Source organism: Pseudorasbora parva, chromosome 8, assembly GCF_024679245.1.
Source record: "Pseudorasbora parva isolate DD20220531a chromosome 8, ASM2467924v1, whole genome shotgun sequence".
Taxonomy (NCBI): Eukaryota; Metazoa; Chordata; class Actinopteri; order Cypriniformes; family Gobionidae; genus Pseudorasbora; species Pseudorasbora parva.
Genome location: NC_090179.1, coordinates 22,725,169 through 22,967,109, shown reverse-complemented (window position 1 = coordinate 22,967,109; position 241,941 = coordinate 22,725,169). Strand labels below are relative to the sequence as shown.

At 40.4% G+C, this 241,941-nt stretch overlaps 3 protein-coding genes and 1 pseudogene across 4 annotated transcripts; 3 read left to right on the top strand and 1 right to left on the bottom strand.

Moving 5' to 3' along the window:
* Positions 1-2,896: 2,896 nt before the first annotated feature.
* On the top strand, positions 2,897-38,295 carry LOC137084288 (NXPE family member 3-like). 2 transcript variants are annotated; one of them, XM_067450430.1, is made up of 8 exons: positions 2,897-3,025; positions 3,167-3,231; positions 15,471-15,863; positions 15,956-16,371; positions 16,459-16,535; positions 16,692-16,895; positions 16,995-17,332; positions 37,927-38,295. In XM_067450430.1, exons 1-8 carry the CDS (start codon positions 2,980-2,982, stop codon positions 38,119-38,121), a joined length of 1,734 nt encoding a protein of 577 aa, XP_067306531.1. In that variant the 5' UTR covers positions 2,897-2,979; the 3' UTR covers positions 38,122-38,295. The 2 variants fall into 2 exon arrangements, with proteins under 2 accessions (XP_067306531.1, XP_067306532.1); XM_067450431.1 differs by having other exon boundaries at positions 15,544-15,863; positions 37,927-38,292.
* LOC137085514 (5S ribosomal RNA) lies at positions 33,766-33,882 on the top strand (annotated as a pseudogene).
* A 21,467-nt stretch (positions 38,296-59,762) lies between the features above and the next one.
* LOC137084287 (NXPE family member 3-like) lies at positions 59,763-80,863 on the top strand. The gene is made up of 8 exons (XM_067450429.1): positions 59,763-59,887; positions 67,036-67,103; positions 73,560-73,952; positions 74,045-74,460; positions 74,551-74,627; positions 74,815-75,018; positions 75,118-75,455; positions 80,015-80,863. The coding sequence occupies exons 1-8, from the start codon at positions 59,842-59,844 to the stop codon at positions 80,207-80,209; spliced, it is 1,737 nt and encodes a 578-aa protein (XP_067306530.1). The 5' UTR covers positions 59,763-59,841; the 3' UTR covers positions 80,210-80,863.
* A 14,208-nt stretch (positions 80,864-95,071) lies between these two features.
* Positions 95,072-203,607, bottom strand: frem2b (FRAS1 related extracellular matrix 2b). The gene is made up of 24 exons (XM_067450427.1): positions 198,461-203,607; positions 195,380-195,469; positions 150,082-150,228; positions 141,508-141,738; positions 137,240-137,365; positions 136,782-137,033; positions 124,296-124,445; positions 122,141-122,350; positions 121,827-122,024; positions 121,560-121,724; positions 120,862-121,044; positions 118,599-118,729; positions 118,326-118,481; positions 117,834-118,137; positions 116,628-116,759; positions 114,658-114,989; positions 110,345-110,537; positions 104,549-104,653; positions 103,877-104,004; positions 103,587-103,721; positions 103,097-103,223; positions 102,791-102,978; positions 96,409-96,555; positions 95,072-96,329 (listed from the first exon to the last, which is right to left on the bottom strand). The coding sequence occupies exons 1-24, from the start codon at positions 203,475-203,477 to the stop codon at positions 95,838-95,840; spliced, it is 9,339 nt and encodes a 3,112-aa protein (XP_067306528.1). The 5' UTR covers positions 203,478-203,607; the 3' UTR covers positions 95,072-95,837.
* Positions 203,608-241,941: the final 38,334 nt, after the last annotated feature.

The following is a 241,941-nucleotide window of genomic DNA, read 5'->3' as shown; positions in this document are numbered from 1 at the left end:
TTATACAGGGGTCCTTCTCAAAAAAATTCCATATTGTGATAAAGTTAATTAATATATATACATATTCTCATTATAATTTTTAACTTAAATACCTCGTGCGTGTGTATATTCATTGCACCTATTCTGTTCAATGTTACTTTCATATTGAAGTCCATTGTTATAATAATTCATAAGTATGTACACTGTAAAAAAATATTTAGAAAAAAAGTTAACTAGGTTGCCTTCAAATTTTGAGTTCATTGAAATTAAAATTTTGAGTTAATACAATGACCTTTTTTTTGAGATTCGACAACCTTTATTAAAAGATTATTAAAAGATTTTGTAAGCATATTGGGAAATTATGTGTGTGTTATTTCTGATGACGCAGTGAAACATGCCAAATTGTGCTATTTTCAAGATTTATCACATTTTTTATGTGGTTCAGAAACAAAAATATTTTGAGTTTCTATTTATTAAACTAATTTCCTTCATTGTATCAACTCAAATTTTTAATTTCAATAAACTCAAAATTTTAAGGCAACCAGGTTACTTACTTTTTTAAGTTAAACAAACAAAAGACACCACAATTTTTTTTACAGTGTAGTGTCATAACTAGCCTACATCTCTGACATTTATAATAAATGAAACAGTTTAAAAATCGGTTGAAAATTGAGCAAGTTATGGTTATTTAAAAGTACATGCACCATTAAAACGCACTGTTACGAGTGAGCAAGCTGCTTGTCACAAGATGGCAGCCAGTTGCGGACGGCGACCTCCATTAGAGCGCATGGGACATCTAGCCTTTATTATGGATATCTATGGAGCTTATGACCTACTAACTAGGTTCTGCCTCAAGATCAAATGGTGCAACCGAAAAAAGTACAGCTAGTTACAAACTAGCTAGTACACTGTAAAAAATATTTAGAAAAAAAGTTACCTGGTTGCCTTAAAATTTTGAGTTCATTGAAATTAACATTTTGAGTTAATACAATTTTTTGAGATTCAACAACCTTTATTAAAAGATTATTAAAAGATTTTGTAAGCATATTGGGTAATAATGTGTGTTATTTCTGATGACGCAGTCAAACATGCCAAATTGTGCTATTTTCATGATTTATCACATTTTTTATGTGGTTCAGATACAATAATATTTTGAGTTTCTATTTATTAAACTAATTTCCTTCATTGTATCAACTCAAATTTTTAATTTCAATAAACTCAAAATTTTAAGGCAACCAGGTTACTTACTTTTTTAAGTTAAACCAACAAAAAACACCACAAATTTTTTACAGTGTAGTTACTAAGCATCTAGTGTGGACTTTACGTTTAAATTTAAGAAAGAACTTACGAACGAATGGTGCAACCCTACCCTACAGACTAAACCAACAGAGCCTGTGTCCATGGTGAAAATGAACGACTGGCTCAAACAGGCATGTAAACAGTTGTCTAAGGTTTGTTTTAAGGGCTACCATTGCCTAGCTATCTGTTTAAAGGGAACAACAGAAAACAAGATAAGCTTTTTATGATCTAACGGTCAGTTGTCTCATCGTGGGTAAAAGACAAATAGTGGGCTGCTTAAACTAGAGGTACATAAAGGAAATGCCTTTGCAAATAAGCTAAGGCCATGTCCACACTAATACGTTTTCATTTGAAAACGTATATTTTTCTCTCCGTTTTGGCCTTCCGTCCACACTGAGACAGCGTTTTAAGTCAATGAAAACGTATCGTTTTGAAAACGCTCTCCAAAGCGGATACATTTGAAAACGCCGTCTTCGCGTCATAGTGTGGATTGTGAAAACAGAGGCTTTTTAATACGATGATGCATTTTTAGCCATGTGATGCATATGACCAATTCACGCCGTATTTATTTTGGGAGGTCTCCCAGTCTACATTTTCACTTGCTTTTGGCACTTTATATTCATGTGTTACTCGCAGCAACAACTCCACCTCACTGTCGACCCATTTAAAAAACTCAGTGCCTTTTCTCGACATTGCCGACAAATTTCAAAGAGTAAATAAACGAGTAGCGGTAATGATGCAAGTCGAAGCGTCTTGGATTTGCACATGCGCAGTATGGGGATGTAAGCGTTTTCAGACGTTTCAGTGCAGATGAACATTTTTTAGAAAACGATTGAAAATGATAGTGTGGACGCGGGGCGCACGTTTTTAGACGAAAACTCTGTTTTTAAATTTATCCGGATTAGTGTAGACGTAGCCTAAAAAAGTTAGCCACACTCACAACTGTGAAGTAAGTTTAATATGTTTGGCAAAGTTTCGATATCCATGTAAGAGGAGTCTAAACCATGAAATACATTAATACATTATTTGTTAGCCGCTTTTTGGGGAAAAAAGTAAGTTACAACTTAGCCTAGTTTTGACGTAAATGGGCACTTAGTTACAACTTATGCACTACTAAAAAAATTTGTGTTGCACCATTTAACTAAGTTGAAGCGTAAATCTACGTAGAAACTAAATATTTACGGAAGCCTCTGATCAGCAGTAGCAGAATGAATCCATTCTTTCAGGGTATATCAAGAAAAAAGTATATTCTGTGTGAAATGTGAAATGAATGGGTAAAAAGAAATACTCTGAACCCCAAGTGGATTTCCATAAACTGATAAAGTCAAAAGGTGTTAGATTCTGCCCCTCTCTCCCCTAGGTCTGATAGAAAAAAGAAAAGAAACAAAAATTCCTCTGTTTATTAACATTTTCAGTTGATAAAATATAATTATTTCCAATGGCTGTTGTAAACAGTATGCAACAGCAGATGTCGCTGTTGTCGATACTTTAAGCTTTTCCATGCACACCCAGGGAAAGCCAGGGTGAACTATTTCTGTAATATGGCAGCTAAGAACCACCCACCATTTGTCTTCAACAAATCAGGGTCATGTAATCTAGTTAATATTCACGAGCCAAGCAAAGTTAACACGCAGACTAACCATTTAAGGAAAACAGTCTTAGACTATCAGGCCACTTTTACAATTGCATATCTTCAAAAGCATGCCTTCAAAATATAAAATGGATCTTGAAACTCTGGAACAATACTGTAAGTTATTTTTTAATACTTGGTAGCCTATTTTTTAATACTTGGGGTTTGTAGCTATATATTTAGGTATTGTATATGCTAATGGAAAATACAATTTGTTCATAACAAGTAATGCACTGTGACGACATGATTCTTTTACAGTTCACAGGGAAAGATCCTTCTGGAAGTTTTTTACAGTCATGTGTCTTCTGGTAATGTGTTGTCTGGTAAGTTCATTTATCACAACTGCATCTTATAAAATAGCAGTATTTTTTTACAGGCATCCTATTTTTCATATTTTAACCCATAATGCTTAATCAAACTAAATTAGCATATACAAAATATTGGGTATATTTTGGTCAAAACAATTTTGACCAAAATATTCTCCATGATACACCAAATAAATTATCTATATTAAGTAGCCTATAGACTGTTGGGTGTAAGTTAGTGGATTAAAAAAAAAATACTTCTCAGTGGACCTTTGTTGATAGAAAGGGTGGTAACACTTAAGAATAATGGTCCGTTATTAATAGATAACTATGCAGGAAGTAATGCAGAACTAATGCGTAGTGCCACATTAACACTTCAGCTACTACTATTAACTAATATAGAAACAAACGGAACTAACCAGTAAGTAATATTGAATTCAGGACTAAGATAGTTCCTTATTATGTAATTAATTGTTACTGAATGAGACGGGCGTGACCAATAACTAATAGGTAACAAGGAAAAATAAAGAATTACTAATTAATTACTAATCACCACATTAACAAGTCTGAGATGTGAGAAATTTTCTTTCCCTTTCGTTCAGTCACTTCGACGTAACGTCAGTGACCGACGAATGGGGGTTTCGCCTAGAAGCCAATCATCTTCGAGATCTTAGAAAGCGCCCAATGGCAGTGCCAATGCCATGGGCATGCAAAATTTGCATGCGTATCTCCGCCTACCCACCTGGGTATATAAGGAAGTAGCTGGCATGAATCGCATTATGTTTCTGCTTCGGAGCCAAGAGCATCTCTTCACTCCGGCAAGCCTGAATTCTGAAGTCCTCTCTTCAGTCTTTGAGACGAGCGGTTCTCCAGGGTGTTGGTGTAACGGCACGTTCCAGCGATCTCACATTGCCTGCCTGCTGATCTGTGCAGTGATCTGCAACAGCTGTGTGTGTTTTCCCTGGGCGCTTCGGCACTCTGCAGAGCTTCCTCTCACAAAAAGAGCTTGCGTGTGGCACGTCTTTTTCAAGACGGGTTGCCCGCGCACTTCCGGGTGCGGTCGATATCTGTTGCTGTCTTTGGGACGCATTCACTGCTCGACGTGTTTGGGCCCAGCATGTTCGGACAGTGTTTGTGGATGTGCTGTGTTCCCTCTGTGGGAACATGACCATCGCGATGTTGTGGTCGAGACTCAATGATCTCTGTAAAGAGAGAGAGTCCCCTCTGCCACACCCCGATCTACCATCTCCGAGAGAGGTGGTACTTTGGCTGGTGGCCAGGGTGACCTGAGGGCGGTGCTGTGGTATTAAGAACCCCGACGATCATTCCTCGGGCCACTCCCGCCCTCTTGCACATCGCTTCCAGTGAGTGTTGGACTGAAGCAGCGGGACCGTCTGCTGACGCCCCGTTCGTTTCTTTCATACTCCAGATAGCGGCGAGAGGTCGATTGCCGCATCTCAAGGTGGGCTAGAGTCCTTTGGGGATGACGATTCGGCTATGCTCTGCCTCCGGGTGTGGTAGCACTGTAGAATCTGACCTAGAGTGTACAGCCATGTTATCTCGGGCAGCCACGAGCCTCGGGCTGGTGTGAATCTCCACCCTGTCAAGAGTGCTCGCGGTTGGGCGATTGGTTTTTGGAGGTGGCACCTGACAGCTGCGGGCCCCGCCCCCAATGCCATTTCGCTCCCGAGATGCATGAGGAGTGCACGCAGTCCGGGAGATCTCCGGGTCTTCCCGCGACCGTTTGGTGGCCTCCTCCGCCTTCTCTGCCCTCGAGGGGTCGCGGCCTAAGGGTACACTGGGGTCCCTCCCCCTCAGTCAGGTGCTCTGTTGCGCACTACGGTGTCCACTGAGTGCTTTGACTTGACGCGGTGAGGCTATCCTAAGCGCCCTCCCAAGCCTGCTGGTTCGTCTACTTCGGTGGCGTAGTCCAGCAGTGCTATGGGGTAAGCTGCCGCCCCGATGCGTATGCACGAGGACAGAGCTGATCCAGGGCTTACGAGCCCCCTCGCAGAGCAGACCCCAGTGGAACGCGAGTCCTTCCCTGGTCTCCTCTGTCAGGGCGCAGTCGTTACCAGTGCCTCGACACCGGGCCGCTATGCCACCCGAGTCCGGGCCGGTAACACTGCCTCGAGAAAGGCGTGCCGCCACCGATCCCGCCCAGCGCGGCATAGGTGACCACACGCCCCCTGGGTCAGGAGATGTCCACAGCTGTGGTCCGGGAAAGACAACTGGCCTTACTTGGTCGATGTGGGACGGCTGAGTGAGCCCGCCTCCTCAGCTCGCCCATATCCCAGGCCGGCCTTATCGGCGGCACGGTCAGGGACTGCGCCCAACAGTTCTTGGCTGTCCCCAGAGGCAGACTGAGGCCATCTGCCCTGGCGGCCCGCTGCTGCACCTAAGCGCCGCCGGCACAATTGCCTCAGCCTCCTCGCCGCCAGGGCGACTTCCTGCGACCCCCTCCCGCGTGGCCACAGCAGCAGCCTTCACCCTGGCCACGTCACAGGGCGCGCTGCAGGAAGCCGTCCCAGTCCGCGCCAGCCCGGCAGCCTGCTGAAAATAAGGCCAGCGGCGCTCCGGACGCGGACAGCTCTGGGATGGACAGTTCTTTCATGGGATGGTGGCAGGTCCGCCCCTTCCCCCGGTGGAGGGCCGGGGGAGAATCCTTTGTCCAGCTGCTGGCCCACGGGTCAGCAGCAACCTTTGCAAGAAAGAACTGATTAACCCATCCCTGAGCACCCAGAGACCGGTGACGGCAGTGTGCGCCGCCCCCGGGCCACGCCGCTCTCGTCCCTCTCTGTCGCCAGCCCCCTCTCAGAGCAGACCCCAGTGGAACGCGAGTCCTTCCCTGGTCTCCTCTGTCAGGGCGCAGCTGTTACCGCCGCCCTGACACCGGGCCGCTATGCCACCCGAGTCCGGGCCGGTAACGCTGCCTTGCTGCCCCACCGAGGGTACGCCGGTGCTCCGCGTGACCCCGTTGGTACACTCCCTGGGAGCGTGGCTACAGCTGCCGGGACTGTCCCGCTGGGTCGCACGGACCATCCGGCTCGGCTACGCGATTCAGTTCGCGCGAGCTCCTCCCCGCTTCCGGGGTGTCTGGTACACCATGGTGGGGTCCAATGCCCCAGTCATGCGTGCGGAGATCGCGACCCTACTGGCGAAGGGTGCGGTCGAGCTCGTCCCTCCAGCCGAGATGAAGTCCGGCTTCTACAGCCCTTACTTCATTGTACCGAAGAAATCCGGTGGGTTACGACCGATCCTGGACCTTCACGTCCTGAACCGATCCCTGTACAGGCTTCCGTTCAGGATGTTGACTGCGAAAGCCTTTTCGAATGCGTTCGTCCATGCGATTGGTTTGCAGCGATCGACCTGAAGGACGCGTACTTCCATGTGTCCATCCTTCCGCGACACAGACCGTTCCTACGGTTTGCGTTCGAAGGGCGGCATATCAGTATGCCGTACTACCATTCGGGCTAGCTCTGTCCCCTTGCGTCTTCACGAAGATTGTCGAGGCAGCCCTTGCGCCACTCAGGCAACAAGGGGTTCGCATCCTGAACTATCTCGACGACTGGCTCATACTGGGCCACTCTCGGGACCGGGTGTGCGAACACAGAGACCTGGTTCTCCACCACTTAGCTCGTTTGGGCCTTCGGGTCAACTGGGAGAAGAGCAAACTCTGCCCAGTGCAGAGGATCTCTTTTCTCGGTATGGAGATCGACTCGGTCGCCATGTGCGCGCAGCTTACCGGCTTGCGCGCGCAGTCACTGCTGACTTGCCTCAGGCAGATAGAGAGCAAGCGTGTGGTTCCACTGAAACTATTTCAGAGGCTCCTGGGGCATATGGCATCTGCAGCCGCGGTGACGCCGCTCGGATTGCTTCATATGAGACCGCTTCAGCACTGGCTTCGCGATCGAGTCCCAAGATGGGCATGGCAGTCTGGCACGCTCCGGGTCCCAGTGACTCAGGCCTGCAGAAGCAGACACTCACCCAGTGGTCGAACCACAGCTTTCTACGGGCAGGTGTGCCCTTAGAACGAGTTTCCCGACATGTTGTTGTGTCAACAGATGCGTCCACCACGGGTTGGGGTGCCATGTGCAATGGACATGCAGCCACCGGCTCTTGGTCAGAGAGCCAGAGCCGCCTGCATATCAATTGCCTCGAGTTGCTGGCAGTTCGGTTCGCCTTGCACCGCTTCCTAGCGTTGTTGAAGGGCCAACACGTTCTGGTCAGATCAGACAACACGGCCGTAGTAGCGTACATCAACCACCAGGGTGGTCTACGCTCCCGCCGCATGTCTCAACTCGCCCGCCATCTCGTCTTATGGAGTCAGAAGCGCCTGAGGTCCCTTCGTGCGGTCATTATCCCGGGGATCCTGAACCGTGCAGCCGACGAGCTCACGGGTTCAGCCTATCCCTGGGGAGTGGAGTCTCCATCCCCAGTCGGTCCAGCTGATATGGGATCAGTTCGGGGACGCACAGGTAGATCTGTTTGCCTCCCACGACTCGTCCCATTGCAGCCTGTACTTTCCCTGACCGAGGGCACGCTCGGCACTGACGCACTGGCGCACAGCTGGCCGCAGGGCCTACGCAAGTATGCGTTTCCCCCAGTGAGCCTTCTTGCATGTGTTCTGTGCAAGGTCAGGGAGGACAAGGAGCAGGTCATCTTGGTCGCCCCGTACTGGCACGGCCGGACCTGGTTCCCAGAACTAGTTCTCCTTGCGACAGCCCCTCCCTGGCCAATTCCTCTGAGACAGGATCTACTCTCTCAGAGACGGGGCACCCTGTAGCACCCGCGTCCCGATCTTTGGAACCTCCACGTGTGGCTCCTGGACGGGACGCGGCAGGTTTGAGTACCCTACCAGCTCCGGTGGTGGCTACCATCACTTCCGCTCGGGCCGAGTCCACGAGACGGGCCTAGGCGTTGAAGTGGAACCTCTTCGTCAATTGGTGCTCTTCTCGCCAAGAAGACCCCTGGAAGTGCCCGATCGGGTCTGTGCTCTCTTTCCTCCAGGAAGGGTTGGATCGAAGGCTGTCTCCATCCACCCTGAAGGTTTATGTGGCCGCTATTGCCGCCTACCATGACCTCTTGGACGGGAAAACGGTAAGTAAGCACGACCTGGTCATCAGGTTCCTGAGGGGTGCGAGGAGACTACATCCTCCTCGTGCTCCTCTCGTACCCTCTTGGGACCTCTCAGTAGTTCTAAGTGCTCTGCAGAGGGCCCCATTGAGCCTTTGCGGTCAGTAGATGTTAAGTTCTTGTCTATGAAGACAGCGCTCCTGACCGCATTGGCCTCCATCAAGAGGGTAGGGGACCTGCAGGCATTTTCGGTTGACGAAGCGTGCCTGGAATTCGGGCCGGCTGACTCTCACGTGATCCTGAGACCCCGGCCTGGATATGTGCCCAAGGTTCCCACCACTCCGTTCAGAGACCAGGTGGTGAACCTGCAAGCGCTGCCTTTGGAGGAGGCAGACCCAGCCTTGGCATTGCTCTGTCCAGTACGCGCCCTTCGCGCTTACGTAGACAGGACGCAGTGTTTCAGGACCTCAGACCAGCTCTTTGTCTGTGATGGTGGGAAGCTGAAAGGGAAGGCTCTCTCAAAGCAAAGGCTGTCTCACTGGATAGTGGACACCATTGTTTTGGCTTACCAGCAGCAGGGACGCCCATGTCCCCTTGGGGTCAGGGCCCATTCCACCCGGAGTGTGGCCTCCTCTTGGGCTTTAGCACATGGCGCTCCGCTGACAGACATCTGCAGAGCTGCAGGCTGGGCGACACCAAACACATTCGCCAGGTTTTATAACCTCCGAGTGGAGCCTGTATCCGACTATGTACTCGCCTCTACAAGTGGCCGGTAATGGATTGGCTCAGGTGTCTTCGCTTGCTCGCCATTCCACTCCACGGACTGGATACGTGCGATATTCTTCTCAGGTGAGTTCCCCGAGAGCCCTGAGCTCCTCCAGTACTGACGACGCCGACGCCAGTAAGTCTGCCCTTAGCCCAGACACTCGTGTCCGGCCAGGTGCCCCATGTGCATGGTTCCCCTCCGGCGACCCCCACATGTGTATTTCCACCGTAAGCCTCCCTGAGCGGGTGTATTCCCTTGGCAACCTTGCCACCCCCTGGGGTTAAAAATCCAGTTACCCCAGTGATCTTCCGTATGCAGCCCCCCGGGGTCATACGTGTATTCCTAAGTCCTCCCTACGGGTAGGCATCTTGGCGCATATCTCCTCCTGGAATATGCCTCCCAGTGTACCTTGGTATTCCTGCGTTAAGTAGAGGCCTTTGACCGTCCTAACTGGCATCAGGGTTCTCACGCTTGCGCAGGGCACTGGAAGACATCCGAGTGGCGTTATTGCATTGGGACCCCCATTCGTCAGTCACTGACGTTATGTCGGAGTGACTGAACGAAAGGGAACGTAACGTCCCGCTGCCACTTCCGCTGTACCGCTGGAACGGCCGAGAGTTCAGTCTTGGCTCCTCAGCAGGTAACATAATGCGATTCATGCCAGCTACTTCCTTATATACCCAGGTGGGTAGGCGGAGTTACGCATGCAAATTTCGCATGCCCATGGCATTGGCACTGCCATTGGGCGCTTTCTAAGATCTCGAAGATGATTGGCTTCTAGGCGAAACCCCCATTCGTCAGTCACTGACGTTATGTCTCCGTTCCCTCCTCAGGGAACGAGGGTTACATACGTAACCGAGACGTTTTTTATTCTCAATGTGGTCATTAAATGTATCATCACTAATTACTTAAGTGTTACCTAGTCATTATGCAGGAACTTCTAGTGACCTGGACCATTATTTTAAAGTGGAAAACATTGTTAGTATATCACTAGTAGTTCTTAAAAATTGTCCTTTGTTACATTGAATAAAAGTCATAAAATGCACTCTTCAAGGACTACTGGTGATCTGGACCATTATTTTAAAGTGAAAAACGTCCCCGGTTACGTATGTAACCTTAGTTCCCTGAGAACAGGGAACGAGACACTGCGTCAGCTGACGCTACGGGGAACGCCTTCAGCGTGACAGGTGTCTGAAATCGCTATCAAATCACAATCCTACTGACCGTCGGCAGCGGGCCCGTGATGTCATCACTGATGTCCGTGATGTCCGTGATGTCATCACTGTGCGACCAGGAAGTATAAAAGGTCACCGTGCCAACATGACGCTGTCCGCTTCGTCTGAAGGGACTGTGGGCAGGCACACCTTGAAGCATGGCCATGTGACGCAGCGTCTCGTTCCCTGTTCTCAGGGAACTAAGGTTACATACGTAACCGGGGACGTTCCCTTTCGAATGGGAACTCGCGCTGCGTCAGCTGACGCTACGGGGAACGATATACCCATGCCGCGATGCTGAGGGGAGTGCACGCCCCTTACTGGCAGTGAGAACTGCCTGGACGAGTGTTCGCAGGAAGTCTGAACCACTCCCCCTCTAGCCACACAGGCTGCCAGTGACATCATTCCCTACGGTCATAGCCCAAGCTATATGCCTAAGAGAGAACCTAAACAAGTTTTAACTGAGGTTTCCTACTCTCGGCTTGCTCGAGGGCCTGGGACCTACTACTTCGAAGGAAGGAGTCCCTTAAGGGAATGTGGCTAGGGGACCCGAGGGCGCCCCAGCCGTCACTAATTCGGGAAAAACCTTCACCGAATGCCACCAGGGAGGCCTCACCTGGCGTCACTTCTGTGGGACACCCCAGCTTGGCCAACCCTGTCTGTTAAAACAGAGCCTCCGGACATCGCTCTTACTCATGAGCATCCAGACTGAGGGAATGCAAACTGGCAATGTCCTTCTCAGACCGGAACTTGGAGACGGGAATCCTGGAGAGCAGTACTCAGCTTAGTGCTTCTTACCCTTGCCATCGAGGGGAGTCTCTTCTGCTCGATCCTAGGATCTACTGAACACATTTATTACAGGGGTACTCAGGAGGCCTAAAAAAGGCCTATGGATTGATCTACCCGGGAGGCCCCGAGGGGGGCCTGCCCGTCTGATCAGACTCAAACTGCCGTAAGCTCACAGACGACCCTCAATGAAGGGAGCTCTAAAGCCAGCTTGGTAGGTAAACCATGCTGTAGGCTAGCCAGTCCCTGTCCTGAAGGGACTGCGCAGCAGAAACGGAGTCTCGTCGTTATAGGGCATGAGCTCGCCCTGAGTTATACCGGCTCAGGCCGGGACCCACCGGCGGGCAGCCGCTAGCTGTCAGCACAAAGCCAGTTATACGTTCCCGCTTAGGGGAACCGTTTCCCCTCCAGGGAGGCCCGGAGGCGCCTCTACCTGGCACCGTTAGTGCTAGCTGTTACGAGCCGCAGGAAGGTGGCTTTACTGGTTCCTCGGGGGGCCCATGAGGCTATAACGCCAGAAGCCACCCATGCTAATGGCTAGCTTGTCACCGAGACCTGGTCCGGGAATCCCCACCCAAAAAGGCCCAAAAAGGCCTGACAGCATAATACACTGGCCTACCGAGCGTCCCGGCTCGGGGGCTCACCCTCAGGCGGCCTGGAGAGGCCTGCTACCTGCCAGCCAAAGTGCAAACTGTCGGGAGTTGCTGTGTTCCCGGGGGAGTTCCCTATTAGATTGGTGACAGTCGGTGCTTATCCAATGGCAAATCCCACCGGAAACCCCACAGGGCCAGGAAACGACCTTAGGACGGCCTGAAGCGGCCTGCCCCTGATAGCAGACCATGCTAGCCGCCTGGCTAGCACCCACGCACACTGTTACAAGACCTGGGAACCGGGGCTCACCCTACAGGAGGCCTAAAGCGGCCTAGATCCTGTCAACCAATGGTCGGAACCCTAGGTCACCCCCTCAGGGGACGCCATCTGAGGCGTGCTGAAACTCAGCGAGCCCTCAAAGTCGGGTTGAGAGTGGCTGTCTGCTGGCTGATGAGGACTGGATATCCAGTCACTACCTGGGGACTCATCCCCAACTGCGGGGAAGCCGGATAGGGATACAAAGCTCCTGCGGGACTACCGACAGGAGCCCGGGGCAACTGCCAGGGCGATATGCCACCGCGAGATGCCACCGCCATCCCATCAACAGCCTAGGCCAACTTGATGCACTAGCATCGGTCTGATAATCCCACAAACAACGGCCCTAAAAAGGCCTGGGACAGACCTTACTGCAGTTCATGCGCTAGCCTAACCTCACATATTCATCTAGATATACTTTAATGGTTTCGACGGCAGGGCTGGAGCTCTTAGTGTCGATGGCCGCCCGGACGCGAGATAGTTCGCGAACGTTTCGTCGATGGGCGGCATCGACACATACCCTGCCTTGGCCAATCCCTCGACATCAGCGAAATTAAAACGCTGATGTCGATGGATTCGCGCCGAGAAGGGTTTCTTCCATGCCCCCACGACCTGCTCGTGAAGGTCGGGGAGGAATGGAAGGCTCCCGGGAGCTGGGCGGCTATGGTCGGGGAGAAACCGATCGCCCAATCTGTCAGGGCGGGCGGCCTCTCCCCTGGCTCTCTGCCACGGCAGCTGAAGTCTCAGCGCTGCGCGCCCCATCACATCTAACAACTCCCCATACACGGGGCAGGATGGCTGGGAGGATTCAGCCTCAGCTTCATTTTCCTCATCCACAGCCATCTTCTGATCGACCGGAAAAGCACGGGCTGACGACGAGGAGTCTCCATCCGACTCCTCCTCCGTCAGCCTGCACTCGCGACCTGGCTGATCGTCCGCGAGAACTGTGCTCTCCAGACGATGAGCCAGGTCCATCTGGGAGCCCCAGGACAGTGCCTCACAGCTGACGGAATAAAATATATTTGCATCCTCTTTTTTTCTGCAGCTAGGGACTCGATAGTGCCGCTCAGAGGGCAAAAGTTCAAACTCTGTTCTTAGGGGATGATCCTGTGAATGAGCTATGACTCTTAACTTTCCTCTGGACCTGTTTTATATATAACTCCCCAGGTTGAGCCTGACTTCTCCTGGAAATCTTGCTCGCCACTTTAACCAGACTACCAAGTCTGTTTTTATTTGTCAGAGAGAGGCTTCCAAACCAAGCAGCTATACAAAAAGATAAAACCGATTCAATAAACGAACGATAAAACAGAGTCATAATTTCTGAAGAAACATTAAAAGTGTTAATTTTCCTAAAAAAAGTAGAGTCTTTGTTGGATTTTCTTTGAGACCACGTCAACCAAAGGTTCAAAACAACGTTTGTTGTCTAAAATGACTCCAAGATATTTGTATGTCTCAATGACACGAGCTCAATGTCCATGCCTTTAATAACCGTGACTGTAAAGGGAGGTGGTGTTCTCTGAAAGTCAATGACCATGTCCTTAGTTTTAGATACATTCAACTTTAAAAAGGAACTATTGCACAACTCTACAAAGTCACTGAGGACTGCATGGTCCCGCTCATTCCCTGATAGCAGGCTGACAATGACAGAATCATCAGCAAACTTATTTATCTATCCTGGTACAAACTGCGACACTGGTTTGTGTACAGGAGAGGAGATAGACAGCAAACCAGTGCTGGGAGAACCAGTGGATGTAAAAGTGACTTTAGAAAGGGTGCTGTTGGCCCTCACACTCTGGGATCTATCTGTTAAAAAATCCAATAACCAGCCAACCAAATACAAATCAAGGTTAAAATCTGCAATCGGTCTCTTAGCGAGCAGAAAGGGCTGAATGTTGTTAAAAGCAGAAGTAAAATCAACAAATAAAAGTCTGACATGAGTCTTTGCTCTATCCAGATGGCTAAAAATAAAGTGTAGTAGTTTGATAGTCAGTTTGAAGTTTGTGTGTTTTAACGTGTGTGTGTCTGGGTAGCATGTGTATAAATGTATTGATACATGCACAGGTCCAAGGGCTCGATGTTTGCAAGCACATATGCTCATATGTGTACATGAACATAATGAACATGCTCCTGAAAACTAAATTGTTCTGTTATTTTCAGTCTCTCCCATTCACTTTCAATGGTCGGCTATTGTGACCATTTTTGACCATGCCTACTCTCAGATAAATGAGGCCCACGATTAATCAGAAGCAAACAGAAATATAAAACCAGTCCTAATTGAAAGAGAACAAGTTGACAAAAAGATTGAATCCAAGATTGGGTGAAAATATGGTATAATGAGTGATTTATAACGTACCAGAGGCAGAGATACACTCATCAATCCCATTTCTCCCAGACAAAGAATGTCAAGCCCTTGGCTTAGGCTACAGACAGCACTGTATTCTCCTGTGACCAATGGTTTGTCTGTATGTGTATTCAGAGGCAGTGAGCAACGGCCTTTCAATATTATAATAAACAACTTCATTAATGCGCGATAAAATAATTGTCGGCGTTAATTAATAAATGCGTTAACGCGATAATAACGCGCTAACTTGCCCAGCCCTAATATATATATATATATATATATATATACATATATATCTCAATTGCTGTGTTTCACGCATAATTCAGAACCAGGTTGCACCTGATGGCGTTTGGCTTAAGTAGATGGTGGGTGGAGTCTACCTATTTGTGGATTTGTGTGAGCCTAGATGCTAGAAATGTTTTAAAATACAATCGCTGTGCTACTGTGCAAGAAGAGATGCACCAATGCAGAGGAAGCGATCAACAAATGCACAGGAAGCAATTCACAAATGAATACAAGGCAGAGTTGTGTTTCTGACATAAAAATATATGTGTGGATTTTTTTTTGTTATTCACAAATGTCATTGTATTTATTTGTGAATCTAATACATTTTTGTGAAACTCCTGCATACATTCATGGATCTCATTCTATTTATTCGTGAATTAATTTAATTGTTGTTAATCTCTTTACATTTATTTGTGGATAACAATCTATTTGTTTGGAATAATGCAACAAAAATACTCCCATACTATAGTGTCAATGTTATGATGAAGCATTTCCCCTTCTTAGGGAACCTAGATGCTTAGTAGTAGTGTATGTTGTAGTCAAGACAACCTAAACCTAAGCCAAGACCAAGACTTTGAAGGGCCGAGACCGAGTCAAGAACAAGACCAGTGCAAGTCCCCACACTTATGACATAATGTGTAATATGCATATGATTGGCACTTCTCTCATATGTGTGGGTGTGTAAGTGTACTATGAGATAAGTTTTGATCAAATAATCAAAAGGCAGCTATGTGGGAATTAATCTTTTTCTTTTTTAAAAACTTTTCGTCAGTGAGAACCGTTGAAGACGACGTGTCCATATTGTTTACAGTCTATGGCGGACATAAACACAAAAATGACCTGTACAAAACTTTTGATTAATAACAATCTTTTGTATTTGCAGGTTATGTGGTCTTATATAGGTAATGAGAAGAAGAAACACCCTCTACCCAACTTTTTGTCTGTGCACTTTACAGGACTCAAAACAAACTCCACTTCTCCTTCAGTGTTCAGTACAGAAGAGTCAAGCTCATTTTATTCTGAATTGGGAATCAATTTAGATGACTACTCCAGGTTACAGAGAGCTGTTTACTGGGCTGGACCTGACAGAGCAATCACAAGTATGTCCATGACTACTAGTCCAGACAACACTAAATTCATCATTCAGGACCTGAAAGAGAACTATCAAATTGGTGAGGAGCTTTATGTTACTGTGCACGCAAAGGATTTTGACAACAAATTAAAGCACTATGGAGGCGACTTTTTTCAAGCCAAGCTATTCTGGTCTAAAACTAAGGTCAGTTATTGTACACATTGGATTAAAACCCCTTGCCTGTTATATTTATCTACCTGGGTCAGAGTTATGCTGAAAATGTACCTCTGTCACAGGCCAGTGTTTTTGGGGAGGTGGTGGATCTGCTCAATGGCTCCTACTCTGTACGTTTCCTCTTGCCGTGGGTCGGCGAGGCACAGGTGGCTGTGCGTCTAATTCACTCCAGTGAAGCTGTGCAGGTCCTGAAGTATCACAGAGATACTGACTCTGACAGAGTGTTCTTTAATGGATATTATGAGGGACCAGGACCAATTAAGACCAGGATAAGTGAAACAGTAAAGTGTAATGTAAAGTGGGACAAGAATGGCCTAGAACAAATGGGAACAGAAGACTGCTGCTGTGACTACAAAGATCCCCGAACCGGAGAAACTTGGCGCTGCCAGAGACCCAAATCGCTGCCATGCAGTGCCCTTGTGTACCACTCTATGGGTGGTTATAAAAACCGCCTGACTGATGAGGAGAAAATGCTTATGTAAGATTAAAGAACTCTTGATTGACTGTGAATTTTATTTATTTGATGCAATGATGGAAGGAATTATAACAATCATGTCTTTTGCAGGGAGCAAACTAACAAAGGTATCAATGGAGATGAAAGAATCATCAACATTTTTAATTCCAATGGAAATGGAAATATTGGTATGTTGGTCAATAGTTTAAAGAATAATCCAGTGATGCTGGGAAATGTGTTGCACATAATTAATTTTCTGACATTTAGACAATGCAAATCATAAACTCCTTTGCAAATATTTCTGAAAACATTTGACACAGAACTTACATTGATTTGTCTTGCAGATGTTACAGAGAAATGTCGTCCTGGTTTGCACACTCCAGTTCCGGCTGGCTTTTACCTGAATGATGTGTGGACATCATTTGTCTGCAGCACCCGCCATTTTACAACCCAAACAACAACAGACTGCCTGAAAGACAAACACATCTACATGATGGGAGACTCTACTATGAGGCAGTGGTTTGAGTTCTTTGTGAAAGCAGTACCAAGTGAGATGTTGAGAGTTGCTTATTTGTTCATTATAATTGTGTAATTTATTATAATTATATGTACACTGTGTAGACAGTAATTGCGGATCTGTTTTTCAGCCCTGAAGCAGATGAACCTGCATGTCCAATATCAGTCAGGGCCGCTCCTAGCAGTGGATGTGGCGAACAACATTGACTTACACTGGAGGGCTCACGGCGTTCCTTTGCGCACTCTGAAATCAGCAGTTGCTGATCTGCACTATATCAGTAATGAGATCGATGACCTGGCTGGAGGATCTCACACAGTCATTATGTTTAATCTGGGGCCCCATTTCACCACATACCCTCTGGATTTCTTCACCCATAGAGTGTTGAGGATCCGCAAAGCTGTTCTAGCATTGTTACAGCGGGCACCTGATACTACTGTTATAATCAAGACTGTCAACACTGGCTATAAGGTAACAATATAGGCCTTTATTAAACTTTAAAAGGGGAAGCTTCGAATAGTAGCGTAATGTAAATTCTTGCCCTTAAAAGATGGGTCAGTACCCAGTTTATTTGGGCCAGCTTGCATTTAACATTTCTCAATGTTAAGTGGTCTCTTCATTTTTTTCAGAGCTGTAAATATATATATATATATATATATATATATATATATATATATATATATATATATATATATATATATATATATATATATATATATATACACACACCCAAAGGATTATTAGGAACACCATAATACTGTAATACTGTGTTTGACCCCCTTTTGCCTTCAGAACTGCCTTAATTCTATGTGGCATTGATTCAACAAGGTGCGAAAGCATTCATTAGAAATGTTTGCCCATATTGATCTTGCAGTTGATGGAGATTTTTGGGATGCACATCCAAGGCACGAAGCTCCCGTTCCACCACATCCCAAAGATGCTCTATTGGGTTGAGATCTGGTGACTGTGGGGGCCATTTTAGTAGAGTGAACTCATTGTCATGTTCAAGAAACCAATTTGAAATGATTGTGACATGGTGAATTATTCTGGTGGAAGTAGCCATCAGAGGATGTGTATATGGTGGTCATAAAGGGATCGACATGATCAGAAACAATGCTCAGGTAGGCCGTGGCATTTAAACGATGCCCAATTGGCACTAAGGGGCCTAAAGTTTGCCAAGAAAACATCCCCCACACCATTACACCACCACCATTTTAGTGATTTGTTCATTCCAGTGTTTGTTTTGCTTTAAAACATGAGCTCTGTGTCGTATTCTGCGATTGTTTCTGAAGAGCGCAATTGTGGTGTCATACAGTATAAGCGCATGAGAATCTGTTGATACACAGAGAATGTGTGCGCCCGATCTCACGCAGCATTCATTCATTACATTCGCGTTGTTTTCCACACACACTGAGGAAGAATAATGTTTGATTTGTCATGTTTGAACATTAGTGATGACCGGTTCGAACCGAGATATCAAAACTGTTAACAAGGGGCGGTGGAAACCGTACACCCCTCACAGAGCGAGTCGGGCTTTTACAGTCGTTACTTCCTTGTACCAAAAAAGGACGATGGTCTCAGACCCATCCTAGACCTCAGACATTTGAACAAAGCCCTTATGAAGCGCCCGTTCAGAATGTTGAGGACAAAACAAATCCTCGCGCACATTCGCCCGGGAGATTGGTTTTTCACTGTGGATCTAGAGTATGCCTATTTCCACATACAGATAGCCCCTCATCACAGGCTATTCTTGAGATTCGCCTTGGAGGGGAAAGTATACCAATACAAGGTGCTACCCTTTGGTCTATCTCTAGCTCCCCGCACGTTTACGAAGTGCATGGAAGCGGCGCTAACACCGCTGAGGCTTCGGGAAATGAGAATCCACAATTATCTCGACGACTGGCTCATAATAGCTCAGTCAGAGATACAATTACTAAACCACAGATCTTGGCTTCTCAACCATTTGCAATGCTTGGGCCTCAGAATCAACATAGCAAAAAATATACAATTATATAGTTGTATATAATGTCCTTCCTAATTGGAATGCTAGGAGCTTAATAGCAAATGGGCAAGAATTTAAAAAATATATAGCAGAGATGGGAAAATCACATGGTTAACATGTGTTAAATAGCTCCTTGGGTTTTAAGATTAATGGATGTAGTAGAGAGGAAGGATAGAGGAAATGGAAGAGGTGGGGGTGTGCAACATTTATCAAAGAAGGAATAGCATTTAAAAGAGTATATGGAAATAGTAATACAGAGTATGTTAATATAACAATAATGGGAATACAAGAGGTAATCAGAATTACACATTTTTATAATCCATGAACTGAAAAAAAAGGTGTTGGATTTACATGATTTAATCATGTACATCGGTTCCACATGAATCAATTAAGCTAAACAAACATAATGTGTTCACATAACTTCAACATCATTGAATTAAATAATTTTTAAGTAACCCAATTAAGAAATCTCAAAATTGATTTTAATATGGCTTCCTAACAACAGTGGTATGCTTAGGAGGCCTTGAGACCCTGACTCTTTTATAAAATCACACGTTTATTTTGTTGTTGTATATTTTTGTGGTTACTTGACTGATTTATAAGACTGTACTAACAAGCTTTGATTCTGTTAATCAGCAATAGCACATATTGAACATGTCAAGTGCTATGAAATCCCCTTTAATGGCATGTTCTGTCTCAGCCCACAGCCTAAGCAATCGCTTCGCTCTTCTCCAATATGGCAACCCAGTATAATTTAAATCGTTTTAATTATTCCAACATAATTAAACATTAAATAACATAATGTTTTCTCATCCTTATTTAATTTTACCCATAAAACACATAAAATAACACTTAAGTTCAACAATTTTACTCTGCTTGTCAAGTTCCATGCAAAGCATGCTGGGAACTACAGTTTCAGCAAAAATCATGTTCGAGTACTTGATTGGTTCACATTCACCCCAAATAATGTAATCTAGTAGATTGCACATTTAAGATAATTACTTTAATCGAAAGCAACAAATTTGCTTTTTTTTGAGAAACACAATTTTGTTGCGTAGATCGCAAATAAAAATATTACATAAGTTGGACAAAGTGTGTTTTCCTTTTTTTAGTGTGTAAAGAATTAAGTAATAATATATTAGAAAAAATTATGGGTGATACACAAGGTAAGATTATTATATGTGGGGATTTTAATGCTTTAATTTTAATTATGCGGTAGCAAAAAGACAGATAATAATGGGGAAATAGTAGACAGTTTTATAGAAGAACATTCATTGGTGTCGATGAGTTTGTTGAAAAAGTTAAAAAGCCTTTATTTTTTTATGGCTTAAACATTTAAAAAATTGGTGTCAGGTACACCTACACGTTGCGGCTTTACATGCCTTCATTAGGGTTTGTATCTTTTCATACACACCCTGACGAAGGCATGTAAAGCCGCAACACGTAGGTACCTGTCACCAATTTTTACATTTTTAAGCCATGAAAAAATAAAGGGTTTTTAACTTTTTCAACACACCCATCGAGTGCCTTTGACTACTTTTGCTTCTGAACTTAATTATCCCACACAACCAAAGACCACAGAGATTTTACACCCTATGCAGCACTTCTTGCATTCCTTGCTTTGAAACATTCATTATGTGTGTTTGATGGTAAACCAACAAGGATGGATATAATGAAAAAAATAGATACATACACACATACAGGCATACTTTGATTCATGAGAGCCTTAACAGGCACCCATACCAATGTTTCCACAAATATGATTGATATCTGACCAAGCTGCACCCAGGGCTTGTGAGCATCATTATAATACAGTTTTGAGACTCGTCAAGTCGGGACATGAACTGTATTGCTTACAGTTAGATACACAGAGTGATTGCCCTGACAGATAAAACCAGCCCAGGCTCATTGGAAATATGTGACTCTGCCTACATTTTTGAGGCGATAAGTGTTAATATATTTTCTCCATTCCCAGACTGATCTCATTGAATGGCATATGTATGACACACCAATTTGTATGCCATTTTGGCATGCTATCAAGACGCATAATCGCTTGTTTATAAACGCCATTACATTCTATCCCCCTACACTGCCCCTACCCCTAAACCTAACCATCACACACACATCCGCACACACACAGCCCTTAAACCTACCCATCATAAGAAACATTCTGCATTTTTACATATTCAAAAAAACAATTTAGTATTTTTATAAATCCATTTTGAAACATTTTGAACACGTAACTCAATCCCTTCCCTAAACCTACCCATTTGTGTATTATGAAAAACAGGATATAACAGGCTGATACGACTGCATGCATAATTTATTCAGAAAGTACAAATAGACAAACGATTGATTTGGGTGAAGAAAATCCCCAAAAGCGATCAGTAATGTCGAGTCCATCCGCCAAAGATTAATAATACATTTCAAATATTGCCGCCGGAAGGAACGTCACGTCAGCTTTGACAGCATTGGCTGTCGTGTGTCTCGTGACCAATTGCATCATTACGTCAGCTTTGTAAAATGTCATTTGCTCTCGTGTGTCTCGCGACCGATTGCGTCATTCTAAACTTGCCCTGTGTATCTAGAAATATTCAACTAGAAATATTCATTCTGTGAGATCAGGTTGGCGCGTGTATGTTTACGCGAAGTCATGATGTCATGTTGCGCATCTGGAATGGAGAAAAAATATTACCACTTAGCCTCCGGTGGACGTTTCACCCAAAAAGTGCAGGTAAACGTAACTGGAGGTACATATTTCGGGTGTTACATATCAATACAACACTCTTGTTTGCATTTTACTGTGCATCAAACTCAACCCAATACTCAGAGCATATATCGAACAGCTGCAGAAACCCAACAGTGCTGGGGGACATAATAGCCAAATCGTCTGCATACATCAGATGGTTTGACAGAGCGTTCCCTATGAGACAACCTGTCTTACACTTCCCCAACTGTTTCAACAGGTTGTCCTGTATAGGATTAACAGGGCTGGAGACAGAACCTCCACTGCTCTGCTATATTGTCTGCACCAGATACCCTTTCAATGTGGCATGGCAGTACTGCTTTGGCCCTATTTGTAGCTTTTACCTTTTTCCAGAACTCAGTGACATTATTACCAAGCACGTTTTCAGCCATAGAATGAGCTCTTAAGGCTTGCTCATGATTCCCAATGAAGCGCACTGCATATTTATATCTGGCATTGGTAAGTTTCTTGTGCTCTAAGTCTTGCCCCTGTCTGGGTCTACCAGCTATAACGTCTCGGTTATGTATGTAACCCTCATTCCCTGAGGAGGGAATGGAGACGTAACGTCAGTGACTGATGAATGGGGGGTTTCGCTTAGAAGCCTATTATCTCCAAGACTAGAAAACACCCAATGGCAGTGCCAATGCCATGGGCATGCGAGATTTGCATGCGTAACTCTGCCTACCCACGTGGGTATATAAGGAAGTAGCTGGTATGATCGCATTATGTTTTACCAGCTGAGGAGCCAAGTTGAACTCCGTTCCAGCGGTACAGCGGATGTGGCAGCGGGACGTTACGTCTCCGTTCCCTCCTCAGGGAACGAGGGTTATATACGTAACCGAGACTTTCCCTTTCCTTCAGTCACTCCGACGTACCGTCAGTGACTGACGAATGGGGGTCCCAATGTAATCAAGCCACTCGGCTGTCTTTCAGTGCCCTGCGCAAACGTGAGTGCCCTGATGCAAGATAGGAAGGTCAAAGGCCTCCACTTAATGCAGGAATACCATGGTACACTGGGAGGCATATTCCAGGTGGAGATATGCGCCATAGTGCCTACCCTTAGGGAGGACTTAAGAATACATGTATGACCCGAGGGGGCTTCATACGGAATATCACTGGGGTACCAGCCGCAGGTGGATTTTTAACCCCAGGAGGTGGCAGGCCTGCCAAGGGAAGACACCCGCTCAGGGAGGCTTACAGTGGAAATACACATGTGGGGGTCACCGGAGGGGAACCATGCACATGGGGCACCTGGCCAGACACGAGTGTCTGGGCTGAAAGGAGCTCAGGGCTTTCGGGGAAGCTCACCTGAGAAGAATATCGCACGTATCCAGTCCGTGGAGTGGAATGGCGAGCAAGTGAAGACACCTGAGCCAATCCATTACCGGCCACTTGTAGAGGCGAGTACATAGTCAGATACAGGCTCCACTTGGAGATTGTAAAATCTGGCAAATGTGTTCGGTGTCGCCCAGCCTGCAGCTCTGCAGATGTCTGTCAGCGAAGCGCCATGCGCTAAAGCCCAAGAGGTGGAGTGTGCCCTAACCCCAAAGGGGCATGGGCACCCCTGCTACTGGTATTCCAAAACAATGGTGTCCACTATGCAGTGGGACAACCTTTGCTTTGAGAGAACCTTCCCTTTCAGCTTCCCACCATAACAGACAAAGAGCTGGTCTCAGGTCCTGAAACACTGTGTCCTGTCTACGTAAGCGCGGAGGGAGCATACTGGACAGAGCAGTGCCAAGGCTGGGACTGCCTCCTCCAAGGGCAGTGCTTGCAGGTTCGCCACCTGGTCTCTGAACGGAGTGGAGGGAACCTAGGGCACATATCAAGGTTGGGGTCTCAGGATCACGTGAGAGTCGCCCGGCCCAAATTCCAGGCACGCTTCGTCAACCGAAAATGCCTGCAGGTCCCCTACCCTCTTGATGGAGGCCAGTGTGGTCAGGAGCGCTGGCTTCATCAACAAGAACTTAACATCTACTGACCGCAAAGGCTCAAATGGGGCCCTCTGCAGTGCACTTAAAACCACTGAGAGGTCCCAAGAGGGTACGAGAGGAGCACGAGGAGGATGTAGTCTCCTCACACCCCTCAGGAACCTGATGACCAGGTCGTGCTTACTTACTGGTTTACCATCCAAGAGGTCATGGTAGGCGGCAATAGAAGCCACATAAACCTGGCGGGAACACCAGCTGACGAAGAGGTTCCACTTCAACGCATAGGCCTGTCTTGTGGCCCTAGCGGAAGTGATGGTAGCCACCACCGGAAGAGGTAGGGTACTGAAACCTGCCGCGTCCCATCGAGGAACCACACGTGGAGGTTCCAAAGATCGGGACGCGGGTGCCACAGGGTGCCCCATCTCTGAGAGAGGAGATCCTGTCTCAGTGGATTCGGCCAGGAAGGGGCTGTCGCAAGAAGTACTAGTTCTGGGAAACAGGTCCGGCCGTGCCAATACGGGGCGACCAACATGACCTGCTCCTTGTCCTCCCTGACCTTGCACAGAACTCGTGCAAGAAGGCTCACTGGAGAAACGCATACTTGCGTAGGTCCTGCGGCCAGCTGTGCGCCAGTGCATCCGTGCCGAGCGGGTCCTCGGTCAGGGAATAGTACAGGCTGCAATGGGACGAGTCATGGGAGGCATCAGATCTACCTGTGCATCCCCGAACTGATCCCAGATCAGCTGGAAAGACTGGGGATGGAGTCTCCACTCCCCAGGGATTGGCTGACTCCGTGAGAGCTCGTCGGCTGCACGGTTCAGGATCCCCGGGATATGGAAGCGGTGCAGGGCGAACCTTACTGCCAGCAACTTGAGGCAATTGACATGCAGGCAGAGCTGGCTCTCTGTCCAGGAGCCCGTGGCAGCATGTCCATTGCACATGGCGCCCCAACCCGTAGTGGAAGCATCTGTTGACACAACAACATGCCTGGAAACTGGTTCTAAGGGCACACCTGCCCGTAGAAAGCTGAGGTTCGACCACTGGGTGAGTGTCTGTCTGCAGGCCCGAGTCACTTGGACCCGGAGCATGCCAGACTGCCATGCCCATCTCGGGACTCGATCGCGAAGCCAGTGCTGAAGCGGTCTCATATGAAGCAATCCGAGCGGCATCACCGCGGCTGTGGATGCCATATGCCCCAGGAGCCTCTGAAACAGCTTCAGTGGAACCGCACTCTTGCTCTCTAACTGACGGAGGCAAGTCAGTAGTGACTGCGCGCACTCGCCGGTAAGCTACGCGCACATGGCGACTGAGTCAATCTCCATACAGAGAAAAGAGATCCTCTGCACGGTGCAGAGTTTGCTCTTCTCCTAGTTGACCCGAAGGCCCAGACGGACTAAGTGGTGGAGAACCAGGTCTCTGTGTTCACAAACCCGCTCCCGAGAGTGGCCCAGTATGAGCCAGTCGTCGAGTTAGTTCAGGATGCGAACCCCTTGCTGCCTGAGTGGCGCAAGGGCTGCCTCGACAATCTTCGTAAAGATGTGAGGGGACAGAGCTAGCCCGAATGGGAGTACAGCGTACTGATTTGCCCGCCCTTCGAACGCAAACTGCAGGAACGGTCTGTGTCGCGGAAGGATAGACACATCGAAGTACGCATCTTTCAGGTCGATCGCTGCAAACCAATCGCATGGACGAACGCATTCGAAAAGGCGTTTCGCATTCAACATCTTGAACAGAAGCCTGTAAAGGGATCGGTTCAGGACGCGAAGGTCCAGGATTGGCCGTAACCCACCGGATTCCTTCGGTACAATGAAGTATGGGCTGTAGAAGCCGGACTTCATCTCGGCTGGAGGGACGAGCTCGATAGTGCCCTTCGCCAGTAGGGTAGCGATCTCCGCATGCATGACAGGGGCATTGGGCCCCAGCATGGTGAACCGGATACCCCGGAAGCGGGGAGGAGCTCACGCGAACTGAATCGCGTAGCCGAGCCTGATGGTCCGCGCGACCCAGCGGGACAGTCCCGGCAGCTGAAGCCATGCTCCCAGGGAGTGTACCAACGGGGTTTTACGGAGCACCGGCGTACCCTCGGTGGGGCAGTGAAGCAGTGTTACCGGCCCGGACTCGGGTGGCATAGTGGCCCGGTGTCGGGGCACTGGTAACGACTACGCCCTGACAGAGGAGACCAGGGAAGGACTCACGTTCCACTGGGGTCTGCTCTGAGAGGGGGCTGGCGACAGAGAGGGACGAGAGCGGCATGGCCCGCGGGCGGCGCACACTGCTGTCACCGGTCTCTGGGTGCTCAGGGATGGGTATGTCAGTTCTTTCTTTAACCACAATAGGGTGCTGCCACCCCGGGGATATCACCTCCGAATAGCCCAGCTTGGGATATGGGGGCATCGAGGAAACAAGTCCGCTCGGCGTCCCGCATATCGGCCAGGTTGAGCCATAGATATCTCTCCTGGACCACGCATGTGGACATCACCCGTCCCAGGGAGCGCGCGGTAACCTTCGTCGCCCGGAGGGCGAGGTCGGTCGCGGCGTGCAGCTCATCTCTGAGCCCTGGGTCGGCTCCACCCTCGTGCATGTCACACAGCAACTTGGCCTGGTAGGCCTGAAGAGTTTCCATGGCATGCAAAGAAGCGGCAGCCTGCCCCACAGCTATGTAGGTCTTCGACACCATAGACGATGTGAATCTACAGGCCTTGGAGGGGCAAGCATGGCTGTCAGCTCCGGGTCCGACTCGGACAATGCTGGCACACCCAAAGGTGGCAGCACAGCCAAATCCTCATCCTCGGAGGACTCTAGCCCACCTTGCGATGCGGTCACCGACATCTGGTCATCCCCCGGAGCGCCGAACGAAACCCGCGGACCAGTCGAAACCGAGGCCGCAGGCTCCATCCCGACGCTTGCGGGTACCGGTGCAAAGGAGGGGGGTTACGTCAGAGTGACATATCGAAAGGGTACCCAGGCTCTATGAGCCGTCTTAGCGGCTTCTTGATGGTCAGCAACATACTTGGTCCAACCAGGCTTGGGATTCTTAGCCTTTCTGGAATGATTCTGTAAAGGTCTACTAGCCTGATGTATAGCGCTCACCATACTATTGTACATTTTACATCGGTCTTAACAGTGAATTTCATCATCACAGTTAATATTGTAAAAATAAAAAATAAAAATAAAAAATAAAATAAAATAGCATCCCTGGGTAGATGTACTTCCCTTAAGAGAACATCTGTCCTCCCACAATAAAATAAGACATCCTCTTTTGATAGTTTAGCCCAATTCACTTTAACCCCATTGACGCCAACTTCTATCGATCTGCTGCAGTCAGGTAGGTTATCAAAATTTATCGTCATAGAGACAGGTAAGTGATCAGTGGTAGTCAACCCATACAAAATTTAAACTATTTCCAGACTTTCAAGAGCATCAACTGTACAGATTACATAATCCAGCCAGGATGTTGTGTTCCATGCTTCACTGATGTAAGTATAACTATCTAAAGGCAGTAATTTCATGCTGGAGAGAACCAGTTTATTGTCATGACAGATCTGCACCAAGTGCTGACCAAAGATATATTTGTTATCAGAGATGTCTGCATTCAAATCACCCATCACAAATATATTTGCATATGTACATTCCTTAATGTAAGAGTTTAAAAATGCCAATCTATTCATGGAAGCTTCAGCTTAAGTTTTGCCAGGAAGACTTAATCACTTCGTCACTTATTAACCTAATCTCTGGCCAATCACGTCTTCATATTTTCTGTATAAAGGTCGTACTTACACATGTTTGAGTTCGCAGATGCCGATGCGACAATACAGCAGATGCCGATGCGACAATAGGCTGATGCCGATGCGACTATTCACCGCATGCTGACGCTCCAATCATGGCAGATGCTGACGCGACAGCTAGTTGACGATCCTAACGTCTCGTAGTGGTTGATCGAAGGCCCTACTATAAAGTAGCAATGTACAATACAGTGGTGTTCCATGTCAGCTATCATTTTGTTCCTTGGGCTGTCGCGGCAAAAGTCGCTCGTTCCTTAAGGCGAGCAATCTCGCCTTCAGATCAGACAATCACTTTCACGGAGGACTACTGGGCACCTTATCAAAGATACGGCTGAGGTCTTCATCACCATTCTGGTGTCATAACTACATCAGCATTCATCGCAGGGATATGGTTATGCTTGTCGATGGAAACTGGGTGTAGTATTTTTCTCTTGCTCATTTTTGTGCAAGCGTGATTAGAGCACACGCACGTGTATGGGACGCAGCACCTGCTCGTGCAACGCGATCGGTCATCATTGTTGTGGCTTGTTGTGTCGTAAACTAACCCTATAATACCTTGGAAATATTATGCACGGGCTATCATTAATAATAGTTTTGAACAGAACCGATGGCACAGCATATTAGCCTCTATCTTTCTCCTCACGGATGCAAGGTAGTCTCATGGGGTTTAAAGTAACATGCACCCATTTAATCGGGGCTTCACAATGAACTAAGTAAACTGAAGTGCTCAGTGTTATGAGATTGCTGAAGTAAATTAACATGTTAACGCGCTCTGAGTATTGTGTACAGTGTATTGATGGCTCATTAAATGCTGCTTTTTGTAAGCAGTGAGTTCGCCATACAACATACAACATATTAACCCTTAAATGCATACCTTGGGTCTTAGCGACCCGAGACGTCATTCACTACCCTGCTCCTTATTCATTTTTAAAGTTAGACATCAACTTCTTAGTATTCCTCAATCAATAAATTTTAAAATATATATAAAATAAAAAATAAATAAATAAATAATAATAAAATAATAATAATAAAATAATAATAATAATAATAATAATAATAATAATAATAATAATAATAATAATAATAATAATAAATAACCCGAGGTGTGTAAGATTGTACGTATATATTTTTGCACAATAATAAATTAATCTATAATGACGAAATACGGCGCAATTCACCTTTATTCCACAAGGTGGCAATGTCTTATACCCAATGATGAAGTGACATTTCACTCATAGTCACCTCTGACAGGAAACGAAACAATAATAATTATAAATCTGCAAACTTGAAATGGCTCAGTGATTTACAGCAGAGAGCAAGTACTCAACACAATCAAATATTAGCGTCACTGTCTCTTGATGATGGATGTGGTCAAAAAGCTGTCAGCGATCAAATATTGACTTTGAAGATATTGAAAATGAGTTTGGAGAATATGCTGGAGACCCCGAATATGAGGCAGATGCTGAATATACTGGTAAAAGAGCTCTGACGAGGACATATAATCATAGTATTAAACATCTGCTCAACTGAACCCTTCCAAGCTCCAAAAGGTAACAGAATAGGTATTTTTTTTTCTTCTGTAGCTGTTACTCTAATATCAGGCCTTTTACATATTATCACGGCAGGTAGAGGTCTATCCATGTTAAATAAGATCTGGGTCGCTAACGACCCGAACATGTAAGAATGTTTGGTGAACAGTCATGTATTTAAGGGTTAAACTGCTAAAATATCGTCAAGCTTAAGTTTGGTCTCTACATCAGGAGAGTTCATGCATACATGTTTGATCAAATTTATGGGGATTCCAGTGTTGGAAACATATTACATGGCTTCCTTCTATGAGGAAGAAATGTCGCGAATGCGCTACGGAAGATGCTTTCATATTGAATTATAAACATGCGCATCTATTAATTATATTGTATTTATAAAATAGTTAATCAAATCAAACACGCATCTTTTGTAATTGTGTGCGTTGTCTTTGTGTTACTCCGGATAATTTAACTCTAGCTCCGTTTTATTCACCTACTGTCATCTGGAAAATCTGTTTTACTAGTAGTAGTATTTTAGTATTATTAATACTATTTAATTTATTTTAAAACTTTATAGTTTGCGTATCACTCAGCCTCTGTGCTCGGACGCAGTGCTTCAATTATAATAAAACTCATATGCATATTCTCGCTTGTACTCACAGCACCAAATGTTGGCTAAGGCTTGCATTTAAGACAAGGTTCAACTAGAAAATAATTGATAGCAGCACTAATTTATGTGTGGCCAATTAACTGCTTCACAATGATTGCATCCTGTATAGCAACTTAACCACAGCGCAGGAACAAAATTATCAATCTTTAAGAATTCAGTAAGTGAGCGGATGGTGCTCCCTTTAATAATAGATTTGAATTATATTGCAATTTTCATTCCGAAGAATCTCTAAAATATAGTACAAACAATCAACACATAAGCTTTCTGAACAGGAACAGAGCTGATGGTGGAAGTCTCTGTAGCTCCACAGGACACTGTGGTCCGCTCCATGTTTACATTCTCCCAGCGCTAGTTGCTACATATTCCCAATGCGGCAGTGTCTGATGGCGTCGCTGAGGCATGACCAAGCCTGCAGTCTCCCTCTCATTTACTGAAGCTTTTGCGCCTCGATCGCCCCCCGGTGACCGGTCCCAGTATAGCCGCCCCTCTGTGATTTCTAATGGACGCGAGGCAAACTAAATAATAAAATTACTCTTCAAAAATTTTCCCCCAAAGTTAGTTTATGTCACTGAAGGCAGTTATCATCACGATGATTTCATTTCAGGTGTTCGTTTTAAAAATAAGTTTAGTTTGAGTTAGTTATTTGATGCTATAAAAACGGGGGTGTGACGTCATGATTGACAGCTGAGACTGACGGCTTCTCTGAGTGAAGTTGTCACTGAGGCACTAACAGACTTTTTTCGAAATTTTTGGGAGCAGATTAGAGCTTTAGCTTTAATTTCTACATTTCCATAACTGTTTATTTCACACCAACATAATTAATTGTTCTGCATCTGCGAGAGTGTGGGCGGGCTTTTGATATCGCGACTGTACTTCCTGCTCTACTTCCTGCGCTCTACTGCGCAACTCCGGTCCCGAAATCGCTACTGCGCAGACTCGGTCCCAAGATGTCCGCGCCGTGCAAGGCTGCCTGAAAGCTTCAAATATGGCAAGCGGAAACGGATGATGTCGAGTCGTCCATATTTTTTTACGGTCTATGGGCATGACACGCGCAGCTAAGGACTAGATGAAGGGGATCGCTGCAGCACCATGCAGGAGGCAAACAAAGATTTCTGGGCACTTCTGTGGACCAAGCCGTTCCACAGCTGCAATGCAAGCCCAAATCAGTCTCTAACGTAAACTGTATGGTCTAATCTGATTACACTGTGACTTGAATATATTGCATGTTCTACTCTTCATGGATCGAATGTGTTCCCTTGCAGGCAGAATTAGCAGTTAAAAACAATTCACAGCAATCGGTGAGCGTCAAAATAACTATCAAAGACGTGTTAGCCTTGGGTAAAAGGAGTTTTCAGGATTCTGATATTTGTCCCAATTGCACAGTTCGAACCCGGATTAGGGTATCTATGACTATTGCATTATATTTTTCATACGTTTTACTGGGTTCAGTAGCTAGCTATTATCATTAAGCTTTTAAGTGTCATCATATAATACACATATCTTTCTGCAAGGGCACATTTTGACATTCTCATATTATGAGTCTATGTTTTGATTTATTTCTTTTACTCATCGGTCATGCTGTTCTGTTGTTGCAGTTCTCCAACTCGTATATGAATAGGACATTCTCTTGGATCGGGTTGCTACAAATGCAGCTCAAATGTGCAGAGTCTGCTTCCTCTTTCAATGTGCCGTGTACATGGTCATCATCAGTATTATAATACAAGCCTACTGCCGTTTAGCTGTGGGGCTTTGTTTCCGTAATAGAAAATTACGGAAACAAAATTCCGTAATAGGATAAGCATAGTATCCCTAATCATTCTGCACTTTTCCTAATCTCCAACGGGTCTCCCATATCAAGAAGGCGTTTTAAAACTCACCTAATGAAAGACCTACAGAACTGCAGACATCTCATCGGTATAACGGACATTCTTCAGGATTATGTTCAGCCACAACTACTAAACAATGATTTTATGATGGTCAAGATGGTCTTCTTCAGCACTCTAATCCTATAGTATGCTCAAATCTTCAGGTAATACTAAGAATTCCCATGTGTTTTAATAAGCATCAGGTAAGTTACACTTTATTAATGTACTCGTTTTAATGAAATACGGCATGTATCCTACCTTCACGTCCATGATCAATTATCTTATGTTCGGCTAAGACTTATAATTATTTTACCCAACAGCGCTCCTCTCTATAAGTCGGGTTCAGACCCACAACTCTTGTTGTCCTGCGGTCTTATAAGCTGCAGTTTTTCCCCCTCCTTCTATACCGGCCATTCATTCAGAATCGGGGCAGCTACAACAGCTGCTGAACGAGGAACCTCTAAGCGATTAAGATCATGGGCAGATGGTCTTCCTCAGCATTTGAATCATACATCAGACCTGATTCAAAAACCATTCTAGAAGCTCAGCAAGCTCTTCAGTAACAATCAGGTAAATTTTATGCAATTACTGGTGGTGGTTTATGGCTGTAATGGCCTTGCGCAACCATATATTTAAAAAAAATAATAATAATAAAAGTCTCGGTCTGTATATATCTGTCGGCCTATCGAGGTCTGGCCTAACGTGGCTATATCTGTCCGGTCTATCGAGGCCTGTCTACGTCTGGCCTAACGTGGCTATATCTGTCGGCCTATCGAGGCCTGTCTACGTCTGGCCTAACGTGGCTATATCTGTCGGCCTATCAAGGCCTGTCTACGTCTGGCCTAACGTGGCTATATCTGTCGGCCTATCGAGGCCTGTCTACGTCCTGCCTAACGTGGCTTTATCTGTCGGCCTATCGAGACCTGTCTACGTCTGGCCTAACGTGGCTATATCTGTTGGCCTATCGAGGTCTGTCTACATCCGGCCTAATGTGTTTATGTCTGTTGGCCTATCGAGGTCTGTCTACGTCCTGCCTATCGGTCTATCGAGGATGTCTATGTCTGGCCTAACGTGGCTATATCTGTTGGTCTATCGAGGATGTCTATGTCTGGCCTAACGTGGCTATATCTGTTGGTCTATCGAGGATGTCTATGTCTGGCCTAACGTGGCTATGTCTGTCCGGTCTATCGAGGATGTCTGTCTGGCCTAACATGGCTATGTCTTTCTGGTCTATCGAGGCTGTCTATGTCTGGCCTAACGTGGCTATGTCTGTTGGTCTATCGAGGCTGTCTATGTCTGGCCTAATGTGGCTATGTCTGTTGGTCTATCGAGGTCTGTCTATATCCGGGCTAATGTGGCTATATCTGTCGGACTATCGAGGCCTGTCTATGTTGGCTACATAAGGCAGAAGGCTGGCCCCGTCCGGTGGATCTACAACCACCTGCTTTTGGGGGTCGGCTGCGCCCCTGCCTTCATCTTCAGGCAGGAATATGCTGATCCGCTACCCTATAAACTATGGACGGGGCCTATGCCAAAACTTTATTATGCTTGCTGGGCTGTCAATAAATGTATGCTTCATTCATCATTCTATCTCCCGAGTCTTTCTGGTAGAAATGGAAGCTTCAGTTTAAGTTCTGCCAGGAAGACTTAATCACTTCGTCACTTATTAACCTAATCTCTGGCCAATCACGTCTTCATATTTTGTGTATAAAGGTCGTACTTACACATGTTTGAGTTCGCAGATGCCGATGCGACAATACCCTCCATCCTCCCCACCACCACCAGGATGGTTCCGTCCATACCTCCAAAGGGGGTTCGGCTGCGCCCCTGCCTTCATCTTCAGGCAGGAATATGCTGATCCGCTACCCTCGGATTATAAACTATGGACGGGGCCTATGCCAAAACTTTATTATGCTTGCTGGGCTGCCAATAAATGTATGCTTCATTCATCATTCTATCTCCCGAGTCTTTCTGGTAGAAATATATTTATCTTCATTTTTATAGCAATCATATGGAGTATAAACATTTAAAATGGTAAAAACATTCATATCATGCACAACTTTAACTGCAATACACCAGTCCACCTCTAATCTGATAATACTGATCATTGGGTCATATTTCTCGCGCCACCGAATGGCCACATCTCCAAGTATTCTACCATTCACCATTCTGGTGGTTAAATCTGTTGTGGACTCTCTTGCTCCATGGAATTCACTGTGGACAGAATTAAGTTCATCAAGGTCCTGTTTGGCTAAAAATGTCTCTTGCAAGCAGAGAATGTCTGTGGTCTCCAGTAGCTGGTCAACAACAACACGATGTGCTCTGTCCCCAGCAGTCTGTCCTAGGCACAAGCCTTGTGAGTTGTATGATACCACTCTGACCACCAGCAGCCATATCACCCTGTAGCCCAAGACTGGTTTCCCACTGAAGCTAAGCAGGGCTGAGCCTGGTCAGTACCTGGATGGGAGACCAATTGGGAAAACCAGGTTGCTGCTGGTAGAGGTGTTAGTAAGACCAGCAGGGGGTGCTCACCTTGTGGTCTGTGTGGGTCCTAACACCCCAGTATAGTGATGGGGACACTGTACTGACAAAGAGCACCGTCCTTCGGATGAGACGTTAAACCGAGGTCCTGACTCTCTGTGGTCATTAAAAATCCCAGGATGTCTTTCGGAAAAAGAGTAGGGGTGCAACCCCGGCATCCTGGCCAAATTTGCCCACTGGCCTCTGTCCATCATGGCCTCCTAATAATCCCCATAACCTGATTGGCTTCATCACTCGGTCTCCTCTCTACCAATCAGCTGGTGTGTGGTGAGCGTTCTGGCACAAAATGGCTGCCGTCGCATCATCCAGGTGGATGCTGCACATTGGTGGTGGTTGAGGAGATTCCCCCCTTCAATGTAAAGCGCTTTGAGTGCCTAGAAAAGCGCTATATAAATCGAACGCATTATTATTATTATTATTACCATCACTGTGACTAGCACTAGGCATCATGTACCCCAGCCCCCATTAAAGGCACATTCATCACTGACATTAGCCCCACTGAAGACTTGGGTTTGTGTGCCTCATAAAATCGCAGCACAAAAGTGCCTTCAGGTCACAGCTCTGGATTATACATTTCACCCACTTCTTTGCACTATGCAGTTATTTTAAAATAACTGAAACGGCTTTGTACAGTTTCTATCTTTTGACAGGTTACATCATGCCCAAGTTTATCTTTCATGTAACTAGTCAAAGTCTCAGAGTCTAAATCAGGTGAGAATGTTGTTGCAAATACACTTACTGACTTGGATGTCTCCTCCAGTAGTCCCAACAATACCACCAGTTTTCTTCCCTTTGGGAGGATTCAGGCAAGGTTTGGGCTTTACTGAAGCATTTTCGGGGACCTGTTTCTGACGGCTGTTGCTCCTCTTGTCCAGGACCAGGTTCCAGGGTGGGGTAGCTGCCACTTCACTCCACGTCACTTGAGGATCACCCTTTGTGGCGCTGATTTGCCCGTCCAAGCCCAGTGGCAGAAATCTCCACCTCCTGTCTTGAGTCTTACTCGCTAATCTGGCCCTCCACGCCATCTTGGGTCTTCTCACAGCCTTGTGAAGTGGATGATCTCTGACTTGCTCCAGGCTTGTTGGTTTGGAGAATAGGCCCTCTCTTCAGATTTGGTCTAGGCTGCTCAATATCACCAAGAAATAGAATCAGCCTGTTTAATGGGGGTAATATCTGCACCTAGTTGTTCAATCTTCCCGAGCAAACATGAAGCATCAAGGCTGTTAAAAGTCACAGGTGGTAGTTCATCAAGATTGTAAGAAACAAACAGAGGAACATTTTCACCAGCTTCATTGAGAAGCTTAAGGCAATTCTTAACATTCTTTGAGTCTTTTTGCAGCCACAAGCTTGTGAGTAGTACCTGGGCACAGTTCAAATAGCAGTTTAGTGGAGTTTGTAATCCATTCTGATCAAAAATGGTCCACAGCCCTCAAAACAATCTCATCTTGGTTCACAGTTTTGATCTTGATATAAATAAAGTATAAAAACTCATCTTCCACAATTATTTTCCCTGTATCTGTGCAGTAGATTTCAGGTTTTGTTCAAATTTTGCTTCTACCTGCAGCACCTGCCCATGCAGCAGCAGCCATCTTGACTTCGCCCCACAGGATCATATATTAGAAATGGTAGAGCATGTGTTTTTTAAGTGTAATAAATATCATGATTATTGTAATAGTAATTTTAGCAATATAAAGAATAGACCAGTGAGTGTAGTGGACATATTGGGAAAGGGTTTGAGAGATAATAAGGTATATATGGTGGTTTTAACCTTTTTAAAGTGTACATGATTAGAGCATAGGATATAGATGTAGTAATGCTTTCATCCATCTCAGTGAGTGAGGAGCCCACTGTGGAAATTGGAGGAGCTGAACACGCAGCGCCAGTTAAAGCATGAGATCTGATCCTTTGGGGGTGGGTGGGGCAATTAAATAATTATACATATACATCACCCATGCTAGTAAATAAGTTATACAGTAGGTGGCGGTAATACTCCAAAGGAGTGAACGGCCATATAACAAGAAGACGAAAAAGAAGAAGTCACAGGAACGCAAAAGCAGAGGTTGAAGAGCGAGAACAGTGCTGGCGGCACGAGACGGGGAAGGAACGCGAAGGAACTGCTGAAAGAGCCGCTAAAAGATGTGGCCGAACCTACTCACCTCTGTCTCTGTTGTATTCAGCTGAAAGAGCCGCTAAAAGCTGTGAATGCCATGTAACCCACATGGGCCACTACGAGCTGTGAATGCCCGGAAACGTGAGTGAAGTTATGCATTGTTCTGTTTTTTGAAACAAGTGTCCGAGAACGCTAAAAGCTGTGAATGCCTGCTGCTGTGACCGAAAATGCTCACCTTTCTCTCTGCTGTGTCCAGTCACATGAGCTGCTACAAGCTGTGAATGCCCGGTAACGTGAGTGAAGTTATTCAGTGTTCTGTCTGTTGAATCAAGTGCCCCAAGACGCTAAAAGCTGTGAATGCCTGTTGCTGTGGCCGAATATACTCACCTCTCTCTCTGCTGTGTCTAGTCCCCGGAGTCGCTATAAGCTGTGAATACCAGGTAACCTACCTGAGACGCTTCAAGCTGTGAATGTCTATGACACGCAACAAGCCGTGGATGCCAGTAATGTGAGCCAAGTCCTTCATTTTCTTGCTGGTTAAATCACGGACAGCATCGAGAGTCTGCCAGCGGCTATCCAGTTTCAAGAGAGAGAAATACTTACCTTCCTTTGAGTCCAGTGGAGAGTCCGTCAATGGCCACCTTGCCACTGTTTTATCATTGACCTTTTACCACAATAAAGATTGTTTATACTTACCTGCGGTCATCCGTCTGTTGTGTGTCCCTGTGGTGCAGCACCTCGAGGTGGTACTGAGAGTCGGAGGGTGAGGGCCGGTTGTGAGAGAGCCTGCCCGACCTGTGTGTGACACGTTCATAGGCAAATTTTACCTAGGAAACATGTATTTATGATAATTCTGAGAGCATGTGAAGGCAGCATTAGAGAGACTGAATCATCCGACGAGTCGTTTGGGAATGTGGGTTGGTGAATGTATATTATGAGAAAATTAAAGTGTTTTTTGACCTTTGATGCATGCAAACCTGTTGTAGGAGACCTCCAAAACAAAATGAACAAAAATAGCACAATAGGGGCACTTAAAACGAGTCATATCCTCCAGGTTTGAATGCAATGATGGGATAGCATTTTATTGTAGTGTATTCTGATTATTCCTCCAGCAGTAACTTGACACCAAGCTACTGTGCAGTGTGCAAATCCTCATTTACCTCTTGACTGTGGCAACATTCAGTGCTGACAATTTTCTCACACACATGATGTTGGATATTAAAATGGAAGAATGCACACATGGTATTGTGGAAAGCTAAATAAACCATTTACAAAATAGTGATGTTTATTGTCAGATTCAAATTAACTAATTCAAATTAGTTTAAAGGAACTGTATGTAAGAAATGTATTTCAATTAACTATAAAATGGCCCTGATATGTCACTAGACATTAAGAAATCATGTTAATTTCATACTTATCACTGACAACAGTAGTCCGGCCAGGATATTGCCATTTAAAAGTTGTTGTTGCAGCCCTCAACTGATGTTGATGTTGACATGTTGTGTTTTGGCCTGAAGCTCCACCCTCCACCTATCGACCAATCACCAAGTCTGTAGTGTTTCGGCATCCGGGTTGCCAGCTCACCTCTAGTTACCACAGCTGTAGCTACAAACGTTCCTGCTGGATCCTGCAGCTTATCTGGCAACCTCGAGTTAAGGAGGAGGGGGAGATGGGATAGTGATTGCAGTAACAGTTTTGGCTACAATCTTACATACACTTCCTTTAATTTTCTATTGACAATAATGCAGTTGGAAAATTAATTCCGTTACTAATCGGAACTGAATGTGACAACACAGACTGTGATAAAGGTCTATATAAGTGTTCAAAAACAACAAAGCCACTCTGTGATGCAAGTTTATGATTGATATTGTGTTTTTCTGTCTTTATAATAGGATATTTTTGGCAGTGACTGGTATTCTCTACAGTTGGACAGAATTCTGCGCTGGGCTTTTCAGGATGTTGGGGTTTATATTCTAGATGTGTGGCAAATGACTTCATGTCACTACAGTGAAGAGAACATTCATCCTGGACCTATAGTCATTAAAAATGAGATTGACATTTTACTCTCTTTTATTTGCCCTGCCTGAATTTAAATTATATTGACACATTTTTTTTTCTTAATGACTGTTATTAAAAGATACAAATCCAGGTTATGTCTAAAACAGTTTGACTTCCCTGAGCTGTAATTAAATTGTCCAATTTTAAACCATGTCATAGTCCTCATTTTTGTTATATCATCCTCAAATTTGAAACATAACTTCTTCATACTTACTTACTGAATCTGCTGTCATTAATTATTTGTGTATTGTTTATCAAACAACGTTTGTAGCTTTAATAATAATCTGTTTATTTTAAATGAGTACACTAGAGACTATGCAGTGATTATTTTATATATTATATATAGATTATTTTTAAATAGATGTTAATTTTTAAATAGATGTTATCAATAAATGGAGAAAAATATTAGCACTGTTATTTTAACTTTAGTTCCCTATCTGGGAACTCGAGCTGCGTCGAAACGCTGTGAGAACGCCTCTGCGTGATTGCGTCGTGAAGCGTATGTAGAACCAGTCCAATCAGGAGATCGAACGTCATAGGCGGGGTGAACGTCATAGGCGTCATCGACCGGAAACTATAAAGCATCCGCGAACACAAACAGAAACTAGCTTCCCTGACTTTACCCACCAAACCTCTCAAAACAACATCAGCGCTGGTGGGCAAAGCGTTCTCGGTGGCAGGTCAGGTAAAATAGGGATTTTTCTCAGTTTAGTGCAGAGAACACCAGTTGGACCCAGTTAACTGCCCGGTTGGTACAGTGCTGGAGTTCCTGCAGGCAAGATTCTCAGCAGGGTTGACCCCCTCCACAATATAGGTGTACGTGGCGGCCTTAGCAGCTTCTAAAGCACTACTGACGGGGGCTTCCCTCCAGGACATTTGTAACGCGGCGGGTTGGTCTTTGCCGCTGACTTTCGTAAGATTCTACGAACTTGATGTAGCATCTACAGTTGGGGCACAGGTGTTGTCGTTGTCGTGTGCGCTACGGTTTCACACATACGAGCATGTGTCGTACGAGCATTTGGTCCTATGGCGATGTGGGTATAAGCGTTCTCACAGCGTTTCGACGCAGCTTGAGTTCCCAGATAGGGAACGTCTTGATTACGTATGTAACCCTAGTTCCCTGAGGGGAACGAGACGCTGCGTCGCCCGGCCATACTCCCGGCATGCCCGTGATCACTTACTTCAGGCTGTTTCAGAAGCTAGTTTCTGTTTGTGTTCGCGGATGCTTTATAGTTTCCAGTCGATGACGTCACCCCGCCTATGGCGTTCGATCTCCTGATTCGACTGTTTCTACACGCGCTTCACGACGCAATCACGCAGAGGCATTCTCACAGCGTTTTGACGCAGCGTCTCGTTCCCTCAGGGAACTAGGGTTACATACATAACCGAGACGTTTTCATTGTTCTTATTTTTAATAACAGAAAATTACAAAAATAACTATTGTGATTATTATTAGAGTAAATATTACTAATAAAAATGTTTAAAGTAAAAGAGTCAAATAATTACCTTTTAAATCGTAATCCTAATACAATTGTGAAGATTCAAAAATCATCTACTGTATTCATTGCTTTATTGCAATAAAAAAATATTTAGCATGTAGTTTCAATTTTACCATACTTCAGCTGTAACTTGTTTATTTATTTAATATTAATTCTTAAACTTAAATCTAAACTTAAAGGGATAGTTCACCCAAAAATGAAAATTTGATGTTTATCTACCCTCAGGGGATCCAAGATGTAGTGTTTGTTTCTTCAGTAGAACACAATTGAAGATTTTTAACTCCAACCGTTGCTCATATAACGCATGTCAATGAGGTGTATTTCTATGAAGCCACTATGAACATGAGCTATGACTAAAAGACACACACGATTCCATATTATACCCTGTGGCTCCTGGTGACACATTGATGTCTTAAGACAAGAAAAAACAGTATTTATGTTATTTTTTACTTTATTCATATTAGACAAATCTCATTCAGTATTCCCAATGCCATTACTTCCGCCAAAGAACATCAAAATAATGTCACGAGACATGTGTACATATGTGTACACTTCATTCGACCGATCCGGGCAGGCACTAATGAGGATTCTATATATATATATATATATATATATATATATATATATATATATATATATATATATATATATATATATATATATATATATATATATATATATATAGTATTTACATAGAAACCAATGTAAATACATCAAATTCAGGGACAATAATGACATATCATTTTATTCGTATCTGAGAAGAGCGCTCTCTCATAGAAAGTCCAAAACCGGATTCGTAGAAGTAATAACCTACCCTGTCACGCTGGAGCTGCAGCTGAAGGAAAACAATCGTTATGAGTGATGAAACGTGACGACCACAATCAGACGATTGCGACAATATGCTTTATGTGTGTTTTTCAAGCCATCTCTGTGTAGGCTATTTATTTACAATAAAGTATATAATATGAATAATGCAGTGCTAACTGACAGCTTTTTAAATGTTTAGTAGGCTATTTTCTGCTTACCAAGGCTGCATTTATTTAATCAAAAATACAGTTAAAACAGTAATTGTGAAATATTATTACAAATTAAAAACAACTTTTTTTCTATGTGAATATATAGTTGGCCTAGTGTAATTTATTCCTGTGATCAAAGCTGAATTTATCATCATTACTCCAGTCTTCAATAATCATTCTCATATGATGATTTTATAATAAAGAAAGATTTATGATTATTATCTGTGTTGAAAACAGTTGTGCTGCTTAAAAATGTTGTGGAAACCATGATACATTTTATTTTTCAGGATTCTTTGATGAATAGAAAGTCCAATGCATAGCATTTATTTGCATTTATTAAATAAATTATTATCTTTTGTAATATTAAAAATATCACTTGTGATCAGTTTAATGCATGTCTGATCAATAAAAGTACTAATTTCTCTCTTTTTTAATTTTACCACAAATGTTTGAATGGTATGGTGGTTTACACAAAAATGAAGCTGCACCATGAGCAGCAAAACTGTTTTCAACACCGATAATCATCATAAATGTTTGTTGATCATCAGATCCTCATATGAGAATTATTAGTGACACTGAAGACTGGGGTAATGATGATAAATTCAGCTTTGATCACAGGAACAAATTGCACTTTATTCACATAGAGAACAGCTGATTTACATCAGAATAATATTTCACTGTATTACCTTTTTTACTATAACTTTTTTTTTTACATTGCATAAAATCTATAGAGACTTAATGCACAAGTGTTTGTAGTATGCTACATAAACCAATAATAAAATTGGCATAAAATATAGGAGAAGAAATTATAGATATTAGTGGTGAAGGGGGGAGTGGGCCGACACCCTTGCCTCTTCATCATATGCATCTTATCCTTTTGAATGATTTTTAATAACCTCATGAATTAAATAATCAGTTATTATCCTTTCAAAATGAATAATTATTGACAATCAATTTTATTTGATCATTAATACATTTAACTATTATTTAATATGATTTTGACTCTATGTCTACTGTATTGTGTTTCTAATTTGCTTTCCAGAGACGGTCTGACAAAGACAGTCTGACCCCTATCTTTGTGCCCTGACATAGATAGCCTGACCTCTATCTCTGGGTCCTGACCAACAGGGCCTAGCAGAGAAAGTTAGAACTTCCAAGAGGTGAATCCTGCCAGTTGTTAGTAACCCCAGGACAGGAAGGGGGTGGGAGGATTTGAGTCTCCCAATTGTGATTTCTTCCCATGTATATGGTGTGATTTTTCCCATTGATAGAAGTACACTTTTGTCTTTATATTTCTTTATAGAATGAGGTAGATGATATTAGTCATACTTTTCTTTCTGGAGACTCATTTGTCATATGGTGTTGATCTTGTCCTGTTGATAAGCTCACTGCTGCACTAACCTTGGAGGAGAGATGTGCCCTAGAGTGTGTGTTACATGTTCTGTGCAGGTCTTTCGACTGGATTGGACCACTATTTCTCACACCCTAGACCTCTTGGCGTCTTTCTAGGACTCCCCTGAAGTCAACACTACCCCAATCTTGGGATTGTCTGATGTATACATCCTGATTAACAACAACAACAAGTCCTATCTATTCTCGCGTGACACATTGTTTAGACTTTATGACAATCAGTAATATTCCACGTGTCCATAATGATGTAAATCATGCCCTTGAAATTGGTATAACTGGTGTGGTAATTTTGTGTAAGTTAGAGTAGAGTCTGGCCTGACACCACCCTGAGAGACTCTGAAGCTGACTCTACCGATGTAACTGCAAACTATTCTTCAGTAAAATTCTCTCCGATGATTGAACATCCTGACTCCTGGTCTTCATTTCGCATATCTGGTCTATGGGTCAAAACGTCTTTCTCGACTGTATAAAGTTCTCTTAAGGCATATTTAGACTATGTCTGCTTGGATACTCATCATGATGGACATGATGACGTACTTCTTGTGTGAGTTTGTCTGTTCAAGCGCAAGACTTGAAAGAGAACTCAATATTTGCCCGCTATATTTGAGACAAATGTTCTCACAGCGCGTGCGAGTCCTCATTCGCGTCTTCTGGCATATGTACGGGTTATAACGGTAAAATGACTGGCCGTACGGTAGCACTCGCATGCATTGAACACATTTTATAAAGAGAGACCGTTTTGCTCATGGTTTTTTTCTTTTATTATCGCTGTTGTATCACTCACGTCTATCCATCGACAGAAAAATACATAAAGCATTATTTTCAAGTTACAACCCATATTAAATATGCGTCATCAGGTGTGAGATGAACCGCGGTGCAAGTGCCTGCGTGCTGGGACCATTGACACAGCACCCCTGCCCTCATCAGATGGCACTCCAGTCGGGAAACGCTGCACTAAAGTAACGATGTGCAATAAGCCGTATGCCAAAATCATCAGTATTAAAACAATAAAAGACCTGAAATATTTCAGTTGGTGTACAATGAATCTAAAATATATGAAAGTAAATTTTTATCATTACTTTATGGAAAATAATTAACTTTATCACAATATGCTAATATTTTGAGAAGGACCTGTACAAGACCACTGATAATCTCCCTCGATCTGGGGCTCCACGCCAGATCTCACCGCGTGGGGTCAAATGGATCACAAGAAAAGTGAGCAAAAATCCCAAAACCACACAGGGCGACCTAGTGAATGACCTGCAGAGAGCTGGGACCAAAGTAACAAATGCTACCATCAGTAACACACTACGCTGCCAGGAACTCAAATCCGGCAGTTCCAGACGTATCCCCCTGCTTAAGCCAGTACATGTCCGGGCCCGTCTGAAGGAGGAGAAAGAATGCTGACTGAGTTGCACCATACCTACTGGGAAGATTGGGGGTGGAAACCTTTTCTTTTCATTTTCTTTTCTGACATACTCAAGTTATTGTTAAAATACACTACACATGCTTTTTGTGTGCATTTCAAGCACTTTTTGTAAGCACTAACTCGAAACATTGATATAAAGTACCATTTCAGATCTGCACTCAGTGATGGTATTGAGTATTGCCCCACAGAAGAAATGGTGGCTGATGTTATGACTAAACCAATGACAAAGTTTAAACTAGAAACATTTCAGAGTTTCATGTTTGGCATGTGAATGCAAGTCAAGTGAAATACAAGACTGTATTCATGTATAATGTTATTGTAACTATACTATACTGCACTGTATGAGAGAAAGTGGGGGTGTTAATGTTTGTAATAGGTATGCCCTCATACATTTCATGTCACGTGAATGTGACCTGCTTTCCATAAATGGAAATATGCTAAATAAAGTGAGTTCTGGTTCAACAGAGAATACCGAGTGATGTGTGTGTGTTTTTCCTCCGTATAGTTTAATAAAGTTACCGGTTATTATCCAATCAAATGGCTCCGTCAACAGTAGGCTAGCAAGTACTAGCCTTCTGTGTGTTTGAGATTTCATGTTTGCATAATATTGACAGGCTCAAAGGTGTTACCATTGTTTTTACAAATCATTTACTACTAATAATATTATTATCCATGTGGAGACGTTTTCCCACAAAGTAGGGAATACCAGGACACATGCACACACACACACACACGTTTGTTTCACTGGGCCTATATTAGTTTGGACATTAAAGACTTCCATTGATTTTATATCAGGTTAATTATATTTTATATCCCCTAACCCAATCCCTATCCCTAAAACATCTCAGAAACTTGTGCAAAACAATAGATTTAAATACAAACATGTTTTGGCCGATGTATAAGCCTTTTAACTAGTGATGACCAGTCAAATGTCCTCACTTGTTGTCAGTTGTCATAATATTTTACTATAGTGAGGACATTGGTCCCCTTACAAGTATAGTCAAACAAGGCGCGCACACACACACACACACACACACACACACACACACACACACACACACACACACACACACACACACACACACACACACACACACACACACACACACACACACACACACAAAACCAACTTTATGCATGTTTTGTAAGATATCCCTCTCTGTTAAACATAATTTTGTTGGACCGTCCTGGGTTAAAACAATAATGCTCTTTTATCAAGTTATTTCACTTAAGGACTTATTTAGTAAGATTAAACTCGAATCTGTGCAAACATTAAGTTTTTATCATCTCATACATCTATTTTGTAACTATTTTAAGTGTAACAATAACCAGATTTTGTCATTAAATTCTTTCAATTATAAATGATTTGCAAACTAGTTTTGATTTGGTATTGACTTCGAAGTGCTGCCTATCGCAATACAATATAGTCACATTAAAGCAACTCTCTCCCACAGATTTTCCTATTGTAACTGCGCTTATTTCCGTTGTTGGTAAAAGTTGCAGTGGGTGGTTATAGACAAGAAATGTACAGTTTTCTACCATCTTGCTGATAACGTTTCTTTAGTCGTTCGGCAACCCTGCAGTCAGAACCACGGTAGGCGATCCCCCCTTACAGAGATTTCTAAATATCGCATTCCTGTTTTTTTCAAAATTTGTACAGTGTCCCAACTTTTTTGGAATTTGGTTTGTATTTCAAAAACATTTAGTATACTCAAATTTCTCCAGGTCATAACACTTTTAAAGTATTGTTCTTATATGGCACCATGTAAAAAGGGTTAAGTACTAAATGGGTTCTAATTTTGTTACAAACCAAAGAACCCTAATTTGGTACAGTTTAGAACCATTTTTCTTAAGAGTAGCATGTATAGGTCTTTGACTTGTGAAGTTCATTAATTTATTAGAATTTAATTTGAATATTACTATAGCGCCATGCTAAAACTTACTCCAGTATCAAAAAATGATTATATAGTTATAGTTTACCACTTTATTAATTCCACAAGGAGCAATTCTAATAGGGCTTAAATACTCATAATAGACTTATCCAAGTCAGACTTATCCAAATGCATACAGCCTTTTTAAAACACATACACCATATTAAAATATGAATAAATCAAACAAATACACATGATGCTTCAAAATAAATTAAGTTATTAGCAAATACCAAATTAACAAATTAAGAATCCTTAAAAAAAATTACACTTACAAAGATAGATATAGCCTCTGCAATTGTAAGTCATATGCTTAATACTTCTGAACCGCCTACTCGAAGGCATTATCTCAGAGTGAGTATTCAAAGCATGTGATATCGTCCATAATAGATTCTTTGATGAACTTTCTTAATAATAGCCTCTGTGTAGTAGTATCAAAAATAGCTTCAAGATATTTGTGCTCTGCTCTTTCAACTGTCTTTTTATGAATTAACTCAGGTTGTAATTTAGAGGCATTTTTCCTAAAAATCAAGCATCATTTCTTTTGTTATAAACTCATAATAAACTCAGCAGAGACAGAAGAACTGTCATCTGCATGACGTATGAAAAGATTTGATGCCAGTAAACAAGCTTGAGGTGATCCTGTAGATTATATAAATAATAGATATACATCTATTTGCTACAATAATGCAGGAACAGTTTTGCATCATCCATGCCTCTTTTAGGTCACACATTAGTGTGATAGGCAAATCGTAATGGATGTAACGTCTCTCCCGTGACTATCATAAGCTCTTTCCATCGCTTAACTAATGAGGTTAAAGGACAACTCCGGGGAAGTTTATCTTGATCGTTATGCCGTTGTGAGTACAGTCTATAAAATAAAACAAACGGAAAAAACACGGAGCTGTTACAGTTAATGCCCAGAACCCCCACTCAGCTAAAACGGCAGCTTTGGAGGTATAAACGTAAAGGTTGTATTTGTGCCTCTTAACAGACACAAAATGCAATTGAAATGTCTGTCCAACATGAACCGGTCACTTACATGACAAGGCAAGGCAAGGCAAGTTTATTTGTATAGCACATTTCATACCCAATGGCAATTCAAAGTGCTTTACATAGAAATTCATTAAAATAGTGGTAACATATGCATGAGGAAAAAAAATACCATGTGGACGAATTAAAAATAAAATAAAAATAGAAACAAGCATAGTTAACAGTTGTAAAGATAATAACGAGAATGCAATAGGCTGGTAATCATTAAAAGAGAGCGACATCTTGTGCTTAGAGATAGGTGCTACAACAGAGGTTTTTCATAACTTGAGTAAAACAGCACACTGAGCACCACAGTGATTAAGGGTTCTATTACAAATGCCGTCCTGTTATAGCTTTTTAAAGGGTAAAAAGGTAGCTTTTAGCTGTAAAAGTCACATAGGCGACTGTATGTAATGTCATTTTCAGATGTCAGATAACTTTTACTCTTTAGGCTACTTCAAAGCATTTGATGTATTGATTGTCTTCTAATTGATTAACCTTCTAATTGATTACTTAAAACCTCGTTTTCTGTTTGTTAAAGAAAAACGAAACATTGATCGTTTTTCATTTGTGAGATTGAAAAAAAAAAAAAAAAAATACTGATTCGGAATTAACTGGTAGGCTACAACTTACCTCTAAACAGCAGGACTTTTTCTCCAGTTGCTTTTTGAGATCATGTAGGTCGTTTTATTCAGAGCCATGGGAATGCATGTCAATTTTGACAGTACTGTTGTTAGATAAATATAGTACGAGTTACTCGTATAAATAGTACGAGTGTGCAATGTCGTGGAAACGTCTCAGGTTACGTATGTAACCATGGTTCCCTGAGAGGGAACGAGACGCTGCGTCGAGACGCTAGGGGACGCCTCTGCGTGCCATGTCATGAAGCACTTGTGTAATCAGTCCAATAGCGGGACGATACGTCACGGGCGGGTGACGTCATCGACCAGGAAGCTATAAAGCATGCCCGGACCAAACAGTCACTAGCTTCTGGAAAAGTCGAACAAATCGATCACAGGCATGCCGGGAGTATGGCATCTCGACGCAGCGTCTCGTTCCCTCTCAGGGAACCATGGTTACATACGTAACCTGAGAAGTTCCCTATCTCGAGGGAACTTCGAGCTGCGTCGAAACGCTAGGGGACCTCAATACCCACGCCGCCAGAGTCCCAAATGTCTGTATGTGTGAATCAACCCAGAAACACCCGGGACCCCGGTGTAGAGGCTACATCTAGATTGTAAAACCTCACAAATGTATGCGGAGAGGACCACCCAGCCGCATCACATACCTCTGACAATGAAACTCCCGAAATAAGAGCCATAGAGGCAGCCATACTCCTAGTGGAGTGGGCGCGGACCCTCATTGGTGAAGGATGTCCGGCCGACTCATAAGCGAGCGAAATAGCCTCGACTATCCACTTGCTAAGCATCTGCTTTGAAGCCGGTTTTCCCTTGCTCGGGGACCCAAAAACATACAAACAACTGTTCTGAGTTTCGCCACAGGGCAGCCCTGTGGACATATGCATCTAGGGCCCTGACCGGACATAGCAGATTTAGCTTCTCTTGGTCTTGACTAGTGAACGGAGGCGGACAGAAAGCCTGCAGCATTACTGGTCCCGGCACATTAGTCGGGACCTTGGGAGCATATCCTTCCCTCGGGAACAGAAATGCTTTTACCATTCCTGGTGCAAACTCCAGACAAGAGGGTGCCACTGCCTAAGTAGGCACCCTCGAGCGTGCCGCAGGTCTGCGCCTCAAGGTACCACGAAGGAAACGCATGACCCAAGGGTGTTTCCCCAATGATGCATTATCTAATGGAATATGATAAGCAGATATCGCCGACACATATACTTTCAGTGTTGACGGAGATAACCCTGCGGAGAATTTTTCTTGTAGGAACTCAAGAACTGAACCGAACGGGCAGTTAACAGGGTCCAAAGCCTGGTGCGTACACCAGGCGACAAAAACTCTCCATTTGAGTGCGTAAAGTCTCCTTGTGGGTGGTGCTCTGGAGTGCAACATGGTCTCTATCACCTCAGTAGATAGACCCGTGTTTATGAACTGGGCCCCCTCAGGGGCCAAGCCCACCGTTTCCACAGTTCCGGGCGCGGGTGCAGTACTGACCCCCCCGGCCTGCGAAAGAAGATCTCTCCTGACTGGGATTTTCCAGGGAGGACCTTCTAGGAGAGACATAATGTCGGCGAGCCATACTTGGCCCGGCCAGAGCGGGGCTACCAATAAAAGCTGAACCCCGTCCCGGAGGACGCTCTCCAGCACTCCTGGGAGCAATGCCAGAGGGGGGAAGGCGTACAGACGCAGCCTCGGCCACGTCTGTACCATTGCGTCCAGCCCCAGCAGGGCTGGATGCGTGAGGGAGAAATATGCTGGACAGTGTGTCGTCTCTCGAGACGCAAACAGATCCACCTGGGCTCGCCCAAAGCGGATCCACAGCTCCTCCACCACCTCGGGTGGAGTCTCCATTCTCCCGGCATCACTCCCTGCCTCGACAGGGAGTCTGCCGCTACATACAGGACCCCCGGGATGTACATCGCCCTGAGCGAGAGCATCTTGCCGTGGGCCCATGTTAGCATATGACGCGTCAGCTTCCACACCCGACGCAATCTCAACCCCCCCTGGTGATTTATATACGAGACCACCGAAGTGTTGTCTGACCGAACTAACACATGGCGGCCCCGCAGGTCTGAGAGGAAGTGTTTGATTTTATATGATTGAAACACAGCCATCAGCTCCAGCTGGTTTATGTGCCAGGAGAGCTGACGGCCGCTCAGACCTTGGGCCGAGCGGCCACTCATGACCGCTCCCCAGCCAGTTAGAGAGGCATCCGTCGTTAGCGTTACGCGACGACAAGGAGCCCCCAGAACTGGACCTTGGGACAGGAACCAAGGATCTTTTCACTTCACTAAGGCACGTAGGCAGCGCCGCGTGACCTTGATCAAGCGAAAAAGGGTTTCCCCTCAGGGAGAACCCCTTGGTCCTGAGCCACCACTGTAAGGGTCTCATGTACCGCAGGCCAAAAGGTACCCCGTTGGACGCTGCTGTCATCAGCCCTAACACTCTCTGAAAGTGTTTCACAGTGAGTGACTGACCTAGCTTTATCTGGTTCACGGTATCCAGGATCGTTTTTATCCTGGGAGGGGATAGCCGAGCCAACATTATTTTTGTGTCCCAGACTACCGCCAGAAAAGTAGTGCTGCAGCTTATAGGTGCCAGCACACATTTCTTTCCGTTCAACCTTAGCCCCAACACTCTCATATGGGCGAGAACAGCATCTCAATGCTGAACGCCCACTGTTTCGACTATGCTAACACCCGCCAATCGTCGATATAGTTAAGCACGCGAATGCCCTGGAGTCGCACCTGAGCCAGAGCTGCATTCACGCACTTGGTGAAAGTGTGGGGTGATTAAGCTAGGCCGAATGGCAGCACTCAATACTGGTAAGCTTCGCCCCCAAAAGCAAACCTGAAGACCTGTCTGTGCTGCGGAAGGATGGAGATGTGGAAGTATACATTTTTTAGGTCTATTATGACACACCAGTCCTCGGACCTGACGTGACACACGATCTGTTTTATCGTGAGCATTTTGTTTAGCTGATGCAGATCTAAAAATAGGCCTTAACCCTCCATCCTTCTTTGGAACTATGAAGTACCGGCTGTAAAAGCCCGACTCTCTGCAGAGGGGAGGGACCCGTGTATAGCCTCTTTTCGCAGAAGAGTCTGTACCTCTCGTTCCATGACCAGAGGCTGCTCGGGGGTTACTACCGTAGGAGTAACCCTGCTGAACACGGGTGGGTGTGACCGAACCCTTTTTATAATGTGAGCAGGACCCATTCTGAGATATTCGGCAGAAGTTTCCACGCTGCCAGAAAATCTACTAAGGGAACCAGCCTCTCGAGGCTGGTCTCTGGATTTTCCTGGGTGGTCAGCCCGGTGTCCTGTAACGGATAACCGGCAGGTAGCAACCGAACTGACCGCCCCGGGGCCCTCACGAGAGGGCGCGAACATCCCCAAGCCGCTACGTTTCCGGGCGGACAAGGAGATATATGTTCGCCGGGGACCGCCGCGCCCTGAAGCACCAACGGTGGCAGGGTTGGCAGACCGGCCCCCCCCGATGGCACCGGGAAAGAGCGGGCGCCTCGGCGAGCCGCACTCTCCCGGAGGGGACTGCCATCGGAAGTCCTGCGCCTCTGACGTCAGGACTTCTTAGCCGAGGCCTTCCTAGCAGTAAGGACGGCCCTCAGATCCGCCCTACCACGGGAAGGTCCCGGCTGAGCGCGTCGCCCGGACCCCCGATCTCTCTGCGGGGGGGCCCCGAGCGGCCACGCTCTCTCTTTTGTTTTGCTTGGTGTAGGTTTGAGAAAGGATGTACTCGGCTGAGGCTGCCCCGCCCGACAGCCCCAGAGGGACATTTTGATTTATTTATTTATTTATTATATATATATATATATATATATATATATATATATATATATATATATATATATATATATATTTATATTTCACATCTCAATATCAATATCCCCCAGCAGGTCTGCTTGTTTTATATGCTTGCAGAGCAACCGCCGTATACAAACCGGCGGCCGCCTGATCTGCTGCCGAATGCCCTACCCCCAAAGCCGACTTTTTTTTTTTTTTTTTTACCGGCTTGTTGTGGGCAGCTGTGGGGCTGTGTGACGATGTGGACTCGGGGGAGAAATAGCTCGTAAGCGTCTCTTCCCCGCGAGACATCGTCGCCCTTTCTGAATGATAGATGCAGACCCATAATCTACACGCTGCCTCGGCAAGCGCGAGATCCGCGATCGAGTCATAGAATCTATATTGTAGACCCGTGATCTACACGCTGCCTCGGCAAGCGCGAGACCCGCGATCGAGTCATAGAATCTATATTGTAGACCCGTGATCTACACGCTGCCTCGGCAAACGCGAGATCCGAGCCACTAGATTCAGCCCCTCGTAATCTCAAACATGCTGTCTGCTCGCCATTATATTTATATATTTATTTATTTTTTGGCGAACTTCTTGACACTCGGCCGGCCAGTCTAAACTTAACCTGGACACAGCGCGAGTTACACCAATAGCACCTCTTTTTATGAGTGTGTGTGTGTCGTTTTCTTTTGGCAGATCATCATCAGCGCTAACAACATCCAGTTCCTCGGAGCTGGAGTGCTGCTGCGTTTGTGCCTCAGCGCGAGCGGAAGAAAACCGCAGAGCGTGCTTCCAGCTCGCTAACTGAGGCATGAGATCCAGCGGGTAAAGGCAGAGATAGGGGATCACCCGTCTCTAACCCCGCCACTGGATCCAACTGCGATCCCCAGGACGCGAGCCTTCGCTGCGCCTCGGCAACAGCGGGACCCGAGCCCTGAGGACCGCGAGCCAAAGCACTCTCCTCGAAGAGTGCCCGGCGTGATCTTAATATGCGCATTGGGAGTCTCTCGCAATGCTCGCAGCCGACCCCCTCGAGAGCTGACTGGGCATGTTCGAGCCCCAAACACATCACACATTACGACGTGTGTATCCCCACCCGTGATGTAACGTGGGCAGGGAGGAACACAACACCTATACTGACTTGCCATATTTCTTTCTTTTTTTGAACACACACACAATAAATGGACATACAATTCACACAGAGCGCTTGTGAAGACACAGAAGCTAGTGACTGTTTGGTCCGGGCATGCTTTATAGCTTCCTGGTCGATGACGTCACCCGCCCGTGACGTATCGTCCCGCTATTGGACTGATTACACAAGTGCTTCATGACATGGCACGCAGAGGCGTCCCCTAGCGTCTCGACGCAGCGTCTCGTTCCCTCGAGATAGGGAACTATACGCCAAAACTCATTTTGGCGTGTCTATGCCACGCTGTTTTTCGCGAGCATATGACACGCACCTATGGCGTATTATCAAGGGGGTAATCTAGCGCTCGGAAAGCGTTCAACCCCTAGGGGCTGCCATTGCTAACCAAGCCATCACCTGCTGTTAGCATCCCATTGACTCCCATTCATTTTTGAGTCACTTTGACAGTGAATAACTTTACATCTGAGGCGTTTAAAGACTCCATTTGTCCATTGTTTATTTCTAAAGAAACACGACAATGCATAAAAGGCTCCATTACCTTGTATCTTACACTATCGCCCCGTAGAAGCTGTTTTTGTAAAAATAGGCTAATGCGTCATAACCAACGCGACTCTGTCGCACAGTTGAGAAATTACCGTATAGACCTGAGGAGACGCTCGCAGGCAATCTTTTACAGTCTATGAGACAGTCGGGGGGACGTGGAGACATAAAGTCTGATAAAGTCAAGGGGGAAGAATGGGGAGAAGCCCATAGTGAGCCAAAAGCAACGGGAGAAAATATTTAAACAACGTGATTCAGATTTCACTTTCCACATCTACTAGAAGACCTACAGCTGTCAGACAGGAGGCTCACGTCACATCTACGTCGTCAAGCTCAGTCTGAGCCTGCGCAGTTCGCTCAGCCATCAGGAAGTGAGTGCTCCTTACTGACATCACTTAACACCGTAGAAGTCAATGGGATCGCTCGGTCCATTTCTTTTACTGTCTATGCGTATTATACATACGAACCCCCCACCCCACCACCCTAAACCTACCCAAGAGCGTGTCATATATACGCCATAAAGTGCGTATCATATGCACGCGAAAAACAGCGTATCATATGCACGCCAAAATTTGTTTTGGCGTATACATTCCACGACATTGCACACTCGTACTATTTATACGCATTTATGTGGGATTCAGGACTTTTGACACGTTAAAATTAGTCAACCAAATCCAAAGTTATGAGCATGTGAATATTTAATTTTACCACTAGGCAGCGCTGGCTCTAAATTTCTCAATAATGGACATCATGCTGCTGATGACCCATACTGAGTTTCATAATGATATGTTAATGTGTTACAGCATCTTAAAATTCAAAATGGTTGTTGTCCAAAATGGACGATATGAGAAAATTGGTCATGATTCGACTCTGCATGCCACCCAAAATCTAACGAGATGAGGTTTTCGGACAAACCGTTGCATTAACCGCTCCATCCAGTTTTTCGTATCCAGTAGTTGGTGCTGTGCAGAAAAAAAAAAGCTTGGTTTGCGTTTTTCGAAAACGGTTTAAAGGAACTTTATGTAAGAAATATATTTCAATTAATCATAAAATGGCCCTGATATATCATTAGACGTTAATAAATCATGTTAATTTCAAATACTTATATCACTGACAAGTAGTCCGGCCAGGATATTGTCCTTTAAAAGTTGGTGTTGTAGCCCTCAACTGATGTTGATGTTGACATGTCCACCCTCCACCTATCGACCAATCACCAAGTCTGTAGTGTTTCGGCATCCGGGTTGCCAGCTCTGCTCTAGTCACCACAGCTGCAGCTACAAATGTTCCTGCTGGATCCTGCAGCCTATCTGGCAACCTTGAGTCAACCTCGAGTCAACCTCGAGGGGGGGAAAGAATAGTGATTGCAGTACCAGTTTTGGCCACAATCTTACTAATTTCCTTTAACTTATCAACTTGAATTGAAAATCAAAATCTGAAATTGGTCTGGAAACGGCGTTCCTTCTTAGATAATGTCAGTCTGACCATAGATGTGTATACATATCAATGAGTTTTTATACATATCAATGAGTTTGATTACTAGATTTAAAAAGGCTTAACCACTCCCCTCCAACCGTTAGCCTGCTATGAGCGAGAGATGGAGAGGAGGAGCGCTGAAATTAAACCCTGCCCTCTATTCAATATTCCATTTCACTTGGAAACATGTCACAGCACTGAAAAAACTCACTTGCTACTTCCGCTTCACTGCGACTTTAAAGGGTTACTTCAACGATTAGCATATGGCATTGTGTCAGTAGAAACCCTGGAGTATATTCGAATGATTGTGCTTCCCCTCCTCATATCCCCCTGATACAGGAGATTTATGCATTTTATTTCTGGAAAAATTCTTTCGATGATGCAAATATTGTCAATTTGCTTCATCGGAGGAATGTTTGGCCAGAGGCTAAAGACTACAGCCAGCAGAGGGAGCCAATTCCATCTGTTTGAAATATATTTGCTTTATGTAAACCGTTTTCAATTTAAAGTGATCATTCCAGTGGACAAATATCATAAATTTTTTAAAGAAACATTTGCAAAAATATCACCATACAACAAAATAATACGCATTTTTTGTAATTCCGCACCCAGCTCCGCATCCGAAGATGAACGAGTTCTCGGCGAATCTAGCCGAGCATGACGTCTCATCACACTGGCACCCAGTTTGCGCTAGGGCTGCACGATTTGGGGAAAATATATAATTGCGATTATTCTGGGTAAAATTGCGATTGTGATTTAAAATGCGATTATTGTTATTATAATTTTTTACAAATGAAAAGTGTGTGTATATAACATTTTGTGTTTATATATTAATGTGACTAATAATAATAATTATGATTATTATTACTGCTAAAAATATTTTTAAAAATAAGAAATATTACCATTACAATAACATTTTCATAATTACAAATAATAAAAAAAGAGTACGTCAGAATAAATATAACAATATAATACTAATACTAATTATTATTATTATTTGTGTAATATTTTACAGAAAACTTATTTTACACACACACACACACACACAAAAAAAAACTGCTGGGTTACCTAATATGCAGACAGCCTATGACTAAAAAACATTAGAAAGGTCTAAGCCTAAGGAGTTATTCTTAAAGTCTGTCTCTCTTTAATATGAAATATGAACCTCTTGTGCATCCACTGGGAAAAAAAACTCCTGTACATTGAAGAAAAACATGGATTGTCCAACAAATGTATAATTTTTAAAGTTTATTAAGTTTTAAAATGTATTAAGCATTATTTTCTTATTATTGATGACCCAAAAGATTTTAATTCATACTGAAAGCCAGAGGGCGCCCTCGACGCCACATTCGCCTCAGAGAAGTAATTGACCTTAGTTTTCAGGAAATCCATGATGTGAAGCTAACGCTGTAAACAGAAGATAGAGACGCTTTGATTAAACATGACGACAATAAACACGACTGCAGCAAAATATGGTGTATTTGAGTTCTTCAAGCCGTCAAGGGTATTTTCATAATAATAAAGTGTATAATAATGCAGTGCTGATTGAGAATGCTATAAAATAACGCATCGTCTGCCTCACTCAGATGAGAAGCCACATCAGCTCACAAACACTCGACTGAAGATATAAAGTGAGGTAAAACATGTTATTAAATGTTGTCTTTTGTTGAACAGGTTTATGAACGCTTCACTATGTGAAGATGTTTGACTCGTGTTGCTTTGACTCGTGTTGCTTTTTCAAACGCACGTTATAAGCGACTCAAACTCGCAGTCTTTCAGACGGAGCAGCGTTTACTCCTGACCACAGAGCAGCTCTTCGCTAACACACTGGGCATTTATTTATTTCAATAAAAAACGCAGCCTTTGAGCTTTCATAATCGCACACAAGCCAAATCGCGATTGCGGTTCGATTTCGATTAATCGTGCAGCCCTAGTTTGCGCAGATAAGCCATTTTAAATAAAGATCCATGTTTAACCAAATAAATAAATAAATCAAGACATTAAAGTTAAGGGAAATTAGGAAATATTTAAGAGATCGTTAATTTAGTGCATATTTTGTTCTCATGTCACAAGTATCAAGCGGTTTACTGAGTTTTACACCATTCTTTTGTGGTGTGGTTTTTGGTGAAATGTACTAAAATAAATATCATCACCTGTGCACGTTAGCCCACTTCTTCTTCGGATGCGGAGCTGCGCGCAGTTACAAAAATTTTCGCTGCACACCGCCAGGCGAAATGGGGTCTTGCGGACCCAACGCGCACGACCGCCCCCTCCGCGTCGACGTCATTTTTGCAGCGCGCACCTTCGTGCTCATGCGAATGCGTCGAGTATAAACAAGGCTTCAGACGGGGCTGTGCAGAGCTGAGCTTCGAGGCTTAGGTGCGACACCCTTAAAGGTCCCATTCTTTGCGATTCCATCTTTCAAACTTTTGTTAGTGTGTAATGTTGCTTTTAGAGCATAAATAATACCTGTAAAATTATAAAGCTCAAAGTTCAATGCCAAGCGAGATATTTTATTTAACAGAAGTCCCCTTTCAAAGCCTACAGCGAACGGTCAGTTTGGACTACAGCCCTGCACTTCCTGCTTTAATGACGCAACTAAAACCGTTTGTTGACGAACCCTCCACCCACAAGAACACGCAAATTTGGGGGCGTTGTCCTTTTGCTCTCGCAGGTCGAGAATAGGCAGCGTTGTTTTTGTAGAGTGTGTTTGTCGCCATGCCATTGAAACGCTGTTATTTTCATCCCGGAGTCAAATCACCTTTGTTTGGCCTTCCCACGGACGCTGCAGGTAGAGATCGTGGCTACAGTTTATGTTTAACTCGGTTCCGGAAAATTATAATCACAATTTAAAATTATGTGCAGCACATTTTGCTGAGGACTACTTCCTCAATCTCAATCAGTTTAATGCCGGATTCGCAGAAAGATTATTCTTAAAAGACGACGCCGTTCCCTCTTTGTCTGGAGAAGGCGTTGTTTATGGTGCACAACCGGTAAGTGTATTTTATTATTTAAGTCGGTCCGTTTAACAGTTTATGTAACTCATGACACAAAGTGCAACGCTGTTTAGCTTTGTTAACTAACGTTAGATGGTAATTGAAACTAATCCGAAAAACTTAGCATATAAAACTGTAGTAATTCATTCAGACACCATCGATTGTTGGTGTCTGTAATGATCAGTTTAAACTACTGAATAGACAGCTTACCATTCTGAAACATCCAGCAAAAGTCTTTTTTTCTGAGCAGGTTGTAATCGATCCTCTTCGATATTCTCCGGGTCTGATTCCGACTCAAATTGATAACGCAATATAGACATTTTTGCAATAACATTGAGCGCGCGTATCTACCCGCTATGATAAGAGGCGGGACCTTTCCGGGCAACGTGCGTTAAGCTCCTAATAATCCCCCTCTCCTGATTGGCTTCATCACTCGGTCTCCTCTCCACCAATCAGCTGGTGTGTGCTGAGCGTTCTGGCGCAATATGGCTGCCGTCGCATCATCCAGGTGGATGCTGCACATTGGTGGTGGTTGAGGAGATTCCCCCCTTCTATGTAAAGCGCTTTGAGTGCCCTGAAAAGCGCTATATAAATCGAACGCATTATTATTATTATTATTATTATTATTATTATTATTATAAGCTGCTGTCTAATCACCGCGCAGGAAGCGCTGGCCTAATCAGAACTCGTTACGTATTTCTGAAGGAGGGACTTCAAGGAAATCATCAGGCCGTTTTTAGGACAGAGGAAACAGCGGTTTACAGATAAGTAAATTGTGTGAAAAATACTGGGTTTTTTTTACACGCGAAACATGAACTCATGTTATATTGCACACTGTAAACATATTTAAAGCTTCGAAAACACGCGAAGAATGGGACCTTTAAGACATAAAAGAGACGAGAGGAGACATAAAAGAGACTAATATTAGTCAGGGCACTACGGAAGCTTATTGCATTCACTTGAGAGAAAAAAACAACTCTGAAGTTTTTCTGAAGTAATGACTTAATTATCTCAGAATTATGAGATAATTTTTCATGAATATTTTTTGCTCTGTTTTTCTGAATTAATGATTTAATTATCTCAGAAATATGAGAATTTTTTCTTGAAAATTGAGAATTAATGAGATCCCTCAAAATCCTGCCAAGAGCTCTATTTTAGCTGGATTGCATGGAAGTAAACATATCCCGCCTTTCAAATTTAATCCAGATTTATTTTACTTTGGGTTTGAGACATTGTCTTTAAGTAATTTTTTTTTATTGTTTTTAGTGCATCAACTTTGGTTTGATTTGAAAAACAGAACAAAACAAAAAAATCAAGAAAAAATATCTCATAATTCTGAGATAATTAAGTCATTAATTCAGAAAAAGCTTCCGTACATGTTTACTTCCATGCAATCCAGCTAAAATAGAGCTCTTGGTAGGATTTTGAGGGATCTCATTAATTCAGAAAAATAATAGTTTTTAGAGATAATTAGAGATAGAGATAATTAAGAGAATAGAGACAATTAAGTAATTAAAGGGTTAGTTCACAAATGAAAATGATTTCATTAATTACTCACCCTCATGTCGTTGGACACCTGTAACACCTTTGTTCATCTTTAGAACACAAATGAATATATTTTTGTTGAAAGCTGATGGCTGAGAAAGGCTTCAAAAAGGCCTCCATTGGGATTCAGTACATTTCCACTGACCTGCTCACAAGACCCATAAAAGGCACTAAAGACTTTGTTACAAAGTCAATCTCGCTAGTGGCTGTACAATAATTGTACCAAGCAGCGAGAACAGTTTTTGTGCGCAAAAAAAATCAAATAACGACTTTATCTGCCAAAATATTGTCTTTCCGTGTAGGTCTCGGACGTGAACTCATGCGATAGCGGCGCTCCTCCTCTTCCGGGTCATGTATTCGCTATGATTCGAACGGCGGAGCTGCGTCATATTCTCGCGCATGCGTCGAGTTCACGTCAATAATTTGGTGGATTATATCGCTATTTTGATTTTTGTGCGCACAATAACTATTTTCGTTGCATTATAAAATTATTGTACAGCCACTGTAGTGAGATGGACTTTGTAACTAAGTTTTTAGTGTCTTTATGGGTCTTGTGAGCGGGTCAGTGGAAATGTACTGAATGCCAATGGAGGCCTATCTGAAGCCTTCATCAGCCATCAGCTTTCAACAAAAATATCTTCATTTGTGTTCTTAAGATGAATGAAGGTGTTACGGGTGTCCAACGACATGAGGGTGATTAAGTAATGAAATAATTTTCATTTTTGGGTGAACTAACCCTTTAATTCAGAAAAACAGAGTAGATATTTTTTAACAAAAAGTAGGACTTTGAAGCAGGGTTCACGTTAGCTGTACAGCTTGAAGTGTAACGCTTGTTCTCATAGACAGCTATGTCCTATTTATGAATGAAATTAATTTGTCATTTAAACTGATGCAAACAGGGAAAGTGAGTAGAAAAGACTTATCATGTCGCCCCCTCTAGGTCAGAACTTATGTGTCTGTTTAAAAACTTTGTTTTGACACAGAGAGAAACCCTATAATATATATATATATATATATATATATATATATATATATATATATATATATATATATATATATATATATATATATATATATATATATATATATAATTATTATATATATATATTTGGGCCTTACAGGGTTAATAAGGCAGCTAAGTACCACCCACCAATACTAAATCAGGGATGTCATGTAAACTAATTAATATTAATGAGCCAAGCATTCACAGTGTCGTTCACATGCAAACTAACCATTTAAGGCAACCAGCCTTGGACTTTCAGTCTACACTTACAATTGCATATCTTCATAAGCATGCCTTCAAAAAATAAAATGGAGCTTGAAACTCGGGAACAACATTGTAAGTTATTTTTTAATACTTCTTGGCATTTGTTTTTTCATGAACATATACAAATAATATGAACAACCTTTAAATATAATTTAATTAATGCTTTAATTATGAATTTGGTTAGCCTACTGATAAGCAAACAATTATTGAACTGATACTCGCAATTTAAAGGACAGGATGACACAAAGTCTACGTATAGGCTAGCTTAGATACAAATTTACATTGACAGTGTCCCACAAAAGATTAATAGAATATAAGGACACAATTACAGTAAAACTCTTTATCAACACAAATGCTGCTGAATTAGATTAAAAAAAGTAATAACCCACATCTATATAAACACTATTTGGATTGTTATAGTGAACTTGTGGAAATTTGCTATTTTGATATAGGGCTGTCTTTAACGTATGCGATTAATTTAAAGTCGTTAACGCGTTAAAATTATTTAACGCAAATAAATTACAGAAGTAGGCCTACGTGAAGTTCAGACATTGTGTAATTTGCATCACGCAGTCTATTATAGCCTAGAAGTTGGGAGTTATTCATAATCACACTGAGTATCTGCACCTGTGACCCGGCCTGGTAGGAGGACATTTCCATTCTAACTATTTAACCCGATTCTACGTTTGTGATTTTACAATCACAAAGTTCTGCGATTCTCTGTTTGTAAGTTCAAGCCATTAAACTCTGGGAAAGTGTTCAGGGATCCATGTAATCTGATTCATTAACAGTCCCAGGGCTAATATAAAGACGGCCATGCAGGCTGATTAGGTTACATCAGCGGGTATAGAGACTCGGAGCGCGTTTTGAGTTGTTCAGTGTGGACTTTTCTTTTAAAACACGAGCTCTGTCGTATTTCTGCGATAGTTTCTGAAGAGCGCAAATGGTGTCGTACAGTAGCCTAAGCGCGTGGCGAGACTCGTGTGCTATATTTATGCACAGTGCGCGCACTGTCGATAATTCCCACCAGCATTCATGTACATTTCAGTACGGTCGCGTTGTTTCCGCACACACTTATAATGGATAATGTTTGATATGTCATGTGCAAACGTTAGTGATGATGACCAGTGTTACGAGATTTTCGGTTTCAGTGGGTGGCTTCTTGAATAGGCTATTCATGAGTTTCCCGGACATGCGCGTGAAACTGATCATTTTAGTTCACTCGTATCTTAGCAGATATAATGTATTTAAAAAAAAAAAAAGTTAAATCGCACGCATTTATGCTAAACTTCAATTGTTTATTGCGTTTACAACGAATTTTAGTTTGCACGTTTTGTGCAGTCCTAGGCCTACCTGACTGAAAGATTGCAGGCGAACTTCAGTCCACTGATTTCATTTAGTTGTGAAGTTCTTTTCTCTGTACTATGAAATGCTTTAAATCGGACTTTTGCTATTTGTCATAATTTTTCCACAAACCTGTATAAATGTATATGTAGACTAAAAAGTGAATCTATCTTGGTGTGATTGATCTTAAATTCTTGTTCATTTTTATTTATCAAATAACTTAAAACCACACACACGCATAAATGTGTTGCTTTAGGTCTACAGAAGAACAATTTGGATTAAGTGTCATGATAAAAGTCGACTTGTTTTGCTATAGGCTAATAATACTGATCAAATACTTTGTTTTTATTTTCGCCAAGGTGCATTTAACTGATTAAAAAGAATGTTGTGAAATATTTTTACCAACTGTCTTTTTATTTATTTATGTATTTATTTTTATTTTGTGACAGATTCTAAAACAGATTTTCTGCTCAAGAAACATAATTATCACTGTTAAAACTGGTTGTGCTGCTTACTGAAGTGTGGAAACCATTATACAGTCGTCTGTTTTTCGGATTCTTTATGAATAGGAGGTTTAGAAGAGCAGCATTTATTTGAAATCTAAATAATTTGTAGCATTATGCCTTTTTTCACCAATAAAATGCATTCTTGCTGAATAAACGTTAACATTTAAATCTAAGTGATTCCAAACTTTTGTCATGCCAATCCTAAAGGGTTATGTCACCCAAAAATGAAATGTATGTCATTAATGACTCACCCTAATGTTGTTCCACACCCGTAAGACCTCCGTTCATCTTTAGATATTTTATATTTATTCCAAGAGCGTATCTAAGTGTAGGCACACTATACTGTCCATGTCCAGAAAGGGAATAAAAACATCATCAAATTAGTCCATATGTGACATCAGTAAGTTACTTAGAATCTCTGGAAGCATTGAAAATACATTTTGATCCAAAAATCACAAAATCTATGACTTTATTCAGCATTGTCTTCTCTTCCGCGTTTTTCACATTCAGGTGTTTTGGAATATTTGGTTTTACAGTGATAGTGGAACCTTAAACCGTGTGATAATTTATATTGGTTTGTAAAACAAATCTTTTTTTAAAATTGGAAACATAAAAAAATATATGAAATTTCAGCAACATATTTCAGCCCTGTGACATCTACAACCACACAGCTGACAGTTCACAATCATTGAGACTGTTCAATTGTTTGGCTCACGAAAAGGGAACGTTAACACATCATCTTATATGTTACAAAAAAAAAACAATGTCCACAGATACAGTAAAACACTGGTTATTTCAGTCGTTATGGCCAGTTCATAAAATGATAAAAGACACCATCTCAAAAGCATAAAGAAAAATAACGAAATGAAATAGCTAAATGTATTCGACTAGTTGAAGTTTGCTTATCCTAACATTACATGAAGTGAATTACTGCATTCAGTCAGGGACAACTGCACAAAACAAATATGGGGACTTGTGACTTGGACTTGAGTTGCAATTTTTATGACTTGTGACTTGACTTGACAAAAAGTAAAATACTTGAGACTCGTACTCGGACTTGGTATTAAAGACTCGGGACTTGACTTGAGACACAATGACCTGAGTGTTAATCTAGGGTGTCCGCGGGGTCTTAAAAATGATTAAAAGTTGATAAATAAGACCCTTAAGTTATTAAAAAGTCTTAATCTCGACATTATGAGGTATTACATTTTGTTCAAGCTTTGTCAAAAGAGTTTGACTCCAAAAAGTGTTCATGAATATATTTATTTTCATCCTCATATGTATTAAAAAAACAACGGGGTGCGCAGTCTGAGATCGGCTCGTGGTGCACGCATGTGGCCGCATGCCGTCTACGGTTGACGTCATGTATTTTGCAAAATGCGCGGTTAGGTGATGTCGCCCTTCATATATTGCGAAACAGATATGCAATATAAAAGATACAAAATTGGCATACGATAGAGATTTTAATTTTACATTCTACTACAACTGTTTATTAAGTTAAAGGTTTGTTGCTGATTAGACATTTAACATTTTACATTTAATCATTTAGCAGACGCTTTTATCCAAAGCGACTTACAAAAAAGGGTAGAGCAATAGAAGCAACGAAACAAACAAGGCCAACAACCTGTAAGAGCTGTAAGAAATCTCAATTAATTAGCACAGTACACAACTTTTATTTTTTTATTTTTTTATTAGAACTTGAAGTGTGATGGGGTCTTCAAATATTTTGAGAAAATTTCAATACCTTTTTAAGACTAACTTCAGGATTCCTGCATATACCCTGTAATCACATCATGTTTGAATATAAGATATATAAGTTATTTAAAAAGAAATGAACAAAAGTTGACCCAGCTGGAGCATAGGCTGAGAATAGGGCTTGGGCGTCGTGACGTCATTACTTGGCATGGCGGCCATGTTGATGGGCTCCTTTACTGCTACTTGGACTACTGCGCACTGTTTATAGATGTACTCCCTCACAGTCATGTGTCTGAATTTGATTATTTTGGCGTTATTATTTCAACTATGGTAAACTGTTGCTGCATTTTGGAGTGTAACAGCGCAACACTAGCCTGACAAGCCAGACCCACATAATGTTTGGTGTTTGGTCTGAAAACTCACCATTGATAGAGCTCAATCCGAGGGGTGGGATAAACAGTTGTCTTTCAAACTCCCTTTGCACGCAATTGGATAGCGCTACAACCAACCAAGAGCAACGAAGGTAAAGCAGAGCTAGTTGATAGATTAAACTTTGGCTGTATCCGGTCGGCAAAACTCTGAACACATCTTCCCTTTTAAAGAATGACTTCCGTGCAGTTCTTTTCTCAGAGAAAAGCTTAACTCCAAGTCTTCCAGAGTCACGGCCAAAGCTGATTCGAAAGTTCGCCAGCTTCTGTGTTTACATAGACTGTAAAAATTAGTAGCTAACTAGCTCTAACTTGGCCTGACCAGTGTTTGGTTTTACAGCTCAGAAGTGTATTGAGAGTTGCTAGATGACCCTTGCGGCAGATTAGATTTGCTGATCTAGGGTGCATCTAGATTTCTAGGCTAGCGCAACACATAATCGTCATGGGAAAAAGGTCGAAAATGGATTAACTTTCCACCGCTTTCCTGCATGGAGGCGCAACCACGGACAAGAGGCAATAACAGTGCGATGTGTAAAAAGCAAGAAGTGTCACACAATCAGATGTTTTCAGTGTTTATTTGCAAGTAATTTATTTGCAACTAAACCTGAGTACACCGAACGGTGCAGTGCAGTTGGAATGCTTCAAAGTAAAAGGTTACAAATAAAAAATGGACACAGAAAAAAGTGTAATTTCTTATATAACAATAATAAATACACCTTTTTAAAAATAAATTCTTTCAATACCATATAAATAAATAGGTATCTATAAAATAACAACAATGGACACAGAAAATGGAGGAAGTGCAAATTATAAATATAGTAAACAATAACATTGCAATAACAGATATAAATAAAAATGGAGGTAGTGCAATGTATACATATACATTTCGGTTACACTTTATTTCGATAGTCCACTTTAAACATTCCACTAACAATGTCAACTAACTCTCATTAGAGTATTAGTAGACTGGTAGGTCATTTGTTTGGGTTAGTAGAATACGTTGAATTGTAGTTGCAAATTCACTCAGTAGAATGTCTGTTGGGGGACCAACAAAATAAAGTTTTCGTCGTCGTCGGTGCTCCACAGTTTGTTGGAAATTTCATGTGGATCCAAAACGTAAATAGTTTCGATTTTGTCCATATACCGGTCACTGCCTTCCCTACTTAATGATCCCGGTAAATTCCACATCCCTTTCGGGATTTTAACATATTTTTTCTTTCTCCCAACTCTGCTTCTCCTCGTTCGACTTGCTGTATGTTTACATTCGCAAGGCCATCAACACTGCCGCCACGTCCCAGAATGCAGCACAGCACCCAAGCCCTAGCGTTGTCATGACTGGATCAAGACACTATCATCAGTCATGCCCTCTCGTACCTTACGTACACCACGCCCACTTCGATTAGATATCACATCAACATGTCAGCCAGAGGGTTACCGGGCAAGGGTCATCACTTTCAGCTTCAACAATTATTCGCAAGATGGCAAAAGACAAACATTGCACAAACAAACGTTACAGCGAATCATTAATCAATATGTTGATTCATATCCGTTCAAAACTTTGTTTTGAAATCGGCCTATCACTATATAGGTCGTTATTTATTTATTTTTGCGCACAATCTATTCTCATTGCTTCATACGATTATTATAGAGCCACTGTAGTGAGATGGACTGTGGAACGACGTCTTTAGTGCCTTTATGGGTCTTGAGAGAGGAAATGACATTGGTGTCAATAAAAGCCTTTCTGAGCCATCAGATATCAACAAAAATATCTTCACTTGTGTTCCGAAGATGAACAGAGGTCTTATGGGTGTCTTGCCCAAGGGAAAAAATGCTTTGGACTTACTTGAGACTTGAAGGTTAAGACTTGAGACTTACTTGAGACTTACACATGTGTGACTTGGTCTCATTTCTATAAAAAAAAAACATAAACTGTTCTGAAACAATAAATAGTAGAGAAACTATTTACCTTTTCTGAGATAATCCATTAAACATGCTGAGTAACAAATGTGTGTTAACTAAAATTCTAATTTTCACATCTGGGAAACTCATGAATATTCATGTAAGCTCCGCCCACTGAAACCAAAAAGATCAGAAAACGAAAATCTCGTAACACCGGTTCCCAAACGAATCGTTCGTTTGAACCGGTTATTTTTAGTGAACCAGTACACCAAATCAGACACAACTCTTCCAAACAGTGCGCATCTCTAGTAAGCACTAATACACAAGTTTCTAAAGTTATTCACTGTTTGAAGTGTCTGGCTCTCCCTCTGACTCTAAATAAACCAAGATCCTGGAGTTATTCAGTTAACAGTACACTGACTTAACCTGCTGTTAAGAGAGAACTGATGATGATGATGAGCACAAGCATCAGCGCCGATCAGCATGCGTGCAGCTGAGGGAGCAACATTGTTGTGTTTAGTAATCATAGGTTTTTGCAGTCAAAGCGGTTGATTTGGGGGTGGGGGGGTGGGGGGGTGGTTGCCTTCTCCATGTGCTTCTGTTCGGTATCACAGCATGAAAGGTCTACATTTAAATGTCCATTTTACATAAAATGTCTAAAATGAAAACAATCTCTCTGTACACATACTATACACTGTGATGAATTCTGTAAAGGTTCTTTAGTAATGTTGTATTTTTTTTTCATGTATGCTTGTGTGTACAAATTTATTATATAATAGAATTATATGGACTCCTTATATTTGGTTTCCTTTTGGAGTCTCCAATGATTCTTGAAGCTTGCAGAAAATACAGTTTTGTGAGAATCACCCTTCAATCTGATTGTTTACTTTGGTTATGGCAAATTATGACAAAATGAATATGATTAAGATAAATGGTGACTGCTTAATTTCACAATACGCATGCGATTAATCGCACAACACAGGTGTGATTTAATCACGATTAAAAACATTAATATATATATATATATATATATATATATATATATATATATATATATATATATATATATATATAATTTTTTTTTTTTTTTTTTTTTTTGAATGTTGAATGTTACAACTTTTCATGGGGTCACAAGCATATTTCTTACACTTTTACATCTTTTTTAATTTACTTTTTATTATCATTAATGCTATTTAATAAGAAACATTAATCATTAGCATTAATTAGGTTGTATATTTTTAAGTTACACATGTGTAGCTATATATTTAGGTATTGTATAGACAAATAGAAAATGGAAAATGCAGTTTGTTCCTAAGTAATGCGCTGTGACAATATAATGTTTTTACAGTTCACAGGGAAAGATCATTACAGAAGTTATTTATCGGGCTGTGTCTACTGCTAATCATGTGTTGTCTGGTAAGTTCATTTATCACCACTGCATCTTATAAAATGGCAGTATTTTTTCTACAGGCCTCCTTAATTCTTAAAGTCTTAATATCTTAAAAATCAATAATGCTTATGTATCAAAGTTCGTGTATGGGTTGGAAGGAAGAAGACGGGGTCGGCGAGACTGGGACTGCACACTTTTTTTTATCACACTCTTTAACATAAACAACGCACAAGGGCGCTTCTCTTTCATATGCTCAAAACTCGTAGGCAACGTTTCTCAGCTCGTCAGCTTCAACTCATTTAACTGCTCAGTGTCAAGCTTAGCAGCCACAGTCCCAGTCCTGGTGTCTGTCTCTCTCTCTCTCTCTGTATACTATACTCTATACTTGACCTAATGTACAAGTACATTCCCTTGTAAGCAATGGAAAATGTCTGGCAATGTTTCAGTGATCTGTAACTGCATGTGGACCTGGATTGTAGGAAACCAGATAGAAAGGCTGAGTCTGGTAGGAAGGACTTGTAATCTGGCTTTTACTCTGAAACAGTGTTCGAACTATACCATGGCCTTTGGGGGAGCCCACTTGTGTATGGGGGGGGGGGGGGGGGGGGTAACCACCATAGTCATTGATCTATATTTTTGATATTCTTGCACTGCTCTGCTTCACTTCAGTACACAGATATCTGTATGTTAGGATGCCAAAAAGGTTTAAAAGTTACATTTTAGTCTGGTTTGCCTCGGATCGAACGTCAATGTAAAAATTATTGAGATGGCCAATCAAATCAAAGTAGGCGGGTTTGCTTGCGTTCTCTTTTGGTTCGTGCACACAGTCGTCACACACAGACGAGCATGACAATCTATCGCTTAATGCCATTCCGGGGGCTCTTAATATACAGTCATCGATGAACATCTTTGATTTTAATGAAGAAGAAAAAGAAAAATAAACACGAATTGATAAGTCAAAAAGCCACCCTCAAACAGCCTATAAACCAAGCATCCGGCTGTCTTTGAGTTCACATGAACAACGGTTAAAGTTTCTCGTCGGGCTACAAAAGAATACCATAATTCCTCCATTCAAATAGGCTACAACACATAATTGGACAAAACATGCCTTAACTTAACACTGATCGACCACAAAGGCCTGGGGTACGCTTCCTTTACTGTTACTAAATGTATTAAACGAGTGGAATTTGCACCACAGCGCCACCTCACCTTGATGGTCAGGACTAGAATAGCATATAGTTATTTTTATTGACGTGAATTAGATTTAAATCGCCATCATCCATGAATTAATTATATTTTTTGAGCAATTTTACATATAATAATCCACGATGGCACACAAAACTGAAATTGCACCTCAAAATAGCACAGTGTCAATATTTTTTGAGACCCCCCAAAATTTCACAAATCACCTTTTCAGGGGAGCCCATGTCTTATTTAAGGGAGCCGAGCTCCCCCTAGCTCCCCCGTAGTTCGCACCCTGCTCTGAAAGTGGCAAAATGTCCTGACTAAGGGCAGTATTCTTAAGAAACAAGTAAGAAACAGATTTATCAGCAAAGGAAACTCTTACTAGTTTTGCCGGGCACCTGTGAATGTTAGCGAGTAGATGTGACAACTGTTTGTTGCTTTGGGGCAGACCGCACCCAGTCCAGTGATACTCCAGCTCAGACACAGATTGTTCAGGTCTAGCCGGTCTGACCAGACACCAAATGGATGGGTCAACATTCCCACTTGTTTAAATTTTGAAGCCAAAGAACAGGGGCTCTAACTCCCTGGCCAACGGTACCTTGCTTTTCCTTATAGGTCTAGGAACAGGAAGGATCCATCCATCTCCCTAACATCTTTATCTTTATTCAGCATATTCAGAAGGTGGGAAATCTAGATGCTGGTATACATCCACATCACTTTTTGTACCTCCAGCCCTCCTTCCCATTGGAGGTGAAAAAAATATCACTGGTGCGATGTGTCCAAACCACGTTCTCACTAAGTTCTCTGTGTTGTAATTCATTTCGCTCCGCACATTTTGTTGGATACGAACATTAGAGAACAGATGTTGTACTGTAGACAGCGCCACCTGTCGAATAGCCTCTAGCTTCATAGTCAGCGGCATTGGCCATTGGTCAATCCAAAGTCCAACCTGGATGTGAACTCTGACAAGACATGTTTAGTTGCTCTTTAATTTTGTGTCCAATATTAGTGTATGTCTCATGAAGAGAATATACACAATACAGGTTTTGTTGCTATACTGCGAACACTGGACATTTATCAGTTTTTGAACTGTACCACCTGTTACCTTTACTCCTCCTCTTATACATGTTTAAGGCAGGATAATTTTTTCATGTAGTGGTCAATTTTGATATTTTGTTAAATTTTTCTTTCTATCTCTTCTTTTACTCAAATGGAAAAACACTTCCAAAATACATATTTAGATGGTGTTTGTTTTAAGCCTACAACCCCCTGTCTATTTGCATCTGTAGATTTATTCTAAATTAACCAAAAACAAGCAAATCTGCATTTCAGGGGAAAAGACTCCAAATGTATGCAAATTAGCATATTTTAATTCGTTAAAAAAATTGCATATCAATCTGGCGATTGTGATGATGTTATGAAATACAAATTATACAAGTTACTGTATTCAACTGTATCTCCATCATTTATTTTATAAAAAACCTCCCCAGAAAAAGGGCAGGTGCTTCAAGTCCCCTTTAATGTGGATTTGATGTGAGCACAAGCCTGTTGCTCCTCATCCCCAGGCTACTTGAAGGCAGCTCCTCAACTGACGCCCTTCCAGTATGAATCTGGAGGTTATAGGGTGGAGGTGAGATGTGTCATCCTCGCTAGAGCTGAAGGAATAGGCAACCTTTAGCCAAGCTTGCAATTTGATTAGATTCCGGATTCGGTTCAATATCAATTATTTTGAATATTTGTATACCATACAACAGATGGCAAATGTTCCCATGTTGACAAAATCTTAACTAATACTATAAAGTGTAAACTATGGAAGTCAGTTGTAGCCTACTATAATATTGAAGGTACAAATTAACTGATTTGTATACAAACACACTGTAAAAAATTATTGTTGGTTTTTGTTGGTTTAACTTAAAAAAGTAAGTAACCTGGTTGCCTTAAGATTTTGAGTTTATTGAAATTAAAAATATGAGTTGATACAATGAAGGACATTTGTTTAATAAATACAAAATCAAAATATTATTGTATCTAAACCACATAAAAAATGTGATAAATCATGAAAATAGCTCTATTGGCATGTTTCACTGCGTCATCAGAAATAAAACACACACAATGACCCAATATGCTTACAAAATCTTTTAATAATAATTTAATAAAGGTTGTCAAATCTCAAAAAAGGTTCATTGTATTAACTCAAAATTTTTATTTCAATGAACTCTTTTAAGGCAACCAGGTAACTTTTTTTCTAAATAATTTTTTACAGTGCACTTAAATTACACCCAATTATGTTTTGTTTTTTTTTTTTTCTTAATAATAATAGTTATAATACAACCTTCAGATTTTCATAATCATGTTTATATTCCAAATCGTTTTTTTAATATAAAAATTTAAATTTTATTTTTTTTCCCCCAGATTTAATCATACATGCATTAAATATTGAAGAACATAAAACAATTCTAATGAATATGTGATATGGGGCCTATATTTAGCAAAATGCTCCTCTAAAGTAAATTTTTCTAGCCAACTAACTAGTTTATGGAAACTGGATGTGGTTTTTCTGAGGTAAATGTGATTACATGACGCTGTTTTTACTGATGTCTTTCCACAGTTGAAACACTGATTGAGTGATTCCATATGACATGATACAGATGTCGATACGTTTCGATTAGTACGCTATTTTTAACACATTATCAGGTGCTCATTCATGTTTATTTCGTGCTGTAACTGGTATTAAAGGAAGCGTATGTAAGATTGTGGCTAAAACTGGTCCTGCAGGTACCAGTCTCTCCCCCTCCCCCTGACTCGAGGTTGCCAGATAGGCTGCAGGAACGTTTGTAGCTGTGGTTACTAGAGCTGCCAACCCGGATGCCGAAACACTACTGACTTCGTGATTGGTAGATAGGTGGAGGGTGGTTCTTCAAAGCTCATCCTGGACTTGCTGTCATAGCGACAGGTCCGTTAGGTTAAACTTGCTCAGGAGCAGGCTTATTTCATGTAAACAGGATTAGATTGCATCTTGAGGTGATACTTAAACTCTCTCCCAGTCACCGCTACTTTATTACAAGGGTTCATTACTGAACCAGGGGCAATAATAATTTAAAATAATAATAAATATAAAAGTTTATTTGAAAATATTTTAATGTTGTGTAGAATTTGCATATAATGCTATAGACACAGTCATTTGATTGAGAGATTTATTTGTGAATTGTGATGGAATGGTTACTTTATAGTTGTTGTATTGGAGGTTTAAACACATTGTGCAGTTAATCTCCGTCGTGCATTAATTTGAGTGATGGCGGATATTATGGGAGTGGCTTGATGAAGCTCAAGAGATGCAGATAATTTGATCTTGACCGTTAAGAAACTTTAATACTGTCACGTAAATCTGCTTCAAACTGAATTAAAAATGAAATTACAACATTGGAATAAAAATGCAAAATGTGTACAAATATTATAAAATCGTGAATATAAATAATTGGGAATCATGTTCATCAAAACAGTGCATATTTAATTTATCTAACTTTTATGTTGGTTTGGTCGTTTCCTTATAAAGGTCCAGAAATTCGTGTTTTTCTTCTTTCTTTTTTTCTTTGACAAGTTTTTTGCCAGGTGGCTTTTTTAATTATATGATGTCATTATGTTGTATTGACGCCAGCCAATCACTGCAGGGAACATGGGCAGTGATCTCAGATAAATTAATCCAGATATTTTAATCCAATACGCAAATTCGTTTGAAGGACCAAATTAGCCAGAGATCAGTTATCACGATTAAAAGATTGCGGATCTGTCAAATCATCTCAGATGTAATAAGCGAGGTACGAAGAACAGGCCCCAGTTGAGGGCTGCAACAACAACTTTTAAATGACAATATCCTGGCCGTACTACTGTTGTCAGTGATATAAGTATTTGAAATTAACATGATTTCTTAATATCTAGTGACATATCAGGGCCATTTTATGATTAATTGAAATACATTTCTTACATACAGTTCCTTTAAGGCAGAAGAGGCGATCAGTTCATGTGCGCTGCCACTTCTCTTGAGCTCCCGCTACAGCCAAAACTGTACTTGTTTTTGAATTTCATAATAAAATGGACTAAATATTTTGCTCGTAAGAGTAGTAAATTTGTTAACGGTCACAATTTTCAATTGAAAACACAGGTCCCGGTGGTCAATCCCAGCTTTTTCCGTCCACTTCCACACAGTTCAAACATACCAGATGTGTCGGACAGTTCCAAACATGCGTGAATGGTACAATTTATCTCAAGACAACATTTATCTCAGACAGCAAACAAGCATGTTCTTGCAACAATTTAGACAACAATAAGGTTATAAGCTTATTTACCTTTGTTTATATGGAGTGTACACACACAAAATATACACATTATCTATTTATTTACATTTACATATAATCATGTAGCAGACACTTTTATCCAAAGCGACTTACAAAAAAGGGGAGAGTAATAGAAGCAAAGAAACAGACAAGGCCAACAACCTGTAAGAGCTGTAAGAAGTCTCAATTAATTAGCACAGTACACAAATTTTTTTTTTTTTTAATAGACATCTACAACAAAAACTCACGTACGCAAAATGCCGAACATTGGATTTTGATAGCTATGATAACAACCCATTTATATAAATACATAGACAGACACACACATACATAGGTAGACACACACACACACACACACACACACACACACACACACACACACACACACACACACACACACACACACACACACAAAGAAAATAATAATTACTGTTAGCTAAAATACATACAAATAATTTGTGGTGGGTTGGTACTTACTTTGAAATGGTGAAGCAAATCCTGATCTGTCCCATGAATTGCAACCCTAGACTGGACGTGACCTTGTCCCCAATATCAATGAAGATTGAATAATTTAGGCTTTGAAGTTATCTGCGTGTCATCTATGAAATATGCAACAATGGAGAACAAGCTATTGGGTTTTTGAGAACCAGAACCGCACTGACTGAGCAGTTGAACTTTAGCTATAATGTAAGCCCTTTGCCTGGGGGTGAGGTATAACATGAAAAAATGGCCAAATTCACCCAGTAATCCATGCTCTAATTCACTAATATCTCAATTACAATTAAGTAGGCTACAAATTAGCTGTATTCAGTTGTGTTGTTAACACTAAAACAGTCCAGTACATTAGACAAACTACTTTTTATGTTTAAATAAGCTTGGCAGAAAGAAAAACAACATTGATAAATATAAAAAATGACTCGTACAAAAACAAAACTTTTGATTAATAACAATCTTTTGTATTTGCAGGTTGTATGGTCTTATATAGGTAATGAGAAGAAGAAACACCCTCTACCCAACTTTTTGTCTGTGCACTTTGCAGGACTCAATACAAACTCCACTTCTCCTTCAGTGTTCAGTTCAGAAGAGTCAAGCTCATTTTACTCTGAATTGGGAATCAATTTAGATGACTACTCCAGGTTACAGAGAGCTGTTTACTGGGCTGGACCTGACAGAGCAATCACAAATGTGTCCATGACTACTAGTCCAGACAACACTAAATTCATCATTCAGGACTTGAAAGAGAGCTATCAAATTGGTGAGGAGCTTTATGTTACTGTGCATGCAAAGGATTTTGACAACAAATCCAAAGGTTATGGAGGTGACTTTTTTCAAGCCAAGCTGTTCTGGTCTAAAACTAAGGTCAGTTATTGTACACACTGGATTAAAACCCCTTGCCTGTTATATTTATCTCCCTGGGTCAGAGTTATACTGAAAATGTACCTCTGTCACAGGCCAGTGTTTTTGGGGAGGTGGTGGATCTGCTCAATGGCTCCTACTCTGTACGTTTCCTCTTGCCGTGGGTCGGCGAGGCACAGGTGGCTGTGCGTCTAATTCACTCCAGTGAAGCTGTGCAGGTCCTGAAGTATCACAGAGATACTGACTCTGACAGAGTGTTCTTTTATGGATATTATGAGGGACCAGGACCAAATAAGACCAGGATAAGTGAAACAGTGAATTGTAATGTAAAGTGGGACAAGAATGGGCTACAGCATATGGGAACAGAAGACTGCTGCTGTGACTACAAAGATCCCCGAACCGGAGAAACTTGGCGCTGCGAGAGACCCAAATCGCTGCCCTGCAGTGCCCTTGTGTACCACTCTATGGGTGGTTATAAAAACCGCCTGACTGATGAGGAGAAAATGCTTATGTAAGATTAAAGAACTCTTGATTGACTGAGTATTTGATCTATTTGATGCAATGATGGAAGACATTATGACGAACATGATTGTTTTCGCAGGAATCAAACTAACAAAGGTATCAATGGAGATGAAAGAATCATCAAAATTGTCCATTCCAATGGAAATGGAACTATTGGTATGTTGATCAATAGTTTAACTCAGCAGAATAATACAGTACAAGAATGCAGAGATGCCAGGAGCTGCACATAATTAATTTTCTGACATTTAGAAAATGCAAATCAAATATAAACTCCAGTTCAGGCACATTTTTGAAATATTTCTGAAAACATCTGACACAGAACTTACATTGATTTGTCTTGCAGATGTTACAGAGAAATGTCGTCCTGGTTTGCACACTCCAGTTCCGGCTGGCTTTTACCTGAATGATGTGTGGACATCATTTGTCTGCAGCACCCGTCATTTTACAACCCAATCCACAACAGACTGCCTGAAAGACAAACACATCTACATGATGGGAGACTCTACTATGAGGCAGTGGTTTGAGTTCTTTGTGAAAGCAGTACCAAGTGAGATGTTGAGAGTTGCTTATTTGTTCATTATAATTGTATAATTTATTATAATTATATGTACACTGTGTAGACAGTAATTGTGGATCTGTTTTTCAGCCCTGAAGCAGATGAACCTGCATGTCCAATATCAGTCAGGGCCGCTCCTAGCAGTGGATGTGGCGAACAACATTGACTTACACTGGAGGGCTCACGGCGTTCCTTTGCGCACTCGGAAATCAGCAGTTGCTGATCTGCACTATATCAGTAATGAGATCGATGACCTGGCTGGAGGATCTCACACAGTCATTATGTTTAATCTGGGGCCCCATTTCACCACATACCCTCTGGATTTCTTCACCCATAGAGTGTTGAGGATCCGCAAAGCTGTTCTAGCATTGTTACAGCGGGCACCTGATACTACTGTTATAATCAAGACTGTCAACACTGGCTATAAGGTAACAATATAGGCCTTTAATACACTTCAAAATCAGAAGCTTCAAATAGTGCATAAGAACTTTCGCTGTAGCCTGTATCAATGGCACTACCTGTAGCACAGAATTGTTGTGATGTATTGATGGACAGTTAATCACAGATACTTCATCTAAACACATCAACTGCAGTTTACTATCATACAGGTGCTGGTCATATAATTAGAATATCATCAAAAAGTTGATTTATTGCACTAATTCAATTCAAAAAGTGAAACTTGTATATTACATTCATTCATTACACACACACTGATACATTTCAAATGTTTATTACTTTTAAAGGGGTGAAGAATTTAGAAATCAACTTTCCCTTGAGCTTTTGATATATAAAAGGTAATGGTAATTTAACAATATCCTGTAAGTTTCAGAGCTTCCTTGTTAGTCAAAGAAAAGCTTATAGACTCCAGGCCCAGAAAACGGTCTTGTGCTTCATTCTTACGTCATAGTGCAAGGAAACACCGCCTATAAAGCATGTCTAATCCAGTAGCCTCGCCCACCGACTCATGGAGGTGATCGGCTTGTGCTAGATAGCCAACAGCAATAAATATGCAGAGGAAGATAGCAAGATATTGCGCTATTCCTGGTTGTGGAAGAACACAGTCGCTGCAGAAGTTTACTTCGGACCCTAATATTAGGAATGTGTGGTTGAACTTTATTTTTAATGTAGTTCCAGCTCACGTGGAGAAGACATGTTCACTTCATTTCACTGCAGAATCGTTTGTAAACAAATCTACGGTCGATGGTGTATTTGGATCCGACAGGAATGGTGCAACACACTTATGTGAATAAAACATGTTTTTATATGTAATAGTATTAATTGTTATAGATCGATTTGCTTGTGTACGTGTCTAACAGAAACATACCTTTAGCACGCTGGACTCAGACACGTATGGGCCGATGAATCTCATAATATTCCATTCTTGATCTGTGCTGTTGTCTCTCTCTTGACATTTGAAGGGCGGCACACACGCATGCGCTTATATCGACCGATCATGTGGCTATGTGAAATATAAAAATAATAGTCCAATCAATCGCGAGCGGATGAGAAATAAATAATTGTGTTTGCTTGATAAAGACATATACGAGCCCTGTGATCGAGAGAATCATCTGGTTGCCGCTTCTCCCTCAACTTCTCTAGTACAGGGCCGTGCACGGATATTTTGAGGGGCAGTGGCCCAAACCAAAAAAAAGGGGCACTATAAGGGGATTGAGTATCATCTTAATATAGAAAATGAAAAATAAAACAAACCTTTTACAATCATACTGTAAATACAATTGTTAGGCTTTAGTGCTAATTAAATTTCTGTTGTTCTAATTATTCTTCCAAAAAGTTGATTCTGGGCTAATTTGATATCTTTTCTATTTACATTTTTTATTGGAGATTTAAGTAGCAAATGAGAATCACTAAAATTGAATATATTTTGAGACAAAGGTCTTGTTTATGATTTATGTAAATCATACACAACAGATTTTTAATAACAGAATATATAAAAGTATGGTATTTGGGGTAAAAGGCATATTTAACATGATAATAAACAGCTGACTGACTTCCATTTGTTGACATGACATGGTTAAGATTCAGCTGGTAAATATCTTAAGTTGGGTGTCCATCTTAGAGGCAACATCATATTTATAATAAAAAATATGATAATAATCATATAATACACATATATTTAGTTGTTACAAGGATAAAACTTTATGAAATTATTATGGAATCTCATTCATTCAATGTTTTCAGATTATTTACTTAGGCTAAACATTTGTTTCTGTATTTTAAAATATATTTTTATATTAACATTTTAATATTTACTGAACAATAATTAAAGATTTTATTAATCAAAATAAACAGAAAATACTGCAAGCGTTGCTTTTTTGCACAAATATGGACTTTTTTTAAAAATGAGCACATTTTTCTTAGGGTGTGCTTAGCCCCATTGTAGGCTACCCTGATACAACTCATGTATATTTATAATAGCCTGTATTGCCTTTTTTAAAATTGTGTATACGATAAATATGGTCTAAATAAAATATCATAAATATGAAGTATATTAGGCTATAGATACTAGTAGCCTATTAACTCGTAAAATTGATTATAATCGGAAATCTATTTTACAGGAGTGGCATGCTGGAGCTTTGAATCCATGTTTGCACTGTTGAAACAATTCAACGTTGTGGATTGTAGTTTTTAATATACCTGTTAATGGGACGACATTCTGGAACAGCCATCTCCACAGAGAGCAGACAGCCGCAGACTTTGAGCGATGCTGCGCGGAGCGAGCGGGAAAACACGGAAAGGGTTAGTGGAACTAGTGGATTTTTAGCGGAACCGAACGCTTTTATGGAAATCCTCTGAGGGTGAGGGAGGGAAGGGGGCAAGAGGGGCACCTTAGCCGATGAGGGCAAAGGGGCAGTGGCTCTAGCCACCGGGCCACCCCCCTGTGCACGGCCCTGCTCTAGCATTAGCTCCTCTCTCATGTGAACTGACCAAACTGACAGGGGAGATTAAGCTCATTAAATATGCAAATCCTCTCCAATCATAGCTGTGGGTGTTTACTTCCAAGTCTCCAGTGCGGCACGCCCATCAAAACCTGTTTTGGAGAGAACCTTAAAACCAGTGTAGAAAATAGCCTATTACTTATTAGTTATGATGTTTTTGAATGTAAAAAACACACAAACGTTATTAGTTGACCTCAGACAACATTATACTTTTTTTAAAGCCAGTTCATGACACCTTTAATTTGGATGATTATAATAGAACACTAAGGAAAAGCCTAAATTCAGAATTTCAGAAAATTAGAATATTATGAAAAGGTTCAATATTGAAGACACCTTGTGCCAAACTCTAATTAGCTAATTAACTCAAAACACCTGCAAAGGCCTTTAAATGGTCTCTCAGTCTAGTCTACACAATCATTGGGAGACTGCTGACTTGACAGTTGTCCAAAAGACGACCACTCACACCTTGCACAAGGAGGGCAAAACACAAAAGGTCATTGCAAAAGAGGCTGGCTGTTAACAGTGCTCTGTGTCCAAGCACATTAATAGAGAAGGGAAGGAAAGGAAAATATGTGGGAGAAAAAAGTTTACAAGAAATAGAGATAACCACACCCTGGAGATGATTGTGAAGCAAAATCCAATTAAAACATGTGGGGGAGATTCACAAAGAGTGGACTGCAGCTGGAGTCAGTGTTTCAAGAACCACTATGCAGAGACATATGCAAGACACGGGTCGAGCCACTCTTGAACAACATTCCTGGTGTCAAGCCACTCTTGAACAACAGACAGTGTCAGAAGCCTCTCACCTGGGCTAAAGACAAAAAGGACTGCCGAGTGGTCCAAAGTTATGTTCTTTGATGAAAGTAAATTTTGCATTTCCTTTGGAAATCTGGGTCCCAGAGTCTGGAGAAAGAGAGCAGAGGCACACAATCCATGTTGTTTGAGGTCCAGTGTAAAGTTTCTACAGTCAGTGATGGTTTGGGGTGCCATGTCATCTGCTGGTGTTGGTCCACTGTGTTTTCTTAGGTCCAAGGTCAACGCAGTCATATACCAGGAAGTTTTAGAGAACTTTCAGAGAACTCGCTTCCTGCAGCTGACGAACTTTATGGAGATGCAGATTTCATTTTCCAACAGGACTTGGCACCTGCACACAGTGCCAAAGCAACCAGTACCTGGTTTAAGGACCATGGCATCCCTGTTCTTAATTGGCCAGCAAACCTCGCCTGACCATAAAGGGTTAGTTCACCCAAAAATGAAATTTCTTTCATTAATGACTCACCCCAATGTCGTTCCACACCTGTAAGATCTCTGTTCATCCTAGGAACACAGTTTAAGATATTGTAGATTTAGTCCAAGGCATTTCTGTCCTTTGAATGTAAGCCCACTTGCTGTCCACGTCCAGAAGGTAATGAAAACATCATCAAAGTAGTCCATATGTGACATCAGTTGGTTAGTTAGACTCTTGAAGCATCGACAATCCATTTTGGTCCAAAAATAACAAAAAATATGACTTTATTCAGCATTGTCTTCTCTTCCGTGTTTTTGGGATTGAATTTGGGATTTTCCTTAATTATCAGTGATATTTATCAAAATTAAAAGAAAAAACATTTGAAATGTCTATCTATCTATCTATCTATCTATCTATCTATCTATCTATCTATCTATCTATCTATCTATCTATCTATCTATCTATCTATCTATCTATCTATCTATCTATCTATCTATCTATCTATCACGCCACATTGCAGTAATTCAGAATTAGACATGCAGTAACATTAGAATTAGACATTTAGATTGCTTTGAAATATTGATGTCAAATTCTCAAAGTTAGTTACATTTTCTTGACAAAACGTGCAACTGTCCACTGACAATAATGCAGGTGGAAAATCAATACACTCCTAATCGTAACTGGATGTGACAACATACTGTCTGTGATAAAGGTCTATAGACTACAAAGTTTTCAAATACAACAAAGCCACTCTGTGATGCAAATTTATGAATGATATTGTGTTTTTCTGTCTTTATAATAGGATATTTTTGGCAGTGACTGGTATTCTCTACAGCTGGACAGAATTCTGCGCTGGGCTTTTCAGGATGTTGGGGTTTATATTCTAGATGTGTGGCAAATGACTTCATGTCACTACAGTGAAGAGAACATTCATCCTGGCCCTATCGTCATTAAAAATGAGATTGACATTTTACTCTCTTTTATTTGCCCACATTGAATGCGTTTTGGAGAGAGCCTCAAAAACAGTGTAGAAAATAGCCTATCACTTATTAGTTAAGATGTTTTTGAATGTAAAAACCACACAAACGTCATTAGTTGTCCTCAGACAACAGTATAAAAAAATTAAAAAGCCAGTTCATGACACCTTAAACAAACACAAAGGGAACCTTAATGTAAAGTGTTACCATTAAATTGTCCAATTATAAACCACTCCTTGAATTTTTTATTTATTTTTATCCACTTTTTATTATGTCCTCATTTCTGTATCATCCTTGAAACATAATTTATTTAGACTTACATACTCCAAAGAGTCCTTAAAAGATATGGGGGTGGGTGTGTTACTGGTAATAGGTTTATTTTCTTATTTAGGTTTGCCATGTGTTTTAGTTATATTTCTTGCTTTCAGTTTGTTTTTCATGTTTTTTCACTGAGTTGACTGTCTTTTGGACCTGATGTTCATTTTGCTACGAGTTTTGATGTCACAGCCCATGAAACAACAATGGCAGCTCAGATCCTATGGGTGCGGTGTTTGTGGAAGTCATACATTAAAAACCAAATAATTTATTAAAATATGGTATTGCTCTAACATTATTTATCAGCCAATTTTATGCATCATCGGATGCTTTTCTAGCATTAGCTAGTTTCCAGTCCATTGAGTTCAAGAATTAATTAATAAATACAATTCCAAATATATAAATAATGTAAAATAAAAGATATAACAACTTCTCTTGCCTTATGGGCCATTTTTTCTCCACTGTAAGCACCTTTGGCAATAGAAATGATTGTAAATTAGCGTAAGCCCTGTATGGTCTGCCATGCATGTTTTGTTTACGTCTAGCTACTACAATTTCTCGTGCTCAGGCAGTTTACCGTAACTTTGCCTGGAACGCTACAAAGTCATGAGTTGTGGTTTGAAGTCATGACTTACGGGCTCAAAAACCTGCCTGGAACACAGCATAAGCGATGTGTTTTGTCCACATTGAGGACCCATAACGGCCGCAAAGGGGAGCGCTTGCAAGCACCCTTCTGAGACATAAAATGACAAATGGGACACCCTGTGGTCTCGTGGACTTAATGGACACGGGCACACAGCGGCCATTGTATGTCCACAAGAACGAAACCCATTTGGGACAGGGCCGCCCGCAATCACACTTATAAATGCGGCCTTCGAAGTGCGTGGCCTTCACTTTGGGACACAGCTACTGTGATCTTCAAAAGGTTAAACTTTAAAGTTGGTGTGTGCCTGTTTAAAACACACTAATTCATCACAATGTTAATCACAAACAAATAAACCAAAAATAAAGTGGATCAGAAATTAAATAGCTTTCCTTGTAAAAGCCATAATGTATTTAAAGTATTTTGAGTTCAAACAAAAAACATGCAATGGCCATCCAGAAGAGTTTAAATACACCACAATACACTGCATATGTCTTGAAACCATAGCAATGGGTGCTATGCTATCAAGGATCAGGTAATCCATGTTTTTTTGTGTGAATTTTTTTAAAGTAACAGTGGACCGTATGGCCCTGATCCAGATACAAACTTTTTCAGATTACTAAATCCAAATGAACAGCTTGCTCTAAATGGGACTGCTTATCTGTGACCCAAGAAGTCACAAGAAGAATCACATTGGATGTACACACGATGCTGCGCCCGGAAAGATTGCAAGCAGAAGTGCAAAATGTGTAAATACAGTCAGGTCCATAAATATTGGGATATCGACACAATTCAAATTTTTTTTTTTCTACACCACCACAATGGATTTGATATTAAACAAACGTCTCGGTTACGTATGTAACCCTCGTTCCCTGAGGAGGGAACGGAGACGTAACGTCAGTGACTGACGAATGGGGGTTTCGCCTAGAAGCCAATCACCTTCGAGATCTAAGAAAACGCCCAATGGCAGTGCCAATGCCATGGGCATGCGAGATTTGCATGCGTAACTCCGCCTACCCACCTGGGTATATAAGGAAGTAGCTGGCATGAATCGCATTATGTTACCTGCTGAGAAAGCCAAGACTGAACTCTCGGCCGTTCCTGCGGTACAGCGGAAGTGGCAGCGGGACGTTACGTCTCCGTTCCCTCCCCAGGGAACGAGGGTTACATACGTAATCGAGACGTTCCCTTTCGTTCAGTCACTCCGACCTAACGTCAGTGACTGACGAATGGGGGTCCCAATGCAATAACGCCACTCGGCTGTCTTCCAGTGCCCTGCGCAAGCGTGAGTGCCCGGACGGTCAAAGGCCTCTACTTAACGCAGGAATACCAAGGTATACTGGGAGGCATATTCCAGGAGGAGATATGCGCCAAGATGCCTACCCGTAGGGAGGACTTAAGAATACACGTATGACCCCGGGGGGCTGCATACGGAAGATCACTGGGGTACCAGCCGCAGGTGGGTTTTTAACCCCAGGGGGTGGCAAGGTTGCCAAGGGTATACACCCGCTCCGGGAGGCTTACGGTGGAAATACACATTTACATTTACATTACATTTACATTTATGCATTTGGCAGACGCTTTTATCCAAAGCGACTTACATTGCATTCAAGGGGTACACATTTTACATACTTTGTCAATTCTTGCTTTCCCTGGGAATCGAACCCATGACCTTGGCGTTGCTAGCGCCACACTCTACTGTTTGAGCTACAGGAAAGCCCTGTACACATGTGGGGTTCGCCGGAGGGGAACCATGCACATGGGGCACCTGGCCGGACACGAGTGTCTGGGCTAAGGGCAGACTTACTGGCATCGGCGTCGTCAGTGCTGGAGGAGCTCAGGGCTCTCGGGGAGCTCACCTGAGAAGAATATCGCACGTATCAAGTCCGTGGAGTGGAATGGCGAGCAAGCGAAGATGGTCCTGAGGTCCTGAAATGGTCCTGAGGTCCTGAAACACTGCATCCTGTCTACGTAAGCGCGAAGGACGCGTACTGGACAGAGCAATGCCAAGGCTGGGTCTGCCTCCTCCAAAGGCAGCGCTTGCAGGTTCACCACCTGATCTCTAAACGGAGTGGTGGGAACCTTGGGCACATATCCAGGCCGGGGTCTCAGGATCACGTGAGAGTCAGCCGGCCCGAATTCCAGGCACGCTTCGTCAACCGAAAATGCCTGCAGGTCCCCTACCCTCTTGATGGAGGCCAATGCGGTCAGGAGCGCTGTCTTCATAGACAAGAACTTAACATCTACTGACCGCAAAGGCTCAAATGGGGCCCTCTGCAGAGCACTTAGAACTACTGAGAGGTCCCAAGAGGGTACGAGAGGAGCACGAGGAGGATGTAGTCTCCTCGCACCCCTCAGGAACCTGATGACCAGGTCGTGCTTACTTACCGTTTTCCCGTCCAAGAGGTCATGGTAGGCGGCGATAGCGGCAACATAACCTTCAGGGTGGATGGAGACAGCCTTCGATCCAACCCTTCTTGGAGGAAAGAGAGCACAGACCCGATCGGACACTTCCAGGGGTCTTCTTGGCGAGAAGAGCACCAATTGACGAAGAGGTTCCACTTCAACGCATAGGCCTGTCTCGTGGACTCGGCCCGAGCGGAAGTGATGGTAGCCACTACCGGAGGTGGTAGGGTACTCAAACCTGCCTGCTCTCAGAGACGGGGCACCCTGTGGCACCCGCATCCCGATCTTTGGAACCTCCATGTGTGGCTCTTGGACGGGACGCGGGTGCCACAGGGTGCCCCGTCTCTGAGAGAGTAGATCCTGTCTCAGAGGAATCGGCCAGGGAGGGGCTGTCGCAAGGAGAACTAGTTCTGGGAACCAGGTCCGGCCGTGCCAGTACGGGGCGACCAAGATGACCTGCTTCTTCTCCTCCATGACCTTGCACAGAACACGTGCAAGAAGGCTCACTGGGGGAAACGCATACTTGCGTAGGCCCTGCGGCCAGCTGTGCGCCAGTGCATCCATGCCGAGCGTGCCCTCGGTCAGGGAATAGTACAGGCTGCAATGGGACGAGTCGTGGGAGGCAAACAGATCTACCTGTGCGTCCCCGAACTGATCCCAGATCAGCTGGACCGACTGGGGATGGAGTCTCCACTCCCCAGGGAGTGAGCTGAACCCGTGAGAGCTCGTCGGCTGCACGGTTCAGGATCCCCGGGATATGGATAGCAGGAAGGGACCTCAGGCGCTTCTGACTCCATAAAACGAGATGGCGGGCGAGTTGAGACATGCGGCGGGAGCGTAGACCGCGGCCGTGTTGTCCGATCTGACTAGTATGTGTTGACCCTTCAGCAACGCTAGGAAGCGGTGCAGGGCGAACCGTACTGCCAGCAACTCGAGGCAATTGATATGCAGGCGGCTCTGGCTCTCTGACCAAGAGCCGGCAGCTGCATGTCCATTGCACATGGCACCCCAACCCGTGGTGGACGCATCTGTAGATACAACAACATGCCGGGGAACTCGTTCTAAGGGCACACCTGCCCGTAGAAAGCTGAGGTTCGACCACTGGGTGAGTGTCTGATTGCAGGCCCGAGTCACGGGGACCCAGAGCGTGCCAGACTGCCATGCCTATCTCGGGACTCGATCGCGAAACCAGTACTGAAGCGGTCTCATATGAAGCAATCCGAGCGGCGTCACCGCGGCTGCAGATGCCATATGCCCCATGAGCCTCTGAAACAGTTCAGTGGAACCGCACTCTTGCTGTCTATCTGACGGAGGCAAGTCAGCAGTGACTGCGCGCGCACGCCGGTAAGCTGCGCACACATGGCGACCGAGTCGATCTCCATACCGAGAAAAGAGATCCTCTGCACTGGGCAGAGTTTGCTCTTCTCCCAGTTGACCCGAAGGACCAGACGAGCTAAGTGGTGGAGAACCAGATCTCTGTGTTCGCACACCCGGTCCCGAGAGTGGCCCAGTATGAGCCAGTCGTTGAGATAGTTCCGGATGCGAACCCCTTGTTGCCAAAGTGGCGCAAGGGCTGCCTCGACAATCTTCGTGAAGACGCGAGGGGACAGAGCTAGCCCGAATGGTAGTATGGCATACTGATATGCCCGCCCTTCGAACGCAAACCGTAGGAACGGTCTGTGTCGCGGAAGGATGGACACATGGAAGAACGCGTCCTTCAGATCGATCGCTGCAGACCAAACGCATGGACGAACGCATTCGAAAAAGGCATTTCGCAGTCAACATCCTGAACGGAAGCCTGTACAGGGATCGGTTCAGGACGTGAAGGTCCAGGATCGGTCGTAACCCACCGGATTTCTTTGGTACAATGAAGTAAGGGCTGTAAAAGCCGGACTTCATCTCGGCTGGAGGGACGAGCTCGACCGCGCCCTTCGCCAGTAGGGGCCGCGATCTCCGCACGCATGACTGGGGCATTGGACCCCAACATGGTGTACCGGACACCCCGGAAGCGGGGAGGAGCTCGCGCGAACTGAATCGCGTAGCCGAGCCGGATGGTCCGTGCGACCCAGCGGGACAGTCCCGGCAGCTGTAGCCACGCTCCCAGGGAGTGTACCAACGGGGTCACGCGGAGCACCGGCGTACCCTCGGTGGGGCAGCGAGGAAGTGTTACCGGCCCGGACTCGGGTGGCGTAGCGGCCCGGTGTCGGAGCGGCGGTAACGGCTGCGCCCTGACAGAGGAGACCAGGGAAGGACTCGCGTTCCACTGGGGTCTGCTCTGAGAGGGGGCTGGCGACAGAGAGGGACGAGAGCGGCGTGGCCCGGGGGCGGCGCACACTGCCGTCACCGGTCTCTGGGTGCTCAGGGATGGGTTAATCAGTTCTTTCTTTACAAAGGGTGCTGCTGACCCGTGGGCCAACAGCTGGACAAAAGATTCTCCCCCGGCCCTCCACTGGGAGAAGGGGCGGACCTGCCACCGTCCCCTGAAAAGAACTGACCATCCCAGAGCTGTCCGCGCCCGGAGCGCCGCTAGCCTAGAGTTCTGCAGGCTGCGGGGCTGGCGCAGACTGGGACGGCTTCCTGCAGCGTGGACTGGGACGGCTTCCTGCAGCGCGCTCCGCAGTGTGGCCAGGGTGAGGCTGCTGCTGTGGCCACGCGGGAGGGGGTCGCAGGAGGTCGACCTGGCGGCGAGGAGGCTGAGGCAACTGTGCCGGCGGCGCTTAGGTGCAGCAGCGGGCCGTCTGGGCAGATGGCCTCAGTCTGCCTCTGGGGACGGCCAAGAACTGTTGGGCGCAGTCCTCAACCGTGCCGCCGTTAAGGCCAGCCTGGGATATGGGCGAGCTGAGGAGGCGGGCTCACTCAGCCTTCCCACATCGACCAAGTAAGGCCAATTGTCTTTCCCGGACCACAGCTGTGGACATCTCCTGACCCAGGGGGCGTGTGGTCACCTACGCCGCGCTGGGCGGGATCGGTGGCGGCACGCAGTTAGTAAGCCCTGGATCAGCTCTGTCCTCGTGCATATGCATCGGGGCGGCAGCTTACCCCATAGCACTGCTGGACTACGCCACCGAAGTAGACGAGCTAACAGGCTTGGGAGGGCACTTAGGATAGCCTCACCGCGTCAGGTCAAAGCACTCAGTGGACACCGTAGTGCGCAACAGAGCACCTGACTGAGGGGGAGGGACCCCAGTGTACGCTTAGGCTGTGACCCCTCGAGGGCAGAGAAGGCGGAGGAGGCCACCGAACGGTCGCGGGAAGACCCGGAGATCTCCCTGACCGCGTGGACTCCTCATGTATCTCAGGAGCGAAATGGCATTGGGGGCAGGGCCCGCAGCTGTCGGGTGCCACCTCCAAAAACCAGTCGCCCATCCGCGAGCACTCGTGACAGGGTGGAGATTCACACCAGCCCGAGGCTCGCGGCTGCCCGAGATAACATGGCTGTCAACTCTAGGTCAGATTCTACAGTGCTACCACACCCGGAGGCGGAGCATAGCCGAATCGTCATCCCCAAAGGACTCCAGCCCACCTTGAGATGCGGCAATCGACCTCTCGCCGCTATCTGGAGTATGAACGAAACGAACAGGGCGTCAGCAGACGGTCCCGCTGCTTCAGTCCAACACTCGCTGGAAGCCATGTGCAAGAGGGCGGGAGTGGCCCGAGGAATGATCGTCGGGGTTCTTAATACCACAGCACCGCCCTCAGGTCACCCTGGCCACCAGCCAAAGTACCACCTCTCTCGGAGATGGTAGATCGGGGTGTGGCAGAGGGGACTCTCTCTCTTTACAGAGATCATTGAGTCTTGACCACAACATCGCGATGGTCATGTTCCCACAGAGGGAACACAGCACATCCACAAACACTGTCCGAACGTGCCAGGCCCAAACACGTCGAGCAGTGAATGCGTCCCAAAGACAGCAACAGATATCGACCACACCCGGAAATGCGCGGGCAAACCGTCTTGAAAAAGACCGTACACCTACGCGCCGTACACCAACACCCTGGAGAACCGCTCGTCTCGAAGACTGAAGAGAGGACTTCAGAATTCAGGCTTGCAGGAGTGAAGAGATGCTCTTGGCTCCGAAGCAGAAACATAATGCAATCATGCCAGCTACTTCCTTATATACCCAGGTGGGTAGGCGGAGTTACGCATGCAAATCTCGCATGCCCATGGCATTGGCACTGCCATTGGGCGTTTTCTTAGATCTCGAAGGTGATTGGCTTCTAGGCGAAACCCCCATTCGTCAGTCACTGACGTTACGTCGGAGTGACTGAACGAAAGGGAACAAGATGTGATTTCACTGCAGACTTTTAGCTTTAATTTGAGGGTATTTACATCCAAATCAGGTGAACGGTGTAGGAATTACAACAGTTTGTATATGTGCCTCCCACTTTTTAAGGGACCAAAAGTAATGGGACAGATTAACAATCATACATCAAACTTTCCATTTTTAATACATGGTTGCAAATCCTTTTCAGTCAATTACAGCCTGAAGTCTGGAATGCATACACATAACCAGGCGCTGGGTTTCATCCCTGGTGATGGTTTGCCAGGTCTCTACTGCATTGTTTTAAAGGGGTACTTCAGTGCTGGGAAGATGAATCTGTATTTAAACTGGGTCATTAATGTAGTAGAAATGTGAAATTATTTTTTTATTTGTTGCTTTCTAGACTGACAAAAGACAGAAAATGTATTTTTGTCTCATGGGGATGAAAGACAACAATTCCCAGAATGCTTCGCTGCCCTTTGAGGCCATTCCCAAAGCCACCTACTGGATTACTGTAACTGAGGCCCTGTCCTAAATGGCACCCTAAACCCTCATGGTCTTCCTCTGAGTCCGCACTTTCACAACGTAATGCTGCTTTGACTGCCGTGTAGAAGTCTTCTGCGTAGCTCGCAAACTTGTGGGCTCAGCTGAAGTCAAGAAGTCCTCGCTGCAGCCTGTAGCACGATGACGGACTGGATCAGATCCAACACGTACTGGACACGCATGCGCAGTGGTTTCATTCACAATTTGATGACGTCTCATACGCATGTGCAGTAGAGTTCTGGGGACATGCGCAGTTGAGAGTTTTGGTGAACTGGATATATAAATGCTCAAACTGCTCGCGCAAAAATAATGATTAATAACATGCTCACGCCATCAGGACACACGTTTAGCATTTTCCCTTGAATGTGTTGGCTACTGGTATTTTAAGTTGTTTACAGATCGTGTTGCATTGTACCTTGAGGATTAAAATAACAGAGACAATTACTTCACTCATTTTTGCTGCCACTTAACAGCAAATATGACCAGAACTATTTTGCATGCATGTAGAGAGAAACTAGGATAACTTAAAGCAGCACTAGGTGAGTTCGATTTTGACAGGCAAGATGGCGCCAGGATGTTTGCCGGCTTGCCACAACCTGTCATTGTCTCTTTTATTTATAATGTTTCTTGTTTGTTTTATCGCGCGCTCTGTTTGCTCCCCGCTGGTATATGATCGCATGTCGCTGCTAAATATTCGATCCGCTATGTCCGACTGCTTACTTAGCAATCCCAGAGATGATTGGCATCTGCACTCGCATTTTGTGCCAGTCGCATTGAGGAAAATGTGTTACCTGCCGGGATGTCTGTGCCTGTGGAGGAAACGGCGAAGGAAGCGTGGGAAGCGTGCTGGAGCCCTTGTCAGATCGAAGAGGACCAGGAAGTTTCCAGTCATCGGACCAGCTTCTTCGATGGCGGAGGCCGTGGTCGTGAACTTGAGTCATTCATACATTCTGCCTGTCTTGCCGTCTTCGGCGCTGATGTCTCAGTCTTCACGGATGGCGTTCGTGAGGCGACGGTCTGCAGATCGAGGAGTTAACCATCGGAATCTTCGCTATTTACGTGACGGGAGTCCGGTAACTTTTAACGATTCCTCTCTGCGAACGTCTTCTTCAAATAATTCTCTCTCTCCAGTGACAATGGCTTTGATAAATGCGAGATCTCTGGCAAATAAGACATTTATCTTGAACGATTTTTTTCTTTCTCACGAAATAGATTTTTTATTTGTTACTGAGACGTGGCTTAATGCGGGTGAAATGACATCTCTTTCTGAACTTTCTCCTCCTGGCTGCAGTTTTTTTAGTACCCCTAGGTCTGTTGGCCGTGGCGGGGGTCTTGCAGTTGTTTTTAATGACAAGTTTAAGTGTAGACTTTCACCTTCAGCGTCTTTTAGCACTTTTGAATCTCAGTTAATTACGCTGAATTCTTTTAAATCTGTGCTATGTGTTTTGATTTATAGACCCCCTAATTCTCATGGAGATTTTATACAGGAGTTTTCAGAATTTTTGTCTGGTGTAGTATCTTCTTTTGACAATATTTTAATTTTGGGGGATTTTAATATACATGTGTGCTGCCCTTCGAAGCCCCTGGTTAAAGAATTTTTTAATTTATTAGAGTCGTTTGATTTTTTGCAATGTGTTACGGGTCCAACTCATGAACGCGGTCATACGCTTGACCTTGTATTGTCGTTGGGATTCGCTATTGATAGCGTGAAGATTGTTGATACTGTTTTTTCTGACCATAAGTCTGTTATTTTAAATACTAACTTTCCTTGTGTTCCACTGGCTAATACTGTTTCAGCCTCAGTTTCGGCCCGCATACTCAATCCATGCACAGCTAATAGTTTTTCAGCTGTTTTTTATGGTTCTCCTTTATTTTCATTGATAGAGTCATACTCTCCCTGTATGGGTTTAGAAGAGTTGGTCGATCAGTTTAACTCTTCTTGCTTGGAGATTTTAGATGCTGTGGCTCCTGTCAAAGTCAGGGGGAGAAAAGACAAATCGCAGCCCTGGTTGAACAGTACTACCCGTGCTCTTAGACAGGAGTGTAGGAAGGCTGAACGCAAATGGGTTAAAGATAAATTACAAGTGTCTTATGAGATTTTAAAAAACAGTTTGAACGAGTATCAAAGATCTGTTAAATTGGCTAGATCAAATTATTTCTCTCTCATCATCTCCAGAAACTGTAATAATTCTAGAGTACTTTTTTCTACTGTAAATGCTGTTCTTCATCCTACTGTGACTCCTGCACTTATTCCTTCTGCTGTCATGTGTGAAGAGTTTTTAAAACATTTTATTGGTAAGGTTAATGGAATTAGATCTCAAATTTCACCTGTTGGCAATGATTGCTTTGTTTCTGTTGCCCCTCAGAAACAATTGTCCAGTTTCATGCCCGTTTCTATGCAGGAGCTTAAGGATATAATTGCTCATATGAAGCCCACTAGGTCGCCTGGTGATGTTCTCCCGTCTTCTCTGTTTAAGCAGGTACTTGATTCAATTGGCCCAAGTATTCTGTCTATTATGAATATTAGTCTGTCATCTGGTGTTGTTCCAGTTAGTTTCAAGCACGCGGTTATTCAACCCCTTTTAAAAAAACCCGCCTTAGACCCATTTGACATGAGTAGTTTTCGTCCGATCTCAAAATTGCAATTTATTTCTAAGATACTCGAAAAAATTGTGAATATACAGCTTAATGACTTTTTAATTAGGAATAATATTTCCGATAGATACCAGTCAGGTTTTAGAGTTGGTCATAGTACAGAATCTGCTCTTTTGAGAGTGTCTAATGATATCCTTCGAGCTGTTGATTCTGGGAATCGTGTTGTCTTGCTGATGTTAGATCTTGCAGCTGCATTTGATACAGTTGATCATAACATTCTCATTGATCGTCTTAGGGATCAGATTGGTATTCAGGGCTTAGCCCTGAAATGGTTCTCTTCTTATTTGACAGAGAGGACCTTTTCAGTCTGCTTAGGTGATTATTCTTCTTCCGTTGCCCCCCTTGTGTGTGGGGTTCCACAGGGCTCAATACTGGGACCGATTTTATTTTCCCTTTATATGCTCCCTCTGGGCTCTATCTTTGAGAAATTTGGGATTCAGTATCATCTTTATGCCGATGATTCTCAAATTTACTTACCATTGAAACAAGGGCATAAATGTGCCATTCAGTCTCTTCATGCATGTTTGGCAGAAGTTAAGTGCTGGCTTGCGAAAAATTTTCTCCATTTAAATGAGGATAAGACCGAGGTTATTTTATTTGGAAATAAGGGGTGTGTGGATGATGACTGCCTAGGGTTGCTTCCTGGGAAAAAACTGTCTAGTGTAAGGAACCTTGGTGTTATTTTTGACTCTGAGCTGAGATTTGAGCAGCAAATCAACGCTGTCGTTAAGAATAGCTTCTTCCATCTTAGATTAATATCAAAATTGAAATCTATCCTGACTTTTAATGATATGGAGAAGGTTGTTCATGCTTTTGTGTCATCGCGTTTGGATTATTGTAATGTGTTGTATCTGGGTGTGAGTCAGGCTTCCCTCTCCCGTTTGCAGCTTGTTCAGAACTCAGCTGCCAGACTTTTAACGGGCACTAAAAAGAGAGAACATATTACTCCAGTTTTAATTAAACTGCATTGGTTACCCATACGATATAGAATTCAATATAAAGCGCTGTTGTATGTTTTTAAGTCTCTGCATGGTCTAGCCCCTGAGTATGTTACTGATTTAATCAGCCGCTGTCACTCCAGCAGGTCTCTGCGCTCAAATGATCAGTTGCTTCTTGTGGTTCCACGAACACGTTTAAAATGTAAAGGTGACCGGGCCTTCTCTGTTGCAGCTCCTAGGCTTTGGAACAACCTTCCGCTGTCTGTAAAGACTTGTCCATCATTGGGGGTTTTTCAGAGTGCGCTAAAAACGTATTTGTTTTCCTTAGCTTTTGATAATGCTTTGTAAGTTGTGTATGTCATATGTTAGTATTGTTTTTGCACCTATTATTTTTAAATTTTCTTGTATACCTCATGTACAGCACTTTGGTTCCACTTGTGGTGTTGAAAGTGCTCTATAAATAAATGAAGTTGAAGTTGAAGTTGAAGTAACTTTTCAACCTTCATAATATATTTTTTAAGACTCTTGTGATGATAAATCGACTTACAATAGGTTGAATGACACATCTGCCATAGCCTGATGGGGTCTGTATCGTTTTTAATCGTACTTTTAAACTTCGGGTTTCGGGTAGTAACCCGAGAAAAAGAAAAGAACTACAAAATTCGACTGCTTTACGGCATATACGTCACTTCCACCAACACACACACTTCCTTACATTCGGACGTGCGAGCCCAACTTTGTTCGTCGGATAATATAGTCATGTCCGAAGCAGCAGAGACAAATAAGAAAGAAAAGGTTTTGTTGGAGGAAAGCAATAAGAGGAAATGAAAAAATGATGGGATTAAAGGCAGGACGAGGATCAAAATGTGACCAGGGTTTGCTCGTCGGCGTGAGCTGAGGGAGGCGTGCCTGACCGATGCTGTCCTGCTTGTTACGGTGAGCCACTCAAACATTGAACTGAAGTATCATATAGATTCTGGAAAACGCTAACGTAACCAATAGACTACTATAATGACGCTGGCTTGTAAACGGGAGCATCGTGATTATTTGGCATTTGAAAAAAATAAAACCCATGAAATTATATTCATATGACATGCTGAAACATATGCCACTGACTGTAACGTTACCTGGGATGAAGACATTTCACACGCGACGCCAGAAGAACTCCTCTTGCAGTTTTCAGGGGAACTGTTAGTGCTGCACCGACCCGCGGGACGCTTTTATGAAGTTATTTGGCCCGCACCGCACCACTGTATATATTTTTACAACACGCCCTGCACCTGCGACAATTAAATAGACATACGGGGTCCGCGGGTTATGAGACGAACCGCGCATCACTAGTTCAGGGCTATCAGGGTTGTCATGTCAACAAATGCACGCGCGATGGCATCCCCTGTTGTAGGATGACAGCTCTTACGACAGTAGTTGAGGACATTATTTTTTCCAAACTGTAGGGGGACCCCGAGAGCAAAAGTAGCCAAGTGGGGCTTTAAGCATCACATTTATGAAAAGATGGCTTATTCATCAATAATTACTTGTTAGCCTACTATGTATCAGTATTACTACACAGGTTAGAACATCATCTACAATATTGATCAAATATGTCACTTAAGATGAGCGCATACGCATTATAAGTTAACCCAGAGATTGTTATGAATGACGTCGCCATAACGATCCACCATCCAGTACGTATTGGATCTGATCCAGCTACAGTCATCTGGCTACAGGCTGCAGTGCGCAGCGAGGGAGCATAGCAGCCGCAAAGGGGGGCGCTCACGAGCACCCTTCTTTAAGCTCAAATGACGAATGGGACACTACGGTCTTGTGGACTTAACGGACACATGCACGCAATGACAAGGGTCCAGCTGCGGCTTGGGTATTCCCGTCATGAAACAAGCATCTCATCGATCAATCGCGATGAGTTTCTCAAGGCACATGGGTATGATGTCATATGTGTGATTTTTTCCACCTAAACCAGATCAGCAGAAATGCCCTGCAACTGATTCTAAACATTTAATTTGGCCATGTCAATCACAAAAACAATTGCCTACACCTAACCCTGATCCCTAAACCTACCTATCACAAGAAATATTCTGTGCTTTTAAATTTAAAAATTTCAAAAAAATTATTTAATACGTTTATGAATTTAAATTTAAATTGTGGACACACACACACACACACACACACGCACGCACGCACACACACACACACACACACACACACACACACACACACATAATGGTTAATTTCGACGTAGACATACATGCGGAATCACACACACACATAATGGTTAGTTTCGGAGTTGCTCAAAATGCGCAGAACTTAATTTGAGAAGTTAAAACACTTATATTGCTCAGCATAGCTCCGTTTACATGAATGCCTGCAGCTGCGAGGCGTGAGACTCTCTTCTCCAGGCCTCCCTCTTTCATTTCCGATGCTCATGTGGCCACTGTTGGTCAGAATGGGCACCCTGACTGGTCTATGGCTATGCAGCCCCACACATAACAAACAGCCGTTGCACTTTTCTTGAGACGGAGCATTGCAGGTATTTGGAAATCTATAAGCAGTAGAAATAATAATTCTATATTATATAAGTTCATATTCACAAAGCTGGTCAGAGCCAGTCCAGTTTATTTGGTGATTTAAAGTTTTATTATACAACGTGATGGCAATTATGCTTTCCAACTAATCTAAAAAATAAAAAATATATATTTATATAGTATAATAGCAGTACATTTTTCTCTGACACAAGTGTCCCATATTCACACAAAATCGCTACTGTCCTTCAACAGAGCAATAACCAGGTGGTTACCCTAGTAACGGCTAATAGACCTTACTCAGAGCAGCAGGTATGAAAGTGAGGCATCCACTGTAAAAAGCTGTGTAAAGCTACGAGATCAATAATTTTTCAAAAGCCTTTTTTTTGTCAACTGAAATTTCATGGGAAGATATTGCAGTGTTTCTACAGTTGAATAATCCAAAAATACATTAAATAGTGCAGCCCACTGAAGAGATGTATATCTATCCTTTATAGCCTCGCTTTCATAGCCCTTTAAAAATCAAAGATGGCGCGGCTGCGAATAAGTTCTATTGACGTCAAAGAAATTGTACGAGGCAAAATTATTTGATCATTTCCCCCAACATTTTATCTGACTTATAATACACTATGATACATTTTTACACAGTAAGTGTAGATACAAATAAAAAAATAAAACCATGCAAACTTAGTGACCATAAATACATAAAATACAGAAAAGGAATAGGCTACTAATGTGCTTGTTTTGCCAAAAATAAAAACATTTCATTATTAGCAAAACCACTAGTTTGATGTTACTGAAGTTATTGTACTACAGTATATTTCTTTTACAAAAGTAGGAACCATAGCACTGAAACAAAGACACAAAAATGTAAAATAAAACAAAACAAAAACAATTTTGTCATGGATGGATCACCCATCCAGTATAATACAATTCATTCATCCTTATAATACTAACAAGCTATTAAAAATGACCCATGACTGAAAACAACCTGTATTTATACAATATAATCCTTTCCCAAAATACTGCTCTTTCATCTAGCACCTTTGGATATAAAGTAAAACTTTCATTTGGATGAATATCAATGCCATGGTGGTGGTAGTAGAAGTAGTATTAGTATTAGTATACAAGACTCTCTCTGCAAAAGATTCAGGCTTCAAACATTTATTAAAGCAGTGACAACAGAAGTGCTTCTGAATTTCAAGTACACTTTCGGACCATCAAAATCCCGAGGAGAGGTAGAGAGCAACCACTCCGAGTCACTACGTGTCTTTGTGTGCCTAAGCAAATGAACAAGAGGCACTTGCAAACAAACAGTGCTATGAATAGGAGGGTCCACTCTTGGGAAATCAAACCTCTGAACTGTCATTACTATCGAGGACTTCCGTCATCATGGGCTCTGTGCTGCTGGAGCTTTTGGGGGGCTCTGTTATGTTCTTCTCCCGCCTGGATCGCACCACCAGAATGATGAGAACGACAAGGAGGACGGTGAAGAGAAGACCTACCAGGATTCCTATGATCAAGACAAGCCGGTCGTCGCTAGAGTCCCTGTGATTAAGTTCTCTGGGAACGACACCCTCTGCTTGGGATTCCTCGTGAAGGTTGGGTTGTTTTTGAGTGCTGCGGTCCAGCTCTATATGCAAGATGTTTGTGCCGCGGTTATTTTCTGCGCCAATACCCTGAGCAGGATCTGGTACGCCACTGGCTGACCTTTTGGAAATCGAGTGGCTATGGGTCACAGAATGATAGTCAAGGCTCCTTTTCCCAATTCCACGGTTTGCATTGTCTCTGGACCGGACGGTGTAGATTGTGTGAATGTACCACTCCCTGCCTGCCGACACCTGGGAGGAGTTTTACAGCGTTATCATCAGAACTTGATCACAATGCTTCTTAATGTGCCGAATGTTGTGTGCCGCTTACCTGAAACAAAGCTGTGGAATCCATCCTAAAGCCATCAGAGCCCGGCTGCCTCACCAGCGCCAATGCTTGAGGATCGTCTACAGCGAGGAGAGCATTGAAACTAATGCTACCAAATGTTCTCGCCTGAGTCTCTGGCTGAGCTTTGTCCTGTTAAGCACACAGGCAAGATTGTTCACCATGATCTCAAGAACAATTATCAATCCTCAACAGTGGAAAAGTTAATTAAAGGGGTCATAAAATGCTCCTTTTTACAAGATGTAAAATAAGGTCTGATGTCCTCAAAGTGGGTATATGAAGTTTTAGCTCAAAATACCCCACTGATCAAATAAGCTAATCTCAGAGCTTGTGTTAGCAGCTCCTATTACCTCAGACACACATTTAAATGGTCTGAAACTGTTCAGCCTTTTATGTTTAAACCAGACATGATGGAGAAACTCAAGAAGTGACGACAAGTGCGACAGGACATTTCTCAATGGTTAGTTGATGTAGCTGATGTGGAGTTAACTATTTTCAAGTCATTGATTGCCATATTCTGTCATGATAATCTATAAATCGCTCCTGTGGGAACTGTTGTAAGATGCCTTACAAAGCCACTGAATATACACTGACAGCTGCATTTTTTATGGAATGGAGCTTGAGTGATCGAATGGAATTCAAGGGTAGTTCAGGCAGACCTCTGATCGCTAAACTATATCAGCTGACACTTATGTAAGAATGGATTTCACCTGAGAACAAACTAAAGGGATTAAAGCTGCAATAAAGACAATAAAACTTCACTATCTGAATGCAAGAGTAAACAAGACTGCACCTGGCCCAATCCTATTTCCTCTCCCCTGCCGAGATATGACCCTCTCACCCTCTGGGTCACATGCAAATATCACAGATACTGCCACAAGCTGTTTCTGTATGGTCAATATAAATACTTTTGGTGTGATTGGTAAACAGGTTTCATCCTCACATCAGGGGAACTGGTGACATTCCAGCTCTAGTAAAACAGGTCGTAAAAGAAGGACAACCGGGTTTGTTCCTCTGGTGTGGGGAGATGCTCATAAAGATCTTTTGATAAACATTTGCTGTCAGGCCTCAAGGATAGGTGGGACCATTTGGGTCTGAGAAAAGAACCAAGATCTGCATAAATATTTGGGTGCTAAATGTTTATTGTTCTTTGATCTGGTGGAGTATTTAAGGGGAAGGAGCAAACCGCTCAAGGAAGCATCTGTATCCAGAACTTCCCACACTGTTCCCGTGTGTTTCTATAAGCCAGGTAAAATGATGACTCTTTGAAACTATGTTCATACTATTTTATACTTGAGTAACATTGTATGCTGATCAGTTGTGTATCATTGTCCTTTAATTTGACTATATTTTGATGATTTTGCCTGGCTAAATAAACATTAACTTTGATTAATCTTGTATTATTCTAAGGCCGCTTCTTTTAGTACGATCAATCGGAGTCTGGTATTTCCGCAAGCGTTGTCTCGGGACAGATCAAACAGCAGGACGCAATGACGGGAGCATAGCGCACCGCATTAGGGATAATCTGATTTCTGACTGTCACTGTATTAGCAAGTTGCAGTTCCTGTGATTATTATTCCCATTACGCTTTAAGATGAGTAAGCAGGCGCAACCACTTAAAGGTAAAATATTCACTCTGCAATCCTCTGACTAATATCAGAACCGGCTCGTCTGTGTTTGAGAATGTAATTCGCGAAACATATATCTAAGAGATATCGGGTCCCTTGATGAACGAAGATAGTGAGAAGTAGAGATACTCAGAGAGATCAAAGATCTAAATTAAATCACAACTAATCATACGATCAGCTATAATTTATAAACGTAACAAACTCAAGGAAACTACATACAATTAGAGTCAGATTAAATTAAAACATGGAGTCAGATTTAAAATTGGATCTTCACACTTTAATAAATTACAGTGTCCTTTATAGAAGCGCCCGAAAAGACGAACACGCAGTATTCCTTCGACCAGCTGTTGGATTCCTACGTTGGGCCAAACAGGTGGAGTTTACACTTAGCTGATTTGTTAACCAACTTACTCTAATCAACTATAGTATTTAAGCTAATTCAAACTCACGTTCCTGTCGCACAGACATTTACAACCCCCTCCATCCCTTCACCTCCTAGTGTCTTCATAATTGAGTATTGGATTATGTGTAGACCTCTATTTTTATCATTGTATCTCTTTCTGTAATTTGTGCTAAGAAACTTTTGGTTAGTATGCAAGCTGGGGATTATGTTTCAAGGATTTATCTTGGAGCCTAAGTCTTTCGCAAAATCAAAGATTGCCAATAAATGTCATTCTCAAAGTGGTCCTGACTGAACTTCAAAAGCAGAAAAACAATTACTGACATTATAAAGCTTGCATAAGCCAGGACTTTTTTAATGTAACTTCGATTATATTCGTCTGAAAGAAGAATGCCATATAACACCTAGGATGAATTGATATGACTTATTTTCAGTGTTATATGTTAAGAGGACGCAATTACGCATCTTCTGAAAAAAGTATATAAGATCTGGATCAGCCACATCCACAGATTTTAGATCAGCTTAAAAAACCCACATTAGACACATCCCTTGTAGATAACTACAGACCTGTTTTTCTCCTACCATGCATAGCGAAAACACTTAAAAGGGATGTTTTCAACCAGGTCTGATCTTTCCTCTCACAGTTTAATCAGCTGGACACAAACCAGTCAGGTTTCAAAAAGGGCCACTTAACTGAGTCTGCATTACTGTCGGTTACTGAAGCCCTGTGGATGGCAAAATCTTGAAAAAGTTTTTTTCAGTTACTTGCCAAGGTAACATTTCTAATTTTCATTTAGTTTAAGATGAAGTATTCAATTAATAACAATGAAAAAAACAAATACTGACATACAAATTTTAGTTATGGCCTCGGCCGAGAGACCCTCCTCTATGAGCCTGGCCCCCTCAGAGGCAGAGCCCATAGTTTCCACATCTCTGGGCGTGGGTGCAGGAATCTCCCGCCCGCCTGAGAGAGTAGATCCCTCCTGGTCGGAATCTCCATCGGAGAGCCTTCCAAGAGAGATATCAGGTCCGAAAACCAGATTCTGGTCGGCCAGTACGGAGCCACTAGAAGTACCTGGGCCCCGTCCCGGCGTACCCTCTCCAGAACTCCTGGAAGCAAGACAATCGGGGGGAAGGCGTACAGGGGTAGCCTCGGCCACTCCTGTACCATGTACGATGTGTTGTCTGTCCTGACTAACACATGGTGGCCCCTGAGGTCGGGCAGAAACTGTTTCAATGCAAGAAACACTGCGAGCATCTCCAGCCGATTTATGTGCCAGTGCCGCTGATGTTCCTGCCATAGACCCTGGGATGAGTGACCACTCATGGTCGCCCCCCAGCCCATGAGAGAGGCATCTGTCGTTAGCGTTACGCGACGAACATGAGCCCCCAACACGGGACCCTGAGATAAGAACCCGGGGTTTTTCCACATGACCAGAGCACGTAGGCATCGCCGCGTGACTTTGATCGTGCAGAGCGGATTTCCCCTCGGGGAGAACCCTTTTGTTTTGAGCCACCACTACAGTGGCCTCATGTACAGTAGGCCAAGAGGTATTACGTTGGACGCTGCTGCCATGAGACCTAACAGTTTCTGGAACTGCTTCACAGTGACGGCCCGGTCTAGCTTCTGCTCTTTGACTGCTGCCAGGATCGATGCTATGCGTGTTGGCGATAATTGCGCCCGCATAATTACCGAATCCCAGTCCACGCCTAAAAAAGTGGTTCTCTGAGTTCTACTTCCTGTGCCCTCACCAGAGCCTGCTCCGGGCCCACCTCTGTAGGTAGGACACCGCTGAAAGGAGGTGGCCGCCCTTTAAATTGAATGGCATACCCCCTTTCGATTATCTGCAGGACCCAACGAGATATATTTAATAGACGTTTCCATTAGTCTAGAAAATCTACTAAGGGAACCAGCCTCTCGAGGCTGGCCTCTGGTGTACTTTGAACAGCAAGCACAGTGCCCTGAAGCGGCGGACCGGCAGGGAATGACTGACTTGACTGCTCGGGAGCCCCCCGAAGGGGGAGCGGACCACCCTCGAGTGGCCCGCGGGGACCGTCTGCGCCCCGGCATTGCGGCGGGGTTGGCAGCGTGGCCCCCAGAGGGCGCTGCAGGACAACGGGTACCGTAGGCAGAGGTAAACACCGTTTCCCTTCGGAGGAGACTACCCTCAGCGTCCTTTTGTTTCCCCTGCCCTCCGAGGAGGGGGCGGACCACCCTCAGGTGGCCCGCGGAGACCCTCTGCGCCCCGACATTGCGGCGGGGTTGGCAGCGCGGCCCCTTGAGGGTACCGAAGGAAGACGGGTACCGTATGCTGAGGTAAGCACCGTCTTCCAACGGAGGGGAAACTAAGGGAACCAGCCTCTCGAGGCTGGCCTCTGGTGTAATTTGAGCAGCGAGTGCAGTGCCCCTAAACGGCGAACCGGCAGGGAACACCTGACCTGACTGCTCGCATGCCCTCCGAGGAGGGGGCGGACCACCCTCAGGTGGCCCGCAGAGACCCTCTGCGCCCTGACATTGCGGCGGGGTTAGCAGCGCGGCCCCCTGTGGGCACCGAAGGAAGACGGGTACCGTGTGCTGAGGTAAGCACCGATTTCCTTCGGAGGGGAAATGCCAGGGACGATGCAGCTGAAGGCGAGAGATAGCTCGCAAGCGTCTCTTCGATCTTCGGCATCGCCCCATAACCATAGTGTCTCAGCCCAAATATATTACTATATGCAGATGTATGTGGGCTGAACACTCTATATGATACCGGTTTCCTCCATGACCTAGACACCTCGGTGTGCAGGTCAGGGAAGAACGGCAGGACGTTGATGCTTTGCACGAGAGGGCAGGAATCGCTCATCTAATTTCGTTTTCTCTGATTTCGATGGGATTCAGATATTTCCACCAGCCAGTCGTTTTTTATTTTTATATTTAACGTGGCCACAGCTCTTGTGAGAACCTCAACTCACTAGCGGGTGACTGAAGTGGCGAGTCTTCAGTCGCGATGCTCTCAACGTCCACCTCCTCAGAGCTGGATAGTTGGAGCACCGGTGCCCCGCCCGGGGAGGAAGAGACCGCAGAGCGGGCTTCCAAACCCCGAGACGAGACACTGGACGATACAGGTGAGGGCTGAGATAAGGCTGGGCCCGTCTCAAACCCCTCTGTAAAGTCCATGTGTGAACCCCACAACTGAAGCCACCGCTCTGCCTCGGCAGCAGCGGGACCGAGCCGCGGGGAACACGAGCCGAAGCACCCTCCTCGAAGAGTGCCCGGCGGGAGCGCAGCATTCTTAACGGAAGCCGCTCAAAAAATGCTTGCAAGCGGCCCCCTCAAGGGCTGCCTGAGCGTGCTGCGCTCCCAAACAGCCATACACAATGAGTGTGTTTCCCACACGCAATATATATATTTTGAGGGCAGGGATGAACACACTGTGAAATGCTGTTCACTCGCCATAATCTCCTTTTTCTCTTTATGTTATAAAATACATATCAGATATATTTAACAAAGGTGGAAAATTCTCTCTAATGGACAGACAAAAACACCAAATAGACAGACAGGTTCACACAGATCGCTTACTGAAGGCACAGAAGCTAGTTCCTGTTTGTGTTCACGGACCTTTTATAGTCTCCGGTCGATGACGTCATCACGTCGGCGACGATCGATCTCCCGATGGATTGGTTATACACGCGCTTCACAACGCATTTACGCAGAGGCGTTCTCACAGCGTTTCGACGCAGCTCGAGTTCCCCGAAAGGGAACCAAATGTTCGTTTATCCTCCATCAACCTCAAGTATTGCTTATCATTTGAAACACGCAACTAAGTTGGCCACACTCTCTAATGTTAACCTAGATAAATGTGTGCTATTATTAGGCACATATCCAAGTGCTTGTGCGGAGTGTGTGGACATGCCGGTGCGATCACTTTTTTTCTGATAACAGAGGAAACAACTTAAAAATGCTCCATAATTTTTGGCTAATAAATCATTCGAAACTGAAGGATTTACTTTCATTTGTGCAAACTCACGGTAACAAATTGTGCTGTTGTAAAATAAAGAAAACAAACAATGATGCGCTTTCTGCCATCTCGGTCTCGGTCTCCGTGTACTGGAACGCGTCACAAAAAATTAAACGAAACTCATCTTGTGCTACTTGGCTCACAGACATGAGAAATATATTGATAGAAAACTTGCAATGTTTAATTCCATTCTGCATCTGCAAAAGCTTTCTAAATTTGATTAATTGTAACTACTTTAGGTAAGTATTTCCCCCCCTGAACACCTTTCAAAATTGCCTGTTGTCTTTGCTGTCTACATAATTTGCCTTTGATTTATAATCTAGAAGTGAGTCTATACTTACAATTATCTTGAATCGGTACAAAAGAGACGGTGAATCAGCTAGGCAGCCATACTCAAAGTGGTCAGGATTATACTTTGGGATGTATCCATCCGCCCCTGTACACAGGAACACTTTCTCAATGTTACAGATGAACGAGTCTCCAAGATTCTGAACAGGATCTACCATTACACGGCCGTAGATGACATCTCCTAGAGAAAAGCAACAGCCTTTAATTATTGAGAGGTTTCATACCTCAATTCTCAAAATCTTTTTTATGGTCACAGGATCAAAGCACAAATGAATGAAGTGTTGTTTTGATCATTTTACCCTCTGAGAAAGCTGTATCACTCTCCTGACCGAAGCCCATGGAGCCGTCTGACAACCAGAGAGTCCTCTTTGACAGTAGGAGCATCTGTGTGTTAAGACTGAACTCTGCTGACACTGGATCACTCACCTAAAGAGAAAGACATGAGCATTACTTTCCATGAAAACAGGAAACATTCTGCATTTTTACTTTCTCAAAAAAACTCATTCTGTATGATTTATAAGCCTTTTGAATAAGGCTTTATAAGCCGCTGGCTGGTCCCCACAATGTAGGTTATCTCAGGTTTTACTATCCTTATGGGGACATTTGGTCCCCACAATGTAATATAAATAAGGGCACACACACACACACACACACACACACACACACACACACACACACACACAGAGAGAGAGAGGGGGGATGGGGGGTGGAGGGAGGGGAAAACTCTGAGCTCGGCTATACAGGTACTGATGTGAACCCTTTGATGAGTGCTTATGATTGAGTAATGACCTGTTGGAAGCGTATGTCCAGATCAAATGTAATTGGCTCTCTCGGGTGGCAGACAGGACGGAAGCTGTACTCGACACTGGGAGGAGCCGTGCAGGGAACCAGTTTCACTGTGTAAGTTCCTGAGTAATCCCTCACCTGGAGGAAAGTATTTCAACACTTATCATGAGAGACAGTAATAGACCCAATAATGATAAATGCCATCGTGAACATATACTATCAAGAGCAGATTTTGAATTGGATGCAGAAAAATGTCATTTCTACATCTGCAACCAGGCACCCTAAAGACTTACAGCAAAGTCAGAGATGAAGGTCCACTGCTGCATCGGCTGGTTGTATGTTGGCTCACTTCTCACCAAGCTAAGGTTAAAGGTCAGCCCAGGGTGGTCCGCACACATGACCATGGAAGTCATAAGGGAGGCTGTGTTGACAGGAATTATTCAGATTGAACACAATATCACATGACACTGCCTCATCATTACACATTTCGGTAAACTACCCATTAAAGGGACATAATTCATCCCCAAATCAAAAGAAAACTAAAAATGAACAAATGAACAATAAAATATTAATAATAATAAAAAAAATCAAACATTACATTTATGAATATCAATAATGTTTTTTGTACCAATTTTACGATCAGATTTTTATTCATACTATATGTGCAACTGTTAATTAAAGGTACAATTCTTTATTTTAGCTGAATTACAGTAATTCAAATTTCAGTCATAATAGCCGGTTCTAAAAAATAAGCTTAATTTTCTATATTCAAAATGTATATATATATATATATATATATATATATATATATATATATATATATATATATATATATATATATATATATATATATATATATATATATATATATATATATATATTCTGTTTGTAATTGTTTTCATGAACCTGCGGGAAAAAATCTTAATGAAAAACAATTATACCTGTTATATTGCTTAATAACACACCTGAATGTGCTGTGACGAAGAGCCCCCTGAAACGTGCTTCTGTACGGAAGTTGACAACCAAACGGCCTTGTTCATTTATGCGCATGCTTGTAGGATAGAGAGCACCTAGAAAAATATATATAATCTACATTATTAAAAAAATCCATATACACAACTATACAAAAGTTTCAGATCAGTGAGATTTTTTGTTGTTTAGCCATTATGCATTACATTTATAAAAAAGTAACAGTTAAGACTTGTAGGTTGTTACAAAGAAATTATATTTTAAATAAATCCGGTTCTTTTGCTTATCTATTTATCAAAGAATCCACTGAATTCACCCTGTTCCCCGAAGAGAACTGCACCAATGCTGTACCGTGGGATGCTGTGGAAAATTCTGCGTGATTGCATCGTGACGCACGTATGAAATCAGTACAATGGAGAGATGGGACATCTTAGGCAGGTGACGTCACCTATACTATACCAGAGAGCTGCAGCAAGGCCTTCCAATATAATGGTCAAATCCCAAGCTGACACTTTTGTGCGCTGTGCAGGTCTCAGTCTTAAAGTGTCACAGAGGAAACGAGTATCCAGAGGGTCTCTTCCTAAAGATCCACAACCCAAAGGAGTTTGGTAAGCAGCTATGACCGCCACATACAACTTTAACATGGAGGGGGATAACCCTGCAGAGAAACGCTCCTGCAGAAATTCCAGCACTGTACCAACAGGACAGTTAACTGAGTCCAGCTGGCACTCTCCACACCATGAAGGGACACTTCACTTCAGGTCATACAGTTTCCTCATGGAAGGAGCTCTGGATTGGAGTATGGTCTCAACAACCTTGGCTAAGAGACCTGATTCTATGAGATGAGCCCCCTTATTGGGGCCAAGCCCACAGTTTCCATAACTCTGGATGAGGTTGAAAGATTGTACCCCTGCTTGGCACAACAGGTCCCTCCTGACCAAAACCTTGAAGGGAGAGCTGTCAAGGAGGAACAGAAGGTCCGAGAACCATACTTGGGCTGGCCAGAATGGTGCTACAAGTGCCCCATCCCAGCAAACCGTCTCCAGAACTCCTGGTAGTAGCGCGATCGGGGGGAATAGAGTTTATTGAAGAGTAAGGGAGAACCACTGTCGACAGTTTGTCGTCTCTAGAGATGCGAAAAGGTCTACACTTCTGCCCGACCAAACTTCTCCCACAGGAGTTCGTCCACCTTGGGGTGGAAACTCCATTCCCTGGGCCTCAACCCCTGACTTGACAGGACACCTGCTCTCTGGTTTTGTTGCCCAAGGATATAAACTGCCCTCACTGGACCTACAGTATGATCTGGTAAACCAGTTTATATAGGTGATGTGACTGCAGAACCCCTTGATGGTTTTGCATTTATATAGCGCTTTTATCCAAAGCATTCACCCATTCATACACCGACGGCGATGTCAGCAATGTAAGGCGCCATCCAGCTCGTCGGGAGCAGCTGGGGTTAGGTGTCTTGCTCATGGACACTTCGACACTTGGTCAGGTGGAACCGGGGATTGAACCACCAACCTTCTGGTTTGTAGACAACCTACATGAACCACTGAGCCACTGCCGCCCACAGTAAGAAACCACCGATGTGTTTTCTGTACGAACAAGCACATGATGACCCCTCAGGTCTGTGAGGAACTGTTTGAGTGCTAGAAAAACAGCCATAATTTCCAGTTGATTTATGTGCCAGGAGAGATGATAGACCCTCCCCAGACCTTGAGCTGAGCGACACCTCATGATCACCCCATTGTCATTAGCGTTAGGGGTGTAACGGTACACATATTCGTACCGAACCGTTTCGGTACAGGTCTTTCGTTTCGGTGCACGTGTGTACTGAACTGTACGAATGCAATCTTTAACAGTCGGCTTGTTTTAAGCGCAGAATAATCTGAGTCCCGGCGCGAACATATTATGTATTCAGTCCATTTCATCACAAAATTAAAACGATAAATGCTGTTTTGACGCACTTTAATGTGAGATGACTAATCACAGTATAGTAAGTGTCCGTTCAAACGGCGGCGGTGCGCGAGTGAACGCGATCCTGTCTTCCAAAGAATAAACATGAATTAATATCTCTGTGGTGTGACAGGCAGCGGGGCGAGGGACCGCGAGAGCGGGCCGGTGATTAGTGTTGACGAGTGCCAGCTGCATGGCACACCGTTCTCGTCTCGTGGCCATGTGACGGGGGCATAAAAGGAGAGGCAAGGGCTGCGGAAGACGAGAGAGGACCAGGCCTGGACTTTATGTTGAGTTTTGTTTATGGTTTATTATGTTTTTGTGGGCAGTCGTCCGTGAGGGGCTGCCCACGTTTTATTTAGTGGGTATTTGCGGGCAGTCGTCCGTGAGGGGCTGCCCGCGGTTTTACTTTCGTTTTGTTTATTTATTTTGAATAAAGTTGTTGAACGTTCGCCGGTTCCCGCCTCCTTCCTTCCCATCTACGAACTGTGTTACAATCTCTTAAGGTATGTTGAGGATGCATTACAACTTAAGGAAATGTATAATATCGTGTAATCGCTCAATTGATGTTTCAACCGCGGAAAGACAACAGCTTGAGAACAATGTCCCGTAGCATCACATTTACCTCAGGCTATTCATTCAATGTCCACCCCGCAGTTGTTAGTTCATATGCTGTTAGTTGTTAGTTTTATTATTAATAAATAAAAATAAAAAAATAAAAAATATGCACTATATTAGCCTATATATTCATTATATTCTACTTAACCTGTTAGTGATGTCTTGTTTATTTAATGCATGTTTAAATAAATCTTTCATGATTTCACAGCCGTGTATAAATTATTATATTTCAACAACGAATTCAAAAAAAAAAAAATTTTTAGAAAATTTTAGAAAAAATTTAGAAATTTTTAGAATTATGTTAATAAAGTTGAAGTTAATGAGTGTTGATTATTATATCTAAAAATAAATAACTGAATTGAGGCTAATAGTTTAAAAGCTCTGTTGTTAACCTTTAATATTACAATGTGTAGCCTAAGTAAGGACTCCCTGTATAGTTTAGATCATTATCTTTAAGAAAATTTTAGTTATGATTGAATTAATTTAAGGACAGACACATTTTTTTTCAGTATATATACCACTGTTGAATAAAAATAAATAAAAAGCAATTTTGTAAAACTGCTGAACCGACATCATACCGAACCGTGACTTCAAAACCGAGGTACGTACCGAACCGTCAGATTTGTGTACCCTTACACCCCTAGTTAGCGTTATCCAATGACAAGGAGCCCCCAACACAGGGACTTGGGAAAAAATCTAGGTTTTTTCCAAATAATCAAGGCACGTAAGCATCACCACGTGACCTTGATCATGCGAAGCGGGTTTCCCCTCAGGGAGAACCCATTGGTTTTGAGCCAGCATGGCAGGGACCTTATGTACAGCAGGCCAAAAGGTATCAGGTTGGACACAGCCTGCCATGTGGCCCAGCATCTTTTGGAATTTTTTGACAGTGACTAACTATGGTTCTGCCATAAAGACTCGGGAGAATAAATACTGTGACAATTATCAATTTATTAACAACCCAGCAAGCTCGCAATCAGAGGGTACAGACTTTGCATATCCTGCCTGAAGATGAAGGCAGAGGTCACAGCCGACCCCCCTCCCCGTGAGGTATGGAAGGGATCATCCTGGTGGTTGTGGGGTGGAGTAGGGAAGGATTTGACTTGGAGGTGGTGGGGAGGATGGCAGTGAATTGGGGTGTCAGCATCTGCAAACTCAAACATTAGTAAGTAACGATCTTTTATACCCAAGTATTAGAATGTGATTGGATAGATAGAAGTTGAAGTGACATAACAATTAAGTCTTCCCAGCAGAACTTATGCTAAAGCTTTCATTTATATAGTGCTTTTACAATGACGATTGTTTCAAAGCAGCTTCACAGTGTTAAACAGGACAATATTGCAACAAAATTTGATTTGGCTGTACAGAAATTTTTGATTCAGCTGTACAGAAATTTGATTTGGCTGTGTCGTTCAAGAGAAAACTGTGATGTTATCAGCTTATTTTAATTTATTGTATAGCAACAATGGTTGCAGATCAGTATTATAGTTTATACAAATAACTAAGACCTCATAAACACATTTTTTAATAGGAGAATTAAAGCGACACAAGCAGGAGAGAGACTTGCCATTAAAAAAAAAATGGTTCTCTGAGCTGGAAGAAGCACACTTTTCTTGATGTTGAGCCTTAACCTCAATTTCCTCATATGTGCAAGAACCAAGCCTGCAGTCTCCCTCTCAGATACTGAAGCTTCCGTGCCTCGATCGCCCCCCCGGTGGCCGGTCCCAGTATAGCCGCCCCTCTGTGTTTTCTAATGGACGCGAGGCAAACTAAACAATAAAATTACACCTCAAATATTTTTTCCCAAAAGTTAGTTTATGTCACTGAAGGCAGTTATCATTGAAGGCATTTCATTTCAAGTGTTCGTTTTTAAAATAAGTTTAGTTTTACTTAGTTATCTGATGCTATAAAAACCGGGGGTGTGACGTCATGATTGACAGCTGAGATCGACGTCTTCTCTGAGTGAAGTTGTCACTGAGGCACTAACAGACTTTTTTCGGGATTTTTAAGAGCAGATTGGAGCTTTAGCTTTCATTTCTACATTTCCATAACTGTTTATTTCACACCAACATAATTAATTGTTCTGCATCTGTGAGAGTGTGGGCGGGCTTTTGATATCGCAGCTGTACTTCCTGCTCTACTTCCTGCTCTCTACTGCGCAACTCCGGTCCCGAAATATCTACTGCGCAGACTCTGTCCCAAGATGTCAGCGCCATGCAGGCCGCCTCAAAGCTTCAAATCTGGCAAGCGAAAACTGATGATGTCGAGTCGTCCATATTTTTTTACAGTCTATGGCAAGAAGAACACCATCTCAATGCCGAACTGCCATGTGCTCTGATTGAGCTAGAATCAACCAGCCGTCTATGTAATTCAACATAAAAAAGCCAAAAAGCCACCAGTTGCTAGAGACTGCTGCACCCCAAAGCACAAGAGGTGATGGGGTTGGCAGAACGACCCCCTGAGACGTCCAAGGTGACAGAGACCTTGAAAAGGGCATGAGAAGAGAACGGGTGTCCAGAAGAAAGCTCTTATGTTTATCTTTAATTTCTTTCAGATTTAACCGTGACGCAGTACCGGTGCCTCAAAGCGCAAAGCGTACTTCCAAACCCTGAGATAAAGCAGGACCTGGCAGGTGAGGGCTGGACCCATCTCAAACCCTTCTGCCAGATACATCTGAGTGCCCCACAATCTAAGCCACCACTCTGTCTTACCAGAAGCAGGACCCGAAACGTGGGGAACACATGCAGAAATAACCAGCGCGAGCAGAGTATTCTCAAAGATAGCCGCTCACAATCAGCCCCCTCAAGGGCTGACTGGGCATGCGCCGCTCCCATACAAACAACACACGTGTGTATCCTCACCTGTGATGAAATAAAAGTACTGTCATTTACTCACGGGTGGGAACTGAACTGCTGTTTGCTTGCCATGATTCACTTATAGTTTCCTGATCATGACATCACCCGCTAATGACGTTCTGTTGACTGATTGACTGATTTCATTTGCGCTTCACAACACAATAACGCAGGGGCATTCCCACATTGTCTCTTCTCTCTGTTTTCAACATAAATGTTTCTTGTGCACTTAATCAGCATATTAGAATGGTTTCTGAAAGACCATGTGACACTGAAGACTGGAGTATTGATGCTGAAAATTCAGCTTTGCATTACAGGAATAAATTATATTTAAAATAGTAATGTATAGAAAACGTGCTGTCTTGCCTTGTAATTCAGCCTCTGGTGGACTACCAATGCCATCTCTCCACAAGATGGCAGTATCATAAACAAAAGTGAGACGCAGCTCAGACTGCAGGTCAAAATGCTGCCAACCCCCAGCGCCGACAGGTGAATGGAACACGTATGACACGTGCAGGGGCACACGCAGGGTCACATAAGACTGCACCAGATTCAGCACCTACATAGGACAGAAAGGTAAATACTATAATAGTAACTACCCAGTTAACAATTTTCAGAACCTACCCAGAATGAACATCCTATTTTTTATTATAAAAATAAATATACAATGCATATGAATACATAAAGGTTCTCCTTCTGTTGTCACAAAAAAACTTCCAGCAACATTATGGGAAGGTCAATTAATAGGTATTAAAATAAAACCCACAGAAAGTTCTGTATAGGTTCTATGGGTTGTCTCTCACACACACACACACACACACACACACACACACACACACACACACACACACACACACACACACACACACACACACACACACACACACACACACACACACACACACACACACACACACACACACACACACACACACACACACACATGTTGGTCTATGTGGTTTACAGGGACTCTCCATAGGCGTAATGGTTTTTATACTGTACAAACCGTATTTTCTGTCCCCTTACACTGCCCCTGCCCCTAAACCTACCCATCACAGGAAACATTCTGCATTTTTACTTTCTCAAAAAACATCATTTAGTATGTTTTTATGGCCATTCGAATTATGAGGACATTTGATATGTCCTCATAAACCACATTTATAGTGTTATACCAGTGTAATACCCATGTAGTTATACAAATTTGTGTCCTCATAAACCACATTTATAGTGTAATACCAGTGTAATACCCATGTAGTTATACAAATTTGTGTCCTCATAAACCACATAAACAGGCTCACACACACACACACACGCACGCACGCACGCACGCACGCACGCGCACACACACACACACACACACACGCACGCACATGTCGTGTTTCCATGTTTTATGGGGACTTTCCATAGGCGTAATGGATTTCATACTGTACAAACTGTACATCCTATCCCCCTACACTGCCCCTGCCCCTAAACCTACCCATCACAGGAAACATGGGTTTCACACACACACACACACACACACACACACACACACACACACACACACACACACACACACACACACACACAAACACACACACAAAACCTTCCTTAAACTTTTTTAAATTATTAGTTTTTGGTTACAAAAAAGAACCTACAAAGAACGTTTAATAACGAAAGAAAAACAAATGACAACAGTATGATAATATGATTGTTAGGTAAACTGTCTAAAATTAGTTAGCATATGAGAATTAAACTTCTTTAGATTTTTACACATATACTTTGGTTGACAAATAAAAATCTTAATTATGTTAAGAGAAACAAAAGGCTTTTAAAATGGCTTTATTACATATGTGGCACCAGGTGATAATGCTGTTGCTCTTGCTTTAAGTTAAATGCAAGCCTCATCTGTTCCCTAGAAAGAAATGACTAATTGATGCTTTTAAAATCATATTAACAGTCAGAATCATTTTTTTTTTTTACTAGAATAAGAATAAAATTATCCTAAAAGATATTCAGTAAACTCAAATTAAAAATAAATTAGTTTCCCTTTTAGTCGGTCACGTTCGACGTACGTCTCCGTTCCCTCCTTCAGGGAACGAGGGTTACATACGTAACTGAGACGTTTTTTTAAAAATTATTATTATTATTTATTTATTTATTTATGTTTAGTTGTGAAGCACTGCAGCATAGTCTGCTAACTGCTAAGTCCCCAAGAATGTGTTTTGGAATACTTCACAGTTCGACTTCACCAAACTTGAATGTGGCCTGTAGCTACACTCATCCATTCCTGTTTAATGACACGAGTCCACTTTAATAAACTGCAGAGTAAACCAACAGAGCCTGTGTCCATGGTGAAGATGAACGACTGGCTCAAACAGGCATGTAAACAGTTGTCTAAGGTTTGTTTTAAGGGCTACCATTGCCCAGCTAGCTGTTTAAAGGGAAGAACAGAAAACAGAAACTTTTTATGATCTAAAGGTCAGTTTTGACTCATTGTGGACGAAAGACAAAAAGTGGGCTGCTTAAACTAGAGGTAGGCTCAGTGCCTTTACAGGGGGTGCAGAATGTGCCAGGAATATGGACCCAGGACACTAGAGGGCCCCAAATCACAACTTTGGACAATATAATAATAATATAATATATAATAATTTTTCCCCTACATACACAAAAACGTTAACTAATAATATTGTAGTAAAATAAAATGAAGACCTGTGAATTATAGAAAGTAGGAAGTGCATATAGCACACTCCCTCATCCCTTTAAAATACAGCGCTTGATGTTAAACACCCAAAAAAAGAATGCTGGATGGAAAGAAGCGCCTGTCAAGAGCACAAAAGCGAAAGTAGGGATGAAGACGTTAAAAGAATGAAAGTTTCCCTTACGAATCGGGAAACCCATACTAGATATGACTGTTGGTCTCAGGATGTGTCGAAATACCTACTTCAAGAAGTCTGTTGTGTAATTGAACTTCTGTGTGGGTGCAAAACCACAAAACTTTTGAAAAGCAAAACTTTATTCTTCTGAGAAACATTTAATCATTGTTTCCAAATTTGGTTGTTGGATTTAGTGTTCCATGCCTGTCACAGTGGATTCTCCAAAGAGGTCATTCAGTAAACTAAAACTTATAAACAATGATCTGCGATACACAATGGACCAAATCCGATTTGGCATATCAGTAGAGCATGCAATTGCGCATTCCACACCCTTTGATGAAATGTCAGAGAAATGGGCAAGCATGAAAACAAGACTTTTAAAATGTTATTGTGTCTTATTTTTATGTCTAAAAAGTTTAGAACAAGAAGGTCTTGAAGGGTTAGTTCACCCAAAAATTTAATTTATGTCATTAATGATGTCGTTCCACACCCGTAAGACCTCCGTTTATCTTCGGAACACAGTTTAAGATATTTTATATTTAGTCCGAGAGCGTATCTAAGTGTATGCACACTATACTGTCCATGTCCAGAAAGGGAATAAAAACATCATCAAAGTAGTCCATATGTGACATCAGTTAGTTAGTAGATGTTTTTATTATCTTTCTGGACATGGACAGTATAGTGTGAGGTCTTACGGGTGTGGAAAGACATTAGGGTGAATCATTAATGACATAAATTTCATTTTTGGGTGAACTAACCCTTTAACTTTACTGGCTACCAGTACTTTTTTAAATGTATAATAAGACTGTATATTTAAAAGTGTTATTCCGTTATTCCGTTTGTGTTTAAGCTTTTGGTGTTCAGTGCCGTTTGATAGGTTTTATATTTATTTTGTTACTTGTAAAACATTCATCTGGAAGAAGGGGGTCCAAAATTCTGTCTTGCATACCCCCCTTAAAACTTTTCATGGCGTCCCTGCAAATAAGCTAAGACGGTAAGCCACAGAACAACTGATCTGATCTCACAACTGTGAAATCTTTTCTTTCATATGTTTGGCAAAGACTGTAAACCCATAGGCTATATCAAGAGAAAGAGTCTAAACCTTGAAAAATATTAAAAACATTCCTAAATTGACGCTGAAACAAAACAGAGATAGACACATGTTAGGTGCTTTAAGGGCACAACATACATTCTTAAATTAGATTAGTTGATGAAAAGATACAGTAAAAAGAGTACAGTTGTCAGATATTATTACCATTTAAAATAACTGTTCCCTTACGATTTGGTTCACTCCACATTGTTAGCAACGCTTTGTGTAAGAAAAATATCCACATTTAACATGTAATAAAGTAAAATATTTAGCTTCTGGCAAACCACCTTCCATATTCAACGTACAGAAAAAGCATAACTGGTGCGATGATGACGTTGCATGTAGTGTAAGGGTTTTGAACTGCGAGAGGCTTTAAAGTTTGTAAGTTGTATACAGAATTTAAATATAGAGAACTTTTATAATGGATAGACACACTTTTTTAGGCTTCAAATTTTAGGCTTCAATTTGGGCTGCCATTCACTGCCATTATAAAGCTTAGATTAGCCAGGACATTTTTTTTTAATATAACTCTGATTGTATTTATCTGAAAGAAAAATGTCCTATACACATAAGATGGCTTAAGGGTGAGTAAATCATGGTGTAATTTAACTTTTGGGTAAACTAACTTGCATCCTTGGTAAATAACCTTTTGAATGGTGGTGTTTTTCACTTTTTATTTTTAAAGGCATGATAAAATATGAGTAGAAAAGATTAATTTTCTTATTTTTCCTCACCTGTCCATCAGTCCCAATGGTCCCTCCACAATCGTTGAGCAATTCAGACATGTCATAGTAGCTGACAAACTCCCACAAGCACGCCTCCAGATGAAGGTTTCGGTAGAATCGTAGGGTGTTTTGGCCCCTGAGGGTCGTGCTATACTGGTAGGGTGCAGTCCCACCTATGGCATCTGGATTGCGGGTGACGTCGGTGATGAAACCGTAGCGTGTCTGCACCTCTGTGTAGTCCAGCAGGTTGGAGCAGCGATGGTTTCCTACACGCGTGCCGTCTGGACTAAGGGTCAGTTCAAAGTTGGAAAGTGGCCGAGTGGAGACTACAGGTAACATACCTAACAAGGGAATAAGGCAGATGATTTAAGATGGATGTAACTGATCAGTGTTGTTATTGTTAACTAAAATTACAATTATTTAAAAACACACATTGCAAAAACATATGGCAACATAATGCCACATTATCCAAAATATATATTAAATAGTGAATTCCATCATTTAGGATTATTAACACCAATCTTCCACCTACAGTGGACAACAGAAAATGCGGAATGGACAAAAGACCAAGCTCAGATGATCTAAGGGACCAGGCAAGACAGTAGTAGTAGATTAGTCAGACATGGAGGTGCAAGACCATTTAAAGCCTTAAATGTTATATCTTAAAGTGAATATGTGATGCCACGGGAAGCCAGTGAAGATCATGAAGTAGAGGAGTAATGTGAGCAGATCGTCTGTCTCATTACTGAGAAACTCCTGCTGCTGAGTTTGGAACATACTGTAATCTTGTAATAAGTTTTTTGGGCAGACCAAGAAATGGAGCATTGCAATCCAGACATGATGTGATTAATGCTTGAGTTAAGATTCCAGCATCAGCTAGATAACAACAGAAGAAACATGAGAGGCAAAAGATAGAGTTGAGTCAAACACCAAGATTACAGACAGAGGAAGAAGGCTTAACGTGAATTCCATCAATATCAAAGGACAGGGTACATCCTTTTAAGTGAGGTAGCAGAACCAATCATCAATATTTCAGGTTTGGTATTATTTAATTTAAGGAAATTCAGGGGCATTCAATGCTTGATATCCCTGATACATGCAGCAGGAAGGCAGGGATGGCCTTTTACTATATGGTAAGGTACATTTGAATGTCATCAGCATTCAGCATCATTCAGTCATCAGAAGGAAATTGTAATATGCATGTGTATGATGAACAGTAGTGGACCAAGAACATAACCTTGAGGAACACCTTGAGGTACATTTGAGATTGGCCTGTAATCGTAAGGGTTTTTCTTAAAAATTGGGGGTCATCACAGTGAATGTTTGAATTTTTGAATGAGCCGAGTCAGCTGACATCAAATGAACATTTGAGTCACTTGTATGAGGGGTGTCTTTGGCAATGGATTTAGTGAATGACTTTAATTAGTTTGAAAAGAATCCAGAAAAGCTATTCACAAGAACTGCAGAGCCAAAATAACCTGTTGTGCATGAGGGTTAGTGAAATTGTACCAAAAATGAGCTAATGTCAGATATAAAAAAAACTACACAAAAACTTAAACTTAAAAAAACGAATACAAATTAAATGAAAAGTTAAAAATAAAAGCTAATTCACAATATAACAATAAAAATAAATAATACTAACATTCAACTGATATGATCTGACACAGAAAATGATCAAACTATTTTAAATAGCATTTTTTCTTCTATATTTTTATATATGAATTGTGAGACTAATTCATTTTTTTCAATCTGTCACACCACTGGACTATTTAAGTGAATTGTAAAAAAAAAACAAAAAAAAAACAAACAGACGATCACTTACTTCCCCCTATTGGCGGGTAAGTTATTCAAAAAGTGTACTAAAATATGAATATTAATTAAAAAATGAGAACTATTTTATTTATTCATTGTATAAGCTTTGCTATGCTGGAGAAAGTCTGATTAGCAGATTCTGCTAACACTATAGTAGGTGTACTGACCGTCAATATGGGGCATGGTAACGGTCAGTTTAATGAGGTTTGGATGGTCTGGATCTTCTGCTCCAGTGTAGCGTAGTCTGGCAGAGAAAGGCTCCGCTCCGACCGTGCCAACAACCCGAGGCTGGCACATGCCTGATGCCAAAAAGAAGAAAAACGACAGCAACTTAAAGAGATTGTAACATTACATAAAATGTATAAGTGCCCATTACTGGTGAAATGCCCTAAGCCCTTGATCACTTAGAATACGCTATGGTTATGATTTATTATTCAGGATGTTTTCTTTAATGAATTTGTTTTATGCACCATTGTATTGGCCTATATGTGTGCTAGGGCTGTTAGAGAACATATAAAAAAATGACACAAACCAAAATGACAACAATACAAAATTAATAACAACAAATATGCAGTTAAATTTCAAAAGAACTCCAACATCATACACTAAAGTTGAGTGGGGTAGAGGTCAATTAAGCGTGATCTGAAGGGACATCACAATTGTGTTGCATTGTGGTCTATAGAGCTGCCTGAAGTGTACATATTGAGTAGACTTGCTCCTGTCAAAAAGGAGTGGTCGAGGGTCTGTCCATATAAAAGTCCCTCACCCACTTGATAAAGTTGAACCCACTACAAAATGGTGGTGGGGATTCCCTCAAGGGGAAGAGCTTAGGGATGTTTTTTTAAGGAACCAGTGTGATGCTAATTGCCAATTGGCCTTCAAAGTGACGTCAACTGCTTTTCCATCCTTCGGGCCGAACGGTTCTTAGAATGGTAAGGAACATTTCCAGTTGTGTTTCCACTTGAGCCTGGTATGGTACAACACGATTACAAATCATTCTCAGGCTGGGAAATCAGCAGGGTTGGGGTTATTTTTTATTCAGTAGTGGAAAGAAGCTTCCATATATTTCAAAATGGTCACGGGAAACTCAATTACTACAGTTTGGTACAAAAAACCTTGACTAACATTATAAGTGGACATTAAAAATGTAATGTACTTACACTTTTAAACATTATCATAGAGATTACTGTCAAAAAAAAAAAATGCTGTTGAAATGACAAAAGTCCCAAACAATACTGTAGCATAGCAAGGCTAACCTTTAGATTTTTTTTACAAGATCAAATCAGTGCTAAAAAATTTTTATCTGAAAATCTCTCTTTTTCTGCCCATAAATTCTCCAAAACTAGTGCTAATTTATAACGCACTAAACTCACCGTCTTCATGGCTGATGGAAACTATGGGGCTGGTGAGCTCCAGGCCTTCATCCCCATTCGAGTTGACAGCCCGGGCTGCACACTGCACACGCGAGCCTGCTTGGAAATACACTGAGTCTAATGTGATCGTTTTGGAGGAGGTGAAGAAGGTGTCAAAATCCACCTCCTTCATGGGGCTGGTCACACCGTCAGGTCCTGTGGGGGCACTGACCAACCAGCGATACCGGGTCAAGGTGTTATTGATGTGCTCAGCAACACATATGGAGCCTGTCCGGTCAAAGTCAGGATACTTGGGGTTGCATGACTATAATAAATACAGAAATAAATATGATAAATAAATACTATATATATATATATATATATATATATATATATATATGTATATATATATATATATATAGAGAGAGAGAGAGAGAGAGAGAGAGAGAGAGAGAGAGAGAGAGAGAGAGAGAGAGAGAGAGAGAGAGAGAGAGAGATTTTTTGTGAACCTACCGTGACACAGACTACGGGATATCCTGCGGCTAGCTGAGTATGCCTCGTCCCACTTGTATCATCGTACTGCAACAGAGACACCACCACTGGCACAGAGGGGAAGGTCACGTCAGCCATACTGTTCGTCTCTTCGATGTAGATGATGGCTTTGGTGACCTGAAGGTTTGATAGACAAGCTATAATGCTCACAGTGTGGTTCTCACACTACTGATACAGCACAGTCAGATAAAATCAATTGTTTCCATATTTCAGGGCAAGCATATTTGGGAATACCTGAATTTCTGCTACCATGTTCTCATCAGGTTTGAGGTGGACAGTGAAGGCCTCTCTCATCTCTCGCACACCATCATACAGGATTTCAACCTCTATGATGTGCTCTCTCTCTCCTTCTTTAAACTCCACATCTGCAGTTGGGAAATTATCATTTTCATCTTTCAAAGACAATATCTCATATCTTTCTTAATAAAATGTTTGTTTCCATTTTGAATTGAACAGTAGGCTACAAGAGTAAATAAATAAAATATTTTTGCTTTCCTGCTTTCCTGTAGCTCAATGAGTAGAGCATGGCGCTAGCAACGCCAAGGTCATGGGTTCGATTCCCAGGGCAAGCAAGAGTTGACAAAAATGTTAAATGTGTACCTTGAATGCAATGTAAGTCACTTTGGATAAAAGCGTCTGCCAAATGCATAAATGTATTTTTTTTTTAACTTAAAATAATAAATGATGTAATTGGAAAAAGTATATTCATAGCTATTCACAATATTATATTTACATAATTTATGCTGATTTAAAAGAAAATCATATTAGTAGTTGTTCATAAATCAGCATAAATTAGGTAAATATCATAAATGACTACTATGATTTTTTTTATTTATTTAAATCAGCATACATTAGGTACATATGACAAATAATACTATGACGTATAAATACATAAAACTTTTTATACAGTAATGACAGCATGTTTTTTATTCTATCTTATTCTATTTTTTGTATAACTACTTGTGAATATGGGTGGGAATATGCTTTTATTGTTATAAAAAAATTATTAAAACTAGTGCTGGGCAACGATTAAAATGTTTAATCGTGATTAATCGCAGTATGCGCAAAATTCAATAATGAATACAAAAGTGCTGCTAAATGAACAAAAGTGCAATAACATATGGTTTGCAAACACTTTAAACAAATAAGGTGCTTTTTACAGCAGTTAAAAGTTAGTAAAAGATACAATATTTCTTGTAAATATCAAACTTAAACATTTATTTAATCAAATTAAATTAAATTGGTGGTATACATATATTGATTCTGTAGTAATATTCTCATCAGTGTTCTGTCAGCTTTTACATAGGCCGATTTAAATCTGCATATTTGTGCATATTTGTGCATATTTGTACATATTTGTACATATATATGCATATTTGTGATATTCACCCCAGGGCGTTATTTAATTTTATAAAGGCCATTTTTTAAAAATCTTAATAAATGTATGCATCATCATCTTTCCTGTTAAATTCTTACATTTGATTAATAAATTCAGTTATAATAGTAAAAACACTAGGCTGTTACCAATCAAATTAAATAATTTAAACTGCAAAAAAATACAGCTGCAATAAATAATCTTATAAGATTGATGTTCTAAACTAAACATGCAATCATACTTTTAAACATAACCGTCAATAGGGGACAGCAAGTGATCATCTTCATAAGTGAGTCATTGAGTCGTTTATTCAAATGATTCATTCAAATGCTGAATCATTTAGTAACAAAACACTGAGTGTTGCTTTCCTCTGGAACTATTTTCGTCGGTGAAATCATGGGTGAAATGGAACAAAAAAAGGTTGTTTGGATCTAAAATGTAAGTAACTTTATATTGATTAGGCTACTTGTTTATTGAAACAGGCTACACCATTCATGCTACACAATTCACGATTGCAAAGTCGACTTGTGTTATTTACATTTTCATAAATCATAAATATCAACAACTACAAAAGCTCAGTTCTGCCCCAGTATGGTTCTTCTGTGAGTTTATATTGCTGCTCAATTGTTTTGATTTCTCTACGAATGTCTCTCACAAAGAGACAGGCAGTGTGAGCCTCAGGCAGAGATACACTCATCAATCGCAGTGTACATTAAATATAATAAAAACAACAAAAAATCTGAATAATTCACGCGTTTCTGGTTATTTTTATATATTTTTTTGAGACAAAGACAAAGAATGCCAAGCCCTTGGCTTAGGCTACAGACAGCCCTATATTCTCCTGTGACCAATGGTTTGTCTGTATGTGTATTCAGAGACAGTGAGCAACGGCCTTTCAATATTATAATAAATAACTGCATTAATGCGTGATAAAATAATTGTCGTCGTTAATTAATTAATGCGTTAACGCGATAATAATGCGTTAACTTGCCCAGCCCTAATTAAAACAAATCTTAATTTTCTTTGAGGAGCATCAGTTAAAAGTTAAAAATTCTTGTTCTTGTGAAATTCCCCATTGAGTTGTCTTACAAAGCTGTGCTATGATGTTGTATTTGAGCCCACCTTCAGAGATGGGATGGTAATCTTCTCCAGAGGAAGCTGAGCCGTCCTTTGTGTGGACCCGGACAATAGACACTTTGGAAATGTCCCCTGTCCTCTGGACTGGGATCCTCACCACTGAGATTTGACCTGACTCACTGGGTTCACTGACACTGAACTTGGTTGCTCCAAACCTGATAATGGCCTCTGGGGAAGGAGGATCGTGGGAAAGTTGAGATGCCAGCACCGCATTATCACTTCATTCAAGACTAATATCGACCAATCAGCATAACTGATGATTAAACATAAGATAATCAATTGTGTGATTAAAATATAAAAATTATGAAATCAAAATGAGAGTTTTGTGGCTTTTAGTCCAGGTCTATTAGATTTTAAGCAATCTATTTGCGAGTGAACTTGTAAATGTTTGACAAAACCATGAATTTAACTATTAAATGTATCTAGCAGATAGAAAGGGCATTTAAAATCTACATTCTTTCTATTTTATCCTGTCTAAAAATATCTATTGTGAAATAATGCATACTATTATACCAACGATTTACCGCTTTGTACATCTTCTCTTTAAAATCTACATTTCTGAACAGTACATTTTCTCCTCTTAGGCCAATTAAGTACTTTCTAGGACTCTGAGAGATTACAGCAATTGCAAGTGAACACAAGTGGGTACAGAAATGTGGGAAAGAAGGAGATAAAGGTCTTACTGTCAGCATCATCCTTTATCTTGACAAGTGTCTCATTCTGAGCCCCTATTGAGGCCCCAAACGGAGACTCACTCTTGGGGCTTCCCAGCACCAATCTCAGCTCTTCATCTTCTTCATGTTCAGTGTCATCCACGAGGATGAGGACACAAGGCTTCTCCACCTCTCCTACACAAGTAATCGTTTCAAGAGAGAGTTGTTATTAAGTATATAACAATAATTTAGTAAAATATGTTCTTTCAGAATAAGACATTTTTATAGCTTACAGACCTGGTAAAAAGACGATGGTGGAGATGTCCGTGTTTGGCCTCTCGTTGAAGTCCATCATAACTTGGGCTGAGCCTTGACGGCTGTAGCATCGCACGCTTGATTTGTAGTTCAGATCTCCGCTCCGGTACACAATAGCAGATATCTGTCCGTCATTCTCATTACCCGTGTATGTAGGATCTCGGAACTGCACCTTGGGCACTAAAAAACAAAAGTCTCATATTTAAACCCAAATTGTTTTGGTCTTGTCTAAGATAACATGAATGACTTTGCAGGCTTTATTTAGGCTTTTTGGGGTTTAGTATAAGACCACTTACAATCTGAGATGGAGTCGTTGATGTAGATCATAGCTTTTCCCGGTTCTCCTAATATGCCGTTCATGGGCATACGGAGAACCAGTTCAAACTTCTCTGGCCCCTCCAGCACTGGCTGTCCCAGGTCATCCAGGATCGTAACCTTGAACGTCTGCATGTTGACGCCCGGGGAAAAGTCTAGGTTCTTACTAATCCCAACATAGTCCACACCAGCTGTGTTAAAGGTTTGCAGAAAGTTAGTAAGTCAAAATTGTTCAATGACAAAAAAAAACTATTTCCTCTCACTGGTAAATTAACAATGAGAAAATAAATGCCTCTCTCAGTATCACAGGACAGCCCTGAATAAAGCAAAATAAATTAAGCATACTGATACTGGTAAAGAATACATTTCTGATTTAACAGTATTTTATTGCACTGTTTAAGATGTAATTACTAGCTAGTAAGTTTTGTTTTTTTAGAGTAACTTACATAAGACTTATATTTTAAACTTTTTATTTGCTATACAGACATTTTATTTTTGCCTGAAATTAAATTACTTTATTTACAAATACCACAGAAGGTAAATGTATTACTATGTATTTTTAGTTCTTTAAAGGGATAGTTCACTCAAAAATGAAAATTCTTTCATCATTTACTCACCCTCATGTTGTTCCAAACCTGTATGAGTTTCTTTGTTCTGCTGAACACAAAATAATATATTTTGAAGAATGTTTGTAACAAAGCAGATAGAACAAACATTCACTACCATACTATTTTTTCCTTACTGGTAGTGAATGGTTGTTCTGTCTGCTTGGTTTAAAAAATTCTTCCAAATATCTTCTTTTGTGTTCAGCAGAAGAAAGAAACTCATACAGGTTTGGAACAACATGAAGGTGAGTTCATTTTTTGGTTAACTATCCCTTTAAATAATCAATCTTTGTAGCAGAAATGCCACGACGTATTACTGCATTTTTAAAGAATTTATCTTAATAAAAAATCTTAAACAATATAGTGATGATTAATAATTAAATAAAATGTTTGTTTATTTTTATATATAATTTACCAGATTTTTTTCTAGGTATTTTTTCACCGTGTGCCATTGTTTGAATGAGCTGCCACTTAGTTACATGGTGGTCTATTATTGTGGTGATGGTGTCATTGATTTACAATTCACTGACTCTTATATCTTTCCCCGTTAGCGTTAAAAAAAAAACACTGCCAGCCACCACCAGTGTTTTGATCATTTTCACACAAATGTCATGACCCCCTAATATTTTGTTGTATAAATATATAAACATGCAATATATCAAAAGAGAAAGAGAGAGAGAGAGAGAGAGAGAGAGAGAGAGAGAGAGAGAGAGAGAGAGAGAGAGAGAGAGAGAAACATCCTCTGCTTTTAAACAAAAAAACCCTTTTTATTGTAGCTTCATACATTTATTTTACGCACAACATTTTAAGGCAAAAAGCTGAGAAAAATCACAGTTTTGTCAAAACTACATCCAGATCAGATTCAGAACAATGATCAAAACATAGCTGGAGTAGATTGAGTCCTAATGCTTGCACTATTCTATACCACTTCCTGGTTCAACATTTCATTCAGTAACATTAGGCAGTTTTGATTTATGTTGATAATCGTGTTATTTTACACATACATATGATTATATTGCCTGTTGCCTGTTTCTTCTTCGCCTGTTTCGCCTATATATTGCCTGTTTCTTCTTCTTCGCATGTGTTTTGAACATGAGATTAAGTAGGGCTACTCTTTCAGAAGATAGCCCACTATCGTAAACAATGAAAACACAGAAAGCCATTTTTGTCAATGGTGGGGAAAGAGTTATGAATAAAATTAAATTAACATTGTTTGAACAAAACTGAAAGGTTCCTGGCCAGAATGAGCTACAATGTGATCAGGTCACACAGTCAGGCAGACTCTGAGTAAATCGTATGAGAACAACCTATAAACAGATGCTTACAACAATGTGGAAAGTGTTCAAAACACTGTCATGGCGCTGTCTATTTTTGTGAATGTTGTAAAGCCTATGAGGCTTGAACCAGCATAGTATTGTCTGTATAGTGTGGATTTCTCAAAATACAAGCTCGACAATGTATTATATTAACCAAGTAATTATATAAAAGCATCTACACAAAGAACTACCATATGTGTTTGTCTAATACATACCTTCAGCTGAAACAGGGTCAGTCTTCCGAGACCGCACAGTGACCGTTCCAGTTTTGGAAAGATCACTTCCTGTTCTCCAAACCCGGACTTCGACATAACCATCACTCTCATCTACATGGTACTCCATTTCTCCGAAATAAAATACTGGTGCTGTTGGACAAAAAAGTGAGATGTTTTATGGAAGGAACAATCTAGATATAAGCATGATCACCACATGAGTAATGACTTAAAATAAAATATTTAAAAGAACTGCTACTGTTCATTTTATGAAAGTCAATGGGGTCTAAAACAACACTGGACCCCTATAACTTTATTTATGCAGACACAGAAATCCAAATATATTTTGTGTTCCACAGTAAAAAGAAAGTCATAAAGGTTTGTATTGAGGGCGAAATGATGACAGATGTTATTTTGGGTGAAGGACTATCCCTTTAAGACTGAGGCAGCTTTGACAAAAGGTACAGGGATGTGGAGACAGACGGGCTAGCATGGACCTGTCTGTCTGCAATTAACACTTTACCCATCTTAGAATCCAGTGCCAAATCCGTGTTCATAGCTCGCTAACACCCTATCTGCTGGTGAAAGGTCCATGTCACACTCAGCTTCCAAATGTGTTTTCTTGGAAAACAAAGTGTCATGTACTGAATCTGACTAAGGGTAAGACATCGAGGGTGTTGAAGGGGTTTAAGCTGCTATATGTCCACAGTAGGAAGCGTATCTAAGCACAAGGAAAATAAACTACATTTTTGACAAGGCTTTTTTCCTCTCTTTTTATTCGTGTGTGGCATGGTGGTCTCACAGGCGATGTGTTAAAAAAATATCAGGTTCATTTTTACCTCTAAACCAACACTGAACTGTTGACGCATTAGGATGGAATGCTCTAAAGAGGTCATGCAAGGTGTTTTGAGATGTGTTTTTTTTCCATTAAAAAGCTTAAAATAGAACCACTTCAGCATTTGAGCCTTAGCTAGGGCCCATCATAGAATGATTTTACCTGTCACTGAAGAGTTATTCAAGCCCCAACTCTTACATTATGAGGAAATACTGACAGGGACAGAGTCAAATTTTGAGTGACAGAAACAGTTCACTTAAATATGTCAAAATATCCCATGCCACATTATCCCAAGTTTGACATCTGAATGCATGTCTTTTTATTAATAACTACCCAATGTGTTCAAACGTTTAGTTAGAATTGAATGTGACTGTGAATGAACAGAGCAGCGTGGACATTTTGCAAAATATTTCACACAGGTTTGGGATAAGGTAAGTTAACCTGATAGAAATTTGTATTTGGTGTTAAAAAATCCTCATAATGAATTAATACTGATTTCCGAAAAATCATGTGACACTGAAGACTGGAGTAATGGCTGCTGAAAATTCAGCTTTGCCAAAACAGGAATAAATTACATTAAAACATATTCAAATAGAAAACAGCTATTTTGAATTGCGGTATTTCAAGTAATGTGTTTGCTGTAATTCTCATTAAATAAATGCAGCCTTGGTGAGCATAAGAGACTTTTATAAGCATTAAAAAATCAATGACCCTGAAAAGTGTTGCTTATATTCCAAACATGCCACGTGCAGCTGATTAGTATTGCTTAATTATAAATATTAATTGTAATCATTTTGTGTTTCATATTTCATTCATACTTTTTTAAAGTGCTGAAACAACTTGCATTAATGATCAAAGGCTAAGCTTAAACTCACAAAAAAAAGTTGACATGCTTCACCTGCAATAAAACGCACAAAACAAGCGTGTGAAGTTGTGTAAAAGCTCACGGGGGCTAATGTGTCTTTAAGCACTGCCTAGAGGATTGTGTCCAAGGGCGAAAAATGTTCATGATGTGAAAATCCCATTATAAAATGTTCACTTCAGAAAAACAGAGAGGCAGTTATCTCCAGCTTTATCTAGGTCTCAGAGACACATTAAATATAACTACATGATGTGTCTTGGCACTGCCAGAGCCTGTCCCAGCAGAGACATAAAGTACTGTGGGCGATCGTAAGGTGATATAAAATGAGTGCTTTGGTTTTGCTTGTTGCGTGGGTGCATTTTAGTGTGTGTCTCGCTGCTCCCACAATCAGATAAGGTTCATTTGTAAAAGGTACAAACAATGAGCTTCAAAGCACCAAAGTCCATTAACTGAAAAGCAAACCATTGGCTCCTACACGACCCAAACCCAAACTCAGGTGCTTCGCAGAGTGGATTAGGTTACCAGTGTGGCAGTCTGCCATGGTGCTAAAGTGGGCTAAATTTGAACTACTGAGGGTTTTCTTTTCGTTAAAGGTTCTGCATTATTATCTTTACAAAACGTGAATTATCTGTATTGTAGCCTTTAGTACGCTCTGACACTCTTAACTGGCATTTTACTTCACTGCACATTTGACCACTTTGGTCAAAAGCTGCTCTATGAAGTAACTCCAGCCAACAACCTTTTCATAAGGACAGAACCAGAAGACATGAATGCACAGCTCCCTCTCACCTCATTTCAACTCTCTGTAATTAAACCCTCTGGTAGAGAAATACAAAACAAAGCAGGGCAATACAGTCACAAAGACTATGATTTCTTAACCACAAAATATGTCTTCCTATTTCTAAAATATTGTTTAGTGTGACGTGCCCACCAATTTAATTTTTCTTTTTCTTTCGCTATCTTTGTGGGTACTCATAGGTGTAATGTTTTACTAGCGTACACATAAACTGTATAATCGGCTGGGAAGACTGAATTGCAGTCTATTGCAGACTATTGCAGATAGGTAAGCAGCTTGGTGTGAAGAAATCAACTGTGGGAGCATTTATTAGAAAATAACCACTGATAATATTCTTCAATCTGGGGCTCCACGCAAGAAACCAAAATATAACTTTTTGGTAAAAAATAGTTGTGATTGGGAGAGAAAAAATGCTGAGTTGCACCTGGGGGTTGAAACATCATGCTTTGGGGCTGTTTTTTTGCAAAGGGACCAGGACGACTGATCCGTGTAAAGGAAAGAATGAATGGGGCCATATTGTGAGATTTTGAGTAAAAATTTTCAGCAAAGGCATTGAAGATGAAACATGGCTGGGTCTTTCAGCATGACAATGATCGCAAAGACACCGCCAGGGCAACAAGTTCAAGGTTTCAAGGTCCTGGAGTGACCTAGCCTTCAGATCTCAACCCCATAGGAAATCTTTGGAGGGAGTTGAAAATCCACATTGCTAAATTCTTTAAAAATCAGACAATGTGGTGTTCTGGATTTTTTTTCTCTCATTCTGTTTCTCATTGTTGAAGTGTACCTATTATGGAAATTACAGGCCTCTCTCATCTTTTTAAGTGGGAGAACTTGCACAATTGTGGCTGACTAAATACTGTTTTGCCTCACTGTATATCAATGTATATGTATATGAATGTATATGTATATGTATATTTAATATATCATAGTGTACATCTGATTTAAACACTTGATGTTAGCCTGAGGAGATTGGCAGAATGAATCCTGGGAGTCTGGTGGTTCACACATCTACGCACAGACATGTTTGTGGGCTTGAACTTTCCTTAGCATTCCCACAGAGTGACAGCATTTATAAAAAGCAAAGAACTCTGAGTGGAAGAAAATGGCAGAACACATTAGCACAGCGCTAAGTGTTTTTCAGTGAGGACTCACCTTTCCACAGGAGCACTCCAATGAGTCTGAAATGACTGAAGGTAATTTTCTTGAAAAAAGCACCAGAATTTTTCAAGGTAATTTTCTTGCAAAAAAAAATGTCACATTTATTCAACCGAATTTAAAAAAAAAAATAATAATAATAGTTAAAATTTGACTTTAAATCAGAGGTCTTCAACCCTGCTCCTGGGGACCCACTGTCCTGCAGAGTTTAGCTCCAACTCGAATCAAAGACAGCTGAAGCTAATCAAGCGCTTCAGGATCGCTTGTTGAAAATACACATGCTGCGTCCCAACTCGCCTACTTATACTACGTCCTAAAAGTATGTACTCTTTTTGTGAAGAAAAAGTATATACTTTTGAGTGTGTAGCAGAAAAGTAGGCAAGCTTCGAGACATACTACTTCGCCATCTTTAACGGACTCTGTCGCTTAGTTACGTGCAACCCGTCACCGTTTATCTGCCCTGTCAATCATCATCAGATTCGTCACAGTTCAAATCCTCCACATTCAGTTTAATCTACTACCGTATCGGAGAGAAATGTAGCCGCTCGTTGATCTGCCATGTGTGGGTCTTTGTGGGTCAGAGACTCTCCTCATGTGTTTGCAGTTTAAATATAATGATGCATTTAAAAGTTAATGGCCAAACGTGTCATTAATAAAGTTCACAATGCTGATGCAGGTGAAATATAATGTGGACAACACTGAATAAATATATTTTTGTCAGATTAAATATTGATAGTTGGTCACTCAAACCCCTTTATCTAAATTTCTCTACTTAACCATCGAACTCGCACATCCGCCATGTTTGTATTTTTTTTTGCGCTTTTTATCTACGTTTGTAGTTCTTATCGAATCCCCGTCCACTGGGACAGACAGGTGTGCTGAAGCAGGTTGGAGATAAACTTTGCAGGACAGTGGGTCCCCAGGAGCAGGGTTGAAGACCTCTGTTTTAAATAATGTACAACCAGGAATCAACAAACTGATGAGGAAAGAAACAGAACCTAACAAGGTTCCCTTAATCACTAACTTCACCACAGGACATCTGCATTGTCTCTTCCAGTGTCTGAAGACTGAATCTTAATAATAGGCTCCATGCAGACAGCCACCTACACTCATTTTGGTTTCTCCGGATACTTCAATCTCTCTCTCCAAGTGGTCCATAATCATAGCTTTATTAGCCCCACAAACATTCACTGCCTGACATCAAGCAGCATATTAGTGAGCCTGATCCTAAGGTACAAGTATCCTCTTGTTTTGCAGTTACAATAACTCACGCACAGTCCTTTCTCTACGCTTATGAGGGTGATTTTTACCATATCTAGCAGGAATTACTGCAGCGTGCAAGAACACGTCCCCACCACACTCGTTATCAACACGCAGATTTTCTAAATGGGATGTTGCCAGCTGATTTTTGTTACCAATACTATTACAAAAGGCTTGTGAGGACCAAATATAAGAATGTTAAAACCTGAAAAGATAAGTATAAAGGTACGTTCACAACAAGAGTGATAACTATAAAGAAAGCATCCACACATGAAGACAATATCATTCTGTTTATTCTAAGCGTATGTTTGTCTGTCCCTTTAAATGCTCAAGCTTGTTACAGCTGGATGGATTCTGATTGGCTGTCAGTGTTTTTATGGTTCATCAGCTAGATAAAATCGCTCTCAAAATTATTCCAACAATATCAGGGTTGCCAACTCTCACGCATCTGGCGTGATTCTCACGCTTTCAGGCTCTGTCTCACGCTCTCACTCCGCCCAACTCAATCTCACGCCAAATTGCCAAACCTGCTTTTGATATTAAACAAAGCTATAAGCTTTAATTTTTTTTTATGTGTTTTAATGAAATTCAAACAATAAATAGCGTTTTGGCGCTAATGTGGCATAATGTTAAAGCCAGAGGCGTTGAAAAGCGGAGTTGCATGCTCTCGTCTCCCTGCCGTGCGCGCTGGTCACGTGGCCCATGAGCGCTCAATACTTCTAGCGCTGTGCCAATGCATTTAAATGGCTTAAGCGGATACACAACAGTTTCACCATATAGATGTTTGCTGCAAGTTTTGGTAAACAGTACAGCTTAGTGTTTATTGATTATTAAGTCAGCCATATTTACAGGATCGTTTTATTATGGAGAGTGATAGAGGTTCAACATTGTTAACATTAATGTTATTCTTGTATTTAGCCCTCAGGTATTCCTTACTAATAGGTCACACTCATACTCATTAAATTATATTTATTGAATATTTTGAGAAGGTCTTTTGGTACTAAATACTATTTGTGCAACAATTATTTTCAATAAATGACCACTTAAAATATTTTTCTTCTAATATTTGTATTTCTTCTAAAATTTATATTACAATTAGTGTAGTAATTAATATTAAAATAGAGAATTCCAATTCAAAGAGGCAAATTAGAGTCATTTTGTGGCTAAAAAATATTAATGTTTATTTGTAATGCCATTAGGTGCCTTATGGCTCTTTAATAAATATACATGTATCTAATCTAGTTGCTCAAAAATATATTGCAGTCTTTGCATTCTAATAAATATTTAGATATGATGATCAAACACTAGATTTCTTTAAATGTGAAATTTCAAAACGTAAATAACTTGCATCCTAATCTTTTTAATGAATAATGATACTTATATAAGCAGTCACAAGTGAATATTAAGGAATGGCACATATAATTTGACCCAAGAAATCTTTAAACTAGTGCCAAAACAAACATATTATTATGTACAGTATATATACTAGATATAAACTGATACTGAATCAAGATCAAAAGCATTACCCCCCCCCCCCCCCCCCGGCCCCCGGCCCCCGGCCCCCAAAAAATCTCACTCCAACCTGAACTTAAAAGTTGGCAACCCAGACAATATTATTTCTCTTTATCGTTATAGTTGTAGTGTTATAGTTGTAGTTCTTTAATATTGAGAACGATTTTTAGAACTATATATTTATTGTTGTCTTTATAGTTATCATCCTTGGTGTGGACGGGCCTTTAGAGTTAAGTTAGGTACCTTCAGAAGTAAAGGTAGAAAACCAAAAATACCCTTTTCTCTCTATAAGCTCAGTATAAATCAATAGAAAGTCCCATGGAGAGTAAAACAAATGTCCAGACAGAATAGTCTATCTATCTATCTATCTATCTATCTATCTATCTATCTATCTATCTAGGGCTGGGCGATATGACGAAATATATCGTCTGGACGATAGAAAATGTCTATCGTTTTATATAAGGCTCTATCGTTTACGCCACGATAAGGCGTTTATGGCAGAATTTTAAGTCAAGATGCACGTCACGCCACGGCATGCCCATGCACGCTGCCATACATAAACAAACATGGAGGAAGACGGTAGTAGACGCGGTTCAGACCAGGGTAATTCTCAGAGTAATTATGCCAGAATAGTGTCATAAGCGCTCAAAACAAACTCCAGACACAGACGGGCTTTTACGCGTGGCACACCATATAGCCATATATTGAAATATTTTAATGGCAGGTGTAGGGATGGCGAAAACTAAACATTTTCTTGACCGACCACCGAGCCTCATTAGCCGGATGAAACTGGTTAACCGATTAGTTTAAAATATGCTGCGCTATTTGAAATAACACCCGCGAGCCGCACTCCCTCTCTCTCTCTCTCTGCCTCCCGCTCTCTCACTCACACACACACGCGCTGCCGCCTCCCTTCCTCTCACGTCACTTTTTTTTAAATCCCCCACAGCGCAAAACACAAGTCCCGCAAACGCGCCGCAGAGGAGCTTGTTTGTAATCAGAGGACAATGGCTCCTTAGTTTCGAAATGGTTTGGGCAAGCTGATCGCGTTGTAAATAAAGGCGTTTGTCCAGCGTTAGAAGCTCATTTGAATCATTGCCGCGGCTCATTTAAGAAAATGACAGCTCCGAAGAGATGCCACTTTAGTTCAAGGTAGTGCTAACAATAATAAAGAAAGACGATCAACACCTTATGTGTTTCCACTGAAATGAAGATGTAATATATTTCCAAATGTAAGCCCATCTTAAGCGAAATGCACGCTTCGTACTGTCGTCTGCCCTGACTCTAACCTCGAGTGTTTACTTTTTGCAAACCTTGTGAGCGCGCAAACCCAAACGCTGTGACCTCACGCCAAATGTTTTTATTGGTTTATTAAGTACAAACAGGCGAGTTATGAAAAACTGAGTGCGAGGGATATGTTCACTTCACACAAAAAGATTTTGTAATGAGACGGCTAACTGTAGTAGCGTTTAGTCCACTGTCTATAATAGCCTAATTTAGAGATCACTTTTTTATTTATTTTAACCGACAACTTTGATCGGTTAATGTTGATACGGTCAGCCATCGGTCATCGGTTAACATCCCTAGGCAGGTGTTAACTTAACCAACAGTCTTGCTTGAAAAAAGGTTCTAAATAAAATAAAAATGTAGTCCATACTACCTTTATTTGTTTTGTATATCATTTCAAACTGCATTTCCACATTGCAATTTTGTATAGACTATTCATAAACTGAATTAACAGAAAAATTGCTATATCGTTATGTATATCGTTATCGGGATATCAAATGAGCTATATCGGGATATGAAATTTTGGCCATATCGCCCAGCCCTATATCTATCTATCTATCTATCTATCTATCTATCTATCTATCTATCTATCTATCTATCTATCTATCTATCTATCTATCTATCTATCTATCTATCTATCTATCTATCTATCTATCTATCTATCTATCTATCTATCTACCTACCTACCTACCTACCTACCTACCTACCTACCTACCTACCTACCTACCTACCTACCTACCTACCTACCTATCTATCTATCTATCTATCTATCTATCTATCTATCTATCTATCTATCTATCTATCTATCTATCTATCTATCTATCTATCTATCTATCTATTTATCTATCTGGCTGTCTATCCATCCGTCCGTCCGTCCTTCCATCTATCTGTCTGTCTATCTGTCTATCTATTAATGAAAACTACCAAAAAAAAAAAAAAAAAAAACCCACCACATTAAAGTCCAGTGTAAGCAGACTATTTTTACCCATTGTTGCTGCTGTCTGTGCGTGCTCGGAGTACTCTAAGTAGGTGGCACTCAATAAGCTGACACGGTCCTGTCTTTTCAAAAAACAGTCGATCAGGTTTCAGGTGTATGCGTCATTTGCAAAGGCGAACGAGCACTGCTGTCAGACAGTAGCTCCAGGCAATGTTTTAGTCTCTCTCGCTCTTTTTTCCCCTCCTTGCTGAAATTCTTGACATCAGCCAAGAATCTGGACTGGAAAACAAGATAACAATGAAGATGCAAACAAAGCCAGTTTCTACAAGGCAGTGCTGTCCTCCATCCTGTGTGTTTATACTTGACAAATCACCCGTAAGAAATAGGATCAACCTGTGAACTGATATGCTTAAGAGGCTTCCAATTGTCATTTAGATCACCTTGAAACTCAAGAGCTGAAGTAAAACCGAAAAAAAGTGCTAAGCAAAATATATTTTGTCCTATTTCTGTTTTTAAAAAAATCTGCCAATAACACAACCAATAACACAACCAATAACACAACCAACCAACCAACCTACTTACCTACCTCTATCTATCTATCTATCTATCTATCTATCTATCTATATATCTATCTATCTATCTATCTATCTATCTATCTATCTATCTATCTATCTATCTATCTATCTATCTATCTATCTATCTATCTATCTATCTATCTATCTATCTATCTATCTATCTATCTATCTATCTATGTGCAAACATGGTCAGTTATCACCTAAAAGTCAGTAAAGCAGCTGTAATGAAATGGTCACCATTTGAGTCACTTGGTCTACCACACTACCCCAAATGCTTCCCGTCAACGTTTCACTTTCCTTACATTTGGAATGGCTTGGTGACATTCTGGACAGAGTTATAGATTGAAAAAGATTCTCTGAGGTCGACCCTCATAAAAATTCTGACAGAGATATCAATGTGGCTCCACAGTTGTGCAGATGCCTCCGGGGCTGACCCTGGGGTCTCAAACACGGCGTTTCGACACGCAGCGGTTTGAATTACATCGCAACGACCAACTGGTGGGAATTTCAGTCATGTAACCTCTGTCCTCTAAAAAGAAGGACACTTTAAACACCATAAAATGTTGCCATAAATAATAATCAGCCTTATCCACGGTTCAATTGCCCAGAGATAGGGGAACTTCAATCCATAAGCTGTCCATCATCTGATTTCCCTGCTGTTTTGTTTTCCATAAGATTTTTAATGAAAGATTTGCTTGTATAAACCAAATTACTTCAAACGCTGTTACACATCAAACACAAACTGAATAAATTTAATTTGCTGAAGTTTTTCTTCTGGCATGTATGTGTGTGTGTGTGTGTGTCCGTAAATGCAAATAGATTTAAGACCTCCCACAAACTTGTGGGCTCCTTTTCCCCAACAGAATCTGAGTTTCATGTAGGTAGAAATTAAAAAAATCAGCGTTTTTTGTTGCATCTTTTGCTCCCACTCTACCCTGTCTGTGCTGGATAAGCATCAGTCTCGGGAGATAGCAGGGCAGCTGTGAGGGGAGGGGAGGCCCGGAGGTGTTGCTGAACAAAGAGGCACCGTGGGGAGATATGATAGAGAACAGCACCTGTAACTATGCCTGGAGATGAGCGATAAGGTGCTTTCCGGGACACAGACGCACTTGGGCACATGACTGAAAACTGCTTTCTACTTCATATTGGATATTCATGTTTTTTACTGCACATTTAATGTCATATTAAATCAAACTGCACTTTAAAGCCACGTACACACCGGCAACATTATCATGCTTATCGGCAGCATTTTCGAGACGTTTTTGTATTCACACCCAATCATTTTTCCCCTGACGATGCGCCGAGTGAACGTAAAAAATTGCTTCCTGGCGGTAAATGTCGCTTTTGATTTGATTGCAAATCAAATAGGATACCAATAAAACTCAACATCGAATGCTATTTGATCTGCAGTTCCTCTTTATTACAACTCCCTCTTATCAAGAATTCTGTAGATGATGTGGCGTTTGTCATAAAGTTATTTGTGTTAAGACACCAAAGAGACTGCAGTACTACAGTAAGAGTACAGCGTTTCTGTCAAATAAAACCGGAAACTGGGGGTAACGCAGATATGACGCAATTGACAGGCCACTCCCTCAGACGTCCTGGTTTCTTGGTTAAAATAGCCATTTTCTTACAGTTAACAAATAGTTGGAAATATCTAGGCTATTGTAAGAACTCAACTGAACAAAATATATAACACTGGCATGGTGGTTTTTGGATAATTTACTGCATAAATACTACAGAGTGCATCTTTAAATTCAAATATCTATAATTAAATTAAAGTGTACCACTTTTTTTCCCAAGCACAGCTTCACTGTGAAAGGTTCAGACGGGTTGCTCTTTCATGTACCGAAAAAAAGAGAGAAAGAAATCTAAAACAATATATTGGAATAATAACTCTCTCTACAGACTAAATAATCCATTCTCCCCACTTTAAGATGAGGCTGCACCATTCTTTGCTTTCATACTTCAGGAATTATAGCTGTAAAATCGCTTAAAGGTTTGCTGTGGCGTTCAATAAATCCTATGAATTTAGATTAAACATTCAGTGTGATCTTGCCTTCAAATTTCTGTGCTAAATCGCTACGGGACTTGTTAAAACAAAGCCTCCGACAGCTTCCCAGACTGCTGCCTCGAATGGAAGCACCTGTCGAGAAAATGTTATCTACCTGCATGTGCCCCAAAGATAAAATAAAAAATAAAAAAAAGTTTGTTTTATAAGATGCCCAGCCTAAAACCTTCAGAGAGCTCATAAATATTTTAAGATTATTTAAAAATTCTCTAGTCTTTGTGTGCATTGCTTAAGCAGTGCAAAACACTACTAATTAAGTGAAATCCCACTCAAAAGCTCCTGCAACTGCGACAAACTCTTACATTTTCCATGTACTGCAGAACTTAGTCCCAATGGAAAAGTTGTTTATTTTTTTTAAAGGGTTAGTTCACCCAAAAATGAAATTTAAGTCATTAATGACTCCTTCCACACCCGTAAGACCCCTGTTCATCTTCAGAACACAGTTTAATATATTTAGTCTGAGAGCGTATGGAAGTGTATGCACACTATACTGTCCATGTCCAGAAACGGAATAAAAACATCCTCAAAGTAGTCCATATGTGACATCAGTTAGTTAATTAGAATCTCTTGAAGCATCGGAAATACATTTTGGTCCAAAAATCACAAAAACTACGACTACGACTGCAACTACTGTCTTCTCTTCCCTGTTTGTTTTCAATCCTCAAATAAAGATTCAATGGTCATGAATCAGCGTATTGATTCAGCGTATCAGCATGACACTGGCGATCCAAATCATGAATCAATCCGCTGATTCATGACCGTTTGAATCTTTATTTGAGGATTTAAATAAAAAAGGGAAGAGAAGACACTGCTGAATAAAGTTGGATTTTTTGTGATTTTTGGACCAAAATGTATTTCCGATGCTTCAAGAGATTCTAACTAACTAACTGATGTCACATATGGACTAATTTGATTATGTTTTTATTCACTCTCTGGACATATTTACAGTATAGTGTACCTAGACTTAGATACGCTCTCGGACTAAATATAAAATATCTAACACTGTGTTCTGAAGATGAACGGAGGTCTTACGGTGTGGAACGACATTAGGGTCATTAATTACATCATTTTCATTATTGGGTGAACTAACCCTTTAATGCCTCTGATCATCAACCTCAGTCTACCCTAAAACAATATAACAGAACTGAAATATAAACAGCAAGCTTGCCAAACAAATCCAACACAGTGAAGCATCTCACCATCGTCTGCATCGGGCAGGATGGTCACTCTGGTGGTGGGAAACTCCTGACCCAGACGGCCGCCCATGGGCATGCTGAGGGTGACATTAAAGCTTTCCTCTGCCTCGTAGAGTGAGTCATCGATGACGACCACTCGGCAGTGCTTTTCTGTCTCGCCCTTATCGAAACGCAGCACGCTGTGGTGTTCCTCGGGTCGGGAAATGAAGTCAGAATAGGAAAGCACCGTGGTGGGAACCGTGCCCTTGGCTGTACCTGCACGGAAGAGGATATAGGGAAGATTAGAGGAAGTTTGAGCACTCAAATCAAATCTTACAGGTTTAGTCAGGGATGAATGTTACTTTAAAGTCTAAACGTGTAGCTACAGTAGTTGAATAAATCTGACATATTTGAAAGTTCATGAAATTTGATTAGGTTAGTGCCTATTAGTTAAATTTCATTCAGCTCCAATCATAATTCACCTTGTTGTGTGAAGCAGACCACCATGAGCTCTTGACTGACATCTCCAGATCTTCGCACAGGAATCAGAAGCTCTCCGATATCTTCCTCAATCAGGTATGTAGCTAAGGGGATGAACACTGTGGATTCTAGGGCAAAAAGCAACCATCACATTTATTATGAATGCCAATAAAATGACATACATTTATAGACAATGAAAGAAAAGAGATACTGAAATCATCATTCTGTGAGGAGCTTCATGGGCCCAGATGGATTCAGCTGTGTTTCCGTTCTGAAGTTCTGTCAAAGCTTGACATTTATGTCTTCAAACTAACACCAAAGTTTCTAACCTTTTAAAAATGCATGTGTAACTCAAGTTTCTGTTTCTGTATTTTTAATGTGGGATTGATCTCTCACAGCTGCTGTCAAAACATTCAGAACTTTATAATCATTTGACAGACTTAAGAGTCATGATAAGTAATTGTAGTGGGAGAGATAAAAATTAAAACTCTAATCAGAGGAGTTGGGGGTGGATAAAACAATAACAGGAATATGAGCAGCACTGAAGAAAAGCATGAAAGTGTATACTACGGTGCATTAACCTCCATGTATTTGTGTGGGTTAAAACCATGCGGCAACTTCACGGTCACCATTTCAATTAAATTAAACCCCTTTATCCGTATAAGACTTGACTTTCAAGGAGTATTGGGACAATATATGGCTGAGCAGCTCTCTAAGGACACTAACTGGCTCTTCTTTTAGAAAACGACATTAAAAACTTGATTATATGCTTTGTTCAAATCTGAAGCTTTCTTTGCACTTAGAGGCAGAAGATAATGAAATGAGATTTAACCTTTCAGACTGAGGCATTAAGTTGCTTTTATGTCCCTTGCAAGGGAATAACACAATTATTGACTATTATTAGTGATTATAACTTTATAATTCTTCCTGAAAATGTATGTGTGTGTGTGTGTGTGTGTGTGCGTGTGTGTGTGTGTGTGTGTGTGTGTGTGTGTGTGTGTGTGTGTGTGTGTGTGTGTGTGTGTGTGTGTGTGTGTGTGTGTGTGTGTGTGTGTGTGTGTGTGTGTGTGTTATATATACATAATAATCATACACAGTACACACCTATATCTAAACACAAACTTTTATTTTGGATGCGGTTAATCGCGATAATCAATTTTGGCTACTTTGTAGTTTTACTGAGTATCAAAGATATTACTTTTACTCTACATGACTACATTTTTGGAAGCACCTTTTGGAAGAGTATATGTACTCTTTACTCCAATACATTTGTAATGAGAAAAGCAAGTACGGTAATACTTTAGTATGGGGAACACATATTCACTATTAACTATGACTTTTGCCTCAATAAACTCCTAATTTACTGCTTATTAATAGTTATTAAGGTAGTTTTTGTAGCATTTAAAATTAGGTATTGGGTAGGATTAAGGGATGTAGAATAAGGTCATGCAGCATAAGGCATTAATATGTGCTTTATTAGTACTAATAAACAGCCAATATCCTAGTAATATGCATGCTAATAAGCAACTAATTAATAGTTAACAACTGAACCTTAAAATAAAGTGTTACCGCAATTACTCATTACATTATGCATGGCATATAACAATTTCTGCAGCAGTTTATTTATTTCTGCTACATAAGTAGCAATACTGATATCTATGGAGCATATATATCTGATATATGAAGGAACTATATAGTGTGCTATGTTCTTACTCACCCAAACTTGTCAAGAAAGCTACATTACATGAATGTATGTGAGTGCATTAGCAGGTAATTGTGGGCATGGGGATGCAGCCAGTGATTAGGCTTTGGCTGTTTAATTTTACTTAACATTATTTTATTTATCCGTTAAATTAAAAATACCCTTTTAAAGGATGTTGGCATACTTGTGCTCTTTTTGAGCACTTGAGCTTAACTGAGACTTGAGTGTCTGTAGACTTTTAAGAGGCTGTTGTGTCGACCTTGATTTATTGTGGAGTTCCCTTTTATTTTGACTTTAGAAAATGAGATTGCTCTCTTTACAAATAAACAGTTTCTTGTTTTTCACTGACATGTCACTTAGCTGTTGAGGACAAGTGCATCCTTGAGCCTATGAATTCAGTATAGGTAAAAAACTTAAAGCCACAATATGTAATTTTTGCCGCTAGAGGTCACTTTTTCAAAACAAAGGCGTAGCTTGATGACACCTTGAATTTGCGGAGCTTTTATTATGCCGCAGATGACCACTTCTGCTTCTTCCGTTCATGCATATGTGGGAGTAACACATCGCTGTTTTATCATGTTAGATAAATTTGAGTGTGCTGAAAGTTATGTTATGATACTCTGTGTATTCGCTCGTCAGCTACAAGACATTTGTTGCACACTGTAGTAATCTACATTCATATAGACATGGTAAAATATGGTACTCGCGGTAAATTAATATAGACTAACTGTGTTGAGCTATATAACAATGATCCATTTTCTGTTTGCTTACCTGTCTAATAAAACACATATTATAAATAAATCATCTTTGGTGTTTCCATGGTTTCTACAAAATAAAAACAGAAATCAAGGGCACGTGGGTGTGATGTCATTGATAAGGGACGCATGGCCATGGTCCATATCCTGGTTAAAATTGCTGATTTCTCTGGATTTAAACATTCTTGGAAACTTTTGATTTATTGCAAGGACACAAGTCAATGCAATGTATAAAATTGTTCTAGTGCGATTTGGATATTTTAATTTAAAAAAATTACATATTGTGCCTTTAAATACTCTTAACTATGTTAGGCCTACAATGTCCAGAAACACCAAGGTAACACTATACAGTATGTAAACAATTAAACAAAATACCAAGTACTACTACTTATTTTGTTCATTTTTGAGCACAAAGACTTGGGGTGTGAGATTTGCAGTGTAAATGTAAGATCTATGGGGAAAGCTCTTTCAGTCAGATAAGAGAACAAAGGGACTGCTCCTAAATCAGCCATAGATCCTGCCATCAGAGGCTTGGCTGCTCTGTTTTAAAGAGGAGAAACCAGGATGTTTTTCAAATGTTCTGGAGATATTATGCTATGATTAACGTACCGAAGGGTGACAGCTGTGATGCCTGCCCCCACCAACATTCTCTCCACAATTTTTCTTTAACCTTTTGCCTGGTCGGGTTCTTTGTCTCATTCACAAATCATTGCATTGCAATCAAGTAAAACTCACTCATCAAATTAAATATAAAATTGAATTTTTCTCATTTCATTAACTGAATGTACTATTAAAGCGAACATAAAATGACCATGTTGACTAACCTAATACAAATTATGAGCATGTCATTCCCCCCCAAAAAGTAGCCTTTGTAGCCTTTCCTTTTTTGCCTGACATTTTTTTCCTCTTTTTTATCAACCCATTCCCTCCAACCACTTAAAAAATCCAATTAATTCCAAATTGATAAAAAACAAGTCCTATCCAACATTCTTTCCACAGTTTCACTCAGCTTACACCTGTAAAATAGGTTGTGAATGCTGTTTTGTGTTGACTTTAATGTTGTTATTTAATTTGCCAGCCTAATATCAGAAGACCACAAATATATACTGTTTAAAAATTTTTGGTTTAACTTAAAAAGGAAAGTAACCTGGTTGCCTTAAAAAATGAATAAAATGTATAGATCATGAAAATAGCACAATTTAGCATCTTTCAATGCGTCATCACAAATAAAAAAAAACAATATGCTTCTTAAAAAAAAAAATATATATATATATATATATATATAGATGTGATGTGATGACGCATATATATTTGAATAATATTTGAATAAAGATTTTCAATTCGAAAATGTTTATTGTATTAACTCAATTTTTTTTATTTCAATGAACTCAAAATGTTAAGGTAACCAGGTAACTTATTTTTAAATATTCTTTTACAGTGTATATACACTACTGTTCAATATTTTGGGGTACTTTTTTTTTTAAAGAAATTAATCATTATATTCAGCAAGAATGCATAAACAGTAAATGACAGATCCAAAAAGCATGATCATTTAATTAAACAAAAATAAATACTTTTATAGTGTTAAAATAAATATATATTTAACTTTAAATGTCCTTTGATTAAAAACTTAAGACTGAGTAATAGACTAAACACATGACCTATGTTAGACCAAACATATTTCATTTTAAATCAACATTTCTAATGACATTTGTTTGAAAAAAGTCTGATTTTTGAACCCTCATACTGATCTTTGTGCTGCCTTAAACCATTCTAAGCACCTGGACCGTGTTTTGTTCTTTTTTGAGCTCACCGTCTCCGGGGTCAATAATTTCCACCGTAGCTGCCTCTGGGAACTCCAGTGCTCCCATGACAGGCTCTGACAGGACAATCTGGAAGGTCTCTGATTGCTCATACAGGCTGTCCGACAAGATGCGCACCTTCCAGGTAGCAGTGGTCTGACCTGGGTTAAACTGGACTTGTTTCTGGGCCTTTCCTTTGAAATCTTTGTCCTTTGCAGCCGTACCATCTTTGGTGCCGATACCTTAAGAAAGTAAGAGTAAATAAACGTAAAGCACATGAATCGAAGCATTTAGTATTTTAAAACAGCAGTAGATTAAGGGCCAGATTTAATAAACGGTAAATTAGGGTGAGAGCGCAATTCCATAAAAGCGCCGATGGGAGTGGACGGTTCTGCGCGTGATCTACTGGCAACGCACAAATGAAGGCACGCAGGGGCAGCGGTCATTATGGATAATTTCCATAATGACCAGCACAATCCATTAGCATCTGGTTTAAAACATGCTTTTTTTTTTGGACGCAAACACCAGTAAATTTACGAGCATAAACCTTTGTAAATCATCTTGCGTAAATCATTTAAATACTCTCATCCCATAAATGAGAGTATTTAAATTTGCACCTGAAAGGGAAACACCAACAACACATATGCAATAAAGGTCACCTGTAAAAATAACCGTGTCTACACCTTTTCAGCGCTAATTTATTACTGAGCTTCTTTAGAAAACCTGGACAGTAGGGCTGGGCGATATGACGAAATATATCGTCTGGACGATAGAAAATGTCTATCGTTTTATATAAGGCTCTATCGCTTACGCCACGATAAGGCGTTTACGGCAGAATTTTACGTCAAGATGCACCTCATGCCACGGCATGCCCATGCACGCTGCAATGCATAAACAAACATGGAGGAAGACGGTAGTAGACGCGGTTCAGACCAGGGTAATTCTCAGAGTAATTATGCCAGAATAGTGGCATAAGCGCTCAAAACAAACTTCAGACACAGACGCTGCAACGGGCTTTTACGCGTGGCACACCATATAGCCATATATTGAAATATAGGGATGGTGAAAACTAAACATTTTCTTGACCGACCACCGAGCCTCATTAGCCGGTTGAAACCTGTTAACCGATTAGTTTAAAATATGCTGCACTATTTGAAATAACAGCCGCGAGCTGCGCTCCCGCTCTCTCTCTCACACACACACACACACACTGTCCCGGCACCGCCGCCTCCCTTCCACTCACGTCACTTTTTTAAAATCCCCCACAGCGTGAAACATGAGTACCGCAAACGCGCCGCCGAGGAGCTTGTTTGTAATCTGAGGACAATGGCTCTTTAAGTTTCGAAATGGTTGGGGTACAAGGTGATCACGGTGAAAATAAAGGCATTTGTCTAGCGTAAGAAGCTTATTTGAAACATTGCCGCGACTCATTTAAGAAAATGACAGCTCCGGAGAGACGCTGCCCACTTTAGTTTGAGGTAGTGCTAACAATAATAAACACGATCAACACCTTATGTGTTACCACTGAAATGTAGATGTAATATATTTCCAAATGTAAGCCCATCTTATGCGGAATGACGCTTCATACCGTCGTCTGCCCTGGCTCTAACCTCGAGTGTGTACTTTTTGCAAACCTTGTGAGCGCGCAAACCCAAACGCTGTGACCTCGCGCCAAATGTTTTTATTGTTTATTAAGTACAAACAGGCGAGTTATGAAAAAGTGAGTGCGAGGGATATGTTCAATCACACAAAAAGATTTTGTAATGAGATGGCTAATTGTAGTAGAGTTTAGTCCACTGTCTATAATAGCCTAATTTAGAGATCACTTTTTTTTTAACCGACAACCCACAACTTTGATCGGTTAACGTTGATACGGTCAACCATCGGTCAAACGGTCATTGGTTAACATCCCTAGGCAGGTGTTAACTTTACCAACAGTCTTGCTTGAAAAAAAGGTTCTAAATAAAATAAAAATGTAGTCCATACTACCATCATAGTTAAAGAGTTAAACTGTCAGAACAAATTCATCTTGATTATGTCAGATAACTTTGACAGGTATGGAATGGATTACAATCATCCAATTAGCTGTCAGCTGTTAAGTTTAAGTCCATAATTAGATAATACCAATTTAGCTCAACCAATTACCAACCAATGCTTCATTTCTTTCACTCTGCGGTGTAAAAGGTTGCATTAGCCATTAACCCCTCAACCCCCCCCCCCCCCCCCCCAATATACATGAAAATGCACTATCCAAACTTAAATGGCTGTAATTCAAGAATGCATTGGAATATAAACCTAAAGTCTTGTTTTAAGGAATCCACAGATTATTGCTAAAGTGAAATAAATTAAAAATATGAAAGTATGCAAAAGTTATGGACGTTTAATTGAACTATAAATGAATACTTCTGTACTAAATATTTTTTATTTTATATAAAATATATTCTGCAAAAAAATTTACTATAAAATTACTATAAAATCAAATATGTAAGTCTAATTAAGTTGTGTTCCAAATTTGAAGTTGATATCACAAAAATGAAAAGTTCCCATGAGATTTTGTTTTGACGCTGTACCAAACATAGCAACCGGGTGTCATCTACATTCTTACATCATACATGTCATCAATCATTCTCATTGATTGTTTTTTGTTTTTTTAATGCATTTTCCTGTAAATCTCTGTCCAAATATAACTTCCATCACAAAACAGCCACCAAATATGGAACCTTGAGATTGATCTTTCTGACGATATGTGTTTTGTCAAGATTAGAAAAGATTTTGATTATAGTTAAAATAACTGTTGCAATACAAAATACGAAACATGACACCGCCCACTAGGGGAGGAGCCTGCTAGAAGAAATTTAAATACAGTTTCCATGGTAATGCAACGTCTGATTTCAAAGCGGTTTTCACAGAATGGATTTTGAGTTCGTAAGCTTTCAAATTATACCTAACCTGTGGGACGGTGACAGAAAGAAAAAAACACTTAAAGGAACTGTATGTAAGAAATGTATTTCAATTAATCATAAAATGGCCTTGATACGTCACTAGACATTAAGAAATCATGTTAATTTCAAATACATATATCACTGACAACAGTAGCAAGGATATTGTCCTTTAAAAGTTGTTGTTGCAGCCCTCAACTGATGTTGATGTTGACATGTTGTGTTTTGGCCTGAAGCTCCACCCTCTACCTATCGACCAATCACAAAGTCAGTAGTGTTTCGGCATCCGGGTTGATAGATCTGCTCTAGTTACCACAGCTGAAGCTACAAACACTACTGCTGGATCCTGCAGACTATCTGGCAACCTAGAGTCTGGGAGGAGGGGGAGAGGGGATACACCACTACAGACATTTGAAAGTGATTGCAGTACCAGTTTTGGCCACAATCTTACATATACTTCCTTTAAGCAAAACATGGTCAGGTCAACGTGTCTGAATAATTTTGGCCCCATTTTTTTATATATATATTTTTTTATCAACTTTACTGGTAGTCCACTATATAAAGAATATTTGGGTATGTCACAGTTTACTTTATTTAGCTATCTTCACTTACATAAATGAACTATCGTGTCCAGCACTCACTAGTAAAAAAATTATATCTGGTGTCTGAATAATTTTTGGTTTGACTGTACTTTTGACAAAAACGTTTGTTAGTGTCATTTTAACAAACTGCTACAAGGGATTGACAAAATCTCTTGTTTATATCACCTCTTCTGTGTTTCTATAAATCACAGCAGAGCTTAGAGAAGCTTAGAGAATAACAGCCAATGTAGAGTAGTTGCAGCGTGTGACGCAACCATTCTGTAATAAAGGCTTCAAAGAGCCGTGTGTCGTTCTCTGGAAACCGAATAAGATGAAGACTCAGAAGGCTAGTCCATCCACATCCTTCAGAAGATCAGATGCTCATCCTAGTCTGACAGTCCCTCTGGTGGATCTCTGTCCACTTGGGTTGAAAGGGTTTTTACACTGCTTCATGGCAGGTGTGCCAGGTGGATGTTGTCCCTGATAACAACACTAACTTTCCAACACAAAAATCTCAAAGGTCACCACCAGAGATATTAATACAACCCACAAATAAATAAATATCACAGAAAGAAGAAGAACTTCTGGGGGAAACTGCCAGGGGAAAGGTCAGACTGGAAGGGTTACAGTGGAAACATAATGATGAGCTTTGGTAAAGGAGGAGAAATTGAGCTGCCAAAAGAAGAAAGACTACTTTGAATAAAATGTAGAAAGAAGTGCTTTGATATTAAGGTACATCACAAAAAAAGGAGGGGTCCTGTCATGTCCTTCCTGGTGCACGTGCCAGCATAAAATGCAATTATTCAAAGAACATCAGTCCTTGAAGAGAAACTGAGGGAGAGAGTAAAAAAAATCTAAATAATAATTGAATAAAAATCATCATTTCAAAGACTTCCTCATCTCCTCACTTCAATACAGGAAGGTCTCTGATCCAGGCCCAGCGAGTGGTAGGCGAACAGCAGGACAGTAGCCTGTCTTACCGCGGGGCCCTGGACCGGAATCGAGGTGAGCTGTGGAATGGTGGTCAAGCTCAGCATGCGGATGGAATATTCATCTTTGAGATGAGAACTTGTGGAGGTCTGTCTGTGTGATCCTGCACGTCTTATGCAGAGGTTTAACCCTTGTTTTACAGTCGTTTTCATGCAAGTTTTGTTTTGGTCAGAGGAGAACACTCCATATTTGTTACCTGATGACAGAGTTTGGGTTCCTTGCCACAGCCACCTCTTGCTTAGTTGGGGACACTTAATATTTAGTATTATTGATTTGCACTGAACTAACGCTGACTGCTGGGATGAGAATTGAGATGGACGACGAATCACTGTTTTCTGCAGAGCTGCTTTGAACTTGAACTTTACACGGTTATTGAATATAACTGAAGGAACACAGAACTGATTTCATCTGAACAATGACACTATTTTCTTTTAGAGCTGCCGTACTGCAGAATTATCATTATTGGCCTGTTTATCACTGTAAAACAATCTGTATGAAGACCTATATGAATAAATGTAGCTTGACTTGACTTTGTAGCTCATGCAAAAATTCCCTTTTTGGAATGCTTTAACTATTCATGGTCTCTGGGAGTCAAACCCATGACCTTGCTAGCGTCATGCTCTACCAGTTGCGCTACAGGAACTGATTTAGATTCCAATCTGATAAACATTCATTCCAGAATCTGACATTTTCTATTAAAGAGTGAAATGTGCCCTTTAGAACTAACTTTCCGGGGTGTTTTTACCTTAATGAGAGCGATTTTTTCAAAGCATATATAAAAACAAAACAAAAAAACATTTCAACCATTTCAAAACTAGATATAAACTAGACCTAGACCTAAACTATTTAAGACTTAGATAAAATGTTATGAAATATATCAAAGACAACATAAGACTTTGCGAGCCCTGGACCATACATGTTCGAGTCTGATCCGGATCACAGGTCAATGAAGCACACCTCAAATACAAAGGATACTCCAGCCTGTGACAGCGTGTTAAATTATGTTTAGTTAGACATACACATAACCAATAGATACCAATAGATTGTGCCTGCAAATCCAGTCTCTCGCTTACAAACAAATCCGCGGTGAAATGAGGTGAAGAAGCGGTTAATGTCTTACCCACGTGAGCTAAAACTTCGTTAAAAATAAATTTCAACCGCAATATTAGTTTAAGTTAAAGTCTTAGTATTCTTAGTTAAGGCCTGGTTTCACAGACAGGGTTTAGATTAAAGGGGTGATCAAATGAGAAATCAACCTTGAGCTTTTGATATATAGAAGGTCATAGTATTATAAAAATATCCTCTAAGTTTCAGAGCTGAAAACTGCCTTGTTAGTCAAAGAAAAGTTTATAGACACCAGGCTCAGCAAATGGTCCTGTGCTTCATACTTACGTCATAGCGCGACAAAACACCACCGCTACAGAATCTACAGCGCGTCTAATCCAGTAGCCTCGCCCACTGACTCATGGAGGGCTCGTGCTAGATAGCCAACAACAATAAACATGCCGAGGAAGATTAAGATATTGCGCTATTCCTGGTTATGGAAGAACAGAGTCACTGCATATGCTTCCTTCTGATCCTAATATTAGGAATGTGTGGTTGAACTTTATTTTTAATGAAGTTCCAGCTCACGTGGGGAAGACATGTTACTTCAGTTCACTGCGGAGTCGTTTGTAAACAAATCTCCGGTCGATGCTGGATTTGGATCCGACAGGAATGGTGCAACACACTGTAATGTGTTTTACTACATGTAAGTAAAACGTGTTTGGCCCCACTTTATATTAGGTGGCCTTAAGTACTATGTACTTACATCAAAAAATAAGTACAATGTACTTACTGTGTTCAAATTGTATTGCAAAACACCTTTGCTGATATTGAGGTGGATACGGGTACAGTTAGGGACAGGTGTGTTGGTTTGTGTAAGTTTAAGGGGGTTAGGTGTAAGGGAAGTGCCAACTGTGTAAGTACAAATGTAACTACAGAAATTAATTACAGATGTAATTACATGCAGGTATTTTTTTAAAATTTAAGCATGTACGCAATTAGTGCATTGTATCAAATGATTAATTACAATGTTAATACATAGTTAAGGCCATCTAATATAAAGTGGGTCCATGTGTTTTTATATGTAATAGTATTGCATTGTTATAGATTGTTTTGCTTATGTGTACGTGTCTAACAGAAACATACCTTAGCTTTAGCACGCTGGACTTAGACAGGTATGGGCCAGGGCTCACAAAGCCCAGCAGGCCGATGAATCTCATAATATTCCGTTCTTGTTCTGCTATTCTCTCTCTCTCAAGTTGACATCTGAAGTATGTGTGTACGCACGGTTCACGCTTATATCATCCGATCTTGTGGGCTATGTGTAATATAATAATAATAGTCCAATCAATCGCGGGTGGATGAAAAATAAATAAAACATTGTGTTTGTTTGATAAAGACGTTTACGAGCCCTGTGATCGAGAGAATCATTCCGGTTACCGCTTCTCCCTCAATCTCTCCTCTCTCGTGTAAACTGAACTGACAGGGGAGCTTGAGCTCATTAAATATGCAAATCTTATCCAATCATAGCTGTGGGTGTTTACTTCCAAGTCTCCAGTGCGTCGCGCCCATCAAAACCCAGCGTTCAGGAGAGAGCCTCAAAACCAGTGTAGAAAATAGCCTATTACTTATTAGTTATTATGTTTTTGAATGTAAAAAACACACAAACGTCATTAGTTGACCTCAGACAACAGTATAACATTTTTAAAAAGCCAGTTCATGACACCTTTACGCAGGATTCGGCTTAAGTTCAATTAGTGCATTCAAACAGCTTTCATAAACATTAGGAAAAAATACATTTCGGGTGTGCATCTTGAGACAAAACAATGGCACTGACACATTTTAAGATATGTCAGTGCAAGTTGCTTTTGCAGTTAAAACAGCTCAAACATGCATTTTAGTCTGTGACTTTGTCTGTTAAACTGGGGTAAATGCTTAGTAGATATACTTGTTTAAATGACATAAAAGTGTTTTCTGAATACTCACGGTAGATAAGAAAATGTTTAAAATGATATTGTTTGCCTTTCTATTATAATATAAACAGACACAGTATAATATAAGCCTGTAAACATATAAGCCAATGCTGATAATAAAAAGAAAAATCAAATATCAGCCAATATATCGGCCTGGGTATATGTATATAATATAGTCAGATAGTCAGCCGCTAAATCAATACAAAAATAAATAAAAGAAAATTCGAAACAAAGCTGAATGTACCACTTATTGCATATACGCTCCAAATAAATAAATACTTGATGTTTTACTGTTCAATATATAGTCAGTAATACAATGCTGCCATCCATAATACTCTGCATAAAACAGCAAATGTTAATATCAATTGAGAATATAATTTTTATGTGGCCTCCTTCCATTATTTAACTGTTGCTTTTTGCAGAGACTAGTTAAATATGGTAATCCAACAACTACATTTTGATCTATGACCTTTCCCAGACGAGGTTCCTATTTCTAGGGATTGTTTTTTTTTCTGCTGATTAAGGAAACTCAACTTTGCCCTAAGGGGACCAACAATGAAGAGATATGTTAGTGGGTTTCTTAAAACCAAGTCAGAAAAACTAATATTATCATTGTGTATGTGGGCAGAAGCGTAACTATGCCTTGATGCAAATCAAGCAACCAAATCAGACGACATAAGGAGCAACATCTACAGAGGTTTAACCTGTTAAGCTGACTCCGAAGTTTTGAAAAAATCCTAAGAAATGCATACTCAGACTAAAACAAATACAGTTTGTGAATCCTTTGCACTAAAAGCATAATTATGGTCTCAATTGAAAGCAGACACCTGGCAGTTTACTGTAAAGTCAAAATGATAATATTTTTTATAATCAAAAAAAGCTATTTATAATCAAAAAAAGCTAAGTTTTGTAAAGTTATTATGTTATGCCCAAAATTTATGTTATAAGGGCACTCCTATTAGCAAATTAGAGGTCACGGATATTAAACACAACAGATAGGCTTTTTTCTTATCAGTAGTGCATGATGGGAAATTAAATACTCTCTTAACATCACTTACTGACAAATGAGGTCTCGCCAAGGTAACCTCTGCGTCTCAAGACCACCTCCAGAAACTTAGCCTCTTCATCCACATGGTAATACTCTTTCTCCAGGGAGATCCAAGCCCAGTTTAGCCGGAAATGTTGGTTTTTCAGCTTGTTGCCCCCTACAGAACAAACAGAAGATACATATTGATAATAGCCTGGATGCCAGCCGAACTTAGCCCCGCCCACAAAATTTTTAAGTCGGGCAATTCGGTCTGGCCTTGCTCCATAGAGAAGTAATTATCCTCAGAAACTGTTCGGACCAATGAAATCATCAGGGCGGGCTTTAGACGATGATGGACAGATGATCAACAGTAACGTAATCATGCACGTCATCAAAGGGGCTTGGATTATATTTGTTTGAATCCTAAACGGAGATCTTGTTTGTATATGCATTCACCATCACAATTTCTCTCAGAAATGATGATCATGTTGGGTAAGCACTCTGTGTATCATTAAATTATTTTACAACACTGGCAAAGATCGTGTATTCCAGCCTGATTTCAGCGCACGTGCAGACAGGGTTGCCAAGTTTTTACAACAAAACGCGCCAACTACTAGGGGGGTTCTCCCGGGAAAAAATGCCGTTTGGGGGGTAAAATGTGTGTTATTTTGGTAAGGTTGCCTGCTAAAATTCGCACTCATGGGTCTATATATCACATAATAGTCGCTTCAACCCGCGGACATAGAAAAGAACCCACGGAAAAAATGCGGACTTGGCAACACAGTGCTGTTGAGCTCTGTTGACATTTGACAATGCGTCGCTTCGTTGCTCTGATTGGTTGTAGGTCTATCCAATTGATGTCTTTCCTGGTTCGGTTGAAACACGCCTCATAATCACAGCCCATAGGAGCAGTTTCAGACTCATATTCTGACTAGAATTGAGTATGACCACGTCAGGCTATATTGAACATACAGTCAGGTGAAGATTTCATCAAAGGTGTAGTAATGATTTGGAAAGGATCAGTCTTACATAAGGGTGTGAATTGTTTGCTGTGCACTGATTGTATCAACACCTGTCCAAACGTACAAAAGTTAGACTTAACTCTATCTATTTTTGTTAGAAGTGCTTTCTCTTTGAAGTAATAGCTTTAATATGGCCTACTGAGGTTTAATGGAGCTGAATCCTTCAATTCATACAGGGTACCTTATTCATCTCAACAAGCACAGTGTGATATCAGTCAAAATCTCTGATGCAGCGGCGAGAGAAAGCACAGGTTTAATTGCTTAGTTTCTAATTAAAATTAAAAAAAAGGTTTGTCTGCTTTCTATCGGTGTTAGTCTGTTTTATCATCAGCGTTTGAAGTGCGATTCAAAGTGAGGGCTCGCTCCTGGAGGGCATCCCTACCAGTTACAATCTGCACACACAGACATCAAACACACACAAAAACAGGTCTTTCTTTCCCATGTAGGAATGCAAATAATGGAAAAATTGAATATGTCTAGTCCATCTATGTTAAATTAAATATGCATAATTCAGATACAATTATGTAAATACAGGATGTGGTTTAATAAAGTCAAAATTGGATTTTTCTGGCTTTTTGACCTTGCCTGTAAGCTTTGGTAACCATTTTTGTTGTAAAAAATGGACGACACAACTATTGTAGAATATAACTACATATTATATTATGTAATTATACAAATGCAATATGTCTAGTCAATCTATGTTGAATTAAATATTCATACTTCAGATTTTTTATTAAACAATGCGTTTTAATAAAATAAAGCAAAAAAGGTTTTGTAAGCTTTCATAACAATGTTGTGCACAACTTTGGGACAGCTTTTATACAAAATAATTACATTTATTACATTATTATGTGTTTAATTAAAATTAAATAACTACATTTATTACATACATTGTATGTTTTAATTCAAATTATAATACTTTTTATTAAAATAGTGATTAAATTTTTTAGTTAAACATGATAAATAGTAATTATCCATTAAAAAAATTAATAAATGTAACATCATATCAACAGATTATGGCCAAAAGTACTATTTTGAAGGGGGAAGGTGCAATTAAAAATAGATATTATTTATACAAGTTAATTTTATGTTACATAATCTATCTGATATATAGACCTTACAAGAAAACCATGAGAATTGTGCCTGTATTAGAAGGACACCAAAGTTACCGTAATTGTAAAATGTGCCAAAAGGCCTGATAAGTTCTGCCTAATTTCCTTTTTCAACAGGAAATTGTGAGTCTACGCATACACTGCACACAAAAAAACATTCTTCGTATTACAAAGAGAAAGATTGATCTGTCTGACGGACCCGTCCAATCAGCGTTTGGCATCATTTGTCCGGTCCAGTCCAGCTGGCATGTTAAGAAAGAATAAGAGATAGAGAGGAAGTGAGCAAGAGCTAAAAAAGACTTCAATCCATTGGTCTGTTCTGTTCTGGCTTCTTTGTACTGAGCTATCAGTGGACTGCGGTTTATTTGCTTTTGGCAACATTACACAGGCTCTAGCCACCCTTCACACTCCTCCTCTCCTTCCTCCTCTGTCCAGTTGTCACGCTCTGCAAACCCGTCACGTCCAACTATTTCCCTTTCATGCAAACGGCGAGGCGCACAAGTCTGGATGTTTTATATAAATCTGCGTGCGTGTAAAGCTTGCTAGTAGCACCTGTTAAGAGCTTTTCATGTATTTTCACACCTATAACTCTCAAAAAACCCATCCAAATACCTAGCATGGTCAATGAGGGAGATGCACATAAGAAAAAGCACTACAGAACAGACACCATCTAACAGTTTGTCGCCTCTGATGTTTCCAATTCTAACCTTGACAAATACGGATCAAGAAATAGACCTAGACACTTTGCAATGATTTGGTTTCATTTGAAGGATTCGCGAGAGCTGCTTTTGTGAAACGTTACAAAGAACGAAAGCGTCTTCAAACTGCAAAAGAATGAGCTCGATGAAGCCCGTCAGAGTGAGGAAATTAACCGACAATGGCAGAAGATTCAGATCTGAGCTGAGGTACCTGGCTCATCTTCAAAGTCCGACACTTTGCAGAATAATTGGCTGTGTCAACACGCTTTTGATGAAAGAGAATTCGAGATTCGCAGAATACGAAGATTTTTGGACTTCACCGGAGCCTGCTCTCTGTGACAGCGAATAAACAGGATCCACTTTACTTTTCAGGAAAGGTGGGAGGTGAAATTAGCTGTGTATGGCAGAATACACTGTGTCAAAGTAGCAACAAAACGATTATCATTCTCCTCAGAGCAGAAAAAAAACGGGACCTTTGGTTGAACAAAACCTACAACCTCTGTGAAGGAATTTATTTTGTGTGTGAGATCAGATTGCAAGTTCATGTGCAGTAGGACATTTATTCCATTCAACATTCAATAGTGTCTGTCAACTTGATAAAACAAAGAAAAGTTCATTCGCTTGACCTTATCTGCAAGAAGCCTTCAAAGAATATTTTCCAGAGGCAATTTCACACAACAGCCCACGTGTTTCCCAAAGACCCCCTCAAGCTTTGATTTTAATGCGCATATGTGCACATATTTTAAATGCAATATGATAAGTCATGTTCAACCAACATATGGTAGGCCTACCATTGTTCTAGATCCGGCTCAGAGTTCAGGTATTAGAGGTGAGGTTGTGTTTCAGCTGGATAAACCGACTTCAAAGAGTTCAAGGAAAACCTCCCAGTTAATCTATAACTGTAGGTTAAGATTGCTGAACAGGGGTTTCGTTAACGCCAATATTTTCTCAAGGTCCCGCTTTCTAGGTCACGGCCTAGTGCATTTTCAGAACCCCCTTTGTGAAGACCCGCTGCTTTGAAAAACAACTTAAAGTGTTTTATTTTTCGAATGTCGATGTGTTACAAAAACTAAACTCTCAATGTAAGTCATTATATAAGGGAGAGCGGGGCACAACCTAACACTTTTTGACTGTCTCAGTTTGTGTAAATCCACTTGGGGTTTAGAGTGTCTAGTATAATGTAGGTTTGTTTCATTAATACAGCGTATACTTTTTTTCTTGATTACACCAAAAGAATGGAAGTGAAATGTGACAACATGCCCCATAGGTGGGGTACATTGTAACATGTGAGGGAGCACATTGTAAAATGAGCAAATGACAGCTTAAAATGTTATCTGATATAATCAAAAAATATTTACTTTTTGAAATGAAATAATGGCATTTTTTTATCATTAAAAAATGATTCATAGCTTTTTTTTTTGCAGCTATGCCGCATAGTTAAAAACAGAATAATAATGAATCATTTCTGGACATTGACTCTCAGTCCTAATTTATTATTTTCTCATGTTTTCTCAAAAGAATTCATACAAGTATAGAATAAAATAGCGTCTAATAGGGGCTCATTGTAACGCAGTGTTACAATGAGCAGTAAGAAATTTCGCAGTAAGAAATTGACTTTTGCTATGGTAAAATAAATGTTCAGTGATATCTTTCAAAGATTTTTTTTTTATTTTGGCGCTATTTTTTCTATATGTTGATACTAGTAAAGGCAACTAGTAAATACACAAAGTTTTGTCATCCTGGCATGTGTGGAAAGTGTTATATATCCTGTATTGTTTTTTTTTTTAAGCAAGCACATTCTGTATCGCGTCTTGAAAAACACTAAGTCCTGGCATTAAATCTTTTACCTCTTATTCAGCATGTTTTGGGGAATAAAATAAAATCAAATATCTAATGGTTAAAAAGTCATGGCTAAAGTCAAAAATTCAACCTGAATATAGTGGGAAATTTCATATTGTGATGTACAGGTGAGTGAAACAGATTATTAAAAAAGGAACAAAAAATGAACAGACAAGGCTCATTCATGGGAATCACAGAGAGATGACGCCTCTTCACCCTCTTTTATAAAAGTGAAGCCGCCAACGTACGAATATGGCTACTGATTTGGGACCCGAGTCTGCACAGTAAATGCGGGACCCGTGTCTGATGGGAACAGATCTGAATGTGAGACAGCATTCAAAAAAGGGATGAGTTTAAAGTGGACAAAGTTATTGGAGAAGTCTGGCATACGTCACCTGAATTTTTTTTTTTTTTTTCACTGGAAGATTGAGTTACGATCGTTTAATTAAAAAATGACTAACTCAAAATAACAACAAAAAAAAACACATTACTTTGTACATTACAGAAAGGACGAGGTCACTGACGATTAATGCTCTGGGCAGAGCTAATATAGATTTAGTTGTCACTACAGTCCTAACATAGCATGTCCTGTCTCACACCACAAGATAATAAGCATGACATCGGCTTTTGACGGACAGATCTGTTATGAATGAGACCGGAGGCTCCGCTCAGCCTGAGCTGTGCCAACTCTGTGCCCCCGTCTCCTCTATAAGCACTGGGTCTGCAGACTACCCTTATTTGGTCACTAAGTAGAGCGAGGGGCCCACGGTGCCCACCATCATTCCGCCTCCATCAGACAAACCTGCCTGTTAGGCATCAGTGCTGAACACTGACTTGTCTGTGCCTAAATTAAAGACCAGCTTGGAGCAAAAAGGAAAGTCTGTATCTATTGTTATTAGATACAAGAAAAATTAGGACCCAATTACTCCAGGTTTTTGTTTGACAGACATGAGGTTAATGTATTTGACTACTTTTACTGATATTGCTTTCTATTTTCATGTGATAAAAAAAAAAAAAGCTGTTCAAAGGTTCGGTGATACGATTTTTTAACGTTTTGCAAAGAAGCCTCATCAAGATTTAATCAGACATAGAGTTAAAAACAGTAATAGTAGTCTAGTAATATTGTGAAGAGTTTAATTTAAAATAACTTTTTTCTATTTTAAAATGCAATTTATTCTTGTGAAGGCAAAGCTGAATTTTCATCATTACTCCAATCTTCAGTGTCACATGATCCTTCAGAAATCATGCTGATTTACTGATCAAGAAACTTTTCTTATTATTATTAAGGTGAAATATAGTTGTGCTGGTTATTATTGTTGTGAAAAATTGTGATAGTTCAAAAGAACAGCATTTAATTGAAATACATTTTTGAAATGTCTTTACGGCCCCTTTTAGTCGATGTAATGCATCCACGATTAATTAAAATATTAATACTTTTTAATTAACTCTAAACTTCTGAATGGCAGCTTAAATTATATATATATATATATATATATATATATATATATATATATATATATATATATATATATATATATATATATATATATGTGTGTGTGTGTGTGTGTGTGTGTGTGTGTGTGTGTGTGTGTGTGTGTGTGTGTGTGTGTGTGTGTGTGTGTGTGTGTGTGTGTGTGTGTGTGTGTGTGTGTGTACTCTAAAAAATGCTGGGTTAAAACAACCCTAGTTGGATTGGAAATGGACAAACCTAGAAATTGGGTTGTTTGAATAGTTCCATACACTGTGTTAAAACAACCCAATTTCTGGGGTTGTCCATTTCCAATCCAAGGGTTGTTTTAACCCAGCATTTTTAGAGTGTATGTATAATAATTTTAATAAAAACAGTTATTTTATTATTTGAATTATTTAATTAAATAACTGTTAAATTGTATTATTTTAAATGTTATAATTATTTTTAAATGTTAAAGATGTTTTTTTCTTCCTCCTGAGAAAAAACAACAACAACCTAAGAAGACAAATGTTTTAAGGAGAGCCATTCATGTGTAGGAGAAACAAATTATTTTGCACTGTAACGCATAACGAAAAAGTCACTCTTTCTCTCTCATTAATTTCTTTTTTTCTTTTTAATTCCACACTGCAAGGCAGAGTTGTTGTGGAAACCATTCTGATGCTCACTTCCTGGGTCACAAAAGCAGGATTTACATGCACTCTTGTGAGGAGGAGCTGCCTGGAATTCACTGGAGTCAGCGCAGCTCATTTACGTGCGTCTCAAAGAGACAGGGAGTGAGAAATAAAGTGTGTTTGTGACTAAAGGTCAAACTGAACCTTGGGAGTTGCACCATGCTCTAGTGACTGCACTCGCAATCACTGCTAAGGTCAGTTCCCTCACACACCGGCTTAAGTCCCCTGCCAGCCCAACCCCAATGCACACACACATACCGACAGAGGACTCTGAGAAATGCATGAAAATACTTTGCTTTTCTTTTCCTTGCAAAATGACTTTCACTATGCACTTTTCCAAATAGGAAAAAAGGACAAGCTAACAGGATGTAGAAGCTTCTAAGAGCACTAAATCCTGTGATAGTCAAGGAGGACGGGGACTTCACATTGTCAATAAAATGAGATGGCCTTCCACCAAACCTGTCAGTAAAAGCTTCTCACCCATAAAACCTGTCTGCAGTTGTCTCTCACCTCTCAGCACTCCAGAGATGTTGGTTGTGCAAGGTGTTTTAACATTCTTTGAAGATTTTAAAGTGCAATAGGCATTTCATTCGTTTAGCACATTAAGTTCGCATTGTGGTCTTTGCTGTGCTGCTATCACACTGGACAGGGGGATTTTATGAAGGTCAGTGTTCCCTATATGCCTGGAAAACACTGGCACAGAAAAACTAAATCCTGTAATTTGGAGTCTAATCCTATTAGCACTCATTCAGTCTCTGAACCAAAAGCATAAACCAGCCCCTCTCTCAGGTATTTATATGGCTATAAATTAGATTTTAATATTTTCAAAGGCCGCATAGGTGGTGCGTACCTATGAAAAACGCACTTTGTTTATGATTGTCAAAATAATTATGAATTGAATTCTTAATATGGACACCAATCATAATATTATGACCACTGACAGGTGAATAACACTGATTATCTCTTTATCACGACACCTGTTAGTCGGTGAGATATATTAGGCAGCAAGTTAATATTTTGTCCTCAAAGTTGATTTGACTTAGCCTGGTTTTTACCAGACTCTCGTACATTTCATTTGTACATAGAGTCTGGCCACTCTCCATTGACAAGGGTTTATATCTGCGAAGGCGGGCACCCTGTTGAGGTTTAAAACTATTGGATCTGCCCTGAGTCACTCTGGAGCTGCCATAACCAATCGCTAACTTTTAGTCGTGACGTATGTCATGCGCCCTTCGCTTGTTTCACTCATGGAAATCCGACAAAATAAAAGTGCACATGTGCATGCCACCTCAGTAATAAAACTATAGGATAAAACCTAAAACTCGTGCATTCGGATTGTGATTTATTCACGCCACGGTGGAGAGGAGAGTTTTGTGATCGAGAATGCGGTGCTCACGTGGTCCGTAATATCATTGTATGCTGTAAATAAAATGTCATATGCTTGGTATGATAATAAATGCTGCTATAAATAACGGACCGATTCAAATGTTTAAGTGCTTTTATTTTAATTAGTTTGAGCGGTGATGAAATATATTGCTCTTCTAAATACTTGCCAGCATTTTAAGGTAATAGGCTACAAGTCTATAAATGCATCCTAATAACAGCAAAGCAACCGTATGGATGAATTTTGAAGTGATATATTGTTGAAAACTCAAGAGATGTGGATTTGGACAGCCATTACATCAACACGACCTTGCGTTTGTCAAAAGCAGAAGGTAAGTTAACTCGGCCGGGGATTTTTACGCGGTTGGTGGGAGACGGACAGCAATAAAATCACTGACCAGTCCCTGTAACTTAAATGATGGCAATACCTTCTGACCCCACGAGAAACAGTTACCATCCGAATAGCTTCAGCCAACTCCTTCACCACTAACGAAGTGATCTGGAAAATCAAACTTTTCCCGAATTTACCCTGTTTGAGGGCCACAACATCATGGCCACCAACAAACCCCAGCAAAGACTGTTATTGCTCTGGCTTTAACTTCTGGATGGTTGAATGAATGGTTTAGTTTGCATCTTTCTCCGCCGCCATTACTGAACTAAATCTCAAACTAGCGCTCGACATCAACGTCATCGTTCTCAGCCACTCCCTCTGTTCGCTGATTGGACCGGTAAAAAAATTTTCCAGAGAAAACCTAAGACTACACAGCAGTCCCAGACGTAGTACTGAAGGAAAATGAAAATTGAGCGGAAGTACGTAAGAGGGCAGAACCAGGCTAGATTTGACTGAGAGCAGGAAAAAAAAAGGATTTGAGAAGTTTGACAAGGCACATTTTGCAATGGCTAGACTGGGTGACTGGGACAGAGCATCTCCAAAACTGCAGCTCTTGTGGGGTTTCCCAGTTTGCTGTGGTCAGTATCAAAACTGTGTCCATCCAAGGAAAGAACAGTGGTGAACCGGCGACAGGTTCATGGCTCATTGATACACATGGGGAGCGAAGGCTGGCCTGTGTGGTCTAATCAAACAGACAAATTACTGTAGCACAAATTGCTCAAGAAGTTACAAAGGTATCAGAATACACAGTGCATTGCAGATTGTTGTGTATGTGGCTGCACAGCCGCAGACCAGTCAGGGTGTCTATGCTGACCCCTGTCAACTATGGAAAGCACCAACAGTGGGCACGTGAGCATCAGAACTGGACCAATGAGCAATGTAAGAAGGTGGCCTGGGCTGAGGAATTACGTTTCTTTTACATCAAGTGGATGGGCAGGAGCGTTTACAGCGCTAACCTGGGGAACACATGGCACCAGGATGCACTATGGGAAGAAGGCAAGCCGGCGGAGGCAGTGTGATGCTTTGGGTAATGTTCTGCTGGGAAATGGGTCCTGCCATCCATCTGAAAGTTACTTTCACACGTACCACCTAAGCATTGTTGCCGACCATGTACAGCTGTGACCTCTTTTAGCAGGATAATGTGCCCTTCCACAAAGCAAAAATGGTCCAGGAATGATTTGAGGAGCACAACATGTGATGTGAGGTGTCGACTTGGTCTCCAAATTCCTCAGATCTCAATCGAATCGAGCATCTGTGGAATGTGCTAAACAAACAAGTCCGTTTTAAGGAAGCCCCAAATCGCAACTTGCAGGGCTTAAAGAATCTGCTGCTAACATCTTGGTACCCACAGCATAGCTTCAGGGGTAGTGGAGTCCATGTCTATATGGGTCAGAGTTATTTAGGCAATAAAAGGGTGACCAACACAATATTAGTAAGGTGGTCATAATGGTGGTCTCTCTCTAATAACTGCATTAATAAATGCATTACTCTGCTATCAGTGGCTGAAGCCTCTGTTACTAGCTCTATGGCGTTATGGAGGCTTGGGATTAGATGCATAAGAAATTAGTCTTACACACAAAAAACAGACATATGTCTTGAAATACGACATCTGAACAATGTTTTAAGGTGTAGTAACGGTAGTATAAACGGAATAATTGACTCTGGGCCATTGAACTACTGAAAAAGAATGCATATATTTCAAATATAATTTATTCCTGCAATGGCAAAGCTGAATTTTCTTCAAAATCTTTAGTATACCATATTAAATATACCATATTAAATCAAATATACCATATTAAATCATGGTATGATCCGAATTTGGCATGTTTCATGAAGAACATAAAAGCATGGATCATCCTGCCTTGCATCAGTCTGCTGCTGGTGGTGTAATGGTGTGGGGGATATTTAATTGGCACACTCAGGACCAGAGCCGAGCCTACCTGAGTATTGTTGCTGATTATGTTCATCCTGCATGATCACAGAGTGCCCGTCTTCTGACGACTACTTCCAACAGGTCACAAAGCTCAACTCAAAACTGGTTTTCACTATATTAAAATGACCTCCACAGTCACCAGAACTCAATCCAATAGAGCTGCTTTTGAATGTGGTGGAATGGGAGATTCACATCATGGATGTGCAGCCGACAAATCTACACATCTATTTCAAATACTTTTTGAAACTTTTGAATGGTATGTATATTTACATTAAAAGATGTAGGAGCTGATTATCATCCACCATTTTAAATGTCATAAAATGAAAAGCTATTTAAAGCGTCTCCTCACATAAAACTATAAACTAAGTGGAAGAATCCTTCTCTCTCCCTTTCCTGTGATCTCCTTTAAAGGCAGAGAAAGGCGGAATGTCATTCCAAAGCACCAAGGTCGGGTCTTATCCCTGACCGCTGCTCATTAAAAAAAGAGGATTAGAGCGCAGACTTGGATGGACACAAGATTATTTAACAGTGCTTTCTTTCACTGCTTTTTGATTGAACGGCCTGCTCTGAAAGAGTTTCTTGAGGATCAAGCAAGTGTTTGAATACAAGTAAGCGATAGTAGGTGTAATCCACATTATTGAGCCTGTTCTAATGTAAACTCTCCTCCCCCTAAAATAGACCAAATACAACTATGAAGCAAGTCAAAGTGAGAGTCTCTACTTTCTTCAGTTTCAGTATAGATAACAACCTCTCCGGGATAATCCAACACTTTCCCTTTTATATGGCAAGGAAAGAAATAGCAATTAATAGCAATACACACATTCCCAATCCCTGCCTTTGAAAAGTGGACATCATTGTATTCATTACTCGCTGCAATGCCACTGTGGATCCATTGATTGGCTAATGGAAAACTGCAGCAGAAAAAGAACAAGGGAATTATCGGGCAGTCAGTACAGGCGGTTCATGATGAGAGACTTCAAAAATGTTAATTTATATCCTTGTCAACTATTATATCCATTGGAAAGTCCTCTCCACCCACTGAGTTGTTTAATTAACACATTTGTTGTGATGTTGAGATCAGGAATTCATGGTGGCACTGGAAGCAACAACAAAGTGTAGTCTATTAGCATGGCAAAGCCTCTAGTGTGCACACATAAAGGGCACTGACGATTAAATATTGAAAGTAGCAATTATGCAGAGCCACTGAGCACAACAAGGACATCTCTATTGAGGTGACATTAATCAAACATTTCAGATATACTGTGAGCTGATACTGGCACACCAAATGTAAATGTTTAATATGGACATTTTAGCAGGTTGCCATTACTTTCTAGTCCATTAAGGAAGTGTCTGACTGAGTAGAGGCCACAGTGTGCTTGTTTGTTTGTTTTATGTGCAAATGTAATGGTGAGTTTACAGATCATGCCACAATAATAGACTGGCATAGAAAATAAATGAATGTGGTTAAACCAAATAATTGACCTTAAGAGAAAAAGTAATACTCTTGTAATTCAAAGAAATACAACACAGGTCATAAATTAAGGGAAATTAAGTGTTCATTCATTATATAATGTATTAAATCTTTCCCCACTAAAACCTTTTTTTCCTTGTGAGAAAACTCATCCCTGCCAAATGCGGAATTTTCCGGGTTTTCACGGTTAGATGCTAGGGATGCAATTATGCAACTCCTGAATGAGTACAGAATCTCCTCATTAAAACACAAGCGGAGGAGACTGTGGTGTGGCAAGCAGCGGGGCGAGGGACCGCGAGAGCGGGCCGGTGACGAGTGGTAATGAGTACCAGCTGCGTGACACACCGGTCTTGTCTCGCGGCCAAGTGACGGGAGCATAAAAGGAGAAGCCAAGGCAGCGGAAGACGAGAGAAGAGCAGGCCTGGACTTAACGTTATGTTTTGTTTACGTTTTATGATGTGTGTGTGGGCAGTCGTCCGTGAGGGGCTGCCCGCGTTTTATTATGTGGGTATTTGCGGGCAGTCATCCGTGAGGGGCTGCCCGCGGTTTCCTTTCGTTTTGTTTATTTATTTTTACATTAAAAAGTTTTGAACATTTGCCGGTTCCCGCCTCCTTCCTTCCCATCTACGAACTTTATTACAGAGACGCAAAAAAAGAAAAAGAAAAAAAAAAGCGATCATATGTAAGCAGATGCATATGTAAAATAAAGTGATCATCAACATTAAACCGCATAAAAAACTAAACTATCTAACGTTACTGAATTAAATGTTGACCCAGAAAGTCGTATATAGCGGTGCAAGCATTAGGGGTGTTGTTGGACTCAATCTACTCCATTTGTGTTTGATTATTGTTCCGAATCTGATCTGGATACAGTCTTTGACAAAAACTTGATTTTCTCATCTTTTTTGTATTTTGTTCGTGAAAATAATGTTGTTCCTGCAAAGCAGTCTGAAACTATCTACTTGTAATACTGATAAACATTTAAACATACTTTTCTTCTTCAGTAGTTTAATGGTTAATTCCTTTAAATCTGAATTGCAATTTAGCATCTTGTTTGCTACCCCAATTTTATTTGTTGCAATGTCACTGACGACATTTCCCTAAAGTAAAATATTTATTACTTAAATCATGCATGGTAGCATGTCATTTCAAGTGGACAAGTTTGGCAAAGTCTAGACTAGCATGTCAACTGGCTGAAAGGAGGCATTATTTACCAAACTTAGAAAAGCAGCAATGCGTTTCTCCTTACTGTTGGACCAGTTAAAACCTCAATGACTTGAAGAGGAGGCGACGAAAGGGCCAGAGTGAGAACACTGGAAGCAGAAAGGAAAAAAACAACACAGGCATATAATGATTCAGGATGAGAGGGACGTGACAATGAGAGAGAGACTGTGGATTTTCTTGACCCCTCAATGCCCAGTGTTTGTTGGCTCATCAGGCGGAATAATGGCAGCTTGTTTGCTGAATGGCTTCAGCGCAAGGACACGCCGAGTAAAAGCTGGGCCCCCTGACTGTCGAGCTTCATGCTAATAGCTCTCAGGTTGTTTGTGGCGAGCCTATTCTCCCCTCTGGGAGGGTTCCAACTGAGCTGCCTCTTTTGGAAGGACACGTTTGAACAGTATTAGTCACTTGTTATTTATTTATTTGAGTGGCTTGCCACGACTTTTCCCAAAAAGAGATATCTCTCCTGCAAATTCAAGCAGAGAGAGAATGCCAATTTGCACTGCCTGAAACGACTGCTTTCGAACTGTCAAAAATGTAACATGGAAGAAAAAGACAGGCTACAGTGATGTTTCTTAACTAGCTACTGGAAAACATATGATAAGATTACATTTTTGGGAATATAAAAACACATAACACTTCAAAAACACAAAGATTTTGAAGTTCTCTTTAAAGTGAGTTCTGTGTTGTGGGGGTGATTAAAAGGAGAAATATTTGATTCAAGATTCTATTGCATAACATGTAGGAGATTAAAAAGATGAAAAATAATGGCGCATTTCTAGAAGTACTGCTTTCAATCAACTGGGTTGTGGGAGCTTGTGCTTTTCATAAGTGGGGAAACATAAGCACAAGGCACTGCACACTGCTGTTCAAAAGGTTGTAGGAAAGTTTCTAGGCATGTGCAGGGGTGGGCTGAGTCCACCCAAACATCTGCCTTGCCTACCCAATAAGAATATAGGCACAGATAGTGTTAATCAATTTTTTTATTATTATTATTATGATTTGCGCGTTGATCAAAAACATCTGAGAGAGGCTGTGTGTTGAGACATTTGATATGGTGGTGATATAGTGGTATAGTGTGAAGGGCTTTATTTATATAAAAATAACACCAGCAAATTGCTGTGTTTTTCTTTTATTAGCTGAAAGTAATTGTGCTGTGTGTTATACACTCACAAGGTGCTTTAGTCTGTTGCAGAAAAGCAAAGGGGCAGAAATATTTGCATTCTGTCAAGGTGAGAATTACCAACGCTATCTCACGACCTTGTATGAGGTAGCTAATTCGTACAAACTCCTATGGCCTCACTCGTATGAATTGGTATTTGTCTATATTCAGTGATGGTTTTAGGGGTGGGGTTTGTACGAGTGAGGTCATACACATTTGTTCGAATTAGCCACCTCATAAAACGTCCGAATTGCCATGAGATTGGGCAGGAATTACTGGGAGTTTAATGCACAGTGTACCCTAATAAATATGCATCTTATTGTCATATTTAAAGACTGATTTTAAAGTGTTATTTGGCTGTCATGTCATTTCATTGCAATTATCTAAACAGTTGAAATGTACTAGAAAACCTCATTTTTGAGAATGTGTATTTATTGCATATAGCAACAACATAATGTAAGTGTATCAATGCATATGCATAGTTCAGTTAAAACCTTCCCCTCTTTAGCTTGCTGTTAATGATGTTAAACTTCTAAAATAGTAAACAACTACTAAACCTGTAAGTTCACTTACAAGTGTAATTCTGTTACACATATAGTACACTTAAACATATACTTTTATATACAAAAAAGTGAGCCAATTTAGTCCAAGCAGTATTTACATATTACACTTACAAGTGAACTACTAATACACTGATATTACCGCATCTTGAACATTACTTAAGTATATAAAATAAACTTGTATACTTATTTTCACAAGAGATGTTGCAAATTATTTAAGATTTCCGTTTCAAATAAATGCATAAAACAAACAAACATCTATTTATCAAAGAATCCTGGGAAAAGTAGCATAGTTTCAACAAAAATACAAAACAGATTGCAAAAAAGTCGGGGCACTGAACAAATTGTGAATAAAAAATAAATGCAATAATTTACAAATCTCATAAACGTATATTTTATTCACAATAGAATATAGATAACATATCAAATGTTGAAAGTGAGACATTTTGAAATGTCATGCCAAATATTGGCTCAATTTGGATTTCATGAGAGCTACACATAAAAGTTGGGACAGATAGCAATAAGAGGCCGGGAAAGTTAAATGTACACATAAGTAACAGCCAGAGGACCAATTTGCAACGTATTAGGCCAATGGGCAACATGATTGGGTATAAAAAGAGCCTCTCAGAGTGACAGTGTCTCTCAGAAGTCAAGATGGGCAGAGGATCACCAATTCCCCCAATGCTGTGGTGAAAAATAGAGGAGCAATATCAGAAAGGAGTTTCTCAGAGAAAAATTGCAAAGAGTTATCATCACCTACAGTGCATAATATCATCCAAAGATTCAGAGAATGTGGAACAATCTCTGTACGTAAGGGTCAAGGCCAGAAAACCATACTGGATGCCCGTGATCTTTGGGCCCTTAGACGGCACTGCATCACATACAGGAATGCTACTGTAATGGAAATCACAACAGGAGCTCAGGAATACTTCCATCAAATCAGTGAACACAATCCACTGGGCCATTCGCCGTTACCAGCTAAAACTCTATAGGTCAAAATAGAAGCCATATCAATCTAAACATGATCCAGAAGTGCAGGTGTTTTCTCTGGGCCAAGGCTCATTTAAAATGGAAAACTGTTCTGTGGTCAGACAAATTGAAGTTCTTTTTGGAAAACTGGGATGCCATGTCATGACTAAAGAGGACAAGGACAACCCAAGATGTTATCAGCGCTCAGTTCAGAAGCTTCATCTCTGATGGTGTGGGGTTGCATGAGTGCATGTGGCATGGGCAGCTTACACATCTTCAAAGACACCATCAATGCTGAAAGGTATATCCAAGTTCTAGAACAACATATGCTCCCATCCAGACATCATCTCTTTCAGGGAAGACCTTGCATTTTCCAACATGACAATGCCAGACCACATACCACATCAATTACAACATCATGGCTGCGTAAAGGATCCAGGTACTGAAATGGCCAGCCTACAGTCCAGATCTTTCCCCCATAGAAAACATTTGTAACATCATAAAGAGGAAGATGTGACAAAGAAGACCTAAGACAGTTGAGCAACTAGAAGCCTGTATTAGACAAGAATGAGACAACATTCCTATTCCTAAACTTGAGCAACTTGTCTCTTCAGCCCCCGGACATTTGCAGACTGTTTTAAAAATAAGAGGGGATGACAACAGTGATAAACATAGCCTTGTCCCAACTTTTTTAGATGTGTTGATACCATGAAATTTAAAATCAACTGATTTTTCTCTTTAAATTATAATTTTTTTTCCATTTTAAATATTTGATATGTCATCTATTTTGTATTCTGAATAAAATATTGAAATTTGAAACTTTAAATTAAACTTTTTTGGAATTGGGTTTGTATTAAGCAGCACAAGTGATTTTAGCATTGATAATAACAAGAAATATTTTTGCGCATTAAATCATCATATTAGAATGATACATGAAGGATCATGTGACACTGAATGCTGGAGTAATGATGCTGAAAATTCAGCTTTACATAACAGAAATAAATTACATTTTTAAAATACATTAAAATAGAAAGCCGTTTTTAAATAAATTAATAATATGTCATATTACTGTTTTTACTCTATTTTGCTTTTTTTTATAATTGACGCTGCATTTTCTATGAGGTTTTAAGGGCAGTATTAAAGCAATCTGCATTGCATGTGAGTCATATCAAACTTATTAGTGTAAAAAGTCATGTATACAGACATGTTCCTCTGGTCAGCACTACTTTATGTAACGGTTAAATAGACAGATGCAATTAAATGTTTCATTAGAGTTACTGACTAGCAGATTGCATCTGTTAATGCAATCTGCAGTCAAAGCACATATTTATGCTTTTATACACTGTTCTTTCGATCGTAGTTAATTAAATGCAACCATTTCACTGCTTATCAGCAAAGACATGAATTAGGAGCAGCAAAAAGAGGCTTTACTTTAAATGAGCCTATTTTGTGTTAAAAGCATGCCACAAAAAGTGCTCTAAACAAAGTTTTCAACTGCCCACCATGTCCTTTTCAGTCTTACTCCAGAGGCTAAGAAAAACTTTTGTAAGAGTCTGACAAAGCCAGAGTTAATTTCGTATAAGCCTAGTTTATTCCCTTTCTGCCCTGAAACTATACCCCATTCATCTCTGATGTCCAAAGACTTTCGCTTGAGGCCAGATATGAAGTTAAAATGATGCCATAAAGAATGGCACGCGCAGGGTAAGATCTGTGAAAGTGCACATACAAGTGTAAATTAAATTTGCATGCGCAAGAGAAGTTTTGTAAAGGTGTAAATCGCCTTTCGAGTGCAAGACCACAGCTTCATGTTCTGACTTCCATTTTTCTGTGCTAACACTTTTGACATGTTTCTTTCTCCAAAATATGGCTAAAATCACTGTTGCAAATGTTTAAATGACTTCTTGTGTACATAGGGCAAAAAAGTCCCCGAAATAAACCGATTTGTACAGTTCCGTCTTTATTTTAGCTGCACTTACAGTTTTAGCACGATTCTCTCACTCACTGAGTTTTGGGTGGGACCACCTTCTATTGTAGTCAATCAAATGAGCTTCTAATAAACATTGAACCAAATTCAGTATGAACACATATAGTCAGCCTGGTGCACAGCTTATTAAGCAATCACGCTTTATTTGTTTATTTATTTATTTATTTATTTATTTATTTATTTATTTATTTATTTATTTATTTATTTATTTATTTATTTATTTATTTACATGTATGTGTGCATTTAAAGTACCATTTCGGCAACGAAATGTTTATTGTTCACTAAACTAATCAGATAACAGTAAATCGAGAGTCAGCATGCTGAAGTCTAAAACCCTACAGGCCATAGATACAGTTAAGAAATAAAGTACAAGATAAAATCCCTGGATATGTAAGAGTTTCATTGCGGTTTATATAAAAAAGAATTGAAGACAGGGAGGAAATACATTGCGAGCATCATACCCGAGTAGTCTGACAGACTGACATACACAGTCCTGAAGAGTGCCTAAAAATGAACATTGCCCTTAAGTTTCTCTGTGCACAAGCGTGAAAGGCCACTACCATGTTCTGAAGTGCTGTGCTGATGCATTCTGGACAGCCAGTGACCTTTTCACTGAAAAGAGGTATTCAGAGTGCCATTTCTAAGATATCTTCACTTAAGAGGCTGTGCAAAGCGGAATAACAACACAGCTGAAAGGAAGAAATGACAATCAAATGTGCTGCGAATAAGCGAAACAACTTCAGCTACAACTGATATTGTGCACAGGACCATCTTCATTGGGCAAATGATTCACTGTTTGTGCTTAGTGTAACGTTAGGGCAAGTTTCACTTTCAGAATCACCATCATCTCATATTTCCCTTCAGAATCAGGGTCCGCAAATAGAAGATCCAACACTTTATTGCGGGTAAGCTTTATTGATGCCATTAGAAAATAATAATAGTAAAAATAATCTAATGCCAATACTCGCTGACGTTGACATTGCTCTGATAAAACGGCTCCCTCACACACCAGTTCCACTTTTGTTTGCACTGATTAAATGCGCTCTTGCTCGTATTTTTTGTATAGAATCATGATGTTTGTATGAGTCAGGGATGACGTATGACATACTAGTGGAGGGGAGGCTGAACGAAATTTGACATCCTATTTGACAAAATCGGCCGTTTTATTCAGTGACGCATCTTGTCCAGTAAACTCACCGTGGCGCCTAGAAGGTTAACACCAGGGGAGGGCTATCATCCACCGTGCGTAATGCGACGTCAGGCAAGTGTTTTTTGCAAGCTTCGTCTCAACAGAGTAATTTTCATAACCAGCGTCACGTTATTTAAATAGCAAATGCACTCGTGCCCATCAGAAACCGAGGTGTGTTCAGGCGCATTGTTAGCACTTTGCTATTTTGAGGCAACTGAAAACCCTGCGCCATTAATGAAAAAAAAATAGTCTAAAGTCAATAGCGCAGCATTTTTTGTGTTATTTAAAGGGTGCATTTAGTAATATGCACCTATATGTGGGCGCTCAACGTGCATACTCTCTTATTATTACACACACAGCAGCATACAAACATTTTTAAATAGGGCTGGGCGATATGGCCCAAAAAAATTATCACGATATAATTTAGCATATCAGTCGATATCGATAAATATCACGATAAATGTAAAATGTTTATTTCTTTAACGTTTAAAGGCATATTTTTGCTCCTGAGTGAAATATGTAGAAAACAAACAGTTAGCTGTGGTTTTAAACTATCCTTTATTGCCAAAACATGACAAACACTTCCCAAACAAGTGAACAATTTATTTAAACTGAGGTAGATTTATTTATTAAAATCTTAATTGTGGTCAGCATTATTTTACTCAACACTTTATATCAATAATATATCATTATACAGGGCTTGAAATTAAGCATGTTCATGTGCTTGTCCTTCGAACAAGTACATTGTTCAAGCTTGTCCAAGTAAAAAATTAGCTTGTCCGGAAAAGTGTGTGTGTGTGTGTGTGTTTGTGTGTTGTAAATATAATTTATTCTGAAGCAATATTCTCACCAGTGTTCAATCAGCTTTGACATATTTAAATCTGCATATTTGTGGTTTTTATTTTTATTGAATCATTTGAAATTTGTGATATTTTCACCTTTTATAAAGGGCATTTTCCCTTAATCTTATTAAATCATGTTTCATTTTATATTTGTAATTTTGATCAATACATTTAATTAAAATAAAACACTATCAGGGCTGTTACCAATCAAATTAAATAATTTACACTGAAACATTACAACAGCATTAAATAATGTTTTGAGATATGTAGTTTTGAATAGACAAATAAGACATGTTGGAAAGTATGTTTAAAGATCAAATTAAACCACCAGTAGGTGGCAGCAGGTGGCCGTCTTAATGAGCGAGTCATTGAGTCATTCATTCAAACGATTCATTCAAACAATGAATCGTTCATTTACACACGTTGTTGTGAGACGCGTTGCGGTTCTGCTGTGAACGATTTTCGCAGCTGAAATAGAACAAAAACGCTCAATATTGCATTATATATATTTACTTGTGTAAGTAAAACACTAAAAACGCAAACGGTCAAAAAAAAAGAAGCGTTTTAAGAAACATTTTGAGGCCCCTTCTCTTGCCTCACAGTGGATTGGTCCACCGTGCATCTCACCGACACACACACACAAACACACCTCACCGACAGTGGGCTGGTCGGGAGAGAGAAAAGTTCAGTATTTGTGGATCTCCAGTAAGGGCTGTCTAGTCTATTTTATTAATTTTAAACACCAGATGACATTATTTCTCTTTTGATACAGGCGATGCGGAGTCATTAATAAATCACCAAAGACAAACAATTATGATAGCGATGTACAATCCGATGTTTAGTGATTATAGTTTGGTAACGTTAGCCTGTTGTAAATAAGTCACCCACTACAGCTAACAAGGTAATAAGCCGGTGTGTGAATGTAGTTAATGTAGATTCACCGCTGTGTTGGGCTGCATGTTATATGGAAGGACTTTGAAGTCCATACTTTGAAGAAACACGATAATTTAATAATTAAATTCCGTGTGGTGAACGTGAACCTATGATAAGCAGTCCATGCACGTCGCTCTGTTTTATGTCGGATGGGATCGCTAAAATATCTCCAAACCACTGAAGTTGAGCGAACTAACTTGTCAACGATATCTGTGTCCTCCGAGCTGGCCGTGAGCGCTGCATTTTCTTCACTATTGCTCATTTTTATCGCTCCACTTATCTCCGATCCTCCAAGCCTGTCAGCCACAGACTGTAAACATTACCGCGTGCAGCAAGCAGACGCCCGGTCTGCAATACGCATGCGCAGCATTACGCATAGCGTGTAAGCATTATATCGAGAATTTATCGACCTGTTGTTATCGTTTTATCGAGGAAAATTATATCGTGATAATTATCGTTATCGTTTTATCGCCCAGCCCTATTTTTAAATATTAAAATTAAAAGGATTCCTCTCTGGAGAAGCGTTCGCTCTTTTTTCTTTTTTCCAGTCCAAATATCTAAATATTCTTAAATCAAGATGCATTTATTAGATAAGTAAAACGAAATACAATATTTTTTCTAGTTTTCTGGGGAAAAATATCAAAATCAATTGAGTTTTTGCTTAAAACAAGGAAAACTATCTGCCAATGGGGTGAGAATTCTGTTTGGAATGGAAACAAGAAAAAAGATTTCAATCATAAACAAGATTATTTTTCTCACCCCAATGGCAGATTATTTTGCCTGTTTTAAAGGGGGGGGAGGGGTGAAACACTCAGTTTCAGTCAATCTCATGTCAATCTTGAGTACCTATAGAGTAGTATTGCATCCTTCATATCTCCGAAAAGTCTTTGGTTTTATTATATTTATAAAAAAAATCTAGGCTGTACTGAGTCTTTCCGGAAAAAACAGAGCGCCTGGAGGCGTATCGTGTGGGCGGAGCTAAAGAATGACGAGCGCGCACAAAGCGGGGACGTCCTCAAGCGTGGAGAAGAAAACGCTACCCTAAATAAACCATGGCTATCAAACAGATTCAACTAATACAGATATGATCCAGAATCAGATCCAGAGGATGAAATAAATTGAACAGGAGAAACAACAACAGCAGGACGTCCGTCTCTGTGGTATGTACTGTATTTAGTGGCTTGTCAACATTTGTGTGTGTTTACTCGCAGTTTATGAGGACATGATTCGGTTTATGGACTATTGTATGCGACTAAATAGAACAACAATGGAGTAACCGTTAGCGCATTTGAATGACGAAGCACGCTTTGTGAGAACACTAGGTTTATGTTTGGGTGGTTTTACAATAAACAAACAGACACCTATATTGGTCAGCTAAACAGATGTATTTAAACACACACCCTAGATCGCATGCTCCATTGATAAATTAACTAACTTTATACACGATCGTGTCGTTTACTGATGTTTACTTACGCGACGATAGCCAACAATAGACATTTGAAGCAGTTTTACTCACTGCCTGTTTCCAAAGCAGGACCGTGAACCTTTATCGCTGGGACCGTTCCGGTCACACTTCTTTGGTAACTGTTGATTTCGTGATGTCCTGTGACAGCAGTGACCGTGGAGATCCACTTTAGCGACACGACCGAAGGGTATGTTGTGACGCTTCCCGTCATTTCTGCGTTCAAATCGGTTCAAATGCAGCGCTGCCTTCTCGGAATGCTGTGCTGAAGCGTTGGAGTCGCTTGATGTCACCCATAGGAATAAAGTGGAGCGCGGCGCGACAGACGTTTTGCACGGACTAGTGGATCTGCTGCACCTGAGAGCAGTGTTTATGGGCGGCGTGCATCTAGTCATCTTAGGGCACCTTGCGGTAGAAGAGCCCGTACAGCCCATACAAGGACCTTCCGCTCCATCGATGTCAAGCGGCAACAAAACAAGAAAAAATATCTTATGTCGCTTTACTTATATAGTAAATGCATCTTGATTTAGAATTGTTAGATATTGACCATGCGCTCAGATCATTAAAATAGGGCCCTAGGGGTGTAACAATATTCAAACCGAACCGAAAAAACATAATACACCACCCACGGTACACTGAACGCAATTTTTGTTACGTGTCTTGTGTACACAATGAATACAGCATTGTAGCCTAACCACCATTACCACCCAATAATCGCAATAAGCTCCATGTTTTGTTATTTTCAATAAGAAAAAATTGTCATCTTTCAAATTCTGTCCATTTTATCAAGAAAATGCCATTTTGGCAGTTCAAGAGGCAGCGCAGAGCACGAGTGAACCCGGTTATCACATCCTCAAATAAACAACAAACGATGGCATGTCTTCAATGAACACACCGCGTAAAAAATTCACAGAGCAGGGTGGAAAATGTTCATAAATCTCTGAGCCAATGACTTCAAAAGTCAGGGGTCAGTCAGTTAACCTCAAACAATGAGACAAGACAGGAGGTGATTGGTTCTGACCTATAAAAACACTCACAGATTTGCTATTGACAAGGAATGAATCCAAAGTGTTCTACAGCTTTAATTGCAACTCAGTGCTTTGGGATAAAGAGGAATCCAAGTCACTTAAATCTGAATATCAATAAATCTTATGGCTATGTAAATATACATTGCTAAACTCTGTCCATTTTCAGGCCCCCGGACAAGTTCCCAATCAGGCTAAAGTCCCAACGACATGTAAAAACACATAAATCAAGCGATTTACTTGATTTAGTAGGGCAAAACAGGCATGCTGATGCTTGCACATAAGTACAGTGCTATGATGAAGAGCAGCAAATAGGAAAAGCATCGCAGCTTTTACAGACTGAGGTGCTCACGCTGCTGTCCTGGGGCTTGAAGAGGCGGTCAGTGTGCGTGTCATTGATTTACAGGACGAAGGTTACACTCACAGCCGGGACAGATTGACTTTCATCCCCTGGGATTGGGCTGCACTCGCTGATGGCTCTTTCACAGTCTGCAACATGCGCTAAATCCCCTTTAGTTCCTTGTAAAACTCAAGGTTACGAGGACAGCGGTGAAAAGTGCTAAATCTTGGGTAAAGGCGCCAACTGATGATTAAACAAGTGCTAAAGACATGCAGTGTTGATGACATCTATTGACTAATCATGAATAAATGAATAAATAAATTGATTGAATGAAGGGAAAAGGGGGCTTCACTTTACTGGTGCCCCATCCTTTCATTAACTTTATCCCTTATAGTCCTTTAAGCCGTACTGTACTGGTTTTAACTGTCTGATTCATGATCAGATCATTCAGATCTGCTAGTATGGTGAACTGAATGACCTTCCGCAGAAATTACAAAAAACGCTGTATTATGTATGCCAGACAAGTAATTCGGCAATGTCACTTTGCAAAGAAAGACTACACGCCCACGCACATACGCATTCAAACATGCATGCCTATGGACTAAACACGTAACACGCATGCCGTCACTGTTTCAAAGATTCAAGTTTGCACAGAGATGATAAGGGTATCGTTTTCAAAAAATACATTTTGAAAATTATTTACATGTTTGCATTCTCAGGCCATTGCCGTGTAAATAATTGACCAGAATGCATTAAACGTTTTCTGCTTACAGTTGAAAACAGTTTCATGTAAGCGGCCAGTAAGTTATCAACTAATCATTTTTACAACGGAAATGAATCAATCAAAAACGTACTTTAAGTGTTAGTTCATCCAAAAATGAAAATTCTGTCATTAATTACTTACCGTCATGTTGTTCGACACCCGTAAGACCTTTGTTCATCTTCAGAACACAAATGAAGATAATGTTGTATTCATGATTGGGAATGCATGTCAAACCGCCAAATCACGTGACTTTGGTGATCCGAATCATGAAGAAAGCTGTGTTTTGAAATCGTCCCATCACTATATAAGTTGTAATTTTGTTGTTGTTTTATCGCACAAAAAAACTATTTACGCTTGTCAGACGTATGCATTTTGAACTGCGAGAGGTGCAGGTGCTACATGTTTTCCGTGAATTGAATATGGAAGGCGATTCGTCCAAAGTTAGATAATGTACTTTATAAAGTTTTTAGTATGGATCGTTTTCTTTCACGCATCGATTCACTTCAGAAGGCCTTTATTAACCCCATGGAGCTGTGTGGAGCAGTTATATGATGGATAGATGCACTTTTATGGACTTCATAAACAAAGCAACATTCACTGCCATTATAAAGCTTGGAAGAGCCAGGATATTTTTAATATAACTCTGATTGTATTCGTCTGAAAGAACAATATATATATATAACAATTTATTTAGTTTTATTATTATAATAATTTTTTGGAGGGTGAACTAACCCTTTAACTTGAAGGGTTTTTTTTCTTTTACTTTACTCAAGTACATTTTTCAAGTATCTGGATTTTATCTGTTTTTTTTTTCTTGGGAAAACTTATACTTTGATACATAACAAAGCATAATGTCATACTTTTTACTGCAAAACATTTCATAAAAAATATTTTTTTTTTTAGTACATTAAAAATGTAGTACTTTATTTCTTGTACTCAAGTAAAAATTGTAATGACATTTACATTTATGCACTTGGCAGATGCTTTTATCCATAGCGACTTACATTGCATTCAAGGTACACATTTTAAATTTTCGTCAATTCTTGTTTTCCCTGGGAATCGAACCCATGACCTTGGCATTGCTAGCGCCATGCTCTACTCATTGAGCTGCAGGAAAGACCTGAGTAAAAGTAAGAAAGAAAAAAGTACGGCATTATGCTTTGGAGTAAATGTTTCCCAAAGAAGAACACTTTGTAAAGTATAGACACATGAAAAATATTCTTAAGCAGAGTAAAAATACTTCACTACTGTCCACCTCTGAATTTTATGAATTACTTAAATTTTGGTTTGTGTTTAGACCAATTGTGCTTTAACAAGATTTTTCATATAAATGTATATGAACAATTTTAACTGTTCTTGCATTTGCATCCTCCCTTTTAATCTTCCATGATTTCAAAAAACAACCAGTACAATTCTTTAAAACGATATTCAACAAGAAAAAAATTGAAGTCATACAGATTTGGAATGACATGAGGATGAGCAGAATTTTCAGTTTGGAGTGAACTAATCCTTTAAGAAAATCCAGAACTAAACTAAACTGTGCTTTTCTTTTTTAACTGAAGGCTTTTTCAGAAGAGTCACATAACAGTAAATAGCCAGAAGTCAGAAATTACCATTTATTTGAGGCAACAGAATGAAAGAATGGCGTGACATGGCTCAGGGCTTTAGGAAGTTGCTCATAACCACTGCAAGGGATTGAGCCATTTCTCTATCTTTCATCTCACCCTGCACTTCCTCCCAGTCATTACACAGCCTAAAAATTCCCTTATCCCGAGGGGAGGTGGAGGTGGGGGCAGGTGGGTAGTGCTTCACAGGTTGTCTCCCAGGAGGAGATGCTCAACAGCACCGGCTGCTCACACGTCCCTCCCTTGAGATACTTACATCTGACTATCAGCACAATGCCAGAACATACAAGGCAGCTTGCATATATAAAAAAAAATATTTTTTATAAAATTACACCACAATCAAAGATCATGCAGAGCACAACATTCCAAACACTTTAGTTACTGGACATCACCACACAATACCCACATCTTTATATCAGCGATTTGGATGGGATCTCATTTCTCTCCGAACTCTCAAGACTTTACACTGTTCTGACGGAGCTTTACGATGAGGTGCGCTATCCCTTTCAGACTGTGGCAGTGTGTAGGTGGTTGATATGGAGAGAGAAAAAGAAAGATAGAGGGAGAGATGGGGGGAGGAAAGCTTGTCAGATTCAAGTCAAGACACCCAGGCCCTGCGGGAAGGGACTGCGAGGCTGCAGCTTGGCCCTCACTGTCAGCAGCTCCTCAAAGACAGAAGCAGGAAGGAGGCGGTGAGAAACCGAAGGCCAGGGAAGCATTATGCAGCCTGATGTATTGAGTGATAGTGCCAGACTTGCAGATGCAGAGTGACAGCGTGTCTGCAGCACTGTGGCATCCGAAACGACAGCCAACAAGGGCTTTTTGTTTGCAGGATATTACCTTTGAAAATCATGAGGCCCACAAAAAATAAGGTGAAACTTTGGTTTTACCATGAAGAGCATTCATACTTACAGTGCCAACATGAAAACACTTTTACTGGCTTGACAATGCATCATATGTTGTGTCACAGATGTCATTCTGTGATTTTTATAGCCTAAAAATGTTTGGAAATGTTTGGTGTTTATATATATATATATATATATATATATATATATATATATATATATATATATATATATATATATATATATATATATATATATATATATATATATTTTTTTTTTTTTTTTTTTACACTGCCCAGGCCTACTCCATACTTCAAAAGCCAATTCCAACATCAGAACAGGTCTTGAGGTGCACTGGTATGGAAAAACTGACCCAGTTTAATAGCTGGTTTTCTGTATGAATTTTGGAATGGAATGTGCCGCCTGGTAAAAACTCTTCAAATCCTCCACTGCAAGAGCAACATCCTGAGGGAGGGAATGACGACACTCAAATAATCCGATGGGGCAAGCCTGGACAGAATGGGGAGAATGTGTGTCGGGCACGTGAACCCGGACAGAGACCCTAAACATAATTTCAGTAAAAAGATAATGCAAAAAACAAATGATGAGAGTTAGAATCTTGTTGACTTCCCAGCTAGAATTTGACCAATTAAGTTACCATATCAAGTTAACATAATCATTTTGTCAACTGCCAGTTTTAGTTATTTTAATTTGGAGCTATTTAAAACCCATTACAGGACTCCATGATGTCTCAGCCTAGAGAATCCTAGGGTTAAATGCCTTGCTCAAGGGCACAGTATGATAAAGCGATCTCAGTAACACCCCAGTTCCCAGCAGCCAAAAATGCAAATTATATGTTAGCAGCCAAAAGTAAATGATGATATATGTGTAACAACCATGTTATCTCCTGTTTAGTTGATTTGTGTTATTAATGAAACTAAAATCCATTGAAATGCTTCAAGCGAAACTAAGAATCACAACATTATAAATGAACAGTATGTAAATCAGATATTAATATTGAGATTTGCTAAATATTAATACCTTTTAAACAATTACAAAAGTATTACATTTTTAAAGTAAAGATTGAATCATGAAAAAGGTAATCAAAATGTAAGAATAGGGAAAATAAGCATGGACAAAATTATAATTGTCATGACAACTTTCACAGTGATGCTATGTTGATATTTTTGGTCGGAATATATCTGTTGCACTGCTGCTGGAGAGCAATTACGGGATTTGCTACTGCCAATACATGCAAGACATGCTTCTGTGAGCAAATAAGACATGCTGCTGCTGGACAATATAACATACATTAATTACCCATAGCAGATCTATGCAGGTGGAGCTGGGGAAGGAGGAGGGTTTCTGAAAGTGACCTGCAACTGCTACAGCAAATTCTGACCAGTATTTGACAGAGCAGCGAGCTCATTGGCTAGAGAATGATGCGATTGCATACAGATCGAGCTAATAATCAGCTTGTGCCATCTAAAGTTCCATGATAGAACTTTGTATATACAATATCAGCTGTTACTGCTAAATAAATAACATTTTAAAAATCCTGATTATTATTATTTTTTTAAATAATGGCAAATACCTGTTATGGCACCAATATACTGTGTGATTAACATTTCCAGGGATGCCAGCAGTAGAATCGCTACTTGTCAAGTTTCTTACTTGAGATGCACTATAACCCCCAGGGCCCTATTTTAACGATCTGAAACGCAAGTGTCAAAGCGCGAAGCGCAAGTAACTTTGTGGGCGGGTCTCGGCGTTGTTGCTATTTTCCCGGCGGGATAAATGGCTCTTGCGCCCGGCACAAATCTAAAATGGGTTGGTCTGAAGTAGCTTCATTATTCATAGGTGTGGTTTGGGCGTAACGTGAATAAACCAATCAGAGCGGCATCCAACATTCCCTTTAAAAGCAGGTGCGCAAGTTCCATTATGGATTGCTATTATTATGGCGTATTTACCAGGCGCACACCAGGAGCGGTTCACAGCCGAGGAGACTGATGTTCTTGTCAGAGCAGTGAAATACAGAAAAGTTGTGTTGTATGGGGATAGGAGAAACCCACCCAAAATAGCGTTGGTTAAACAGGCGTCGGTTAAATAGTTTTTTTCAGTTTTTCAGTCGATTTTTTTTCCAGGTTCTTGACGGACAAACCAATTTGTCAGATGTCCTTATATACACATATATGTCTTGCCACTATTGGGCAAACAGGTCTGATCCTTAATTACTACAATTTGCCTGAATAATTTGTAAGCTAGATTTATGCCTATTTTTTCACAGCTTCGTGGCACACCACAATGATTTCCGTCATCTCATGTGTTAATATTTTTTTAGTGTAACAATTTATGATTTGCAAAAATAACTGTTGCATCTGTGTAGATTACATGAGCAAAGTGTATGCACGTTGTGCACGCTATACATTATGGTCAAGCATGCGCCCTTAAAATAGCATAATGAACAACGCGCAATGCGCCACTGACTTTAGACTAGGTTTTTTCTGGTCAGTGGCGAAATTGTTTAATGGAACAGCAAAATAGCACCAGGGATTGTTTGCGCCGGAACACGCCTCCCTTTTTGCACTGAACCGCCCAGGGAGTGCAAGTTCATTCACTAGTTTAGCGATGTGCTTCTGTGGAGGGAAAAGCGCGCTTTGCCCGGGTGCAAAATAGGAATGACACATGCGTCGGTGTACAAAGTCAATTGCGCTGGGTGCAAGATATGGCCCCCAGTGTTAAAGTATTCAATTCACAGAGAGGCAAAAGAACAAATAATATGGCAGTGGAGTTCAAGCAATGCCTTCATGAACTGCTAACCTTATGTATTTGTAAGCAAGCTCCACTGCGAAGAAACATAACTCCTACTCAAGAGTACTGCTGTGCAGAACAAGTGTGCAGAGGAGGATGAGGGAGCGCTTTTTACATCAGCAAGTGTATAGTGCTTGTTACTGTAACTATTACATTTTTACATTTTAAACTATGAGCCTATATGAGACACTATAACTGTAGTGGACATGAAAATGAGAGGGATATTAAAATCAAACGACTTTACATTTTCCTGTGAAACACAGATGTGCCGATCCAAGAAAAATAATAATGACACCCTTGTGGGCAGCAGATGTTACCTGTATATGGTCTATAGTCCGCAACCAGATGGTTTAAGTATCTATAATGTCAAAATCACTCCTTACACAGCCTGCCGTCATGTACTGAATAGCGCATGTTTTTGTCTACGTCCCAAAATAGGCTCCAGCGATTTATGATTGTGCTTATCCTGTAATTATGAACGACTTTGCTCTAATCGCTAGAGGATCTGTACCACTGCTAAAGAGCCATTCTGCAGAGCCAAAGGTGGTATTTTCATTAATAATGGAATGTGAACAGATGAGAGGGTGGAAAAAAAATATGCTGATCTATGCACATCCGTTGTGAAGATGAAGGATAAAGCCTGTAAGAGACTCTCTGACCTGACCGGTGCATGTATGAGCTTGCTGTCTCCGTAGCACTTCATGGCATGTGGTGAAACATAATCCTTTCGCTAACCTGAGATTGGAGTGAGGTGGTGCTTCAGAGATGAGCTGGATGTCAATGGTTGTGAATGAACACAAAGGTTTTGTGTTGAGCGACCGAAGCTTGAGCAGGTTTTGCAAGTCAACATCACCTGAACAATTCCTTTACAATGAAATAAAGTGGGAGGAATTCACTAAGAATACATGCACTGTAGTAGATTTTTTGCATTATATGATATGATATGATATAATATGATATGATATGATATGATATGATATGATATGATATGATATGATATGATATGATATTATATTATATTATATTATATTATATTATATTATATTATATTATATTATATTATATTATATTATATTATACTATATTAAGGGCTGGGCAAGTTAACAAGTTATTATCGCGTTAACACATTTATTAATTAACGCCGACAATTATTTTATCGCGCATTAATGCAGTTAATTATTATTATATTGCAAGGCCGTTGCTCACTGCCTCTGAATACACATAAAGACAAACCATTGGTCACAGGAGAATATAGGGCTGTCTGTAGCCTAAGCCAAGGGCTTGACATTCTTTGTCTGGGACAAATGGGACAAATAAAATATAAAAATAACCAGAAACGCGAGAATGATCCAGATTTTTTTGGTTGTTTTTATTATATTTAATGTAAACAGCGACTACATAATGCTGAATATAAACTCACAGAAGAAACATACTGGGGTAGAACTGAGTTTTTTGTAGTTGTTGATATGTATGATATTGTTAGTAACACAAGTCGACTTTGCAATCGTGAATTGTGTAGCATGAATGGTGTAGCCTGTTTCAATAAACAAGTAGCCTAATAAAAATTAAGTTACTTACATTTTAGATCCAAACAACCTTTTTTTGTTCCATTTCACCCATGATTTCACCGACGAAAATAGTTCCAAAAGAAAGCAACACTCAGCGTGGTGTTTTGTTACTAAATGATTCAGCGTTTTGAATGAATCATTTGAATAAACAACTCAATGACTCACTTATGAAGACGATCACTTGCTGCCCCCTATTGGCGGTTATGTTTAAAAGTATGATTGCATGTTTAGTTTAGAACATCAATCTTATAAGATTATTTATTGCAGCTATATTTTTTGCAGTTTAAATTATTTAATTTGATTGGCAACAGCCTAGTGTTTTTACTATTATAACTAAATGTATTAATCAAATGTAAGAATTTAACAGGAAAGATGATGCATACATTTAATAAGATTTTAAAAAATGGCCTTTATAAAATTAAATAACACCCTGTGATGAATATCACAAATATGCAGATTTAAGTAGGCCTATGTAAAAGCTGACAGAACACTGATGAGAATATTACTACAGAATCAATATATGTATACCACCAATTTAATTTAATTAATTGTTTAAAGTGTTTGCAAACCATATGTTATTGCACTTTTGTTCATTTAGCAGCACTTTTGTATTCATTATTGAATTTTGTGCATACAGCGATTAATCACGATTAATCACAGAAAATCATGAGATTAATCGTGATTAAACATTTTAATCGTTGCCCAGCACTAATTATATTATATTATATTATATTATATTATATTATATTATATTATATTATATTATATTATATTATATTTTATTATATTATATTATTATAGTGTATACTATTTACACTGCGTAATTTGCGAAAGACTGGAGGACTTCTTGACTGGAGGAATCCTTTTATTTTCAATCATTAAAAATATTTGTGTGTGGCTGCACATCCCTGTGTGAGTAATATGAAGAGAGTGCGCATATTGTGCACCCGCCTATAGATTTATATTACCAACAAGCCCTTTAAATAACACTACAAATACTGTTTTTTTTTCAACAATGCCAACAATGCGCCTGAACACAGACCAACATGGGCGCACAAATGGGCTCAAATGTATTTGCTATTTAAACAACGTGGTGCAAGACGTGAAAAAGATAACTGCGTCAGGCTGAAACTAGCAAAAAAAAACTTGAGTCACACTTGGCACTGCATTGCGGCGTATGTGAAAGAGCCTTATGTCTTACCATTTTTCCTGGTTTCCCTTTTCCTGTTTAGTCACTGTTTACTTGGTCATCATGGGTAAGTATGTTCTTATTTGTTCCCTTAGTTAGTGATTAAGTTTGCACCTGTTTCTTGTATAGTTTTCATTTTCTTATGTATTTTAAAGCCCTCAGTTTGTTTGGTTCTTTGTCTTGTGTTGGTTATGCTGCCACATGTTTTCTCTGCTTATTCTTTTTTGTTTCCAGAGTGGATTATCTCTTTTGTTTTTGCTGTATCTATATGTGACCCATGCTGTGAAAATGACTCGCAATGAGAGTTATAGAAAACCTTCAAAATTATGTTTGATTTGTTTGAATCGGACAAAAAATACTGACCTAAACCTGTTTTAAGTCAATAGAGTCTGCATAGTCAATTCTGAGTAAAATTAAGTCAAAAATTTCTGAAGTTTCCAAAACAAAATCGCCTAGCAACCATACCTTAAAGGGTTAGTTCACCCAAAAATGAAATTTCTTTCATTAATGACTCACCCCAATGTCGTTCCACACCCGTAAGACTTCTGTTCATCCTCGGAACACAGTTTAAGATATTGTAGATTTAGTCCGAGGGCTTTCTGTCCTTTGAATGTAAGTGTAAGCCCACTTGCTGTCCACGTCCAGAAGGTAATGAAAACATCATCAAAGTAGTCCATATGTGACATTAGTTGGTTAGTTAGACTCTTTTGAAGCGTCGACAATACATTTTGGTCCAAAAATAACAAAAACTATGACTTGTAAAATATCTCTTGGACTAGCCCTCAGACTAACTCTACAATATCTTAAACTGTGTTCCAAGGATGAATGTCTTACGGGTGTAGAACGACATTGGGGTGAGCCATTAATGAACGAAATTTCCTTTTTGTGAACTAACCCTTTAAAGGTGCTCTAAGCGATGTCACGTGTTTTTTTAGCCCTTTTTTTTTGTTGTCACATAGGTACAGCAAACATCTCCTCACTATCCGCTAGCTTGCTTGTCCCCTAAACACTGTAAAAAAGTGTTTTCTCTGTAGTCCGCATAAACTCCACAAACTGCAACCAAAACACACTGGTTCACGTGGTCTGGACCACAAAGCATAACAAACAGTGCTCCAGCCAATAGCCAACAAGAATGATCTCAGCCCCCAAATCATTCTTGTCAGCTATTGGCTGGAGCACAGTTTGTTATGCTTCGTGGTCCAGACTGCACCAGTGTGTTTTGGTGACATCGCTTAGACCCCCTTTAAAATCCCTGGTAATAACGCCAAATTTGACACACACCAAGTCAACACCAAATATCTATAGGAAAAATATATATTCAACTTTTTTTTCCATTATACCACAATTGTTTGATTAACATTAATGAAACAGACAGTAAAGGTATTAAGACCTACTGTACTGTACGGATCTAATATAATGATACACAGTCAGGGTTGCCAACTCTCACGCATCTGGCGTGAGTCTCACGCTTTCAGGCTCTGTCTCACGCTCTCACTCCGCCCAACTCAATCTCACGCCAAATTGCCAAACCTGCTTTTGATATTAAACAAAGCTATAAGCTTTAATTTTTTAAAATGTGTTTTAATGAAATTCAAACAATAAATAGCGTTTTGGCGCTAATGTGGCATAATGTTAAAGCCAGAGTCGTTGAAAAGCGGAGTTGCATGCTCTCGTCTCCCTGCGGTGCGCGCTGGTCACGTGGCCCATGAGCGCTCAATACTTCTAGCGCTGTGCCAATGAATTTGAATGGCTTAAGCGGATACACAACAGTTTCACCATATAGATGTTTGCTGCAAGTTTTGGTAAACAGTACAGCTTAGTGTTAGTGTTTATTGATTATTAAGTCAGCCATATTTACAGGATCGTTTTTATTATGGAGAGTGATAGAGATGCAACATTGTTAACATTAATGTTATTCTTGTATTTAGCCCTCAGGTATTCCTTACTAATAGGTCACACTCATACTCATTAAATGATATTTATTGAATATTTTCAGGAGATCTTTTGGTACTAAATACTATTTGTGCAACAATTATTGCCAATAAATGACCACTTAAAACATTTTTCTTCTAATATTTGTATTTCTTCTAAAATTTATATTACAATTAGTGTAGTAATTAATATTAAAATAGAGAATTCCAATTCAAAGAGGCAAATTAGTCATTTTGTGGCTAAAAAATATTAATGTTTATTTGTAATGCCATTAGGTGCCTTATGGCTCTTTAATAAATATACATGTATCTAATCTAGTTGCTCAAAAATATATTGCAGTCTTTGCATTCTAATAAATATTTAGATATGATGATCAAACACTAGATTTCTTTAAATGTGAAATTTCAAAACTTAAATAACTTGCATCCTAATCTTTTTAATGAATAATGGTACTTATATAAGCAGTCACAAGTGAATATTAAGGGATGGCACATATCATTTGACCCATGTTTAAAGTAGTGCCAAAACAAACATAATAATATGTACAGTATATATACTAGATATAAACTGATACTGAATTAAGATCAAAAGCATTACCCCCCCGGCCCTCAAAAAATCTCACTCCAACCTAAACTTAAAAGTTGGCAACCCTGTACACATCAGATGTTTTTCCACAACTGTTAACCAAACGTTCACAAGACATAAAAGAAAATGTTTGCTTGAATACTCGCCAAAACAGATATTTTGAATAAATACTTTAATTCTGTGTATATGTGTATATTAGGATCACGCGCTCTTTGCCCACGAGTCAGATCTGTCAGTCAGCGCGAATGTGATCGTTCGCATGGACGAAAGGTTTTCCTCTCCGAAAATGTACCAATTAAGATATTTTTAGATGTTTAAAAGCTAGGAGCATTAGTATCGCTAGACGAGGGCTTAATGGACACATTTTTTGTGAAAACCTTAAAATCGAACAAAATCAATATGTTTCACTTGTTTTGCCTGTAGCTAGAATGTGCAGCCAGATGTTGCCTATTCCCCCATAAAAGTTTATATTAACCTAATAAAATAATTGATTTGTTGCATTGCTCATTGTAAATCTTTGTCCTGAAAAACATCATGCAATGAAAAGAAATAATGCATAAAATTTTCACTGACTGCTCATATATAAAATAGCATGAATTTAGAGAGAGCAGACAGATGCAATTTCATTAAGAACAGGCAAAAAAAATTCATTCCACCCCAGTTCTTATAATCAAATAAACATGAAAAGTTGCAGTCTTAATTTAAACCAAGTCTCCCTGGACACAGGAGGTGCAAGCAAGACAGTAAATTGGAAGAGAGAGAGAGAGAGAGAGAGAGAGAGAGAGAGAGAGAGAGAGAGAGAGAGAGAGAGAGAGAGAGAGAGAGAATGAAAAGGCAGGAATTGAAAACAAAGAGCAAGGTGCAGGCGGGAATCTGTCAGTGGGGACGTCTCCTCTGCTGACTGACTGAGTGGATTAGAGGTTGGAGGCAGACAGCTTCTCTAAAGCTCCACAAACAACCCACAGGCAGTGCTAGAACTTGTGTGTGCTCAGGTAAGCTCAATTTACCGGGGCGGAGGAGAAGAATCATAGGCAAAAAATGAAAGGGAGGGGTTAAGGTGGCTACACAGAACAATTAAGTGAACAAACATGGCAAAAAGTGGCCCCCAGGCCTCCTTGTCCATCTACTAAACAAAAACCAGACGACATATCTTCATCCACACAGTCCCTGCAGTTTGACCAATGCCAAAGGGAATCTTTAGTGAGAAAGGTGAGGGAGTTTGCTGAGTTCAGACAAAGAAAAGCTAGAAAAGAGTATCCACTCTCTGTTAATCTCTATTCAGCAACCTGACAAGTCTCACAAATTACAATTATTGCCACTTTCATCTACTATTCCACATTTTATCCTTCCTTAATACCTTTTCTAAGCCTAGCAGCTTATTTTATTCAAATAAATGGGAAAAAATGTGGTAAAGAATGTTGTACCTGATTAAAAGAGTATTATTTCTCAAAAGTTACGGAACCAGGCCTTTCTAGTTTACCTTTAGAAGGCTAAATGAGCATTGGACAAACTTTTGTTAAAACTTTACTGAGATTTTTCATGAGCTGGCTTCAGGTAAATGCTATTTCAGCATGTATTTGGCAAACATGACATGTAATATTCATATGTTCAGTGAGTAGTGTTTAGTCTAAAACGGTAAACAACTTGGAATTGAACAAGGCAGAACAGTGCTTATCAAACTTTTTAAGTCAAGTGTTTTGATCAAATCACAATGTCACAATGTTATTTCTATTTTTTTTTCCGCACTGAGGGCTGTCAGATAGTTCTTCTGTTGTTAAAGGTAATGGTCATTTCAGAGAGGCTAGCAATAGCAAGCTAGCTTTGAAAGCATAAGAAGCCACGACTCCTCCAAACCACATGAACACACAGCAGCGCCACAAGAGACAGTGTTAAATTACCTCATGTCTCAAATCACATAACATTACAATAATAATGAACATAAACAACTTACAGAGCTCTTATTTGTACTACCTTACTGCTCCAGATTCATGTCAGTATTGATATGTAAAATACATAAATACGAGTCTGAGGATGTGAACAGCTCCAGATAAATCACGGGTTGTCTCATAAGACAAACTTTATTAAATGTAAATAATAAAAAAGTTATAGTATAAAACGTCTTAATCTAAATTAAATGAAATAAAACATATTTTTTTCAATATCATACACCACAGTGTGGTAAGGACAGAACTATACAAAAACATGTTGTGCTTGTAAGGATTATTAGGAACAGCTGCACAATTTCTCATTAATGCAATTATCTAATCAACCAATCACATGGCAGTTGCTTCAATGCATTTAGGGGTGTGGTCCTGGTCAAGACAATCTCCTGAACTCCAAACTGAATGTCAGAATGGGAAAAAAAGGTGATTTAAGCAATTTTGAGCATGGCATGGTTGTTGGTGCCAGACGGGCCGCTCTGAGTATTTTACAATCTGCTCAGTTACTTGGATTTTCATGCACAACCATTTCTAGGGTTTACAAAGAATGGTGTACAAAGGGAAATCATTCAGTATGTGGCAGTCCTGTGGGTGAAAATGCCTTGTTAATGCTAAAGGAGAATGGGCCGACTGATTCAAACTGATAGAAGAGCAACTTTGACTGAAATAACCACTTGTTACAATTGAGGTATGCAGCAAAGCATTTGTGAATCCACAACACACACAACCTTGAGGCGGATGGGCTACAACAGCAGAAGACCCCACCGGGTACCACTCATCTCCACTACAAATAGGAAAAAGAGGCTATAATTTGCACAAGCTCACCGAAATTAGACAGTTGAAGACTGGAAAAATGTTGCCTGGTCTGATGAGTCTCGATTTCTGTTGAGACATTCAGATGGTAGAGTCAGAATTTGGCGTAAACAGAAAGAGAACATGGATCCATCATGCCTTGTTACCACTGTGCAGGCTGCTGGTGGTGGTGTAATGGTGTGGGGGATGTTTTCTTGCCACAATTTAGTCCCCTTAGTGCCAATTGGGCATCATTTAAATGCCACGGCCTACCTGAGCATTGTTTCTAAACATGTCCATCTCTTTATGACCACCATGTAACCATCCTCTGATGGCTACTTCCAGCAGGATAATGCACCATGTCACAAAGCTAGAATCATTTCAAACTGGTTTCTTGAACATGACAATGAGTTCACTGTATTAAAATGGCCCCCACAGTCACCAGATCTCAACCCAATAGAGCATCTTTGGGATGTTGTGGAACGGGAGCTTCGTGCCCTGGATGTGTATCCCCCAAATCTCCATCAACTGCAAGATACTATCCTATCAATATGGGCCAACATTTCTAAAAAATGCTTTCAGCACCTTGTAAAATCAATGCCACGTAGAATTAAGGCAGTTCTGAAAGCGAAAGGGGGTCAAACACAGTATTAGTATGGTGTTTCTAATAATCCTTTAGGTGAGTATATATGTGTGTGTGTGTGTGTGTGTGTGTGTGTGTGTGTGTGTGTGTGTGTGTGTGTGTGTGTGTGTGTGTGTGTGTGTGTGTGTGTGTGTGTGTGTGTGTGTGTGTGTGTGTGTGTGTGTGTGTGTGTGTGTGTGTGTGTGTGTGTGTGTGTGTGTGTGTGTGTGTGTGTGTGGTGGGTATGGACAGTAAAAGGGGGGCTTTAAAGGGGTGGTAAAACACTATATAAAACACTAACACAATTTCAAAACAATTTCACTTTTCTAACTTTAGCTAGTGTGTACTGTTGCTGTTTGAGTATGAACAACATCTGCAAAGTTACAACGATCAAGGTTTAAAGCAAAGGGAGATATTTGCTTTTAAAGAAATCAATTTCTAAGAAATACAGCAAACGGCCGGTAGGGAACTACAGCCTAATCTTCCAGACTTGCTGACATCAGCAGCTCCAATATTTACATAAAACCCCTCCTCAAAAAATATTAAATAAGGGGGGCAGGGTCATTTTTTATTGCTGTGGAGAAGAGTAGACTGGAGTGTGCTAGGTGGTTAGCGAATCACAACACAGCTGGGCTAGTTAACCAATCTGAGCCTATTGTGTATTTTTGAGGGACTGGCTTCTTAGAAACAGGAAATTATCAGACCGTTTTTACAAGGAGAGACAGAGAAGTGTACAATAAAGGTAAAATGTATGAAAAATAATGGATTTAAAAAACATGAACAAATGTTATAGTGCACCCCCTCAACACACAATCAATCCTTTGAAAGAATGTGGTTTATCACAATTTTTCACTCTTTTTTGCTAAAATCATTTAAGTTAATTTTTTCTCATAAATGTACACACAGCACCCCATATTGACAGAATTTGGTTTTGCTATTGTTGACATTTTTGCAGATTTATTAAAAAAAGAAAAACTGAAATATGACATGGTCCTAAGTATTCTGACCCTTTGCTCAGTGTTTAGTAGAAGCACCCTTTTGATCTTATACGTCCTTATACAGTTTTTCACACCTGAATTTGGGGGTCCTCTGCCATTCCTCCTTGCAGATCCTCTCCAGTTCTGTCAGGTTGGAGGGTAAACTTGTGTGTATTTTTCAGGTCTCTCCAGAGATGCTCAATTGGGTTTAAGTCAGGGCTCTGGCTGGGCCATTCAAGAACAGTCACAGAGTTGTTTTGAAGTCACTCCTTTGTTATTTTGGCTGTGTGCTTAGGGTCATTGTCTTGTTGAAAGGTGAACCTTTGGCTCCGTCTGAGGTCTTGCGCACTCTGAAAAAAGGGTTTCGTCCATGATATCCCTGTACTTGGCCGCATTCATCTTTCCCTCTATTGCAACCAGTAGTCCTGTTCCTGCAGCTGAAAAATACCCCCACAGCAGGATGCTGCCGCCACCATCTTTAACTGTTGGGACGGTATTGGACATGTGATGTATTTCTCCACACATACTGCTTAGAATTAAGGTCAAAAAGTTCTATCTTGGTCTCATCAGACCAGAGAATCTTATTTCTCATCATCTTGGAGTCCTTCGGGTGTTTTTTTTTTAGCAAACTTGTATGTGTCTTGCACTAAGGAGAGGCTTCCATCGGGCCACTCCGCCATAAATCTCTGACCGGTGGAGGGCTGCAGTGATGGTTGACTTTCTACAACTTTCTCCCATCTCCCGACTGTATCTCTGGAGCTCAGCCACAGTGATCTTTGTGTTCTTCTTTACCTCTCTCACTAAGGCTCTTCTCCCCCGATAGCTCAGTTTGCCTGGACGGCCAGCTCTAAGAAGGGTTCTGGTCTTCCCAATCATCTTCCATTTAAGTATTATTGAGGCCACAGTGCTCTTAGGAACCTTAAGTGCAGCAAAATATTTTTTTTTACCTTGGCCAGATCTGTGCCTTGCCACAATTCTGTCTCTGAGCTCTTCAGTCAGTTCCTTTGACCTTATGATTCTCATTTGCTCTGACATGCACTGTGAGCTGTAAGGTCTTATATAGACAGGTGTGTGGCTTTCCTAATCAAATCCAATCAGTATAATCAAACACAGCTGGACTCAAATGAAGATATAGAACCATCTCAAGAATAATCAGAAGGAATGGAAAGCACCTGAGTTAAATCTGAGTGTCACAGCAAAGGGTCTGAATACTTATGACCATGTGCTATTTCAGTTATTTTTTTTATTAAATCTGCAAAAATATGTCAACAAACAGTGTTTTTCTGTCAATATGGGGTGCTGTGTATATTAATGAGAAAAAAAATAACTTAAATGATTTTAGCAAATGAGTGCAATATAAAAAAGAGTGAAAAATGTAGGGGGTCTGAATACTTTCCGTACCCACTGTATATAAAATTGTGGAAGTGCAATCATTCAAAAAACATCCTCAGCTTTGGATCCTTTAGTAACCAGTTGCTGAGATGTGTGTCAAAGTTTGCAAACTTCATAATCCTTTGGGAGACCAATTATATTATTCACTGGGAACATGAGCCAAACTGAAAAACCTGCCAGAAAATAACAGCATCATTTTGAAGGGCAATTTCAACTCCTCTCATAATAAGACGTTAATTAATTACTTGCACTAGATGTGAGTTGGCCTCCATTTTAATAGGAGAAGGGCAAAGGTTATTGGCAACAAATACATTTGAAAAACAATTAAAATAAAATTTTACTCAAAGCAAATGCTGATAATAATTAGACAAGGAAGACATTAAATCAGTTCACTCAATGAATAACATAGGCTACTTGATGTACACATCATGAGTACTTGATACGGCATGTTTGAGACAAGTTCTCTGTATGTGCAAATTATTTGTCTAATAGACATAAAATCTGATTCTGATTCTGAAAGCAAGCCCTTAAACAAGTTGACTGAGAATGCTGATGTGTATTTCTAACTACTACATTTCCCAGCAGCTCAAGCTTGAGATTAAAATATATTTATCTGAGAAGACAGATACGCTTGTAAACACAGCAATGCCTTATAAAACAAACAGCTTAATCTGACCACACATCTAAAAGCATTTTCTCGACTTTATTCAGCTTAGTCCAAATAAACCCTATATAAACACCTAATCTCTACAAGCAACAAAAATGCCCTATTTTACAACCTTTATGAGCTGCACTGCATCTTACTCACCTTCTGTTGCATTAAGATAAAGAATAAACAGCCCTCTGGATTCATCTCCATTTTTTTTCTTATTATACAAACACAACCTGAAGAGTGATTTTGGCAGCTGGAACATGACAGTATACAGCTGTATCTGAGCACTCACAATCCAGTGTTGTTGCCTGATACACAGCCTCTGAAACAGCCGCAGGGGGCACCTGGGGAATTTGGTGTGGCTGACACAGTGGCTCTCATGCCTACAAATAACATCAGCAGCCTGGCGGCCTCGCTATCAATAATCCAGTAATAGAGTATTTATAAGCACACGATTTACAAATTTAATTCTCAAAATTGACCTCAGGTCAGGTTGAATATCTAATCACAAACCCTGCATCTAAATATGTATACTTTCACTGCTACACAGTATGAATAGAGTCTAAAAATGATTTAAATGAGTAGGGAATTGGATCCAGATAATGATTAACACTAATGAATGGTGAGAAAAGATGACTGAAGCAAAGTCCTGGACTGGCTTGTATATCTGAGGCCCTCAACATGTCTTTTCGCTCATCGATTCACATGACGGGTACAATTTTAACATGTGAGGCACGCTCTCATGGGGAGGAACATGACTGACTTGCCTTAAGCAAATGTTAATGTGTATTTGAACTGCATGAGGGTCCAGGGGAGCCTCTAGAACTTATCATGTCAATTTCACAGACGTTTCATGATGAGGGTGAGGGCAAATTCTGTCCATTTAAGTTTTAAATATGTAGCTGCATAGTGTACATATCTAATGCATGTCCCTCAGATGTGCTATCATTTCCATCACAACCAACACTTTTTTTTTTTTTAGAGGAGTGCAGTTTTGATACTATACTTACAGTATGGTACATAAATGCACTAAAGGCATTAACCTCCCTCAGTTTCTTTTGAAGCCATATGGAAGTGACTTAAACTGCAATTTATCGACTAGCCACTATAGGGACAGGCTCAATATGTTATGTATGTACACTAGCGTTCCAAAGTTTGGGGTCAGTAAGATGTTTTTTTTTTTAAAAAAAATGTGTTTGTTTTTTGAACAAGGATGATTGCATTTATCAAAAGTGACTTTAATACATTTTTAATACATTTATGCTAAAAAAAATGTAAATAAATAAATGCTGTTCCTTTGAGCTTTTCTTTCCTTTTCCTTTGAGTTTAATTTTAAACTTTAAAAAAAAAAACAGATATAAATGTATAAGTTTCCACAAAAAATGAAGCAGCACAACTGTTTTTAACATTAAAATTTTTAAAAGAAATGAAGTCTTTGAGCATAAGAGACTTTCATAACATAATCTTACTAATACCAAACTTTTGAATGGTAGTTAAATTAATCCTAAATGAACACACAAAGATAAATATTAGGTGTATTTATGATACACTTGGCATAAACAGTTAAAGCTTCACTATGTAACTTTTCCGTCCGCTAGAGGTCGCCTATTCAAAACGAAGGCGTAGTTTGATGACGCCAAGACATGTGGTCTTCACCTCACAGCCCGTGGAAAAGAATCGGGATAGGAGTCGGGCAGAAATCATGTTCATGGATGCGGTTATTACCAGCTGCCATATCACCCTGTAGCCCAAGACTGGTTTCCCACTGAAGCTAAGCAGGGCCGAGCCTAGTCAGTACCTGGATGGGAGACCAACTGGGAAAACCAGGTAGCTGCTGGTAGAGGTGTTAGTGAGGCCAGCAGGGGGTGCTCACCCTGTGGTCTGTGTGGGTCCTAACACCCCAGTATAGTGATGGGGACACTATACTGTCAAAGAGCACCGTCCTTCGAATGAGACGTTAAACCGAGGTCCTGACTCTCTGTGGTCGTTAAAAATCCCAGGATGTTCTTTGATAAAGAGTAGGGGTGTAACCCCGGCATCCTGGCCAAATTTGCCCACTGGCCTCTGTCCATCATGGCCTCCTAATCTTCCCCCTATCCTGATTGGCTTAATCACTCGGTCTCCTCTCCACCAATCAGCTGGTGTGTGGTGAGCGTTCTGGCGCTCCAAGTGGATGCTGCACATTGGTGGTGGTTGAGGAGATTCCCCCTTCTATGTAAAGCGCTTTGAGTGCCTAGAAAAGCGCTATATAAATGTAATGAATTATTATTATTACTATTATTATTATTATTATTATTATTATTATTATTATTATTATTATTATTATTATTATTATTATTATTATTATTATTATTATTAACGTTACTGTAGTATGAAGCAGAGCAGGGCCGAGTGTTGAGGAGCTGAGCAAGGCCGCTGGAGCGATTGTTACGCAAACACACAGTTCGAAGGCAGCTGGACTTTTATTATGATGGGACACAGTTGCCATTTTGAAATGAAAATATGTAGCAGAGTTTATACAGTTTATAACGTCTACTGGGCACAGTATGAATGAAGAAGTACACAATTCCTTATAATCTTTTGACAAGCAGTAAAATGAAAGGAGAAAACTTCATTTAGAAAACAAACAGCCATAAGACACAATGGGGGCATCTTGAGCCCTTTCGGAACAGAGTGCATGGCAACATTCTGCAGAATCCCATTGTATAATTGCCAAACTTCAGAATACAAGCACACCTCGTGCCAACTTCTGTTAAACACAGGCCCTTTGTGCCAGTCAATTGACTCAGCAAATGAATAATCTAATTAGCATGCACGGAGAACAACAGCAGAGAATGTCTTCTTCTTTTATGCTTTTTGCTTTTATGATACAAAGAAAAAGATTAACAAATTAACTTACTCCGGAAGAGTTCAAACGGCAGATCCAAAGTAAACCATGCGAAATGCTTCGATTTAGTCTTCCCCCATCCTCTTTAAATATTCATATATCTACATATTCCATACAGAACCGTGTGAAATGACGTTGGTTTTCACCAGATGATTCCACTGTAGCTACAAAAGATTGGGAGTGGGTGGTGAGAACGTTTCTTCATATTTATGGGAAAGGAGAAATTCCGCCACCACAATACAGAATGTTTCTTTATAGCCATGTGAAGGAGAACAATGAACAGGCTGTCAGGAGGGTCTCGAAACGTAAAGCATCCTCAAAAGCCCACTAAAACAAGCAATCTGCATTTGCATATTTGCATGAAAGCAGAAGCCTTTACTGTTTTTATGTGTGTATCGAAATGAATAAAGGAAGGCAGGTAGGACCACACATTAACAAGAAAATTAAATAATGAAGGCATGGATGATCTTTGTAAAAATGTATCAAATCAATCCAAGCTTCAAACAAAACGATCATAAAACTTACTCAGCATTACCTAATTAGCCTGAAAATGGCAGTCATTAAGACAGACAATCATCCTTCTCAAATTATATTATGGTGGCTAAATATAGACTAAAGCTTTCATCACACAAGTGATCTTCAAAGTGGAATACTTGTTTCTAACATATCAGCTCTAATTTTATTTGGCAGTCAAGCAATAAGTCCTTAATTGCATTCTGGAACTTATACCTCACTGAGTACTAAGTGCACTTGGTGGGTTTATAATTGGACAGTTTCATTCAACCCATGAGTGAGAGTCTGAAAAATGTTTAGCAATAAATGAATAAAACCCAACCGAAGTATTAAATCTTTCCAGCCCAATATGCCAATGTGTCAATCAAAAGACATCCCAGATAACTAAATCGTGCAGATTCTAGTTATTGCTCTTGCAGTCACACCTTCACAGCCACTTGGTGAGCCCACATAGAGAATACGGATGATGCAGATAGGAATGCAAACTTCTGTAATCCAACTTGTCACATTTTAAACATCCTGAGGCCAAAATAATAAATAAAGTTCGAAATGGCTTACCATTGTCTTCAATGGAAAAGTGGAATCTGTCGCTTGTGGCATTGTCTCTGTCTCGAAGCACGTAGCATATATGCATGTCATCAATGTCAGCTGAAGGAGGAAACAGATAAAGTTACTTTTTTAAAACTATGTTAAACTAAGTTGTGATGCACTTTATTGCTTTATATACTGTAGATACTATATAAATCAAGATCAGTTTATTATGCATTTCAAACCTTTTTCAGAATCTATTCCAGTCATATATTTTTATAGTGTTCACATATGCAGATGCAAACATTTCTATAAACAGAATTATATATAGAAGTTATATTATATTGCACAGGAAAATATATTATATATTTTAAGACTAATTTGGACTTTTGCATTTAGTATTAGTAATGTGTGATCATAAAAACTAAATAATGGCCATTTATGTTGCATTTACTCCTGTCTTAATGTACTAATACACTATAAAAAAAATAAAAAGAGAAGAAGAAAAAAAAATCAGGTCTCCAATTGACTTTTCTAGTGACTGATCACATCTAAATTTTTGCGTTGGCCAAACTGAATTTCTGTTAATTAAATTGCATCAATATTCACAGAAATTCAGTTCGGCCAAATGAAATTTTTTTATGTGATCAGTCACTAGACAGATTTCAATTGGAAACCTGATTTTTTTATACTGTGTGTACTCCTAGGGACTGATGCACTGCACACCCTTTAGAGGTAGAAAAAGCACATCTTTGCACATTTTTCTAAAATCCAAAAATGGTCCACTTGATGTGAACTCCACAGGAACTCTTCCCTAAAAGCCAACCCCCCTTGTGTCAAAGTACAGACTTTGAAAGTGTGAAAAGGGCCACGAGGGTGCAGGGTTTCATTTAGGAAAGGGTCTACAGTATATGAACCAGGCTGAAAACCACAATCGAATAAGGGCATTTTGCCCATCTGCTCCTGCACAGAGGGTTGTAGGCACCAGACTGCATTATGTCTGAAATCCATCAGCTGGGCAGTTTAATTTCAAGTGAAAAAGATATAAGGCACAAAAGCCATGGTACATCAATTCCCTTCTGAGTGAAAGGAGCACACAGGGCAGCAGGTATCCAGCTGGCACACATCTATTCATTTCTCCATCACCCTATCTTGTGCTCAAACTTTAGAGTGTTTTCTCTGAGAGGGTGTTACATTCTGTGAACGAGCCTATCTTCAATATTTTATGTCAAAACATTTCTCTTCAAAGTGGTCTGCTCATAAAAATGTAAACCCATCATTTTCAAATGCCCACAAGGGAGCAGCAACTTTATTTACTGTCAGTAGCCCACACCAAAACCTCCTACCCCCAACTGTGCTAAATTCCCTTGAAATATTCAAAGAGAATCCTCAAAAAGGAGCTTATTTAGAAAGGGGAAACACAGTGGCAAGTTGAGCATGTCCCCTGCTAGTTTTGACATTTACAACTTTGTACAACTATACCTAGGCATTCCTGATATGCCTGAAAGCTCAGAAAGCCCTTTTTGTAACTCTATGACTTGTGTAACACGGTTGTGTAACTGTTTGCTTTGTCCTATCTATTGGTAAAAAAAACACACAAAAAAACACTTGTAAATGATTGGTCTTGATAAATGCCAAAAACGTCTTACAACAGATACTGATGCCATTCTTTTTTGGCAATGTGTGCACTTTTCCAGATAGGCTTTTTAAGGACAATCATCCTTCATAGTGCTGTTCAGACAGTATAAACAGTTCACCAAAAAAGAAAAATGGTCATAATTTATTCACCCTCCTATCCAGGCTGCTCTTCTCCACATAATAAAAATGAAAGAAACTCGAGGCTGTCAAGCTCCAAAATGGAAAAAGCATTATAAAATAGGTCTATGCTATGAAATCACACTGTATTTTAGCCCTGTGTGATGAACAGATTTTTTTCACAAAAAATCCTCTGCAATCTGCAGTAGCTCTCAAAACAATCTTAGCGACATCAGGTTTTATTTTGGGGGGGACAAACTGCTTAAATTTGAGTCTGCTTCTTCTATTTTTATGATAATTTTGTTGTGCCTTTTTGTGATTTTGTAACACTTGAAAAAAAAAAACCTAAGCTGGTTTGCCATTCTTCCAGGCTTCTTGGTCTGTTGGTTTTGGGGGCGTTGTGGGCTTTTTTTCTACTGATCAAACCGGGAGATAAGATAACAAAACAAAACTGGCTGGTTTAAGCATATTTTTTTGTTTGTGCAACATGACATCATGACTTTGCGTAAACATACACACCACTTTCTAAAGCCAAGTGGCGTGCTATCTCTGTATGTCTACACCATTTATTTTCTGTGCATCTACGCAGAAAAGAACCATCATCTCCGTGTGTTTGTCTACGCCATGTGATTCTGCGTGAATGTGTATGCCGAAACATACTATTATGTGTGTGTGTGTTTGTGTGTGTGTGTGTCCACAAGTTAAATGAATTTATAAACATACTAAATTGTTTTTTTGAAAATGTAAAATGCAGAATGTTTCTTGTGATTGGTAGGTTTAGGGGCAGGGGCAGAGTGTGTGTGTGTGGGTGTGTGTGGGTGCGTGCGACATGTGCGTGCGTGTGTGTGTGTGTGTGTGTGTGTGTGTGTGATGGGTAAGTTTAGGGGTAGGGGCAGTGTAGGGGGATAGAATGAAACGGCGTTGATGAACATGCTAAAAAGCGATTATGCGTCTTGATAGCTCACCAAAATGGCATACGAATTGGAGTATCATACATACGCCATTTCATGAGATTTTTTTTCAAGAAGGGGTTGACAGACTCAGTTCCGATTCACTTTTATTATATGGAAATGAGCAGCCAAGATATTCATCAAAAAGTTCACCTTTAGTGTTGCATGGAAGAAAGACAGTCTTTCAGGTCTGGAACGACATTAGGGTAAATAAATGATCACAGCATTTTCATTTTTGCATGAACTATCCCTTTAATATAGTATTCTTACATGTATGTTAATCCAGTATTCTCTCATAGTCGTACTATTCTGACACATTAAGCATTAATCTACCATTAATAATAATTCATTTTAATGTTTTAAATTACTATAACCTATTACATTAAATTAACATCACAAAACTTACCTTGGGTGAAGGTGGTGATTGTGGCATTGCCTTTTCCCATGTTAATGAGATAGCCATGTTCAGCACCCACAGTAATTTTAAAAGTCACTGCTCCTTGAGGGCTGTCTCTGTCCACAGCCTTTAATGTTTTACTAGTGATTAGGAACCCAAGGTGACCAGTAGGGAGAATTTTTAAGGCTGTGCCACCCTTATTAGTCACAACCTGCGGAATTCCGTTGTCCACCGAAAAAATGGTGATTTTCATCATCTGGGGTTTGCGAGTCGCATAAACCGTGTCAGGGAACACATAAAAGTCTGTGTGAGTTCCGTCGGTGACAGTAAATGAGAAGCTGTCGGAAGAAGACTCGGTTCCATCGTGCTTGTAGCGGATCATGTTTTCATTAAGGTCCTGCTTGGTGAAGGAAGTGACAGGTCGGGTGCTGTTAAACAGCAACTTGCCATGCACAGGCACCTGGGTGATCGTGAACTTTAAAAGACGGTCGACTGTATCACGGTCCTCCACCGTCAGCTCAAAAGGAGTGATGAGCTTATTTTCGCCTTCGTTAACAACCAGTCCGTGAATGGTGACCACAGGCTTTTTGTTGTCCACGTCTGTAATGGACACACGAAAGGTGCGGAACACAGGGTTGTAACCATCAGTCACCTCGAACTCGAAGCTGTCCATCTTCACCTCATCATCAGCAGTGTGGATGTAGTATATTTTATTCCCAGCTAGTTGAAGCTGAGTGAACGAGCTAATGGGCATTCCTGGTATATCAGTGCACTCTAAGTGTCCTCGTATAGGGGCACGAGTGATGGTGAACACCAAATGCTCATCAGGGCTGTTGTGATCACTGGTGCTGAGCAGGTCTGTGGTTAGAGTCACCCTTCCGCCTTCTTTCAGAGATACACCTTTGCTGATTACATCGGGGAACACCATGTCTATTCCACCCACAGTTACATAGAAGTACCTGTCAATCAAGGGGTTAATGCCATCAGTAACATCAAATTTGATAAGGTCACGAACTCCCTCTTGTCCATTGTGAATGTACATGATCAAATCTTGGTCAATCTCATTTTGTGTGAAGTTCATTCCAACGGTTATGTTTTCAAGTGTTCCAAAGGGCGTTCGCTTTTGTAAAAACCCTTGATTTGGGCCATAACGGATGATGTAGGTCAGAATGCTGTCTTCTGTATCCAGATCAGTTGCTTTTAAAACTTTATTGTTGATTATTTTCACCTCTCCTATCTCTATTTCAAGTCCATCATTGATCGCCATCCTTGGCGTTTCATCGTCCACCAAAATGACCATAATCACGACGGTTTTCTCCACTGTGAATTTGCCATCAGTAAGAAGAACTTCAAAACTATCCTCCGTGTTTTCTGAATCATCATGCTCGTAGACAATACTTGAAGCCTCTCGTATCTGATCAAGAGTGAAGTTTGTGACAGGAATAGTGCCTGAGGTTAGCTGGTTGAGGATATATCCATGTTTTGGAGGTTTTGAAATAATAAAGGTGAGCTCATCCGCTGGAACATCGGCATCAGCGCCATTTAATATTGGAGTGTCAATCACAATGTTCATGCCTTCCATCACAACAAACTCTCTCATATGGATCTCTGGCTTTTCGTCATTGGATGGGATTATCACTATTGGAAAAAAGTGTCTCTCTGAAAAATTGATCCCATCTGAACACCTGAAAGTAAACCTGTCCTCTACTGGCTCGACGCCTTTATGAATACTTTGCACATAATAAATGTGGTTTTCCCGAATGTCTTTGATGGTGAAAGCACTAATTGCAATCCCTGATCTGGATTTCTCAGAGCCTGGTGCAGGGGAGATGTTTTCTACGTATCCTGAGGTGGGCTGCACAATAATTGTGCAAAGAAGGTCATCATTAGGGGTGTCAATGTCATTAGCACTAATATGCAAAATTTCGATAACGTTTTTCTCACCCTCCACGACAATGAACTGGGGGCCCACGAAGACCTCAGGGGCCTGACTATCCAAGGGCAGAATGGTGACCTGCACACGAACCCCTTTGATTTTATTTCCCCCGACAGTCCATTCATCAGACATATCAGTGAGAGTCAGATTAAAGAAGTCGTGTTTTGTTGCCAAGCCAATTTCTCCAGCACTATGTGTATATAGTACCAATCCACTAATGATGTCTGCTTGAGTGAACCTATTGGAAGGCACACCATTCACTAATATTTCACCAAACACCGGAGGATCCTCCACGATAAAGGTCAACCTGAGGTCATCGGTGTCCTCGTCTCGACCCTGAATGACATTGGTGGTGATCTCAGTCGCTCCATTCTCCAAAACGTCTATGTAGGAACCGATAGTGCCCTCTGGAAGACTGATGGTTGGTGCTTCGTCATCAATAGGCTTCACATTGATCCTGACTGTGATTGTGACAACGTGGATACCGTCGCTGACATCAAGCTGGAAGAAATCACTGGTTGACTCATCACCATTATGAATGTAAGATATCCTGCCGTTAGATATGTCGTCCAAATTGAATGAATTCCCTTTAGTCATATCAGTGAATGTGTACTTAACCTGACCATGCTTTGGAGGCTGGGTGATTGTAAACAGAATCTGTGAGCTGTCCGTGTCTGCATCTGTGGTGTCCAGCTCAGCACGTGTGATGACGTGCACGCCTCGTTCTTGCACTGTAAAGCCTGTGTTGGTGATCTGAGGAGGCTTGTTATCAACAGGCTGCAAATATATAGTGAAAACTCCATTTGCGCTGTTTCCCGCCATATCCTCGACTTTGTAATGGAACTGCACCACATGTGGAGTTATTCCGAGCTCTAGATCAGGAGGCTTGTAGGCTATCTTGTGATGGTTTATCTGTGCCTGGGTGAACTCGTTGACCTCTGAGTTTGGACTCTCAGTTAGAACGATGCTTCCCAGAATCCCAGGGCTGTTCTCATCTGTGTCAGTGGGTGGCTGGGTAATTGTGTACTTCAGGTCCCTGTCTTCCGAGTCCAAGTCTGTGTACCGCAAGAATTTCTTTTGAAAATAGGTTAGATGGTACTCACGAACGGTCACTTGCAGAGTGGTCCCGGGGTACAATTCTGGGGGTATATCATCAATGGGGAGAACTTTGATGATGAACGTGTTCTCACCTGAATGGTTTGGCGGGTCATTGTCATCTTGGACACGGAAAACAAACTGATCCATGATGGTTTTTGTATTATGTGGTCCGATATGTCTGTAAAACAGCTTTCCTTCTGTGATGTCATGCTGGAACCACTCGGTCACTACTTTCTCATACATCTCGTCCTCAGCATTGAACCTCCATGTGGATGGATCCTCTGGTGCATCTGACTGACGAAGTATCACTTCTCCGATATTAGAGTAGGGAGGCACCATAATGAATTTAATAGTTGAATCCTCAGAGTCTATATCTGCCGCACTAAGCATTAAAGGAGAAATGGGTATCATTTGGTTTTTAAACAAAACTAAGCCTGTGTTGGCATTGATTATGGGAGGTTCATCATCAGTTGGCACCACTGTAATTGGAAATAGAAACTCAACTTCATTTTTGCCATCTGTCATTCTGAAAATTATATTATCGCTGTATGTATCGCTGCCATCGTGCTGATAGATGACGCTGCCCACATCAAGATCTGCTGGGGTGAAAAATTTTCGCTTGGACCCCAGAACTGTAAGCTCGCCGTGGCGGAGCCCATTGATAACTGTGATTTGGACATTGTCTAAATTGTCCTCGTCACTAATTTGTAGGTTTTGTGAGCTGGACAGTGGCCTGGACTGACCCTCATAAAGCAGTTGTCCAGTGTTACGGGTCACAACCGGTGCTAAAGTGTTCATGGGCTTAACCACTATCATAAACGCAAAAGGGTCAGATATAGCCCCCTCAGTGTCTACAGCTTCAAATTCAATTTGGAAAATTCTTTCTGCATCTGAATCAACAGAGGGAGGCTTGTAGGCTATTTTAAGATCTTTCAGGTCTGCTTGATAAAAAGACGTGATGGGCAAATTCCTGTCATCTGTGCTTACAATGTAGCCCTCCTCAAAGGACAGCGGGGAAGTGATGTTAAAAATTAAATCATCATGATTAGATTCCACATCCTCAGCAGCAAGCATGTCGTGGGTTATAGCCGTCATTACGAACTGGTCGACTTCCATCATCATCATTGCTACAAAACTCGGTTTAGGAGCTGTGTTTTCCTCGCCCTCTTTTATGAGCACAACAATTTGGAAAAACTCCTGCTTCAGTACATTCGCTTCTTTGTCTTGTAACTCTAAATACATTGGAATATAATCTCGGTTTGGAGAGCGATGTGCAAAAGTGTGCTGATAGCGGATGTCCATTCTGACAAATTCATCACAGTTCACTGGTTTCCCTAATTTTCCATTATCAACCAGCTTTCCATACCTGGGTAATGAGCTGCCACTAGCCAGAGATGTAACTTTACACAAATGCGCATTTCTATCATAAGTGAACTCCAGGATTTTCTTATCAATGGGATTACTCATTCCAAGCAGTTTCTCTACAACTACAGGCATGTGTTTGGTGAGAATCTCAAGCTGAGTGAAGATCACCTCCACTTCCATCATAAAGGGAATGATGACTGTGTCAGTCTGAGTGTCATATCTGAGCTGAAGTCTTACTCTGTCTTTTGATGGGCTCCTGGATCCGAAATGCGAGTACTTTACATCATTGGGACCAAATTCACAAGGAAACTTTTTCGGGGATAGCAGTCCCGGTCTCTGTGACAGTGGGTCATTATCCAGAACTGTTACGGTGCACTTGTCTCCGGGCTGAACTTGGATAACCAGATCATTGATTGGATCAATATAAACAGATCTGCCGAAGGGAACCCGTATTCCATTATTGGCCACAAGGATAGCATCCTCTGAAAGTTCAGATCTTAAACCGTAGGTTAATCCCAAACTCTCAAATCCCTGTGTAGATGCATCGCGAATCAAAGTCAATATAAAAAGAAACAAGTGCACATGACACGCTCTACGTTGCGGCTGCTCTGTTATACTCCAAGCCATTTGTAATGTGAGCCAGAATTTCTACTGCACGTTCGGCACAATCCGTGGCAAGATGATAAAGTGAGGAAAGTTAAAGCGCGCAATAGAAAAATCTCCCATTCGCATCCGCGCAAAGGTGCATCATTCTCCCTGAGCAGCTCGCACTCTGAATAAACTTCATGCCTCGCGGAGCCGTGCGAGGGAAAACACGCCCCACTCTCACGCTATTGGAGGAACTTTACGATGGAATTCGCTTGGAAAGCTTTGATTGGGCGCACACACTGCCACACAAAGGCAAGCGGGGACAGATCGGCATGTATTCTGAAGGTATGACTTGTTGTGGCGTATTATGGCAAGCCGTTTTAACATTCATTCATTCATTTTAACCAATATTTTTATTATAGCTTACAATGAGTTTTTAACCTGGGTTTATTTAGAGCACTATATAGGCTAGCTAGAGCACCATAGAGTCCCACGGCCTCGATCCTGTCCAAATGAAAATCTGAATTAAATAAACTTTAATGTATTGAACCACGTGCTATAAGCTTTGAAATGAAATAACAATTACATGAAATCCAGCACTTATGAATTTCTGTTTTAATTGTAATAGCCTCTTATAATAGCTAATTGTAATATAACTTTAGGTCTACTTTTGGCTATAGGAAAGAATAAAGATAAACAATACAGTTTAATTGTAATAGCCTCTTATAAAAGCTAATTGTAATCTAACTTTAAGTCTACTTTTGGCTATAGGAAAGAATAAAGACAAACGATACAGTAACACATTTTATCACAGTAGATATCTTGACAGAAATTGGCACAGTCATCATTATTTGCACTGGACAGGTAGCCTACTTCCATATGTTGAAATAACAATAAGGTTTAATAAGGTTTCATATCAACAGCATTTATTAATCTTAGTTGATGTTCGTTTCAACTTGTAATTATATATATAAGCCAAAAGTAGACTTAAAGTTAGATTACAATTAGCTTTTATAAGAGGCTATTACAATTAAACTGTATCGTTTGTCTATATATATATATATATATATATTATTTATTTTTTATTTATTTTTATTTTTTTAAGTTGTATTTTTTTAACATATTAGTTGATGCACCTTGAACTAACTAGCAAAGGAACAACTATTTTTATTCAAATTCTAACAAAGAATGAATGTTGTATAAAAAATACATTGCTCACTGTTAGTTCATGCTAGTTAATACATTAACTAATGTTAATAAATTGGACCTTATTATAAAATTATTTTACAGTGTCCCTGTTACATTTTACACGTATTTACCATAGTAATAATAGAAAATGATGCATAATTACATGCAACTAACCCTACAGTAAGAACATCTAGCTAATTAATATTACTAGTATGTAAAGGTATAATTGCACTGCAAAAATTACGGTGCAATTCTAGTAAATTATAGTGCCTAGACAGCTAAAAAAATACACCTTATAATAAAGTGTAACCTAAATTATTTATTATAAAAACCATACCATTTTAATTCTGGAACAATTGAAAAAGAGATTTTAACTAACTAACTAACTAACTAACTAAATACCTGGTGCCCTTCATTTTAAGGCAATGCAGTTTAATTTGACAAGCAATGACACATAGAGTGAAAAATTGCCAGAAAGTAGAAAACAAATGATGTATGATGTAAATACTTTTTCATTTCTGTAACACACTAATATATATTGTAGCTGCTGTGTATTGTGCCAGCTCTCTCTGGTGGTGAAAAATGAAATCAATGAACTTCATTGTGTTCTTCATCGAGTACCACTACACTTGTTCTAACACTTTTTTTCTTTTCTTTGTAATATAGTTTGTTGAGGTGAATGATTTTCAATCTAACATTGCTCTATTGGAAAGCAAAGACACCCTAGCGATTTAATGCAAAATAAATATGTTCCATATATTATTTAAATATATTTATTCTGAATACATGAAAATATTCAACAGCTTTTATATTTTAAGAATAAGGTCTCTCATATTTGCATAAAAAAACAGGAAAAAACCCTTGAGTGATATTCTCTGTATCAAATATTGTATTGTTCTATTCCAGATACCCTCAAAATAAGACTCTAAATCAGGCATGTCAGTTATTTGGGTCAAATGTTCCTTGGGACCAAAGCTCTATTTCACACATGCGATGGGTTTTATTGACTGATAAGACGTGCACATCTTTCTGTGCAGCTGCCAAAGGATGTGAGAGAACAGAGCAGGTGTTGGAGAGAGAGAGGGAGACAAGAGAACATAATATACTCAACAGCAGTCTTAAACCATATCTTTATATTTTATTCAATCAATGTGGTACAGTTTGTAATACAGTAAAGCTTGCATAGTGAATTATATAGGTGGAGTCACAATTTGAAGATTGTTTACACATACATTTAAGATTGTTTATTAATACTGCAGACACAGAGTTATATAAAATGTACTTTTCAATTCCAACATAGGCTTGTGCAAATCATATAAAAAATTCTGCATAAAAACAAAAAAAACAAAACGTGAGACCAGTTTTATTTGTAAACGTCCTTGTACAATTCTTAGTGAAAATATACACAGCTTCTATAGAAATCAGAAGTCCAATACATGTTCCATCTACACACTCAAGTCACACAATCGTACACAGCCAACTATTCTGGCATCCTGCTGTTTGGCTGATGTTTCCAGTAAGGCTTAAAATTATGCACATCACAGAGGAATTCAGGCCTGTCAACACCCCCAGTGTGAATCAGACACATCAGATTAGAGGTGCCTAGTGTTGATTTATGGACCTATTGCCCATTCTTGAGATATGAATGTTGAATAAATGTTTCGCCAGTCATTATTATATGCGGGTCTTTAGCAACACGCGTGGATCTCTATGTCGTGATAATATAAAACTACAGTAACAATTACAGAAGAGTAAAATAAAGCATATTGTGTTACCTTTTGATGCTTGGAAGGGTTCATTTTGAGCAGATGTTTTATATCATCATCACAGTCCTCTTCAGAACTCATTTTCCAGTACATTCAGTCTTTTTGATTTCTATAATGCTCCAATATGAATTCTAGCTGCTGTGCATTGTGCCATCTCTCTCTCTGGTAATGAAAAATAAAATTATGAACGTCATTCATGTTCTGAGTACCACACTGTAAAAAATAAAAACGGAAAATCTACTGGTAATTTTCTGCCAGTACATTATCCAGTAATTTTACGAAAATTTCCGGTAACCCTTAAAATGCAAACTAATGCAACATGTAATTCAAAATACAGGTGTCCAGGTTTATACATGTAAAAAAAAAAAAAAAAAAAAAAAAAAAAAAAACAATATGGAAAATTCCTTCAAAAAAGCCTTTTTTTCTTTCTTTTTTTGCAGTTTTTACTTTTTTTTACACTTATTCTAACAGTTTTTTGTTAGACCATTTCAGTTTCAGTTGTGGTGAATTAGTTTGAATCTATTGCTCTAATATTGGAAAGAAAAGACACCTTGCTGATTTAAAACAAAAAATATATATATTTTATATTTTGGCCAAATAAAAGTCAGTCATTCTGTAATATTGAAAACAAGATTCAGAGTTCATTTCCCAGTACATTAAGCATCTGGCTCATATTCGCAATCTCAAACAAATTCTCAAAACTATATTTTTTTGACATTCGCTGACAACTTCTTCACCAGATCCACCATCAAGTGACACTAATATTTGATTGTGTTCAGGTCTTGCTCTGCAGTAAATCACTGAACCATTTCAAGTTTTGCTGATGAATTGTCCTTTTCTTTTGTTTTCTGCCTGCGGTAACTATGAGTAAAACGTCACTTCATCATTGTGTATATCAGACATCGTCACCTTGTGGAATAATGGTGAATTGCACTTATCCAGTCATCAAAGATTCAGTTATTGTTGTGCAGAAAAAAATATACTTACACTGTTACACACCTCGGGTCATCAGTGACCCTATAATAACCCTAAAAAAAAAGAATGTGAAAACCGCCATTCTTTTGTTCATGTCTTGTTATAGTATTTATAATGGTTGATGTCTGACTTAAAAAAAAATAACAATGAGGAGAAGGGTAGTGAATGAAATCCAGGGTCACTAAAGACCTGAGGAATATGTTTTAAAGGGTCTTAATTGTATGACATAATCTATTACGAGACTTAAAGGGTTAGTTCACCCAAAAATGAAAATTATTTCATTAATTACTCACCCTCATGTTTTTGGGCACCCATAACACCTTCGTTCATCTTTGGAACACAAATGAAGATATTTTTGTTGAAAGCTGATGGCTGAGAAAGGCTTCAGATAGGCCTCCATGGGCATTCAGTACATTCCCACTGACAATACCCATAAAGGCACTAAACACATCGATACAAAGTCCATCTCACTACAGTGGCTGTACAATAATGTTACAATGCGACAAAAATAGTTTTTGTGCGCAAAAAAAAAAAAATCAAAATTATGACTTTATCCACCAAGATATTGTCTTCCGTGTAGGTCTCGGACGTGATCTCATGCGATAGTGGCACTCCTCTTTGCTTCCGGGTCATGTATCTGTATTTGGAGTTGCTAGGCAACGTGGGGGAGAGGACGCTGGCGTTGTCTGTTCGCCGCTTCTCCACCCACAACAAATCATGTTAATGTACTATTAGATTTACATTTTATTTTATTTCCTTATGTTTGTGACTAGTCTAACAGTCAGAGCTACAATTGGGACTGTTGCTGATTGCTGGCAGCCACTGAGAAGTCGTTGTTCGTCGTTTCGCCGTTTTCAACCGCTTCTCTAATGTTTACGTTTGAATTGCTGCGGTTGGTTTCTGGTTTGGAGGACATTTGATGCTTCTCGCCGCGGGTGCTCACTGGTGGTCTCCCTTGGGGTTAAGCTGCATGGTGGCTGAAGTTTGCACCGGGCTAGCGTCATCCGGGCTCTCGTCGTCGGCGTCCGGCATGATGTTGGGATGTTCTGCTTCTCGGCTGCGCCGCTGTTCCGTCCTGCATTGCGACTGTGGAGCGACATCTGCGCCGGCCCCGGTGTGTCCACAGAAGTGCCCGGAGGAATGTTCTGCCTCCTGCATGGTGCTGGAGCGATCCTCATCGTTTGAATCATCATGAAGAAGACCCATCTTCTGGTCTTCAGCTGTCGTGCCTCGGCAATGTCATCGGGACACTGCCGCTGGGAGAAATCTGAAACATGGAGTGGACCACAGTGTGCTGCGGAGCTAACAGAGACTTCCACCATCAGCTGTTTTCTGTCCACCATCAGCTCTGTTTCTGTTCACCATCAGCTCTGTTTCTGTTCACCATCAGCTCTGTTTCTGTTCTGTTTTCTGTGTTGGTTGATTGTTTGTAGTATTCTATATTTTTACTTGTTATTCATTTTTTGTTGTTATTCCCCCCCCCCCCCCCCCCCCCCTTTGTTGCACTTTGAGATTCTTCGGAATGAAAAGTGCATTATAAATAAAATCTATTATTATTATTATTATTATTATGTATCTGAATGGCGGATCCATGTCAAATTCTCGCGTATGCGTAGAGTTCACGTCAATAACTTGGTGGATAAAGTCATTATTTTGATTTTTGTGTGCACAATAACTATTTCCGTCGCATTGTAAAAGTTATTGTACAGCCACTGTAGTGAGATGGACTTTGTATCGATGTGTTTAGTGCCTTTATGGGTCTTGTGAGTGGGAATGTACTGAATGCCAATGGAGGCCTTACTGAAGACTTTCTGAGCCATCAGTTTTCAACAAAAATATCTTCATTTGTGTTCCGAAGATGGACGAAGGTCTTACGGGTGTCCAACAAAATGAGGGTGAGTTATTAATGAAATAATTTTCATTTTGGGGTGAACTAACCCTTTAATCTGGCAGTGTGTTCTCACATGGGACTTGCATAAAGAATGAAAAAGGTTTTCCAACTCTGACTTCAGGGAAATGGTCAAAGTGAAAGCTCTATGAGTGTTTATTATCGTACTTGCTGCTGCCCTGTATTTAACATAATGGTTATTTTGGTCTTATTGAATGTGTAGGAAGCTGCAGATGTTCTCAAATAATGAAAGACAGCAGTGAAATAGTCAGCAGTTTGACCGTTAGTTAGTCTGCCTATAGTTTCATGTGCATTCAAAAAAGATTTTTAATGACTTTATGCACTATTAATCATGGTGATGAAGTCATGCAACAGAACAAGAAAATGTAAGCGACTGTGATACCTCCTACATCCTCTCGCATGAGCCCAGATTATTGTCATTACCTCAGTCTGATCCCACTCGACAATTACAGCATGAGCTCTCTACATCTCTATCTATAGAGTATAAACCCAGAATTACCTGGGCTCCATTCAAATCTAAAGCATTTCCTCTAGGGGACTTTCCACTTAGAATTTTATGTTCTCTTCAAGGCTTGATTTACGAATATCCCTTCCTTGCTATTATGTGCTTTTGACACCAGACAGTAGCGGTTCATCTTCTTTTTGCTGCATAGTTTTTCCAGAACATGTTGTGTGCCCAGACTTGATGTGTTGGTCGATTGTTATTCAGGGCATTTGTTCCCTGAGGGGGTACTTCCACCTGGTCACTTCATGCCTTTAGATCAATTTTACTGCAATATGACTGGGAATGCACATAACTTTTAGACTTCACATACATTACCAGTGCGATTTTCTTTTTTTAAAAAGAAATATATACTTTTTATCCGCATGGATGCATTCAATTTATCAAAAGTGACATTAAATACATTTGCAATGTTTCAAAATACTTTGAAATACTTTATATTTCAAATAAATTCTGTTCTTTTGAACATTCCTTTCATTAAAGAATCCTGAAAAAAAATGTTACCACAAATATATTAAGCAGCACTACTGTTTTCAACATTGCTAATGACAAGAAATGTTTCTTGAGCAGCAAATCGGCACATTAAAATGATTTCTGCATGATCATGTGACACTCCACTAGACCCCTGAAGGTGTGCTGTAGTATCTGGCACCAAGATTTTAGCAGCAGATCCTTTAAATCTAGTAAGTTGTGAGGTGGGGCCTTAATGGATAGGACTAATTTGTTCAGCACATCCCATAGATGCTCGTTGTTGTCCCTCAAAACATTCCTGAACCATTTTTGCTTTGTGGCAGGGCACATTATCCTGCTGAAAGAAGTCACAGCCTTCAGGGAATACCGTTTCCATGAAAGGGAATGCATAGTCTGCACCAATGCTTAGGTTGGTGGTACATGGATGGCAGGATTCAAGGTTTCCCAGCAGAATATTGCCTAAAGCATCACTCTGCCTCTGCCTGCTTTCCTTCTTCCCATAGTGCATTCTGGTGCCATGTGTTCCCCCGGTAAGCGGCATCCAGCCCCGACCATCCACGTGATGTAAAAAAAAATGTGATTCATCAGACCAAGCCACCTTCTTTCATTGCTCTGGGGTCCAGTTCTGATGCTCACATGCCCACTGTTGGCACTTCCGGCAGTGCACAGAGGTCAGCATGGGCACTCTGACTGGCCTATGCAGCCCAATACGCAACAAATGCACTATGTATTCTGACACCTTTTTTATCAGAACCAGCATTAACTTCTTTGAGCTACAGTAGCTCATCTATTTGATCGGACCACGCAGGCCAACCTTTGCTCCCCACGTGCATCAAGGAGCCTTGGCCGCCCGTAAACCTTCCACCAGTTAACACTGTTCATTCCTTGGACCATTTTTGATAGATACTGACCACTGCAGACCCAAGACACAAGAGCTGCAGTTTTGGAGATGCTCTGACCCAGTCATCCAGCCATCACAATATGGCCCTTGTCAAACTCGCTCAAATTCTACACTTTTTTTCTAGCTTCGAACACATTAACTTTGAAGACAAAATGTCCATGTGCTGCCTAATATATCCCACCAACAGGTCTACTCTGTGGTTTAAGACCACTATCCAATAAAAATGCATCTTCGAGGGCTTTACGCTAGATGCACAATAAAATCCACAAAATGACAAAAAAGTCTAAATACCACCTGAGGCTATTTAACATTAGATTGTTATAATGTTTAATAATGAAACTACAATAAAGTACATATTTGACTGTTTTAAAGGGATGTAGCACATAGCAGTTTGTTTTCTTAGAGTGACCAAAGGTCACTCTATTTTCCCAGGACATGTCCTATTTTCAAGTCCTGTCCTGGCCCTAATATAACAAGTATAAAGATGGGGCATACTTTAAATGTATTGAAATGAATAAGGAATCTTTGAGTAAACTGCTTTGAGTATCATTGTGTACTGGTTTTCGGTAATCAAACTATGGTCACCCTTTCTATATAGGCTAGGGTTCATCACATATATGATCAGGCCAGTTTTTGACCCTTTTCAGCAGAAGTAATGGTGTTGGGAATACTAGATAATATTTGTCTGATATGAGGTAAACAAATAACTTAAATACAGTTCTGTTTCTCGCAGAAACCGATCGTTTCGTGTCTTAAGACATCAATGTATCATCAGGCGCCACAGGGTTTAATATGGATTCATATGTATGTGTTTTTTACTCTCATAGTGGCTCTCATAGAAAAAAAACCCATTGACATACATTATACGAGCAACGGTTGGATTTAAAAGTCTTTAAAAAAATGGTTCTACTAAAGAAACAAACACACCTACATATTGGATGCCCTGGGGGTAAGCAGATAAACATCACATTTTCATTTTTGGGTGAACTATCCCTTTAAACCATGCAGACAGACTCGGATAACTCTACCGCAATGCCTTTCATAAATTTGTAAATTTTTGAGTTTCATAGAGCAATTGAATGACATCATATGGATAAAGAAAACATGCTGCTCTTGGATGCTGCTGATTCTCCATGTGGAATTCAACTTTCATAGCTGGCCAGCCTCACAGTTGTCATTCTGCCTTTCCACTGCAACAATTGCTGAGCTTATCGGGTCTATTTTTTGCATGAAATGCACTCGGTTGTGACAATGCTGCCCACATATCTCATTAGTGCTATTTTAGTTCTCTACTGCACTCTGTCTTTGATTGGATATGCTCTCCGGCCGGATGAGGGAAGCCTGTTGTTAAAACATGCCAACACAATTTTATGGCAGACGAGTTCAGGTCTGCAAACAGAGGTCAAAACAGAATGTGTCAGCGGCGCAGATGTCTGGGCTTGTCTTTGAGTCTATAAGGAAAGGGTTGAGAAAACGGATTTGGTGTAAAAAGACCACAGAAATTATATGAAGATAGTTTTAGACCTACAGCAAACATGCTATAAAGACTTTTATAATTACTTGAATAAGTTGTTCTGTGATTTTCCATAAAGATACATTCTTAAAACTTATCGTCTGCATCTGCTTCTAAACAGCCATTACATGCACTTAGAGGTAAAGATACACTATCTTTCCAAACTTTGAGATTGGTAAGACTTTTTCATGTATTTGAAAGAAGACTCTTGATTTATTCGATCAATAATACAGTAAAATATGTAATATTGCGAAATATTTAAAAATAACTGGGTAACACTTTACAATAAGGTTCATTAATTTACATTAGTTAACTATATTAGGAAGCACGAACTGCTCTAATAAACATTTGTTAATCTTTGTTAATGTTTATTTTCCACATTATTAATACTTTATTAAAATCTTGTGAACATTACTTAATGCACTGTGAACTAACATGAGCAAACAATGAATAGCTGGATTTTTTATTACCTAACATTAACACAGATTTACAAATACAGTAACAAATGTATTGCTCTTTTTTCCATTTTAGTTAATACATTAAACAATGTTTAATAAATTAACCTTTAACAAAAAGTGTTATTTAAAAAAAAGTAATTTATTCCTGTGATGGCAAAGCTGAATATTCAGTGTCACATGATCCATCAGAAATCATTCTATGCTGATCTGATGCAGAAACATTCCCTGTTATTATCAATGTTGAAATCAGTTTTGCTGCGTAATATTTAGTATTTTGTAAAATTATGGATCACTTATAATTGATTTGATACATCCTTGCTGTATAAAAATGACTCCAATATTTAAATGATAGCATACATCACACATTCTCGAATTAAAACTATTATCATAATCAAAGAAGTTTACTTTTATTATATTACACCCAATGGGCTTTATCTGTGTCTACATATCTTGTTTTGAGACTTTCAAATTTGGCCTAAAAATAAAACTGATGCTGAAATAGTAATGAGCAAAAAGATAAATTCATATTAAAGTTGTGCCGGAGGAGGAACTAAGAAATAAATTAGTCATAGATGATTAACATCAGAAGTTACTGAGTTATTAAACAAGCTCGCTCAAGAGAAACCCCTCAGACCCTAAAGTTTTAAACAGTTGTTAATAAGTCTCAGGGCCTCCAGCTGTTCTGTGGTCAGTAAGAAACATTAGGGGTCACCTGTTCTAATCCTGCTTTGGGCCAAATATGCATCCACACCCAGCATGATGCAAGTTCTGCCTGCTGGACCCTCATGCTGGCACACGGTGTATACCCACTGCTGCACACTGTGAACGCAAATGTTTAAGCAGAAATATGTTTCGTATTATAGATTTTTAAAAGCCTACAAGGTCATTTTTTTTAATTTCACATTGTATAATAGTGTTAAGAATTTGTTTTAGATTCGTTGGTGTCTTTTGCTTCCCTGTAAAAATGGAAATTACATTTTGCAAATGCCATCATCCAAACAAGTCTCCTTAGCGAGGGTTTGTGTTGTTTGGAATTAATTACAACTTTTGAATGAAGAGTTAATTATACTGCAAAATGTGATGTACAGCATATCACATCATTTAAAAAAATTATGCCTGATGTATTTTCCTTTAAGTGTATCATTGTACGAATGAGTCTATGTAACGATTTTCTGAATGCCATTCATAACAGATTTAATACTGAGTGCACAAAGAAGCAATAGGCTACTCTCTGGGTTCTTACAATGTCATTATTTCAGAGAGCTGTCAAACTGCCTGCTAAAGGTTAACATCAATGGCAGCTAATGTTGCTTTGTTTTGGGGTTGACAAAAATAGTTTCACTGTTTCCTGCTTGGCATTAATTTAATGCAACATTAATCTTTCATTGAGCTTTTCAAAACTGCCAAAAGTTAAGCTTTTTCCACTAGACTTAACAGCAGGTATGACACTATATAGTCCGAAATGTCTACCTCGAGGGAGTTTTTTTTTTTTTTTTTTTTGAGTGGATGAACCATGGTTGTTACGGGTATCTCGTGTTTTACGTAACTATTAAGTACACCCATAAACTCCCATTTAAACAACTATGAATTACTTTTAACGAGTGCTAATCATGACAGTTGTAGTATGTAGCCTATGTATGGATTGTTAAAATGTGACCGTTCATTCTTTAGGTAGGTTGTCAGAAAGTAAAGTTGGAGAGATGTTCTCATTTTTCAGTCCTGCGCCATTACTACTTTGTTCTTGTAACCTATAGGAATGTTAAGCCCACAAAATTGTAAAAAAAATAAATAAATAAATAAATAAATAAAAAAACATTAATCACCGTGTCTCAATTAGGCTACTTATATTTTCTATAAGTGTGTAAGAAAAAGACTCGGGTCATTCAAACCATCTTTAAGTAGTCCCACATAAAAGCAAACACGCTCCCTCTCCAGGTCAGGTGTGAATGTGCAATTTGATCCCACTCTATATAGGTCTGAACTGCCCCCTTGTGCCCACTTTACAGACATGCAACATATTTATAGAAAGTCATATTTATAGAAAACCTTGTTCTAATGCTCCTGTTTTAATGATATGAAACAAAATGCAATCCAATAAACATTAAAATCTTCTTTACTCAGGATAGCTCTCTTTTATTCAAAACAATACCAAGAAGAAGAAAGAGTTTAATTTAGGAGGAAAATGTATGTGCCGCTAGATGGCGCTCTAATAAAAAAATGGCACACTTTCCTACATCACAAAACATTGCATTACAAGAAAAAAAAGAAAAGAAAAAAAGATTGTTTAACTTTATTTCTAAAGCCAGCTTTAAAACCATGGATAGTGGATTGTTGTGGATATTATGTATATTAGCTTGCAATTGAAAATACAATACAAGATTTTTTTATTTTATTTTATTATTATTATTATTATTTATGATTGTTATTGAAACAAATCACTGATCCCAGCAAACGATAGAAATGCTTCACATGACAAATATCACATATTCTCAAACAAATTAGCAATTCAAACAAAAACAAAACAAGAGAGGGACATTTTAAAAGTAGGCCTAATAAATAATCTGTAGTAAAGAGAAAAAAGAAGAAGAAAAAAGCGAAATATTTTAGCCTTTTTCCTATTGACATTCGAGATTCATTAACATAGTGGGGACGTTAAAATATATAGAATTCCTCCATAAAGTTTTACAACATTTTAATTAACTTAAGTGATTACTTCCGCGATTCCATCTCTTTTAAGAATAAATTGCATTTAAGTATGCATTTTGCACATTTGTGTTTATGGATGTAAATTAACCGTGCAAAATGTAGAAGTTCACAAAAAACATTTTGCTTCGATGTGTGAAAGAACATATAATATCTTTTAGAGATAATTTATAATTCACATTTCTTTGGGCAAAAAGAAAAAAATAACTTCAGACCAAAATGTTACAAATGTTGTAAAACAAATGAGCCAAGTCTTCCTCGTGTACTATACAAAAAGAGCATTTGTTGTCAGTGTCCATAAATTAAAGCTTTACACGGGTACATTTTTAAATGTTAAAATGTCTTTAACTTACTTTATGTCTTTAACATACAAAATTTATATGAATTTAGCCATGCCCCTTGTCAATGAATATCAGCAATTTGTGCATTCCAAAAAATAAAAAAATAAATAAAAAAAATCCCTCTAGGAGAGAATTTATGATTGGATTGAAAAATGTATCTTATATGTTTATTATTACAGGAATGAGAAAACACTTTTATACCATCAACTATTATCTCAGGAAGTTTCCTTTCATTACTTCTAAAAGTGAGGTAACTTTTTATTAAATGTTTCAACCCATTTGGAAGAGCTTTTACAACTTGCTAAAAATCTTTAAATGGAATGGGGTAATAATAGATCATTAATAATTTGTTACATTTATATATAGCTTTTCTGGGTACTCAAAGCACTTTACATATAGAAGGGGGGAATCTCCTCAACCCCCACCAATGTGCAGTATCCACCTGGATGATGAGACGGCAGCCATATTGCACCATAACACACACCACAAAGCTTATGTGGGACAGGAGATGAAGTGATGAAGTCAATCAGGATATGGGGATGATTAGGAGGTCATTATGGACAGAGGCCAATGGGCAAAATTTGTCTGTCCATCCTAGTCACCCCCTTGATTAGGATTACACCTCTACTCTTTATCAAAAGACATTGTGGGATTTCTTTTTTTAGTGAGCACAGAGAGACAGGACCTCTGTTTAATGTCTCATCCGAAAAGACACATAAAAAGATAAAAATCTTCTTAAGACAGAACATTTCCATTTTCATCAAACAACTCTAGGACAAAATTTATATATATTTTCAAACCATCTGTGTAAAAATAAAGATTTATTCCTCTAGGTAATGAGACAGTTGTTCCAGAGAAGCATTGAAAACCGATTGAAACCAATTTTCCAAGCTAATTGCTGGTAAAATTAGGATAGTTTAATTGGTCATTTCCCAGGCAGATAGTTATGTTTCAGTAGAAAAGATATGCCTCCAAGCTTTTTGAAAATGGACTGAGGAATAAAGAACCGTAATGAATTTGCATTTCTTTGACAGTTCCTTAACCAATTAAGTTAAAAAGTATTGTTAAAATAAAAAATTAAAAATTAAAAAAAAAAAACCTCTTAACATCTCTAAGCCACTATTATCTCTTTCGCATGATACAATGTCCCTTTTTTTACTTGTAAGATTTATTTTTCCATATGAAGTTGAGAAAGGTTTTATTCATTTAAAAAAAAAAAAAAAAGTTTTATCACTGACATAAAGGGAGAGAGATGTCTATATATATATATATATATATATATATATATATATATATATATATATATATATATATATATATATATATATATTCTAGGTATAACATTCAGTTATTCAAGTGTATGCTTATTTTTTTATATGAATGCCAAGGTATTTATCAGAGTCCTTTACTGGTATGTTTTTAACTAATAGACTTATAGAATCGTGGATAAATAATATATATTTTTTTTTTTAAGGTTTAACATTAAACCAGAGGGTTTTAACATTAACATTAAATATACATTCCGGGCCCGTTTTAACTTGCTTTTTTATCTCAGAAACAAAGCAGTGGCATCTGCCAATTGAGAAATTTAGATTTCTCTATAAAGTACTTTCAGTCATATCATGATTATTCAAAACTAATGTTATGATTATTCAAAACGAAAACACAATGAAAGTGGCATATGTGCAGAGATCAGTTTTAACCTCATTCTAGTTTCATTTTTCATGTCAGAATGTAATCCAATCCTCTCTGTTTACATGAACAACTGGCTTGAAAGCCTTAAAGAGATAGTTCACCCAAAAATGAAAACTTTGTCATCCTTTACACACCATAAAGTTGCTCGAAACTTCCTTTTGTGTTCAACCGTGACTCTGTATATACTAGAGTATACAAGAATATTAAACAGGCCCAAGTGAACTGATGTTCCCCAAGTTAACTACCCAAACAGCAGCTTGATGAGCAGCAGATAAATCAGATTGCCATTGTTCATGGGATACACCCATCCTGTCATTTCCATTCTCCAGTGATTATGACTAATCTATATTACTGAAGATCCTTTATTACTGTTATATAATTACCATAGTTTGTTATTACAGTTATTTTTAATGTGAAACCATTATAAACTAATATATAATCTGCAGTATAAGGAGCTTTCAGAATCTTTATAAATTATATACAGGTGCTGGTCATATAATTAGATTATCATCAAAAAGATTATTTATTTCACTAATTCCATTCAAAAAGACACAAAAGGTAATTGCAAAAGAGGTGGGCTGTTCACAGAGCTCTGTGTCCAAGCACATTAATAGAGAGGTGAAAGGAGGGAAAAGATGTGGTTAAAAAAATAAAAAATAAAAAATAAAAATAAAAATAAAAAGTGTACTAGCAATAGGGATAACCACACACTGGAGAGGATTGTGAAACAAAACCCATTCAAAAATTTGGGGGAGATTCACAAAGAGTGGACTGCAGCTGGAGTCAGTACTTCAAGATCCACTATGCACAGCCGTATGTAAGACACGGGTTTCAGCTGACAACAGACAACGTCAGAAGCGTCTCGCCTGGGCTAAAGACAAAAAGGACTGCTGAGTGGTCCAAAGTTATGTTCTCTGAGGAAAGTAAATGTTGCATTTCCTTTGGAAATCAGGGTCCACGAGTCTGGAAGAAGAGAGGAGATGCACACATTCCACGTTGTTTGAGGTCCAATGTAAAGTTTCCACAGTCAGTGATGGTTTGGGGTGCCATGTCATCTGCTGGTGTTGGTCCACTGTGTTTTCTGAGGTCCAAGGTCAACGCAGCTGTACACCAGGAAGTTTTAGAGCAATTCATGCTTCCTGCTGTTGACCAATTTTATGGAGATGCAGATTTCATTTTCCAACAGGACTTGGCACCTGAACATAGTGCCAAAGCAACCAGTAACTGGTTTAAGGACCATGGCATCCCTGTTCTTAATTGGCCAGCAAACTCGCCTGACCTTAACTATTGTTAACTATTGCTAACGTATTGTGAAGAGGAAGATGTGATATGCCAGACCCAACAATGCAGAAGAGCTGAAGGCCACTATCAGAGCAACCTGGGCTCTCATAACACCTGAGCAGTGCCACAGACTGATCCACTCCATGCCACGCCACATTGCTGCAGTAATTCAGGCAAAAGGAGCCCCAACTAAGTATTGCATGCTCTACATGCTCATACTTTTCATGTTCATATACTTTTTAGTTGGCCAATATTTTCCTTAGTTGTCAGTTATAATCATCAAAATGAAAAGAAATAAACATTTGAAATATATCAGTCTGTGTGTAATGAATTAATATAATATACAAGTTTCACTTTTTGAATGGAATTAGTGAAATAAATAAACTGTTTTATGATATTCTAATTATATGAGCAGCACCTGTACACACACTACATACAGTACAATCTATATCTGCTTAAGTACATTTAACTTATCACAATATTTCATCTAATATAGTTGATTTTGGGAGTTTTCAAAGTTTTAACATTTAATCAGTAATTCAATTCTAAATGGTTGGAATAGGTGGAACAAACTAGAAACCATATTCTTTTTTAGAAACTGGATTATTTGATAACAATGGCATATAGTCCAAAACACTATAAGAAGTGCATGGTGTATTGTTTCCAACGCTATACCACTGTGACATTTAAATCAGCAGAATTAACAACAACATTCTCAGGAAACCAAATGTTTACTTGGCTCAAAAGGTCAACGCCCCTAGCAATCCTTCAGACTGAGCCCTATGTAATCTTCATGTAATCTTAAGGAACACATTTAGTTTTTTTAACAAGTAGGGTAATGACATCACTGATTGATCACTGAGGGAGGGGGGGGGGTCTAGTGCTATTTCATTCATTCTGAATTATTTACACTGTTAAAGAGCTAAACATGGCCAAAAAAGAAAAGAAAAAGAAAACCGAGTTGGACGTATGACAGTATTTCTGTTCCATATACATCTCCTTCAGGATTCAAATACGTTTCTGAACTTTTCTTTTCGATTATGGGCCTGTATGACGTCACAAAGGGCGAAATTGCTTGTATGGGCAGTGGGGCACTTCTCTTAGATGAGTGTGTGCACACATCAGCCAGAGCGAGAGCACGAGCACACCAATCAACGAGCTTCGTTTGGTTACGGAAGCTGGCGGCAGCGCTGTCATTTTTATTTTAGACCTCAAAAACAATGTCACTAAAGAAGTGTGTTTCTGGTTGAACAGGTGACCAGTGCTGCATCCCAATTCGCCTACATATACTACGTCCTAAAATTATGTACTCTTTTTGTGAAGAAAAAGTATATACTTTTGAGTGTGTAGCAGAAAAGTATGCAAGCTTCGGGACATACTACTTCGCCATCTTTAATGGACTCTGTCGCTTAGTTACGAGCATCCCGTCACCGTTTAACTGCCCTGTCAATCATCGTCAGATTCGTCACAGTTCAATCCTCCACATTCAGTTTAATCTCCTACCGTATCGGAGAGAAATGTAGCCATACGTTGATCTGCCATTTGTGGGTCTTTGTGGGTCAGAGACTCTCCTCATGTGTTTGCAGTTTAAATATAATGATGCATTTAAAAGTTAATGGCCAAACGTGTCATTACAAAAGTTCACAATGCTGCTGCAGGTGAAATATAATGTGGACAACACTGAATAAATATATTTTTGTCAGGTTAAATATTGATAGTTGGTCACTCAAACCCCTTTATCTAAACCTCTCTACTTAAAGGTCCACTGAAATCAAAAATGAAGTTGTTTAGCTTTCAGTATGACTGTGTTAGCCATAAAGTTATGAATAAGCTGGTATGTTCCAAAACTATGACAAAATTTGCATTTAGGAGATATGAGCATTCAAAATTTACAGTCTCTCACTCCCGCTAAAACGAATCTCAGATTTTGGTGACATCATCGCAGACTTCACTTTCTTGTCAAATCTTCTGTCCAATCAAAATGCGCCTCAGAATCTAAAGCCCGCCCCCTACACTGCTGAAGCTGCGGCTGAAATCGGTCAGTTGTTAACACACATTTACTCATTTCTACATGGTGAACAGAGACATAGCACACTATATATGTGATAGGAAACGATTCAGTGTGAATATGCTGAATATTCTGCATATTCATGCGAATAATATGCGAATAAAGTCTGTTTTCACGTTAGTTTCACACACCGCAGCAGCGCACACACCCCAATGGCTCTGGTCTAAATTTAGACTACAGACACGAGAGCGCAGCGCGGATCATATGCGCGAGTCGGCAAAGACAACAAACATATCGACCCATTTGAATTCTGCACAGAATGCTGTATTTCAAAGCGATATGGAGGAGATTATGATGGTAAACAGTGTTAGAGGAAACTGGCTTTACCAAACAGAAAGGTTAGAGCTTGCGCTCTAGTCAAACTATTAACGAAACGCTATTGGCTGTTTCAAAAAAGGGGAGGAGCTGGTAACAGCTGGAGCCGTTTCAGGGGAAATTACGTCAACACATTGAATAATGCGGCGCGTTTCAAAGCACTTCAGTGGGCCTTTATCCGCCGGACTCACACATCCGCCATGTTTGTAGTTATTTAACACTTTTTATCCATGTTTGTAGTTCTAATCGAATCCCCGTCCACCTCGCAGTGGGTTGTGGGCAATGTCAGCCGTTAGAGTGCCCATCGATTCATACTTCGAATTCGGACAGGAAATAGTAAACCATCCGGGTATCTTTGGAATACTATTTCAACATACTATGATTTGGGACCTACTAATTCTATTTTCGAATACTATTTAGTATGGATAGTATGCGAATTGGGATGCAGGACAGGTTTTTTTGTTTTGTTTTGGTGTGTGTGTGTGTGTGTGTGTGTGTGTCTTTTTTAAGCAACCTCACCAATGGAAGCAGGAAGGTACAATGTCAAAGCAGTACATGTCAACGTTTCCTTGTAAAAAGAGTTCCCTGTCTAACAACAGTGGCTTTACAAGGATAAAGTTATTTCCTATGATCTCCGCAAGACAGCAATCGTACAAAGACATATAAACACTCCCACTTATTACAGGGCTACTCACTAAATAAATAAAAATGTATTTGAATTACAATTATACCTACATTTTCTTAAATATACCATTAAATGTACAAAATTATACCAACAACAAGATGAACACTGCAACAATTTTACAGTAACATCCTGAAGTCTTCTGAGGTTATTTTCGCTACAATCGATTACTGAGACGCAAAATGACAACAGTTGTGAGTCATCTATGTTATACATTAAACATACAGTGGGTAACAGTTGGGTTACGCAAGTAAAAATCCCACTCACTTTCCCCATAGGGGAATAGATTTTTAACCTGCAAACCTTTGAAAGAATGGAGACCAGGATGAAAGTAGACAAGAGAGGAGAACTTCAGGTAGGCAGACAGGTAGACAAATCAGTGTGTACTGAGACAAGACCAATGAGTGAATGGTGACTGAGTAGTAAATCTCTAAGGTGCAGGTGTAGCGAGTCAGTATTCTGGTGATTGACTTGTAAGGCGTTTGTGCATGAAGACACCTCACAAAACTAATTTCAGACAGACTTCTTAGGCAGTGTAAATGTTTAATGATCTACAGCAAAATATAGAGTGCTTTATTGAGAGATATTTAGTTACTACATTCGTAATTTTTGGCTAGAAATTACATCAGAAGTGGAAAATATTGGTTAAAAAAAAGTATATTTACACACGAACTGACCCGCAAACGCAACTTTCAAGCGCAATCTTTTTCCCCCAGCTTGGAAAGCACAGGATTGTGGGATATCAAGGGCAGCGAAGGGTATATGCTGCCTTCAAAAATCCATAAAATGAAGGTCTCTCAGGAGGCAGGAAGTGAAGCAAACATTAGATTTGGATGTGCCTTGATGCCTTCCTACCTTGAAATGTGTCCTTCGTTCTCCTGAATATGTGGAAGCAATGTTCATGGCAAGAGCCAGTTTAAGTTATTAAAAATGTACAAAAATAAGACATTTAAGATTCTTTTTTTTTCTTCTAAAAAACTTAAGAGTATATTTTACGGAAGAGGATTAGCAAAAAAAAAAAAAAACATCTCGAGATTAAAGTCATTATAATGAGAGATTAAACTCGTTAAATTTCGAGAAAAAAAGTTGACATACAATCTCGAGAATAAACTCATTAAATATCGAGAATAAAGTCGTTGTGTTTCGAGAAAAAACTCGTTATATTTCGAGAAAAAAGTCGAAATAAAATCTTGAGAATAACGCATTTGATCAGTGTTCATTGCATTGCATACTGATAGAGGACAAAGAAATACTATCAACTTTAGCTAATTATGACAAAATTACATTAATACAATTTTGTCATAATTAGCTAAAGTTGATAGTATTTCTTTGTTACTGAAAGAAAGTCTGAAATATAGCTTGACTAAGTGATCCAACTCTGCCATGTCCTCTATCAGTATGCAATGCAATGAACACTGATCGAATGCGTTATTCTCAAGATTTTATTTAGACTTTTTTCTCGAAATATAACGAGTTTTTTCTCGAAAAAGAACGACTTTATTCTCAATATTTAATGAATTTATTCTCGAGATTGTATCTCAACTTTTTTTCTCAAAATTTAACAAGTTTAATCTCGCATTATAATGACTTTAATCTAGAGATGCTTTTTTTTTTTTTTTTTTTTTTTGCTTGGCCCTAATCCGTAATATTTAGATTAACTTGGTTAAAAAACTAAAAAAAACTAAAAAAAAAACTAAAAAAAAAAAAGTTTCTCAAAGTGGTAGATGTAGTACAGTCCAATAAAATACACATAATGTAAACTTAAAATATAGTGGTGCATTATGCATATCATCTTTAAATCAATAGTTATTTAAATCAATCTTTAAATAATTGGTTATATTTATCCATCTTCTTTTTTTGCAATGCCTCATGGGATTCTAGTTCTTTTCCTCGCTAAAGCCATTAAAGCTATACACCGTGTAACTTTTTTAGTTTATTCTTAGCTAAAAACACTTCGTTCTTTCAAAAATATAAGTTCTCATTAATGTATATTTACTTCTTTCTAGTAATAAAGTATTTTCATAAGTTTATAATATGCCTTTGAAAATATAAGGGTGAGGGGTTCGAATGCCGGTCGCCATGTTGCCCCTCCATCTTGAAAGTACATTAGCCAAAGAGGGACATACCCGTAAATCCAAGCTTCGCCTTTTGCGTTTTAACACTCGATGGCACCGTGTCGAATGTGAAGAGGGGGATTGCCATGTTAATCTTGGACTAAATCGGCCACGGTAGGAGTTAAAACGAAATAGGAATTGAGAGGAACAGAAACTAATATTCACCGGATGGTCATATACCTTTACACCGCTAGATGGGGGGAAATATCACACAGTGTAGCTTTAAGTACACAATCTACTACCTTTATTTAACTAAAATACTTTTTTTTGCATCAAATCAAAGTTTTTAATGTTGGTGATTCCCCTCATAGCTGGTTGTTTCCCTATTGGGAAAAAATGAATGGAAAACTATTTTCAGAAACAAGGCCACTGTAATAGTGGGTGGGCACTGTGGATAAACACAGTTGTCAATAATACGTCAGCAGGACGGCACAAGTTACTGACCAACCAGAACGACTATTCACATAATAACTCAATGCATTCACTTGGCACTGTTTAAACTTTGACACAAAATCTATTTTAAAATGGTTTGTCATTTCTTAAAACAAGCTTGTTACCATTTCACAGCATACAGCATTATGCTGAAGTTGCTCTATCCATAAGATGATTGAAAGTAGGCTATTACATAAGTCAACCTTCACAATGGCAGTGAATCTCTCCTCTTGTTCCTGATATACTTTCATCTGCCTGAATGATTGAATCATAAAACAACCTGCAGCAGGAGATTCCTTTTAAATGATGCTACCCAGAGACTGCTCTGTAAAATAAACTAGCAGATGATTAAAAAAACATCTTGCTCTCCCCCATCCTGAACAGTTTGGGATTTCTCATAATTGTAAGGTGGAAATGCTTTGAACTTGTTCCATGTTTGCAGTAAACTCATACATATACATTCTGCTGTTTTCCAGATCTTCAAAGCTTTGTCATTTTTACAACAGATTCAATCTATTCATTTTAGCTTATTTGTTTTTCTCAGTAAGTAACAAACCAGTCATTGGTGACTATAGCTGCAGTAACACCCTTTGACATATCAAACAGGAAGTGACACGGACTGAAGTGTAAGAACTCAAGAGTTCACACATTGGGATCAGAGACTGTGTAGAGAAGTTGAAATGTCTCACTTCGTGGTTTGAGGGATTTGTTCCCTGAGGTGCCATCAGCGAATGATGAAACTCTGGGACACATAAACTCCTACGCTAACTATCCGAGAAACAGAACAGAATAAAAATTAGAATTATGTTCCATGAGGAAAAGTTCAAAGTCTTAGAGAAAAACATGTAAGCTGCCACTTTACTCAACCTGGCTTTTAATGGCAGTTTAGAAAATCTTTTTATAGCTCTATCAGCGCAAATGTCGGACGTCAAGACCAAAGATTTAAGCAAATATGCTTCATAAACCACAAAAGAACAAATCAAAATAAAAGTTTAGTAGGGGGAGAGTGGGGTAAAGTGAGACTGTGTTTATTTACATTTGCTTCCCTCCAAGCGAGCTAAAATGATACATGGGTAAAATTGGCACATTCAGATTTAGGATGTTTTCTAGCAATGGAAATTATCATAATGTGTTCAGGACAAAGATCAGTGAAAATATGATTGTTTTTTAAAAAGTCGTCTTGTGTCTCACTTTACCCCATAGGGGTAAGCTGAGACAGACCAAAGAAATCAAGGGGGTAAACTGAGCCACTTACTTTTTCCATTTGTAAACTGCCATAACACGTTATAACAGTTAGAATCATGACTGCTAGCTTGACAACCACACATGAAAAACTCATCATTCAAAAAACTATAATTGAATCACATAAATGCACATTACTGATAGGAGATCGGATTCCATCAGTTACAATCCAAGCAGGATATTCTGTGACAGTTTTATATTTCTCACTCTACCTTAGGAAATAATCTTCTGCAGTAGTTGTCACAATAAATTACCACAAGGAGAACTAAACGATTATTAATTCAGGTCTGAAAGAATTATCTTACTAACACTATAAAAATGCAAATCGGCGCGTCTGTTTTGTTGAGGTGAACCACCCACTCTGTCTGTGTGAATGTGATGTGCTTCAGAAGTACCTCTTTTCTATAGGAACAGGTAAACCCACGCCTAGCACAGAGACAAATTTACCTCTGTCTAGAAAAAGTGCTGCCCACACTGACTGAGGCTAGACAGATGCTTGAGCCGCTCTCTACTCTCAGCACTTTAGCTTTTAGAAACAGTACTTCAATCAGTAGGACAGATTAATATTGGTTATGTATCAATCGTTATAAAGAGCCCTACCAGCTGGAAAGGCTAGTTTAAACCATATGAACTGATATCCTAGCTAGTACTGCTATAGCAAAAACTTAATCACAAAGAAATCAATACTTTTTACATAATATTGCAGTATTTATTATACATGATTTATCTGTACACATCATTAGTTAGTTATTTTATTTCATGTGCATGCTATCATTCTTTAATCAAAAGGACTTCCCCTCCTCACCTGCAGTGACATCTATTCTCGGATGGCATGGCTTGTACTGACCCAAAGTTGGAAAAGGGGTTAAGTCCTCCTTTGTCGAGTCCAAGACCAGGACTAGTCAGGTCCGAGTCTAGAGAGGTTCAAATCCTAGTCAAGTCCAATTGAGACAGTCAAGAGAGAGACAGAAAAAAAAGAATAGGCCTACGCTTCAAGACCCCATACTTACCAATTGACAATTTATGTGATGCAAGAGACAGCATATCTTCTATTCTAAGGTAATAATTTTACATTATATTTGTAATTATCAAAAGGCATATGCAGAGTAACACTGGAACAAATTGGGCCTTTTATTTACATTAGGTATAGCTGAATTACAACTTCACAATTTTAGTCATTTTATTATAGTGTAACAATCACATTCTGGGCTGCCAATGGAAAATGTAACAAATACCAAGCAACACAGGTGTCACTGAAAAATATTCATATTCTTGATCTTGTTAATTTTCCCAAAGAATCCATGGAACAAAGTAACCAAAATAATGAGCATTTTTAAGCAATAAACATGAACACCTTCAGCTGTGTGTGTGTGTGTGTGTGTGTGTGTGTGTGTGTGTGTGTGTGTGTGTGTGTGTGTGTGTGTGTGTGTGTGTGTGTGTGTGTGTGACCTGGTAATCCCTACGTTATGGGGACAAAATGTCCCCACAAAGATGGCAATATCCGAAATCCTTGTCCTTGTGGGGACATTTTTAGGTCCCCATGAGGAAAACATCTTATAAATCACACAGAAGGAGTTTTTTTGAGAAAGTAAAAATGCAGAATGTCTCCTGTGATGGGTAGGTTTAGGGGCAGGGGCAGTGTAGGGGGATAGGATGTACAATTTGTACAGTATGAAATCCATTACGCCTATGGAAAGTCCCCATTAAACATGAAAACACGACATGTGTGTGTGTGTGTGTGTGTGTGTGTGTGTGTGTGTGTGTGTGTGTGTGTGTGTGTGTGTGTGTGTGTGTGTGTGTGTGTGTGTGTGTGTGTGTTTAAAATCATTAAAGGATTAGAATAGATTATTGGAATATAACTAAATGTCTCTAGAACAGCAATAATAAAGTTTACAGCAGCAGTTACTACATATTGTCTTTTTACTCACAAGGGTTTAATTTACAGTAACAATTTACATTAACTTACAGTAACTAACTTAAGCTGTTGTCAATGTCAACTCACTTCTTCACTTCATTGCGACGACCACTGTGAACTCATGAGCGACAGAGCGAGTAGAGGCTGACAGTCTGCAGCCCCACGGCCTGCATGGTGACCAATGTCACTGCCTGTTCTAGATGGATTGTGAATTAAACTAATAACGTTACTCTTTTCTTGAACAAGTGCACTCCATCGATGGTTTTGTTTTGAAGGAGAAAAAAAGTATATTTTGCTCCGTTGATACCAACTAGAACATTTGGCGATCCCATGACCTAGTCTGAGACGATAGAAAAACCTCCCAAGTCCAGTGTTGAGTACCACAACACTAGTTGGAAAAAACCTGTCACTCACATGAGATTAACAAATAAAAAACCACAAACATCCGATCAATTCCCGATCGACAAAATCAAATCCTACCCTACACTATATCTTGTCTTCACAATATAGGGAAGAAAACACAATCACAACGTTTCATGCCGACTTCTAAGATGACTTGATGGTTAAGCTAATTATAGGGTTAGTTCACCCAAAAACAAAATTCTGTCATTAATTACGTACAGAGGTGGACAAAGTACACAACTCTATTTCTTGATTAAAAGTAAAAGTACTACTGGTCAAATATTACTCCGTTACAAGTTAAAGTTGAAAAACAGATTTTTTTCTCAAGTAAAAGTACAGAAGTATTTGTTTTCAAAAGTACTTAATATAAAAGTACATTTCCTTTTTTATGCCAATGCATTATTGTATTATTGTTGTATAAATGCACACTGTCATCATGGTTTTAGTCATTCAGTGATGCTCCATCTGACATACTACCATACGACTAACTTAAACTAATTTAAAAACTTGTATATAAGTTACAAAGCTCTTTACAAAGCTGCTGTCACTTTAAGGCCGAATGCACGGCTCCAATACACTGATACACATCTGATGTTCTCCCAACTTTACCACTCTTTCTCCCAGACGTTTATATTTTTAATATTTTATAAGACATGCACCAAGTGTATGCCAACTAAACTAATCTTGATGTTTTGTTTAAACTGAAACATACTTCCAAAGTATGGCTATGGGTGCACACACTTGTGCCTCAGAACCGTCTTCTTCCATTTTACTATGAACAGATCAGTGTTCAAAAAAAGTTGGGGAAATGTATATGACTATAAGAGTGATTCCTGATAGACTGTCTGCAACCAACAACAATAAAAAAAAAATCTTTTAAAGAAGGAAAAAATCATCCTCTGACCTTCAGAGCTGCAACAGAAATGACTTTTGACCTTGATAGAAATGTAGTGGAGTAAAAAGTACGATGTTTGTCTTTCAAATGTACTGAAGTAAAAGTCATAAGTTTCCAGAAAAAAATAATACTCCAGTAAAGTACAGATACTCAAAAAGGGTACTTAAGTACAGTTCTCAAGTAAATGTACTTAGTAACTGTTCACCTCTGATTACGTACCCTCATGTCATTCCAAACCCGCAAGAACCTTTGTTCATCTTTGTTCAAGATATTTTTTATGAAATCCGAGAGGTTTCTGACCCCATCCATAGACACCCCTCAACTGCAACTTTCAAGGCCCAGAGTGGTAGTAAAGACATTGTTAAAATAGTCAGGGAAGATAAGAGATTGTTGAATAAAGTCATCTTGAATAAAGTCATCAATAAAGTCGTCTTGAAGCGGCTCAGGGCAAGACGAACTGCTAACAACTCCAAGCAGTTGATGTGCCATTGCAGTTGAGGCCCCGTCCACAGACTTGAAACTGCAAGCCCATTGTACGTGGCACCCCAGCCGGTGGATGAGGCATCCGTGGAGACAATCGCATGCCTGGACACCTGTTCTAAGGGCACCCCCGCCCGTAGAAACCCAGGGTCCGACCACGAGCTGAAGGTTTGGCGGCATCTCGGTGTAACTAAGACACGGAGGGATCCGCTGTGCCACGCCCACCTCAGGACTCGGTCGTGTAGCCAATGTTGAAGCGGTCACATATGGAGCAATCCGAGCGGCGTCACTGCCGCTACGGATGCCATTTGCCCCAGGAGCCTCTGAAATTGTTTCAGTGGGACCGCCATCCTGCGTTTGAACGAATTCAAGCAGTTCAACACCGACTGGACGCGCTCCTCTGTGAGGCGCGCTGTCAGGGCGACCAAATCCAGCTCCATACCGAGAAAAGAGATCCTGTGCATCAGGCAGAGTTTGCTCTTCTCCCAGTTGACCCCAATCCCCAACTGGCTGAGGTGCTTGAGCACCATGTCCCTGTGCTTGCACAACTGCTCTCGCGACTGAGCTAGAATCAGCCAGTCGTCGAGATAGTTGAGAATGCGAACACATGCTCTCTCATGGGAGCAATGGCCATCTCTGCGACTTTCGTGAAGACACGGGGTGACGGAGAGCCCGAAGGGTAGGACCTTGTACAGATATGCTCGTACGTCGAACGGAAAGTGTAGAAACGGTCTGTGTCGAGGGAGAATCGAGATATGAAAGTACGCATCCTTCAGGTCGATCGCGGCAAACCAATCTTGGGGACGGATGCACCTGAAGATGCGTTTCTGCGTTAGCATTCTGAACGGTAGCCTGTGAAGGGACCGGTTCAAGAACCGCAGATCCAATATCGGCCGTAATCTGCCGCTTTGCTTGGGTACAATGAAGTATGGGCTGTAAAAGCCGGTCTTCATATCGGCTGGAGGGACCGGCCGATCGCGTCCTTCGGGGCAGGATGTGCCGGATGGCCTCCAACGGCTTCTGGGCGGCTGAGAACTGCTGGGCAAAGCTCTCGACCGTGTCGCCGAACAACCCGGCTGACGAAATCGGGGAGTCCAGGAACCGGGTCTTATCGGTCTCTCTCATATCGGCCAGGTTGAGCCAGAGATGCCGCTCCTGGACCACCAAGGTGGACATCGCCTGGCCAATAGCACGGGCGGTGGTTTTTGTCCCGAAGGAGCTCTGGGCCAGGACTACCCTCTTGCATGTCCATGAGCGCCTGTGCGTGGTGCACCTGCAACAGCGCCATGGCATGCAAGGCGGACGCGGCCTGGCCACAGGACCTATAGGCCTTCGGGGTCAGACGGGAAGAGAACTTAAAGGCCCTGGACGGGAGCTTCGGGTCCCCGTGCCAGCTAGAGGTGGACATTGGACACAGTTGCATCGTGACGGCCCGCTCCACCGGCAGGAGACCCTCAAACCCCCTGGCCTGCCCGCCGTCAAGGGTAGTGAGGAGCCACTAGGTCGCCCACGGGCGCTAAACGGTGCTTTCCACAACCTAGTCAGCTCCTCATGCACCTCCGGGAAGAAAGGCACCCACCCCGAGAAACCAATCGTCCAACCTAGAAGGTTCGGGACGTGGTGGAGGGTTCCACTCAAGCCCGACCTTTTTGGCGGCCCGGGAAAGCATAGCCGTCAACTCCGGGTCTGACTCGACCATTGCTGCTCTCCCAGAGGGAGGCAGTACAGCCGAATCTTCATCCCCAGAGGACTGAAACTCCCACTCCGATGCAGCGATCGACATCTGTTCGTCCGCGGGTGCCCCAAAAGACACCGTCGGCCTTGGTTGCGGCACTTGTGAGGGATTAGGATCCCGCGGAGGCTCACTCGACGGGTTTGCCCTAACCGTGATCCTCAGGTCACCCCGGCCATCCATCAAAGTAGGTCTATTCTGCTGGGCAGGAATAGACCTAGATCGAGCTATGGGTAGGGGGACTCCACCTCCACTCCACCTCCCCGAAGGTAGGCGAGTCTCGACCTAAGCTCCGAGATAGTCATGTTCCCGCAGTGAGAACACGAACTATCTACAAACGCCGCCTCAGCATGCTCTAAGTCCAGGCACGTGTTACAGTGCTTGTGACCGTCAGTGGGCGACAGGAAACGACCACATCCAGAAACGCACGGGTGGAAAGACACTTGAAAAGGACGGCAGGTCACCCGTGTAGCTCTTTTTGTGAGGAAAATTTGCTCTTTTAGGTGTTGAAGCACCAAGGGATCGACCGCGGCAGAAATAAACAGGTTTTGTGTGCAGCCTTTTTTTCTGCTCTCACCAGAAAAAGGAACACGCCCACCGAACCAACTGTGTGTGGTGTGTGTGAAGTGCAATTTGCTCAGTTTGCTGTGAAAACAGCAGCTCTCTCAGCAGCAGTGAGATTGCGGTCGCGCTGTCTTGTGCCGTCAGGCCAACAGAAGAGCAATTTCCCCCGGCACGCGCTCTCTCTCTCTCTCTCTTGCTTTGATAGCAGGCAGTCAAATGCTTCATCAACGCCGTTCGGCTCCAAAGTGAATGACAACGGTGCGTGGTGATCGCTTCCACTTTATACCCACGCAGCGGGGCGGAGTGCGATATGCAAAGCACGCACGGCAATGTTCATTGGCCCGTTTTCTATATCTCGAAGCTGATAGGGGCTCCCAGAAGTGATCCCCAATTTGTCCGTCTAAGTCCGACGTACGTCGAACGTGACCGACTGAAAGGGAACATACATCATTAGGTGAGTCCTGAACACAATCAAGCTAACATTTATAATTTATTTACGTCTGCACGTATATGTGACAAGCAAATTATTTATCATAATGTACTTTAAATAGCATGATGAAAAGATATCAGATCCCCTGTTGTTCATAAATGCCAATAATGATGTCAGTGATGAGTAAATAGTGTCCCAATGTGTAGTAAGCTAGTGTCCTTACCAGTACCAGAATTCATGTACACAATATACTGATTCACTAGCTCAGGAGTTTTTATGCACAAAAATTATTCTCGTAGCTTTATAACACTGAGGTTGAACCACTGGAGTCACATGGACTATTTTAACAATAGGTGTCTTCGACATCGGCTGCGGCTGGATGCATGCGATCGGCGAGCGTAGCCGAATGCAGGCGGGGAGGAGCTGCAAACGGAGACGTGAAGTCGGACACTTTCTACCTCCTGTGGTGACTCTTGCACTACGTTTACAAACTTTATCACAGCTGAAGTTAAATAAATGCAATATTTCTCAAATACACAAACGTTTCAAATATTATTTTCATCCAATATTTTATGTACTGTTTAATAAAGCGTATATTTGGACGAGATTCATGTTCAACAAATAAACATATATCAATGAAGTGTTGTCAATGGTTTTTATCAGTTTTAGTTTGATAAACATGACAATATAACATCGCTACTACATGAAAAGAGGTTTTACTGTTATAAATAAATTATTTGTGAGCATTAGCATAACGTAAGGTTTTAGAATAAACACCTAACACACATGATCACTGTCATACGGCGAATCGGCCAATCGTGGATCAGCTGTGTCGTCATGAGAGCTCGAGCAGCCTCCTGCAGTCCCCCTTGAGAATCTGCAGCGGCTGCATAAGCCGGCTGCTCTCGAATCGCTCTCGCGGTACTTTGTTGACATACGTCACAGTCACGTGCCGTCGACGCTGTCTCAAGTCGGACAAAATTTCTAACCGGCATGCACTGCTTTAAGCTGCCGCCGATCGGTCTGCGCATTGCTAGGTGAAGTCGAACAAGCCTATTGTCTTTACTACCTTTCTGGGCCTTTCAAGTTACAATTATGTAGCAGTGAAGGGGTCAGAGAGCTCTGGGATTTCATCAGAAATATCTTTATTTGTGTTCTGAAGATGAATGACGGTCTTATGAGTTTGGAACAACATAATTGGTGAGTAATTAATGATAGAAATATAATTTTTGGGTGAACTAACCCTTTAAAACTATAGGGAAGCACAAGCAGTATTCAAAACATAACGGTGCTTTAGCAAGGCACCTAGATTTCTTTCTTTTTTAATAATATCTACATTTACTTATGTTAGATTGTGGAAGAAAAATGGGTTGCCAAAATATAAACATATAAATGTAATATCAAAATATGAACTTCTAGCCTAACTAATATAAATGTTTATAGATCATATAGAATATTTGACTTGTCTTCTGAAGTTGCAAAAGAAAAGGCAATAAAAACTCTTAATCTAATTTTCAAATATCAAAGACTGACATTTTTCACACATCAACTGGGATGCACTATAAAAAGACATAAAAAAAAAACAATCCTTATGTGCTTTATTCGAAATTAGACACTTCAAAACAAAGGAATAAAATTCACAAAGGAACTTAAATGAGTGTGATTCACAAGCTTTGTTTTTTTCTTCCTCAGATCTGTCATCACCACCATCACAAATTCTATTTAATTCTGTTCAAACTGTGATTACTGTCATCCTGCTGTGTTGTTCCTACTCTCTCTCTCTCTGTGTGTGTGTGTGCGCGTGTGCGTGTGTGTGTAAATAAGGGGACAAAATGTCCCCAGATGGTAATATCCAAAATCCTAGTACTTGCATTGTGGGAATATGTTTTGGTCCCCATGGGGAAAACAGATTATATGTCAGACTTATGTTAATGTACACATTCAAAAAGTTTAGGGGTAGAGATTTTAACCGCTTGTACATTATAAAAAATGAGTTACACTTTATTTATTTTTATTTTTATTTTTTTTGTGTAATTATATATTTAAGTACTGAGTGATATATTTAATATATCATAATATTAGACAGGCAATGTACTCACTGATATATTTAAGTACTGAGTGTAATTATATATTTAAGTATTAATTGACAATACTTGTTGCTGACAAAACCTTGTTTCCCTGAGATTAACGGTCACATTATCACATTGGGAAAACTCCTTTTCTCTGAAATACTGAAGCCTTTTATTTAAAGGGGGGGTGAAATGCTGTTTCATGCATACTGAGCTTTTTACACCTTTAAAGACTTGGATTCCCATCCTAAACATAGACAAAGTTTCAAAAACTAATGTTGGACGTTTTATGGAGTATTTCTGTGTTAAAAATACTCCTTCCGGTTTCTCACAAGTTTCGGCGAGTTTTTTTCGAGTATGGGTCTACTTGACGTTAAATAGAGCGGAAGGTCCTTGTATGGGCTGTACAGGCTCTTCTCCCGGAAGGGTGCGCGCGCGTGACTAGAGGGAGAGAGAGGAAATGCACGCTGTAAACAGTCTCTCAGGTGCAGATCCAGTCGTCCGTGAACACTTATGTCGCGCCGCGCTCCACTTTATTCCTATGGGTGACGTCGAGCGACTTCAACGCTTCAGCACAGCATTCCGGGAAGGCAGCGCTGCATTTGAACCGATTTGAACGCAGAAATGACGGGAAGCTTCAAGGCATCGCTTCAGTCGCGTCGCAAAGTGGATTTCCACGGTCACTGCTGTCACAGGACTTCACCAAATCATACCAAAGAAGTGTGTTTTTGACAGAGCGGTCCTGCTTTGGAAGATGCCGGTGAGTAAATCAACTTCAAATGTCTCTGCTATTGGCTACCGTCGCATGAGTAAACATCAGTAAACGATACGATCGCGTGCTTCGTCATTCAAATGCGCTAACGGTTACTCCATTGTTGTTCTGTATAACGTTACACTATTCTGACTCTGACGTGCAAAACCGTTTTGCTTGCTACCTCTAAGGTCTAGTCACATACAATAGTCCATAAACCGAATCATAAACTGCACACAAAGGCCCCTAAATACAGTACATACCACAGAGACGGACATCCTGATGTTGCCGTTTCTCCTGTTCAATTTATTTCAGCCTCAGATTTGATTGTGGATCATTATCTGTATTAGCTGAGATAGATGGGTTTCTCCACGCTTGAAGACGTCACCGCTTTGCGCATATGTCATTCTTTAGCTCCGCCCACACGATACGCCTCCAGGCGCTCGGTTTTTTCCGGAAAGACTCGGTACAGCCCATATTTCTTTTATAAATATGATAAAACTAAAGACTTTTCGGAGATATGAAGGATGCAATACTACTCTATAGGTACTCAAGATTGACATGAGATTGACTGAAACTGAGTGTTTCACCCCCCCTTTAAAATAAAAAACTGCAAAGCCATCATAGTGCAGAGCTCTGCCCACGCTGATTGCCTGGGAAGTGGGAACTGCATGAACCAATCATGGCACATCCCCCCAAAAAGAGAGCAGAGCCTGTCAGAATGGGCAGGGCCTCTGCCTATACAAGTGGCTAATTTTGCCGTAGGATTCAGATTAATTGAATAAAGCAACGATCTCTAGTCATAAAGCACAATAGTTCCTGTTCAGTTGAGGTTATTCTCAGGGAACCAAGGTTATGTCAATAACTGAGTATCTTTTCCGTTCGAAAATGGTTCACACTTGCGTTGCTAGACACATTGGGAACACAATTAAATCATGCCGTGCTATTGTTAAGCAGCAAGACCATTTTCTGAGAGCTTAAGCCACTGACAGCCCTGAGGGTATCAGGGCAGAACTTTGTCTATTGCAACAGGGTAAGGGTTGGGTAAGGGTTGGGGCCTACAGAGGAATTACTTAGTGAGTTGGGCTTCCTTATAAGCCAACAATCACATAGATAGAGAGGACTCGTGCCTGCTGTGCAGGTACTTCCACAGTCTACTCTACCCTGAAGGTTTAGGAGGCTGCTATATTGGCTCAAAACGACCTGGCGGACTCTAGAACGGTAGGGCCTGCAGGCATTGATGGTGATGAAGCATGCCAGGAATTAAAGCTGGCTAACTCTCACGTTTTAACCTGAGACCCCAATTTGGATATGTGCCCAATGTTCCCACCTCTCCAGGTGTTGAACCTGCAAGCGCTGCCTTGGAGAAGGCAGACCCAGCCTTGGCACTGCGCTGTCCAGTAAGCGCTCTTGCACTTACGTAAAACCGATCGCAGTGTTCAGGACCTCAGCCCAGTTCTTGTCTCTTATGGAGGTCTGTTACCTCGCTAACAGTAAGCCTTCTCAGTAAGCCCTGAGTTCCTCCAGCACTGTTGATACCCGTTGGGCAAACCCCACATGTACCGTATTTCGATGGTAAGCCTTTCTGAGCATGTGTCTTCCCTTGGTAAGACCCTTGACACCCCTGGAGTTGAAAGATTCCACCTGCGATTGAATAATCCAGAGTGTTCCATATGCAGCCCACATGTGAGTCATATATGTATTCTTAAGTCCTCCCTTCGGGCAGGCATTGTTTAGCATTTCTCCACATGGGATATGCTTCCTAGTTTACCTCGGTAGTTACCTAGTCCCTCGTTCATGCTAAGACTCAGGTGAGCGCATGTTGCTGGAAGACAGTCACTGTGGCGCGATTATATTGGGACCCCCATTTCATCAGTACTGACGTAACTCGGAGTGTACTGACTGAAAGGGATCGCCTCGGTTACGTATGTAACCCTCATTCCCTGAAGGAAGGGAACAGAGACGTTACGTCCCAATGTCACAGCTGTTGTACCACTGGAATGGCTGGGGCGATCAGCCTCTGTTTCTCAGCAGGTAAACATAAATGTGAGTTTGCAGTGCAACTCCTTATATACTCACATGGTGGGGCAGAGTTGCATTATGCAAATTCCGCAGACCCATGGCATTTTCATGCCATTGGCTCATTTTGTTAGAGATCGAAGGCGATTGGCTTCTAAGCGAAACCCCCATTTCGTCAGTACTGACGTAACGTCTCCGTTCCCTTCCTTCAGGGAACGAGGGTTTGAGGATGAATTTAGAGTGGTTGGGCTCAAACTCAATTCATGGTGAGCGCTTGCAAATCGCCCACTTGCTTGACCAATGCCAGTTCCAGCAGGAGTGCGGTTTTGAGTGAAAGTGGCTGTAGATCGCCCAACTGGAGCGGCTCGAATGGGGGGGTCCCCTGAAGGTCCTGAGAACCATGGATAGGTCCCAGGAAGGTATAAATGGGTGGACGAGGCGAGTTGAGCTCAGGGTTCAGCATAATTCTAGGCCGGCACCCTGGCGTTTAGGGTTAAGAAAGCGCTTCAGAGTCTGAGTTGTTGATGAGGCACAGATGTTGGTTGGGGCTGAGCGATCGATGACACTGGTTTGACTGGCTGTGGAGTCTGTGTAGCTTTTGGGCGACTCGAAGCATCAGAGCTGGGGCGTTTAGGTAGAAAGTGGTGCATTGCTTGCAAAGACGTCTGGAGAAATCTCTCTTTGTGGAGAGAGTGAGGCACGCAGGGTTTGAGCCAGTGTGAGCTCACTCATATCCCGGCATTCAGTCCTCTGACCCTGCTATTTCTCCCTCCGAGTTTACTGGGAGGGGCAAAATGAGAGCGTATGAGGGGCTGAGTCGCTTTCTGAAAAGAAAGCTATCCACGAACAAAGAGAGGAGAGTGGCATACTCTCACAGTGAGATTAGCTGTTCGGTATGAGCATGGATTCTGCATGGGATTTCCCCAGACAGGCAATGTACTCACTGTGCTTATTATCAAGTTATCAGGGATTCTCAGCCTCATTTTCCTGCCCAAACTTGAAAATGGCTTCAATCAGCTTCAGAGTGTGCATGGAATAACTCTAAAACATCTGAATCTTCATCACTGAAGCAATTTATTGAAAACATTTCAACAATATCTTCATCTTCTTTTGCTTGTTTTCGGTGCTTATTGCATATGTTTAGCTTAATAGCCTATACAGAGAAACAAACCATATGAGTTAATATACACAGCAATGAGATAACGTGAAGATATTTAACTAATTAGCTACAAACAATGTCACTAGACCGCTAGCATTAGCAAAGAAATTGTAAGACATACACAACCTTCTTTTAAATAGTCTCTGTAGTCACTACAAAATTAGTTTCTATCCTACAAGTAGTTTCTCAAAGTTGATGAACACATTGTGGCTTTTTAAAGCTGTCCTTGAAAAAACTCAGCATGTGGTTTACTCCAAACTCAATGGCTTTAAACTTCCTTACCAACTTGGGTAGGAGAGGCACATCCACTTTCCAAACAAAGATTCCTCTGCATGCTGATAATCCCAGACACACCTGGTTCTATGTGACATGTGCACTTTCAATGGCCAATCAGCTTCCTTGTTTCTTCCAGGTTGAACTGTGCTCATAGCAAATAGCGTCCATTCATTCGGATCTCTAAACTCATTGTATCTGATACACTTTCTTTCTTCATTTAACAATAATTAGTTGTTTTGCAATTTCAAGTTTAGCTTAGCACTCATCAGAGGCATATAGAGGGGCTTTGCATGCGCCACAATCACCACGCAACATTTCAATCAATGTCGCAGAAATTTGCTCTTAAGAAAATTTGCTCTTTTGAAATTTGCTCTTTAGAGTGCTTGCCGTATATGGCCCCATACGGAAATGTAATATATGTCTATATATGAAATATCAATATATGCGATATATGTGATATATAAAGTAAAAACATATATGAAACATATTAGAAATTGGAACAATTCCATATATTGACATATAAATGTATCCCATATATTATATATGTTAATGTATGTATAATGCATATTTTGACATATAGGTCTCATATATGAAATATCCTAATATGCTCATATAGAGTAAAAACATAAATGCACATATATGCACAGCATCAGAAATTCCATATATTGACATATATCTTTAGTCCACATATTATATATGTTTAAATTATATATGTGACAAATCATTATCACTGTCAAATGTCGTAGAGTCTTAAAATCTATACTATGTATAAAACAAATGACATTTAAAATATAAAATATTTATAATGTTACTTATTGTCAGGTGAAGCAAGAGATGAAGGACTCAAGGGTGCAGAGGTTAATGGGCTTTTTATTAGACTTCAAAAATAAACAATCGAAACAATCAAACCCCTTCATGCTTGTAACTGGCTCGCCTTAGTTTTTATACAATAAAAAATCCTCAAAAAAACGTGAATTCACTTTTGCCAATAGTTTGTGTTCAAACTAACTGTAAGATTCTCAATGAGGGAGTGAAAATAAATTGTATCTATTTAACCACTGAATGAGATAACATAGTAACAATTAGCACATGGACAGAAATCCAAGACAGCATTGTGAATATCAAAGCTCAACACTATAAGTAAACAAATAAACAGTAAATCAATTCCAAACCCAAAATACTAGTGATACACAAACAAAAAACAGTACCAAACAATTCAAAATGCCCTAGAGGGAAAAGGATATACAGTCTGCAATGCAAGTCTCTTATATGAGTGTTGTAGAAGGCCCAGTCCCAGCAGGCAATGAAGATATACAATCCTAAATTTTAGATTAGGCACTGGCACAATCCAACACAGGTAAGAAGTAGGTATCAGTGCACTCAAGCCCCATAACAGAGTCCTCTGCGAGCTTCTCTGCAAACTTCCAAACACTATGAATTAACATTTTTATGGTACATAAAAATGTGCATTTGAACAAGATTGTAAAGCATTAGAATGTACAATTCACTTAACTCTCAAATACAATGTGATTCCAGGCATTTTCACCCATGCTCCATTGCCATGCCTCTCCTCTATGCTACTCGTAACCTTAAAACCACTTCCTCCCTCTGTTGCCCTCTAGAGGACAGGATGAAAAATGTCACCCATGTACCAGAGTAACCGTTATATGTTACACAGAACAAAACATGAAAGTACACGCCTTGGCTAATGATGAGCACAAGCCGCATGCTAAACAAATAACCCTAAACACATGGACAAAAGAGTGTATACTGCCCAAGCAAAACTAGATGCTCACACAAGACCAAGCGAATGCTCAAACTGTACACTTACAACGGGGAGAAAAACACACATGGAGCTTTTAATGTCCGAAGCCTGAACCAAAACCAAATTATGAAATGCCAAGATTCAAACACCACTATATAAATCCATATAAAATCCTATACAAGCATACTGAATGTTTGCATATATTATGTTTGAATAAACTTACATGTATAAATTTGACATATATTGTTTACATATATGGCATTAACATACAGTACCATATAAAAAAATCATCATATAAATAAATTTAATATATGTATATATAAGAATTATTCTATGGGTATTTCATACATGGTATAAACCTATATCTTCATATATCGTGAGAATGTATATATGCGCTAATAATGTATTGCCTTATATGAAACATATATGACATCACTACTCGGATATAGGGACATATATGTACATATATTACATTTCTGTATGGGGCCGCAGGGGAACGGCAAAACAACTGATGGCAAAGGCAAGTCAAACGTGGGGTACACGCTGAACAGGAAGCTGCCATCTGCCGAACTGCTGCTGCAAAGAAGTTTGGCTTGTTCTGCTTTTGGGGTCTTGCCAATGGCGAGAAGGCTTTCTAGAAGGACAATCAGCATAGAATAAATCTATAGAGAATAAATCTAAATCATATGGTGAAACGAGACGTTTATATAGGCCCTGCCCATTCTGGTGAGCTCTGCTCTCTATTCGGCAGGACGCACCACAATTGGCTTACGAAGATATGCCACACTGCCATAGGTTCATGAAGTTCAAAGCCAATCAGCACATGCAGAACTCTCAGCACTATGATGGCTGTGCTGTTACACTGTGTTTAAAATTAAAGTCTTCAATATTTAGGATTTATATAGCTGTTTATAAAAAAATGTTTTATGTGTGTTTTTGCTTTTAAGTAGATGGTAAATAATGTTGAGATTATCAATTTCACTTTTTGCACAACAAATAAATAAATAGGGGTCAATTTGGTATGTTGCAAATTTGCAACAGCGTGCATAATGGTCAATTTGGGGTCAATTTGGTATGTTGCAAATTTGCAACAGCGGGCATAATGGTCAATAATAAGATAACAAAAACACAGTAAACACAGACACAGACTAAGACACACACACACACACACACACACACATGCACGCACATGTGGACACATGCATGCATACATACATACATATACACACATACACACACTCAGGCATGCACGCACGCACAACAATGTAACAATTGTTGTGTTTTTCTCACTCGTGGAATGCACAGAAGCAGTTTTTGTTCTTGTTTAGGCACAAGTGAACATCACATTTTGTACACTTGAAGCTAGTGTGGCCCTTGCACGTAGGGAATTTGCAGCGTTGCCGCACACTGTCGATTTGCGGCCAGTGACCCACAGCATCAGCACGGACATCTTGTGTGGGAATAGCCTTAAGGGGGTCGCACACCGGACG

Excerpts from the sequence above, each read along its gene's own strand:
- frem2b (XM_067450427.1), bottom strand. The coding sequence starts at position 203,477 with ATGGCTTGGAGTATAACAGAGCAGCCGCAACGTAGAGCGTGTCATGTG. Across the intron at positions 103,722-103,876 it reads CCTTCATCTCTGACTTTGCT|GTGAGGGATTACTCAGGAAC; the intron begins GTAAGTCTTTAG and ends ACTTTCCTCCAG. Across the intron at positions 103,224-103,586 it reads TGGACATACGCTTCCAACAG|GTGAGTGATCCAGTGTCAGC; the intron begins GTCATTACTCAA and ends CTTTCTCTTTAG.
- LOC137084287 (XM_067450429.1), top strand. The coding sequence starts at position 59,842 with ATGCCTTCAAAAAATAAAATGGAGCTTGAAACTCGGGAACAACATT. Across the intron at positions 67,104-73,559 it reads TGCTAATCATGTGTTGTCTG|GTTGTATGGTCTTATATAGG; the intron begins GTAAGTTCATTT and ends TTGTATTTGCAG. Across the intron at positions 75,456-80,014 it reads CTGTCAACACTGGCTATAAG|GATATTTTTGGCAGTGACTG; the intron begins GTAACAATATAG and ends TCTTTATAATAG.
- LOC137084288 (XM_067450430.1), top strand. The coding sequence starts at position 2,980 with ATGCCTTCAAAATATAAAATGGATCTTGAAACTCTGGAACAATACT. Across the intron at positions 16,536-16,691 it reads CAATGGAAATGGAAATATTG|ATGTTACAGAGAAATGTCGT; the intron begins GTATGTTGGTCA and ends TTTGTCTTGCAG. Across the intron at positions 17,333-37,926 it reads CTGTCAACACTGGCTATAAG|GATATTTTTGGCAGTGACTG; the intron begins GTAACAATATAG and ends TCTTTATAATAG.